Here is a 288,358-nt window from a genome sequence, read left to right as displayed (position 1 = left end):
GGGGCCCACTGGAGCCTCAATGTGGTTCATTCTGCCACATGTTCATTTTAAGGCACATTAGAAACAAGCCACAAAAATATTACACATAACTTCTTATTTTTTCTGAAATAATTTTGTGGCTGGTTTCACTTTTTGTTATGTCACTAACTGCCTAAACATATGTCCAGGTTATATTTTAAAATGCAATTAACCAGTTAATTGTCAACAGTTTTAATGTCTACTAGAGGGCCATAGACAGACATGGCACTGAAAGTGTTTACTTATGACTAATACATTAGGGAGACTATTTAAAAACCTTGAGTACCAGGGTAGTGTTCCCCTAAAATAGCACCCATGGTTATCTGCCAGATTCAAAAATGAATCTGCATTATTTATTTCTACAGGGTTGGATCTAATGAAGCAACCTCACAGTGCTTTTCCTAAGTAGGTTTTATTGCATAGCAAGAACTCCATGTCCATAACTTACTATTCATGGAAGCTGCACAGAAAACAAAACTAAATCAAAAGCTTTTCTCTGAAACTGACCAAAATGAAACAGAAAAACAAAACTAAACAATAAAACCCTCAAAACCTGTTTTCCTCAAAAGCCGGTTATAATATACAGTTATATCCACTGAAAACATGGGTTTTTTTTTTTAATTTCTAACTAAACTTAGATGGGTAAAAATTTATGTTCCGTTTGATCTGAAAGACAGCCATTCAGCAATGTTTTATTGAATTTAATTCATAAATGAAAGAAACAGTACTCAGGTACTGTTAGTCTGAGGAACAGAATTGTTTAACAGGATAATAATACAAAGACATTCAATTCTAGGTCACTAGTCTCCATCTGTCCCACTTCAGTAATGACCAAAAGGTTGTTACCATTTGAACAGCTGTTTGTTGGCCTTGATGAACTAACCATAAGATATTCGTCAGCTGGGAACTGCACCGAATGTTCAGGACTGAAGCTACATCGTAAAAACCATTATCATGCTTATTAACCTTGTTGGCAAAAACCTGATGGCAGAGAAACTGCATGGATACCTTCTTACTCTCCGTTTAAGTTAGGGGTCACTGCAGGGCACAGCGGAGAAGCCTGCACTGCTGTCACCAATGCTTTGTGGATTAATTGTTTTCAGTACTATCGACCTGGAGTGTTTCTGACCACTAGAGACAAGACTAGTGGAGACTGAGTTTTCAATCTATGTGTATCATACCCTTTTCTTTGGCAAGCTTACTTGGGAAATATCACCAAATTTCTTACATGGGTTCTAGAAAGTACATTATAAAATCCCCCTACAAATTAGCCTAATATGTTCCACAGAAGAAAGCAGAACTGTAATTTCTCACCCATTAAAGTAGCAATTACCTAGGAGACAACTAGATACAGATGGTTATAGGCTAGGATTGATGAAACAATGTTCCAAGTCAAAGCTTGAAAAATCCACTTGTTTATTACTAGCAGGGGAAGATTTTCTCAGCAATTATTTTTAATTTTTAGCAAACTGAAACTTTAATGGAAACTTTATCTAATTTTTATGATTGCAAAGTGAAACGAGTATAAACAATGCCTTGTTGGTCTTTAAGGTCTGCTGCTCTGGCATGCTTGCTTTGATGCCTTAGGGCGCCTTTAGACGACCATGGTCGTGCAGTAAATGTTTGCAGCACCACAAACTGCCCTGTCCGGTGTTTGTGCTGCAAGGGTGTGCTGCCCAATCATGCGCTGATGGGCTTTTTTTCCGTGGCTTTTTTTGATCCCTGGATATCCAGGGGTCACAAAAAACATGGGGAAAAAACCACAACAGTGCAATGCATGCTCAGCCAGCACAAGCTGCTGAAAAGCAGAGCTGGGCCACGCTGTGGCTGCCGGCTAGGTTCCGTGTGGCAGAATCACCATGGCTGCAGCCCCATGGGGCCCTCCACCCAGGGCACCCTGCTGCATGCCAAAGCACATGTGGCACAGGTGCTCCCTGGGGACAAGTAGCAGCAGCACAAGGTGCGCTGCTGCTACTTGTCCCCAAGGAAACAAACATCCTTCCACATCTAGACATGCCCTTAAGAGTCCAAATGTGGTGGTCCTGTCAGTTTTTATCACAGAGTCACCAACCCAAACAGGCAGCAGGTAATCCCACAAGAGTCAAGTTAATTGCATTCTCTTGGTGAAGAAAGCTAAGAGCAGCACTAGAAACAGGCACCAAAATGATTCAGATACTGAGAGCATGAAAGGTTTAAAATATTAGGAGATGCTGCTTTTGCAGCAACCAGAAAAGGTGCAGTAGGTTATAATATTCTACATTCCCTCCAAGCTGCTCAAAAGGCATCAAGAGTTCATTCTTCTCACCCCGTCTAGCTGTTGGGGAGGGAAGCTGGGAAGATAATGTCTTCTTATTTACCAGGCAGCTAGCAGTCAGAAAGTGTAACTAACCAAGCTGTTTCTGTCCTAGGCGTTATAATACAGGAAAGCAACTCTCCACCCTCATATGAGTCTACAATATTAATCTTTAACTAATATGTGCAGTCCTCCCTAACTACTAAATACTTAGCTAAAATGTCTAATACATACACTAATGGGATCCAACCTTTTTAAGTAGAAGATCACTTTTTGAATTAAAAACAACCCAAGATCTACCATATGCCAGCCCCACAGGTCAGTCTGTGGGGGGTAATGTGGGGGCAGATCAAGGTGGGGGGAGAAAAAAATATTTTGGGGTGCCCCCCCTCCCACAAGCAGGAAAGTCTGTGAGGAAGGGGCAGGTGGAGGGGAAAGGGCTGTGGAGGCGGGGCAGGGCAGATCAAGGCCCCAGCGTTGAGGAAGGGAATGGGGCACAGGCAGGGGTAGGAGAGTGGGCCCCAGCCAGGCCAGTAGTGGGACAAGGGAAGCCCAGGAGACCCATGCCCCTGGGCCTCCATTTGTCCCCCTTCCCCCCCAGCCCCTGCTCCTGGCTCTGCCCTGCTCCCTCCCTCACTGCTGGGGCCTCAATCTGCCCCACCCCCCATGGTGCTCAGGGAGGGAGTGGGGCTGGGGCAGGCCCCGCACAGCCAGGGTGAGGTGCAGGACGGACCCATGACTGACTTGTCCGGGGGAAACAGGGAGCAGGCAGCCCAGGAGGACATGGGGAAGGGGTGCCCCTGGATCTCCAGGTGGGGTGAGCCAGGGCCAGGGCCAGGATCTTCCTGATGGGGTGCCAGGGCGGGGAGCAGCAGCACTGGGAGCAAGGCTATGGCCACCCAAAAATTCACTGTAGCCCCCCTCAACCCCACCTCCCAGTGCCGCCGCTGCTCCTGCCCCCCTTGCCAGGACATGGGGGCTGTGTACCCGGGATACGTGTGCAGGGGAAGGCGGACTGCTGCTGCGGGCTGGGAGGCTGCACCGGGCTCTTCCTGGCAGGGGCTATTTTGTGCTGTGCTCGGGGTGGGCGGTGGCAGCACTGGGAACGCAGCCTGGCCCAACACCCTCGCTAGGAAGAGCCCAACACTGCCTCAGCCCCTGCCTGCCCTGCGTGCAGATCCGGGGGCACATGCTCCCCATACCCGCCTGGGTTGCATGGCTCTCCCTCCCCGAGACAGTCACAGCTCAGACCTGCGTCCTACCCCGGCTTTGCAGGGCCTGCTCCTGCCCCAGCCCCCCTCCCCCCCTCCCTCAGCAATGCTGCAGCCACCTGCGTTATCCTGTTTGGGGAGGGAGAAGCATGTGCCCCCCCAGTATGTGCACAGGGTGGAGGCGGCTGCCATTGCAGGCTGGGTTTTGCACCCCAAGCCCTGCTGCAGCTGGCCCAGGAGAGGCTTGACACCACATGCATCCCACCACTGGGCTGAGCCTCATCTCCCGCCCACCCGCTGCAGGATGCACGTGGTGTTGGGCCATTCCCGGACCAGCTGCAGCAGGGCTTGGGGGCACAAAGCCCACTGTGCCCAGCTGCCTCTGCCATGCAAAGATGTGGGGGGCAAGTGCCTCCCCAGGGCCTCTGCCAGGGTGCTCTCAGCAGTAAGAGCCCTCCCCAGCACTTCTGGATGAGCAGTCCGGGCTTGATCCTCCCACCACCTGCCAAGTGGGGCCCCACTCAACTTACCCCTGCTCCTCCTGCACTTTGTCCTGCACCACAGGGGCCTCAATCTGGTCCCCACCACCTCCCTCCCCCGCTGACTGACCTGCTGGGCTGGGGGAGCGCGCGCTCAGCCCTCCTAGCCTCAGATCAATTGTAAGAGGCTCTGTGATCGACCAGTTGACTGTGATCAACCAGTTGGTGGACACTGGGATAGGATAAGAAAACATATTCTTATGAGGAACTGATGTGTGTGGAGAATAGGGAAGGGGAGCAAACTGAAGACATCATAGAAAGAGATATAAAGTTTCAAAAGTAGAGTTCAGCGTGATAAAACCAGGAAAAAAATATCGGAAGAGTAATGTGCAAGCATTAAACAGACAATATGCAAAATGCAGTTTTGTGACTTTAAATTGCAAACATGTGATCAAGAGCTGGCAGTACAAATAGATTTTTATGCTCTTAGCCACTTAGTTTGTCTCAAAGCTTAGCTCAATCTATTCCAGTGATTCTCAACTAAGGTATCATGGCAACCTTGGATGATGCTGCTGCTTCTTCCTGTTGAGAGTGTTGCAGCACCAGGCTCCTGTACAAGGAAATGAGTGTTCTCCTCCCCATCTGGCATAGCATGCCTACCCCAGCATCCCACAGACAAGTGGCACCTGTGACTGCTCTTCTGGAGACTCTCACTGATGCCCTTCCCTTATGCTCCAGCAGCCCCTGTGCAGGCTGCCCCTACATGGAGAAGCAGCTTCTCCTTCAGGCAGACATGGGATCATGAGACAACGTTTCATCCCTCCCATCCTTCCTTGCTCCTAGGAGAGGCCATGGAGGAAGGTGGCTCAGGTTGCTGTACTTGCCCATTCAGGCGTATTCTGAGAATAGGGAGAGGGGTGAGAGAAAGAGTGGGGCACAGAGGGGTAAGTCCTGCCCCTGCCATCCAATCTTGGCAACAGCTAGATTCTAGCTCAGGGATTCTTAGCTAGGGTGCTGAAAAATTCACAAAAGTTATGAAGGAGGCTGTGAGGCTAAAAAACCCCATTAAGAATCCCTGTTCTATTCAATACAGCTATTGCTGCATATCAAGTAGCCCATCTACCTTTTTGGCACCATCAAACACCAATTCAGTCTAGTTACAAATAAAGAATAAGGACACTAAGGGATAAAAAAAGAAATCCCAGGATGTCTACTTTATGCACCTAAGTGTAATCATATAAGTAGTATCAGGGAGTGGGTCCTATATTCTGGCTCATTTAAATAGCCTTTCACCTTGCATGGATAAACAGCAGTGGGATAGCTTCAGCCCCATTGGGAGCAGGGGCCAAAAATTAAGGCCCCTTCTCTTCCAGGACAACGTCCATCTCATTGATCCAACCTCTAGATTGCTCTTTTTCTGGTTGGTCAGGAGACCAACTTCAGTGACAGGATTAGAAGATGATCTGGGCATCATGAGGAGTAGCAGTTATGGTATTTTGCTGGCAAGAGGGAAAACATATTCTCCGGTCAAAAAGCCCCTTGATCATGAGGGCTCCCACTACATGGTAAGTATCTGAACTAGTGGTCTATTGGGCTCAAAAACGTTATGTGCACCTTCTTCCAGTTTTAAACAGTTGATAGTCATGTTTTTCCTCCTACTACACTTGTGGGGGTCTTACACTGTTACTTGTCTAACTGGATGATCCTTGTCCAACCAGTGAGCACATACTGCCAAATGGTATTCATGTTGCTACATTTAGACACTTTGCTGCAAGTGATGTGCGTAAAAGGTGATATAGGATTCATTTCTAATGATTACAGCAGGGTTACACAGCTCAAATACTAATCAGCACCACTTACATGTTCAAATGGAGAGCCACAAAAATCACTGCATGGTCTCGACTCACAAAGTCACCATACAGTCTTGACTGCTCACTGGATTACAGTATAAGGTTATTTTATTTAGGCAAAAGTTTAAAGACTATATAAAGAGACTGTACATGAGAAACCCATATAGGGAAAAAAAAAAGTGGAAGAAAATAGGTCTCTTAGCTGTGTCCTAGGCACAGGGGCTCAGTGAACAGATGCACAGCTCAACTGCTAAATGATATAAGAAGCCACATTTATGCCTATGAGGGGAACCCCACCATGGGGGTAAATTGGGTGCAGTTAGTCTCCTTCCCCTACAATCAAAGAACCCAGACAGAGTACCGACTTTTGCCTCTCTGCTTCTATTTCACCACCAAGCATTTTATAATCAGGCCCCTATTACAGGAGCAAGTGTAATGATGCAATCAAAACTACAGAAGATTCAACCACACAAGAGAAGAAGAGAAAAATGGAAGTCTGGTAACAGTATCAGGTTAACCCTGCTCCATCTAGAAAGACAGAGATGCAGAAACCAGTCAGCATTAGTCAGAACAGCAACATACAAGATGAAATATTTCCTAAATCAGTCAGCCAAATTTAACCATTCACATTCTTAACCTGCATGCAGGACCTAATGGAGGTATACTGTCCCACTAGGAAAAATGCCTTACTGGACTTGGTGTTGGCTATGGGGGATGACCTGGTAGGGGTGCTGCAGATTCATGGTCACCTTGGGGACAGTGACCATCAATCAATCAAATTCACCATATGACGTAGAGTAGGCAAGATAACTAGTAGGGTGGAAGTGCTTGACTTTAGCAAGGCTAACTTCAGTGTGCTTAGGAGTCTGCTCAATGCTGCACTGCAGGGTAAGATTATTGGTGAGATGGGAGTCCAGGAAAACTGGTCATTCCTAAAGGAAGAAATGCTTTGGGTGCAGAGGGAGATTATCCCAGTATGAGGGAAATGGGGGAAAAGGAGCCAAAAAACTTCCTTGGCTAAATAAGGGAAATCCAGGGGAGCCCAAGGGCAAAAAAGAAGGCATGTAGGTAGTAGAAGCAGGGGGAAGCTACCAAGGAGGAGCATACCTACTTGGCCTGCACTTGCAGGGAGGCAGTTAGAAAAGCCAAAGCAACTACAGAGCTGAGGCTGGCAACACAAATTAAAGACAACAAAAAGTCTTTTTTTAGGTATGTAGGGAGTAAAAGGAAGACGCAGGGCAGCACAGGACCCCTACTGAACAAGAAGGAGCTATTAGTGACAGAGAGGGGGGACAAGGCTGAGCTGTTCAGTGAGCTTTTTGCCTCAGTGTTCCTGGACAAGGCTCAAAATAAATCTCCTAATGGGTTGTTAGATGGGCATCAGAGGGACATCAGCCTACCAACTGTCGATACTGACTTAGTGCAGAGCCACTTGGATGGACTGAATGTGTTTCAAGTCAAGAGGAATGCACAAGCTGCATCCGAGAGTCCTGAAGGAATTGGCTGGTGTCATAGCAGAACCACTGGCAGGGCTCTTTGAGTGCTCGTGGCACTCGGGTCAGGTTCTGGAGGACTGGAAAAGGGCCAATGTGGTCCCAGTTTTCAAGAAGGGGAGGAAGGAGGATCTGAGTAATTATAGGCCAGTGAGTCTCACCTCCATCCTTGGAAAGGTCTTTGAAAAGATTATGAAGGATCATATTTGTGGGAGTCCAGTGGGAAAAATAATGCAGCAAAGAAACCAGCAAGGATTTGTAGCAGGTAGATCATGCCTGACCAATCTGGTTTCGTTTTATGACAGGGTCACAAAACGTAGATGCAGGAGTGGAGGTGGATGTCATTTTCTTGGATTTTAGCAAGGCCTTTGATACAGTATCTAATCTCATTCTCATAAATAAATAAATGAAAAGGCTGTGACACAGATGTTTACACGATCTGGTGGGTGGCAAATAAGCTTAGTAGTCGCACCCTAAAAGTGGTAGTAGACAGGTCGGTATCAGCCTGGAAGGATGCGTGTAGTGGGGCCCTGCAGCGTTTGGTTCTTGGACCTGTACTCTTCAATATCTTCATCAGTGACTTGGATGCGTGTGTGAAGTGTACTCTGTTCAAGTTTGCAGATGATACTAAATCGTGGGGTGAAGTGCACACTCTGGAGGGCAGGGAACAATTGCAGGCAGACCTGAACAGGTTAGAAGAGTGGGCAGTACTCAATAGGATGTTGTACAACAAGGACAAGTGCAGAGTGCTGCACCTAGGGTGCAAAAATATCCAGCACACCTACTGGCTGGGAAGTGACCCTCTCAGCAGCACAAAAGCAGAAAGAGATCTCGAAGTCATAGCGGACTCCAAGATGAACATGAGTCGTCAGTGTGATGAAATCATCAGCAAAGCTAACCGCATGCATCAGCCAATCCATGACAAATAGATCCAAGGAGGCAATACTTCCCCTCTATGCAGCATTTGTCAGACCACCGTGGGAGTACTGCATCCAGTTTTGGGTGCCGTACTTCAAGAAGGACGCTGATAGACTCAAGAGGATCCAGAGGAGGGTCACTTGTACGGTTAGGGTTTACAGGACAAACCTTATGAGGAGAGACTGAGGGACCTGGACCTCTTCAACCTCCACAAGAGAAGGCTGAGAGGTGACCTTGTGGTTGCCTACAAATTCATTAGAGAGAGTCAGCAAGGGTTCGGAGATGCTCTGTTCACCATGGTGCCTCTTGGGGTAACAAGGAACAATGATTACAAACTATCAGAGAGCAGATTTAGGCTAGACATCAGGAAAAACTTCTTCATGGTAAGGGTGGCCAAAATTTGGAATGGGCTTCCAAAGGAGGTGGTGCTCTCCCCTACCCTGGGGGTCTCTAAGAGAAGGCTGGATAGACATCTGGCTGGGGTCATCTGTCCCTAGCACTCTTTCCTGCACAGGCAGGGGTTCAGACTCAATGATCTGTTGAGTTCCCTTCCGACCCTAGCATCTATGAATCTCTGAATATAAAAGCAAACCCATGAGCCTATTGTTTCTGGCCATACTCTTCCCACAATGCTAAATCCTCTCTGCATCATCCTTTCCTGATCTTACATTTCAATGTAGATTATGAGCTCTCTGGGGTAAGGGCCCCTTTGTTATCTGTTCAATTAAATCCCTCTAAAACATAAGAATGAGAAGCAGGTTAAAGACTGAGAAAATAAAGGAAGAAAAGTTAAACCATAATTCCAGAGATACACACAATACAAGATATTGTCTTTTCCTGCAGACTATACATGAAGGTGGTTGGTTTCAAGTGCTGCCTGACCAGCTGCTTTCTTATATATACCAAGATAAAAGATCTGTTTCTATGAAGAGATATTTATCTCTAAACTAGCAATGCAAATCCCCTGAAGTTACTGGAAACCAGGCATTTACTTTACCAGAAGTTGGATCAGGTCCTCTGAAACTACTCAGATCTGATGAATGGTAAGAATTCAACCACAAAAAAGCAAAACAACATTCTACAGCAACAACGCAGAGTGATACTGCACTGTTTGATGAAAAGTTCTCTGGAACAACACTGCCTCTCCATTTTAACTTAATACCGGACCTACTGTAGAGAGACCCTGATCTTGACTACTGGTTTCTGGGCAAGGCCACAATACAAATTAGAAGCTGTAACTTTGGGGCCATTAATTCATTTTTTAATGGTAGCTGACTACCATGAAGATATTTTTGTAGCAGCATGGCATTTTAGGGTTCCAGCCACAAACCCCTAACAAACTCCAAGGCATGTGTGCAAAAGCTAATATGCACACTGTGCATAGTGAGGTCAGGAAGCATTACTGTTCTCATGTTTCCTCCAATAAATCCTCTACAGATATTTTAAGTCATTCTGGTATCATTTTATGCCATTAGCTCGTACATGAAGCTGCTTGTATTTTTGTTTCTTTGCCAGTCTCATCATTCTGACCCCCTCCCCCATCCTTTCTGCTTATACCACTGATGAGTGAATGGTCCACTGGGTCTAAAGTCACTTAGATCACAAAACTTTCTCCTCTGTGCCAGCAACAGTTTAAGATAGGGATCTAAAGGCCCTCCAGTGGGACACCAAAGAACTATTTTCTTGGGTACCTGTATGGCCCCTTCTACCACAGTAGCTTAGCATCCCACATTTTAATGTACGTCTCTTCACATCAATCATGAAGAAGTGAAGTATTATTAGCCTTATTTTACAGGTAGGTAAAAGGGAGAGGCTAAAAGGTATGGTAACATAGAACAGAAGAACAGGGAATTTAACTCACTTTTTTTTGTCCCAGGGTAGCATCCTAACTACTGCACCAAAGGGGTTCCAGCGTTACAAAAGCACCAAGAAACTAGAACATACAAAACACCTGCTTTTGTTCAAAGCTCCACTAAACTCCTGCAACAGGCTGCAAAGCAGAAAAAAGGAAGAATCTTTAATGGCACAAGGGCAGCTAGGAATGCCTTGGCATTAAATATTTTTATATTAAAAGGATTTTTTTAAGGAAAGGCACCTATTTTTATATCTGAGTTTAAATGATGGGATACTGAAACCAGGCCTATCCCAACCATGCCGTTGGTTCAGCGTTAAGATACAGTAAAAGATATCACCCACCACAACAAACCTTGCCTCTGATATCCAGCAATACATTTGGTGAAGAGACACTGCATGCCCAACATGCCACAAAACAGACTGCAAGCCTGGATCAGACCACAGTCACAGTTTAGGCCTAATGTATACCAAGGCAGATAGTTGACTCAGAAATATACAGCATCTGTATATTCTGTTTAGGTTCAGAGAATCAAACCACTGTCAAACCCAAGAGACCTGAAAAGCATGACTTATGAACAGGAAAAGGTAAAAGAACTAGGGTTATTTAGTCTGGAGAAGAGAAGATAACAGTCTTCTAATACTTGAAGGGCAATTACAGAGTGGATGGAGATGGGCTTTTTTCTGTGGCCATAGCAGACAGGACTAGGAACAATGGATTCAAGCTGCAACAGAGGAAATTTAGGTTGGAAATTAGGAGATTTCTGACCATGAGGGTAGTCAAGCATTGGAACAGGTTGCCTAGAGTTGAAAATTTCCAGAAATGGAGATTCTACAAGAACAGGTTGGACAAATAGAGGTAGAACAATTTAGTCAAAGAAGATCCTGCCCTTGAGCAAGGGGTTGAATTAAGTACTTTATGATGTGCCTTCCAGCCATATTTTCTTATGATTCGAATACCCTAGGTGTATTGTACAGATTCTTATATATAAACTTAAGAATTTTTAGAAATATTTTATTTGGCTGAAGTGAAAGGCTTCATAAACTGAGAATGGCTGTTACTATTATATTTCTCTTTCTAGAATGACGTAATCACTTTAAAAACTATACATTTAACATTTTAATTATGTCATTTGATGTTAAGCATAACAGTTTTGAGTTTGAACTCATTGTCCTGACTCTTATTCTTAACCCTTAGTCCTCCAAATGCTTCCACATCCAAGCATTGAAGTCAATGTGCATGAAAGTTAGGACTGTCTTTAATTTTCATATGGTCAGAATAGGGAGAGGAAAAACAAACAAAAGCTCTAAACACACCTGCACAATTTTCATAAACTGAATCAAACAGGAGTATCTGGCAAAGCCATGAGTGAGTTTAAGTATGAGTTTAAATAAATGGTTCTGTAGTTACCAGTAGGTACTATTCCAAGCTAAAAAGGAATCGCTGAAATTTTCAGGGGAAATGGGATCATCTTGGCCAGCCAAAAAAAACATACATAATAATTGTAATAAAATAGCATTATAAATGCCAGGAAAAATAGTTTTGGAATCTTTCATTCTGCTCATATTTCTCCGACTACAAACAGTACTTTCAGTATTTGATTCTAGAAACGTCAGCTTTCAAGTATGTGGGCCATAAAAAATATGGTTGTCTTAGAATTATACAGATGCTAATAAAATAGATAAAAGGTTGCAGTGACTTCATCTTATTGAAGAAAAGCAAGATGGAAACATACAAAAATTTTTGGTGCCTGCACCCTCAGAATCCTGACTTTGGCACCTCAGCTCCACATACAATGCCTGGATAGCATGGCGCACCTCGGAATAGGCTTTGTAATAGCCAGCATGCTGCAGAGGCAGCAAACTCAGTAAGCCTAGACCTAACCAGTAGGAAATTATGATGACTAAGGTGCATCTTAAATCCTGCCCCCCAACTCCTAGCACCGCATTCAAAGCTGGAAGGGGTTGCCTCCATCCGCATGGGTTCAACAATAAGTGACATCGCCTGATATTTGGAAGTTAAGACACCAAATAACTGAGCAAGGCTCACTATTTTGTTTTAAGATACAAGTTGGGGAAAATAGAAGTGATGCCCATCTCCCCCTTTACGTACCCATTTTAGATCTCTGGGTGAAACAGAGAAACATTTCTGGAGCAGGAATTGAAACTTAGAATCATGCCCTCCTAAGGGAGTGCCCTAACCATTAAGGTAAGAGTCACGCACCCTTTGGTGGTCTTTTTCAGGGTCAGCAAATCTTGAATTCTTTTCTGGTGTACAGGAAAGTATGGAGTACCCACATCCAGAGCACAATCTGGGCCGGAAGAGGATGGTAGAAGATACGTGTTTGAATCCTATCAGGCTGCAAAGAGCCTAGAACCTGGGTGTGCCACTTCCTGAGTAGCTGCTGTAACTACTAGGGTATATAACAAAAAAGGAGCCAAATCCTATTACTTTATGCACAACCAAATAAAGTGCTTCTCAAGACTTTGATAAAGGAACACCTTATTGAGCTTAGATACAAGCTAGACACTGAGCTGCTCAGTCCTATCAAGACTGGGGCAGATCTGGGCACTAAGAGAGGTGTCCAACCAAATCCAGGAATAGATATTATACTTGTACTATTATAAGTGATTGTACACCAGTCTATAACTCTAACATAACAGAAGTTGAACACACACACACACTGGTTTTAAAAAGGCAGAACCTGGTCTAAGATTTGCCCCCTCCACCAAAGGGCAAATGTGTGTTCTCTTTGCTACTGATCCAAACTACACTGCTTATAGAAAACCACACACTTAGATTGGTTCTGCCTCGGGCTTTTTGAATATCTGTACCTGCCCATAATGAGAGGAGCATTTTAAAACCAAATGTAAAGCACATATAAGTTAAATCCAAGATCATATACCAGCTGACTGGGGCTTTCAGGATCATAATTTTGTACTTAGGCACTTAAGTTTCACTTTAGGAGTGTGGCACAAATGCCAATTTATATATCAAGTCTGTGGCACAGTCAGGATTTGAGTTTCAGTAGGTCAGTGCTTTATAGACTTGAGACACTCCTGGATAGACTCTAGGCATCCTTTGGAAAATGCCAGGTCCAAGTTTTTACTCTTATAGAGCAGTTTTTGTCTGTTGCAAAAAACTCAGAAAGAGCACAACTATGAATTTATATTTGAAATCTCTGGGTTTATCTTGTGAATCATGTTTGTAAACGTAACATTGTATGACATCCACTGGCACTCTTGAAAGGATCTCAAGGCACCCCTGGGCTGCTGCATCACGCTGGTTGAGAATCATTATAGTAGATAGTTACTACAGGAGGCTGATGAGAAGGTCAAAGCCAGAGTGTCATTTAAGCAGGTTTTAATATAAATTGCTAAAACACTGAAAAATGCAGATGTTTTAAACAGATAGCTAATGTGAAAATGAGAGGAAATCTATTTACAAGCTGAGAATTCAGTTGAACCAGCTGAAGTGTTTGCCTGGAGAATGAGCATCTCCATGGTGTACAAAACTTGAAATCACTCCCCACATATAACTGTTCCAGCTAACTTCAGAGCAAAAAAAAAATCTCCTACAACCTTGTAGCATTTATGACTGATCATTCAAGACCACAGAACAATCTAAATTTCCTCACAAAATGAAATTTCCTCCCCAAAGTCAAAGCAAAAACTATTGTTTTTCCAAGAAAACATCTTTCTTCATCCTTTATTTAAATTATTCAATTTTTCAAAAATAACTTACAAGCATATCAGTCATTTAAGCACTTTTCGAAAGTACTACCTTCAGTGTCTTACCTATAGCAACAAGCAGGGAGCCTCTGGCATATACTCTCTATGAAGTATCCCTTTATGTTGTACAGGACCTTACTTTTCGCAAAATATAAGGAACTTGAAAGAAGCACTGTTTAAATATGATTTGCAAAACACAACTACAAACATTTGTACCAAAGTTCAGAATGAACTTATGCATATTTATCAGTCATCAGATATGGGAAGAAAAGAGAACGAGTGCTGCATTTGCCACCAGAATTGGAAGAAAGGTGAAGTTGGGGTATTTATAAGTTTATAAGCCACTCTGAACGTTTTTGGGAAGGCCAGCATATAAACCCAATCCATATATTAATTTGTGATTAAGGTAAAGATTCTATCTCATTTTAAGTCATGTTTGAAAATGGAAAATTTCAGAAGCATCTCAGTTCCCCAAGTCGTCTAATCTAACACGACTGTGTACGTGACATACCAAGAAAATTCAAGTTTTAGTATAATGTAGCTGTGTACCCTATTCAGGTGCATGCCCTCAGGACTGAAGAAAGCTAGGCACTTACCCAAATTTTATGTAAATAATGTTGGCTACATATAGGAATAATCTATGCTAATTCCCCCCCTCATTAAGTCTCCTTAGCATTTTCCAAAATTCCTTAGCCCTCTAAAACAGCTCTGAAGTTGCCAGGACTTTATCAGTCCAAGGCTACTTTAAGATAAGGCTCCTACTCGGTTTCACCAAGTATGCAGTAAAACAGAGCACAATTAGAAATTAGACATTGGGGCCAAAGATTTCCTATGCGTAGATATATAGATAACATGCTTGTTATAATCTAAGCAGTAGGCAAAAATTGTAACTGGTGTCTTATGCAGTTAAGTGAATTACATGTGTATCTGATATGTATGCATGCATGCATGCAAGTGGAATATGCTGCACATGTTCAAATAAACTGATTCCAGGCAAGCACAAATAGCTGGTTTTAAACTGAAATCAAAACAGCATGAAACAAGCAGTCTCTCCCTTTGTAGCATCTGATGAAGTAGGATGTCTCCTATGAAAGCTTAGGCCTCCCTGAACAGGTTAGTCTCTAAGATGCCACCCTGCCCTATCTTTTGCTGGACTTCAGACTAACACGGATAACTATCCAACTGAATTCCTGATTATAGGTGGGGCAAGGAAGGGGAGGAAGGCTGCAACCACATACTGTGCAACACACAGAGGCAGAGAAGAAACAGAATAATCTCCCTTGTTTTCTAATGCTCTTTAGAACACGATGCAAAATTGACATATTAGAAATCAAAGGTGAATCAAAGCTTTTCCAAAAAGCATATTTCTTTATAACTGCGGAAAGAACACCTTCCACTTAAACCTACTTTAAAATCTAATACTACTAAGGATCAATAATAAACTTTGCCCTGTCATATCAACATAATTCTACAGTAATTCATCTGAAATCACTGGAATGCCAATGATGTTTAACTGAGAACAGAATAAGCACCCTAACTACAGCAGAGCTTGTGGGCCATTGTACTAAATGAAATGACGAGTGTTTTTACTTGTTCTATTAAAAATCAGATAAAAAACCCTATGTGGTTGAATTATGTAGCAAAAGAAAAAGTGACTCTCCATCATGTTACGATGCATTTCTGTGATGCAGCATATGCCATTTAATATCTATGATGCTGAAAAGGTCAGACTATTTTTAAAAAATAGATTTTTTTCCCTTTAAAATTTAATACATTTTAATGAAAAATAAATTTGAAAACAAAACTACCTATGTTACCTAAATGTACATTTACTATAATTTCTAAAATAATTTAAATTAAACAACAATACAATATTTAAAAATATACTGGCTCTCAAAATTGAAAGGAAGTCCAGTCATAACTGGTAAAAGTCACTGGCTAAGCACCTGAAACTGGAGGGTTTTTGAAGTACTAAACTAAATTTTGGCAGCAGTAGTCCTTCCTAAATGTGCAGGCAAACTATTTTCTTCATTTCACCTTATTAAACTAGTTCACTTCAAGAGGAGACTGGACAGTCACCTTGCTGGAATCACCTGACCCCAGTTGTCTTTCCTGCCTAGTGCAGATGGGCTGGACCCAATGATCTTGTGAAGTCCCTTCTAGCCCCTTACAACCTATGAATCTATCTGCCAGCACCGAGAGGAGAGTGGGGAACCCACTTGCAGACATGCCTGCAGGGGACTTCACCACTCCCCGACACAGGGGCACAACAATTGAGGACGTGTATAGATATCCCTGGGGTAAGATCAGCTGTGCTGTGACCTGTCACTGTATAGTTGATTGCTCTCTACCAAAGACATCTGTTTCCAGCTTCACATTCCTTTCTAAACTTGGGTAAACTATCAACAGAAGGAGCAGAGTGCATCTGCCCAAAATAAACTACAGCAAAAACACTTGGTCTTGACTGGCTCTGAAGACTCAGTGATAACCAAAGAACCAAAACAAAACCTTCAGCCCAGGCTGAATTGTGCAAACATGCTCAGGTTCAAAAGAAAAACCTCCTACAGTTGATGGAGAAAGTGCATGCAGCACATGCACTCATGACTACAGGAAGACATAACTAAGGCATGCAGAGAAAAAACATCTTACAAATTTCTGTGAAGTGGCAGATAAGCTGAAAAGTCACAAGCCTGTAGTCATATGATTAGAGTACACTCCTAGGAGCTAGGACTGATAGGTTTGAACCCTCAGGCTGAGGATGGCCTAGAACTTGTGTCTCACATCTTGGGTGGCTACTCTAAGATTATATATATGTGAGCATGTCCTCTTCTGGAAATGTTTTAAAAGAAAAGAATCAGTTCTGCTCTGTTCTTAAAAAAAAAAAAAAAGCCTGTAGATGTTTACTCTCAAGAAAGGATCCCCAGGAGATCCTGCAAACCTGAGACAGGCACCAAACCTCCTATAAACAGTCGGATTTCAAACATACCCCAAAGTTGAGCATCCCTTAATTAGCCACCTGTAAGCAGTTTCCTGCTGAGTGTGCTGGATGGTTTGAAGGTAAGTGTAAGTGTTTTACCAATGAGTGACATCTGATTCCTAAAGCACTTTTCTTAAAATGGACACTAAAAAATTTCCTAAGAAAGTAGCATTTCTAACACATCCTACTCCAGAGGACTAGGGGACAAGAGAGGGAGAGAGAAAGGCATGAGTGCTGACAGAAACAAGCACACTAAAATAGATGTGAATTTTATATAGCTGAAGCATGAAAGTGATCCCTAAGGATCACTGCCAGAGAAGGGAAATACCAAAAGCAACCAGAAATTATTACAGGCAAAATATTTAGGTTTCATCTGCTCTGAAACGTGCACAAACATGGTAACCATTAGTTTCATAGCCCTGTTGTAAGTTGGGATAGTGGTCTAAATGGTCACAAATAAGTGAGGGATATGACAAAGCTCTATTACCAGTCCTTTCAGCCATTTAAGTATCATAAATCACAGCATATTTTTACATCACTTTTGTTTCCATAATCTCATCCTGACGACATGATGATAGAAAAAGATGCTGACCTCCCTAGAAGATGGGTGTTATAGATTACCTTTATGAAGACTGCATTCTGGACTGCACTCATAAAGATGAATTCAGTGTGACACGCAAAACTGCCTAAGAACTGACACACTAAGTCAATGCTTTCAAAGAGCTCACAGTTATTTTCAAGATTTAAAAAAGTACGTCCAAATCCACAACTGGCACAAGCTAATTCCTCCAAGTCACCAGAGTTGCACCCGTTTGTGTCAGTGTCAGTTTTAGCTCCTCAAGTTGTAACATACCCCTTGTTGTCAAAAGCCATTCATTTTAAACCAAGCTTAAAAAGGGTTTCAGCATCTTGTATTTTTCATAACCTAGAAAGCACAAGCTCAGGTGCGATTTGGTGGCAGCCTGTAAGTACATAAGGGGTGTGTATCAGGATCTGGGGGAACGCCTGTTCACCAGAGCACCCCAAGGAATAACAAGGTCCAACGGTCATAAACTCCTGCAAGACTGTTTTAGGCTGGACATAAGGAAAAACTTCTTTACTGTCAGAGCCCCTAAGGCCTGGAATAGACTCCCCCCATAGGTGGTGCAAGCATCTACTCTGAACACTTTTAAGAAACAGCTGGATGCTTATCTTGCTGGGATCCTTTGACCCTAGCTGACTTCCTGCCCCTTGAGCAGGGGGCTGGACCTGATGATCTTAACAAGGTCCCTTCCAGCCCTAATGTCTATTAAATTATGAAACCTATAAAGGAGAATCAACAGCCAAATCAAGGAAAAAAGAAACATCTCTCAACACAATGCATCTTGCAGGAAGAACAAAACCTCCAAAGGAAAAAAGTGTAATGATTATTCATGTTCCACTCTCAGTAACTGCATTCACACATTTTTCAGTGCTGTGAGTTTCTAATCCAGAATGCTACTCTGGGACAAGACCAGAATGCAACATGTGAATTTAATATACTTGTAGCATGCAATTTACATTAAAATATGTAGATATACACTAAATGCAAATATGGCTCTTTAAGTTCCATTAGGATTCTATGCTTACATTTACAATGCTGCTGTCAAACATACTTCATTTATAAGTTAGCAAGTTTATTTTCCTAAATGCCAGTTCCTTAAACTCATGCTATAATATGAAAGGAAAGAAACATTAAAATTACCACCAGTATTAAGACTACATTTGAAAGTGGACATACGTGTAAGTTTTGTATTAAAGTGGGAGGAGGGTAGTAGGGAGAAGGCTTATGTTTGTTGGTGGGTGCCTTAGCTATTCCAGAGCAATGATTTTGCTTGTCCACTCTTAACCTGCACTAATCAAAGCTAAGTCAGTTTTGCCCATTAATGAAACAGGCAGTACATACTTAGGATTTAGCTTCACTTTCTATGGGTTAGAAACAATCAGACAAAGCAGTTATGCTGGATTCAGTCACACTTTAGTAACTCTCTGTCCCCCTTCTAATGCAGCACGAAAGGTTTCACCATCCACATCACTGGAAATTCATTAACAGTTCTCATTATGAGCCAGAACTCCGGTCTCTCTTCCACAGCTACATGGATTCTGCAAAGCTAACAGGGACAGAATCTTATTTTTGGTAGTAAGCAGATACAAAACCAAAAACACCGAGAGGATGCTATGAGATTCACTCTAATGAGTGCTGCAGTGATCATGGGGTGATGATGTTGGCCCTCATATTTATAGACAGGATATGTCCTTGCAGGAAGAATGAAATAGATGACCTAAATCATGATTTGTGGTCTTGTTCATTCTTTGACATAAGAGGGAAATGGATCTCTCCATTAGTGAAAAATTTCAAGCACTAGGCCAATGAAGAAAAAACAATCTGCCTCCTCTCTAGCAACTTACAACCTGTCCTATATTCTGTAGGTATAGCTGCACTACTTACAAAAATAATAAGGGCCAAAATCAAATAGAATTCCCCCTTTTTTTATTCTACTAGTTTATATTGCTTTATTTTATTTAGTTTTTATGTATTATTACATTATGTTTGATATTACTTTTGTTGAAATTAATGGAATGTCTAATTTTAGCATATTATTTTACTAGCAACTAAAAATCACATAAAATGATATGTAATAATAGATGTATTGTTAATTCTACTGTACCATTTTAATGAAAGCTGGAAATGAACTACTACCACTATGGATGTCACTTGAAATATGTAAAGGGAGAGGACCTGTACAGCAAGAAAGTGATCAGATCCCAAGTACTGCAGTAGTAAAGCCTACTCTGTTACAATACAGATGTATGGTACAACTCTCAACCCAACCCTTCTGTTTTTAAGGATTCACATGAGTTACATCACACAGCTCAGGGTGCAGCCAGTTTGAGGTTATAACCTGTTAAGATAAAACTCACACAGAGCATGAAGTAGACTTTCATTTCAATAAATTTGACTAGAAACACTCAAGTCAACAGAATTAAAAGATCTCTGTGTGTACATGTGTTTGAGAGAGAGACTTTGTGGACTAACAGTTGTTGCCACATAGAACCCTCCTCTCCTCTCTTCTCCACTCCTGCAAAACTAAGATATGCTCTTATCTAGTTAAAACAAAACAAAACAAAAAATATCCAAACTTGTAGGGCCTAAATCCAGGCTTTAACCCAGTAAAATGCTCATCACATGAATGAGAAATTCAACAGGTTTATGGTTTTAAGAGCAGAGGCCATAAATGTTTATGAAAGCCTAGGTGTGTATTGCTTGAGACATACAAGGACACAACAACTGTAAGGGACTGTGAGAGTCCTGAGGGCACAGCCTCAGGTTGCAGGTCTAGCACTGACAATGTCTTGCTACATGACCTTGAGCAAGTCACTCACATGCCTGATCCAGAAAAGCACTTAAGCATCATATATATATAATCCTACTGACTTCAATAAGATTGTGCAGCCTGCTTGAGTATTTTGCTTGAGCAGGTTTCCAACCTGTTTATCTAGCTGTAAAAGCAATGAACAATTAAAAGTTAAATTTGTTTCATAACTAGTCAATTTATTCATCACACCTCCCTCCCTCTGCAAGTTATAATGTTTTAGTGGCCATGAAGCAGTTTAGATACCCAGTGATGAACGTTCCGTAAGTATAATGTTATCATTTCTAGATCACATTTTGTGATTTGATTTCAGGTAAGTGACATTTATTATATACATCAGGGATTAAAATTATAGGAAAGGATTTGCCTATTCTGTTAACCCAATTAGGTGCCCCAAAGTAACAGGTTTTACTCCAGTTTCAAGACAATAAAACTGATCCCATACACACTTAAGCAAATGGGACTTCTCACAGTCATAGAGCCATGAATGTGTTCAAGTGTGATTTGATCACAGATCCCACAGTAAAAATGCCTGATCCAAATTGCTAATTCTTTTACTGTTTATGTAATGGGGTATAGTCTTGATTTGATTTCTAGGTTTATATATTAAACCACAGGTCTGTCACATGTGACAACTCAGTTCTAATTAGTAGCAGTGCACAGTGTTTTCTGGATGGGGAGCCTATATAAACACAAGGCTGTGAATAAAAAAAAAAAAATATCAATGACCCACCAATGGGGAATTAAAGCATTGTTTGTTTTTTTTTCCATTTTACAGAGGAAACCAAGACAGTAAAATTTGTTAACTTGGCCACGGTCAAGGTTGACTCTGGCCTGTGGCATAGCTGGGAGTAACACCCAGATCTCCCAGCTCCTGCTCCCAGGCCTTAAACACAACACTATTATTCCTCTATGTTTCATGTCATATCACAAATCAAACGAACACAATGTTCTGCAGGTTTCTGTCCTTGGTGCAGAAGTAGTCTGTATCCGGGAATAAGACATTTCATTTACATACTCCTAAAGTCTCTAAGAAAGTCAATGTTAAAATAGATGCTATTGTTACTACAGGAGTCAAAGGGAATTGGGTTCTATTTTTATAACAAGTTTCCTTTATAAATTTGGCCAAACATCTTAGCTCTAGATTTGCTGGAGACATATCTAGATTAGGAGATTAGGCCCAGATCCTGTTCCACCTCTTAAATGTCTAAGGGGACTTTGGCATGTGCCTATGATGCTTTTCCACCCTGCGCAAGCCCGTGAAAACAAACAGAATCACCCCATTAACTTTTGTAATACATCCTCATGTCAGCCTTAAGAATAAGTTACAAAAACCAGAGAGAAGGACAATTTTGGCACTAACTCTTCTCTAGGGACAAGAACAGGGTAGAATGGGATCACACCTGGGTACCAAGCAAATGGAAAGAATTAAGGTTTTACACTCTTATCACTCCTAGGAGCTGCCAAGCACCTGCAGCTCCAGCACCTGTAGCTAAATGAATAGGTGCTCATTACCTTAAAAAACTGGGCAGTAGCTTCTGCACAGTGGGCCTGCTACCTAATAAAACTGCCAAACATGCCCATGCCTTAAAAGTCTTGATGCTTCAGTTTTGCCATCTGCAAATGGAAACGCAACCTGTAGCAGGGGTTTGCCAATACCTGCAACGTATTTTGAAATTCTACAAAACAAACTCCTCTACAGCCTGGAAATCCTGTTACTTGCACAGAGCTGCTCTTTTGATAGCTGATAGATTTCTAGCCTGAGATCCTGGACCTTGGTTAGGGAGTTGCAGCGTGAGCCCAAGCTCCTACCAGCTTCCTTCGGGCTCCAAACTCGCCTCAGTGAATGGTCAACAAACAGGATAAATGGAGAAGTTATATTTCATGCTCTCCCCCCCCACACACACTGAGATGGCATGAAAAATATTGAATTCTTTACCTAGAAAGCCTAGCTGACCTGCCCTAACTAACACTCCTGCTTCCAGCAAGGGGACTTCAGAGTGAAACCTTGATAACTGCAAATACAACCCCGGTTGCTGTCCTGGCCTTCCACAGGGCATCCCCCACGTGCCAGAGGGTTGAGTGGGTCTTCCCCTGGGCTGGGAGCAGCCCTATTTCCCCAGCTTCCCTTGCTGGGGCGAGTGCGTTTTGTCCTGCACCACGCAGGCCCTGCTCCCTGGCCTCAGTTTTCCCAGCTGTGAAATGAGCGCCTCCCTTGGGCTGCACTACCCTTGTGGAGGGCAGGGGCTGTCTTGCCATGACAGGGGCAGCACATCTCCCGGGGGCCGGCGGTGGTTGGGAGGCTCCCGAGGAGGCCTGCACAGGCTGGTGGGGAGGGAGGTGGATGCAGGAGAGTCTCTGCCGCCCGCTCCCGGCCCCGGCCCCCCCGCGTGCCCCGGGGCCGGCCGGCCGGGCGGGTGACCTGCACGCCGCTGTAGTGCTCGAAGAAGAAGAGCACCATGCTCTGGTAGATGGTGTAGAAGCGGTCGTCCAGCTCGCGGTAGAGGCGCGCGGGCAGCAGGGCGGACAGCAGGCGCCAGGCGCCCCAGGCCAGCACGTAGGTGGGCGCCGCGCCCAGCATGACGGCGGCCGGCAGCGCGTAGCGCAGCGAGTAGGTGTGCAGCACCAGCGACAGCAGCATCCTTCCGCCGCCCCAGCCCGGCGCGGCCCGGCCCGGCTCGGCTCCGCACGTGGGCCGCCGTCAGGCCGGGCTCCGCATGGCCCCGCGCGGCGGGCGGGGGGGCGCGGCGCGGCGCGGGGCGGGGCACGTCTGCCGGGCGGGGCAGCGGCAGGAAGGCGGCAGCGCGGGGCTTCCGGGGCGGGCTGCAGCCCCTTCCCTTCCCTGCCCTGCCCTGCCCTGCCCTCGGGGCCTGTGCGCGTTGCCCCGCTGCCAAACGTGCGCACCTCATGTTGCACGGGGCTGGAGGCGGGGCCTGAGCCCCTGGTCTAGGCCTCAAGAGGGACAGGCAGGTTCCCCGTGGGCAGCGCCTTACCCAGACTCCTGGTGGCCCCGGTGAACTTTTAGTACATCGGGCCCCTTTGCGGCAGAGATGATGATGATGATAATAATAATCATTATTTTCATTTCTTTTTTATTATTATTATTATTACACATTTTTCCGTGTCCTGAGGCTGGGATCATCTGACCCCAGCGCTCTTTGCTGCTTAGGCAGGGGGTCAGACTTGGTGATCTGTTGAGGTCCCTTCTGACCCTGGCATCTAGGAAAAGCCTAAATCAAATTCCAAATCTGTGAGTTGGTCCAGAACTGCCTTACTACGGGCAAACATCCTCCACCCCCATCTGGGGCTTCAGGTGTTTCCAAATCTTTTGGCGGGCATCCTACGTGCGGGCCCAAGCCTGAAGGCTTGGGGTTCGGATGCCCCCAAGTTTTGCTTGCCCTCAGCTGTAAGGCTGCAGGAGCCAGCTAGGGAGGAGTCTCCCCGTTAGTGACACATAGGGGCTGCACACAGGTGCACGTGCACCTGCTGAGTGTGGTGCTGCACGCCCTGCGAGCAGGTGCTACCAATGCTCAGCGGCACCTTCAGGCGGTTGCTGCTCTCCTCTTGCTGCCAACATCATCGGTGGTGTCTGGGCAGTCCGCAATCGCTACTGATAACTGCTGATGCTACCAGCAGTGTCTGTGCATGGTTGCCAACCACTGGTTGGCACTCACCACTCCTGCCTGTCCCTTGCTGCCAGCAGCACTGGGGCAGCCTGCAGCAGCTCCCCAGTTGCCTCCGGCATGCTCGCTGTGCCCTCAGTCTCCAGGGGCACGCAGCGTTCATGAGTCTCCCACTTAGCTGCTGGGGTGGGAAGGTCCGGGCTTTATGCCCACTTTATGGAATAATTCTTTTCACCATTTTTGGGCCCCCTTTCTCTCCAGGCCCTGGGCAGCCGCCTGGTTCACCTATGCCAGTGTCTGGCCCTGCCCATCGTGTCCCCAAGCTGTGGCAATGCTCCCGGTTTCAGGGGAGGGGCTGGGATGCAGCCCCAGCACTAAGTCTGAGTAGAGTCCAGTCTCACAGACTGGCTCAGTCCTTTCCAGCTCCCAGTAGTAGCTACAGCGGCGGTGCCCACCCTCCAGCCCACAGAGCTGTGTCCCGGCTCTCCTGGGTTCCAGGTGCAGGGGGGCACTACCAGTCAGGAGGTCAGGCTGCATGCAAGAGAGGGCTGGAGGCACTGAAATGTATCTGAAATCCAAAACTCTTGGTTCAAAGACTATACCTTTTATTAGACCAACTAAGAAATCACAAAAAAATTACTTTTCTTCGCAATTTCTTAGTTGGTCTAATAAAAGGTATAATCTTGGAACCAAGAGTTTTACAGTTTTGCGTTTCTTTTTGTCTCAGACTAACACGGCTACTAAATACATCCCTGGAACATATTTAACACGCCAACCCCATGTGCTCATGGACCGGCCCTATGCCATTCATCTGGAGCACTGCTGGATTAGACTGCCCTATACGCCAGCATCAGAGTGACTGAACAGGTCCCAGTCCCTCAATTCTGAGCAGATTGCACACGTAACTCTTGGCTGTCTCCAACCCGGGGCTTTGTGAGTGCAGATGGAATTTTCCTTTGCTGGTTTCTCCTGGCCTGGCACCGGAATGAAGAGTGGAGAGACTTTCTCTTGTGTTTGCTGTGACCCCTAGCCATCTGTCTAATTTGACTGAAGACAAGGAGGAGAGAAAGGAGTAGTTTGGGGCAAGAAATCTGTTGAGACTGTAACTGAAGAAAAAAGAAATAAGGACAAATTGGAAGAAAACTCCATGATTGTATCTAGTTGTGCATCAAGACTGGTGGCTGTGATGAACACTTAAATACGATGAGGAGTTGAAGGGACCATGGGAAAAACAGAACTGTCTGGGCAAAGAAAATGGGAGATGGAGCCAGCAGCATAGACTGGGACTAGGAGTAGGAGAATGAGTTAGGGTGAGGATAAGTCAGAGGAAAGACACTTAGAATGGGAACCAGTGAGGAGGAGGATAGTGAGAGGGAAGAGAAGAGAAGAAATGGATTGAATGAGGAGTCACAAGTGGGGAGAACTGGCACTCGCTGAGCTAAGAGACAGGACAGGAAGAGCCTCAGCCTCTATAATATGGGAATGATACCACTTCTTCAGCTCAAAGGGTATTGTAAAGATAAATTCACTAATGTAGCTGAAGAATACTGTATGCATGGGTATCCCTGAGAAGCCCCTGAGGAAACTAAGAATTATGTCTACAGAGCAAGGTTTAATTAGTATGCAATAAATAGGACCTGGAGCTGCACATTGAACAATGAGGAGAACAATAAAATGTTATGTACATGCTCATTAAATGATCAGCGTTGATCCTGTGTGCCAAATGAAATAGGATCCTGTAGGGAAAAAAGTAATATCTGTTCATATAATTAAAAACTATCAGAAAGCAGACTTGGACAGTTCCTTAGGAGATGCGGCTTTCCTAACTTTTCAGTGCTTGATATTGAAAACTTAATAAGGTAAGCTTTACCTTTTTGTGTTCGGACTTGTTTTGAAACCTGTTTGGCCTTAGTCATAAATTGTATCAGTAAATTCCTTAGGGTAATTTGGCTACTGTATTAAAAATTATATCCTATCACTTTTACAGTTGCAACGGTAGGGTGGGTCTCCACATGCAGGGGCATGTGCTTGTAGAGCAGGTGTGAGCAACTATTTTGGGTGGAGGGCCGCTTACTGAGTTTTGGCAAGCATTTTAGGGACACATGACAGGCAGCCGCGGCAAATAAATACCAATTTTCTAAATTTTTTAGGGGCCCCATGGGCCAGATAGAACAGCCTGGTAGGCCACATCTGCATTTTGCCCAACCCTGTTGTAGAGGCACAAATAGCCTTATTTGTGCCTTATTGCATGCCCCTGCATGTGTGCTTTGGCATGCAGCAAATTGTCGTGGGTAGGGGTAGGGAAGGCTGGGGCCAGCACCTGTACTGGCCCCAGAAGTGTTACATGCTGTCCTAGTGTAGCAGGGGTGCAGATCTGGCATCACAGAGCCTGATCAGCAGCAGAACATTGTTCTGAATAGCCAATCCTCTGGTTGTTCCAGCACACACTACTGATGTGTGCTCTGTGCTGCTTTTTTCCTCCCTGAAGTTTTTTGGGTTTTGGGGTTTTTTTGCTACCGGGATTTCCTGGTAGCACATTTTGCCGCCATGCTGTAAATTTGCAGTATGGTGCATGTTTTCATGATCCCTGGATATGGTTGTGACACCACAAACTGTACACCCCTTTGTAGAGTGGGGACCTGCCCTGAGAGTTTATTTGAATTTTTGCCTGCACTTTGAAGAAGTAAATAGGAGTACCCAATTTACCTTCTCTATGTGATTTTTTTTGTATTTTGTAAATTTCTTCCATGCCCTGTCTTTTCTCATTTCTTCTTTAAACTAAGCAATTCTTCTCTAAACTAAGCAATGCTATATTCCCATGTTTGTTATATGTCTCTTGATCTCTTATTTGTGCCAATGCTTTTTGTAATTTGTGGCTCTTGTGAGACTTCATTAGTATAGTTTTCATACCATTAAGCCAAATGCAGATCTAATGTCACAAATCACATGGGTTCCCTGAGACTTTGAGCCCCATATAATTTTCGCAATCATGGGGAAGTATGAAGACTGCAACATGCTGGTTAGGGTTTGCCTAATTTACTGGCATAATTATACCAATATAATTATATTGCTGTATTTTTAATTGAAATAAGTGTTTGAGTTTGGTATATGAGATAATAATTTCTGGCAAATTTCCCCATGTAGACAGGATTTCAAAGGCTACAAACTGAAGCCAACTGTAGAACAACTGTAATTCTACCTTGTAAATTTGGAGGTATCAAAACTTGGCTTTGTTCCACATTTGAACAAGATTTGAGATGTTTCTGAAAAAAACAAAATTATTTTGTAATGTCTGAGGTTTTTGGACCAGCTGAAGAAAAGATATTTAAAAAGAAACAGGAAAGACTAACCATGTAGTTGAATCCTGTATGCAATAGATAAATTATTTGTTGTCCTGGATGACCTGCAGGAAACATCCTGTCAAAAACCTGATTCTATAACTGTGCATTAGTGGCTGGCATCATCAGTAACAATGGACAACTACCACAACTGAGCTTCATAATGCAGCCATGCGTGTTTCTTTCTATTTGTAAAGAAGTTTTGATCTCTTTCCAAGTTTAGTTCCATGTGGTCCCACAACCATGCATGCACAGAAGCCTTATCCTCTACAAAACAGTGTTGTGGCCAGCGTGGTTTTGACATAACACGGCTATAAATCCACAACACATCCACATCCCAGTGTGCTTGCACTGGCATATATGCCTGCACAATCACTGAGTTTGTGTGTCATTCTCGCTTAATGTAGATGGTCTAGGGAAGAAAAAAATATCTTTTTAAGACACAATACTAGGATTCAGGAATCTTACGTTCAATCCCAGGCTGTGCCAGGGACATCTTCTGTAGCTTTGTACAAATAATTTATCATCTCTGTGCTTCAGTTGTCTATCTGATGCTAACACTTCTTTACCTCACAAAGGTATTGTTAATCATCAGTTCATTAAACAAAGCAGGAGGCCTCTTGGCTAATCCAGAAGTTCAAGGTTCAGATTTCTTGCCTCTGCCACAGATTTTCTGTCACCTTGAATTAGTCATTTCACAACTCAGTTAGTGCCTCAGTTCTCCATTCTAATATAAAAGCTTTAGTCTGTCTATCTGAAAGAACCGAGCAGAGTGGCCCAAGAGCGTTCCAGACAGGCGGCGGCGGAGTGCTGCCGTGATGGCGGGGACAGGACAGGGCCAGACAGAGCTGGTCTCACCCTCCCCACCCCTGCTCCCTGGAGGTGGTGTGGCACCGTGGTGGGGGGCAAGGCCAGCGGCACTGAACCCCAAGTGGCAGGAGAGGAGGACAGAAAGGGGAGAAGAGGAGGGCGGGGGGACACAGACCCCCCATCATTACTGAAGAGCAGTTTGTTAGTATACAATATGAGGACAACTTTTTCTTTACCCTTCCTCTCTTTATAAGTAGCAATTGTTGAAAAAAAAATTGACACATTTTTGACAGGCTTTGCAGACCCGATGAATTGGATGCTTATCTTGCTGGGATCCTATGACCGCAGCTGACTTCCTGCCCTTTGGGCAGGGGGCTGGGCTCGCTGATCTTCTAAGGTCCCTTCCAGACCTAATGTCTATGAAGTCTATGTATTCAGAGTTTCATGAAGCTGGTCTGATTGACAAGTTCCAGCCTGTGGAACCATCTCTGGTTTTCTGCCAGTTTACCCATGTGACTCCTGGAGGGCAGTCTGCAGTGTACAGGCTGGTATGGAGCAGCAGTCCTGGGAGCCCCAGTCCTCAAGCTCCCTGGTGTCTCGGGCTTCCAGAATTTACAGGCTTATAGTCCTTTGGCAGCTCAGGCTTCCAGCGTGCGCGGCTCTGGAGCAAACTGCTCAGTTAACTACCTCCAGAATGTATGTATGTAAGGACTTCCAGGCTTTGTGGCTCAAGAGTGGGCTACCAGGTGAACTTCCCCTCAGTGACAACTCCATTACCTTTCATGGATGATTTGTGGGGTTCCATATTGAATCAAACCAAATTTCAAAACATCAAAACCCGCCACCTTTCTCTACCAAGTTCGGATTGTAAACTCTGCAAAGCAGGGGTGTCTTATAACAACTGTGTCTTGTATAGTATTGTGTATTATTTGGCGAGGCCCAGAACTCAGTAATTGGTTCCTGGCACTCTACTGGAAAATGAATACACAAGAGAGCTTATGAGCTGACATGCTGCTGCACTTACTCTCAGTTCCCTCTTACAGTGCTCCTGGCATTTGAATGGCTTCAAAGCTTGTTAAGCCACCACCTAACCTGATCTAGGTGCAAGAACAGAGAAGATAAGAGTAGGCTGATCATGGTTCTAGCTGCTTCCTTGTTCAGGGGTAGTCAACCAATATACTTGGCTAAGTACAGACTGTCAAAAAACCGGAGGCTGAATTGATTCGGTCTTTGCAGGTTAGTCTAAGATGCAGATATGAAACTGAGAAGCAAGTGAACGGACATCCACTTTTCATTCAGGAAATGCAGCCACATGCCTGCAGTGGCTCAGGTCAGAAGGTGGGCAAGGGGTGGGGGGGGCGTGCTACACCACACCTCCCAGCCTGCCAGCCACTGCCAAAGGGAAGAGTGGAGAGGATGTGGCCAGGCCCCAGTTTGGAGCTAGCATGCTGAGGCCAGGGGGAGGGGCACTTTAGCCCCCGCACTGTAGCCCACATGAAACCCCAGCCAGACTTTTGCCCCTTCCCTGCTCAAGGGGAACCAGAGGGGGGGGAGGGGAGGGGGCAGAAGCCCGGCAAGGGCTGCCACCACAGGCAGACCCAGGCTGGGGTCCCATGCAGGCCACAGAGGTGGATTAAACTACCCCTTCCTCCCAGCATGGGGGCCCTGGACCAGGACATGGCCATGCTGTCCCCTCCTGGGGTCAGGGGTGGGGGCAGGGAACACTTGAGGGGAGAGCAAGGGGGCAGAAGCCTGGCAGGGGCTGCCTCGCCACATACCTGGGGTCCTGTACAGGCCTGAGAAGGGGTTTAAACTCCCTTCCCCCACTCCCCCAGCATGGCAGCCTGAGCCTGGGATTTGGCCATGCCCTCTACCTCTCCACTCAAGCTGGGAAAGGGCAGAAGCCTGGCAGGAGCTGGCCCCTCTGCAGACCCAGCTAGGTTCCCTGGCTGTGTGTGGGCGGGGAAGGGGTTTAACACCCTCTCCCCCACCTTAGCCTGCCGGCCCCATGCGGGGCATGGCCTCGGATCTGAGGGAGAGGAGGCAAAAGCCTGGCAGGGCAAACTTGGGCTGGGGTCCCCTATGGGCATGGTAGGGAGTTTAAACCGCCACCCTCCCTGCCTCAGTGTGCGAACCTCAGGCTGGGGTGTGGCCGTGCCCCTCCACTCTGCTTGAGCTGTGATCCTGGGCTGGAGTCCTGTGCAGCTAGGGAAGGGATTTAAACCACCCTTCCCTTCCTCAGCCTGCTGGTCGTGGACTGCGGCATGCCCACACCCCACCCTCACACTCTTTGCTTGAGCAGGGGGCAAAAGCCTGGCAAGGATTGCCTCTCCCCAGGCAAACTGCAGCTGGAGTCTGGGGCCAGGGAGGGGGTTTAAATCCCTATCCACTGCCTCAGCCTTCCAGCCCCTGGCCCAAGCCTGGCTACATCCCCTGCTGTCTGCTCAAGTTGGGAGGGACTGCCCTCCCAGGCAAACCCCACATGGGGTCCAGGGCTAGGGAGGGGGAGTTTTGTAAGCCCCCTTCCCTGCCTTAGCCTGCCGGCACCAGGCCAGGGGGTGGGCACACCCCTTGCTCTCCGCTCAAGTGAGGAGTGGGGCAGGGGGTCAAACCCTCAGAGGGGGGCTCCCCAGGCAAGCCCCAGCTGAGGTCCAGGGCCAGAGAGGGGGTCTAAACCCCACTGTCCCACCTCAGCCTGCTGGTCCCTGGCCAGGGTCTGGCCATGCCCCCTGCTCTCCATTCGAACAGAGAGAAGGAGAAAACCCTGGCGAGGGCTGACCTCTCCCCCCACTCAAGCTGGGTGGTGGGGAGGCAGAAGCATGGCAGGCCCCCCATGCAGACCCCATGGGTCATGGAGGAAGTTCAAATCCCCATCTTTCTACTCCATCTGAGCCTGCGGGCCCTGGACCAGCACCTCACCATGCCCCCACCTCCTCTGCTCCAGCGGTGAGCAGGAAAAAGCCTGGCAGGGGCTGCTGTAGCCCTGCCAAGCAGACCCCGCTGGGGTTTTAACCCCACTCCCCCCCCACCCAGCGCCTGAGCCTGCCAGCCCATGCCCCCACCCCTTCCACTCCAGTGGGGAAAAGTCTGGCAGGGGCTGCTTTGGAAGACCTGGCTGCAGTCCCCAGCCAGGTTACCATCCTCACTCCCTTGTCAGTCAGCTCTCACTGCACCTGGGATGCAGGGGGTCTGTGATTCAACTTGAACCCGGAAGGGGTCTGGGACAGAAGTTCCATAAACTGGTTTGACGTAAATCAGTTAAGTCTGATACTGCATTCAGCCAGGTTTATCTTAAACCAATTTTGGCCATTTTGAAACTAGTTTATGTGCACTGAACTTCTGCTCTGTTATAGGTTGAAACTGGTTTCTGATCGCTTAAACCGGTTTATGTGTAACTTCTGTACCTAGCCCTCATCTCTGAGTACTAAGAAAGGGGACAAAACTAAAATGTCAGCACCCCTGTTTTCTCATCCTGCAGCTGTGAAATAAAACAAAGCACAGTGATTTGCTAGCAAACACATATATACTGACAGTTACACGCATGTCCCCATACTGGAGCTCGTGTCAGAAATAGCTGGATGGTGTGGAGCTGCATGGAGGAATCTGTGTCTTCAGCTTTGGATCACACTTTCCTCTAACTCCTCTTGGAAAACATAGAAGAGAAAGAAACCATGAGAAATAAAACTATAAGAAAAATGAACATATACATGAAAATAATTATATCAAGTGCCTTATAGCACTATTAATCAAAGGTAGTAATAACTAAGCCCTATCCCTTATAACAGTAGGGGCCAACCTTTTTGGCAGGCATGCCACAACTGCACCTTCCCTGAATGCTATTCCAATCCTTTTCCCCTATGCAATCTGTTGCTCTGCTTTTTGCTTCCTGCTCTGTGCTGTCTTCCTGATCTCCTACTCTGCTTGTTGCTGCCTGCCCTGTGCTCCCTACCAGACCTGCTACCGCATTGCGTGCCCCATCCCTGGTCTTCTGCATGCTACACAGAGGCTGCCCATGCCATTTGTGGCATGCATGCTACAGATTGGTCACCCCAGTCTTACAACAAATGGCCATGTCCTCATTCAAGGCTTCTTTTGAAACAAACAAAAAAATAAGAATGGATGCACATCAATATTGTACACCACATTTACTTCATCTCAACATCATGGTACCCTGAAGAAATTTGTGGGGCCAGAGTTGCAGTCCCCAGGGCCTGTGATATATTCACGGACTACCAGACATTGACAGAAGTGTTCAGTGCACATGAAAATGGACTATTAGAGTTGATTTTCTGCAACACTGATTTGCCTAGGTTCAGTTATGGAAGCCATATTTAAGAAAGGTGGAAAAGAAATCTGGGCAAATACAGGCCTATTAAATGGATCTCAATAGTACAGAAAGCTTTAGAACAGGGGTAAATGGAAATGTGGTGAAATGTAACATAGTTACAAAGGTGGTTTTTGCCAGACTAATTGGATATCTTTCTTTGATAAGATAAATTATTAATGTGGTAGCTCTGTCTGGACTTCTGTCAGGCATTTGATATAGGGGCTGAGCTTTATTAATATTTTCATTAATGAACTTGGCACAAAAAGAATGAGTGTGCCAACGACATTTTCCAGTGCTAAAAAATTGCAGGGCATTATCAATGAAGAGCTGGCTTGGATTATTTATCAGGAAGAACTGTATGACCTTGAGGACTAGAGTAATAGAAATGGGATGAAATCGAATAGTACAAGTGTAAGGTCATTTGTTTTTCCTAAAAGCGGGGAACATATCAGTTGGAAATCACAGTCTCCCAGTAGGTGCAGTGGAGGCAGAAAACTGAACTAATCTTAAGAAGGAAATCAGATGGCCTATGTTCTCTTTAAAACTACAGTGTGATTCTGTAGTGCTGACAGGCAAGAAGGTGCTGTTGCTGGGGATATAGACTGGAGTCATTGGAGGGGCTTACTGTAGCGAGCCACAGACTCTTAGAGAGGCAGGGCCTCTACCTTTTTCTTAATACCTCAGGAACTATTTAGGCCTCTATGGAAATAAGGTCTCTGATTTAGGCTTAAAATTAATAGGCATCAAGTATCAAAAGGGGCTAGAACATTAGTGCAATGGCCCTCTTGAATGAGGATGCAGGAGAATTTTGATGTGGGCTGCTGGGTAGAGAATAACCATGTGAAGGCATTCAACCATACTTGTACTGAAGCGTATCTGTGCTCCTTGCATAATAGATTTGTAGAAGCATGGCCTTATTGCTTAGCAAGTACATCGTAAAACAAAACAGACCAAACACTAAACCATACAAATACCCTTTTCAATTAACAGCAATGTACCCTTGGTCATTTGGCAAAATTCTGTCAAGTGGGTTTTGAGATATCCTAGTGAGAAATAAAGTTAATATTCACCTTTTCTAGTGAAGAAAAAATATGGTTTCTGTGCTTCCATAAGTCATAAATTGCAATTTAAGTCTTGACTCTGTGATCCTTCATCAGGTTCTGCGTAGGCAGATCCTTATCCCTGCTTGGAGCTATATTGAAGTCAGAGGGGCTCAGCATGGTTCTTACATGGAATTCCTTTCAGGATAGGTATAAAGGCAGAGATGCAATAGTAGTAGGCATCTGTCTGTCTCACGAGACAGTAGAATTATGCTGAGTGAAACCCCAGCAGTGAGGGAGGGAGTAGGGCAGAGGCAGGGGCAAGGGTGATATGAGTAGGGCCCCGGCTGGGCCAGGTGGTGGGACAATAAGAGCCCGGGCAGCTCATGCAGGGGTGCAGGGGGCTTCCACCACTGTGTGCACTCCAGCAGAACCCCGGGGGGCACGTACCCCCCCAGTCTGTATGTGGACTAGAGGTGGCTGCTGCTGTACACTGGGCTTTGTTCCCTGCTGCAGACTGCCCCACGAGCCATGTGACACCATGTGTGTTCTACTGTCAGGTAGGCAGGGGGCACAGCACAGCCCAGCAGCAGCAGGCATGTGGTGTCACATGCCCAGTGCAGAGCGGCAGCCCCTGCACACAGATCAGGGGGCACATGCCCCCCCCCGAGCCTCTGCCAGGGTGTGCACAGCGGCAGAAGCCCCCTAGGTTCCTGGATGGGCTTTAATTGTCCTACCACCCAGCCCAACCAGCTTCTGCCCCACTCCCTCCCTCACCGCTGGGCCCTTGATCTGTTCCCTTTCGCCAATGCCCTTCCCCTTCAAAGAATAGATGGATACTTGTCTGCTGTGCTGGGCAGCCAGTGATCCACATGCCTAGCTGCAATCCCACCCCACCCCACCCCTGCTGCAGCTGCTTGGAGCCTGTGGCTGGGCTGCCTTGTGGCCCTACCTGCCGCCCCGTGTTTGGTGGGGGAAGGAGTAGCATTAGCTCCGGCCTTCCACCACCTATGGCAGAAACACTAAGCTGCCCACACACCACTGTCCCCCTCTCAGCCTTGTTGATTGCTCCAAAGCAAAGGCATTTAGAACCAGCTTGGCTGCAGAAGCTGCAGATCATCTATACTGACTACATACAGAACTAATCAAATAATTTCTTTTGACTTTTTTGCCTTGTTTTTTTACAAAAATCTTTATAAATAATCTATCAAATGTGTACACATTCCTCAAATGAAATGGTTATTTCTAAAAAGGCACAATACTTGGAACACAGCTGGCCTATAACAGCAGGGTGGGCAAAAACTGGTTCCATTTTGTGAGCACTGATATGATAAAGTTGATATACATCAGCTGGAGTAGGACAAACTTCTCTGGTCCAACTGCTTTTGCAGATAAGAGTGATGAGCTGACTGCTCATTTTCTGAAAAGGATTTTAATAGGTTTTTCTGTTGGACTCGATGATCTCCCGAGGTCCCTTCCAGCCCTAATGTCTATGAAATCTATGAAATCTATGACTACATAAACACTTAGAACTTTCAGAATTTATTCTTCAAATTACTAACAAAAATAGAATAGAAACTCTAGAAAATCTTCAAATTTTGAAATTCCTTACTTGTAAATGATTTACCAAGGCTATATATAGGGACCAAGATTTGAGTTCTAAAGAATGTAATTAGATATATTATATATCACAACCAATCTACATTTATCCTGGGATACTTCTCTGTGGACCAGAGATACCAACTATTGCATCAAACAAAACTATACTGAGAGGAGTGCTATTTGTCTTTTTTTGAACAAAGTTTTTAAAAAATAGGATGATACTACATTAATAGATATTTGAATGTTAGTGTTAATATTTACATGTATTGCATTTATTTTCACATTCCTTATGTCAGTCAAACAGCTACTTAAACATGTTTATCTTTGCAGTGTAAGAATTAAAAAAAACTTTGATCAAATAAAGAATAGTGCTATAATCCTTATTGCTTTCCAGTTTGAAAAATAAATATTGTACATCACTTATACAGTCTTCTCCTTTAAGAAAATACAGGCAGACTATGTCTAACATTCACAAATGTATCCCATATACATTTTGAAGAAAATGAGTAGAATTCTTTCCACATAATAATGGCATCATAATTAAAGAGAGACAGATATTAATCATTTCCTCAAAGTCTAAAAAGGGAGCTTTGAAATCCCACAGGTCATTGAGTTGGCAGCTCTTTAAAACCAGGACATTTCCCATGCAGCGAGACAAGTGCAGTAGCTATGTTCACAGACCCAGCTCTTTCAGAACAATAAACCAAAACTTATAGCTATAACAGCCTTTAAGAAAAGTGTTAATGTTGAAAGTGGGCACGTCTACATGAGATGCGTTATTGTGCAGTTGCCTAATTTACTGTGCAGTAAGCATGTGTGTCTACACCTGTGTGTGCTTACTACACTGTGCTTAAATTTGCTACCTGCTTTTGCATGCTTATGCTTAAGCATGATTATTAATTGCACAGTAGCACATATGTAGTCTTCCTAGCCACTATGGGGCTGGACTGAGGCCAGCTCCAGGACTAGTGGCTGGGAGTTTCTCTTGCCGTAGGGCTGGGTTGCCTCACTAGCAGCCCCTGCCTGCAGGCTATAAAAAGCTTGCATCCATTTTATGCCCTGGGGCACACTGCACAAGCAGCCTGAGGGCACTGCAGGCCCTGGGTGTCCCCCTGGGCAGGCCACAGCTCTGCTGTGCCTGCCTCTTTGGAGCCTGTGCTCCTGCTTGGCCCTGCCTAACCTTGCACTTCCAGGGCACTGCTGTCAGGCAGGTGGGTGCACAACATTTGCTGCTGGCTGCTACAGCTCCTGGTCAGTCTGTAATCACCCATGGGCTGCCTGCAGACAGCTTCTGACAGCAGGGCCAGGGCCACCTGCCTGCTGCAAACCCCCAGCAATTTGCCCTGTGCCTGCAGCTGCTGTGGGGCCTAGGTTCAGGTGTGCAGCTTCTGGTCCTGTGCCATGCCCCTGTGCTGGGTGCTGCTGGTAGCTGCCCAGGGCCAGCAACAGTGGGACATAAGAGAACTGGCATGGAACCCCCAGGGTCCTCATCCTTGCTGTCCAGGGCCACCTCTGCCCGTGTGTGCATGCCCGTGCCATCCACCTGGGCCCCAACTGGAGCCAGGAGGAAGTTGGTGACCTTGTGGCACTCTAGAGTGATGCAAAGGTGCAGCACCAGCTTAAGTGGGGTGGGCGCTCAAATGCCAACATTTATGAGTCCCTGTCAGGCAGGATGTGGGAGCAAGGGCACTCTGGTCAGCGCTGCAGTGCTGCATAAAGGTCAAGACCTTGTAGGCACAGTGGGTTGCTGTGACCAACTACAATCATTGGTATAGCTGTTCCTGCAAGACCATGCTTTTTATGTGGCAGATTACCTGCATTTTGGCACCCCAGGACCCAGGCTGCAATCTGACTGTATATACCACCACAGGTGACCTGCCCAGGCCCCCTCTCCACTCTGACACCTCCAGTGACACATCAGCAGAGGAGAGGCCCTTGGGCATGGAGTATCCAGTCCCACCTAACTCCCTCAGTTGCACAGTCCACCAGCAGTTCGGGGAGCCATGGCTAGTTCCTGCCTCAGCATCTGTGCAGCCCCAGACCCTGCCACAAAGAATGGCCTGTCATGTCACTGCTGGCTGTCAGAAGCACTGGCTCCTCTCTAGAGGGGTGGGAGGGTTGGCCAGGTGCCTGCACACCATAAACCACAATCTCAAGACACCAGGCACAGCCAGATACTGTCGGCAACAGGGAGGACTGTGCCAAGCTGCCAGTCATGCCAGACCCAGACATGTAACCCTGCACTAGGAGGGAGGGTCCTTTCCACCCCTGCCTCTAACCCTGTCCCTGTTCCCTCTCCCTGACTAGCCTGCCTGCATTCCCCTAGTCCTGAGTTCCCCCCCACAGCACACAGAGAAGCGGGACACAGTTTAAAACTCTGTTGATCAGCCTATGCCCCCACAGCTGGATGGACACAGGCCTCTCACACGCTGAGGAAGGGATTGATGCTGGTGGTGATGTCCTCCTTGGCAGCAGGAGGCAGGAACATGTAGTGCTGCTGCAGGTAGCCCCCTAGGCAGAAGCAGGGGTTGTGGGTCAGCCTTGGCTTTCTCCCCATGCCGTTGTAGCTCACAGATCTGTAATAGGTGCGCACGTTCACCTGGGGCAACCTGAGGACCAGCAGCAACAGGGTGAAGTGGGTCAGGCACCCCTCAGCCTGCACAAAGAGCTCATCACACACCAGCCAGGGCACACATAGTGCACAGTGGTGGCATGGTGGGGGGCCAGCTCCAGGATGCCTCCTCAGAAAAGACTCCTGCAGGAAGGGTGGGGGTACAGCCAGCTCCATGTCCCAGTTGTCCAAGAGCCCTGTGCAACCGAAGCCTGGGTGCTGTGACCTGGGTGGCAGCGCAGCAGGGTGGGTGGCCTGCAGGGGGAGATGGTGGGAAGCAGGGTCTGGAGCCACAGCAGAAGTTGATTCCAGGAGCCTGGCCTGTTCCACCCTGAGGACAGGCCGGGGGAGGCAGGTTGCCTGTGGCCAGTACCCAATAGGTCACTGGCCTCAGGGGACTGCACAGGAATGGGGTGCTCGGGCCAGTGGTCACCTGGTTCTGGGTCTGCCTGGTGTGACTTAGCATGGTCCCTGGGCACCCGTGAACGGCTGACCACCAATCTGAAGCTGGGCTGCAGATAGCCCCTGGTGCCGAGCATCGTATCAATGAAATGCTGCAAATTCTCACCAGAGGGACTGCATCTGAATGCTGCGGAGAGGCCACAGGGCCCAGTAGGGATGCAACCTTAGGGGTACCACCACCCAGTGCTGGATCCCTCCAGATACACTGGCTGTGCCAGAGGCACATGCAGGACCAGACCCTCCTTCTCTAGCAGCTGGTGGCAGTGGTATCAGTGGTGAGGGTGGATCATGTCCAGGCCTGGTGGCAGGAGGATCTGGCCCACCAGGAGAGGTGGCACTAGGAAGACATAGCCCAGGAGGAGGTATGGGATTGGGCAGACCAATAGCACCGGGCTGAGCTCAAGGCCCTGGAATGGAAGTAGATCCAGGTCCTGCAGTACCAAAATAGGATCTTGTGCCAGGCCATGGAGGCCATGGATGATGACTGTCAGGTCCTGGATACCATCCTGGACCTGGCAATCTCATGTGTGCCTGCCACTGCCTGGCCCCCATCCCTAACCCTGCAGGCCCCCTCGATGCTGGCCACCACCCATTAGCCCCCTTCCTGAGCCTGTGACTCCTCACAGGTCCTCTGCCACCTTCTGCCTGCAGGATCCCCTGGCCAAGCCCCCACCCTGTGTCATAGTTTCATAGTTTCTAGGGTCGAAAGGGACCTGAATAGATCATCTAGTCCGACCCCCTGCTATGGCAGGAAAGAGTACTGGGGTCAAATGACCCCAGCAAGATGTACATTTAACACCTGCCTGGCCCCAGCTCCATTGCTTGCCCCCATTTCCATGTGGACATGAAATCAGAACTGCCTGGAGTGGCACCACAACTTGATGTAGGCCCTGTTGGGCTTGGACTGCCAGGTGGAGGGGGAGCCCTGAGGAGCACCAGGCATCATCACCCATAGGCAAGCCCTCCACCTGCACACAACGTGGTATGGGCATCAATGGGGTAACAGCCTGAGGCTGGAGTGCTGGCTGCCTGCCCCCAGGCTTTTCCCTCTAGGTGCCTCCACCCCATGGTCACTCACTCCAGGACACAAAAACGCAGAGTGGGCTGGGGTGGTGGTGGAGGGGCTGTGTTTTTTGGGGAGGAAGGGGATTCTGTTGGTTGAGGGGAGAGGGGGGTCTATGTGTTGGGGAGGTGCATGGGAAGGATGGGGGCTGTATACTGTGAGGGGAATAAAGATTTCTTGTTTGGATCCATGCCTGGCACAAGAGTAGTGTTGGGAGTGGGCAGGGATTAGGGGGTTTGTGGGCAGCAGGGCAGGTGGGCTAGAGTGGGGAGTGCTCCAGAAGATGCTCCATGAGAGCTTCCCATACCCAATACCCTAGCAACCTCTGGTGGGTGCACAACTCTTCTGGGACCTTGCCGAGGGAGAACCACTGCTGGCGCTGGCGCTGCAGCTGGTACGTCCACTGCCAGGCTGCCTCTGCCTACTGCACCTCTTCTGCCCAGTCCTTGCGGAACAACTCTCTCCAGGGCTCACTGATATTATGTAGCACACAGGTTGCAACGATGACATGGGGGAGGTTTTCCTCGGCCACTTCAAAGTGGGCAGTTTGAGAGTGCCACTGGCCTTTGTGGTGGCTGAAGGCACACTTGACCAGGGTCCTGGGGTCCAGGTGGCTGGTGTAGGGCCTCATCAGCCAGGGCAGGAGCAGGTACACACAGGGTCCCTGATGAGCAGGTGTGGGACCATGATGGCATCGAGCTGCAGGTCCACCACCACTGAAGCAAAGTGCCCACTCTCTGCCAGCACAACCAGGTCAGAATTTTGAAACACATAGGCATCATGTGCACTGTCTAACTAGCCACACTCACATGCATCAAAGTCCCCTGGTGGTCTACAATGGCCTGCAGGACCATGGAGTTGAACCCTGTGCGGCTATAATAGGAACAGTCTTTACGGGGCAGGCAGGTCACCAGTATGCAGGTCTTGTCCAGGGCCCTGATATACCGGGGGAACCCCAGTGCATGGAACCCTGCCACCACCACCTCAGGGTTATGGACATGGAGGATGGTGTCTGCTAGCACATCCTGGAAGGCACTGCACACTTCGAGAACAGCCTCCCCAGAGGTGGTCTTGCCCATGCTAAACAGGTAACTCACGTACCAGAGGCTGGCAGATGTAGCCAGCTTGGGCAATGCCAGGGCCAGGCAGGTGTCAGCAGGGAGGGCTGAATACATGCCAGTGTTCTGGCACTCTAGGTGGGGCCAGAGCTGGTGAAGCAGGTCTTCAAAGGTGGCCTGGGTGAGCTGGAAAATGCTCGCTGCCCCAGTTCTGCACACAAGGCAGTGCCACCAGTGCTGGGCTGGCATGGTGAGCTCAGAGGCAGTGGGGCTGGAAATCCAGGAAGGCGATGGTGGCCCTGGTGGTGGCCTCATGGAGCCCCTCCTCAGCACCCCTGGCAGCAGCAGGTGCATGGTGGCAGGAGCCCTGGGAGGGCGTGCTGCAGGCAGGCATGTGGTCGCTGCATGTGGGGGAGGTAGGCAGGGCAAGACAGCCATGGCTGAGGAATGGTTGGCACAGTAGGCCAGCAGGATCATGGGACCCTGTTCCTTGCTGACGAGGCTGGGCAGCCATAGCACAGGGAGGCACAGTAGGTAAGAACACAGCTGTTGCTCGCTGTCTCTGCGTGTGCCACGCTGCTCCTCTGAGCACAGGAACTGGCTGCCCAGAGTGTGGGGCTGCGTTTTAAAGATGGCTGCCAGACTGCTGGCAGCTGGAGCCAGAGCTTGGTGTTCCCTCTAGTGGCCACAGGGGCACACAGCAGGTCTGGAGGGACCTGACAGCAAATTTTCTGCTAGGTCCCTGCACATGTAGACACCTAGCCAAAATCATTTACTGTGCAGTAGATCAAATTTAGTAGTAAAGCTAGTAGTAAAGCTAGGCTCAAGTAAATGCACATGTAGATGTGCCCAGTTTTTCTGAGTCCAGCTACTGCCCTTCAAAACAATATTAATTAGATATCTATTTAAAAATCTCAAATGCTGTTAAGGAAATGGAGAATTAATGGGGTCTAAGGAATGCCATAGTGCCACATAATCCTTCATCATACAGTGTCACCCCACCTGGTATACACTGCTCTCTTTATTTTTTAGAAATGCTTACATTTCTCTCTTTATTTTTTAATAAAGAAAAGTTCAAAATAGTATTTAGCAACTAGATTTGATAACCCACTTTCTATTCAAGAGATTTATTTACAAAAACATCCTATATTATTTTCACCTTTGCTCTGACAGAAAAGCATCTCTGCCTTGGGTTGTGTGATTTACTGGAGTTCTGAAAATTTAGCTCCAACTCCTGTTCCCACAGAAAATAGCTAAGAGGATCTCTAAACTAGCAACTATTTCAAATAAGAAATAGCCTCTGCAGTTACACTACCTAGGATACAATTAAAGGAGCTATTAACAGAGCATAAAGCAAATATCAGCTTTATTCAGGACAAAGTTTCCACTTGATAACTGTATAGCACATTTTTATAGAGTATGAAGATTTTATTATTTTTTCCTGAAGCATTTGGCACTAGCTAGTGTTCAAGCAATGCATTGAATTAGATGGCTACTTAGTTGTTCTGGAGCTTATCCTTTAGCTAGTTCTAAAGAGAATGTGTTTCTTACTTTAAATAGGGTTTTTTGAAAACAACTTATCAGGTTTTCAGTAATTCAGGAATTATCTTATCTTTCCTTTTGTCCTGCTCAGTGTGAGGTTCTCAGTTCTCTGCTCCAAGGGTGGAAACAGACATCACCTGACATCTCATTTGTGCTACCATAAAATTTTTATGGTGGCATAAATGCTGAGCAAGGAGATATTGATACTCTTTGTTGCTCCATGTGAAAGTACAATCAGCGGCACAACAAAAGGTGGTAATAGAGGCTGCTGCCTTATTGCAGTGGACATCTCTTACTTCTGTGGCGCTTTCCCTGCTCAGCCAGCCAGTCTGATTGAGCAGGTATAAGTGCTTCCCTGTCCAGCCAGACCCATTTTTCCTCACACTTTTCTCTACTCAGCCAGACCCAGGGAAAGCAGGAAGATCTCATCTCCCCTTATCCCACACCATCAGGGGAAGGACAAGAGGTAATCTGTGTTTTGCTGTGTGAAGTGGATCAGCTGTGCTGCAATGTGCGTGGCACAGCTGATCCACCTCATTTGGTGGCATATTTTTTAAAGAGGGATAGAGAAGCAGGGGGTAGAGAACTGATTATGTAAAGGCCTAACAACAACATAGCCTCCGAATGAGTAAAACATTTGAGGTGAGCAGATCTCAGTGGAAAAAACCTAATGAAACAATATTTTGTCAGGTTTTGGCGACTTGGTGAAATTGGAACATTTTTCAGGATGGTTCCATTTTAATGAAGTTCAGATGAAACCCAAGCTTGGTTTCCTGTCAGCTTACCAACCCAGCCTGGTTGGCTTCTGGAGTCTGGGTTTCCCACATCTGCAGCTCCAGACCAGCTGCCAGATGGATCCATTCCCTTCATTTCCATCCATGCAGAATTTCTAAGAGGGGGAGGAAGGGCCTCAATGAGTGAATAGTGGAATGAAACAGTATTGAAATAATGGAACATCTACATTGTTTGTGGAACAGAATGATCTCTCTCCACCCAACAGTCAGGGGTATGCAGATGACAGGAACACAGAAGGAAGATAAGCACTGGATATGCCAGTTTGATGATATGAAAATACTCTTCCTAGAAACACGCACAGTTCACCCTTCTAGACTAACAATGAGGTTGTTGAAAGTGCTTCTTCCTGAAAGGCTATTTTCTATGAAGTAGTTGTGCCTTTATGCTAGCTGCAAATTTTTTCAGATGGTTCTTGTCTACAGGTCTAATCCTGCTCCTACTGAAGTTCGCAGAAATAGAACTAAGGGCTTCAACAGCAGTAGGGTGAGCTTTTAATGAAGAATTTTCTATGACATAAAGAAAGGGGAGGTGTGAGCAATGACTGAATATTTTTCTACTAGCATAAAGGAAACAGAGACACAGGCATACCATTGTAGGTTAAAAGCAGAAGTCTAAAAAAACCCCATGTTTGGCTCATACCTCTCTTTAACTGTCACTGTTTTATGAAGGGAGAGCCATGCCTTAATGTGCATTAAGATTCAATTTGTACTTTGGGAAATTCTTTTTCTAGCTATGCTTCTATTTCTAACCAAATGTATGGTTTAAAACCTTAGTTTCCTATTTGTACTTCTGTCTTTCTAAAAGTTGCATTTCCCATTTTAGAAACACTACCAAATTATGCCCTCTTTTTTTCTAAAGCCAAAATTGGCCTTTTAATTTATAGTTTGTAATAACATTTTAGTTGGATTATTGTAACTCTTTATTTGCTGGGATTCCTGCTAAATTCAACTGCACACTGTACTTTATAAAAAATATTGCATCAAGACATTTCCCTGAGCTATGCCATCTTATCATATTACTTGTTTCTGAAGTCATCATTTTGGTCTCAGGGTTTCACATATCTTTGTTCCATGCCCTACTGCTTCATTGTTGTGAAGAGAAGTACATGTAAAATTATTAGGTACTCAGATACAATGATGATAGGTGCCTGGGGGGGGCGAGATGCCCCCATAGGCTCCCAAAGAGGAGGGGGAAGTCCCTGCAGGTCCCAAGCCACACAAGCGGCACCCCCCACCAGGGAAACTCACCTCCAAGGGCACAATTGGAGCCAGAACAGGAACTGCGGCCGTGGCTGCAGGCATGCGAGTTGGCGTTACGCTGGCTGTTTAATCAGCTGTTCCCCAGGCGGGGACAAGCCAGGCCAATCACGGCGGTCAGAACAACCACCGTGGGAAGCTTTAAAAGCCCCTCCGGGACCTGGGTGGATGATCTGCTCAGGTCCGTTCTGACCGTAGAAACTATGAAACTATGAAAAGTGAGGGAGCATGCTGGCATGGAGCACACCAGGCGTGCTGAGGCTCTTGTAGGGAGCAGGAGCAGTGCAGCTGGCTCGGTGCCGGCATCCAGAGCAGGGGAAGATGAGCCCCTGTAGTAGGCTGAGAGGGAGGAGGCAGTCCCACTCCACTCCCCTCTCCAGTGGTCTATTTTTTGGTAAAGAGCAAAGTAGAGGCATCTCATCCAGAGGGGGCAAGGAGTACATCAGCCTGCGGAAGCCCAGTTCGTCAGCATCCAAGACAGAGATGCTAGCCATCCGGACAGCCAGGCTAGCCCGCCAGGACCCACGCCGACACTGGTCCCCCTGGCAAAAGGGGTCGACCAAGCACGGTCAAACCAGGCAGGTGGCACCCATCTGGTTGGCAAGTGGACGGGGTGTAGGGGAGGTGGAGCCCCGCAGAACATCACATCCAGACAGTGAGTACTGCTGTCACCGGGATCCCCCAGAAAGAGGATCTCCACTGAACCCCTTTCATTCAATAACACCAAATTGTGGCAGGTGATTTGAGGGGAGGGGCCCCGTGCCAGACGGAAAGTACATCACCCAACGTAAACCCCACCTAAGACACTTTCTATCACAGTGCCAAAAGTAACTGTGACTCAGGAGAAAGACAAGAATGAGACTGCTAGTTCATTGAAAAGGGAAAGCCATGGATTAATACTATGGGCATGTAGAAGGACAGTAAGGTGCCTGCTATTCTCAGAGCAGAGGCACAGGTGCGGGTTGCTAGGGGAGTCAGCAGGGCCTGGCACATATAAACCCCAGGGCTGAGGCCAGGAGGGCAGCTCTCCGCTAGCAGCCAAGGGAGAAGAAGCTCTGCCGGAGCAAGCAGAGTGGAGAAGCCTGATGACATGAGCATATCCTGTTTGCTGTTATAGGGGTGGAGAATTCCCTGGTAGGGATTGAATGATGTTTAGCCAGACAGCTTAGATTTTATGTTATAGCTCAAGGGCTTGAGTTTTCTGTTTGTAGTTTTATACGACCAGTGGTCTGGGTGAGGCATTAGGGGTTGGAGGAGGCCTCATAGGGGATCCCCGGTGGTGTGGGGACCCTGGTGCCAAAGAGGGCGCAGCATTTTGGGGTGCACTGACCCCAGCCCAAAAGCGAGGGGGCAGCAAGAAGCCCCAGAGTGAGGGGGCAGTGAGAAGCCCCAGAGTGAGGGGGCCAGTAAGAAGCCCCAGAGTGAGGGGGCCAGTAAGAAGCCCCAGAGTGAGGGGGCCAGTAAGAAGCCCCAGAGAGAGGGAGTGGCAAGAAGCCTCACAGAGAGGGGGCATTCTGGGACAGAGTGAGACAGGGCTGTGGAAAGCTCAGGGAAGACAAGGGGAGGGCCAAATTACAACAAGGTCCAGATCAAACCACATCAGTATCATCTGCAAGGCTTGGGCTGCAGTGTAGGGGAGGAAAAAAAGGAGCCGCAGATAGCAGCCCCTGGCACCAGGACAAATAAATGGGCAGCCTTCCTCTAATTAACATCCATTAATTAATCAAGATCAAGGCATGGCAGGAGAGAAGGCAGGCAGTTGGCCCATCACAGGATGGCGGAGTCACTGATAGATAGATTCCAGTAGAGGTACTTCTGTCAAAGGGCATTAAAAATTAATGTTTTCAGAGAATTAAAAATAATTAGCATGAGATGATAAAAATGAAACCCATGGCACAGATTTTGCTCGACTCTTTTATCTCTGCAACAACCATAAAACTATCCCTGGTCATTTTGGGTGGTACTCATCACTTGGTACCTTCTGGCTTACACAGAATTACAGTTATTTTCCTCATATGTTTGGAAATTAGAGGGAATGATGTTTACAAGATTTTTTTTTTACATCAACAACTCTTTGTGGCTGCTGTCATAAAGGAAAACTTGTTCTTTAACCTGCCAATACAGACTACAAGGTGCAATGATGTCAAAGAACGCTCCAAGTGAGAATTCCATTCAGCAAGCTGTTCTCCCTGTAGGTAGACAGAAAGATATCATGACTTTTTTTGAAGTGTTGGGGTGATGGTGTAGCCCTCATGATCCAAGAAAAAATTCAAGAGACAAGGATTTTTGTGGGTGATATCTTCTATTGGACCAACTGTATGGTTGGTAGAGATACAGACAAGCTTTGGGGCACGTACTCTTCCTTAGGTCTCATCTGAGATGTAACTAGACCTAAGAAAAGGTACATGGTGCCCAAAAGCTTGTTTATATCCATGCCAAGTATACAAATTGAGTCTGAAAGCTTGTCTATATCCTTACAAAGTTGATCTGTTAAAAGATACCACCTGCAAAAACCCTTGCCTCTCTCACAACTGTCATTTGTTATTGACCATCAAAATAGTGGGACTTATCTATCCCTTCGTACTACCCTCACAATAGCCTTAATATACAGACAACCTGTGAAGGACCAAGTATTTTGGAAGGGGACTAGAGTGTACTTAGTGGTCATCTCACCCTAAGGCTGACCAACTGTGACAGAGAGAGAGTTTCTATATCTCCACACAGAGGCTGAATTTAAGCTAAGAAAAATTTCCTTTCAGTTTTGGCAAAGTCTAGAGCAATGGTTTGAAAGGAGGCCAAACTGGCCTCCCTCTGTCCACATACAAAGCCAAACCTTCTGAGCTTTTAAGAATTTGCCATCTTCCTCACAGTTCTAGCTGACCACATCACTGATCACAAATCTAGGCACATATGAACAGAGGCAGTGAAAATGAGCCAATGTGGAATAGGTAGGGTCTTTGCCCTTCACTGTGTAAATGGTTGTTTCCAACCTGTGGCTGAAGTCATCAACTCTGGATTTTATGACTAATCTGCTGGTATGGGACTTCCTGTCTTGCAAGGGGATAGATTGGATGACCTCTTGACTTTCCTTCCATTACTGTTATTTATGACTCTGTGATAGTTCACACACCATGCTATGAATTAATGGAGAGGCTGTGGTTATATATATATGTCCACACTCTAGCTGAATTTGAGCTAAGAAAATATATATAGATATACAGATATGAAAATATACCAAAAGAAACCCCAGGTTTTTCCTTAGAAATGGATGTAATTTTTAATTCTGTCCCTTCTTTGTGGCATGCATAACTATATATAATGTGTCTGTGATTTAGTAATATACCAGTAATGTTTATCAAACTTACAGAGACTAAATCAAAGCAAACCTGGATTCATGGTACATCCCTTGTTGATTTTGATCACAACTTACAATCCATTCTGCCTGGTGAGTTGGGAGGGGGTCCAAGTATGCAGTAGATGAGTTTATCTCAGTCATCACAGTTTTTTACACCTCGCAGAGCAGAGGTTGTCTTCAGTTGCTGGAGTCCTGTGGGGCTAGGGTTTTCTCTTCTCATGCTCCTTGTTTACAGAAGTCATTGCCATCTAATATTAGGAACTCTACATCACTGCCAGTTCTTTGGACCAATTTTAAAATGTTTATTTTGAATCTGGTCTTTCATTACTGTTCTTTGCATACATGTAAGCCATGCATGAAACTCTCAGAGAACCGCTCTGTATTTTGTAATGATATAAAGGCATCTGGGAGTTTGTTTTCACATGAATACTTTCTTTTTGAGCCATTCCGAATAAATTTTCTGACACTCAGAAACAGACTGTATGTTCAAAATGTTTCAGCTGGAAGCTGTGCTGGGGAAATAGAATGCTGCAAAAGCCCATCTATCAGAAGGTGTCTGATCAGCTTTCTTTGAAAAACAAAATTTCTTATCATCCTTTGTAACAATCTTTTCTGGTTACCAATTTCCAATTGCTCTACATTCAGACTAGAACAAATATTTAAGCCTTTGCAGTTTATTATCTTAAAAGGACTGAAGGAGTGGAAAGCAAGATAAGAAAGCAATATAACAACGTGAAGGGCAAAATAGTAGGGAACCATATTCATCACATTTACCTTGCAACAATTAGATGGTTTTTCTTTACAAATAGTTCCTCCTGGGCTTCAGATTTACAAGCTTTCATGTTTCCATATCTTTTTACAATTGACTTAATTTGCACAAAAATGAATGCATATTTTTCTTCGTTGTTTCTTTCTGTGACACGGGTATTATATCAGGAGGCAGCCTTGGCTTTCATTGTTATATATAGTCACAGAACTTTTTTTTTTTTTTTTTTTTATAACTTTGTGTCCTGGTGCTGCCATGTCACACTTCAGAAGGCAACTAAGAATACTTTCCTTTTCAGTCAAACCCTTTTTCCTGATTGGCTTAGCCGGCAGGGGGAGCAACAGCTCAGGTAGTGGGCACCTCCTCTGGAGACTGAACAAGGCAATCTCAGAAAGCACTTAGCCTGCAGCTGAGGATCCTGCTATCATGGGAAAACCTTAAACCCCTGCTTTAAATGTTATAGTCAGACAGATCTCTCTAGAAGGCTGTTGTATTTATACTTTAAAAGAATGTGAAGCGATGTGTTTTCCTTTAGTGCTAGAGCTATTGAACGCTAAATCCCATGAATACTTTCACAATCACTTGTGCAGCTGTAAAAAAATAATTTCTTAAAAATATTGTTGTGGCCGATGTGAAAACACAGACAACAAAAGGGTGGCTCAGATATATTGTTGTGAATAAGAAAATAAACTTGTTACCAAATGCATTTGGACTCTTTTCTTGTACAAAAATCAAGCTGAGAGCTGCTGTTACCAAATTTGCTAACTATGCTTTGTTAAGTTCTGCTAATATACATATTTTCTGAGTTGTGATCTAGTGTTGTTCCCAGGGGTTCTCCAAGAAAGGAAATGGAGAATGTTCTTTTCAAAAGCATGAAGTGGGAAAATGTTTAGAACTATTTATAGCAGCACTAGGACTGTGGACATTATCATCTATTTATAGTTATTCTTTGGGTTGAAAGGGTGAAGTCAGAAATCTTATTGAAAGAGCTCCTTATGCTTTGATCCATCCGCTAAATGATTAAGGGTATCTGGGGGTGCCAGGGGTCAGATAGCCATTTGCAAACATTTCTGAAAACTGAAAAAGAGAAAACAGGAAACTTGATAAATACAACTAGATAAATACAACCATGCAGTGTCAGCAATGCAAATAAACACGTTACATTCGGAAAGCAGTAACATTAACTTTTTATTTCCTTTTACTAAGTGGCCTATTCCTGGAAGAGACCAGTCACCATTGTTGTAAGACTGGGGTGACCAATCTGTAGCATGCATGCCACAAATGGCATGGGCAGCCTCTGTGTGTGGCATGCAGAAGACCAGGGATGGGACACGCAATGCGGTAGCAGGTCTGGCAGGGAGCACAGGGCAGGCAGCAACAAGCAGAGTAGATCAGGAAGGCAGCACAGAGCAGGAAGCAAAAAGCAGAGCAACAGATTGCATAGGGGAAAAGGATTGGAATAGCATTCAGGGAAGGTGCAGTTGTGGCATGCCTGCCAAAAAGGTTGGCCCCTACTGTTATAAGGGATAGGGCTTGGTTATTACTACCTTTGATTAATAGTGCTATAAGGCACTTGATATAATTATTTTCATGTATATGTTCATTTTTCTTATAGTTTTATTTTTCATGGTTTCTTTCTCGTCTATGTTTTCCAAGAGGAGCTAGAGGAAAGTGTGATCCAAAGCTGAAGACACAGCCAGGAGAACCTAGGGGTTTCATTTGGAGTTGGTTGGCTTCTTGAAAGATCAGGGCTGAAGTACTTAAACTTCTTGTTTCTTCACCTCTTTTCAACTGCAACCTGGCAGTCTCTGACTGAGAGAGGATTTTTGCTTTAAGGTTTTTGATATTGTTACAGAAAATCCACACCAGTATGAAATGCCAACACTGTTGAGTTACCTTAAGCTTTGTCATTCCAGCTGGAATTACTTAAACATCTATGTCTGAAGAACCAGTTATTAACCTGCAGAAATGTATTTAAACCCCAGAATATTAAAAACAAATTACTATATCTACCTGGTTTCCCATATCAGACCCTTCTTTTGTTTAAATCTTTCTTGAGAACTTTCCCTCTGACGCCTTTTGATAATGATCTTGCATAGACATCATTACTCATTTTTGCATGCCACATCAGGTGTATTATATATTATTTTCTTTGTTTAAATCAGTGTATAATCCTATAAATCCTGGTGTGTGTGTTCCACAAATAAAGATACTGCTGGATTTGGTCTCTAGACTGAAGGAAGGAGTGAATTAGTCTTATTTTTTTTTGCACAACAGAAAGTACATTTTTTAAAAAATGTCATTTTTCCTTAAAAGTTTTGGACAATTTAGTTTAGTAATTGGCATCTTTTAAATGATGGCCTGAAATATTTGGAGCAAAGTACAGAGTAATGACAGATCTTTTTTACAGCACTGTTATCAATTGTATACTAATCAGAGAAAAATATCTAAATATTATTGTTACCTCTGATTTCAAATGTGCTTAACACAGAAAACAAGTTAAAATACATTTTTATTCATAGGATAATATGATAGAGTGCTATAGTTATGCTATTTTGATCATTTGGATAGACATTTCTACTACAGTATAACATAAATACCTATTAGCATACAAATGTAAATTGTTACTCTCGTGCATTATTCTCATATTACAGTTTAAAATCTCTAAAAAAATACACTAAATTATACCGCATTGGTAGGATATAAAAAAATGACATCAAGGTTTTTCTTTTCTGCACCAAAACTTTTAACTACACAACTCTACAACATCCTTCTATTAGTACATACATACATATGTGTTACTACAAGCATTTACCTGAACCTACACATATGAGCTACACATTTCAGTCAGGTAGGCTCCTTAAAGAAGGTTCTTTTATTTTTGGGAGGAAGGTCTCAATTGTATTACATTTAAAATTTGAGATTTCATGGGTTGTGAAGTTTGGATATCAAACTTTGGAGATATGGACATCAAACTTTTCTCCCAGTTTGAGAATTGAATTGGTTCTGGGAGTTTCAGTTTGGCTCATTTTAGAGCTAGATATAAAAAAGCCTACGCATTGTCCGAAAGTTCAGGTGAAGCCCATTGAATTTGGGATCGCAGTTTGTACCTACCAACATTTTAAAAAATGTCCCATTTTATGTTTTGTGTCTGAATCCCATTTTCTGTTTCCAATACCATATTTTTTTGCCTACAACATGCTCCCAAGTAAATATACACCTTGCTTTTAGAAGGCAGAATGTAGAAGAAAAGATTTTTTTCCAGTCATAGACAACTGTGTGATATACAATAAGTCCTGGAGACAGTGTGTCCAGGAGGGGTGGCATCCCAAGAGCCAGTCTGGGTATGGCAGCAGGCAGCATGCATTTCTTGCAACACCAGAAAGTGCTTGCTTCCTCATTCAGGTTGCCTCCTGGGATGCCACCCTTTCTAGACTCTCTGGTTGCTTGCAGACATTAAAATTAATCAACCAAACAAAAAACCCCACACTTTACTGGAAGAAGCATTGGGTTACTTCAACCCAGCTCTGCAGCATCTGTATAGATTGGGCACTTCAGTGGGGCTTTTTGGTTCTTTTAGCTAATAGCCGATTCAATCAGCTATTAAATAAAAGCACCAAAAAAGCCCCACTTAAGCACCAGATCTATAAAGATGTTGGGTCAGCCCAATCTAACTGTGGTGCTGCCTCTTTTGGGCCTGTGCTGGGCTGGGTGTGGGAATGCACCAAGTTTAAATTAAAGCACTGCTTTTTTTTTTTTTTTTTTTAATATCTGCAAGCAGCCTCTATGTTCCCAAGAAGACTTACTGTGTGTCACACAAAGTTGGGCCCCAGAGCATTACAAGGGGTGCAGCAAGACTGTTAGTTCTCTACTCTAAATAGTTTTTAATATAAGTTCCTGTAAATAAAGTATTGTTTCCGCATCACTAGCCTTGTCAAGGTACTACCAGCAGCCCACTTGTTGCTTCAGGCACAACCTACAGATCTTGGCCACTAGCTGTGGCTGTTAGAGGGTTAATATCTACCCTACCTTATGAGATAGTTAACACAGGACTCTGCCCCTTCAGCTTATGAAGCCAGACAAACAGCAGGCATCTTGGCAAGCTGCATGAGATACACAGTGTTTCCAGGCTTGCTTCTTTTCCAGCAAAGAAAACAACATTCCCACTTAATGCATGTACCCCACTGAGGGTGGGGGGAAGTATGTATTATATGTGAGAAAATATAGTAGTTCTTTCGGCTTGTGTGAAGCACTTAAACAGGTTTGAATGAAAAAGTGTGCTATTGACTTTATACTTGTTCGAAGATATTCCTGTTGCTATTTGCTCCTGCAGTGAACTCATAACACTGACATTTTTGCTATCGTATTTATGCCTGTAGCCCCAGAATACTGCTTGCCTGGTTGTCCTGATTGCAGCATCCGTAATTGATAAGGAGGAAACAGACCCCTGAGTTCTGAAATCAACAGACAAGTGAAACTGGAACAAATTATTTTGTATATCTTCTCTTTAAAAATCAGATAGTAAAACAAAACACCTTGCATAGCATCACGGTCAGCTAAGCCTCAAACTATCTCTGACTCCAGCTATGGCTCTGTGGCAGGTCAGTAGAGGGTGCTCCTGCGTTGAGCCACCCACCTCACTGCACCACTTTCTAGGCTCTGAGTGCTTCCCTGGGTGCACCTCAAGTCTGGCCAACCCCCTTCCTGGAGCACACCCACAAGCCTGGGGGTTCCACTCTCACCACCCAGGGCTGGGCTTGATTCTGGCTCTGTGCCCCCTGGGAAACACAGGCCTAGTAGCCCTCGAGGGTACTTGATTTACTTCAAGAACTTGAGGTGCTTCCCTCAGTCAGAAGCACAACTAGTGGTCTCCCTTAGTCAGCTGAACCAAGGGGACCCCAAAGCATAATCTAGATCCACTACCAACAAGTCTCCCAGATTAGGTACAAAGGAGAACTTTATTGGTTACAAGGGGTAGGGTTGGAATAGGGTACAGGGTAGAGCAATATCAGAGAAATCCCATGGAGCAAACTCCCATGGCTGGGTAGCCTTTAATTACACATCTTAGTTACTACAAGCTATATATCTAGTTAGATCTCAGGTAGCTTACTCACAAGTATCATCCAGAGGCAGGTGGAGATTCCCTCTGGAGGCAGGCAGTTCCTTGATCATGAGTTTTGAGAGAGAGCAAGTTTCAGATGGTCCAGCTCTTCTCTCTCTGAGTCTTTCTCATGGCTGCTGCCCCCTTCTTCCTGGGCAGTCCTTAATTTATATAGCCCTTGTGACCACATTTGCCTGGTCCAATGGAGGCCAGCACCTGTTGGCTGTCAGCCAACCAATTTGAAATGCATCACTAGGTGTTGGGCAGGCTGGCAGTTCCTAGCTCCCCAGGGAGCCCAAGCCCCTCACCCAGGTATGTGATGCCAGTCAGGTAGGCAGAGGGAGCAGGTTTCCCCCCTCCCTCAGGAATGTATCCAGCTCAGGTAACCTAAAGAGATAGGGTAAGGGGTGTATCCTCTGCTGGGCCCATCCTAACCAAATTGTCACAGAGCAGAGTTTATAGGGAGAAACAGAGGTGGCCTTCTGCCACAGGCTCTGTATGGAGTCACAATACTTCTTAAAATTAATTACGTCTCTCTATAGTTTTAAACTCAAGGCAGCTTCAAAATGGAGAGTTACCCTATTTAATTACTTCCTTTGGCAATTTGCAGCTATTGAATGATTATCAGGGTTCCTGATTTTCTCTGATAAAAAAAAATCCCCAATTTTTGGTTAAAAAAAGTAATCCAAAATCCACATTTTTCCGTGATTAAAATGAAACCCCATTATGGAGTTTCATTTTTAAACTGAAAATTGGGGATTTTTTTTTTTGTCAAGGAAAACCAGGATCCCTGATGATGATGTTTACAATGAGGGTAGCTTGTAAACATATTTTTGTATTCTTTTACTTAATATGGACCAGTTTGGTAATGTTCTGCAATTCAGCCTTAAAGCCTTAATGACAAGTATGTTTGTCCCAAGGGTGCTAAACTTGTTTCTGCTCTACCTACACTTAGTGAGGAACAAGTAAGTGTGCTGGGACTTAAGCAAAATCATGGAACAAGGAAGAGTTTCTATGAAAAATGAGAAAGGTTGGTGATGTGGTGGACAGTAAAATGTATCATCTCCTTTTCCTCACTATTATTTTCCCTTTCAAGTATAGCAGAATGGGGATTTTACATACTTACAGTTAAATTCAGTTCAGTCACATGGAAGTACACCCAGAATGATTTCACTAAGTCACAGCATAAATTTGGTTCTTGTTCTCAAAAGGGCCTGGCCCTCAGAGCTATATTTAAAATATTTACACTATTACCATTTATGTCCAGGTGAGTAAAAGTGGGGTAAGATGGTTTTTTGCATAATCAAAGCCCAAACCTGGAGTTGCTTGGGATCTGGTTCCACTTGATCTAATTTCACTACACATGGGAAGGCTGCATCTATTGTGCATTTATACCTGTGTTCTGGGAGCCGGTGGCACCTTACTTAGAGCAGCCTTGGTGCTCGTGTACAGGCCTCCTGAGATCCGCTCTAATTAAAGTACCCAGAGCGTCCTGTGTATCGGCATCCCCCCACTTCAAAATGGTGGCAGGGATGTTTTAAAGCTCATTGAACAAGCCTTAGTTAGAGCATCCCTGCCACCATTTTGAAGCGTGGGGATGCCGATACACGAGATGCTGGAGGCTGCTGGAGCGTGCTTGCTCCAATAGATTTGACTAGTTGAATAATTATAGCACATAGGAGCAGCCTTGCTGCTCATGTATAGGTGCCCCATGATTCTGGTTTGGCTAGCCTCTATTTCTGAATTAACTGGATATTACTAGGTGCACATTTTAGGGCTGCCTAGAAAATAAGAATTCCATTTCACATAAATGTGAAAATTTGCTAGAGTTTGGTACTGGAATGAAAAGAAGAATTTCAGTAAGTCTTTGTGGAAAACCACTCACCTAGGAATGGCCCATACACTAGTGGTTAGGGGACTTTCTGGGATGTCAGAGATGGTGTTCAAGCCCATGCTCCGCTGGTCTGTCTGCACTCCCTACATCCTGTGCCTTCCTCCCATTCCCTTCTAGACCAAGAAACTCAGAGGATCAAAAATGTAGGTTTCAGTGAATCAACGCTTTCCGTAACTGATTGTGGAATATCTAAACATTCTCAACCACCTCTAGCAAGTTTGGCATTGCAAAATCTCATTGCTCATGGTTTTGTGTTATCAAGTCCATGTCCCATTTCAACAAGGGCCTAGTTCTTCATCTTCTCTTCCCACCACTAGGCATAAATAAATTATTTTCATTCCAGCCTCCTTTGTTTTTGAAAGAGCAAGAATTAAGAGTTCAGCCACATAATTTTTTTATACAAATGTGTTTTCAATAAAAATAAGCTATTTTCTTTATCAAGATATTTCAGTGTATGGAAACAATATGACTAACTTCATAAATCATTTTATTAACATTTCTATATTTCTCCCAACTACTCAGCAGCATTCTAAGGGAAATAAAAAGAGTCTTAAAGGGAACTAAGCAGTTCTGTGCTCTAATAAACAGACTTACCATATGGCTTCCCTATTGGCATTAGTGCAGTCATTTACAGCTTCATTGCTGATAATGATATATATTGCTCCAAACATAACATGAGACAGCACTGGGCTTTTTTCCCCCCAAAGAGGCGTTCTCCTTCTGCAATGGTACAGGCAAGTATATCTCACACTTTCCCATCATATGTTCATGAGAATCAGCTCTACTTCTTAAAGATCTTAAAGTTCAACTTTAGTCTCAATTACTGAAAATACAGGGTGGAAAATAAGGGGGATCATCTTCCAAAGTCTCTGTAAGATGATCTATAGATCATACTTAGCAAGACAGGTAACTGATTCCAGAGTTTGCATTCACCATTTTGCAACCTAAGACTTTTCCTCATCTATGATATGAACTCCACAAAGTAGATGACACTAGCTTAGGTTGCCATCACCACATGCTATCTCTGGTGGGAGTGAATTCATCCTGTAAAGGAGAAGATGTAAGATAGAAAATAAAATGAGTAAAGGGAATTTCTATGTAGTTCCAATACCTGTTTTGGGTGCCAAATTTAGCTGTACCACCTGATATCACTAAAAGAACAAAGTGTTAAGTCACATGTACAAATAAGTGGATATTAATCTTTTTTATATGATCACATAAAAATACTGAAATAGGAAAATGTACTTGCAGAGCTCATTATATTTGGTTTCTTATAGTTCATCCAGAGATTATGTAAAAACTTCATCAGTGTGTATTCAGCAATCTTTTTCTCAGAATCACAGCAGAGCATTTTCTTCTTCCCAGACCTGCAGAGGCTGGGTAAGAACCTGAAGCTCCAGACGTTCTCCCCCATCCCACTGCTACCACTCCAGTTTTTTCAGAGTTCTGTATTTGCTATCCTTGTGTGGGCTACCACGAGCTGAAAACAAAGTTTTACATAAGGAAAGTGGCTTGGGGATATTGATATTTCATAACTATGGAAACCGATTGTCTCAAGGTACTGTTCAGTTATTCACAGAGCCTAGGAGAAGGGCTCTTATATTATGCAATATTATTTGTGTATGTGAAGGAGGTTGGGGAAAACATTTTTTTTTCTATCATTTGCAACAAATAGAGTTTTTCTTACCATTCCAGTCAAATACAAGAAAATTGTTAAAGCACAAAGAATTTAATATAAATGGTAGCTTTACTTGTTCCCCTATAAGAACGTATCCTTTTACTTCCTTTAAAGAAGTAACAAAGCACGTTTTCTTGATCAATTTGAAAAGATCTCTCGTTTTCTTTTAGGTGAAAGGAGTATCATGAACCAATAGGCCTATTAGGTTACATAGTTAATGACTTGCAGAAATAAAAAACCCCCACAGTACTAACTAGTTTAATCAACAATCCCTCCCTAATAAATCCAAGCCAGTGCATACGGGATGGTTTACTTGTGCAGAGATATCAAAGAAATATTTTAGATGGAATTATACTCCAGAGGCTCTTAAACTGATCAGCTGCAAGTTGATTTATCACATAGTGCTGGCTCTTCTTCACTTTCAGTTATTAAATTGCAGAAGCTAAAATTACATTAAATATTTTCCTAATGCTACTTTTTCCATATAGGCAGCTGCTGTAGTTAATACAGAGATGTTATGTGATTGTATATGGAAAAAGATATGTTATTTCTGGGAGGAGAGCTGGCCTACATACTTGCAAATGGGTGGGGATGGTTCATAAGCCAACCCCCTAATGAGTCTGAGAGCCCTACCTAATACTTCTCTAGATACTTTATTTAAAACCCTTTACATGTAATTTGAGTTGCACGCCTGATCCTTGTAGCTATAGACATCTAATAATCATCTATAGCCATCTTTATTAACTTAGTTTAATTTAAACTTTGTCACTCCAGATCCCTTTATAATTGTTTGGAAGATAAATGTGTCCTTTTCTCAAGTATGTGTCTAATACCGCTTTTTACTTCTGAACTCTTATCTCTGTGTGTTTCCAAATGAGAAACTATTACCTGCAGCAGAAATTTTTCAAAAAAGCCTAAAGATTAGATCCAATAAAGGACTTGGGCACCTAAAGCAGGATTGAGACTTTAGGTCAGAGCTGGTTTAGGGAAATTTGTGCCCTGGGTGAACTCATCTTTTTGCACCCCTCCTGCCCCCCACCTAGTCAGCAGTGCTGCTGCAGGCAGAGGCAGGTGGGCAGGGGCACAGAGAGTAATCTGGTGGGGAGTTGGAGCCACCCACACTGTCTGGCCCAGCTCTTCCTGAGCAACGGCTAGGGAATGGGAGGTCGGGTGCGGGAGAGCACTGCTATGTGTGTGTGCATGCATGTGTGCGTACATGTGTGCGTATTTGTGGTAACCTCCCAACCATGACACGCTGGGCAATTGCCCGTGTCACCCATCCCTAAGGCTGCATCTGCCTGAGATGACCAAATCCAAAGCTGCAACCCATGGGACTCCACTCAGCTAATACCTATCTACCAAGTGCTCTTGGTGCCTACAATTCTGGTCCTAGGTATGTACACTTTCCCTCCTCCTAAGCCCAGCTTCATGGAACTAAGAGTTCTTTCACCACAGAGCTGGAGGGGCCCAATCTAGTAGGCCTACGCACAATATACCTAAAACAGGGGTTTTCAACCTTTTTAACGGAACATACCACTTCTGGATACACTTCTGGTGGAGGGTGGCCGGATGCAGAGCTGGGGGGTGGCGCTTGCACTTGGCAGTGGCATGGGGTGGTGGATGGCATTGGCTGTGTGCAAGCTCCCACGCCTCCCCTGTGTCCAGCCAGCAGGGCAGCACCTGTGTGGCCCACAAACTGGAGCTGCTGTCCTCATCTCCCCCCCAGCCCTGCTTCTGGGAGGCAGTGTAAGGTCATGGGTGGTGGTGCTCCATCCCCGCCTGCCTGCATGCACCACCTAGTCCCTTTCCGAAACAACCCCTGATCTAAGACATAGTGAAATACAGTTGTAGCCACTTCCTTTTAAAACGTGACTGACTGCTGGCCACTTTTTACATCTCATGGTTAGTGCAGTGGTTACAGGGCCCATCTAGGAAGCAAGAAACTGGGTTCAATTTACTCCTCAGATGGAGGGGTTTAAACAAGGAGAGTGTTCAGAATATAAAAAGGCAGACAAAGCATTTTTACAGTGCATTGCATGTCCTAGTTGGCATATAAAAGAAATTAAAATTACATCTCAAGAATTCAAACCCCGAAGTGAACTAATATTTAAACCAAAGGAGTCTCAAAAATAGCAAAAAAATGCAGAGGAGAAAGCTGGATTAAATTAGAGATGGGTGAATCCCAAATTATGTTTTTTTAAAAGTGCACGCTCCCTTATATACATCCTCCCACCCTTAATATCTTCTATATGGGCATCAAAATATGTTCTGCATCAGTAGACTCATAAGAGTAATTCCTCTGTTCATTTAGCAAGATATGGAATTTATCTGGGAATAAAACAACAGCAATGATTCCCAGACTAGAAAACACTGCTTTTAGGGACAATTTTTAATTCAAGCCTGCGTTGTCTGGGTAATGTCAGGGAAAATATAAATTCTCCTCTGTAAAGAGGAAGTGCTCTGACTTCAGAGTTCTGCAATGATCGTTTTTGTGTATAACTAAATATAAACGTAGAAAGTGCCCCAAAACCTGGATTTCTAAGCTAGGAGAATTTTAAGTGGCTGTCTACTGCTTAACTATTTAGAACTTATTCAGGAAGATTCAATGATCAAAGAAATCTGGTACATCCTTAGTTTGTGTCCCTCTGCCTTTTTTAATTAGACATTTGAGGCAAACCCTTTATCTCCTTCACAGAGGTCAGGTCCACATGAGTTATTTTATCATAATGTTTTCAATAATTTTGGTTTTCTTATGCAGTGACACATTACATTAAATTCAGAGCAGATCCAATTTTAGCCGTCTTTGACAAAATCTCTACCTAGTTTTAAGAATTGATACCCCAGAATTTTCCTAACTGAAACTTTAAGAGGCAGATTTCCAGGATTTGATTCAGTTATGCAAGTGTAAAGACAGCAAGATATAAGTTACATTTAGTGCTAAAGGCATGGCACATTGGATTCCCTCAGGCACATCATTCCTCTTAGCTCTGTGTTTATTGTTGTACCCCAGTAATCACAACGTGTAATTCCATACTTCTTCAGGTTGAACTTCCTGTGCTTATGACTGAATGAGTAACCTGCAAGATTTTCTACAATCTTATTCTGAACCATCAAAATATGACTTCTCTTTTTTCCCTGAAAAGGTCTTTACTTACTCTGCAGAACTAAAGAGCCATACACCAATAGACAATCACGTCTTCCTTCTCTTCTTCCTCCTCTTCTGTTTCCTCTTCAATACTTATAATACAGAAGGCTACACAATGTTGCATCACAATGTGAAATATAATGCTTCATGGCATATAATCTTTAAAACAAGGCTTGGCAGGTAAAAGAGCCAGACAACCCAGAGTAGTGGAATGAGGTAACATGCTTCTAAATATAATTTAATGTTTCCAATTTTCAGTCTGTTAGTGGCACTGATGGCAGATCTTTACCGGCCTAGCCATCATCAAACCCTAGTTTACTATATGTGGTAAGGAATAAGAGACTTTTGAGGAAACTTAAAAGAGGACAAAGTGTGACTTTATGGATTTTACAGTAAGCTGTTTCCATGCTTAATAGTTGGCACAGGAGAAGATATCAAAGAGCTTGTCAGAGACAGAGCATTCAGGGAAGAGGTCTTTTGGCAAAGGTTGGAGTCAGGATTATGGCCACAACTGACAAAGCCTCCTGGAATTTTGATATCGAAGAAATGTGGTAGGTTATTGTATCTTTCATGAATTGGAACAAGAATTATTAGACTTATGCAAACAAGATTGTGTTTGTGCGTGCATGGACCTGGCCTTTTGCAGTCAGTTCTTTATTCTGTAGTAACAAGGTCTGTGTGACATCCTTATGTGAAGGAAATTCTCCCACCTTATTTACACTTTGTTTCTGTCCATGTTCTTTTGATATTTAGGTGTAAACATCCTGCATTATAATGTAGACATGATGTCATCTTTCAAATCAATAGGAAAATCCTCAATGTGCAGTATTACTGAGTGTTTATTACTGATTCATTTTCTACATGATCTGATGTTGCAGATAATATTATTAAATGTTGCAATGTTATGAAAATTCACCATTTTGGATCAAAAACTTATTTCCTTTCAAATGTATCTATAAAATGGGATTTAATCTCCTCTACTCACAATTTTATCATAACTATATTGGGTTGATATCAGGTGACTGAATTTTGAGAATAAATACTTGAAAGGTAGTGTCTAAAAAGTCTCACTTGCCCCAAAAGGTGTCCCAGAAAACTTTGAAGTGCTAAGAAATGTGATTGCTACAGTGGGGTATGTCACAATGGGATATCAGGCTCACGTGGGTCATATTCCCTTTACAATCCATTTTCTGTGTGTCTTTACACCTTAACATAAGGTAGTTGCATAAAAATGCCAGGAGGACAAAAAAGGGAAAAAAACCCAAACCCCAAATACCTTTTCAGCTGGCAACACTGACTGAATCCACAGTGTATACAACAATGGTATTATTTTTTAATCAAGGACAAAAGAAAAAGACAACAAACCTTTTGTCTTTACATTGTCCATTTTGGATAAGGGCACATCTTTATCAAATAGAACTCTCCAAAGGCACCCTATGATAGTTTAAGTGTTATCAAAGCAGTAGAAGGGGTGTTGGTTATAGCCATGTCGGTCTAAGGACACAGGCAGATGAGGTTCTTTGGGTAAATTTGATCTCTTTTATTAGACCAACTAAATAGTTAGAAAAATTGTTCTTTGCAAGCTTTTGGGCACAAAAACCAGACATGAAAGCAGAACACATTCTCAGGCAAGTACTCATGTTCTGCCATGTATTAAGCATACAATGACTCAATTGCTATAAACCCCCAGATTCTGAAAAACTGTAAACATAAAATATCAGGTCATGCTTGGGGATGGGGTGGGGAGGGGCATTATAGCATGTCAGACATTGCTGTGTAGTTTCAAAGGAACATTCTATCCAAGCTCGTTCACGATGTCTTCTGTTCCAGCTCAGCCCTGATCAAGTGGCTGCTTGTTAGTGGTCAGGGGGTTGTTTCACATGCAGATCAACAATAGAACAGCTTTGTAAAAGCTCCATGCAAACAGGAAAGCTGATGACCTTGAAATGCCACCTGTTACTTGCTACCTGGTGTTTTAAATGTTTATTGTTGAGCCTCTGCACTATGTTGCAACAAAGATGATACTCCCTGGGTGTGTTTACACATGCGCTTTATTGCACATTAGACTAATCTAATGTACAGTAAAGCATCACCATCTACATGTGCACAGCAATTACTGTAAAGTACATTAACTTAAAGTGCCGTTTGCTAGTATCAACAGATATAGGTACTAGAAAACAGAACTTTAAACTAATGCACCAAAGCACACATGTAGATACTGACTAGGAGCAAACAGCAAGAGTGTGAAGTGAGCCCTTGTTGGCAGAGTCTGGGAGCCCTTGGAGATACGCCCACCCTGTGATGCATCAAGCCAGGAAGATTTTTGGATGAGTGGTGCCAACAAGGGTTCACTTCACACTCACTCTCTCACATGGGCAGGAAAGGGAGTGCTTGATGTCAGGTGGAGCTTTCAGCCAAGATCTGGTGAGCTCCTCAGCTCAAGTCGCTCCTCTACCCACCCACAAGGCAAACTTCCTTTTATGGCAGCAGTTGCCAGGTAGAAGGAAGATCTCAGGGTTCTCTAGTAGCAGAAGTAGTACAAGACCACACATGGGGAGATCAGATAGAGGTGTGTGAATCTAGTTCCTCACAGCTGGGAGCCCATGCCTGACCCCCCTGTGTCCCCTGCCAGCCCAGGGCTGCTCCTAGTGTCCCCTGCCAGCCTTGAGCTGGCACCCAGAGAAGCCTGGAGCTCCCCCTGGCTGCTGAAGGGGGGAAGAGCAAGGCAGGAGTAGTCCTGGACTACACTGCTCCTGTCTAGCTCAATTTATTCCTGACCCAGGTGCACGTGTCAACATGAGCCCAGGAGCAGTTTAATGTGACTGAATTTACTACACAGTAAGTTCAGGCACATTAATTGCACGTGTAGACATGCCATCTGAGATTCAACCAGTCACACTATGGAAAAAGCTACAGAGGTCAGTACTGGGAGAGAGAAGAATTTCACTGTTGAACTCAGGGGGTAACACAACAATTTGTTACTTCATTATTAGTTCTTTAATAAGCCAGACTCCAGTTACTTCAGTTTCTGACATTTCCCTTTTCTCCAGGTCTAAGACATTTTTTCAGAAACTGGTTCACAGTGCGGGAGCAAAATGTTCTTGACAAAAGGTGTATAGCTTATTCACCTACTTAGTCCCTATCTGGAAGTACAAGCTTTGGAAATAAGAAAACTACAGTGATAACCACACTTCTTGCTCAGAAATATTAATTAAGAAAACAACCTTGCCCTCTTGTCAATCCCACTTCTTCAAAAATCTTTAATTCTTTATGCTGCCATGGAGGGAAAAACCTAGCATCTACCTGGTTTAAATTCTGTTGGTATTACCGTATCATACACCAAAGTCATCCCACATGCAGATTCATTAAGACAGCAGTTTTCAATCTTTCTTGTACCAGGACCCATTTGTAAACATCAATGGCCAGTCCTGACCCAGTGCCCCTTGCTTCCAATTTGCTGTCCCTTACCCCTAGCCCCCAGTGTGGGGCATGGGGGGCCCCCACGCAGTCTCTTGCAGGCTGGAACTCTGCCAGTTTGCAAGGGAAAAACCACGGTCTCCCACATTTTTCTTCTTTAAAGGAGAATCCATGTTTTAAGTTTGTTGATCCATTTTTTAAGTTTGACCATGACCCTTTCATATATTCTTGCAAACCGCTTTTGGGTCATGACCCATAGGTTGAGAAATGCTGCATTAAGACACAAGAGTTTCCTTTAATGGAACCATAAATAGAGATTCAGGCTCAGCAATGTCTTTAACTAGTATCTCTTTATTTAAAAAATAACCTCCAAAATGTTGCCTATAGATGAGTCAGGAAAATAAAAATATAAAAGTAGCTAAACAAATCAGTGCTTTAATAAATCAACAACAGATGGCCCTTATATTAGCACCAGTGTGGCCATTTAGAACCTTGTTATCCACTATATATACAGCCCACAGGCATTTCTAATCTAAAACTGCTTACAAAGAAAGAGATGCCTTAGTCCACCCACCTACCATTAGTTTCCATAAGTCTTGCCATCAAATGCCTCTCAGTCAATCCCGTATTATTAGCCACTTTAGCTATAAAAGGGATAGTTGAGGCCCTATTTTATTCTGAAAAGAACCGTTTTTGAACAATGTAAGCCACCATTCACTATTTTGGTTCTACTTAATCAGTTTGGGCCCAATTTGGGAAGATACATAAGAGTATGCTTATGATCCGCTGACCTCAGCTTCTGTGAACAAGCATAGAGAGCAGTTACTGAAATCACAGGAGTCAAATTTAAATTAAAACTTCCTTGACTTGCTGGGGTGGAGTGGCAAATGCTCTTTACTCTTCTCTCTTTGGGTTTGAAGTGAGTCCTAATATGCAATTTGCTACAGAAAACAAGTCTACCCTATATCCCCTGTAGTAATGGAAACTTTCAGGGCTTCTGTAGATATAAAACAAATCTGATTTGTAAGGAGTTCTTATTAAAGTGTTGCTTGCACTTTCTGGAGATCTAAATCTCTTCTTCCAGTGCAGCCTTATATCTGCTTTATTCACTGCTCAGTGTAAGAAGTCTACGAAGTTATGTTTCTCAGTGTTATTCCACCATAAAAGATGTGTACTTAAACATTATCATAGAATCATAGAAGTAGGGTCGGAAGGGATCTTGTAGATCTTCAAGTCCGACCCCCCGCCTGGGCGGGAGAAAAACTGGACTCAGATGAGTCCAGCCAGGTAGGCATCAAGCCTCTTCTTAAAGAGCCCCAGGGTAGGAGCCAGCACCACTTCCCTAGGAACTTGGTTCCAGCTTCTAGACACCCTAACTGTGAAGTAGTTCTTCCGGATGTCTAATCTAAACCTACTCTCCAATAATTTGTGTCCATTATTCCTTGTTATGCCAGGGGGACTAGGGGAAACAGTGTCTCCCCCAAACCCTTTTGGTCCCCCCTAGTGAGTTTATAGACAGTCACCAGGTCCCCTGATTAAAGGAGACTGTTTCAGCTGATTTTCTCTCATCCAATATCCATGTTGTCAAGTAGTTAAGTAACATATTCATAGAGCTGAGGACATTCCAGCTGACACCACTAACACCTTTCCAACACAGCAGTGAGGGAGGCAAACCGTGTCAGTCTGTGCTCCCTTAGAGACATAGAATGTAGAATAAAATGAGGCGCTTAATACGTACAACAGGAGTCTTCCATTTTATTGTGGAATAGACCACATCTTAGACTGTTTCAAGGGCCATCTCTCTAACTCTGACAATGATAGCAGCTGCTTATCTAGATAAGTAATATTAAGAATAGCAGGTAAAATATATTAGACACTTTAATGGGATCTAGCAGCAGTAGTGTAACTAAGGGAGGGTGACCTGGGTAACAGCCCCAGTCACTGCTTTTGTTGGGGTGCGAAAGGAGGGGGAGCAAAAATACTTGCTGCTATAGCTGGTGGCTGGCTGTACTGCTGTTGCCACCAGCCCTACAGCTGATGCTGGCCCATGTGCTGTCACTGCTCAGAGGTGAAGAGCTGCCTCTGTCTTGTTGCTTTAGTAAAGGGAGGGAAGCTGCTGCCATGAGAATTGCCAGCTCTTTTCAGGCCCTCAGTAAATACGCCACAAATACCAGTTCAAGAACCTTTGGTCCACTGGATACCTCAGTGACTGAAAATAGGGAGAAATCTTAGGTTGAGACCTTTTGCAACTTTAGTTTACACTTAATTTTTCTGTATTTCCACGTGCATTCTGCATTACTGAGTTCCTGAATTAAATGATGATGTAGGATGACATATTCAAACTTGTCCAAGCCATAGAGAAGCCCAAGCGATATTTTCATACATCAGTAGCTTATGTTCAGGTGAGTTTCATCAGACTTTGATTTCTGTGCCACTTTTGAAAATTGTACTTAGGCTCCAAAATTCTGTAGGGCAAGACTCAGATCAGTAAAGCAGGTACCTAAATGGGACTTGCAGAGTTAAGGCACCTTGGATTCAAAAAGTGATTCAGAATACATTGATCCAGAGATGCAGCACTCCTTTCCATTGGGTGCCTAAATTTTAGATTATAAAGTTCCTGAGGGGCCTAAACTTAGGTTTCTACACATGCATGCAAGTGCCCTATTTAAAAATTTAAGGCGTTTTTCTCCTATTTATGCTCCACTGCAGTACAGAATTGAGGTGGATAGTGCATAAACTCTGCCTGATTTTTCCAGAGGTGCCTGAGCACACCTAACACACATTGACAGTATTGTGGTCAGCACAGCATAAAATGTTAAATGAGGTTAATTTAAACTGGATTTTAAACTGATGTAGTTAAACTAGTACAAAATACTATATCGGGGTGTCCAACCTTTTTGAATGTGGGGCCGGATCACAAACTTTTTATCACCCAGTTGGCCAGTGAGACATATTCAAAGACCTCACGGGAAGTGGTATCACATTAGGAAGTGATGTCACGTGACCTTTGACACCAATGAAGCTGCAGGAAGTGACAATGAAATGGGTCTGGAAATGTGGTCTAAAATCCAAAATAAAAACAATATAAAAGCAAGAATGAAACAATACCAAACACTTGACTAAAATAAACACTTCGCTTCTACTCACTTCTCAATGAAAGAAAGAAGCATAATGCAAGTCGACAGATCAAACGTGGGAAAGATATTAGCCGGAGTGGAAACTAATCAAAGCAACAAAATACGGGCATTTTTTAGAATAATATTCAAGAAGATTTACTTTTATTGAATTAATAACTTGATAGTAACACATCTTTAACAAGTAGTAACAAGTTGAACCCCCAATCCTGCACAAAGAGAAACAGAAGCAAACACAATCCAAACACTGGACAGTATTTTTACAAAGATTTTTACCTGCTTCAAATTTACGTTTGGGACGTGCTGGGAAGCATGGTACTTTTGTCACTGGAGCAAGGGCTGTGGGCTGGGGTGGGGACTGGAGTGCTGGCCAGGCTGGGCATGCTGTATGTGCTGTCTGCCCTGCTCTGACTCATGGCTCTGGCCCCATTCTAGCACCTACTGCTGCATCCTGGCTGTGTGCTGCTGGGCTAAGTCAAAGTCAGCCACATTGTAGCCCCATATGGAGAGCCCAGCCTGGCTGGCCACATCCTGCCCTAAGTGGAGAGGGGAATGTGAGGCTGGGGCTGGCTGCCCCAGCCCAGCCAGGGACTTATGGCCAGGATGCAGCTGCAGGTGTCAGGATGGGGACAGGGACAGGGCCAGAGGTATGAGTCAGACAGAACCCATGCAGAGCACCCAGTCTCCAGCGCCCCAGTCTGCAGCCCTGGCTGTGGTGAGAAAGGCACTGTGCTCCTGACAGCTGTTCTGGCCCTGCTCACTGCTACGCACTTCAGCATGCATGCGTGTGTGTATGCAGCCTCTGGGCCAGGCTTCCCGCCCAGCCCGGCTCCAGCAACCATGTGCCCTGCAGCCCCAGCCTGGCCCCAAGGTGCCCCCAGGTCCACGTGGGAACTTACCCTGTGCCTCCATCCACCACGCATACAGGCAGGGCCCGGGCCATGCTGCAGCTCCCCCGGCCGTGTGCTGGGGGCAAGGGGCAGAGCCAGAGAAGAAGTTGCATGTGCTGTCCCCAGCTCATCCAATCAGGTGCAGCTGGGGCAGCCCCGCGCCACGCAGCCCTTGGGGCAGCGGCAGCGGGACCCGGCTCACTGATGAGCCCAGCCCCGCAGGGGTATGCAGCTCCCCTCCCTTCGCTGCTGGCTGCGGCCCGCGGGCAGGCCCTGCCTCGCCACTGATGCAGAGTGAGGGACCTGGGGCCAAAGAAAATAGCTTGGTGGGTCGCATGGTGGCCTGTGGGCCATATGTTGGACAGGCCTGCACTATATAGATATGCATTTTGGTTTGTGAATACCTTGTTTTGGTTTAATGTAAACAAATTCCCAGTGGAATTAAACTGAATTAACTCTAATTTACATCAAAGTACATATTGAGAGATCTACAGACTCAGCTATATGAATTTAAAATAACACTTTCACTTAAAGTACAACTTCTTATGTACAAGTCCTGGGCCTAGTTAGTAAGAATGCAGAAACTTGCTAAAGATCAGATGCAATAGCTAAGTTGAGCCATTCTTAGTATATGAATTGCTTTAAAAAAAAAGAAAAAAAGAAAAGTTGGAAAGCACTACTAAAAACAAACCAAACAATACAGTATTTTGATGCAACAGATGTACTATATTACATCAGAATGTGAAGTGTCATTTGCAGATTTGAAAGATATGACTTACCAATGCATGGGTGATTTTTTTATTCACCACTAGCCTCATGACTCCTGTAAGAACAAGTGTTTGCCCTTGCTTCTTCAGTAACAGTTTGGAAACAGTCTAGTAATAAGTGAAATATAACAGGACATGCACTATTTCTTGTCTTGAATGTGTGTCCTGAAGGTAGGATTTTCTGAGTTAAGCTTCTACTGACTTCCTTGGAAGCAGAGCTGAGCCAATGCTGAGCCCTTCTGACAATGCCACTCTGCATATTAAGATTAAAAGATATTTGTGGCAGGAACCTAAACTGAACAGTTGAAATGCTCTCCCTTTTTTATTTACTTATATAACAGAAATCTTTAGGCTTCTGATTACAAGTGAATCAGTTTCATAACAACATGAATTCATTGGGAGGGACCTACTTAATTCACAATTTCATGAAAACTGTGAAATATGGGGTTGTCTGCAAAATTAACAACAACAAAAAAATAATAAAAATAAAATGCTGGCTCCCTACTGGCCGTCCCGTGGCCTTTCCACCAATCAGCACTGAAGGGCAGGGTGTCATGAAAAGGGCCAGCAATCAAGATGGTATCTTCCCACTTGTACCTCCTCCCTCCTGGGCCTCTCTCCCTATCAGTGCTGCGGGGCAAGGCTGCTGCGAAATGCCCATGAAATAGGGCCTGTGTGTCGCAAGAGGACTACAAAAAATGCTTTGTGTGGTAGGTCCCTATCTATTGGTAACACAGTTATAGCACTCTTTAACATTATCAATGTGAGATCAGAATCAGGCTCTTTTACTTCTTATCAACCACATATATATTTGTGCATTATAAACTCTTCCAGGCTTGCAATACTTTATTGAATAAGGCCCTCTCTACACATTACATGTATTATGCAATTAACTGGTTAACTGTGCACTTAATTTAGACCAACTACATGGGCAAAGTAATTATCATACCATGAAAAGATCCAACCAGCTATAAAGTTAGGGCTAAAAAAATAGGTAATAAATGGTTGCTATGTAGCTTTAATTTGCATGTGTAAGGCTCCCTTTATATGTGAAGCTAAAGGCACGATGGGATCATTCCTGGAGCTGGAGGATCACCGTGATCTTCTGGCCCTGGGGGTTTCCTGCACCCCAGAGACCTAGCTTGGCAGCTAAGAGTTTCTGCCCCCTGAGCCCTAGGGATTGTGGGAGCTGCAATCCCCAGAGTCTGGGGGTTTTGGTTGACGGGGCTTCCAGCCACAAGGGAGACCCTGCTACAAGTACAAATTAAAGCTTGATAGCAACCAGCTATAAAGTTAGTACATTCTGGAGGTCTAATTTTATTGATAATTGGAGCTTTTTTTATTGTGTGATAGTTTTTCACAGGTTGCTGGACTCTAAATAACTGCACAATTAACCAGTTAATTACACAATATCTGTAACATGCAGCAAGGCCCTAAAAGTAACTAGAAAGAGCTAGGGATTTGTACCCAACCACTGAAAATAAGGCAAACATTCTCTAACTTAATAGGCTATTTTATCTGAATGATTTCAATGAAAAAAATCTTATCAGTCTTTCACCATAACATTTTTACATATGCAACTAATAAAGACAAACAAGTTAGCCCAAGAGATTGAATTTTAAATAGCTGAAATTAATCTTAAGGAGGTTTCTGAGAATCCTGATGTGGAATTCTACATTACATAAATTAGTCATGACAGATTTGTGTGTAGTACACTGAAATAACTAAAAAAACCCCCTAGAAGGTCATTATATTCAAAGCTAAACAATGTAATTCAAACACAATTATTCTATTATATACTGGGAACATATGGTCAAATGTTGCAACTTATGTATTAAAGTGTTTGTTTCCTTCCATAATGCTTATCACAGTTTCTTTTTAAAATAAACGGATATGTATAGCCAGCTGTGAAGAGAAACACCATCTTGTATTCTGTTTAGCATTGTTGTAGCTGGTAAATAGTGAAGATAATGATTAGATAGTTTCAGTGTATAAAAGTTAAATATGTGGGCAAACCTGATTACCAAACACAGGACTTTTGTACAGGTTAAATACTACTAAGCACTTCACAGTTTTAAAAAGTCAAGGAACAGTCATTACAGATAGATGTTGGGCCTAATACTCAAGAGGTGTTGGCACCTTTGAAGCAGGGCTTTACAAAGCTTCAGTCCCCGATTCAGTTTGGCAGAGATTCGGCCCTATTTGGTGGACGAATTTCTGAACCTGAATCGATTTGCAAAGATTAGGCGATTTGGATATAGACACAGCTTTAAATGGTTTTTCTACATACCTCTAGGTAGCAGGCAGCTTCTGAACCCTGTGATGCTAGGGCACAAGGAGTGTCCCACAGAAGCACGGGGGGCTCTCCAGTGTGCTCGGCCAAGACCTGGAAGTATTTCTGGTCCCCTTTCAGGTCTGCTGGGGAGCACGCTGTGGGGCCCCTCCTGGCTCAGCGACTGGTGCATTACAGATTTGTGTAAATTATGAATTGTATAATTTAAGATTGTGTGGTATGCTGTGCAGAACTAATTTAATAACAAAGTTCTTGCCTCAGAGGATTTACACAGTCTAATAAAGCCACGTAGAGCATATGACTAACGATCAATCTTTGGGTATATTTCTAGATCTTGGTACTGGGGACCAATGGAGAGCTAGAGCAATGAGCAGAAAGGTGATTTGGTACCTCCATGATTTTTCCTTGGAATATTATTTTTTATCTGTAGTACAAGTTTTCCATGGCCTTATTTTAACAGGTCTCTGGGGAGACAACAGGGCTTGAAAGGCATGAACAGCACACTGAAATGAAATTACATGATTATCTATTACTTGTACTGGTACTGATGTCATCCTCAAGATATGTTGTATCTAATTAAATGAGGCTGTATACTTATATCTAAATATATACTAGATAATCTGCTTAAAAATTAGATCTAACACTGTGACTTAAAAAGCAGTTGGAAGACAATTTTTATGTTTAGAGTAATTAAATGACTTAGTCTTAGGTTCAATTTTCAACTGATTAATGCTTTTAAGAACTAAGTCTGAACAGTGCCTATAAACCAGAGCCAGAGGCAGAATTATGCTGGAATTTAGGTACTTGCCTGCTCAGTGCTTACGTAATCTGGATGCCCCACTCCCCATTGACTGTCTGGGAATCTTAAGTGTCTTCCCTTTTTTATGTGTGTTACTCTTCTGGGACCAGTGAAGATACTGGAGCATGGGCTTTGGTTCAAATGAGTGTCCAGGGTCTTGGACAACCTGGTTAAGCCTATGCCACTGCATATTTGTTACTATGGTTGGTCAGGAATAGCTAAATTAGGGCTGGCTCTGCTATGCTCTGCAATCAGACTTCCTGATGATACTGTAGACATGTCTTCAGTCATATAGGTGATTTGAAACAGTTACGCTCAGTGTATAATGAGGTCAGAAATAAAAAACAAAAGGATATTTATTAGGCAAATACTTTATTATAAAAGGCCATTACAAAAAACCCATCAGATTCATACTTACATGAGACTGACAAAACTTTAGAAAACAATTGGCTGCATTCACAAATCCATTACTTGCTCTTTGATAAATCTTTCATTCACTGTTCAGAATCTTATTAAATCTAAATCCAAATGGTTAATTTCCTGAAAACCATATGGGAGCTCTTGAGTTAGCTCATTACTGAAATATGTAGTTTTCCAAAGGACATATCTTATGTTGAGTGACTGAATCTAAAAGAAATATAAAGGAAACAAATTATTTGGGATCAATACATAAAAATGGCTTCTTATAGACCCAAAGATATAAAAAACCCAAATATGTATTTTTATAATATATGTATTATTAATTAAACAACTCAGCACACAGAATTTTTGGTATTAACAGATTTGGAGAGCTAAGTTGATGCAAGAAACAAGCAATGGTAGAATGGTATCAATTATATTATTAACATATTACATATAATCTGATATTATTGTCTATTTGGCTGTGGAGTAACTTGTTCAAGGTCAGCAGGCATGAATCAGGCAGAAATGCAATTGACAATGGGTGTGGAGAGTAGAGTGTCCAGAGTCAAAAAAAGTGACTGTAGTAACTACGACCATCACTACAACAGCATTATAGAAGACAAATCCCCAAATCCAAGCTGATTAATACAGGAACCTGCTACATGTACAAATGCATGTACAAATGCTGTACAAATGCTGTGTTGATAGATTGTTAGGGGCTGGAAGGGACCTTGCAGATTATCTGGTCCAGTTTCCCCGCTCTAGGCAGGAAGACAAGTAGGGTCAAGTGACCCCAGTGAGGTGACTGTTCAGTCTCCTCTTGAAAACCTCCAGAGTAGGTGACTGTACTACCTCTAGAGGGAGTTTATTCCACAGTCTGGACACCCTGACTGTGAAGGAGTTTTTCCTGATATTAAGCCTGAAGCAGCCTTCCAGGAGTTTGTATCCATTGGTCCTGGTCTTCCCCTGGGGTGCCCTAGTGAACAGTTGTTCACCGAGCGCCTGATGTACTTTTCTGATATAGCCGTAAACTGCTATGAAGTCTCTTCTCAACCTTCTCTTTTTTCAGCTTAAAGAGGCCCAGGTCCCTCAGCCTTTCCTTGTATGGCTTGCCTTGCAAGTCCCTGATCATACGGGTGGCTTTTTTCTGGACCCTCTCAAGTTTTTCCATGTCCTTATTGAAGTGCGGTGCCCAGAACTGGATGCAGTACTCCAACTGCGGTCTCACCAAGGCTGAGTACAGTGGGAGTATCACTTCCTTAGTTTTATATGAGATGCATTGGCTGATGCATGCCAGTGTGTTGTTTGCCCTGTTGACCACTGCCTCACACTGACAGCTCATAGTCACATGATGGTCAATCATTACCCCAGGTCCCTTTTGATGGTGGTGCAAGTCAAGCTGTCACCACCCAGCCTGTATGTATGTTGAGGGTTGCTTGCCCTCAGATGGAGCACCTTACACTTGGAAGTGTTAAACTTCATCTGGTTCCAGTCTGCCCAACTGTTGAGCCTGTCCAGGTCCACCTGTGTCTGCAACCTATCTTCTGATGTGACCACACTGCCCCATAACTTGGTGTTGTCTGCAAACTTGGCCAGCAAGCTTTTCATTCCTCCATCCAAATCATCAATAAAGATGTTGAAAAGCACTGGTCCAAGCATGGACCCCTGAGGGACACCACTGGCCACTTCACACCTGGACAACACAGATCCATTCATGAGAACTCTCTGGGTCCTACCCTGTAGCTGGTCTCTTGCCCCCTGAACCGTTGAGCAGCTGAGCCCACAATCTTCCAGTTTTCCCAGAAGGATTTTATGGGATACTAGATCAAAAACCTTTTGGAAGTCTAGGTATATAATGTTGGGACCATTTGTATATAACTAGGGACCAGTTGTCTCTCAGGTAGGGGGGGTGCCCAGGGCTCCCTTGGGGAGATTAAGGTGTTTTTTCACTAAAGCAAGAAGCATGGGGAACAAGCAGGAGGAGCTTGCTCTCCTGCTTGCAAGTAGTAAAATCAACCCAGTTGGCCTAGTGGAGACATGGTGGGATGAAACATTTGACTGGGTATTAGACATAGAGGGTTATAGGTTGTTTAGAAGAGACAGGAAGGGGAAAAAAGATGGGGGGTAGCGCTCTATGTTAGAGAACAGTATACCAGTTCTACCTTCCAAATGGGACCAGAGGAAGGCTTAACTGAGACCCTGTGGGTCAAACTTCAAGGAGGGCAGGGGGAGAGGGATCTGGTGGTAGGGGTTTACTACAGGCCACCACATCAGGAGGAAGAGCTGGATCGGAATTTTCCAGGCAGCTTGGGGAGGCTGTGTGTGCAAAGGATGTTGTGGTCATGGGTGATATGAATTACCCTGACATCAACTGGGGGGAGCAGTCAGCCAGGTCTAGCCATTCACGAAGGTTCCTGATATGCATACAGGACCTACACCTCATGCAGGAGGTACTCGTCCCCACTAGGGAAAACGCCATACTGGATCTGGTGTTAGCCTCTGGGGATGACCTGGTGGGGGATGTGCTAGTACAAGGGAGGCTAGGGGACAGTGATCATGAAATGATCCAGTTTGCTATTCAGAGAAAGGTGGGGAGGGTAACTAGCACAGTGCAAATGTTTGACTTTAGAAAAGCCAATTTCGATGTGCTCAGGGCAGTAGTCAGGGAGGCACTTGGAGCCCAGGGGGTAGCTAGTATGGGGGTCCAGGAAAGGTGGTCCTTCCTCAAGGAGGCTATCCTTGGGGTGCAGCAGGATGCAATTCCACTGCGCAGGAAGGTGGGAAAAGGGTCCAAGAAACCTTCATGGCTGAGCACAGATATCCATGCTGGCCTGAGGGTAAAGAAAAAAGCATACTGGCAGTGGAAGCAGAGGGCAGGGACAAAGGAGGAGTACACCTCCCTGACCCAACCTTGTAGGGATTTGGTAAGGGAGGCTAAAGCAGCACTGGAGCTTAGATTAGCTTCTGGGATTAAGGATAACAAAAAGTCCTTCTTCAAGTATATAGGTAGCAAGAAGAAGTCTTGGACCCCTATAGGGCAGGGCAGGGCAGGGCAGGGCAGGGCAGGGCAGGGCAGGGCAGGGCAGGGCAGTTGGTGACGGACGCGTGACTCTTTAACAAGTTCTTTGCCTCCGTGTTCCTGTCTGCTGACAATGGGGTGCTCACGGGTGATAGCATAGAGAGGCCTGGGAAGGATGCGAGTCTCCCAACTGTTAGTTCAGGCCTAGTTAAGGATTACCTGGAGGGTTTAGATGTATCCAAGTCGGCGGGCCCGCATGACCTTCATCCGCGGGTGCTGAGGGAATTGGCTGATGTCATTGTGGAGCCATTGGCACGGCTGTTTGAGGACTCCTGGTGCTCAGGCCAAGTCCCTAAGGACTGGAAAAGGGCCAATGTGGTCCCTATTTTCAAGAAGGGGAGGAAGGAAGAGCCTGGCAACTACAGTGATGTTGAGGGGTAACCAACATGGGTTCGTGCCAGGCTGATCCTGCTTGACTAACCTGGTCTCTTTCTATGACCAGGTAACAAAGAGCTTACATGTGAAGGAGGAAGTTGATGTCGTCTTCTTGGACTTCCAGAAGGCCTTTGACACAGTGTCCCACCCAATTCTGGTGGGCAAGCTGAGGGACTGCGGCACTGACGAATGCACAGTCACATGGGTGGCAAACTGGCTCCAGGGGCACATCCACAGGGTGGTGGTGGACGGGTCGATGTTGACCTGGGAGGGTGTGGGCAGCGGAGTCCCCCAGGGCTTGGTCCTTGGGCCGGTGCTGTTCAACATCTTCATTAGCGACCTGGACGAGGGGGTGGAGAGCACCCTGTTCAAGTTCACTGATGACACCAAGCTGTGGGGTAAAGTGACTACATTGGCAGGCAGAGACTGCATCCAAGCAGACCTAGATAGGTTAGAGAAATGGGCGGATCTGAACAGGATGTGGTTCAACAAGAACAAGTACAGAGTGCTGCACCTGTGGAAAGGGAACCAGCATTATGGTTATAGGTTAGGGGCTGACCCTCTCAGCAGCACAGAGGCAAAGAGGGATCTTGGAGTCAGGACTGACTCCAGAATGAATATGAGTTGCCAATGCGATGAAGCAATAGGCAGAGCCAAACGTACCCTGTCATGCATTAACAGGGGCATCACTAACAGGTCCAGAGAGGTCTTGCTCCCCCTCTGTGCAGCACTGGTCAGGCCACAGTTGGAGTACTGTCCAGTTCTGGGTGCCGCCCTTCAAGAGGGACGTGGAGAACCTGGAGAGGGTCCAGAGGAGGGCCACTCGTATGGTTGCGGGCCTCCATGGCCAGCCCTATGAGAAGAGGCTGAGGGACCTGAATCTCTTCAGTCTCCGCAAGAGGGGACTGAGGGGGGAATCTTGTGGCTGCCTACAACCTTATCAGGGGCCAGCAGCAGGGACTTGGGGAAAGTCTGTTCACCAGGGTGCCCCTTGGAGTCACCAGAAACAATGGCCACAAGCTGAGGGAGGATAGGTTAAGGTTAGATATTAGGAAGAACTACTTCACGGTAAGGGTGGCCAGAGCCTGGAATAGGCTTCCCAGAGAGGTGGTGCTCTCACTTTCCCTGGAAATCTTCAAGAGAAGACTGGATAGGCACCTGGCTGGGGTCTTATGACCCCTCCCACCTCCTGTGCTCATTCCTGCCCATGGCAGGGGGTCGGACTAGATGATATGTCTAGGTCCCTTCCGACTCATTGATTCTATGATTCTAATGTCTACCATGTCTCCCGTGTCCAGGTGGCAATGGATCTGGTCGTAGAAGGAGATGAGATTGTCAGACAAGACCTGCCCACAGCAAAGAGATGCTGTACAGTGTACTGGAATATATCAATTTTGATCAATCATAGATACAAAATGAGGTATGCAGGTTGTAGCCATACTGGTCTACAGGTTAAAGGAATCAGAACTTATGGCAGAGGTAATAGCTTTTATTAGACTAACTAGATATTTGCAAAAAAACATACAAACAAAAAGTATTTGCAAGCTTTTGAGCGGGTGCATACACCCTTCTTCAGGCATAGGAGAATGCAAAGATTGTAAAATACTTCTACGTGGAAATGAAAATTCATATTTCACAGAAGAGCTGAAGGTGTTGTAAGATCTCCTGGTTGGAATAGTACATTTTGTGCAAATTAGGCTTAGATAAAAGTTGGAACAGTCTTTGAAGGGTGTGTGCACTTGAAAGCTTGCAAAGAAATACATTTTTTTGCAAATATTTAGTTGGTCTAATAAAAGATATAACCTCTGCCACAAGTTCTGATTCAGATATGAAATGACACATTTGTAGAGAAGGGCTCAAGCTGTAGAAATACAGAACCGTACCCTTCCTTTAAAGCTGTCTCCCCAACTGTGAGAGCTGTGCTGACTTGCCAGGCCCCTTGCTGGACATGTTGTGCAAACTCTTGAGGCTCCGTGCCACCCCCCCCCCCCCAAGGTGTAGGGGCGGAAAAAGAAGTTGGAGGAGGAAGGGGGAGTCTGGAGAACCCAACAGCAGCAGCAAGGGTGATGGGTGGGAACCCACAGGATGCATCATGATTGCATGTGGTCTGCAAGACTGCATGTTTGACAGCTGGGCTCTAAAGCATTTTGTGGGTGCAGCGCCTCCCATGCTACAAATAGATGTGCTTGATTGCTGATTTCGCAGGCACTGATACATTAATAGTAGAGTACCTCTCCTGCCTAATGATGATGTTCTAAAGCTGAGGACTCAGCTTCCCAACCTATCATGGTCCCAGTCTAGTTGGGTACCTAATAGCTCAGTACTTATGAATGTTTTGACCTTAATACCTGTTCTGGTAGTCAGGTGCAGGAAATCTCACCTCCAGACTCCATTCATATATTTTAAGGATCTTTATCCAGTGCTAATAGTTCTTCTAAAATGATTTAGACAGTGAAACAAACCCCCCAAACAACAAAAAAGCCAGACATTTAAAACAGGTCAGCATAAAATTAGAAGGAAATTATTATGAAGTTACAACAATTTGGCCAGACCATTCTAGAGCTATTCCATTACTTCCCATTAGAATGTAGCACACTTATACTCTCTAATACTCAAAAAAGCACTGCAGAAAAAGAAGATCCCAGGAGTGGGAGAAAAAATGAACAGAGAAAAAAGCAACATTAACGTTATGTAATTAAAGGAAGGGGTAGGTATTGAACTATGTACAATTTCAAATGGAATGGAGTGTTAATCCAAATTATTTCTGTCCAACTGTGAGCTATTTTTGCAGTACTAACATGTCTGATGTTTGGTTTAATTTACCATATCACATTTTCAACCTTGCACTCTGACCCTGTTTCTGGTTCTCGGGAGTCCTTACATACCACAATATGCTTTCTTATCTAATCCTCTCTTTTTTTGGCACATGAGTTCTTTAATTCTGCTATGAAACTGGTGAATAGTAGATCATACCTTTCACTTTGCAGGACAATTTATAATGTTTCTAAATAGAAACTCATTTCTGTTCCTACTCTATGATTCTATCTTTTCTTTTCTGAAGTATCAAATACACTTATGTTTAGACAAGTGTTTTTTCCCCTTCAGTAACCGTTTTTGAACCTTCAGATGTTCTCAGTCATGCTTCATGATAAAAACAGACTGATTTTATTAACACCTAATTAGGACTTCCTTTTTCTGTCTTCAATAATTTAGCTCTATGTACCACACCATTGTACCCAAGTAATTATCTGCTCAAGAGCCAGAGTGTGAAGCTGATTTATTGGCAAGATAACTATTTCAGAGTACCAATATCTTATTTTCTTGGGCTTCATTATGTAAAAACATCCTTCTTAGAAGAAGACTTGTATCTTACCTAAAGATAGACACACTCAACCTGCAGTTCTGAACCCCAAGTTGATCACCATAACTTTTATATGGGAAGGGGGAGTTGTACATCTACACCCAGTTTCTGGCAAAAAGCTCATATTTACAATTAATTCCTATGGTGTCTATTAAGGAAACAAGCACATGAACAAAAAGCCCTACCCTGCATCCCAGAACCATTAAATCCTAGGAACTTAGCACCCAGGGATTTTAGAAAGAAAACCTTCTGCCACAATATCAGTGGTTACACTAATAACCTTCAGGTATGTACATACTATATATGGTTTATGTTAGTATCTCTGAGTTACGATGAGCTATGACTCAATTTTCATCAGCTGAGAATCTTGTTCTTTTTAATAATCATGCAAAAGATGTATTTATGTTTCGCCTGGGGACATTGTCCTTGGATATTTTTCCATACCTTAGTTTAGCTGAATATCAATGACAAATGAAACAATGCATAGTAAAGGTACATGGTACAATATGAAGTGCTTTGCATGGCATGGTGCTTGGTCAAATTCACAATGATGAGTCCTAATATCAATGCAGCCCCACTTTTACAAGAAAGTCTCTACAGCTTGGAAATAGGTTTTCCTAAAAATGTGGCGGAGCTGTGCCATTCTCCTCTTTCCATAAACTCTGGTGACCTTCTGACTGCCTGTATTTAGTGTTTGAATGCACATTTCATAATATTTTATTTGGGTTAAAATAACATAACTTACCTAATATCCATTTTTCTGATAAATATTTTATTTCAGGTTGCTGCTTTCCCAAATATTCTCCTATGCAGATTTTTGCCTGACGCAGGGTTTTACAAACTTTTCCTCCACATAATCGTACAAGTTCACTTAACTTGTCACAGGGCGGTTGACTGGTAAGAGATATAAACATTACAGGCTGATTTTTAAAAAGATCCTGCTGGTATTTTTCTGTTGATAGGTGGCGTTGAAGTCTGCAGATCTGTTTGGAAAGAAATAAGGAAATTACTAATGAATATGTATTACTTCTGTTTATAACTGGTAAGTAAAATTAGGCTTTGCCTTCAGAAAAAGAATTACTGTATATTAATGCAAATTTTATATAGAGTTGAAAAAATTGATTGACAGCAAAACTATATCTAGATTTGTCTTTTGCTAAAATGCTAAAACAATTCTTTTTAATAATGTCTTCCCATTAGTATTCATACCAAAGTACCTCAGAACACTTTAGACTAGTGCCACTAAACCTTTTGATGCAGTGGGCCAGACAAAAGGCATGGGGACCAGTCTGTGGGCTATACTAGACCCTGTGTGCCAGGATTGGGCTTTGGGGCCCCATGCTGCTGCCACCCGGTCCTGTGTGCAGGCGTTGGGCTCTGGGGGCCCTGTGCTGCCTCTGCCCTGTCTTACATGCTGGGATCAGGCTCCAGGGGGCCCTTCCCACACCCACATCTTGGGATTAAGTCCTGTGCCACCCTGCATGCCCAACCTAACACACAGGACCACAGCCTACGGGACTCCCCAGGGGTGAGATCACACAAGAGGTGAGTTCTGGTCTGGAAGCCAGGGACTGAACAATCATGCTTTAGACAAGTATAGCCTGTGGCCACAAAGACAAACATATTATGATGATAAAGGCTGAACAGACTTTCCAGGTACTTTTTTACAGTGCTCACCCAATATGCTTACAAATATATAAAGACAGAAGGTAGTTGAAACAGAAGCTCCATTTGGTTCTCCATTCTCCCCTGAATTCTCTCTCTTCTTGCAGTGGAGGTAGAAGGATTTATCTTTCTGTCACATATTTATGCTATTTTTTTACAAAAAGTTGATGTTAATTAAAGTGGCTTTATGATTCTCTTTGGAAACTGAGCATGGTGGATATGTTTAGGTCTTGTAGCTAGTAGTTCCAATAATGTGGTCAAGATGCTGAAAAGCTCCATCTTATAGAATCATAGAAAATTAGGGTTATAAGGGGCCTCAGGAGGTCCTCTAGTTCAATCCCCTGGTCAAAGCAGGACCATCTCCAACTAGATTATCCCAGCCAAAGCTTTGTGCAGCTGAGCCTTAAAAACCTCCAAGGTTGGAGCTTCCACCACGTCTCTGGGTAACCTGTTTCAGTGTTTTAATACCCTCCTAGAAAGAAAATTCTTCCTAATATTTACCTAAACTTGCCTTGCAGCAACTTGAGATGGTTGCTCTTTGTTCCATCATCTGCCACAACTGAGAACAGTCTAGTTCCATCCTCTTTCAAACTCCCCTTCAGGTTTCATAGTTTCTAGGGTCGGAAGGGACCTAAGTAGATATCTAGTCCGACCCCCTGCCATGGCAGGAAAGAGTACTGGGGTCAAACAAGCCCAGGTAGGTGTTCATCTAGCCTCCTCTTAAAGACCCCCAGGGTAGGAGCCAGCACCACTTCTCTTGGAAGTTGGTTCCAGATCCTAGCCGCCCTGACCGTGAAGTAGCGCCTCCTGATATCCAGCCTAAATATACCCTCTGCCAGCTTGTGACCGTTATTCCTGGTCACTCCTGGCAGTGCTCAGGGGAACAGAGACTTCCCCAGTGCCTGCTGGTCCCCCCGACTAGTTTGTAACAGGCCACTAGATCCCCCCTCAGCCTTCTCTTCTGGAGGCTGAACAGGTTCAGGTCCCGTAGCCTCTCCTTGTAGGGCCTGCCCTGCTGCCCCCTGATCATGCGAGTGGCCCTCCTCTGGACCCTCTCCATGTTGTCTACATCCCTCTTGAAGTGCGGCGCCCAGAACTGGACGCAGTACTCCAACTGCAGCTCGAGATGTATCTGAGGATGCATGACAAGGTACGGTTGGCCTTCCTGACTGCATCCCCACACTGCCAGCCCATGTTCATCTTGGAGTCAATGATGACTCCAAGATCCTTTTCTGCCTCTGTACTGACAAGGATGGAGTTCCCCAACCTGTAGGTATGGTGCTGGTTCTTCCTCCCCAGGTGCATCACTTTGCACTTGTCTGTGTTGAATCCCATCCTATTCTCATCCGCCCACCCTTGTAACCTGTCTATTCCTCCCTTCTAGCGTGCCCACATCCCCCCACATCTTAGTGTCATCAGCAAATTTGAACAGGGTGCTTTTTACCCCCTCGTCCAAGTCACTGATGAAGATGTTGAACAGTGCGGGCCTGAGGACCAAGCCCTGCGGAACCCCATTGCCCACATCCCTCCAGGTTGAAAATGACCCATCTACCACCACTCTCTGGGTGCAGCCCTCCAGCCAGTTGGCAACCCAATTAACTGTGTGGGTGTCGACACCACAGTCCCCCAGTTTCTTAATGAGAATGGGGTGAGAGACAGTGTCAAAGGCCTTCCGAAAGTCCAGGATGACTATGTCCACTGCTACCCCTGCATCTAATGATTTGGTGATCTGATCATAGAAGGCCACCAGGTTGGTCTGACGGGACCTGCCACTGATGAACCCGTGTTGGTTGCCCCTAAGCATGAAATCCCCTTCTGGCCCCTCGTGTGTGCCAGAATAATTTTCTCAAACACCTTGCCTAGGATCAAGATAAGACTAACTGGCCTATAGTTTCCCGGGTCCTCCTTCTTCCCCTTTTTGAAGATGGGAACCACGTTGGCCCTCTTCCAGTCCTCTGGTACCACACCAGAGCACCACGAGTGCTGATGAAGCCGTGCCAGGGGTCCTGCAATGACCTCAGTCAATTCCTTTAGTACTCCAGGGTGGAGATCGTCTGGACCGGCTGACTTGAATACGTCCAGTTCCTCCAGAAGCTCCCTAACTAGTTCCTCACTAACCCTTGGCCTAGGTGTGCCTCCCCTGGGGTCTGAGGGGGGCAGCCTGCTATTAAATCCCCTCTTGGCCTTCTCTTCTCCAAACTAAATAAGCTCAGTTCCTCAATCTGTCCTCAAAAATCATGTGCCCCAGCCCCTAAACCATTTTGTTGCCCTCTCTGGACTCTCCAATTTGTCCATATACTTTTTGTAGTGAGGGGCCCAAAACTGGACACATTTTTCTGCAGAGCTGCTGCCCAGTCAGTCAACCCCCAGCCTGCACTGGTGCATGGGATTGTTCAGTCCTAAGTGCAGGACTTTGCACTTGTCCTTGTCGAACCTCATGAGATTCCTTTTGGCCTAATCCTCCAATTTGTTTAGGTCACTCTGAATCCTAGCCTTACCCTCCAGCATATCTACTACTTCCCCCAGCTTGGTGTCATCTGAAAACTTGATGAGGGTGCACTCTGTGTCATCTTCCAGGTCATTGATGAAGACATTGAACAAAAACAACCCCAGGACTGACCCCTGGGGCACTCCACTTAATACCACCTGCCAACTAGACATTGAGCCATTGATTATTACCCTCCGAGCCCAATGCTCCAGCCACTTTTCTATCCATCTTACTGTCCATTCATCCAGCCTATATTTCCTTAGCTTGCCTGGGAGAATGTTGCGGGAGACTGTATCAAAAGCCTTCTTATCTCTGTGGTTATATGTGGATATATATATCACTGTTCAAACAGAGACCATAAAATCTATATCTTAAATATAGTAGCCATCTTTTGAGCTAGCCCAGGTCCACTGAAGACTTTGACTGTTTAGACAACGATATTCTAAACTCAAACCTATATCTGACTTTGTGCCAGCTGTAGAAGACACTAAGGCTAGAAACAGATGTCTCCAAATGAAGCAGATCAGCTGTGCGAGCCCCAATTGATTCACTTATCTGGGCTAAGCATGTGTCACTTGTCCCACCCATTGATTTTCTAGGACAATGGGAGACATGTTGCCTGCTTCCAGAGATGCATCTTTGGCAATCTCTGGGGTTTCTAGAGATTGCCATAGGCATGCCACTGCATGTAGTGAGCCCCGACTTCTCTGCTTCCAGAGATATGCCCCAGAGATCCCAGGACTGCATCTCTGGAGACAGGGAGAGCTAGGAGACTCCACTGCAATCCCAGGGGATTTCCCAGGGCACACAGGACCAGCCCCTCAAGCTCCAGAAATGCCTGTCACAGCCCACCAGACCTGCCTATGCTCTTCTGCCATAAGGCAAATAGATGTCCATTGCAATTAAGTGGCACATTTTATTTCTACCTTTTGTCATAGCCACATTGTGATGCCACAAAAGCAATAGACATCTATTTACTGTTACTCTGTCACCACAAGATTTTTATAGTGGCACAAAGGCAACATCTATTTCCATCCTTAGGTAAGCCTGTAAAAGTGGATTTTGTATATGTTGGATATTTAACACTGTTGTAGCCACATACTTGTTAAATATCTTAAATCCTTGAAATTAGTGGCAAACCACCAATTTACTTCTACTGTAGAATGAACAGACATAAAATAGCTTACACCAGCTAACTTCTGGTTAAAGATTAAAGAAATGGTATATGTAATGGAATATACTATACTTATTACATGTTAAATATAAGTCCTTATAAATACCGTGCAGTCCTTAACACAGTTAGGGTTCATTGAACTTAAAATTAAACAAATTTGTTTGATGTACATAAAGCAACTCTGGCAATTCTCTCTTCTCATAGTCCTAGTGTACACTAGAAAGGGCAGATCAAGCACTGGAATGAAAAGCCATTTCTTTCATTTCCAATATAAACAAAAGTGTAGAACTATTTTGGTCAGGGTACTTGTGACATACTAAAGTTTTTGGTAAGGGATAAACATTTCCTTTAAACTAGCCAGAGCTGAAATAATCAAATCCTTGTAACAGAAGGATAAGGCTTTTCAAAAATCAATTTATTGCAACATGAAATGATACGAGTCCTAAAACAATGATTCAAAATGATGTCAATAGTAATGGCTGCTGCATGTTGCAGCAGGTCAAGCCTTTTAAGTGCCTGTGGTTTCATTCCAGTACAGCAATATAAAACAATTTCATTCTGATGTCCTAAATTAGCTGTGGTGATCTGTCAATTTTTTTATGCCAGGATTTGGCAAAAAGGAAAAAGGCAGCATCATTTTATTTATTCGTTTTTTGAAAAGCTGCTATTCAGGTTTCCATTACCAGTACTTATTCCAGGAGCATCCTAAATTTGATAAGTGAGATGGCAAATATCCTTGATGACTTGTTCACTAAAATACCGCCTTCTGGCATTTTAGAGCTTTATGAGTAAGTACAGCCTGAGGTGGAATTGATTCAATCTTCGTAGGTTTTTATATGCTGTGTAGATTGGACCAATAATGAACTGAACTGATATTCAGTGTTTTAGTGGCCAAAACAGGCAGAAGACTGCACTACAGGGCAGGACCTTGGGGGGCGCTCACATATGCCTCCTGTCATGCCAGACACTGCTGAAGGGTGCCAAACCCAGCCAACTGGTAGCCTAAACTTGATTGACTGCTGGACACGTCCCCACCCCCTGCTGTCAGCCATAGGGATGGGGAGAGTTATCAGGACATCTTAACTCAGCCCTGCCCTCTCACTAGTTACCCGCCTCTATGACAGACAGAGGAGGGGCAAGGGAGAAAAAAGTATCCCCAGCCTGCCACTGGCCCCTGAGCAGGGGTGCATGGCATGGGGGGGAGGAGGGAAACCCCCACAGAGGAGCTTTTCCCCCACCCACAGCCCAGCGAGTCAGCTGGGAAAGCCCCAGTCCTGCCCCCTTGCCAGCCCTTCTGAGAGGTGTGGGGCTGGGGAAATGCACAACGTGGCCCAACACCTTTCCCCTGCCGTGCAGAGCCCCTGGGGGTGCTTGTAGTGGCTGGGAATGTGTGTTCCCCCCACCTCTCAAAGAGACAGGTGGCTGGTGAAGGGGTGGGACTGAGCTGATCCCGGCCCAGGTCACCAGGCTGCAGGGGATGAAAAGCTCCCATTTTGGGAGCTTTGCCTCCACCTGTGCTGTGCAGACCAAGGCTAAGGGGTGTGGGGGTCTATTCCCTTGTTTCCCATCCTGCCAGGCTGAGAGGTGCAGGCAGGAATCAGGCTAGGGAGCAGAGGCTTTAATGCCTCTGCTTTGTGACAGCTGGGGACACAGCTAGCCCCGCTCCACTGGAGCAGACAGCACAGCCTAGGGGATGCAAAGAATCCCGGGATGCTGGAGGACTGTGAGGTAACTTGGGTTGGGAGGGGATCTGGAACAGAAGTTCCATAAATCACTTAAGTTTAACACTACATCCATCCAGGTTTATCTTAAACTCAGTTTATTCATCTTGAAACTGGTTTATGCTGAACTTCTGTTCTGTTACAGGTTTGAACTGGTTTCTGATAATTTAAACTGGTTTGTATGTAACTTCTGTCCCTAGCCTATATGGCTAAGTACAGACAGTCAGAATGCCTGAGGCTAAAGCAATTCAGTCTTCACACGTTAAGCACTGTCTCCTCTAAGTTTAACTATGTGTCTAATAAAAACATAAACCACATTAATATAATGTCATATTCTGCCTAATTAAAATGAAAAAAGCAAGAAATAGAAAACACAAGGTTCTTTTAACAATGATAACTCAGATTTGCCAAACTTTGCAATATCTTCTGTGCCCATTCTTTTGTTGGAACTCAGTAAGATGGCATTGAAATGACGAGTAAGTGCTCTGGTAACAGTGAGAAGACAGGAAAGCAAAAATTTAAGTTGAAATGCTGTTGATGATAGCAGCTGGGACTGGGAAACTGGAAGTCATTGTTAATGCTTAGAATTTTCACACCAAAGCTGAATATGAAACCAAAATCACTGAGGAAGGTGAAGTGGTGAAGTTTGGGGTGTCTGTAGTCTGTTTAGCCTTTAATAGAATAGGGGATGGGGGAATCACAGTCCTAGAAATTTCTGGTCTCTCTCCATTGACTCAGTGTGACTTCAGGCACTTAAGATCTTGGTGCAACAGTGTGTTTACTTACTGTAAGAACACTACTCATCCATGTTACAAGCATGTCTATAATGAAATTTCACAACCTCAGATAAAGGTGCAACTAAAAGAGAAAACTAACGCAACACCTGAGAACACTGCTAGTGCTAGATGAACAAAAGTAAAATTTTAAGCTTATATACAGATAGGGTTCAGCCAGTAACTGTGCCATATCCCTCTGTACTACCCTTCAAATAAGTCAATCCCATTCTGGTTATACCACCTTTGACTGGAGCATACAGCTCTTTGTGCTCATGAAGATCTTGGCTGCTCTGCTGAGATTACAATTAGGTGATTCTCCCTGTGCTTTAGCTTACACGGAAAGCAGAAGCTGACATAGTTAAGCAAGGCAAAAGGAATGAAATCTAGTCCAAGAAATGTGCTGTAACTGTTTATTGTTCTGAGAGTTTATAGTGTTCAGGAAAGATATGGTGCCTAATCCTGCTTTACTGAAGTCAAAGAGAGCTTTCCTATTGACCTCCTTGAGCAAGATCAAGTGGGCATCCATGGATGTACAAATAAACAGCATGATTCTGGTATTCATGGGATTGCAGCCACTGGTTTTCAAGAACACCCATTTATTTAAAAATATGTATTCACCAAGCAACTAGACAAATGCTTCCTGGAGTGGTTAAGAAGGGCAATAAATTTAAAAATACAATAAATAAATAAATAAGCTCTTATAAAGGAAAACAAACAACCCAGAAACAGCCTCAGGACAAACATCGACCTATCTTTGGTGGCTCCTTTGTCAGACTGACTAACTTCCAGAGATGCCTATTTAAATGGATAAACTACATTTGAAAAGAGAAAAAATAATCAGCCAGAAATGTTAATCTAATGTTAGTTTATCTAAAATTAAACATCACATTTGATTCTAAGAGGCCTTTTGGCTAAACTTGCCATGCTGCTTTTGTTAGCCTGGAGCTCTAGGGTTTCCAAGATGAAACTGATTAGGGTTGACAAGATTTGTTTATGTTAAAAATCCAACAGGACATGGGTTTCTTAGATGCAGAATGTACAGTTAAAATTGATTGCCATCCTGCTGTTTCACACATTTTAGGGACATGATTTAAAAGTGCCTATTGTACTCCTACTTGTTCAAACATTTTTCCTGAAAACATTTATTTTCCGAGTTAATTATGAAAAGCTACTTTATGTGTACAGCAGACCTTACTGCTGGACATATACTTGCGTTAAGTTAATGTGAAAATCAGCAATTGCACCAGGGTGGATAAAAATCAGTAATTTTTTTAAATTAAAAAAGGATTTTTAAAATTTATGTAATATTTTAATTTAATTGCATTTTCTTATTTTTTTGTTAAGATGTCTTTAAAAAATAAACCAATATAAAGATAGTTTTAATTTAAGATATATTAAAGATCAAAGATATCATCATGGACTAGGGATTATAACTTCTAACTGTATACTATTTGAGACAATCTATTCATGTAACCTTTTTAGAAAAGTCTTACAAAGAGGTCACAATAGGCCATGGACTATATTAGGAGCCCAATATTATGGAATTCCCACAGGCTACTCTATAGATTAGTAAAGATTAAAGAAAAACACTCTACCCAATGGGACTCAGTGCTCAGTCTAGAAGATCCCATTAAGCATCTCTGTGATGCTTAGTTTCATTTCTCAAACTGTGGATTTGTGTATCCAGAGAGAACATCCTTGTTAACAGCAGTATATGGAGATGAGAGATAACAGATCTGATTACTTACTCATCTGCCCTACTGTCTCTCTGAAAGTTTGTGTACACAGAGTCAAGCCCTTACCACTCTCTAAAAGTGCAAAGTTTGAAGAAGTGAAATGAACAGAGGATTGTTGGGGGTGGAGCAGATCTGGGCAAGGAGGAGCAGTCTAGAGATAAATGCAAGGAGGGAGGGGTAGTAGAAACAAAAGAAACATTTTGGGCAGAAGTCTTGAGGGGTAAGTTTCTGAGTACAGCCTCTCCATTGATTTGAGATCTAGTGAGGGAATGGTATAGTACAAGGGAAAACCTATCATAGCAGCAGGCTTGCCAGGCTGTAAAAGACAGAAGAAATAAAAAATGAGAAGAAATTTAGAGGCGAAAAAAGTCCCAAGCTAATAACATATGGCTGCAGTGCTCATTTCATGTCCTCCTAATACAGCATGGCAAAAATATCCCCCAAATATCTATGATTAATCTAGTGAATTGGAAATACATCTATCTCTGAGTTGTGTATAATATTTATTAAGGTTACATCAAACAAGAAGAATGCACTTTTTCCAGAAAACAATGATTAAATCTAGGTGTCCTGACCAGTGATTTAATTGTGATTTAAACCATGATTTAAATTAATTTGATTTAAATCAAACCCATCCTGAATTGCGCTGATGTACTGTTAAATCTGCACAGCTAATCATATGTCAGGTAACATAGATGAAGAGCGTTCAACATCACTGCTAAGTTGAGTTGCTTTGTGCAACTCGTGCTTTGGTATTCGTGTTTCTTTGTTAATCACAGTTTATGGTATTAATTTATATATTTACTAAAAAAATAGGAATACAAAATAGAATAAGTATAGACCAAAATAAGGTTCCTTTTTGGACACGAAATTTACTTTTCCTGCCTTATTTAACTGTAGCCTGCTAGCCAGACTCTGTGCTTGTATCATATGTGTGATTGAGAGGGAGAAAAGGGTCTTTACACTTCTTATTCAGAAGGTAGAGATAATGGGAAACCTTTTGTTAGGGGAACACAATGACTTTTCAAGGCTAAAGTTGCTTTCATGCCTACCTACCTGCAAGGCAATGGAATTGGTAAGTCACTGTGCATATGCTGCTCCCTGAAAAGGAGATGATTGCCCACAATTTCAACTAGATCACAATCTAGCTGTTAAAACTGAATTGACCAGTTGCCATTGCAACAACAAAGAGTTTATAACCCTCTAGGAGTACTGCTAATTTTTTGCACTTTGAGAGATTTTGCCCAACAGTTTAAAATAAATACATTCATCATGAGCCAAGGCCGAGCATGGGAAAATTTCAGGCCCCAAAAGTAAGCTCAGAATTTACACAAACTGTATGCATGAGAACTGGCTAGTTGTATTACAAAGTGTCACAGTGAGAATATACTCAGCACAATCAGTACCTGCTATGGTATCAAACACTGATACAGATTCTTTATACTAACTTTATTCCTATTGGGAGGATCTGAGAAGAAAGTGTGACTAGCTGTAGTCACTGTTCAAGATGTAGGTATTAACTTAGTAAGTTCTTTTATCAGCGAGATGAACCGACAGAGGGGCCTTCCTTGCAATGTTTAGTGTATTAATTAATATATTAATAATTTAGTACTTTTAACTAAGGATTTAAGATGATTGTTACATACAAAGAAAAAAGAAGTTACTGAGCGTCTACAATCTGGTAATACAGCCTTTCTTCATTACAATAATAAAATGCACCATTTTTCTGCTTTTAATGTCTCATCGACATTTTTAACTTTTCAGATTGATTGTTAACTTATTAAAAATAGCAGAACTAATATATGCAACACATTTTTTTTTAAAATACAGTGCGCAAATACAATAGCAGGATTTTTTAATTTATCCATTACATTTTTAATTCTTCCTCCTGAAGAAACAGATATTGTGCCTGGCACTTTTAGCAAGTGGATAAAAACACGTCTCTGACTAACAAGCAATACCTTGATGGGACTCAGAAAAATTATTTAGGTCCACATAGATGCATCTATTTATAGTGTCAGAGCCCAAGGCATAACCGGGCATCCTGATTTTCTCTGTTTAAAAATCATAAATTCTCTGATTAAAAAAAAAAAAATCACGATTTCTCAGTTTAAAACCCCCCCCAAATCCACATATTTTCCACACTTAAATTCAAACAGCGCTATATACAGTAAAAGCTGCACTATCCGTCATCTTACAAGCTGGCATGATCTACTAACTGGCATGCCAGCTTGTAAGATAAAGTGAAACTGGAAGTGCCCACTGTGGCACTTTCAGTTTCTCTGAGCCCCTACGGCTGGGGGCAAAGCAGCCTGTGCTGCTGAGTCCCCGCGGCCTGGGGGCATAACAGGCTGCATGTGGCTGTGCAGGGCCCGTCTCCTGGTCCCGCAGAGCCCATGGGACAGGCGGTGATGTAGCAGGAGGGATGGCGATGCCACAGGAGGGGCAGAGGGACGCCCCAGACAAGGTGGGAGAAGCGGTAGCCAGGGCTGCTCAATTAACCGGCATATTTTGTTATCCAGCATTTCCCATTCTTGGGGGATGACAGATAACAGAGCCTTTACCGTGTGTGTGTGTGTACATACATACATACATATATATATATATATTTACTATTTTCAAACAATTTGCAAGCCTATAAGTGCCTCAATCATTATTCTAATATTATAAAAGTCTAAGTCTGTCTGTCTGTCTGTAATGCTTTATTTGTTCTCTGATTGGCTGACAGGAGCTGGCAGTGGTGGAGCTGGCAGTGGTGGGGACACAGGGGACGAACAGGGGGGCAAGGCCAGCAGCGCTAGCCACTGGAGCTGGCCTCGTCCCCTCCTTACTTCTTGCAGGTGATGGTGGGGGCAGCACATAGGGGGAGTGGGGTCCAGATGCCGTGGTGAGGCGTGAGGCCACTGGCTCACCCCTTCCCCCATTCTGTCATCACTGCTTGCAGGACCACGGCGGTGGTGGTGGGGGGAGATGTGGACCTGGCGTCTGTTGAGGGGAATAGCAGGTGTGCTATGGTGGTGGCATTGGGGGAGGGGAGGAGTGGGCTCAGGCCCAATGTGGGGGGTAGGATGACCAAGCCTGAGCCGGGGGAGAAGCCGGCTCACTGTGGCAGTGGGGGGAGACGCGGCAGTGGCTGGGGGAGGGGAGGAGTGAACCCCTTCCCCCCCTCAGGCCCGGGCCCACACCCCCCCCGTCCCAGGTTGACCTGGGCCCGCTGCTTCCCCTGCTGTGGCAAGCTATCTTCTCTCCCTCAGGCTCAGGCCTTCTTCGCATCAGGCCTGGGCCCACTCCTCCCCTCCCCCTGCCCGAACCCCAAGCAGGAGGAGGTAAAGGGGGAGTGGGTCCAGATGGGGTGGGGCACACTTCCTCCCTGTCATTCCTGACGGGCAATTGGCTAGTAATAGAATAAAGTCTAAAAACCTTTAAATGTTGTCATTTGATTTTGGCGTTTTTACAATGGGAAATCAGAGTTCACACTTCCTTCTTTGTCCACCAGGACACAGGTCCAACTGTGGCTGTCCCCCCCGCTTCCCCCTACCATGTGGCCTGTGCTCCCTCCCCCCTGTCCAAAGTGTGGCCTGTGCCCCTCCCCCCCACAGACTTACCTGGAGGGAGCTCTTTACCACTGCTTGGCTGCTGCATGCATGTGCATGCACACATACATGTGGCATCTCCTGTTTGATCGCTCCCTGCAGCCCCTTGCAGGCTGGAATGGTACCATTCTGCAAGGGGAAACCCACTGTTTCCAATGTTCTTCTCCTTTAAAAGACAAAATCTGCATTTTTCTCAGTTAAAGGAGAAAATCCATGTTTTTCCACAGCAAACAGAAAACCTGGATCCCTGGTTATAATAACAGCAACAGGAAACAACTTAGCAGAGGGAGGAGATAAGAGAAAGGTTTCTGAGACAAGTCAGAGTATTGATAGTAATTATCTCACTTTCAGAGGTTTAAATATTGACTCCAGTGGAATTCATTCTGATTTATACCAATGTCACACTATAAGGTGGTTTCTATATTAAGTGTTCTGTCTTCTGTTTTTATCTGTAAGGTACAAGAAAAGGAAAAGATAGCTCAGGAGTGGAAGGCTATACACCTAGAACATACTGTTTATTTGGATGCTGCTGAAAGTTAGCTGAAATACCAAGTTTTTATAGGTGTTTTTAGTCTAAAGGTAAGATGACACTGTCCAAATGATCAGAGTATAATTAAAAATGAATTTGGTTTAGAATATAAATTTAAGTTACAGAAGAGGTTTAGAAAGGAATGATTCATTTTATAGTTATAAATCAATCTTTTTGCTCCAGTGAATTAGGGGTACAGCCTCCCAGTATTGTACTCTGGAGTGGCTACTCAGATTCATGTGGTGGAATCCCCTGCAGGGACCAAACCAGGAAAGCCAAGGCTGCAACTGAACTCCAACTAGCTTCAGGCATCAAGGACAACAAAAAGTCCTTTTTCAGATACATGGGGAGCCGGAGGAAAAGCAAGGGCAATGTTGGACCCCTGCTAAACCAGATGGGGCAACTGATAACTGATGCCCAGGAAAAAGCCAACCTATTAAATAGGTACTTTGCGTCAGTCTTTCATCAGTCACACAGGATGCCCATGCCTGCTATGGGACAGGGAAATCTGGGTGAGGGGAATCCCCTACCCTCCATCAATGCTGACCTCGTGAAGGAACACCTTGAGAAGCTGGATACCTTCAAGTCAGCTGGCCCTGACAATCTGCACCCCAGAGTACTCAAGGAGCTGGTGAGCGTCAGAGCCCAGCCCCTGGCACGGATCTTTGAAAACTCCTGGCGCTCCGGTGTAGTGCCCGAAGACTGGAAGAAGGCCAATGTGGTGCCGATCTTCAAGAAAGGGAGGAGAGTGGATCCGGCTAACTACAGGCCCATTAGCCTGATTTCTATCCTGGGGAAGATCTTAGAAAAGTTTATTAAGGAGGCCATCCTTGATGGACTGGCCCAGGCTAACATTCTAAGGGACAGCCAGCACGGGTTTGTTGCGGGTAGGTCTTGTTTGACCAATCTCATTTCCTTCTATGACCATTTGTCCTATTATCTGGACAAGGGAGAAGAGATTGATGTCATATATCTTGACTTCAAAAAAGCTTTTGATCTGGTATCCCATGATCACCTCTTGGCCAAACTGCCCAGTTGCGGCCTTGGCTCCACCACGATCCGCTGGCTGGGAAATTGGCTCCGTGGTCGGACCCAGAGGGTTGTGATTGATGGCAGTCACTCATCATGGTGCCCTGTGACCAGTGGGGTCCCTCAAGGCTCTGTCCTGGGACCCATACTGTTCAACATCTTCATTAACGATGTGGACATTGGAGTTAGGAGTGGACTGTCCAGGTTCGCTGATGACACCAAACTTTGGGGCAAAGCATCCACGCCAGAAGATAGGCGGGTGATCCAGGCTGACCTGGACAAGCTCAGCAAATGGGTAGACGAGAACCTCATGGTGTTTAACACTGAAAAATGCAAGGTTCTCCACCTTGGGAGGAAAAACCTGCAGCACCCTTATAGGCTCGGCAGTGCTACGTTGGTTAGCACTACAGAAGAAAAAGACTTGGGGGTCATCATTGACCACAAGATGAACATGAGCCTGCAATGTGATGCTGCGGCTAGTAAAGCGACCAAAATGCTGGCGTGCATCCATAGATGCTTCTCGAGCAGATCCCCTTGTACTCGGCCTTGGTGAGGCCGCAGCTGGAGTACTGTGTCCAGTTTTGGGCTCCACAATTCAAAAAGGATGTGGGGAAGCTTGAGAGAGTCCAGAGGAGAGCCACGCGCATGATCAGAGGTCAGGAAAACAGATCTTATGATGACAGGCTGAGAGCCATGGGAATCTTTAGCCTGGAAAAGCGCAGGCTCAGGGGTGATCTGACGGCCACCTATAAGTTTATCGGGGTGACCACCAGGATCTGGGGGAATGTCTGTTCACCAGAGCACCCCAAGGGATGACGAGGTCGAATGGTCACAAACTCCTGCAAGACCGTTTCAGGCTGGACATAAGGAAGAATTTCTTTACTGTCCGAGCCCCCAAGGTCTGGAACAGTCTGCCAGCGGAGGTGGTTCAAGCACCTACATTGAACACCTTCAAGAGTAAATTGGATGCTTATCTTGCTGGGATCCTATGACCCCAGCTGACTTCCTGCCCTTTGGGCAGGGGGCTGGACTCGATGATCTCCCGAGGTCCCTTCCAGCCCTAATGTCTATGAAATCTATGAAACATAAGAAGAAATGTTGACCTGTTTTTAGAGGTACTTAGGAAATTATTCATCATTGAAACTACTGTCAAGAGCAGTTTTTATTTACAAAATGGCATACTAGAAGCAATTTCCAGCCTGAAATATGGTTGTAAAAATATTATTCTTCAAGTAGAAGGAGAGTATTGCCCTAAATCACTATGTATAAAAGAAATGTTACATTTAGGCTAAAGATAGTCCATTTATCAAGCTTCAACAGTATGATATCAAATAAAATCTACTGTTTATATAAACTTTACAGCTACCTGAGAGGTAGACATATTTTGCTTTCAAAATGTACTTTTGAATTTGTATTTTACTACCATACATGCATATTTCAGCTCTGATAGGCTAGTGTTAGAAAGGTTCAAAATCCAGTAACATACTTGCAGAACTTATAAAGTGTTAACCATACTGGTTACTATGCTTGAAAAATGGCAAAAATAAACATTTATTGAATCTAAGCATCCTGAACATAACATTTCAGGCAAAAGGCTGCACATTCTCACATAGGTTATATATGAAGACCAAGTATAGAAGTCCTGTTATTTACTTCTTCCAGAACAGGATTTGCTCATTAAGCACTGAAGGATTGATTCCTCACTTTTATTCTATTTTTATGCTGGTCCTACGACTGAAATTAATGGAATTACTTCAGTGGAAAATTGGTGCAACAGAGTGAGAAATCAGACTGCATACTTTATTAAGCTGTATTTTTGACAAAACACAGACTCATAAACAGTAAGTGTGTTTAATACAGCTGGTTAGCACTTCTGATGGAATCTTTAAAGGTCTGAGTCAATAATTTTAATAGGATTTCATTGTAGATAATAGAGCTCAGTCTAAGTTAATAATATTTGTATTTGCTGACACTGTAATTCTGTATAAAAACCAAGGGAAAACATAAAAAACCAAGGGAAAACATAACCCCAAGTTATTTCATTTTTAGGAAACAGCACACCTGCATAGCCATACATTTTCAGACAGTGCATCACTTGGTAAAAATCTGAAAGCAAAACACATATGTGGAGCCCCATGTATATTTGGATCTGGTACAGAAGTTTGACATACCACGCTAACCTAAACTGATTAAGTCTAATATTATATCCATCCAGGTCTATCTTAAACCAGGTTCTGCCATTTTTAAATTGGTCTGTGTGCTGAACTTCTGTTCTGTTGCAGGTTTAGACTGGTTTTTGATCACGTATACTGGTTTATGTATAACGTAACCTAGCCTTGAAGTTCAAGGGAGCAGGCAAAGCACACAAAGAAGTGAAGTATCAGCCTGCTTCTGATAAAGAATGGCTTCATGCAGTGAAGAGTACTGAAAAGTACAGTTTTCCTACTGTGAGGAATTTGCAGAATCTGCAAGATCCTACAGGGATCAAGGATATTCACATTACAGTTCATTGTCTCCCGTAGGTTTAAAGAGAGAGGTTCTAGTTTTTTCTCTCCAAGGTGTCAATATTTAAACAGGATGAAAAAATGATAGAATCAAATAGTGACATTGCTCACGTGGCATCAATACAGAGTGAAAACTTTTTATTCTGAATTCTAGTGCTGAGCATGTTGGTTTGATGCTATTTCCACTACCTTTGAGCAGTGTAACATTTTCAGCCTTATGAAACCTAATAGTATGTGAAAGTAATAGCATTGCACTACTAAGCAGGAGAATTTTAACACTTGGTGCTCCATAATGTAACATATGCTTCAGAGTAGTATATGCTTTGATTTTGCCATCTGATTTACTGAGCAGTAGCCCTTTACCTGTAAAGGCTCTCACTGAATGCAGTACCCAGAGTGAGCGCAGTTAGCAGTCACAGCAGTACTGGATCGTGTCCTCTATCTCAGTGGTGATCCACCTACAGCCTGAGGGCCAAATGACTGGATCTGGCCTGTGGCATCAGTAGCAAGCAATTTGGCCTCGTACCTCCCTTTCTCTGCCCTATACCATGCCACTTATACTCTCACATCCCTTCCTCTCCCCTCCCCTCCCCTCCAGAAGACACTGCTTATTTTCTCTCTCTCTTTTTCTCTCCTCCCTTCCCCTATGGTGTGGCCATGTGTACTAGAGGTAAACTCTCTTCTTTTCTCCCTCCCATCCTCTCTGCCTTCCCTCTCATCCCTCTGACACTGGCAGACACCTCTTCCTGTCCTACTGAAGAGGAGCAGGACCATGTGGTGCAGTCAGGTTACAAACACCTGGCCTCCTACACTAAAAGGTTACGCTCCACTGATCTATCTTAATAGCTACAAAGCTCACCCTTTTCTGAGCAGCAAGGACTTTTCATATTGGTGCAGATACTCTTTAGTCTGTCATGGTCATGCATGTTCAATTCTGCCTATCATGTTCCTGCAAAGTATTAAAAATATTGTATCTACATTCCAGGATATTAACTAGAATGCTACTTTTCTGTAGGTTACAGATACAATCCAGTTGCAAATGGGCTTCCATTTTGCCAGTCCCAGAAGCATAACCATTCAAATAGATAACATATTAGCATGCTTTCAGCATGCCTGGTGCAGCCAATTCAATGTCCCAATGTGCATGCATAAGAAGACACTGCACATGTGTGAATCCAACATGCGTGCGCATCACAGCTGGAAGTGGTGAGTGTCTGGCTGCTTGTATGAACATTTGGGCCAGTTTCTCCTGTTGAAAACATCAAGAGAAACATCAAAGGCAGCTAGTACATGGCCAAGTCTAGATTACCTGGACGGTCCTTCAATACATTGTCCCCTTTTCTCCTCAATAGTTTTTCAAGCAAGTGAAAATAAGGGTGAGGAGGAAAGAAAACTAGAATGCAGAAAGTTTTTACTAATATTGTTTCTTTCCACTATGTGTTGGCAGACAAGCCTGCTTCTCTCAAATCCCACAGACTGATAAGAAAAGCTAATTTCACCAATGTATTCTCTGAAAGATAGAGTCCCATTGGGAATACTATATGAAAACATTTGGCAAATAAATCTACTGTTTGGCAGACGTTCAAAATTATACTTGAAGAAGCTTGGATCACGTCTCCCTGCACAACAATATTTTTGCAGGAAAAAGCAAAAATTTTACTTATTTTTAGCTTAATTCATTTTCCCCAAAAAAACTAGAACTATTTTTAAATACCATGTAACAGAAGCATATGGCAACCATACATTAAAAAAAAGGTTTAAACAACACTTTTTTTCTGTACTAAGGATAAGAGCATCAGTATGACACCAATTGTAAGGTTTTTATTTAAAGTATATACACATACAGTATATAAACATACACTACAAGTTAAAGTCACATTCGTCATAATACCTTTTGATTTGCTCAAAACTACTACCCAAATTTGCTTTCTAATTTTTATTTCTCTACTAGCCAATTGTCCGTCAAAAATGATGTGGGGGGGAGAGTGGGCAGGGACAGAGCCTGCCCCCCACATCTGGGCCCACTCCCCCTTCCCTCCTGCTGCTTGAGGTTTGGGCCCACTCCCTGCTGCAGCAGCAGGGTGAAGGGAGGAGCAGGCCTGGGCCTGATGCAGGGGAGGACTGGGCCCAAGGGTGGGGAGAAGCCAGGCCGCTATGGTGGGAGGGCAAGGGGGAGCAGTGGGCCCAGGCTGACCCAGCAGTGGTGGGGGGATGGGAGGAGCAGGCTTGGGGCCAAAGTGGGAGAGTGGGGGTGGGGGAGGAATGAGCCTGGGCCCAACAGGGGGAGGAGGCTTGCTCCTCCCTTCCCCCTACAGCTGACATGTTGGGTTAGGCCAGCCTGGGCTTGCTGTCCCCTCCCCTCCTGCTGCGGGCCACCTTTTCTCGCACTCATTCCCCACCCATGTTGGGCCCGGGTCCATTCCTCCTCTGGCCCAACCGTCACTGCCAACACCACAGTGTGCCTGCTCCTCCCCCACACTGCGTTGGGCCTGCTTGGAGACGGGAGGAGTGGATTTGGGGCTGAAGCAGGCTCGGGGGACTGGGCACAGGCCCAAGGGGAGGGGGAGGCGGCCTGCTCCTTCCCTCTCCCAGCTACTGCCGTAGTTGTGTCAGGGCCAGCACCCCCCTACCATGGCGGGCCAGCTGTTCCTGCCCCCCGCTGTGGTGGGCCAGCTTTTTCCCCACTCAGGCCCACTCCCCCCCACTGCGTTGTGGGGGGGGGAAGTGGGCCTAGACACATTACCTGCAGGGCAGGGTAAGGCCAGCCCTACTGGCCTTGCCCCCCCTTCAATCTGCGCTGTTGCTGCTGCTGCTGCCTCCTGGGAGCAGGACTCCATCCCCTGTGTCCCCACCATCATGGCAGTGGGCTGCCTTCTGTTAGAACGCTTCTTCGTGCTCTGATTGGCTGTTTGTCAGCCAATCAGAGCATGAATAAACCATTATGGACAGACAGACAGGCTTTTATAATATTAGAATATTTTCTCATTTGGTTTCAGCATCAAAGCATTATTTCATAAAATTAAAAGAAAATTGCTTTCACTATCCACAAATTACTTGAACAGAGGATGTATACGTATCAGAAAAAGATTAACTCAATGAATTTGCAAACTAAGGCCTTGATCTTGCAAATAGTAATTTACTTGTTTAACTCTAGGCATGTGACTGGTACTACTAACCTCACTGGGACTATTCCCATGTACGTTAAGGTCAGAGTTCCTTTTCTAGCTTGGTAGTGTAGGCTACTGGGGTTGAGATAAAAGTTTTTGTAGCCAACAGCAAGGAAATGGTGAGTAGGCATCACACCTGCCTGACTTTGCCTTCCCAGCCCAAAGGACCAGGTACCCATTTATAGCTGGATAGACCAGGAGTAGCATTTGGTGGGGATCCAGAACAAGGCTCAACTCACTTCTGGTTTTGTAGCAAGATGCTTGACCACTCTTCAGCTACACTTCAGTAGTGTAAAGCTTGGAATCAGAGCCTTCAAAATGCAAACATAATTCAACTAATATGGTTTTTGTCACAATTCTAACCTACCCACAAGAAAAAAGGAAAAGACAGACAAACAGCTTTATGTGAGACTATCCTGACATAACTGCATCCATGGTAAACCAGATAAAACAAAACAAATCACACTGAGAGAGGTCTTGCCACACACGCTACCATAATTCAAAAACTAATGAGATTTTCTCCAGACCTGAATTGCATTTACTTTCAACAGGACTGCAGATCAAGCTACTTAAATATTTCAAAGTTTCTGCTTCCCCAGAAGTGATTGAGAGTAAGATTCAATGAGCAGTTCCCCCTCCCTTCTACCAAAGTTTTCAAGGGTACCTTTCCTTCTGCTCATATCCTGACCAAAACTAGAACATGGCTGTAAGTAACAGGGGAGGGGAACGGGAAGTTGAGGGCGGAGGAAACATCAGATTTCCAGACCAAACAACACCCGCAACTACAGCCCAGCCTAGACCAACGAGTGAAACAAATAAACAGGTAAGCGACAGGGGCCAGGGCAACACTGGGACTAGGGGGTCAGTACACACATCCACAGGAGGCCTCAAATGCCTCTACACAAATGCTCATAGTATGGGAAACAAGCAGGAGGAACTCACCCTCCTGCTAGCTGACACCAGCCCGGACATAGTGGGGATCACTGAAACGTGGTGGGACTCAACGGATGACTGGGTGGTAAATGTCGAGGGCTATAGGCTGTACAGGAGGGACAGGATAGAAAGGAGAGGTGGGGGCATGGCACTCTATATCAAGGAGGAATACACATTAGCAAGGAGTCAGAGGAAGGGCACTCTGAGGTGCTTTGGGTTAAAGTACAAGGCAGTTGAGGGGAAAGAGACTTAACGGTGGGAGTCTACTACAGACCTCCCAACCAAGGGGAAGAGCTTGACCAGGAATTCTTAGGTCAGCTCACTGAGGGAGTGAAGTCTAAGGATGTGGTAGTCATGGGGGACCTGAACTTCCCGGACATCTGCTGGGAAAGAGCAGTCAGCCAGGTCTGACCACTCACATAGATTCTTAGACAGAGTGCAGGACCTCCATCTAACCCAGGAGGTGCACACCCCCACCAGGGGAGACGCCTTGTTGGACCTAATGCTGGCCACGGGTGATGACCTGGTGAGGGGCCTGCGGGTGCTTGACCACCTGGGTGACAGTGATCATCGCCTGCTGGAATTCACCATCCAGTGCAAGGTGGCAAAGTCCTGCAATAAGGCAGCAGCCCTAGATTTCAGGAAGGCAAACTTCAATGAGCTAAGGAGAATAGTTGGGGAAGCGCTGAGGTCCTAGAGGGGAGGGGAGCCAGGTGTCCAAGGAGAGTGGTCGCTTCTTAAGGAGACGATCCTTCAAGCCCAAAGGCAGGTACTCCCAACGAGGATCAAAGGGAGCAGGAGGGCACACAAGCCTCCATGGCTCACCAAGAGCATCCGGGAATGTCTCCTTGCAAAAAGGGTAGCGTACACCCAATGGAAAGAAGGGGACATCACCAGGGACAACTATACTGCAGTCGCTCGGGGATGTAGGGGGGCAGTCAGGAAGGCCAAGGCAGAGATGGAATTAGGGATAGCTTCCCAGATTAAGGACAATAAGAAGTCCTTCTTTAAATACATAGGGGGTAAAAAGAAGGTTCCGGGTAATGTGGGGTCCCTGCAGGACACGTTGGGAAATTTGGTTGTCACACCAGATGACAAAGCTAACATGTTTAACAATTTCTTTGCCTCCATCTTCCTAAGTAGAGACCAGAACCTCCCTGCTGGGACCCCCTCGGGCCCCAGGGCAGGCACACCTGGGCCAAGGATTAGTGAGGAACTAGTTAGGGAGCTTCTGGAGGGACTGGATGTATTCAAGTCAGCCGGTCCGGACGATCTCCACCCTAGAGTTCTAAAGGAATTGGCTGAGGTCATTGCAGGACCCCTGGCACGGCTTTATGAGCACTCGTGGTGCTCTGGTGAGGTGCCAGAGGACTGGAAGAGGGCCAATGTAGGTTTCCACCTTCAAAAAGGGGAAGAAGGAGGACCCGGGAAATTATAGGCCAGTTAGTCTTACCTCAATCCTAGGCAAGATGTTTGAGAAAATTATTCTGGCACACATCCACAAGGGGCCAGCTGCGGACTGCATGCTTAGGGGCAATCAACACGGGTTCATCAGTGGCAGGTTCTGTCAGGCCAACCTGGTGGCCTTTTACGATCAGATCACCAAATCGTTAGATGCAGGGGTAGCAGTGGACATAGTCTTCGTAGACTTCTGGAAGGCTTTTGACACTGTCTCTCACCCCGTTCTCATCAAGAAAATGGGGGACTGAAGTATCGATACCCACACAGTCTAATGGGTCGCCAACTGGCTGGAGGGCCGCACCCAGAGGGTGGTAGTGGATGGGTCCTTCTCAACCTGGAAGGACGTGGGCAGTGGGGTTCCGCAGGGCTTGGTCCTCGGGCCCGCACTGTTCAACATCTTCATCAGTGACTTGGACGAGGGGGTAAAAAGCACCCTGTTCAAATTTGCTGATGACACTAAGATGTGGGGGGATGTGGGCATGCTAGAAGGAAGAAACAGATTACAATCAGACCTAAACAGGTTACAAGGGTGGGTGGATGAGAATAGGATGGGATTCAACACAGACAAGTGCAAAGTGATGCACCTCGGGAGGAACAACCGGCCCCATACTTACAGGTTGGGGAACTCCCCTCTTGTCAGCACAGAGGCAGAAAAGGATCTTGGAGTCATCATTGACTCCAAGATGAACATGGACCGGCAGTGTGGGAAGCCAGTCAGGAAGGCCAACCGTACCTTGTCATGCATCCACAGATACATCTCGAGCAATTGCAAGGAGGTGATCCTCCCCCTCTATGTGGCACTGGTCAAGCCGCAGTTGGAGTACTGCGTCCAGTTCTGGGTGCCGCACTTCAAGGGGGATGTGGACAACATGGTGAGGGTCCAGAGGAGGGCCCCTCGCATGATCGGGGGCAGCAGGGCAGGCACTATGAAAGGCCATGGGACCTGAACCTGTTCAGCCTCCAGAAGAGAAGGCTGAGGGGGGATCTAGTGGCCTGTTACAAACTAGTCAGGGGGGACCAGCAGGCACTGGGGAAGTCTCTGTTCCCCCGAGCACTGCCAGGAGTGACCAGGAATAATGGTCACAAGCTGGCAGAGGGTATATTTAGGCTGGATATCAGGAGGCGCTACTTCACGGTCAGGGTGGCTAGGATCTGGAATCAACTTCCAAGAGAAGTGGTGCAGGCTCCTACCCTGGGCGGTTTTAAGAGGAGGCTAGATGAGCACCTTGCTGGGGTCATTTGACCCCAGTACTCTTTCCTGCCATGGCAGGGGGTCAGACTAGATGATCTACTCAGGTCCCTTCCGACCCTAGAAACTATGAAACATGGCAGATGTGAGAGAACGCAGAGGGAGATGAAGTCACAGCAGGTTAGGATGAAGGTATGGAATGTATTGAATTTGGATTCTTAACTGATAAATCAACCTGAAATAATCTATATACAGAGGTGGTTCCAGGATTTCCCAAAAGGGGGTGCAGAAGCAGCAACCCCCACTGCAAGGGTGGCTGCACCCCCTTGCTCCCAGCCTCCTCTGCCCCACCAGTGTGGGCAAACCACATTGTGGGAACATCTGGGGAATTTTTAAAGTGTTAAAGCAGGTAAAATACCCTTTCCCTTCTTCTTGCTCACAGGTGGCCCCCTGTCCCCCTCTTTCCTTTCTCCCACCCACTCCCCTGTGCGCCCCTGTTGCATTCCCATGTTTGGGAGATGGGGAGTTCTAGAGCCAGCTAGGCTCAGCTGGAGAGAGAACAGTGGCAAAAGGATGGCTTGAGAGTTTCCTCCATCCTGTCCAGTCACATTGTGGGGAAGGGGAGTCCCCGTCTATCCCCGGTACCATTGTCCCCATCCCCAGCTGAGCTGAGGTCCTGGGCAACAGGCAGGAATGGCTTTGGTTCTTCTCCACCCACTCAACAGTGGGGAAAGGCAAGTGGAGGAGGGACAAAGATAGGGGCAGAAGCAGGGAAGGGTTATTTCTTTGAGCAGAAAGGGTAGGGGAGTGAGACCCCGGAGACTCCCAGGGGGCAGTCCAATCAAAAAGTGTGGGGGGCAGCTTTCCATCCAGAACTCACTTTCTGGATGCAACTCTACCTATATATGTAGTTAACGTTTGTGCCCTAACCTCATTATTCTCACAGTCTGTCCTCTGTATTACAATAATAGGGGTTGTTCGTGTTTTTGGATATCTTCCCCCTCCTCCACATTACCATTTCCCATTTTTCGCATACAGCATTTCACCTAACCACATCCTCTCAACTCACACCACTTGACACACACTGAGTAGTTCTACTGATTTCTAGTAGTTCTGATTTCAAGAGGGCAGCTTGAGTAAAGTACTACTGAACATATCTGGCAAAAAGGAAGCTATCACAGATGAAAACATAAAAAGTGAGTGCTACAAGAGGTATTGATTCAAAGGAAAATGCTAGGAAACATGATGCACATACTGGCATTTAAGGCACATGGCATCTAAACCCCTCATTACCTTGGTTCTTTAAAAGCAGCTTTTAAACAGAGGTGCTGTACTGGCTAATGAAATGGTGTAACTGAAGTAAAAGGACCTTATATTCTACATGGCTAAATGTTACATATAAATCAAGATACTAACTAAGGAAGCAATGGTTGCAGAAAAGAATTATATTAATAATTAGGGTAGAGTTTTAATTATCCTAGATTTTTCATTTCAGTTGTTGTTTTGGGACGACGCATGACATTTTTAATGACACAGAATATTTTGCAGCAGACTCCAAGAATGACATTTGCTTTTGGGTCTGGGAGGCAGGGGGAAATGCTTCTACTGGCCTTTCAGAGTAAATGATAAATCCAGTGCTGTCAACAGATTTGCTATACCTGGCAAAGCAAAGATGAATAATACTTTGATAAAGAAAAAGGTTTCTAATTCCAGTAATAACAAGATCAGTGGGCTTGTTGAAAGGAAAAGCCAGGCAAATGTGAAGGGTTACGCAGATGTTCCCAGAAGACACTCTCCCCAAATAATTGTATTAGTCCATCATAAAAGTATTATTATATTTAAAAGAGTAATTCCTAGTTTGATCATCACAAAAGTATGCATAAGCTAGTCCTTCTGTTCTATAGAAAACAAGCTCTAATTATTTAAGCCAAAGCAGAATATACATTCTTCCTTCCACCTTTAATTTCAACTGAATGCCATTAAGACGCCCAACAGTAACTCAATGTGTTCCAAACTTGAATATTTTTAAGTATCATTTGAGTTTTAAAGGCTACATTAAGTGATGGGAACATAGTCGTCTTGGGAATCTACAAATAACTTTAAAAAAAACCCCTCATAAATCTGGCTTTCATACTTTGGTTTTCAACAGCTTCATGAAATATGTCAAAGCTTGTACACAGCTTGTTCTTTTTTCTTCAAATTTCTTCAGATTGACTCTTCTCTTTTTTTTGTTGATACGCTTCACTGAGACAAACAGAAAGGGCATGGCTTTTCTTTAAAAATATAGGCACCAGCAAATTACGTTAGGATAATCTAGCCTGGTTCTTTTCTGTTACATTAATGGAGATTATGATGTACCCATTTAAATAGATCAGTGTAAAAGATTTCACCATTACCAATATATGTCTTTATTAAGATTGGAAAAAACACTTCCATTAAGGACCTGGCATGTTATTAATGAAACAACTCTAATTGGAACCAATACCTACCATCTGCAACACAAGGATCAGAGTTCCCATTATATTTGAACTGAAAATCACTGCCATCACCAGTTTCACTTGCCCCAAAATTAATGCACTCAGTGGCTGACAAAGGACACATAGGGCACATCTACATGTGCCTTTTTAAGGCACATTAGTCATTTTAAATGTGCATTAAGGGTGCGAGTTTACATGTGTGCACCCTTAATGTGCCTTAAAAATGGCAATTTTAGGCTATCTGTGCCTAAATTTGATACCTGCAAAAACATGTAAGGTGTAAATAGCTAAAGCGCCTTAACGCATGTGTAGACGAGCTAAGGTGCATTAATGCTGTGCATGTCAACTGACTTGGGACTAGTCCCAAGTTGGTTCACCCACTGCATTAATGTGGTTTAGTGTGCGCGCTTGTAAATGTGCACCTAGATCACCTTAATGCACATTAGGCAAATGTGCATTAAGTTAAGGTGTGTGTAAAAACACATGTAGATGTGCCCACAGTCATCAAAGTAAAAATAGATGGTTTTAAAGACATTTAAAGGCAAAAGGCATTTAAAGACACTCTAAAGACAAATAGTAAAAAATGGTTTTAAAGACTTTTTTGTTAATGTCTAACATCGCCTAAAAACACATTAAAAAGACTTTAAAGCCATCCCTAAATTAACATTGCATAATTGTTTAAGTATACTAGTTAACATCACTGTACTGGGTCTAGTTGCTGAAGACTGTATCCTAATTGCAAAAATTTAACACATAGGAGATGTAGGACATTTATTTACCACCTCAGAGATCCTGATTATTATTTTATTTTTGGTCGAAAATTGTCATGATTAATACTTCATGGCATCAAGGTTTACTTGTGGGTTTATGCCATCCCTCCTGCTGGGTCCACTTTAAATTATTGCTACTACTTAAGGGAGAGAAATCCCATAAGACATGTGAGAAGCAAGAGCAAGAGGTGCTTAAAGTCATTTAGCCCTGTGCTTAAGTTAGCAGCAGACTGATGTGTCAAGCACATGCTGGGCAGAGTAAAATATTGTTCTTTGAAAGAAAATATTTAATGACATGCTTTTTACTGGACACATTTTTAAATGTCAACCATATCAAGAAAGATGCCCTGTGACAGCTCTTCCTCAACAAGCATTTAAAAAGGAGCATCCACTGAAACCTTTTTTACATGAAGACTATCCATGTACTACTATTGCAAGAGCACAGGATTACTACTATTGTAAGAGCATAATTGTTCACAGTCTAATATATCAAAAGTAAATGGAATATTACGGAAGAAATCATTTTGGGGCATTTTATAAGGGTATTTCATAAAGTAATGCCCATTATGAAAACAGAAAAAACTGATTCTAAGGCTGCAAAGGGAAGAAAGGTCTGGTACTTGAAAATACATTTCATTCATTTTTTGAACTGAAGGGATTTCAAGTTGATGCTTTAGAGCAGAGGGTGCAACAAATTAGATCCACAACCTCCTCTCCTCCCCCACCCCATCCTGCAAGTACCATTCCATCATTTTCCCCCTGACTGATCTGCTGCTCTACTTTCTGTTCCCCACCCTATCTGCCACTGTACTGCCTGTCCCCTCCCTGATTGGGACTTGTGTCACACACCAAGGTTGCCCATGACACTGGTGGCACTCATGCCACAGGTTGGCCACCTTGCTTATAGAACCCTGAAGCAAAGCTGGAGAATTGTGCTCTTCTCACTACTTTAGATGTTTGTAATCTCATCAGATACTGACAGGATAAAAAGAAATCAAAATCCTGTCCTGGGAGGTATTGTGAATACAAGAAAAAAATGCAGTTTATGCATGATATACTGCAAAAAAGAAAAAGAAATCTTGCAACTGATCTGGGAGTTTATATGCATGTTGGGTATTTATAAAGGAGTATTTTCATTCACATTTGAAAACAACAGCAGCACAGTATTTTCCAGTACTTCCAATAATATATTTTTCCTTCTTAATAAGATTTTCCACAATTTTTTGAAAGGAAACATAAGGAATCTCATGATGTCCGTGTTCCCGTGTTCACAGAATCTGCAGGTTAAATGAAACAGTGGCTTATAGAATGGATATTTCTGAACCCTGAATAAATTAAACAAACCCTCAATAATGCAAAAATAAACCTTAAAAAATGTAGAAAGGTGGACCAAGGTTTTTTCTTCTTAAGGATTATGCTGAACTATGAGATAAGGAGTACTTAATTTAACTAGAACAGAACTAAACTTAAGCACTCGAGTGGGAGCTAAAGTATTTTCAAGCCTAAAAGTGGAGATTAAAGACTGCCAAGGTACCTAGCAAACACTGTATATAAATAATGAGCAGGTGGGTATCCAGTTCAGGAGATGAGTAATAAAGGTGGCAATAAATTTATATTACAGAAATGGAATAAGTCTTACACAAAACCTATCAGAATTATTTTCTGGCCAGTGGGCTGGCTCACGGAGGAAAAAATGTTCAATATTACATAAATCAATTTCTTAAGAATAATAGAAACATTGGGTTGAAAAGGACCTGAAGGGGATTCTAGCCTAGCTCTTGACAATGATACAGGATTGCTTGTTCTAAACCAGATATATGCCTATCAACCTTCTCTTGAAAACCTCCAGTGAAGGAGATTCCACAAATTCCCCAAGCAGATTGTTCCATCGTCCTACTTTTCTTAGAGCTAGGAAGGTGGTCGTGAAATTTGATCTAAATCTGCTTTGCTGCCGTTTAAGCCCATTGCCTCTTGTCCAGCTCTCTGTGGCAAGACAGAACAATTTCTCTCCCCCCCACCCCTTTATGGCAGCCTTTCAAATATTTGAAAACTGCTATCATGTCCTCCTCTATTTTGCCAGACTAAACATACCTCATTCTTTCAACTTTTCCTTATGCAACTTATTTTCAGCCCTGTTAGCACTTTGTTGCTTGCCTCTCGTGTTCCTCTGTATAAGGTGCCCAAAACTGAACAAAGTATGCCACGTGAGAATCAACCAACACCAATCAGTACTGTAATTAAGTACAGTGATACATCAGCATCAGGCACCAACTTAGGAAGCACACTAGAATGGCTCCCCACCCCCACAGAGAATGTGCCCCAGCAGCAAAAGTAGCCCTATGGACTTGCTCTGACAGCAGCAGCCAGGTGGGGATGGAAACCAAAAACTGTGCTGTTGTTGTAAGAGCAACAGCTGGAACAGGCAGACTACAGTGCAGCAACAGCTGCTGCTGGGGACTGTTTTGGAATCCTTGGTAAGACTCCTGAATGCATCCCCCTCAGACCACCCACCCCTTTGGTGCTTAGCAGCACCCACCATCCCCACTCTCGCATCAGGTTTGCCCAGGGTACAACAAGTACAGTACCAGCACACCCCCCTCATGATGCTTCTATAAGCATTACCCAAAACTGCACTTACTTTCCTTGCGACAGTATCCTCGCTGGCTTATATTGAATTTGTGATTGAACGTAATCCTCAGCTCCTTCTCAGCAGCACTACTGCTTAGCCAGTTATATATGCTTTCTCTCCTCTGTATGCAGCCCATGGCATTGTCTCTTCTGAATTTCATTTTGTTTTATTATAGCCCAGTTCTCTAATTTATCAAAGCATCTTAGCTTTTTAATCCTATCCTCCAAAGTGCTTGCAGCCTCTCTGTTTTGGGTCCTCTGCATGCTCTTCATTTCTGCATCCAGGTCATTAGTAGAATGTGAAACAGCACTGGACCTAGAAAAACCTGTGGGTAAGCACTGGACTCATGAGGCCCCGCTTGAAATCTCCTACTATTGACATTAATCCATTCATAGTTTTATTTTGCTTGCAGTTATCCAACAAATTATGTATTCACCTATTTCAATCTGGTTTTGTATAAATAGAGGACAGAGGACAACCGGACTGTCCTCCACAATGGCCACCCTATTGAGAGGGGACATGATAAATGGTGCAGAGAAGGTAAACAGAGATTTATAATTCACTCTCTAGGGGACATAAACTAGGGGACACAAACTAGGGGACATAAAATAGAATTATTAGATAGGTTTAAAATTAGCAATTAAAATTAAGAAAAGGAACGTCTTTTTCATACAGTGAGGGCTGGTAGCATAACCCAGTTCAGAAGGAGACTGGAGAAAGTCTTGGAGGAAAGGTCCATCAGGGAGTACTGAACAAGGTAAATAGGGACGCAGCCTCTGCATCAGAACATCTACACCTCTGAATGCTGGAAGCTGCAATTTCAGGAGACCATGGAATGGAAAATTCTGGGCATACCTTAATCACCTCTCCCTCAACAACCATTTCTGTTACTGTGCGAGGCAGGTTGTACTTGTTGTGCAGAGGGCAGTGGGCCTAAGCAGGGTACTGGGCTTCATGGACCTCTGGTCTGACTCAGTAATGGGCATTTATGTTCTTAATGTTGGTTCCTATCAGATTCATGATGGCTGCTGTTGTTCATCCCTCTTGGCCTCCAGGTATTTAAAAACTGACTGCTTTATAATTGCTCTAGTAACGCTCCAGGTATGGAAATCTGGTGTGACCAGTTCATAAGTCCCACCCCCATTTTTCAGCTAGTTCCTTCAGCAGCCTGGCATGACTTCTGTCAAGCAGTGCTGACTAAATTTCATTCAGATTAATAAAATATTTTCTGATGACAATATGTATTTCCCCTCATTCTCTGCAGCTTGTTGCTCTTCTGCAGTTTCATTTGGTTTGTGAAGACTGAAATGAAGCAGCCACTGAGGCTGCAAGCAAGGGTGCAGGCTCCCCTGAAGCATCAATCACTGTAACTGCAGCCCCTGCTGTAAACTACAGGACACATTTCTGCCTGTATGTCTCTCTCAATTTTCAGTCACCTAAAAAGATTCCTTATACAGCCACATCAATCTCTTACAGTTTTTAAAAAAATCTTTCCTGTGTTGTAATCACTCTCCAGTAACATGCCCTTTAAGAACAGATAACATGCCCTTTAAGAACAGACTGTCCTCATGGATTCTTTCCTTTTAATTTTTTTTTTTTTTTACTTGTCTATGCATGGCAGCCCAACTACTAGTTCTGGATTGTAATATGTCTTCTTGAGGTCCAAGGTTCTCGTTTTGCATAAATCTACCATTATTACAAGGCAGGCAAGATTCTTTGGTAGATGTGCTATCTTTTAGTAAACCAACTGGAAAAAAGTTCTCTGCAAGCTCTCGGGCATAAATAGTGACACCCTTTGTCAGGTCATTATTACTAGGTCATACATTTTAGATATTCTTGTTACCTAGCTGAAGATATTTCCTGTAAAGACTCCATGTATTTATTTAAAATCTAGGGCTCCCTTTTTTGTTCTTCTCATTAAAAATCAGTGGGAATTTGGTAGGCATGATAGGAATGCAGGTTAACACTGAACAAAATGTATACTAGAATAGTGATTCACTTACCTGGAAAGAGAGTCAGAACTATTAGTGTGCAGTCTAAGCCTGAAACTATTTTGAGATGATGGCAAGTCTTGTTTATATAGGAAGATGACATCATAAAAAGACAGCTCAGAGGACCTGCACTCAAATATCTGGGCTGCTTATCAGACTGAAAAGAGAAACTGCATTTTGTAAATAGATACATAGATAAAAACTTGATAGACAGATAAATAATTGAAGGATTTCCTCTGCTTATACTTGCTTATGTGTCATCTTGTATTTGTTTGAGGTCACCTTCCCTTTAAAATACAGATTGACATGAAAAACAGTAAGCTGTAGAAGTTCTTCTGAAAATGCCAATGATTACTATAATCACTGTTTTAGTAGCCTTTTGGTCACTGCTATGCACTGTTCAGTCTCCAGTTTGCCTTTGTGGATTGAGTATGAAGCTGCTACAAGGGCAAAGGAAAGGGGAGATCATCACTGTATCATTCTGCAGATACTCCTGGGACTAAGCAAAGAAACACTACTGATGGCAGGATGTTCAATAAAGTCTTTATTACTCAAGGCAGGCAAGCGCAGAACAGAGCTTGAAGAGAAGAGAAGAAGCTTCTAAGTTTGCCATGGAGGATGCACAAAAAGTTCCCGAGAGCCTTTTAAAAAATTTACAGTTCTATGAATTGAACAAAAATACACAGCATCTCTGTACTCATCACTGCTGAAGGCCTGTTGTTAAATAAACAATTCACAACTAAATAAATAATCCCCAAATTAAACTCAAGTGGCTACTTTATCAATTTATTACTAGATAGCAGCTGAAACTTATGCCAGCTAGTTATATAAATTATGACCAGCTGCCTATTTGAGTTCAGGTAAGGGGGTGAATAAAGGCAGAATATTTTTAACATTTCTGCATTAACATTGTTTGAAAAAATTGCATGCTGCAACAGATTTTTATATCCATCAGAAGTTGATTATGTTCATTAACACGGCATTAGAGCCAACATGAAATATATGCATGCATATGTATATCAGGATGACATAGACTGACACCTGTTTTGTTGCATTATTTAATCAATATTGCTAGCAACATGGAGTTTGCTAATCTAAAACTGAATTTGTATGTAATTTCCTTCCCCTTTTTAACTGAAGATTAAAAGCAAATCAAGGGGAAACCTACTATGAGACTACTTCCAACAACAGATGACTCAACTAGCACCTGAGAATTTGTTGTACTTGTGTGTTCTAAGGTTCTGAACTTCCTGTTTCAATAAAATACCAAACAAGTTGTGTTTCCTTTACAAATAAGCTATTACATCAAGCCCGGTTCCTATAATTTCAGTTTTTGTCTGCAATCCAACATTTTCTTTGGCAAATGTAGAAACATTCTAATTAAAGAGCAGAGAAAAACAAGCATCATTCATCACAGTAAGAGCAAATGCTCAGTAGAACATCTTTATTAGTTAATTTCTTTCATTCAGTTTAATTGTGTTAAAGCATGATTTGATTCAACCTAAGTTTCTCTATGATGAAATACAGGTTATAGCTTTCAGTGGGATACTCGTAGTAAGAACAAAATTAAAACTGATTTCTCATTGTTTTCAGTAAAATCAAAATAGGAAACAAAACAGCTGTGTGACATGAATTAACAGGTATTTCTAGGGTAATGGGACTGTATTAAAAAATAGCAGATTATTCTGTACAGTAAATCTTGTCTATTATCACACCCAATTAAACCATTTATTACAAGTCTTTTTGAAAATAATTCCCTTCCAGTTGGAAGTGATCCCTTGTTTGTCTCCACATGTTCTATCTTGTTGATCAAAGTAATAAGGATCTTTTTAATGTTCTTATGCTTCTGTTCATAATGATGTGGTAAAGAACAAGACATGGTTTCTGCATTATTTTTGTTCCTTAATTTTATTGGTATTAGTTATGACAAGCAAAGGACTACATTATTTGTCTGAACAATGTCTTTGTGCTCATTCCCAGAATCAATACCCCACAGGGGGGTGATAAACATTTTCTCAGCTAGCATGTTTAGAAGAAACCCAAAAACATAAAGCTGAGAAAAAGGAGTGCAAGCACACTTAACTTGGTATCTACCCAATTGGCTGGAAAGATGTTCACTATCCCATGCTGTTCTTTATCAGGTTAAAAAAACTCAGGTAACAAATTAGAACATAAACCAAAAATAATCATCAGAGGCATGCTATTTGTGTAAATTCTACTGTGTTAAACTGTTTGTCTGCAAAAGATGGAACACCGCTTCTACTTTGCTGACTCTTTCAAGACAATTTGTCAGTCAAGAGTTGTTAGAATCACTAACTGCTTTGTTTGAATTTTTTTCAATTCCCTAGGCACAGATATTAGGTACTGTATGTCTGCCATAACCTGGGATAAAGATCTCTATCATTATTGACTGGTGAAAGGTAACAGACAATATTGAGCATGTTTGAGCAGAAGTAGTCAACACCGCCTTTCCTGGAGAGAGAGTGTACAAGGCACCCTGAAGCATGTGACAGTCTGGTGAGTCCTTGAGAATCTTGGACTTAACATAAACGATTTCACCAACTGTCGCAAGGCACTCAGGTGCCCTGCGCCTGAGAGCAGAAACAGCTCGGGAGAGACCCCTAGCAGTGAGGAGGGGGAAGCCCAGCTGCTAGTTATCAGGACAGCCAGAGTCACAGGTGCTGGTTGCTAGGACAACTGCTGGGGAGTCAGCTGACAGGAGAGGCAGGGCCTGATACATATAAAACCCAGGAGTGAGGGCAGCAGGGCAGTCCCCCACTGGCAGCCAAGGGAGGAGGAGCTTGGCCAGTGCAGACAGAGGGGAGAAACCTGACTGCACGAGCAGCCCCTGATTGCTGCTATGGGTTGGAGTATTCCCCTGGTAGGGACTGAATGGGGTTTTGGCCAGACGGTTTAGGTTTTTGTGTTATAGCCCAGGGCTTTGTGTTTTCGTGTTCGCTGTTTACAACTGGAGGACCGGGTGAGGCTATTAGGGGTTGGAGGAGGATTCATATCCGGTAGCGTGGGGACCCTGGCACCAGAGAGGCCGTGGCATTTTGGGGTGCACTGACCCCAGCCCCAGAAAGAGGCCCCAGAGCGGGGGGGGGACAGCGAGAGGTCCCAGAGTGGGGGGGGACAGTGAGAGGCCCCAAGAGAGGGGATGGCAAGAAGCCTCACAGAGAGGGGGCAGTAGAGCACCAGGAAGGCAAGGAACGAGCTAGGGCAGTGGAAAGCCCAAGGGGGAGACGAGGGAAAGGCCAAATCACAACAAGGCCCCAGACCAAACCATGTCAGTGTCATCTGCGAGGCTTGGGCTGCAGTATAAGGGAGGAAAAGGAGCCACAGATAGCGCCCCCTGGCACCGGGGTGAATAACATGGGCATCCTCCCACTAATTACATCAATTCATTAATCAATTAAGATCAAGGCATGGCAGGTGAGTAAGCAGGCGGTTGGCCATAACAGGAAGGCAGAGTCACCAATAGAGAGGCTCCAATAGAAATACTCCTGTCACACCAACTTTTGCCCAGTCTCTGTTAAAAAGGTGATGATAAACTGAGCTAAGCATCTTGACCCAAATAACGGCACCGTCAGTAGCATAGAAATCTCCTCCTCCAAGCTATGGCACTGATTTAAGCTGATCAAACCAGAACCATCTCTGGATTACTAGCACCACTTGTGTGTTTTCAGAGATTTTCTATCAATATGCTAACTTCCCCAGGATAATCTGCATAAAAAAAAAATCCAACAGCATCCTGGCACAAGGAAGTTTTGCTGCAGACACTTAAAACAACATCACATTTACTGTTTGCCAATCATGGGCTAATTAATGATGAAAACTCAGGAGAAGAGAATGGCAAACAAAACAAACAAAAACTGAGTTATTTTCATTTTTTCTCATGGTTATCTAGAACTCAACTTTAAAAGCCAAGTAGATTCCAAACACAATTCTGCTTTTCTCTGACCAAACAGCACTTTACTGTATACTGTCACCCTTGGAAAAAAATATCTAGATTATTAGCCACTCCCAACAAATAGAAGCTTTAATTGTACCTATGTGTCTGAGTGTAATTGTATTCTACACTTGATTCTATGCTTGATTCCCAAAAACCTGGTTACAGTTAAAAGGTAGGTTAGTTCTCCTCATCACCACTTTTCATGATTCAGTCTTAATGAAAAGATACAGGCATGTTACAAAATAAATGCCTTAATGGTTTTCCATGGACTCAAATAGGGTAGAAAAGGATTGTCATACCCTCCCTTTTCAGTTTCAGTGACTCAATAAATGGCAATATAACATGAAAAGAGTGTTAGTCTTTCTGACTGGAAGGTGCCATGGTGTTAGAAAAAGATGTTTGCCTTCACTAAATTGCAAGCTGTTTGGGTCAGAGATTCTTTTGTTCTGTGTTTTATAGTATGCAACACAATAAGATTTTAGTCCTTGGCACTAGAATAATATAAACAACAAACAACACCAAGAAGTGCATACAATGACAAGCAAAATGGGACCCTATCTTTGACTGTGGCTCCTGGGTTTCCGATATGCAAATTAAATAATAATATTGTTTTGAAAATTATTAATTTGGATTGTCTGCTTAACAGTTCTGATAAATAACTTCACTACAGAGAACATAAATCATTGTAACAAATGGCATGACAACTGAACATGTTCTTGTCTTTGGAAAAGCCTTCAACAGAATTTCATTATCACATCATAAATCACAATGAGTTAAGAACAAGAATAGAAACTATCACTATGACTGTATGCATGTATACATACATATACACACATACACAATAAATCAAATACAATGCAAAACAAATCAATTCACTCTGCAGTTCTGTTTTGCCACTATCTTATGGAAACATTTTACAACAAAAGAGGACGTATATTCAAGTGACTGGAATAGGGTCTGGGTCTCAGGAATTAAAGAAAATGCTTTTCTTAGAGCAAGTTTTGCATTAAAGTGCTTATATTTTAATTTTAAACAAACAAATCAGCAAACAATAACAACAACAAAAACAGGTCCTGATCATATGCCAGGATGCAGTAACATGGATACCTGCAGAGCTCCCCTAGTTTCAGTGAAACATGCCCTAGGCACAGGTATCCAAGCAAATGGACCCCAAACTGGACTCTAAATTATTCTAAATCTATATTGGTAGAGCAGAATTGGGGCAGAACAGTCATAGGCTCGAGGCAGCCCAAAAGGAGGAGCTATACTGTTCTGTTAGTGAGTACCCTGAAGTGAACTCTTGCACAGGTGTTATTGAGAACAGCATTTTGACAAAAAAACTTTGTTTGTTGTAAAAATATAAAGCCAGATACTGCATTGGGTACCCCCATATGGATGTGTGCAGCCTACATTGCACGGACTGGCAAGAATGTAGCTAAAGATAAGAACTGCCATACTGCGCAGACCAATGGTCCATCTAGCCCACTATCCTTTGTCTGACAGTGACAGGAGCAGATGGTTTAGAGCAGGGGTGGGAAAAATGGTGGATCTGGCCTGGGGGCAGCAGATCATGGCTCTCCTCCAGCTCAGGCCTGCGCTGTCACTGGAGTCTGCTACACGCCTGACCCATCCTGCAGGCCAGATTTGTCCGCCCCTGCCTCAGAGGGAAAGCATATGAACAGGATATTATGTTGAGTAATCTATCTCCTATGACACCCTCCATAGAATTATCTAAGGCTGGAATGTAGCTATATGATTTTATTAAAAAAATAATGAATTAAAGGAATGGGGGAATCATATAAAGGTGCGTTTTAATTAAAAGTATTAGGATTCACTTTTTCTGGAACCATTACGTTTCAGTGTTATAAGTGAAATAGATTTATAACTAATTTTATAGCCTGGATATAGTGTACTACATTTATGATAAACAAAAGCCAACAAGGACTTCTCAACAGCTGTCTTCACTAAAACTGTGGAACTAGGATTTTTCCCTTTTGAGATTTAAGATAGCTAAAAATAGTCCCCCACAAAGCTCCATCAGATTGTAGCTTCTCCAGCTGTTCCATCTAAAGCTACTGTTAAATGTATGTAACCGAGCATGTTAAAGGAACTTTGAAGTCTGCCTTTGACATGTGATAATGATAAGGCCACATATTCCACACATTTTTTCTCTTCATAACAAAGTTGCTTGATAAAACCAACTTTACTGCTGTAGGTAAAGTGTTCCTGCTGCATTTCTGTAACTCATGCAGAACATACATTTTTTGAGCAGCTAATATTTTAATGAAGAGAGATAAATGTTGCATACAAGCCAAATTTACTATTATACAATAAAATCTACATAAACAATGTCCTTCTACAATAACAAATGAAGGGATCAAGTGAGACAAAGTAGGATTTCTGTGGTTTTAGCTGTACAGCCCCTCTGGGGCTCCAGTGGTTTAACTGCCACAAAGTCAGTCATATGCAGGAGCCAAGAGGTTTTCCATGATACATTGCTTTCATGAAAAACTTAGCTTTCTGCAAATATCCTCAGGCATGTACATCCATTACATTTAGATCGACCTAACCCAGATTAGGTCAGTCTAAATGCCCATCTCTGCAGAGGGTTTCAGAAGGGTTAAATCAGACATAGAAATGGTATGATCTAAGTTAGTTCACCTGAGCAGCTGCACTAAGAGTGAGACTGGATTCAAGTTAAGCTAGTCTAGGAAAAGGTTAATGTGATCTACTGAATACCTGCACACATTCACAGCACAGCACAGCTGGGAAAGCCCAGCTGCTCTCCACAACCCTGGAATAATTCAACTCTCCGAACCCTAAATGGGCTATTTTTAGCGCATCCCTTCCTGCACAGACCCCTAAGATCTCCTCCCCACACAGATTCACCTGTCCTTCTCTCCACCCTGAGTTACTTACTCTAGTTTCCTTATACGGCTCCCACAAGTGGTGATACATGCCCTTGACGCTCCAGGGAGCAGCAGCTCCTGCACATGTCTGTTCCCAGTCTAAGGGTAGGCAGCTTAAAGTAAGCTACCTACACCTAAATCAGGCACAACATATTTCATAGATTTCATAGACATTAGGGCTGGAAGGGACCTCGGGAGATCATCGAGTCCAGCCCCCTGCCCAAAGGGCAGGAAGTCAGCTGGAGTCATAGGATCCCAGCAAGATAAGCATCCAATTTACTCTTGAAGGTGTTCAATGTAGGTGTTTGAACCACCTCCGCTGGCAGACTGTTCCAGACCTTGGGGGCTCGGACAGTAAAGAAATTCTTCCTTATGTCCAGCCTGAAACGGTCTTGCAGGAGTTTGTGACCATTCGACCTCGTCATCCCTTGGGGCGCTCTGGTGAACAAACGTTCCCCCAGATCCTGGTGGTCACCCTTGATAAACTTATAGGTGGCCGTCAGATCACCCCTGAGCCTGCGCTTTTCCAGGCTAAAGAGTCCCATGGCTCTCAGCCTGTCATTGTAAGATCTGTTTTCCTGACCTCTGATCATGCGCGTGGCTCTCCTCTGGACTCTCTCAAGCTTCTCCACATCCTTTTTGAATTGTGGAGCCCAATACTGGACGCAGTGCTCCAGCTGCGGCCTCACCAAGGCCGAGTACAAGGGGAGAATGACGTCCCGGGATTTGCTCGAGAAGCATCTATGGATGCACGCCAGCATTTTGGTCGCTTTACTAGCCCCAGCATCGCATTGCAGGCTTATGTTCATCTTGTGGTCAATGATGACCCCCAAGTCTCTTTCTTCTGTAGTGCTAACCAACGTAGCACTGCCGAGCCTATAAGGGTGCTGCAGGTTTTTCCTCCCAAGGTGGAGAACCTTACATTTATCGGTGTTCATACCACTTGTGAGCGAGATAGAACAAAGTTTCATTCCTTACTGCCACCCATACCTGGGGACAACTTCCACTGATACAATTACATAGCATGCTTTGAGAGAAAACAGCCCTTGCACTATAAAGACTACAACAGTACTTATGAGTAACTCGATATACAGTTTTTGCTATTAATTAGCTGTGAAGAGAAGGTCTACTTCTTATGCCTATATAGTACTAACTGGCTCATGATGGCCACTCAGGTTGCTTTTAGCCGTGGAAAAAAGAAAACGGTGCTTTATTTTCAGCTAAGGACTTGGTGTGAGCTCCCACACTAAGTGCAGCACATTCCCAGAAGAGGCATACCATTAGCTGGATATAGCTTGCCCAACATCTGTATAGCTTGGACACTCCCCTGGGGAGTGACTGAATCAGCTTTAGATAAATGTGCCAGCAACCCATGCTGAAGTGGCCTATCTATATAGATGCTGCCTATAGTTGGGTCCAACTAATATGCTGCCTCTTTCGGTAAAGTGTGTTTTTTCCCCTCCGCGTCTATCAGTAGCCTCAGGTCATCCCTCCAGTTTAAGAACTAGTGGAGGGCTTAAACCTGAGGTTTCCCGTCTGTCCTTCTAACAGACACTACACAAAGGCAATATAAGTTTCTATTAAAAACACAGAATAGCTATAACAAACAAATTCTCAACAGTTTTTACCAGCTGAAAGGTTTCTGTAAAGCTACAAGGTACTTAGAATTGTTACTGGGAGTTATCACAGGTACTGTGTGAGCAGGTAGCATGGGACCACAATCAGCTAGCAAAGCAAAGCACCAGAGCTAGTTTCAAACAGGAGGGAAAGTGAAATAGTACAGCAGAACCAGAACAATGGCAAAAGCACAAGGCACAATTTCTCTTAGCCTCTTCATGAGAGAGGAAAAAAGAACCTATGTCTGTACATTTTTATGTAATCTCAATGGTCTCAAACCCAAAATAATATAGTGGAATTATAAAGTTGCAGGTCAGACAATAAATACAAGTGCAAAATGCGTTATCACTATAAAGGGCCAAATTCGTAAAATACCTGTGACTGACAAAATAATATAAAACCTGACATTTTTTCTCGCAAGAAAAACTGGCAGCAATAATATTGGGTCCTGTAACTTGCAAATTTAAAGTAACACCAATAACTTTGGATTACTCCGGATTTCTAGCGGTATAACTGACAGCAAGATTTGTACCTCTGATTCTGACTCTTAGCAAGCTCTTTCTGTGTGATCATCATGAAGTACTGTCAGATAACATTAAGTTAAGTTTAGTATGCATCAGCTCTAGTGATCCTTTCATCTAAGACCATTTATTGCTAAGCAAACTGGTAAGAAAAAAATCAACTTTGGAAAGAGAAATTTAGTAATTATTCACAAGAAAATATTGGGGTAGTGCTGAAAATGCTGACATGAGCCAGTTTGTGCCTTTACAAAAAGGTTCAGGTCCTTTATTGGCTCCTTTCTCTTCCACATTAGCTTAATTCAAAGTCACTTACAGGGAACACACAAATTGGTGGTATCTGTTAATGTTTCAGATGGGGAGAAAGAGCCATTTCATGTAAATAGTGCTAGAAACAGCTAGAAACAGCCAAATAAATGAAAGGTACTTTTCTCCCTCTCTCCCCAGAGCATATTCCAAGAGAACTAGATTGATGGGAACTTTTCTACTCTTCAACAATCCCACATCCACCTATTGAGACCTATCAACCATCCACATCAAACACTTACAGGCTTTTTTCTCCCAGACCATATTCCTTACAGAAAAGAAGATGGAGGGAGTTCTCATCTCGTAGACACATTCCTAACAAAATACGAAAGCTGCACCTCCAGAAATGTAGTATATTACTAAGGTAGGGAAAACCTTGTATTGAATTTTATGAGAGAAAGAAAAGACCACAGTATGATGACATGAGCCCATTAGGGAAACAGCAGAGAATAGCAGAAGCTTAATAAATGCATGTACAGCAAACAATATTAATTATACAAAATATAGAAAATATAATGAAAACCTTGAACATTCATTACTGAAAAATACTTCCTTTAACAAGCTGAAATAGAGTTCTCTATAGCAACTAGTAGTGGTAGATCCTGTATGTTCTTTTTCCTCTCATACACACAAATGCAGTACATCAGAGACAGAAACTACACAGGAACTTGGGCAGCCTGACCAAAGCAGCTTTCTGAGCAGTAACACAAAGCATACATACAGTTTGACAGGTTTCAGGGATTATTATTTGTCTGGTTGTTTTATTGCCTGGATAAACTACATTCATCTTAAGCAGATTTAAAAGCATCTGTATGGTAAAAATGTCCCTTCAACTCAAGGTATCTTTGCAAATATTTAAAGGATACACGCCATAAAAACTATGTCTCTTCCTTCATCAACCCTGAGCCAACATTCCTGGCATGGAAGCAGGATGTAGTGTTTTTATTGGCTTCAAGTTCTCACATCTTAATGGGTAATAAAGGATAAAGTTAATACCAGTTTCAACCATTTGTCTTTATTTAAAAAAAATAGTAGTAATTAGCATTCACATTCCTCACTGTGGCTACTTGAATGATTATTTTTTGTTCCTGTGGCAATGAAATGAATGAATGTAAGGAATATTCCATGTGTCATCAACATAAGACAGAGCAAAGCAAAAGCATAATAAATCTGGAAAGGCAAAATGTGCCTTGTAGGATTTTGAGACAATTATCAGTCAGCCCATGCCTTTTGTTCCAATATAAAAAATAAAATACACTTTGCCTTTGCCACCTAGGCATTGTACTTAATGATAGCAGTGACTTTTCTGGATTTCTACTGCACGTACAAATATGAGCTGAAAAGCTCAGAAACAGCTGCGTTCACATTGGGTCATATGCCATGACATTTCTTGCTGTGGCAACTATAGTAAATTTCAGCTATCCTGTGGTGTTCACCCAAACTATTCCATAAAACAGGAAACCAATAGGACAGTTGCAGTATATGTAACTCTGGGATCACATTGCACCCCTGCTAGCAAGACACTAGATCTATCTGATGATTTTGATGGTACCAACCTTCATATCACACAAACACTTGGATGCAGCTTTTATTGAAAGGCACTTGTTTCTCATCAACAACAGTAAATACATTAGCACTAATAGTAAATACATTAGTAAATACATTGGGGAAGAAGAAGTATGATTGTGGGGGGACAATGATATGCCCCCTTGTTCCCCCAGCCCTGACAGTGCCCCTCATTCCTGACCCATAGCCCCTTTACCACCCCCCAGCCCTGCTGGCTGGTGCTCATCCCGACCTATGGCTCCTTGTTCCCCCCCAGTGCCCCTCACTCCCGACCTGCAGCCTCCTGGCTCCCCAGCCCTGCCTCTCACTTCTAACCCACAGCCCCACAGTATCTCTCACTTCTAACCCACAGCCCCTTCCTCACCCCTCAATCCTGCTGGTGCACCTCACTCCATACCCACTTCCCTCTGGTGACCTTCACTCCTAACTCACAGCCCCCTGCCCCCCCAGCCCTGCCAGTGCCCTGTACTTCTGACTCGCAAGCCTCCTACTTCCTGCCAGCCCTGCTGGTGCCCCTCACTCCCGACCTGCAGCCCCCTGCCTCCCAATGCTGCTAGTGCTCTGCACTTCTGACCCACAGACCCTGCCTCCCCAGCCCAAGCAGCTTGCTTGCGCATGCACACACATGCACACACACACAGCAGGTACCAGGACCTGAGCGGAGAGCATGTGATCTCCCAACAGCTTCCCCACTGCCCCTAGACCCGAGCAAAAGCAGAGGCAAAGCAAAAACTCAGACATTTGCTTGCATTTTAAGAAGCCTGCTCAGACGGAGCACAAGGGGCCAAAAAAGAGGACATGTCCAGGAAAACCTGGGCGTATGGTAACCCTACCTAGGAAAAATAGTTTGAAAAAGGCAAGATGTATACTTAATATCTAAAGAAAACAAATATCTCTTCTGAAAAATGTTTTGGCCAATATGTTCAAGAATTAAATTTTATGAAAACACTACCCACTACAATAAGTACACAGAAGACTTGGGCTATATCTGAAATTGAATTTAAAGCTGACTAACAACTGCTTTAGCCTGGGTTTTAAGCATAATAGAGAATATTCTAGAGTTTATGTTCATGACATTAGGAAGTTACACTTGCTTATTTTAGTTCTCTTAATCTCAAAGATCCACAATGCAACAGGAAATTTATGGTGCTGAATGCTTCTGCTTGTAATGTGATCAGTGTAGACATCAAAGGTGGGTGATAATTTACCAGGTGGTTTGCAACAGAGCCACAGAAATTTATTAGATTTTTATAGGGGTGCTCCGATAAAGATTTTTTGGGCTGATACTGAAGGCTGATTATTAACAAGCCATATTGCCTGCTACTGATCTGATTGCTAATATGCAGCCCTGCAGCTTGGAGAACAGCCGCTGGCTGGTAAGCCTGTTGAGGGGAAGGGGTTGAGGGAGGAGATTGAGGCTCCTGCAGTGAGGGAGGGAGTGGGGCTGAGGCAAGAGCAGGCGCTGCCCAGCCAAGGTGGGGTGCAGGACAGAGCTGTGGGCGGCTTGTTTTGGGGGTGGGTAGCTCCCGCTGCTATGTGCACCCCTGGGAGAGGCATGGGGGGGCATGTGCCCCCTGGATCTGTGAGCAGAAAAAGGGTGGGCTGCTGCTCCAGACTGGGAATGGGGGTGACACTGGGTTCTTCCTAGCGGGAGGGGGGAGGGGGCTAGGCCAGGGCTGTGTTCTGGGTGGCGACGCTGAGGGGAGCTAAGGGGGAGATACGGTGAATTCTTTGGTGGCTGTAGCCCACCTCATAGCCCCCCTCCAGCGCTGCTGCTGCCTGCCCCAAGTGCAGCCCTGACCTAGTTTCCTCTCCTCCCTCCCCCCCAATGAGAAGAGCCTGGTGCTGCCCCTGGCCACAGCCTGCAGCAGCAGCCAGCCCTCAGCCCATGCACATACCCAGAAGGTATGTGCCCCGCCACGCCTCCCCTATGGGTGCACGTAGTGGCAGGAGCTGCCCCCACTTGCAGCTCTGTCCTGTGCCCTGTCCTGCCTAAGCAGCACCTGCCCCAGCCCCACTCCCTCCATCACCATGAGAGCCTTGATCTGCCCTCCCTCCACCATACCCCTTGCCTCCAACAGATTTACCAGCTAGATGCTGCTCTCCAAGCTGCTGGACTGGCCTCATATATGCTGTAGCTTCATGCATGCGCGCGGCATTTATCAGTCACATTACTGGCCACTGATACAAATTTTCCTTTTGTCAGTGCCGATACAATATGGACCGATGCATCAGTGCACCTCTAGATTTTACATCAGCTAATCTAAAATTCTAACAAAAGGGTCACTTTGCCTATTGGGTTTATGGCAGGGTGGATTAAAAATCAACAATTAAAAAAAACAGATTTTTTATTTAAATCATATTTTTTTATTTAATTGTATTTTTTGATGTTTTTTGCTAAGATGTTTACTTTGAAAAAATAAAATGATATAAAGATAGTTTCAATTTAAGATATGTTAAAGCTCAAAGATAACATCATGGAATAAGGATTATGACATCTAATTATACATTATTTGAGACAATATATTCATGTAACCTTTTTAAAAGTTTTATACGTAGCTCACAACAGGCCATGAACTATATTACAGGCCCAATCTTATGGGGTTCCCAGGGACTCCTCCATAGATTAGTAAAAATTAAAGAAAACCACTCTATCCAATGGGACTCAGTGCTCAGTCCAGATGATTCTATTAAGCATCTCTGTGATGCTTAGTTTCATTTCTCAAACTGTGGGTTTGTGTCTCCAGAGATCATAGGCAGGCAAGGTTCTTTGGGTAGATGTAATAGCTTTTATTAGACCAACTAAATATTTGGAAAAATTGTTCTTTGTAGACTTTCAGGCACAAATGCATAGGGAGAGTTTGTTGTTTCCAGAGATAACATCCTTGTTACATCTAACATCCAACAGCCCTATTGTCTTCCTGCAAGTTTTTGTACACAAAATTCATCCCTTTTCTCTAAAAGTGTAAAGTTTCAAGAAGTTAAATGAATAAAGGATATCAAACAACAGGAATGAACTTTTTGTAGAAAAAAAATGATTAAATTGAAGCTTCCTGACCGGTGATTTAAATTGTGATTTAAATCATGATTTAAATTCATTTGATTTAAATCAAATCCACCCTGGTATATGGAGGGAGCTACACTCGGTAGTGCTAACCACATACATTAAAAAGTTATGATTCAGCCCCCACTAATCACTGGTGAGATGTTACAGTGATTTCTGGGTTCTGTTTATTTGTATTGGAAACTCTCAGAGTCTCATTTTCATGCTTTAATTGCAACTAAGATGACGATAGACTTTTAAAAGTGAAAGCTGAGATTCTCGTTTAATCTCCTGAGTCCAAAATCTGAGATAAAAAAATATATCATCATAAGAGTTGGTAACACTGGTATATGTCACGTGATTGTAAGGCTTTGTCTTTTTGCTGTAAAAGAACAATAATTTTGTTACAGTTGTAGGTAACATTTTTCATAGTAATCTTCATTGAAGGGACCTCAGGAGATCATCTAGTCCAACCCCCTGCTCAAAGCAGGACCATCTCCAACTATCTCATCCCAGGTAAGGCTTTGTCTGCCTGGGTCTTAAAAACCTCTGAAGATGGAGATTCCACAACTACTCATGGTAACCTGTTCCAGTGCTTTACTATCCACCTAGTGAGAAAGTTGTTCCTAATGTCTAACCTAAATTTCCCCTGCTGCTAATTGAGAGTATAGCTACTTGTTCTGTCATCACCCACTACTGACAACAGTCTAGTTCAGGGGTAGATAAAATATGGCCCGTGGTGCTCTGCATGCCCTGCCCGGGGTGGCCCATGCCACACATGCACTCATACCCACGGGCCCCAGCCAATGCACACAGCTTCCTGCTGGGGCTTCTTCCAGTGTGGCTGCAGCTACCCAACTGCTGCTTGGCTCCCTCTGCCTCCACTGCCTCCTCCTCCTGGTCCTGCTGCACCACTCCAGGTGGAAGGAGTGGGAAGCCGTAGCCAGGCAGCTCCTGCCATAGTGCATCGGGCTCCAGCTCTGGCTCCAACTCCCAGCTGTCTTTCACCCATTCCATCCGCCCTTTACATCTGGGCAGGAACTGCCTGGCTGAAACTTTCCCTCCACCCAGAGCAGCGCAGCAGGGGCAGGAGAAGGAGGAGCCACTGGAGGTGGGGGGAGCCAAACAGTACCTGGGTGGCTTTAGCTGTACTGGGAGCAGCTGGGAGTGGGAACCTTTGTACATTGGCCAGAGATGGGCTCAGGGCCAGGGGGCAGTGCTGGCTATACCGGGTAAGAGCGGGTGGGGCTTACCCCTATGTGGAGTGATGTGGGGGCAGATGTGGACCACACCTGCACCATACTGCCCAGGAGAGCTGTGTTGCACACACCCCCTGCCCTTTCTCTTTCTCTTACCCCTGGCAGGCTCCTGGGACTTAGCTCCCAGGCAGTTCTCCCCTCCCCCCGACACACACACACATGCTTCCCCACACACACAATATATAAGAATAAGACTTTAGTTTGAGCTATTATGCAATCGCCTTTGAATATGTTACTCAAAAAACAATTCAGGACAAAAAAAAATTTTTTTTCAAATAAAATATGTTATAGTAGATGTTTGATTTTTAGTATGATTTGTTTTTTATCTATAATTTGCTAAATTGACATCTTCTAAAAGATTGTGTGTGTATGACCCTTGATAGCTCATCAAAACTCATTAAGTACACTCTTGGTATAGCTCCATCTTCTTTGTAACAACTATTCAGGTAGTTGAAAGCTGCTGTTAAATTCCCCCTCAGTGCTCTCTTCTCCAGACTAAATAAGCCCAGTTCCCTCAGTCTATTTTCATAAGTTATGTTCCCCTGGCATAACAATTTTCACAGCCCACTGCTGGACTCTCTCCAATTTGTCCACCTCTAGTGACACTTTTAGAAGTTCCTAAGCCTCTATAGATTCCAATGGAAATCTGATATCTAAGCAGTATTGGCACCTCTGGAGAACCCAATTGCTGCCCAAATACCTTTGAAAAATTGGTACTTTTTGCTTTTGAAAATGGGAATAAAGCACTTCCAAATTTTACCTATCATTAATTTACTAGTAAACCTAAGTGTACTAGGTATGCATGCATATATTTTTATATATGGACTCCTACGAAAGTAGAATCATGAAACAAATACTAGAGAACTGCCATTTGTATTTTCTTGTCTTCTACCTTTCATTGAATAACTACATAAATCCTCTCTCATCCTCTTTCTTATCAAGTCTCCCTCCATCATCCATTTCCCTTTATTTTCATCTCGCTCCTCTCTTCTCAGTTCCCCTTTGCTTAATTTTCCTCTAGTTTGGTATTCAGCCCCTGCTTTCCCCCTCCTTCAACCTGAATGAACCAAGCACTCTGTTACTTTCCAGAAATGGGCAGTTTATGCTGGTGAGTACAAACTGAAACTGATATGGCATTTTTTCTCCGCTTTTTGTGACAGTCTTGCAAAATCATCTGGAACAGAGCCATCAAACTTTGTCTGCGGTCTGGGCCACATTTGAATGAATGGCAAGCAGGAAAGCTAGTGTTGTAGTCTTTAATAACATAGTTTTCAGAGCAGCTTGTTATTTTTTAATTTAATTCTAGTTTTTTAAATTAGTCTAGTGCATATCTGGCAATGTTTTAGATGTTTACCTTTTTTCTTTTATATATATATATATATATATGTATATCTATGTGTGTGTGTGTGTGTGTGCGCGCGTGCGCACGCGCATCTTATACAGATTGCTAACAATATACAGGATGCTGAGCTGTTGTTAAGCGGCTTAGGGAGGACATATGGAAATTACTGTAATGAAGAATAATAATGCATGTATTAATAAACTATCTTTTTTGAGACTCTTACCGTGGCCATTACTGTATATCTCAAAAAACAGCTTCAACTATTACAAGAAAAACCCTCTAATACAAAGCTCCAATGCTATGTACCATTATATGTATTCTATCTATATTTTAAGTAATAGTTTCATGATGAGCATAAAAGTTAGAACTATTTTTGTTCAGCATTTTGATGTCCTGGCATCAAACCAACAGCTTGCTACAACATAAACCAGGCCAAAATTTTCCCCAGTTTTTGAGGTGGAATGACTAATGAAACACATAAGATATAAGACTTCGGCTTTGTGAGAAATACATGCTTTCAAATAGTGAACTTAAATACTCTGTCACTCTATGACTGACTTAAATATAGAGGGCAGTCTGGGTGACAGTGACCATGAAACTATCATATTCACTAGCCATCACAAGGCAGGCAAATCAGGTAGCAGCGTAGAAGTTTTGGACTTCAAAATGCAAATTCAACAAGCTTGGGTCTCTAGTAGGGAAAGTGCTGTGGGACCAGAGACTGAAGGTGAGAGGTGTACATGAAGAGTGGTCGTTCCTTAAGGACACAATCCTTGAAGCACAAAGCCCATTCCCATGTGGAGAAAAGGCAGCAAAGGGGTGGGAAACTCTTTTGGTTAAACAGGGAAATCACAGTCCGCTTAAGAAAGAAAAAAGAGACTTATAAACAGTGGGAGTTCAGGGCAGGCCCCAAGGGCTACACAACTATACAACAATGGCTCACACTTGCAGGGAACAGATTAGAAAGGCTAAAGCAGTGATTGAACTTAAATTAACAATGGGAATCAAGGACAACAAGAAATCCTTCTTTACATATGTAGGGAACAAGAGAAAAACAAATGATAGTGTGGGGCCATTGCTCAGCAACTCAGGACAGCTGGTTACCAGCACTCAGGAGAAAACTGAACTCCTGAATGACTACTTTGCCTTGCTATTTCACTGGGCCAAGGGGAAAATCATGCCAGGTAGGGTGCAGAATGAGCAGGGTAGGAATGACTGCCTTCCTACTACTGCTGTAAAACTGGTGTGTGATCTATGAAAAAAATTAGACATGAAAGTCAGCAGGACTGGATGAACTTCAAACAACCCTCTACACACCTATAGGCCTGGCAGTGCCAAGCTGACCAGAACCATGAATGAAAGGGACCTGGGGGGTAATAATAGGCCACAGTATGAATATGACCTGGCAATACGATGCTTTAGCCAGCAGGGCAAAAAATACTCTGGCGTGCATCAATTGATGAATATTCAGCGACACCAAGGAAGTGATTCTTCTGCTTTACTCAGAATTGGTGAGGCTGCAGCTGGAGTACTGTGTCAAATTCTGGGCACTGCACTTCAACAGAGATGTGGAAAAGCTTGAGAAAGTCCAGAGAAGAGCCACTCATATGATCAGAGCATATGACAAGCCATACGAGGAAAGGCTGAGGGACTTGGACCTCTTCAGCCTAAAAAAGAGAAGGTTGATAGGGGACTTGGTAGGAGCTTATCACTATATTAGAGGAGTACATCAAGGTCTCAGTGAACAGCTGTTCACCAGAGCACTCTTGGGGAAAACCAGGAGTAGGGGCCACAAATTCTTGGAAGATCATTTCAGAATCAACATTATGAAAAACTTCTTCACAGTCAGGGTGTCCAGACTATGGAATAAGCTCCCTGGAAATCTTCAAGAGGAGACTGGACGGTCACCTTGCTGGGATCACTTCACCCCAGTTTGTCTTTCCTGCCTGGTGCAGGGGGCTGGACCCCATGACCTTCCGAGGTCCCTTCCAGCCCCTTACAATCTATGAATCTAGTTGAAAATAAACAAATAGTAGAAATTAAGCGCGTATAAAAGAAAGTTCCCTGTTTATTTTTTTTAAAGCGTCATTGTGAGGGTTTTTATGTTCATGTTGCTTATTGTTGGGTACATGCTCTACATCAATTAATAATGTTGACACACCTAAATAATAATATTTTTATATTTTAAGACAAAAAAGCAACTGAAGAGTTGATGTATTAATTTTACCCTACTGTCCAAGATAACGTGATATTATAGTTTTTAGAATATTGCTGAACATATAATGCCTATAACATTTCCCAATCATTCCATTATTAGAATGAAATTCAGTGTTGATAGTGTTTAATGTTCTAAGAGTAACGAAACAGCACTTTGAAGATCCCATGGAGAGGAAGATATTTCACAGCTATGGGAGGCTATTACACATGGGAAGCTACTTCAGTGTAACCTACCTTGTTTCTAGGAAATATTTCTTGATACCTGGTATGAAATGAAGAAGATTAAAATTTAGGTCATGATTCCTAACTATTCCCTTTGTTCAACTCTAGAATGCATGTCTATGCCTCTAATGGCAGGTCTATGTCACTTCTGCAATACTCTTGAGAGTGCCACCAAGAAGCATGCCTCATTACCCACTTGCTTCTCTTCCACATATCCCAAACCTGAAAATGAGTGAAGCTACAGTGAGGGTGTCCTACCATTACTCTCACACAGGCTGGAGAAAGATCTCAAGACTGTTGGTGGAAAATGCCCTCAGGGAAGCCTCACACTACATTTTCAGGTAGTGGTGCCGAAAAGAAAGGGAGCAGGTAGATGCAGCATGTGTCTTGATGCCAATTTCAAGAAGTGTAATGGAATAGTGGAGATGTGTGCTAGGAGGTACAACTGGAAGGAAGTTGAGTAGCTAAGAAGGCTTCAAGTCTGGGCACTGAAAAGGTCCCAACATAACTTAGGCAGCCCTGGAGCCTATTTAAATGACTGCGCCCTCCCCAGGCAGCCCGGTAAATTGCATCACTTCTACAACTTCATCATCATTACTTGATGTAGCCTCAATCTTGCCTGTCCTGCCTTGCACTGAATACTGCTGGCTTACAGTGGGGGTCCTTGGTTGGTCTTCTCGGCTTGGGACATAAGTTACACATAAACTGGCTTAAGTGATAAGAAACTGGTTTAAACCTGTAACAGAACAGAAGTTCAGTGCACATAAACCGCTTTCAAAATGACCAAAACTGGTTTAAGATAAACCTGGTTGGATTCAGTATCAGGTTTAACTCATTTAGGTAAAACAGGTTTATGGAACTTCCATCCCAGATCCCTTCCTGGTTCAAGTTAACTCACAGTCCCCCAACATCCCAGGATGCTTGCAGCCCTAGGCTATGCTGCCTGCTTCAGTGGAGCAGGGACTGCCTTGCCACTCTGCTCCTTAGCCTGCTTCCTGCCTGTGTCCATCAGCCCATAGGAACAGGAGGCAGGGGAACAGACCCCCAGCCCACCCTACCCAGGGGAGTTTTTCCCCCACCCCAGCCCAGGGTCCCCCAGCCCAAGGCAGTCCCAGGGAGCTGAGGAGAACTCTTCCTCTCCCAAATGCTCAGCCTCTGCAAGTCTCAACCAGCTTCAGGCAGTGGAGGGAAATTCTCCTGCTTCTCCACAGCCAATTTTGCCTTAGCTGCTGTGAGTGTTCATTCAGCAGCCAGCAGCAATCTGTGCTCACCCGCAGACATTGCCGATGGTGTCGGTAGTGGGGCGTGGTGAGTGGCAACTGCCTGCAGGCACCACCTGCAGTGTCAGCGGTGCTTCTCTCAGAGGGTTCACTGCCAATCTCAGGGGGTCCATGTGCACCCCCTACGTGTCACCAATGCCCTGGGCTATCCCTGAGACTTGGAGCACCTAGGCAAGGGGTTGCGGGGGGGGGAAAGAATTCCCCTCAGCTCCCTGGGCCTGCCTCAGGCTGGAGGATCCTGGGTTGGGGTGGGGGCTCCTCGGTGCCCCCATACTGGGCTGCATGGGCAGGCACCCCATCTAGAGGACTGCTTCTTCCTCCCTCCTGAGGCAGCTGATGAAGCAATCAGTAGCTGGGAAGAGCAGGGGGTAGGGGGGAATTCCCCTCAGCTTCCCAGGGTTGCCTGGGCTGGGGAACCCAGACTGTGGGAAACTTCCTGAGGGGGAGGCTCCCCCAAGGCCAGAACCTGGACAGGGGTCTCCTTAACCCCTGCGGGGGGACAGCAGGGACTTGGGGACACTTGGCTGTGCTGGCAGGCTACACGCTGGGAGATGTGCTACAGCATCCCCTGCCTACTGGCCTGCCTTTCCCAACTGAGAACTGAATGTCAGTTCAGTTGATTACCAGTTCAACCTATGCAGCTTAGAGGAAGCTGCCTAGATTGAACTGATTCAGCCTCAGGCTTTTTGACTGTCTGTATTTAGCCCTCTAGTGAAGGGCCAAATACCACCTGGAGTCTCATAAGCCTGCTGATACACCACTGTCTACAGCCAACAGCACACAAAGCAGTGAGGTGACCATGTCACTTTGATTACCTCCAAACGCAGAACCTGGCCAGGTTAAAGGGGAGCAGCTCCTGATAGAAATGCAGAGCAAGGCTCAAACACCTGCCTTGAGATCTACAGTGATACACTTTGATCCACTTAACCACGCTCCATGTATAGAACAACCATATTATTTTCTCAGTGATCCAAACCTGAATTTATCACTTTGTGCACTCAAAAATCCATTTTCCTGTGTAGACTGAATACCATAACAGACTCACCCCACCATCTTCTAGGGTAAAAAATGGTAGTGTGTCAAACAGTCTAATGAAAACAATGAAGGCAACCAAAATTACATTGAAGGTAAATCTATTTTTTAAGCATTTTGGCTCATCTAAGACCTAATGGACAAAGTACTAGCATTTTTCTAAAGCTTTCAGGTTTTTTGAGGTGGACAAGTTTCTCAGAAGGCTGCTTCAGAAGACTTTCCTACATGCTGTTTCATTTTCTCAAGGATTTAAGATTAAAATGAGTAACTTTTCAATTTTATCACATGATCTTTGTATAAAAAAATAAGATATTTAATTAGGGGATTTGGAAAGAACGGCATAAATTCATACACTAGTATCAGATGATCATCAAATTGGAATTAGTTCTACAATTACTGAAGTTAAGGAACAGTGCCAGTCATTAGCCCTTAAAGTCTGATTAATCTAGTGACTAATGATAATGTATTACTTAATTTTAAAGGTGAATCCTTGGAGAGTAACTTTAAAGAGGAATTTAAGTGTTCCCTGATTACATGATTTAACTCAGGGAACTGACTCCAAATCATGTGAGAATATATAATTACAAGAGTTTTCATAATCAAGTTCCGATTGATTGGAAGTTAAGATAGATTCAGTTGATATCATTTCTCTTTCCTATATTAGTATGAATTTAACTTTGGCTGGGAAAAGGCTGGGTGTAGGTCCATCTCCTGGTACGAAGGGTACCAAAAGTGATCCTCTTGTTTCCATTTCACAAAGGCTGTTAAGATACAAGTGTTTTAAAGTCTTAGATATTATTTTTGTCTAATATAGCTATGCTGGCCCACTTCTCCCATGCTACTTTAAAAAAAAGGATGCCTTACTGAAATAGTTATTACTTCATTTTGTGATTAACTATTTCTTGGATTTCTCCCATCCAGCCAGCATCATTACTGACTAGACGTGAGGCTGTTCAGATTTGAGATCTGAATGGATTTCAGAACAAAGCGAATCTAGCTGTCATGGGAATATAAACTGCAGATTAACTGTGCTAAAAAGTATTTTTTTTAATTGAATTAAATGCACTCTATTTTATCATTGCCAAGCACCTTCTTCTATTACAGGTCCAGAGAATGCTAATAGTGACATCTGTTTGCCCCGAGAAGCACACATCAAAAGATTCCTGAGGTACACATTGTCTCTCCACTCTATCCTTTTCAGTTACTCCCACCATTTTATTTATTTCAGTCCTTAACACAGTGGGAGAATGTTTACAGAAGGGCTTAAAACAAATAGTAAAAGAAATCATGTTTCTCTCTAACTTGTTAGTATTATAATTTAATTCCTAACATGCCTTAAGAGTAATCGTTAGTTGCTGATATACACAGGGCATTATGCAAAATTTCAGGTACTATTTTAACTTGAGTCACCTGACTATGCTTGTTCATTCAGAGAAGACAAAGAATCATTTTTCTTGAAGACAAGATTAGTTTACTGTGGCTCTAGTTGCTGTAAATATATTTAAATACACCTTCACAACTGTGAATACATGTAACCATCTCTCTACAAATATTCCAGCTGCACTCTCCAAAGAAAGGTTAACACATGTGCTGTACTTTTTTCTTGAGGGAAACAGATGTCAGGAACTAGGTACCTTACTGTTGCCATAAATGACTTCTCTGTCTGAAACTTTTGTTTATTCCTCTTACACAATTTCTCGCTTCCTTGCCATTCTCTCTTTGACATCAGTTTTTCTTTGAGTTCTGAATCTTAAGTTGAAATAATATGTTCTTGGTAAGTACAGCATGTTGCCATTAATAATAAAGTATGCCATTACTAGAAGAGAGAATCTTCCGCTACCATACAAATAGTTGCTTAGCAGAGAAGAAGCTAAATTAGAAGGGATTTGGAACACTGGATTACTGTCAAGTGCTTACAACATTTTAACAATACAAGCAAATGCTTACGACATTTTAAAAATACATTGCTTTGAACAATTTACAAAATGTACATTTTGTTTTATATTTGCATAACAATTTTCCTATTTTCAGATAGCTACTGGACTGCTTCCTAATCTTTTTTTTTAAAAATCATAACAAAAGTCAAAATCTCACAGGAAGTTTTCAGTTTAAACCTAACAAGATATAGAATAATGGCATGAAATTTCTATCAGAAACGATTCAGTTTTCAGCTAGAGCACATAAACATGGTGTAAGTGAATACAGAAAAGGAACATTCATTTCTATAGTTTTTCAAAAGAACCCAATTTATGATTATAAATTTCCAAGGACTAGTCAATAATATTATTTTTTTAAGCAAAACATTTAAAGGATGTTATTAGAACAACTTTTATCCATTAGAAGTCTGATACCAAGGCCCCTGGCATACAATCAATTAAGGCTGCCATGGGATTTGATTCCTGACCACAAAACCATGCCCTTTCTACTTACCGCTGGAAGGGGAGCCTGGGATTATGAGGCATAGAGAAATAAGCAGAGAAGGACAATTATATTAAATTTTCAAAGTAGCTGAAAGCCAAATGCCTGCAGGTCTGGCCCTGGGAATGACAATCAGCTGATTGTTGGCTTGGATCCAGAGATTACACTGGGGTGTCAAACTGACCCTGGTGCAGTCTCTGGGCTGAAGCTGCCGTACATTCAATTTAAGGCACCATAAAAATGTTCTATGTTTTTGTCATTATATAGGATGTGTCTACACATGCAATTAGTCATGATTAAATTTACTGAGCATTAGCTTAATGTACAGTAATTGATTTTTGGCAGGTGTCTACATGTGCAGGAAACTAGCACTAAAGTTAATGCCATATCCCCCTGTGGCCACCCGACACAGCTCCAGCCGCCGGACCCAGCTGCGAGCACTTGGCAGCCACCTTTAAAACAGAGCCCTGCTCTGTGCAGTCTGGGCATAAACTTCCTATGTTGAAAGAAGCAGCGTGGCACGGGCCCAGGCAGCATGTGATGCTCTGCTCCTGCCCCAGCTTAACTTCTCAGCCATGGCTGCCCCAGCCTCTGGCCCTGGCACCCAGGAACAGGGTCTCCTGATCCTCCTGGCTGCCTTGGCCATCCTGTTGGTCCATGTCATCATTCCACCCCTTCTCATTGGGAACCTAGCCTAGCCACTACTCACATGGCTCATGAGACCCTACAGTGGGCACCTGGACCCCCACCAGGCCCATTTTAATCAATGCCCTGGGCACCTCTAAGGCCATTGGTGGTCCCTCATGGCCCGCCTTGAGGTGGCTAAAAACAACTTCCCCATGGTCATTGTTGCAGTGTGTCTGCTACACAATGTTTGCAAGGCCCGGAGAGATGTGTTCAGGGAGCCCTGGGCAGACAAGGCACATCGGGAGGAAGTGGCCTGCACGACCTGCAGCGGTAGTGCCAGAGGAGGGTCCCCTCTAGCAAGGCTCCAGGTGAGCTGCGCACCTGCCAGCTGCAGCCAGGGCACTGGGTGCAGGATGCCGTGGTGGACCACCTCCTCCAGCATTCCCCACTCTTGCCCACCTTCCCCGCCGCCCACTCACCCCTTACCACCTGCTCACCCCCAGAACCACTCTCAGAACACACATATGGTTGAAAGAAAAGGCCTTATTCCCCTCACAATACCCACCCCTCCCTTCCCCTTCCCCCCTCAACACAGAACCCCTTGTCCTTTCCCTCTCCAATAAACAGAGCCCCTCCTTCACCCTCCCCATCCTCCAACAATAAAAAAATATGCTTCCCAAATGCAAACTATATACAAGAGTCTCAGTCCTTTACTGACTTACAGTGGGGGGCTGTGGGCTGGAGGAGCCTAAAGGGCAGAGCCCGGGGGGCAAGCAACCAGCACCCCAGCTTTGGGCCATCCCCCTGTGGGTATGGGGGCTGTGGTAACTGCAGCAGGCTTGTCCCCAGGCAATGGCAGCTGGTGCTGCTCTGGGGTGGGCGGCTCCTCTTCTGGCTGCCCAAGGGCAGCACCAGTGTCCCCTTGTGGTGCTGCATCTAGCATCTCTGGGTCCTTGGGTGCATGGGTGTGGGTCAAGTGGCAGAGCTGGGCCCTGGAGGGTGGCAGGGGATCCTGGGCAGGGGCCAGCTGCTGGAAGGCCTGTAGGGCTGGGAACGGGGGTGGGAACGGGGGACATGGATGCAACCGCTAGGCCCAGGACAGTGTCCAGGACCCAATGCTCAGTGTCCACTGCCCTGCACTTAATGGCAATCTGCTCATGCAGAAGCTGCCGGAGCTCCTACTTCAGAGTCAGAAACTCAGGCCAAATGCCTTTGCCTAGGTAACGTCCTCCATCCACACCTCCTGCCCTCGGCCAGTTCCACCAACCAGTGGAGCAGGCAGGTCTGATTGTGTGCCCATTGCTGGCATAGCCAGTGCATGTGGTGGGTTCCAGCACTGGGTGGAGGTAACCTAGAGCCCAAATCCTTGCTGGGGCCGGTGGGCTCTTCCCTACATCCACATGTTGGTCTTGCAGAGCCAAGAAACAGAAGCCTTTTGTGAGAGTTTCCAATACAATACAGTCGCAATTTACACGTATTTAACTTACGAGAATTGGGCTTTACACGCTCGGCTGCTGGGGCTGGCCGCTGGGTGCCGGCTGGGAAACAGCGCGTAGTGCAGCGCCGTGTGGTATTGCCTGCATGTGCCTGCATATGCCGGCATGGCTGCGGGGGGGTTAGGGGACTGACGCTCAGCTGGCCGCCTTGTCTGAGCCCAGCTGCGGCGGTGGCTGCTTGGCACCGAGCCCGGCAATTTCAGCTATACGTGATTTCAACTATGCATGCTGACCTGGGAATGTAACCCCTGTGTAAGCTATGATTATACTGTATTTCAAAAGATAAGATGCTCTGTACCAGGGTCCATGTGCTGCCCAGCCTCATGGTTGGACATGCATGGGTTCCCAAGAACCATGCTAAGTCAGGCCAGGCAGACCCAGGCCCAAGCTGAAGCCCCCATCCCTGCACGCTCCCCTGGGGCCAGTGGGCTGCTGGGTGCTAGCTGAAGGCCTGCTTCCCCTGTCCCGTCCCCAGGGTGGGACAGGCTAGACTCCTGGTAGCACCTGCTGCCATGCCTCTAGGCTCTGCTGCCCTCCCTCTCCTCCTGTAGGCCAAGCGCTCTGCTGCTCTGTTGCCCAGCTTATTGCACCTGGGCTCGGGATGCATGGGGTACCTAGACAACTGGGGCTCAGGGCTGGCTGTACACCCCCACCTCCCTGCTGGGGGCCACTCCATGGAGGTGTCCCAGGGTTCCACACCCCAAGCTGTGCCCCTGCTTTGTGTGCCCTTGGAATTGCTGTTAAATGCATGATTATCTGTAGGAGTCCTACACTGCATTTTGCCAGAATAAGATACATACAGAACATAGCAATCTTTATTGTCAAAGGTATTCAGCTATCCATATCAGATCCAAATAAGGGGACTCTTTTCAGATATCTAACCCAAAGAATGTGTGTTTTGTGAGCATCTCAATTTTCTATTGACATACTATTTTAAAAATTGGGTAGTGGGAGCAGAAAAGTAGACGCTCCAATGCACATAAAGGTTTCCCTTGCTTTATGCTGTGGATGTGTTCCTGGCAAATGGCACATAACTTAAATTTGCATAAAAGGAACTCAGTTTATAATGTAACAAATAGGGATACATTCCAAGACCTTGACTGTACTGACCCTCAGACCCATTTCTATTACTTTTACAAGACAATTTTGGTACTCACCAGCAGCAGACGGTAAACACAAGCACAGGGTACTGTCATAATGGGGATGGCAATTACAGAAACATGCTGCAGACAACTAGCGAGGTGCACAGATCCACACAGGAGACTATATTTTGGTGCACGTCACTCCTACCACACCAATCGCATAGAGCGGCCATTGTGTAAGAGCAAATTTGCACATACAGATCCCAGATAAAGCAAGGAAAACCCGTATATGCATTTTATTATTATTGCCTAACCTAACAAGTTCAATTAGAATAACATAAATATGTGTTTTAAGAAGGTATTAACACTTTTTAGATAAAAAAAAAAAAAGAAGAAGGGGCAGTTTTCTAGTCAATGTACTCAAACTGAAGGCAAGAAGAAATTAAGAAAAGGAAAAAGTGGGAGTAAATTTTAACAGAATGGTCAAAATTACTTATTACGTACTGGTAATAAGGTTAAGTCACACTTAAGTATACCGACTAGTTAGTAGCTAATAAGCTTCCAGTAGTTGTCATAATTGGGACATAAGAGGGACTCTAAACACCAAACAGTCATAGCAGATGTTTAAATAAATTCATAAAGGGTGTGAACAAGTGTTCATCACACCCAGTGTACATGTAGGCGGCTTACACTAAGATGGCCTACGAGGGGGTTTGGTATGTGGCAGGTCCATGGTGGGGAGAGAAGTGGAGGGGGTTGCTCAGTCAGGGAGTATATTGGGGAGCTAAAAATAGCCTAGTCAGGTTTAGGGGAAGGCAGGGGGTGAGGAATAGCACAGTCCCAGGACTGGGGTGAGCAGCTGGGCTTTTCCAACTCTGGGGTTGTGCTGTGAACATGTGCAGGAGTTGTGAAGATCTGGTTAACCCTTTCTTGGATCAGGTTAATGGAATCTCGATCTAAGTTAGTGCACATACTTGGGTGCACCATTTTGGGGGTGATTTAAGCCCACTGCACACCTGTACAATTGAGCTTTTAGATCAACCTAACCCTGATTAGGTCCATCTAAATGTAACGCCTGTACATACTCAAAGGGAGCAGCATGGATAAAGCCAAAAAAACCAAACCTTTCTGAGAAGCTACCAATGGGCAAATAAAGCTCACATCACTGGAGGAACAGAAGGAGTGAGCTGGGAGGAAAAGGATACTAAAATAAGGCACAGAGAAATAAGCAGAGGAGGGCAGTTATGAAAGTTTTGAAAGTAGTTTAACATTTACTGTTAGGACAAGAAACTTGGACTTGAACTGATGGAGGCAGAGGTTGCTTGAAGCTGACAATCAGCTTTGTAAGCAACCAGGCTGATCTAAGCTGCTGCGTTTTGCATAGCACTAGGGGGGGCTGAAATGATGTGGTTATAGTGCTGAAAGAAGTCAGTGATAACAGTCTGCATCAGGGTGTTAAGAATAGGATACAAAGGACATAACAGAAGTTAAAGAGAAGAAAGATAAAGTAACAGGATTTGGACAGAGAGAGGAAGAAGTCAGAAATAAACCCCAGGATACAACTGGAAGTGAACTGGACGGTGTCAACTATGGTAGAGAACAGAGGACTGGGAAACGGTTTAGAAAGAAAAATACATAGGTCAGTTTGGCCGTAGTAAGTTTAAACTTATGGTGACACATCCAGACAGGCAGGCTGAAATAGAGGCTGGATATTCAAACAAATAGATTTGTCATCTCACAAGAAAGAGTTGATGCCATAAATGTGGAACAAAAGATCATGCCTTCCTGTAAAAGGAAAACTAACAAAAAAGATGCTAAAGAGATAAAAAAAAAGATGAGAGAACCAGGCGCAGATGCATTCTGGAAGTTGAGGGTAAGTAAGATGTCAAAAATAAGTCATGCAGGGCATAGGTAGGGCATCCAAAATGTTGATCAGACAACACTTAGTTTTTTACCCATAACCCTTAAAAAGAGGTTACTAGTAAGGTGGGTAAGAGGAGGTACAAGGGAATAAAAAGAAGACAAAATAAAGGGGATGTAGGAAAGGCAAGGGATGTAAATAGTACATTAATAAGCTTAAAAATAAAAGAAAATGAAGGCAGGTACAGGTCAAAGGACCTCTTCTTTGAGGTGGAGCCTATCTGTACATAGAGAAGAAATAACCATACAGTAAGAAGTCAAGTTGTTGTGGAAAATTAGATGTATAAAAAGAATACAGTGAGACAAAAAGATTAAGAAATAGAAAGATAAGAAATATCAATATTATGTACAAAAATGAAAACAGAGAGGACAAAGAAAGGAGATCATTCAGATCTGTAATAAAAATCAGTTAAGGTCTTGCACAGATAAAAAGGAGAAGGTAAAAAGTAAATCAATTCCAGTAACTGAGAACATGCAAGTCAGGGAGATGAGGCCAGAAGAAAAAGATTTCTTATTTCTAATTGATCGTTTCTACTAATTAAATCCCTAGGGTTAGGGATTGGAACAACATACATTTCTAAATTACTTCCCACAGTGAGGATATTTAAAGGAAGTATTTTTTGTCACAAAAAGGCACATAAAAAGGCAGCTTGCAACACACCTATTTTAAGAATGTCATTAGTTTACATAATGAGTTTAATACAATTCATAATAACTGATGTAGATATAGATCTTACATGGAGAAAGTCAGATACTAAAGTGATGGGCATGGCAATAAACTAGATAAATGGATACAAAGTTATTACACAGAAAAGATGGGAAAGCTGGCTTTGCTTCAGTTACAGGTCACGAGGGAAATATATTAATCCATTTCAGCTCATTATAAAAAAAGCATTCCTTACTCTTGCAGGCAGAAATGAGACCACAGAGTAGATGGCATGTTTTTTAGCGTACTGTTTTTCAGTCCATTAGATTTAAAAACGCTGGTCATTTTTCTTACTCCTGAAATTTTATAAATCTTGTCCTTGTTGGCATTTTGTTCCTGAGAATCATTCCAAAAGAAAATATTTTGGAGTCAGCACATGGAATTATTATCAACTAGCAATTTAAAAGGACCCAGGAATCCAAAGGTGAGGTCTTAATAAAAGAGTGACAAAATGTCTGGCATTTAGACATCAGTTATATGTAGAAGGGTTTATGGTTTAAAAGCTTATTACAGGATTTTAGATATTTTACTCTCATCTAACACTTGATCTTGAAGTTTAGTGTTCTTATATAACAGCAATTTTTAAAAAGTGTTAAAAACAGTATCATAAAGAAGCCTCGTTCTTACTTTGCTTCATATTTGGTTTCACTGCAAAACCCTAAAAAACCCTTTAAAATGAGAATCAGCCTATCTAGAAAACAAGCAGCTCATATAAATATGTGAAAAAAATCTGCAGACTTAAGACAATCAACATTTTCTAACATTACTTTACAAACTTTTACTCTTGCTTTAGTATCAAAGATTTCACAGAAATGCCTCTGTATTTGCCTGTCAAACAGAAGCTGTGCAGCTGTAAGTAAAATGATAACTGGAAAGATAGGGTGAGTGGTATCCAGGCATCTCTCTCTTAAAGCAACTTATTCATATATGGCATGAAATAAAAACAGGTTTGGTTAAGTAAGGGAAATTACTCTCTCTCAGGAAAGGAAATTGCCTGAAGCACATCTGGCAAAAAGCTTTAAAAGCTTAGTTTTGACAAAATATACATTTCAATGCTTTTGTAAGGTGATTTTCATAGAATGAATGCCTTTTTCTTTTTTTAAAGGAAAGATTTAATTTGTACTTTAAGTATACTGGGCTAGTATTTGCTATTTTATGTCAAACTCTATATATGTAACAAAAAAGCAATCAGGAAATCACAGACTAAACTTCACTATTGCAGTCTGGGGAATATACTGCACCATATACTTAAATAGATTCCTTCATCTACAAAGCACCTAAGAAGACCAAAAATGAAAAATACAAACAAAAGTATCCAAAGGAAACTATAACTGATCTGAAACATTTTTACTGAAATTTGTACTGGTCTGTACAAAGCCCCATGCCAAGTCATTCAATTTTTTCCTATTTTTAACATGTCTGACAATCTAACAAAGAGATGCTCCCTTGCACTGTTGACAAGAGGTCAATGTCATTCAGTAGTTATGGAGTAAGTCCTGCCCTCCAAAAAGGATGCCAGACTTATCTAACGCCTCAGAGGTTCAGTAAGAAGGCAGTACTCCAACCTCCTTTGAGCTTTTGAGGACAAAAATGTATTTAAACTTTCATTACTTTTCACACTAGCTTTCTAAATTCAGATTCTTCCCGCTTTCATCCTCTTTGAACTCTGGCTCCTATGGTTCCCCTGGGGCACAGCAGACCACTTCCTCCTCTACAGCTGGGAAAGCTAGTCCCAAAGGGATGACAAGAGCAAAAAGTATAAACAACATACAAAAAGATGCGCCAAATGCAGCACCAACTTCCAAAATAGGGTTAAAGGGATGTTGTAATTATTTTGCTGGCAAGAAGAATGTTTTTTGAATATTTTATTTTGGCTTTGTATGTGGGGGGAAAGATCCCTACAATGGAACAGAGATTATGTCTGCCTGATCCAGATGGTGATATAGCAAAGGCCTTGCTGGTTTGGCTGAAAGGGACATTTGAGTCATTACTACTGCAAGTAGCACAGATGAAAAAAGCCATCCTTCTTTGAGTGGGACCACTGGAGTGTTTCTCCAAAGAGAACGTTATGCCCTACAGTGTATGCAGCAACAGATTTCAGAAGGGGCCACTATTTCCAACAGATACCAGCCAGCACTCCTGGGCAAGATCTCTGCATACTATCACCTCTCCTGAAGCTTCTGCATCCACTATAGCAACTGGACACATGTTAATGCTATACTGAATAGAAATGCTATCCTGGTTGATCTTTGCAGTACTCAAGACAACCAGATTTCTCTCCTGGTAGAGGATCAAGATGTACCAAGTATTATTAAATCCAGTCTTGCTCCTGGTCCTACCCTCTGAAGGACTCTCAAGGTCACACATCTGCAGTTCCTGATGAAAAAGAATCAGGTTCAACCCTTAAAAGACATGGCTCCAGCCCCTCTCTTCTCTGCAAAAAACCAGTAAAATTGAAATGCAAAGATGATGTCAGGGATGAAGTCGGCATTGGCACATAACAATGTAACTAATCTTAGCGCTAACAGGTGACAAGGGTTTTGTTTGGCAAAATCTTAAAAATACTCTCAGGAAAGTGTAAATCTTTGCCCATCGTGTCTGACAGCTTCTCAGGGCCCCTCTCTTGAGATAATGGCTCTCACAATAAACAGCTCCCCCAATTACACTAAAAGCCCTTAAGAGGTCACACTTTTCACTTACATCTTTCATTTCAATGCCTAACTAAAGAGAGAAAATAATTTGCATAAAAAAATCTAAGAAAGGAAGATGATAATCTTTCCTCTTTATTCTTGCTAAATACATTTCTTGTGTCAGAGCAAAATCAGAAGAACTTAATGAAAATGTTTTCTTCCCCAGTATTTTCAAACTAAGATCCTACCTTGTTTTGGATATACTGCTAGAGAAAATGAAAAAGGCGGAGCCAGGCTATGAAAGTGTAGGTACTTCCTTTAAAGATGAAAGATGAAATATTTATTCAGATTATTTCATCTTCAATCCAAACAATTTATGAAGAGTGGAAATGTCCTAATATATCTAAATTTGTCTAGTTAGAAACCTAGGATATGTATAAAACCTAAAACACTAAATCTGATCATACAGACTCACTGAAGGGTACCACAATAAACTTTTCTCTAGAAAAGGAGACTGTGTATAGATAGAAGGAAATGTCCTTTCAAAGGAACCAACAGATTAAAAAGTAGAAGCCAAACTTCAGAAAAATTTAGGGGTTTTTCAAAAAAGCCTCAGGGTATCTCTTATATTTACTTAATTTGTTAGGGCAAAAGCAAGCTGGACAGATAAAAAGCAGACTCTCCCTATGCCTGAAGAAGGGTGTTTGTGCCCGAAAGCTTGCAAAGAACAATTTCTCCAAGTATTCAGTTGGTCTAATAAAAAAGATCACATTTACCCAAAGAATGTTGTCTGCCTATGGACAGATAAAATATGCATTTTCTCTCTCTGCCAAAAAAAAATGTACCAGTACTAGAATGATTTTACAAAAAATATCCTTGACCATGTCCTTAGTTTTAGATATTTCTATATCCTCTTATTCAAAAATGATCAATGGTAGATGAACCCTCCCCAGAAATAAATGAGATATATTTGGTTTGCATGCCTTGGAACCGATAGAAGTCAAGCATATTTTGTCTCTATCAGAGTTTCTAGATTAAAGCTCTGGAGACTCTTATCTAAAAGGAAATCCTAAAAATATGGAGTGCACTAAAAAATTCTGACCACTTAGAGGGGTTTTAAACCTTGTAGGGGTTTTAATTCCTCTCATTTATTTTGACAGCCTCGTTATACAGTAAGTATATGTAGAAAGTAGTACAAAATCGCTTAGAAAAAAATTGCCTAGGGAAGTCCATAGGGCATATACATTGAAGTGTTGCTATGGATAAGAGAGAGATTTTGGTTTCCAGTTCATGTTAATGTAGCACCTTTATAACAGAGATATTTTCTTAAATTTAAGTATAATATACATTTCTTTAAATAGGGAAGTCCAGTCCTCATGTCCAGATCCAGGGAAGCACTGGGCAATTTTGCCTCACAAATCACTTTCCCAGCATGATGGTTTCCAGAAAACATTTTCTACAATTGAGAGCTCATTTTTTCCAAGATTTCAGTGAAATCAAACTCTTTCCCAGGCTCTTTTAGCTGGTTAGCGATCTCATGGTTTTGGAGGAAAACTGATCACTGCATTGTACAGGAGGCTCCCTCTCCTTTCTGTGTGCTGCATTGTACAATTACGATACTTGCTTTGGGAGCTTTTAACCCTATTTTTGACAGGTATATGTCAAATATTGTACCTGGGCAAAATATTGGTTTAATATGATTGTATAATAAAGAAAATCCAATGCTCCCATGCTACATACTGGGAATTCTTCTTGCCACTGAAAAGTTATTCCTCCTTTTTCAGCCTGCCTGACTTCTGATTTTATTTAAAAAATTTAAAAAATGATTAACTATTTATATAAAGGCCTAATGTTTAGCATTGCCATTCATTTATTAGAAAGTTTATTGAAATCAAAGCACATTCAATTCCAGGGTACAGTGGGGCATATAAGAGCATAGCATGTTGAATGGCGCATTCAGCACTTAAAAAGAGGCATTATTTCTTTCTGAAACAGCAAGCTGAAACCTGCCTCTGTCTGATTAGAAAAGCACTTTCCTCTTTATTTATACGAAGTATTAAACATAAACCAAGCTGTGCTGATCTGAGAGCTATTTCAAAAGAATTTTTCTTCAAGAGGAACAAACAAAGGAACTTTCGTAACTGTTTTTTTAAAAATCACCTCTACAAATAATTTACAAGCTCACTCTGGAAACATAGTTGGAGGCTATCGGAACTGATTTCTCTGTCTAGGAAATTCTTAATTAGAGCTGTGCTTAAGAAATTCACAGGGGTCCTCCAATTGATCAATTTTTTCCAGAGGTTTTATGTAGCAGACTATACAGTATACAGCAGAATGTTCTGACTTTCCTGCTGCTTTGCAAATGACACCCCCCACAGGAAGATAACGGATAAGCCAGGAGGGAGGAGCAGTCAAGCTACACATGTCTGGGTACTCTTATCAACTTATCATAAAAGGAAAGGAAAGTGATTGATTCAGATACTGTAAAAAAGGCTAAAAGACAAGCAGAAGAAAAACTAAAGCTTGTTTTTGAAACTAACACATCTAGCAGTTGAGACGGAACTGCTTTGCCTGCTCGTATCTGACAGATTAGGGAACGACTGGAGAGAAGACAGCACTTTTCAAGTTTGCAACTAGGATACCGAAAACTCAGCCCTTTTTCAGACTCCTTTGCACATGACAGCACAGCACTGAATTTCAGGGCGGGTTAACTGTATAACCTGAGCTCTTGTTAAACATATTAAAGTATTTTAGATATACTGGGTTACCATATAGGAATTAAAATGCGGCTGGTTGTTTACTGTATTTTGAGCTGCAATCTTTTCTTAGCTTCAGGGTATACTTCCTTTCGTAAAAGCACAGAGACTCTAGGCAAAAAGCAGTATCAGGTTCAGCATGGGTCATGCAGTTATACCTTTCTTTTGCCTGAGATGGACAACTGCCGCTCACCTTCTAGCTCCTATGTGTCGAATGCAGTACAGAGGGATGCGCCACTAGACTATGATGACTCAGTACAAAGACTGCAACTACTTGAAAACATCATGGAAAACAACACTCAGTGGCTAATGAAGGTAGGACTATATAATTCCTATTTTTAAGATATTATATAAGTGTATATTATATGTATATCTTTATATACTTGTACTGCCTCTTCTTTTTCTGCTCTAGTAGTTTGTAAATTCACAAAAATGACACCAAGTAATGCATGGTGTAGAGAAAATTTCTGAATGAAGCTGTTCAGCCAAAAGTTAACTTTAAAATCAGGCAGAAATGTTACTTTAGTAAAAGAAATATAGTTACATTGTTCTGAAAAAAAAAACCCCTACATGTATGCTGCTCAGCTTGTTTCAACAACTCCGTTTTAATTAAAATAATTATTAGCACACACACACACACACACAGAGGCTTTCTGGCATATTTGACAACTCATAAGCAAAAACACTATCAGAAACAGGAAAAACTTGATCAGCTACTTATTTACAAACAACTGACAGCAGCTAGCTTATCTCTATTTAAAAACTGTATAAAGTTAGCTTACTTGGGCACATGTTGTGCAAACACTGAACAGAGATTTACATGTGAACCATGATTAGGAAGAATTTTGTGAAACAGTATTTTCAGGATCCGACTTGTGAAATTAACTTAGTGAAATGACAGAATTTCAAGAATCTCTACTAACGGAAGTTGTTTGCATCCTTTAACATTTCCACTCAAGTACAGTTAACAAAGGGCTGTTTGGGGGGTGGTAGTGGGGGAGGGAACGGGAAACTTTTTGTTGCAGCTACCACAAGGCATCTTTCTTCCCTGGCAATAGCTTCAATGCAATCTCTGAGCTAAAACAGCATAGATATATCCTAAAAATGGCAACACTGATACATTTCCACATGAGGGGTGGGAAAACAATTTAATACGACACTAATAAAATACTTATTTTTCTATACAAATGAGTTACCTTTTTACAGAAATACTAATATGAATAGAAGGAAGCATAACTTAATTGCACAGTCTAGCTCAAATCCAACATCTTACACACAATCATGCTTATGTTCTTAGGAACAAGTACTCTGATGATTGAACTCAGCAACTGACATAATAATCATAATGTAATGATGCAGGTAGTATTCCTTGTGCTGCAATGACACTATAAAAATCGTTCTGAATTCTAAAGGAAGGTAACTCAACTTTTTAAACATAAGTTGCTTTCTTTATTCTTATATTTAAAAGTCATAATGAATCATCAGTGTGAAATAACATTCCTTCATTCAGATTCACTTTATCTGAGTATATACTGTGTGACAGTATACAGTCTGAGTATACGACCTCTGTATCTAGGTGTACACACACACATTTGTGTATATACACACAGTTCTGTAAAATCAGCTAGTGTATTTGCATGTGTAAAATATAACAACCACATTCCTGGGCACACGAAAATGTATAATTACATATTTGAAAGGTAGCCTTAGAACTTAATCCCTAAATTTGCACTTTAGTGCTTCAATGCACTACCCTAGCCATATTTAGGTGCTAAATAATGAGTCTTCTTTTAGGATGCTTATTTGTAGGCACCTGAATTTTCAAATTTGGCTTGAATATTTTTGGCTTGAAAGTTCAACCCCTCTTTTGTTTTAGTTTTATATGTATGAAGAAAAACATTTTTTCTGCAAGCATATTTACATCCCTAGCTATTATCTAAGCAATGCTTACCATTGGAACATTAAGATCAACACTAACAATGTGCAAAGCAAGATGATATATATGCAAAAAAAAAAAAAAAAGCCCAATCAACACAGCTGGTAAGCCATTTCCTAAAATAAACAGCAAATGTACAAAGAATTCTGTGCTAAATGCCAGTTACTATTCTGTGTTTGCTTACTTAGGTGACACTAGGTAAACCAAAACCTGTAAGCAAATTCCACCATCCTTAGTCAAGCTGTCAGTCACTAAGAGCAGGATAAGCAAATTAACACATTCATCAAGAATTCAAAAGACAGATTTTTCTTATGAGACAAATATGATGTATTTATTGCTGTCAGTTGTGCAAATATTTCCACAGCAGTAAACGTTTGTTTTAGAGCCTGCTTCTTTCTACATTTACCAGTGAATCATCAGGTAAAATGACTGTTTACCTTTTCATTGCTTTAACACCTGTTCTTTATCCTATCGACTATGTCTACAAAGAACACCTTAGAAAGTCAGCTTATGCTGAGATTTACTTTGCTAGTGACAACTGATCTGCTAACAAAAAGCAAACAGTAATCCTGAAAATTGTTACCAAGCTTAACGCTTGTTTTTTTCCTTCATTTTATCACTCACAATACAAATTTTCACATTCAGAGTTCAATAAAGATATATATTATAGGGTGTAAGATCAGCCCAAGTTAGACAAGATAAAGCTTGATTGCTCAACTAGTTAGAACTAACATTGAACATTTAAACGTACCTTCATTTAAAAAACGTGACATTTGTTTTCAGAAAACTTATTTCTTTAGGAAATCCCAGCAAACAGGTAGCACCTGTCTGTTCTGAAGCAAGGGTAACAAGATCTAAAATAATTTCAAAAGTTTTTAATGTAAATTAATGTCATGAGTTCCAAGTGTACTGCACGTCCCAAAACATTTCACATTTCTCCCCTTTAATCCAGCAACCAAAGGAAATGTGTTTCTGAATGAACACTGGGATGTATGGATAGAAAAGCCTGGGAAAGGTACACTGTCTCTAGTTAATAGATACAAACACAATGGTAAGAAAATTAGTTAATAGGGTCAGATTCTCTTCTGATCTGTACTTGGTCCGTAGTTGCCACAAATTAATATGCTGCCTGTTACTTCCATGGCACAACCTCTTTGCTTACAACTGTACTGTCAATTCATGGTACTATTATAAACAGAGATCTTTAAAGTGCCCATTTAAAGTGATCATTTAACAAGGAAATTGTGAACAAGAATTTAGATGCCATACCAGATTAAATCACTCTTCCACCTACTCCAGTGAAGAGAAAATAAATGATGCTACAGTGAAGGCAAAACAAGTCAAGAAACACCTAAATTAAATGGTGTAGCACTGTATTTAAAGGTAATTTCCCTTTTTTCCACCCCAGAGACCAGTTTACATACTGTAAAATTGGATTTATTTACCTTAATTTTATGAAAGGGAGAAAGAAAAAAAACCCTGTAGGCATTTAGACTTTAAACTAATTAAGGGCAGAGGAAGACAGAAAGGAAACAGCTGAGAAACCCTGCAAAAGTTGCCTGCAAGCTAGTACTACTTTGGATTTTGTTAAGGAAAATGAATTTGCAAATGTTGTTACACAACCCCCATATTCTTAAAGTTAATGAATACATGAAGTTTTGTTTAAGTTAATGGTAGGTATGTTTCTTTGAATCATGGGAGTTTCTTATATATCAGGTTGAGAAAAGACACTAAAATACTTGTATATTTTCTTTAAATCATGACTTTGTACCTTGCTACCATAACACAGGAGATTCTTCCATCCAGAGGGATCTATAAGAAATGTACTGTGTCTTCCTAGCCTATGCTATTAGAAGCGGTTTGTGACAATATGTTATTTAACTGTAGCACATCACAGGTAGATAATTTATTTTGTATAGTTTGTCTCCTGAACAAAATGGAATCCTAGGAAGCAGGCTGACCTGGAGAGTTCAGTTCAAGATCAAAAGAAGAACTAAGTTCAGCCAATACTGAACCTAAGGTGGGTAATTATTGGGTGCTGCTGTACTAGAAGAAGTGCAGCCCTTTGTGGCAATATTAAACAATGGTTCCTTGTCTTCTCTGTAAGTAAAATCCCTCTGTGTAATTCCTAATTACCTCAATTAGCCAATGTTTCTTCTCTGAGCAAAACAAGTTATTGGGTTTTGGCTATATAAGAATGAGTACATAACACTTGCATATTTTCCTATACCATTTCTGTAATACTAGCATCTATGATATTATGAAATAGTTTACACTACCTTGAATATTAACAGGAATGTCTTCAATATTTCCAAGTCTAACCAACCTTTGTGTAATACATAGGGACAAATATAGTTGACTGTTTGGTATTTTGCAGTATCCAAGTGATGATGCTGACTCTTGAATCTAAGAAGCACATTCTTTGCTTAAGTAATGCATCTGTTTTCACTTATATATTAAAAGTTCTCATTCCATATATCAGTTACATATTCATAAAACAAAAGAGTACTGGCAGGACACAAAAAGAAAATACCTTTTATATTTTGAGACAACAGTGGATGTTAAACTATAAATTTTCCAAGCAATATAAAATTAACTAACTATGTAATTTATTAATATAAGTCAGGTAGATGCATCTCAGTGAAATGCTTTGAAACTGTATTCCCCTACATGCTCAGAGACCATATTGTAAAGGCTGATACCATTACCAATCATCCTACAACTGCAAACTTCTTGTTTTCAAGATGAAACAAATATTTAACTGTATAACATAATGAACTCAGCCACATCAGGAGCAGACTTTTTCTTGTGCCAATTTATAAGAAAAAAATGATCTTGAGAATTTACTATCTGTGAAGTGTAAAAGGCAACATCTGTAGTGGCCCATGCTTTACATAACTGCCTCAAGCATTCAAAACAGACTTTTCCTTGCCTACTCAAACTGTGTCTTGATTTATATATATGGCTGGTCAAAGCAAACATGGGAAGCCATTTCCTATTTGTGACTGACATTTTCACCTTTAAACTGTCTTGCTTTCTTTAGGTGTGCATCTAACAGGTGACTGAAAATGACTGGTGGACAATTTCCAAGATTAATGTCTCATTAAAATAAATTCCTGCTTATGTACCCACTTCATACACTTCCACCATAAACTTCTCCTTGAGCCAAATAGCATAACTTTCATAAACAGCTTTAATCTTTATTTTCTGAAGAGGTGCAGTTACTTTCAAAACTGTGTCCTTCCTGGACATTACCTTGCCACGTATGCTGCTCTGACGTGTATTTTATTATTATGCAGGGTGAAGTGAAGTTGTCCCCAGCTAACAAGCAATGAGGAAATAAGTTGAATGCAAGAACCTTCAAGTGTTGCTTGCAGTCAGAGAAAATTAAAAAAACACAAGGCTGACAGGGAAAGCAGAACATAATGTCACCCCAGAATGTTATTTGATCAATACTGCTGCCCCTGGATTGGAGAGTGTGGGGGACAATTGCATTAGCATTTCCTTGTACGTTATCAAGAACGATAATCAGTATTATTTGTGTGATTACTATTCTCTGTCAACTTCCACCTCAACTACAGACACATGCTTTGTGTCATAAAGCAGAAAAGAGGGAACATTCATAACTCCAGAATTTAAAGATTAATAATTTCAATGGCTGTACATATTCATATATGGTATTAATATATTATTTGGTATTATGGTATTTGGGGTTTTTAAAAGTTCACTGCATTTTTCCTTATTTGATTCATAACCACTTCATACAGTAAATCAAGACTGCTCAGCGCAGAGAGCAGAATACATGCATATGCATGACAAGTTTTAGCATACTTTATATACAAGAACCTCGTGCTTTCTGGGGTTTATATAGCTTTAGCTGAAAGCCAGCATGGGATGTGAATGAAATGATTCTTTCTGCATCATCACAGTGTCAGTACTCAAGTTGCCGAAGAAAACATGTGATATGCCATTAGAAAACTGGATGAACAGAGGCTACTAACAAACGATTTGGAAGACAGTCTCAGACTATGGATTAGTTGCTTAAAGGTCTGCAACAGAAGGGAAAACCTTAACCTCTATGAATGGAGTGATTAGACATACCACAGTGCACTATCAATTGTTTCAAACAACCTGAATCAGCACCCCTTCAAGTCTATGTTGACTGGAAGAAAACATGCAGGGGGAAAGGAATTTGAATTTGAGGTGCAAATTCATCAGCACTGCTGATGAAATTACTGTAGTTAGCATTGCTATTTAAACTTTTTATAGCAGGCAACTTCAGCAGTATAATTCCTAAACCATAAGGTTGAGTGAGTGGCCAAAGTAGTCAAAGGAGGGACTCAGTTACAAACAGGAAATTAACCTGACATGTAGATACACTGAGCTTTTTGCAGTCATTCAGATTTGCCCGGTTCAAGAATTAGGTTGAAATCCCAGCCCCCTTATGGACAGTAATTAGTTACACTTCAGACAAAGAAAGCTTCTCAGTCTCAAGAGCATCATCCATCTAACTTGTAAAAAACTATGGATGGTCAGGGTGCACATGCTGTCTGGGAAAGCTGCAGATTTTAGGTTGCAATGGGCGGATACGTGGAGACAGAGAATAGAGTGTTATCAGATGCCTGTTAGACCTGGCAATGCAAATGCACTGGTAAAATCCAGTAATTCTGGCAATCTAATAACAGATATACAATTGATTAGTAAATTGCTTTTCAGTGCTTGGAGAGTACTGAACTGTATAATAGGGTTCAGAGACACAAACTCAAGAGAGATTCCTTTATGTATTGTTACTTTAAATTCCCAAACTCTCAAAACAACAAAAAGCTAAAAAATAGAAAACTACAAAAAACAACAATAAAAGCAATGCCAGAGAAAGTCATAGAATCACAAAATCATAGAAGTAGGGTTGGAAGGGACCTTGTAGATCTTTAAGCCCAACCCCCGCCTGGGTGGGAGAAAAAGACTGGACTCAAATGAGTCCAGCCAGGTAGTCATCAACCCTCTTCTTAAAGATCCCCAGGGTAGGAGCCAGCACCACTTCCTTAGGAAGTTGGTTCCAGCTCCTGGCTGCCCTAACTGTGAAGTAGTTCTTGCAGATGTCTGATCTAAATCTGCTCTCTTATAACTTGTGTCCATTGTTCCTTGTCATGCCAGGGGGCGCTAGGGGAAACAGTGTCTCCCCTAAACCCTTCTGGTCGCCCCTAGTGAGTTTATAGACGGTCACCAGGTCCCCCCTCAGCCTTCTCTTGTGAAGGCTGAACAGATTTAGGTCCCGCAGTCTTTCAATGTAGGGTCTGCCCTGTAGTCCCCGAATCATGCGTGCGGCCCTCCCCTGGACCCTTTCAATGTTGTCCACATCCCTCCTGAAATGGGGTGCACAGAACTGGACACAGTACTCCAGCTGTGGCCTGACCAGCGTCGCATAGAGGGGGAGGATCACCTCCCTGGCTCTACTTGAGATGCCCCTGAGGATGCATGACAACGTGCGGTTAGCCCTGCCAACCGAGACCTCGCATTGTCAGCCCATGTTCATCTTGGAGTCAATAATGACTCCAAGGTCCCTTTCTGCCTCTGTGCTCTCAAGAAGGGAGTTTCCCATTCTATAAGTGTGCTACTGATTTCTACTGCCTAAGTGCAGCACCCTGCACTTGCCAGTATTGAAACGCATCTTGTTTATGTCAGCCCACTCCTGTAACCTATCCAGGTCTTGTTGCAGTCTTTCCCTCCCTACTAGCGTGCTCACCTCACCCCAAATTTTGGTATCGTCAGCGAATTTAAACAGGTTGCATTTCACCCCGTCATCCAAATCGCTGATGAAGATGTTGAACAGCGCAGGCCCCAGGACCGAGCCCTGAGGGACTCCACTGCTCACTTCCCCCCAGGTCGAATATGACCCGTCCACCACCACCCTCTGAATACAACCCTTCAGCCAATCTACAATCCATCTGACTGTGGGAAATGTTTCCAAGCAGGTAGCCAGAGGATTTTATTTTTAAACACTGCAAGTGATCTATCAGTATGGTAATTATGCAGAGTAAAATGGCTTAACCTAGTTGGGCTACCATCTCCTACAAATACTGTTTGACAATTAAAAAAATAACTGATCAGCAGCAAACCTGGGTTTCCCTGATAAAAAAAAAATTGCAAATTTTCTGATAAAAACCACAAAATCCATGATTAAAATAAAAGGCCGCTATACATATAGGCATCTACACAATGTTTTATTGATATATTTGCAATTTTTAAACAATGTAGAAGCTTACCAGTGCCTCAATCACTACAGTAAATAAATTCTAAATAATCCAACATCAGATACCAAAATTTATAGGCATCATGGGAAATCAAAGCTATCCCTGTCCCTTTAGCTCACTAGAATGCAGGTCCAGGCCTCCCATTCCCAAGCCACAGGCCCCCTGGGCCTACCAGTACCCCTAACTCCCATCCATAGCCCTCGAGGCCCTGCTGGTGCCCCCCACCCCCACCCCCAGCCCTCAGCTGCCAGGGCTACAGGGTCAGGGCTGGAACAGAGCTTGTGGGGGAAGGATACAGGCTGTCTGCAATAGGCTCAAGCAGAGGAGGCCAGCTCCCTGCCACTGCGTGCACTCCCAGGGGGAACGGCGAGGCACATACCCCCCAGAGCTGTGTGCAGGGCAGGCTGCCTGCTGCAGGCTAGGGCTCCCTGACCTGCTACCCTCCTTGGAGCCTCTGCAGCTCAGTGGGTGGGACCTGGCATAGCAGGGCACAGCGCGGCCCTTCTCTTCAGTGCTGGATTATGACATGCTGAGGCCCTAAACTATGTTCATCTTAAGAGGCCCCATATGATAAAAATAATCCAATGTATGTATATTTTTGCCATATTATAATGAAAATGTCCATATTTAGAGTCATTTTCTCATATGTCCTTTATCTACCAACTGATTATTATAAAACTTGATATTGAGTCAATTTTTTCCCCTTATTTAGAGGCCCCTCATGTTGTGAGGCCCTAAGCTGTATCTTAAGTAGCTTAAGCCTAAATCTGGCACTGCTTCTTCTTGCCACGGCAACCTCCATGCTGCCCTGGTGACATGCCCCCTATGCACCCAGCAACAGTGGGGAGTGGTGTGGAATTGTGCCCCTTGCTGCTCTGGGGCAGGCAGGTGAGGTGGCATGTCACCAGGGTGGCACAGGGCCCACAGTGGCAAGGATATTCCCCACCCAGCCCTGCTCTGCCCTGCCATGCCAGGTCCGCCTGCTGGGCTGCGGAGAACCTGGGGGTTCACAGCTCACAGCAGACAGCCTGCTCCTGGCTCACCTAGAGTGCATGCAGGTGTGGGGAGCCGACCCTATGCCCCCCACACGAGTCACCCATGGCCCCGTCCCACTCCCTGCTGGGACCCTATGGCCAAGGATTGTGGCCCTAGGCCCCAAGCCCCATACACTGCCAGGCTGGGCAGCAGCCCTATCCCCAGCCCCAGCCCCAGCCCCAGCCCCAGCCCTGCCCAACTCCCTTCTTCCCTCCCTATGGGGGCCTCAATCCTTGCACACCCTTCCCAGCCAGACCTACTTGCATGAGCTGTTCTCCAGGCTGCCTGGCAGCCATGTGTAAGTACATGCACATGATGCCCCCTGACGTCTTCCCACTCCCAGCCCCTTGCAGGCTGGAGTTCCACTCCCAGAGAGAGCTGTTTGCAAAAGAACAAAATCTGTGTTTCTCTGTTAAAATGAAAAATCCATGTTTTTCCTGTAAAAGCAAAAACCCTCTTTTTTTTCCCATTTTCCCATGGGAAATGGAAAACCCAGATTCCTGCTGAACAGCTTTTAACAGAAATACTTAACTGTCAGAGCATATCTCCACAGTGCAGGAAAAAAGAATCATGTTTCCTCTTTAAGATTGGATGGCATGTTGTATATGGTACATTTCAAGTGCCAAATAAAGATGTAGACAATGGATCCAATTCAAAATCCATTTAGAAGTTTGTCCGAGCAGAGAATAGGTTACAGGCTATCTAATATTGAATGGACTTTTTCTCCCTAATCTTGAAAATGTCTCAAGTATGTTCTACACTAGTTTGAGAGGTCTGAAGCTACAGGACCTGTGCCTTCATATTGTTTCAAAATTTTATTAACCTTACCTCAAATACTTCCAGACTATAGGGGTCATAAAGAAGATGCATCCTCAGCCCTCCTTACCCCAGCAGACAAGTATGTCCATCCTGCAGTCCCAGCATGCCTGTGAAGGAATTCTATCAAACATGCATCATATACCCACTCTCACTTGAAAGGAACTAGCGCTGAAATGTGGCAGTGAAGCCAGTCTGACAATATCTTACTGAACAACAAAGGTTATCTTAAAAAAGAATCATAGAAAAGTAGGGCTGCATGGGACCTCAGGAGATGATCTAGTCCAGCCCCTTCTCAAAGCAGGAATATCCCTTTTCAAACCATCCCATGCAAGTGTTAGTCTAACTTCCTAAAACTATACCAATAAAATGAATCTTCCATGATGACCTAGGTAATTAAATGAGCCCAAAGTCAGTGTTTTGAAGTTTTTTTTAATGTAGTAAAGCAGGATGATTTAACTTTGTTCATTTTCAACTTCCTGAAACCAAATTAGGGGAAGCAAATATTTTTAGTATAGGGAAAAAAGTACTAATACCAAAAAAGCCCCATAGACATGAATACCTATTGATTTATAAATTCTCTTTCATTTTTTGAGAGATGTTTCAATTAGTTGGAAAAGGAAAAATTGTTTCCATATACATATGTAATTTAATGGATGAAAATATAATGCAACCCAGTTCACTGGAAAGCTATGACCTCACAACTAATTTCTAGAGTTTGAATTTATAGTTAAAAATAAAATAAAATAAAATAAAATAAGGTGTACCTATAAAATTTAGCAGGAATCAAAAGCCTGAGAATTTACTGAACCACTGTACTCAGGTTAAAGAACAGGCAAATGAATTCCCTGTAGACTTTTTTAAAATGTTACCTGCAGCATTTTTTAAAATCTACAGCATTTTGTTCAGTAAATGACAGTTTTTTCCACTTCATTCTAGTCTGCAAATGCAAAGCATCTTCTTAATGGGCTAATCTGTCAAACAGCCTCTTTTTCATTTAACTACTATAAAGTTTGGCACAACTGGCAGTGTCTGTTCTTGAAGAAGTCAGAACTAGAATGACAAGAATGTTGCAGGTCAAGACTGAGATACATTGGCATAGCTTTACAGAAAGTTTTTATGAAGTTTTCCTATTATCAGTAAGTAACCTGTACAATCAGTCTCTAGATTTCATATGCAAGAAAACTCACTCCTTCATACGCAGTTTTGCAGGGTTAATGAAACCATTCCCCTCCTTGCTTCAGCCTGATCCATTTAGAAATGTAAGATAATTAAAATCTTAAAATGTTTCCACAGGCAGAATATCTCAACCTCTTTGCTACACTAACATTAACCTCCCCTTTCTTGACACAATTTGAACAACTCATTAAAATAAGCAAAGATTTTAGCTGAATAGCCTAAGACACTATATCCAGACATAAGATTTTTATAGCCTCAAGAAAGAGATGTCTGAGTTCAATGGAGCTAAGGTCTTTTGCCTGAGGGCTGAATTTGTATCCTTGTATCTGTCCTTGCATTTTTATTCCTGTCATCCACCTCCACCCCTTTATGCCACCTTCCTTCTGTTATGTACCAGTCTTCATCCTGTTACCTGCACTTACCTATAATCAGATATAAATAAATACTTCTAAAATAAGTAAAATTACATCACTATGACAGAAGACATTAAAGAACAGGCATCTTGCAAAATTATCTAATACATTTTAAATGAAACATTATAAAGGATAAAACTTAAAGTTAATACTGAGATGTTAAAAAGACAGACGATCTTCAACAAAATAAACAATTTCACTTCATGTGAAAGCACCTTCTATTGCACATTCAAGGATTCTATTTACAAGACACAACAAAAACTATTATAAAAATCCACTGCTTTTCAAAAGGACAAAGCTTAATGTTGCACTAGCAAGTAAACTAACGATGAGCAATGTAAGTGTTAGTATCAGAACGTCTTTATTTGTCACTAGATTAACAATTTTTAGAGTTCCAAGCAAGAAAATACATCAAAGAACCTGTATTGTTTTACTATGAATAATACTTGGGAAATTGGTGAGTGACATTTTTGATATCTTTAGAAGGCCTATCTAATGGCATATAGCAGTTGTGTGCCCCCCCAATTTGTGGCTTCTCTGGAAAACTTCTGCCAACACTGCTTTCTCTTTCTCTGTAGTATTTGTAGAACCATCCTCCTTCTCAAATGCCCAATTCCTTTCCACACAAATGAATATAACATTTCCTCTTTCCCCTCACAAGAAACTTCCCACCAATCTCATAATCCATTCTTATCCTCCTCAAGTAAATTAAAAAAAAATCCTCAATCACTTTAAAATCAGTTCACAGGCCTTCTCCTTAAATGTAGTGCCCCTGCAGGTTCCTGGTATCCTTGTTCACCTCTGACTCCATGACATCTATTTCTTTAGTACTGTTCTCTGATCTATTGGGCCCCTCCCACCCCTCCCCACCCTCTGAGTCTTACAGGGTCTTCTGCAGCCCAGCCCGATCACCTCCTTCTCCACTTTCAGGCTAAGCTCTTTTTGTCTTTATCCTTGTTCCTTAAAATCTCTTACCTTCCTGTTCATCCTCTTATTCCCTTTTTCCTTTCCAGGATAGCTTACCTTCAATGCTAATGGCTTGGGCTGAATGTACTCTTCAAGCAACAAGTTTTTTGGCGATTTGTCTCCCAGTTGAGGAAAGTCTCTTGCCATAGAACTTGGAGGAGTTTCCCTTGAGGGTGATGGGCTTTATCAATTACTCCCTCAGATGTTAAAAGCACCTCTCACAGGCAGATCAAGACAGCTCCTTCTCCTGGCAGTTTCTCCAAACAAATCTTCAATCAAGCTTGTGCTGTGAGCTTCCTTTTCTCTTCTGCTACTGACCACATTTTCCTTTGCTTTAAAAGGGTTAAATGCAAAACTGGGGAGTCTTCACTCGCTGAAATTTGCCAGATATAATTTTTGCTTCAAAGGAATTGCAGGATGCCTATATATGAGGACTTTTATTTCCCAAATACTTGTATTTATTAATTACTTGGTGACCTGGGTATCCTTCATCTATGGAATTCTTTGAAGCTCTATCTTTCAAACCTCTTAGCTGTACTATTGTGAGAAAAAGAGTTTGAAGAAATAAAAATACCACTTGGCAAAAATACATTAAGTTGCAAAATATTCAGTTTGTGTACTTTGTGAAGGGCTTGTCTTCTGAGGTCCTTCTTGTTAAATATTTTTGGAAGGCCTACCTCATAATGCAATCTGGTCCACTTCATGGTCAAATGTTTTTTCTCCACAAGTATTTTAGCAGCTTCAGGGATGTCATTTTTGACAAGTCCCATTAAACAATATCCAAAGAGGTTGTTAACTCCATTACCACCAAGGAAAAAAATCTTTATTTGGTTTAACACAAGGCTCTCAAGGCCCCCTGTAGAGCACCAATGAAGGAAAGAAACTAGAAATTTTTTTTACAGAACTGAAGAAAAATGTCTGCAATCAATAACTCAAACTTCTTTTTTAGATACTTGATGGGAACATTGCAGCGTGTTCTTAGCAATGAATCTGAAGTCATGAAAAATGAGCATTAGCAAGTGACAACATATGCAATGTTTCAAAACCTTAAACATTAAAAACTGGCTTCTTTTCAACTTAAAAATAAGTGGCTGATGCTCATACAGGAGATTCTTCACAAAGACTATTTCTTTTATGGAATTTCATAAATTAAATTTATTTAGAGGAAGCGTTCCAAAACTGCAGAAATATTCCAAATGTTTCAGTGCTTCAATTTAGGGATCCGATGAGCGGGTGAGAGAATACTGAAAGATGCTGTGAGATCTCAGCTTTGATATTAGAGAAATGCAATTTTATATCTGAAAAGGGAGCCTAATTATGGTCTACAGTTTTCTAAGCAGCTTGATTCTTGAATTCTATTTTTCATAGAGTCATAGAAACTTAGGGTTGGAAGGGACCTCAGGAGGTCATCTAGTCCAACCTCCTGCTCAAACCAGGATCACCCCAACTATTTAATCCCAGCCAAGGCTTTGTCTATCCATGTTTTAAAATGAGAAGAGATTCCACCTCTTTCTGTAGGCTGTTCCACTGTTTTACTACCCTCCTAGTGAGAAGGTTTTTCCTAATATCTACCCTAAATTTCCCTTGCTGCAAATTGAAACCATTACTCCTTGTTCTGTTATTTGCCACCACTAGGAATAGCTTAGCTCTATCCTCTTTCAGGTAGTTGAAGGCTGTTATTAAATTGTCTCTCAGTCTTCACTTCTACAGACTAAATGAGACCAGTTCCCTCACCTCTCCTCATAAGTCCTGTTCCCCAGCCTTCTGACCATTTTCATTGCTCTCTGCTGGACTCTCTCCAATCTGTCCACATTCTTTCTGCAGTGGGGGGTACCTGAAACTGGACACACTGTTTCAAATGTGGCCTCACCAATGCCAGGTACAGGGAAGAATCACTTACCTCGTTCTGCTGGCAATACTCCTGCTAATGCAGTCCAGTATGCTGTTAGCTTTCTTTGCAACAAAGGCATACTGTTGGCTCATACTCATCTTATTGTCCACTGTAATCCCGTGTCCTTTTCTGCAGAGCTGCTGCTTAGCTAGTTGGTCCTAAGTGCAGAACTTTTCATTTATTCATATTGAACTGCATAGAATTTATTTTGGTTCAATCCTCTAATTTGTCTAAGTCTTTTGGAATCCTAGCCCTACCCTCCAGCATATCTACTATCCACTCAGCTTGTTGTCATCTGCAAATTTGCTGAGGATGCACTCCATCCCATCTTCCAGATCACTGATGAAGATATTGAACAAAACTGACTCTAGGACAAACCCCTGGGGCACTCAGTGTGATGCCAGCTGCCAGCCAGACATTGAGCCATTGACTCTAAAACTAAATCTTGTCTAGTTTTATTCTATCCATGCAGTTGGTCCAATAAAAGATACCACCCCAAGAACTCTGTGCCTTTCAAAGGATTACTAGGGTAACACAGTATGTTCAGACTTCATTTTTCAGGCAGAAGCTCATCTTTATACCTGTCTAGAAAAGGTCTAGTCCACTGCCTTTCAATCCAAATCATAATACTATTGATAATACATAATTTTAGATTTCTCTTTCCCCAAAACACTGAAAATATAGTTGTCCCAATGAATTTTGGTATACCATAAATACGAAATAGAAATTTAAGTGCTGCTTGATAAAGTTTCTTATACATATCATGAATGTGGAATCCCAATTTCAAAGTGTTCTGGGCTTGCCCATTTACTATACTAACTGAAGACTTTTTACAGTTTTTCCAATGTGTGGCAGGGGAGCCACTGGCTCACTGTTTCCCTGCCTTCAGTGCTACTGAACTTCGGCAAAATGCCATTCATGACTCAGACTTATTTATTTATTTATTCTTTATTTTTAGACTAATGGGAACTTCACGAATCCCTTCCCTCATTTCTAAGAGCAATATTACTTAGCCTAGATCTTGAAAAACAGTGATTCAGAGTCTTAGATTACTACCTTAATGAATATACTTAACCCTTTCTCACCAGTTCAGGCGATTTTATATTTTTGATGACATTGGAATAAAATCCCACATCATGATTTCTTTGTCCACAGAGAAAGTGACTGAAACCATTAATGTTTTTCACCATGCATACACCTACCACAATGATTATTATGGTTTGGTTGTTATTGTAACCACAATTAAAGAAATCTAAGAGTCCAATTTACAAATAATTTCATTATTAATTTAGTCTAATACACACAGGACTGGTGGCAGATATGCATCTCTTTATGAAAAAAATAAAAACATTTTTCAGAGTATCTGCCCCCTGCATGCAAGTTTACAGACTGCAAGTTTTGGAATACTGGTTACTCAGTTCTTCAATTTGGCATATTGTTAGTTATGAACTAACTTTATATACTTACTATACACACTTATGCTCTTAGCAATTTTTGCAGTTACCTCAAAATAAGCAGTAGAAAATATTCACATAATGCTGCAAAAGTTAATATTGAGAACTTCTTTGTAAACCATTGTGCTTTCAGATGAGCTATACACTTCTTAAGCTAATCTTTTTTATATTTGTGCAAAAATGTCTGCATAGTTATGTATCTAGTTTCAGGTTAGATTAATGAAAAAAATAATTTAGATTTATTTCCATAAAAGAGAACATCAGGCCTCTTACGAGGGATTTTTTGGGATAAATTGTCAGTAAATGCGACATTTATGGAATAGAAACAAATAGCTAACAGTAGAAATGATGTAACAAGACAGAAAAAGTTGGTGAGTTTTGAGTCAGTGCAACAAGTGGAATTCATTGGAAAAAAAATCTCCTGCATAAAATCTGTATAAATGTCCTTATTTACTCCTCTAAATGTTATCACAACCCTTTACTATTGTATGACACAATTTTATTTGGAACATTTTCCCATAAATCCCAGTTCATTTCCAGCTAGTATTCATTTCTGATGTCACTTTCAAGTTCTTGTTTGTTGACCAAAAAGAGAGAGAGAGAAAGAGAGAGATGCTTAGTTGGAAGTATCGACCAGCACAGACACAACGGGCCATGTTTCTCAAGCATTCCCACATGCATTCCGAAGAGGATATTTTTTCCCTTGAGAAACAATGGAAGTCAATGGGGACTTCCTGCCTTCTACAGGAAGGGGTACAAACCAATTAAGTAGATCCTGCTTCAGCTCCAGATCATTTAGGGTGCAGACAGAAGTGCAACTCTCTCTAACTCAGAATGATTTTTGCAAAGTGTTCCGAGTTACAACATTTCCCCAGACCAAACAGAAGTTCACTGCTGGTTCCAGAGGAGAGGGGAAATATAGCCATGGGTTGGGAGCCTGCAGCTAGGTTCCCATAGCAACGGCCAGGGCTCTATACCAGTGCTTGCTGTTTTCAGAATTGGAGGGGGAAAGGGCAGTGGAGGGAGCTCATTCTTGATGCTTTCCAGTTGGTGCTGAATGGTGGAGTGGGTGAATTGGAGCCCCCCCTCATCTTGGTAGGCTCCAATACACCCACCCAACCCACGGGGGCAGGGTGGTCCCTGAAAACCCCCCAGACTGAATTCCCTCCATTCCCTTTCCCCCTCCCATTCTGAAAACAGCTCCACAGAAGTTACAAAAGATGCTACATTTTTAAACTCTTTATCTGAGACCTCATGCAATGAGGGATTTGATTTTCACCCAACTGACCATTTTTGAAGCTGTCTGCAGCTGTGCACTTGTGTTTGGTCAAAACTATAAACTGCTTCCTGGGACTAGATTGGGCAAAAATTGTCACTTTGGTCTGCACTTATACTTCCCGTATAGTGTATTTTTTCCTTAAGTTGCAAGATAATACATTTCTACTTTTAGCTTTCAGTTAAGTAAAAAAAATATATTCAGGTAACAAAAACTCATGTTGAGTAGTTTAATTAAGAATTTTTATGTGAAAGGAACATAAAGCAAGAGAAAAAATAGCTACATTCATATCACATTAAACTTGTCTTCTTAAATCCATCAGGATAACTATACTATGGAGGTATCTGTGCTCATTTTCAAGTTATGTTTTCATTTTAGAAAATACCCAGCACTGACAAATCATGAAAATATGAAGAGATAAAGAAAAGTAGATTACTTGCAAAATGCAAGTTTTGATATAGCATCTAACTTTTATATTGCAAAAAGTTAGAGTGATGCATTCACACAAATGAGAACACAGTTACACAGGATGTCATCTACTGTCAATGAAGTAGAGCAAAACAGTTTTATCTTTATCAGAATTTTTAGTATAAATTTACTTATAAAAATAAAATTAAGTGTTTTATTTAGTTTTAATTGAAACCAGAGGCTTTTAAAACATGCAGAATTTGGATGATTTTCCACTGTCATACCTGCATGTTTAAGGGTATACTTCAAAAGCCCGGTTTTAGGCCCTAGGACAGATTCCACTCCAAGGAACTCAATCATCCAGAAAACTGAATGGGGCCATATACCTTAAACACACTGGTACTTGAACAGGCAGTTGAGTCCCAGAGAACAATTGGAAGAGAGCCTCCATTATACTTGTGTAATGTACGACTGATTCATCTAAAGAGTATGAGGTTGCTTTTTGACTTTCCCTGGTTTTGTTTGACAACTGAAGCTGGATAGGACTGTACTTCTGTAGCTATACTATGGTCTTAATCATTTCCTTTCTCTTTTTTCCTTTTGATTTCTGCTGTTTTCCTGAATTTTGGCTGAGTATCCAATTCCCCAGTTAGCAAAATCATCAGGTAAGACATAAGTGCACAAGATGGATGGTAGGACCAATTTTACCACTTTGGCCCAAAGTGCACAAGGCCCATTATATAAGGGAAGCAAGAACATTAGGTCAAAACTTTTTGACATCTGCATACACTTTAATCTAATAATCTTTTTATTTCTAAATAGCAGTATAATGGATTAGTAAATGTTGTGCTTTCTGTTGCTAGGAACTTGACCTATATCAACTCTATAATTTTTGAATTTCAAAACAAAAATTTAGAGAACTAGAAACCACTTTAGACAATACAGATACAGAGAAAATTTCACGGCCATTCCTTTTAACCATTTGTTCTGAGACTCTCCTAACTACAAAATATAAAATGTATTTCAAATTAAATTCCGTATTCCTCCAAATTAGCTTACACTTTTTTTTGTAAATTCATTACTGCATATAATCAAGATCTGGAGACATCTGCAGCTATTATATCTGGAGGTGAGGATTGAAAGAAATTCTGAAAAACATCAAAGATAAAAAGGGACCATGAATTATGTGATGTTTTCTTGCACAATCTCTTACTATACATTGAGTCTTGCCTGTTATATGATGGCAAAAGCAAAGTATTTGTAATAGGAAGGTTCCATTCCCCTCTCAAATTCTTTAGTTTCTTCTGCTGAAAATATGAAATTTTGTTGTCCCCTACTTTTATTTTAGCTACATTGTGCAAAATCACAAAAAAGAATATGGAAGACAGGATCTTTAAATAAATGATAGGACAACAATCATTTGACATTTCAGGTTCTTAACCACCAGAAAGTATTGACTTTCTATGGGAACATGTCTTCTCCCATAACTACCTCAGAAAGAAACACAGAATGCTACGTAAGCCTTACACTTGAAAATGTTGCTGGTACAATAGTCTGTTGTAGGATTATGCCTTTTAAATGGCATTTCTGTAACAAGCAACAGCTTAATATACACTGCTAAAAAGTGTACTTTGATAATATAACCTATTTTATCAATATCAGCTCTACCAGCAAAAACTGGTGTCTATAGTAGGTGATTTTGTTAGTATAGTGATACCAGGTCACCTGTTCCAGTACAAATAGTGTAGTCTATTCTGTCAGATGTATCACTTTGTTGGCAGGAACCTATTTCTAACTTCCTTAGAAACTGCATGCTACCTTCAAAAATGTATTTCCTCAATCCACCCTCCAGCTGATCCCTAAGTCATAGGACTGGACTCCTTGAGAATATATACCCATTACATTTAGTTTAACTCAACCAGGGTTAGGTTGATCTAAATGTTCAATTGTGCAGGTATCCAGAGAGGTTAAATTGGTAAAAAAAAAAACTGGCATAATGATTGAAGTTAGTTCACCTGAGTAGGTGCACTAATCTAGACTGAGATTGGGGCAACCCAATATAGGAAAGGGTTAACTCCATCTCAGGAACACCTGCATGCATCTGCAGTCCAGCCCCAAGGCTGTGCTAATGCTGTCCTTCCTTTCCCTGACTTAAGGGGACATAGCTAGTTTAAAAATAAATGTTAAAACAAGATGCTGTTACCCATGTTACAAGTAACAACTCAGATTTATGAAAGCAAGGCACTTAATTTCTATTTCCTTATTTGTGTGATTTAGATGCTTTCAGTTTAGTTTTTCTTTTATGGTTAGCAGTAGCAACTCATTGTCCAAGTGTACATGCATTTGATCTTTAACAGCCTGGCATATTTTGCTCTCTATTAGCACCTCTTGGACATTCAGATCAAGATGAAAACAGCACAAGAGGACACAGAAAGTAAAATTTTACAACCCAACCGGTGCTCAGAAAAAGTAGAGTTCCTAGTTTGATATATATCTTAGCCACTTTAGTGGTGGTATTTTTACATGTCCAGGAGACTGCTACACAATTCATGACTGATCAATCCAAATCCTTCCACTTACCCAGTTTTGATAGGAAGATACAATGGGAAATTAGAAAAAAGAAATCATTAGCAAAATATGACTCAATTCTCTGAGTCAACACTTTTTCTGTCACCACCCCCCCTTAAAGCAAGGTGTCCTGTGGGAACGAATAATAGCATTGACAAAAGGCTTGAGCTCCCTCCTGCCTGGCCCCGTTCTCATTGTAGTCTGTGTTCTACTGTGTTCTTCACAAGGACTAGGCATTGCTCATGAACCAACACCAAAACATGCTATGAGTTCAGAAACAGTTTTCATCTCTTTGCAAACAGGACAGGCTGTTTCAGGATTTGCCATACTGATAACCCCTGTAACAAACTATAACAATCATCTGATTCCTTCTTTCCTCCATATCAGAAACCATCTCAGCATGAGAATGGACTTCCTTGTAAGAGTATATTTTGGTGGGAAAGTTGTGTAAGAGCTTGTGGAGTCTTATGCCACAGGTTTTATCCTGGGTTTATATACTGTGATCCTGAAGTCAGCTATTTCAGTCTAGTAAATAAAATCCAGATTAGGGCTGCAGGGGGAAATGTATTTCTTGATAGATTTGGGTGATTTCAATGATTTCACTGGCAGTCCCACCAGCCCACACAATTCGTAGTTTCATAGTTTCTAGGGTCGGAAGGGACCTGAGTAGGTCATCTAGTCTGACCCCCTGCCATGGCAGGAAAGAGTACTGGGGTCAAACGACCCCAGCAAGGTGTTCATCTAACCTCCTCTTAAACCCCCCCAGGGTAGGAGCCTGCACCACTTCTCTTGGAAGTTGGTTCCCCTCATGGGAAAGGGTTGTTAGAGACGTATGGTTTGTGGCACTTCTCTCCCATTGCCAGAGGATAGATGTGCCTGTTGACAGGATGAGGATGAGCTTAGATTGATTTAAAGTGACTGTAGGGTCAAAACTATAAATCATTAGTCTGTTGGCAAAAATGCTCTGTATGATGAGAAGAAGTTAAATAATACATATCAGAAAGGTTTTAATTTAAAGAAGAATTGGCAAATGAACTCTCTTGTACATTACAAGAGACCCTCTTGTAGGATGCTCCTAACAATAGTTAGTTAAAAGTCAAATAAAACATACTATCAATGTTTTTCTTTCACTTGCCAATCTCAAGCTGGCTTTTTACAAAAAACTTGGCTACAACTGGGAAGTTTTGGCATGTGTTCCAATATGATTGATCTAGCCTGATTCTTTTGGCAAGAGAAGCTAAATATTTCTGTCAAATTTTATAATTTAATATGATTTGAAGTAACAAGGGATGACAGCCCGTATTTGACATCTAAATAAAGTGCATTATATGTGCCTCTAAAAATCTGTCATCATGGACATAATAGAAGTCCTAATTATGATTTTTAAAGTATTTTTGAATTCTTACAGACAGTTTTGGGTCTAACCCCGTTTTATAGGGCTTATTTTTTCTTGCGAATTCACGTACATAGGAATAATAAATGGACAGGTTATCCCGGGCCATGGACTTCAGTGCCTTCATTTACAGGCCCTCATTGACTGAAGAAATCTCCCAAATTGTCACTTCAAACCCTAATCCATAACTACAAGGAACAGCATCCAAAACACTGAGAACTCTGTATGACATGCCACAGATAAAACTGAGTTGATGTATTTATAGAGGGCAGTAGAAGGTGTATGTACAATAGAGACAGAGAGAAAAGATTTCAATTAGCAATAATTGTGCCTCAGACTGACCTTACTGACTACCATACTGCCACTGCGCAAAGCTACTAATACTATCTCTAATACTGCAAAGCATTGGTAGGATCTCATTTAGAAAATTGCATGCTGTTCTTGTCACCTGTATTAACAAATAATGAACTTAAACTGGAAAGAGTTGAAAGAAGGGTCATTAATATGCTTAAGAAAATGGAGACCTTTTCTTAGGAAAGAAGGATAAGGAATTTGGCTTTTTTGTTTAGCAAAACTGAGACTGTGACCAGGTACAGACATCACTCTTTTACCAGTGTAAGTGATTGGAAACCAATCTATACCTGTAACAAAACAGAAGTTCAGCACACAGACTGGTTTAAAAATGGCAGAATCTGGTCAAAGGTTTGTCTTCTCCACCGAAGGGTGAGTGTGTGTTCTGTTCACTACTGATCTAAAATACACCACTTACAGAAATCCACGTAACTTAGATAGAGCCCACCTTAGGCTTTCTGAATGTCTCTACCTAGCTTGAGAGCATGTGGTCTATCTTTATAAGTATAATCATGAGGTGAATATTAGAGATGGAGAAGAGATTTTTAGGATGAAATACAAAACCAGCTCAAGATCATGCTGTTACAAACTGCATAGATACATTCAGAATAGAGAGGTGGTTAGCTATGGTAGTCTGAAGCCAGGTAGAAGGCAGGGCACTTTAACACAGCTTTGTCCTAGGTTAAAGTTGGAGTGGGTTTGCTATACTTGGATTTTTCTCAGCTTGTTCACACACAACAATTCAAAAGCAACAGCTGCTGATGTTTTGAAAGGTCTCTATATATATGTGTAACCACAGAGACTAAGTGGTGCAATGAGGCATTTCATAGGCAACAACTGACTTCATTGAACATTAGCCTGCAAATTGGAAATTGTAAGATGATTTCTGTCAGAATAGTAAAGTTTTGGAATGGTCTTCCAAGAAAAGCAGTGGGGAAAAGTACCTGAATCTCTTAGTTTAGGGACAGAAATTGTACAGAAACCTATGTAAGTGATCAAAAACTGTTTAATTCTTTAACAGAACAGAAGTTCAGTGCGCACAGACCCTATGGCCAAACCTGGTTTAAGATAAACCTGGATGGATGTGGCGATGTGGCATCAGACTTAAGTTACAACTGCCTACTGAACTTCTGTCCTAGATCCCCACCCAGGTCAAGTCCCTCTCAACTCCCCCATATCCCAGGATGGTTTTCACCACCGTGCCACCTCCCTCAACAGGTGATCTGCTGGAACATGGCTCACATTCCACTGCTCCAGACCAGCACCTCACTGGCCCCACCTCTGGGCTGTCACAGAGCTGAGACACCAAAACCTCTGCTTCTGCTCCCCAGTTTGTGTCCTGCCTGCACCTGTTAGCTCTATAGGGCATTGAGGGGGAGGTGGGAGAACAGAATTCCCCAACCCTGGCCAATGAGGCCTAGTCTGTCCTGCCATGGGGAGCTGAGGGGAACCCTCACAACACCCTCCTCTCCTACTCCACTGCTACTATGGATGGGGGGGAACATTCCTCTGGATCAGATGCCTGCCTACGCAGCAAGGCATGGGGGCACTGGGGAAGCCCTGTGCCTCAGGGGACTTGCCCCAGGCCAACTGGGGGCTGCCCTGCCCTAGGAAAGCCCCATACTGGGGAATGCCCCCCTCCTACTTCCCCTCCCCCACCCCCTGTGCCGCTGCTGGGGCAGGTGGCAGGGCAGAAGCATTCTTCCGGGCTAGGTGCCTACCCGCACAGCTGGGCATGAGTGTATGGGTGGACTCCTGTCCCTTTGGGGGCTTCCCATGGTCTAGCCTGGGGTCCCCCAGCCAGGGGCTGCTCTGTCCCAGGAGAAACCCTGTGCCATGGGGAAGCCCCCCTTGCCTACATAGGGGGGAGGGGGCAGCTCAGCTCAGCTACTGCCTTAGGAGGGAGGGGAGGGGGATTCTCTAATGCCGATTCCACATCCATGTGGCCAGGGATGGAGAGACATAGGATTTCCCAGCCCGGGGCTTCCCTGCCTCAAAGGGAATCCCCCTCTATCCCCTTCTCCCTTCCCTGTGTCTGGCACCTGTGGCAGCAAAAAAGCCAAGCTGCAAGCCATGATGCTCCACAAGTCAAGGCAGCCCCAGGCTGAGGGACTCTAGGCTGGGCCAGAGGAAATTCTCTGTAATGCTCCCCATGTCCCCATTCCTAGCTGTGTGGATGCGGGATCAGCTTGGGGGAATTCCCTCCTCCTCTTTTCTGTGGCAGTGACTGAGATGAGCAGCCATAGTTGTACAAGGGAGAGGGGATGTGGGGCTCCCTGTGGCAGGGTAGCCCTGGGCTGGAGGAAACCTCCTGAGGTATGAGCCTCCCCACCCCATGGGCAGGGGCCTGAGTTGGGGGATGGCGGCTCCTTCCCTCCCTCCCTGGAGAGGATCAGTAAAGGATTGGAGGCATGTGCTGGGCAGTCAATCATTGCAGAGCCCAGACTGCTTGGCTAGTCTGGGCTCTGCAATGGCTGGCATACAGGCTGCTCAAATGCTATCTGCCTTCTGACCTGGGCCAGTGCAGGCCTCCACCTGCCTTTCTCAGGTAAAATTTAAACATGAGTTCAGTTCATTATTGGTTCAAGCTATGCAGCTTAGAGAAACCTGGAAAGATTGGATCAATTTTGCTTCAGCCTTTTTGACAGTCTGTACTTAGCCCCAAAGACTGAACTGGATGAGTTTATGGAAGAGACTATATGATAGGGCTCACCAGTTAAAGTCTGTCATGTAGCTTTGTATGAATCCAGTAAAGCAGTGGCACTCAATCTATAGCCCATATGCTGGATCCAGCCTGCAGCAGGGGCAGGGGGTACAGCAGCAAGCAGCTTGTTCTAGCATATCCCCTTCCTCACCATGCGCTGTGCCACTGACCACCTACACTGCCTAGAGGTAAACTCTCTTTCTCCTCTCCCTCTGACACTGGCAGCCCCTCTCTCCCCCACTGGAGGGGAGTGGTGGCCCATGGTATGGCTAGGTCACATGCATGCAGCTTGCCTTTCTAGAAAGTTGAGTTCCACTGCAGTAAAGCAAAGTAGCCACAAACTCAGCTTAACCAGCCAGCATGCTCTGGCAGCTTCATGTTGCTCCAGAGTACAATAAAGCAGCCAGAGTACATCAGTAAATCTGGCTGTAAATGTTATAAAACAGTTTGTGTGTTGATACTTTATATCTTCAAATCATTAGATATATCATGTGATGACATGCTCAGAATTTCTTGCTGAATACTGTAAATTAAAAAAGGCCAAAAAGATAGCTGTAAAGTATGTAAAAAATGGAGTTGAGAGAACATCTCAGGAATTTAAGGTAATACAAAGAGGGATACTGATTATATGCAAAGTTAAGCATTATACAGTCAGAATTCCAGATTCTTACACTTCAGAGAAATGAAAGCATGTTAAGATATGAAAATGTGCACATTGGTCATGCAAACAAATACATCTGTACTACTGACCAGGGACATCAAAGTGCCTTAAATTGTAAACACTGAGTTAGCATAGTTTCACAACAGGATTAAGTTACACTTGTTGGGGTGCATTTACGTATCTTAACTGTTTTGCATGTCAAGTCTAGTTCTTGCTTATTTCACTATGCTTATAAACTTTGGTTTGGGGGATAGCGACAATGGCTAAAAAAATTTAAAGTGTTTACGTACTTTAGTAGGTGCTCTGGAGTGTTGTGGTCATGATAGTTCAGGAAGAGGTAAGGAGTTTTTGTGATATCTTTAATTAGAGCAACTGTATAGTTGGGAGAGCTGCTGAATAAGCTTCTGGGCATTAAGTCCCTTCCTCAGGCTCCAATAAAAGATACCACAAAAAAACCTTGCTTTTGTGTAATTTATGAAACTTAGTTCTAATTTTCAGGAGTGATTTATGGCTCATCCTCATGGCTGGTAGATTGGCATTGAGGCTCAAACACTGAAACACTGGTGTTTAATATCCATTCCACAATTATTTTAATTACTTGTTTGGCCCTTAATTGCTTGAAAGGTATTTTTTGTATTGATACAGGGAGCAAAAAGGTTCTAATTTACCTGTTCTTTACCTTCTATTGACTTTTACAGAATTGCTCTTTTTCTTTGTTTCCTAAGATCATCACAATCTTTTCTACCTCTCTTTATACAAAAAAAAATACGTCTCTGAGCTTTCTAATAGTTTGTCTATGAACTTTCTGTATTTCTGCAATGTCCTTTTTGAATTGAGGAGGCCTGTACTACACACACCATTGATCTATACAGAATCATTGTAAAAGGCTATGCAATATGCATTACCTCCTTCTTAATGTATTCTCAGTATCTTGTTTTTCTTTTCTTTTCTTTACGGAGGCAGAAAGGGATCTTGGAGTCATTACTGACTCCAAGATGAACACGGGCCGACAATGCGAGGTCACGGTTGGCAGGGCTAACCACACCTTGTCATGCATCCACAGGGGCATCTCAAGTAGAGCCAGGGAGGTGATTCTCCCCCTCTGTGCGATGCTGGTCAGGCCACAGCTGGAGTACTGTGTCCAGTTCTGTGCACCCCATTTCAGGAGGGATGTGGACAACATTGAAAGGGTCCAGGGGAGGGCCGCACGCATGATTCGGGGACTACAGGGCAGACCCTACATTGAAAGACTGCGGGACCTAAACCTGTTCAGCCTTCACAAGAGAAGGCTGAGGGGGGACCTGGTGACTGTCTATAAACTCACTGGGGGGACCAGAAGGGTTTAGGGGAGACATTGTTTCCCCTAGTGCCCCCTGGCATAACAAGGAACAATGGACACAAGTTATTAGAGAGTAGATTTAGATTAGACATCCGGAAGAACTACTTCACAGTTAGAGCAGCTAAGAGCTGGAACCAACTTCCTAAGGAAGTGGTGCTGGCTCCTACCCTGGGGATCTTTAAGAAGAGGCTTGATGACTACCTGGCTGGACTCATTTGAGTCCAGTCTTTTCTCCCGCCCAGGCAGGGGTTGGGCTTGAAGATCTACAAGGTCCCTTCCGAACCTACTTCTATGATTCTGTGATTCTTTTCAAACACAGATGCATACTGAGCAGAGGTCTTTGCTTTAGGTCTATAAGGCCCAGGTCCTACATCCAGATTGATATTTATTTAAAATCCAACAAGTGGTTCACGCACAAAAATTATGTCTACATTTTTGTTTTTAAATAACGTTAATTGTGCTAGTCTCCAGTCCTCTAGAGCAGTGGCTATTTTTAATGAGACTTTGCTAGTTTTGTTAGCACTGCATCTACTTCAAATTCGACAGCTCTTAGAACACTTAGATGCTCAGGTGCTGACTTACTGCTTTTTAAAACTGTAACATGCAGCAGGTACAGGGTCTGAGGATAAAAGCCTATATTGAAACCATTAGATCAGGGTGTCAGACTCACCCCTGCCTTGCCCTAACCTGTGGGCCAGATCTAGACCATAATGCTCCTTGCAGGCCAGATCTAGACTGTGGGGCTCCTTGTGGGAAGAATCCAGACTGCAGGGCTTCTCACAATCCTTCTCAAAGGTCAAATCTGGGCAAACAGTGGCAGAGGACATGGAGGTTAATACAGCTGTTGCTCACCCCCTCCTACCCAATGGAGTAACCAACATACCTGTTACTCCATGTCCCAGACTTAGGTGGCAAACCTGCCCTTGCTTGTCTCAGACTGTAATTCCTCGCCCCACTATAACCTGTGAGCCAGATGACACAGGTCCATGGACAGGATCCAGCCTGTTTGATACCCCTGCATTAGATCATACCAGTGCTGGGCTGAAGTCTCTGCTTCAGTGCATTGTAGTGCATCAAGCTACAAGAAAATGCTGGAATCTAGTAATAAAAAAGCTATGTTGCAATTTTGACCACTCTGGTGAAAAACTGTTGGTTTGAGCCAAATGATTAAAAAAACATTTCTGGAGTTTATTTAAAAATGTGTTTGTATATGTACAATGTTCTTAATCCAGACTATCATTTCATTTGTCACTCTTTGAAAGCAATTTCTTTGTGAGGCACGAAAGAAAAATGGGTTACTCACCGGGGTGGTATTTAGGGTGAAAATATCTGTGTCAATAGAAATGGTAATGTGTTAGTTTTGCCAATGAGAAGACAGATCTCTGTTGCTGAATAGTGTAACAGTGAATTAAACCATAAAACTTTTTTCTTGTTTCCCTGAAGCTGAGCAGCTTTTAGATAGTTAAAACAATTAATTTAAGTGAGGTACAAATATTTCATTTTAGATAACTTTTCATATCAAAGACGCATCAACCTGTTCCCTCATTTCCTGTCTTGCAGTTATGGTTTGCTGGCTTTGCATTTTAAGTAGCTTAATTCCAATTATTTTGTCAGTACTTAGTAATTGTTATCCATTATCCTGTTTGTAAATATGCATCAAGTTATAGCATGTTTCTTCTGAATCCTAGATGGTTCCAAAGCTATTGTAACAAGAAGTCTTACCTTGGAAAAGCTCCCAAATGTAGTATCTGCAAGGTATCTACTCGTATTACTGTTCTATGACAGAGGCCAGGTTGGATTCTCGCTCTGGGAAAGCAGCATTAGACTAATTTATTCTGCAGCCCTCCTTGTGTTAGAGATTTACTGTTCACTAGGTACAGGATCAATAAGATCAATTTCACAAAAGGCAAAAAAATTACCTAAAGGTAACTAGAGTTTTCTGAATGTACTGCTTTTACAGATCCAGGCCTCATCCCTGCTCTAGCCACATATATTTCCAGTCTCTCTGTTTCAGACTAAAGAGGGTACTTCTCCTTAGAAAGGCCAGCGCAGATTGGGAGATCTGTTGTTTTTAACAATTTTAGGTTAGGAAACTCTGACGTAGACCTAATCACAAAAGGTTTACTTGGTTTACTATTCAATGCTGGTTTTTGCTGATATAGTTTATTCTGGTTTCTCAGGTTAGGGGCGGACATTAAACATAAACCAGTTTAAGTGATCAGAAACTTGTTTAAACCTGTAACAGAACAGATGTTCAGTGCAATTAAACCAGTTCAAAAATGGCTGAAACCGGTTTGAGATAAACCTGGTTGAATGTAGTATCAGACTTAACTGATTTGGCTCAAACCAGTTTATGCAATGTCCGTCCCAGACATCAGAGAAATGTTATACGAACAAGTGCCCTTTGCTGTTGATGTAACTAACATGTTAGGACTTCTGCTAGAGAATAATGTCTGCGGCATAAAAATACATCAAATCAATCACCCAACCAGCATGACTATCCCATAACATTTTTTATCAGTAGGTCTGGCATTCATTATGTTATTCTCAAAGACAATCTGTGAAAACAATATATTTGATCAGAGGAGGTTTTGTTAAGCCACCCAGCTCTCTCCTGTATTTTTTTTCTGCAAGAGGGAATGTTTGTTTAAGCTCTCAGAACAAATACTGATACTTAGTAAGGTGCTGCACAGACAGCAACATTTGTGCCAAAAGTCCAGAAAGAAAAACCTATCATCCAACCACATATTAGATCACAACAAACAGGAGTAATGCAGAAAAGAAGAAAAGATTTTTTTTTTAAATTACAAAGTATTGGAAAAAAATGCGACCTTTCTGCAAACAGATTTTTTTAAAATTCATTCTTCCTCAATGCCCTACACTGTATGGGTTCCTGAAATTTTGGAAAGCAGTTTGGATATGCTGACTTCTATTTGTTCCTGTCATAATTTTCAAAAAGAGTCCAATAGTTCTCAGTTCTTAACAAAGACGTTTTAAAATTATTTTATCCCTTTACACTTTACATTCCTCAAAATTTGAAAAAAACAATATATTCTATAGTTGGTATAGCACATTAGAAATCTATAGCTTTGCAAAGACTCCATTTAGCCTTGCAGCTATAAGATTCCAAGGGTTTTAAATAAGCTATGCAGCCTCCAGAATGGAATTTTTAAATGTCTGTTGGATTCCAAAGGAAACTCATTAATTCTTTTGATTCGAAAATATAGTTTTAATTTTAAACTCAGGTCTATAAAATTACAAAGGAAAACAAAGAAGCAGACAAAAATGTATAACAACTAATATTTCATATTCCTTTAATTTGGATTCCTCTTTTTTTAAAAAAAAAAAAGGTCAGATTTTTCATTCTTAAAGGTCAAATTAAAGGCAGATGGTTTGAACCTTCAGGGTGATATATTTTATTTTGCAAATTCTAACTCAATAATAATAGATACAATAAACTACTTTTAGATTCTGAATATAATTTGATTAAATCCCAGTTTTTAAAAAACTTTCAACACTAGACAAATTAAGGCACACTGAAAAATAAGTTTGTTTCACTCAGCATATACACTTTATATGACTATTTCAGTAAATAAGACTCCAATTTAGTAAGATGCTTGAGCAGCTGCCCAACTTTAAATGTATTAATAATTTTTTTGACATCAGTAAAACTATCCAAGAGCTGAAAGCGAGCCCTAACATACCAAAAGAAATGTGCATATATTTTTGTTTTGGGTGGAAGGCTTAGTCTACAGATTTACTCCTATAAAGAAGCAAATATATCGAAAAACTCAAAATTTTAAAATACTTGCAGAAAATTGCTCATGAACAAGCTATAGTCCATGAGTTATTTGCATAAATTAGTCAGAGAATTACTGAATAAATTTAGGGAAAAATCAAATTGATTTCAGGCAATTCAGCAACATGAAGGGTTTCAATCTAAGTGAACCTTTCCTCACCTCTGGTCAGTTCCTTGAAAACATCTGCATGCTCTGTTTGTTACAGAAACTAATAAATGCCTTTAAAATCTATTTGGTCACGAGAGTAATTTCAGAATTAAAGGTTTTTCAACTGCTTTTACACTTCTACAAATGAGGTGTTTAGAGTCAGGAAAATGGTTTGCCTTGCTGTTACAGCTCTTTGGTTACTATATACATCATAACAAGCTTCTTGGAATTCTAATTGTGTGAGTAAAAGAAAGCTGCTGAAAATATTTCTGAAGTCCTGATACAGGAAGGTGACTAAACTCTTAGGCCTTTGTCTTAAGGGAAAAAAAATCTCATCACTGCTACTGTTTGCACAGCTCCTCTGGTGGTAACAATGGTGGGAGTGCTAGCATAGACTAGGTTCTAAAGAATTGCCAGTGTTTCTTATAAGCCTGTCCAGAACAGGGGTTACAACGGTTACCCACAAGTTCCTTGCCTTTGTTTGTGCTCCCACTGGTGGAGCTGACCTGGTGTTAACAATGTTGGGAAATTCTTCAAAAAAAAAAAAAAAAAGAATATCATAGCCAAGGCCTGAGAGCAGATTTATCTAGCAAGCTTGCCAGCATGTTGATTGTACTCTTAAACCCCCCCCACACTTTTAAGGAATGCAACTATCTTCTCTCTTTCCTTCCCCACGTAGCTTGAGAATTACATCCAAGACAATATGAAGAAAGAAATAGTAGAGATCCAGCAAAACGCAGTGCAGAACCAGACTGCAGTAATGATTGAAATAGGCACAAACCTATTAAACCAAACAGCTGAACAGACTCGCAAATTAACAGATGTTGAAGCACAAGTAAGTAATGAATTTATTAAAATTGCATCTGAGCCCCAAAGAGATGCCATGACACGTAACACAGTGAAGCACAGTTTTACAATTCCATAAAGCAGCAATGAGATTATAATTTAAGGGTTACAAGACAAGCAGGTTAATTCACAGCTGTATCATAGCCTAAGAGGATATTAATATTTGCTGATATAGAACCTCATGCCAAGACCACAAAAAAAAAATCAATAAAAAAAAAGATTCCCATTGACTTCAATGGGAACTGCAGCAGGTTCTTGAAGAACGTTGTTTTAGCAAGGAACTTTCAAATGTCAGTCATATTTTTCTTAAGTAAATAACTCACTTAAAATATCAATATATGCCCAAGCCTTAACTAAGTAAGAGAGTGATATCTAAAATGGGATTTCATGGCCTCTTTCTATCCTGACTCTGCTCTAAGTGGTTGGCCTATGAGTGCTAATAGTCATCACCAGTTAGGGTCTTGCATACATGGAAAAAATAAAATCTAAACAAAACAAAACAAAACAGCACTTTACTTTCAGCTCGGTGTGCCACTGCAACAAATGCAGTGCATGTCCAGAAGAGAAATCACATCAGTTTACGCGACTTGCCTAGCATCTGTATAGCTCAGGCGCTTTGACGGGGCTTTTTGGTGCTTTTATCTAATTTAATCTAATTGATTGAATCAGGTACTAGACAAAAGCACCAAAAAGCCCTGCTGAAGCACCTGAGCTATACAGGCGCTGGGGAGACAGGTCAAACTGACCTGATTCCTCTTCTGGTAAAGCGCTGCTTCCCTCCCCCCTCATCTCTCAGCACCCTTAGGCTAGGGGCAGAAATTACACATAAGCCAATATAAATGACTGAAGACCTGCAACACAACAGAAGCTCAGTACATGTAAACTGCTTTCAAAATGGCCAAAAGTGACTTAAGATAAACCTGGAGAGATGTAACATCAGACTTAGCTGATTTATGTTAAATCAGTTTATTGAATTTCTGTCCCAGATCACCTCCAGATTCAAATTAACTCACATTTCCTCAGCATCCCAGGAATGTTTTTAACCTCTCCCACAAACCTCTGCACTCCCCCCTTACAGGGTGGGCAACGTAGCTTTGATCTAAGCTGTCTGCTCCAGCAGAGCAGGGAGGCATGCTCTAGCACCCCCTGGCATCTTGCCTGGGCCACTGCAGGCATGTGGCTGCATTTCTGGTATCAAAAGTGAATGTCTTCACCTGCTTATTGGTTATTGGTTCAAACTTTGCAGCTTAGACTAACCTGAAAGATTGAATTGATTGAGCTTTGGGCTTTCTGACTGTCTGTACCTATCCTTAGCGTTTTCTTGAAAGCTCATTCTCTTCCTACAGATGCTGCAGTGGGATAATTGTAGTCATTTCCATGTTAAGGCACTACTGTAATGAGTATATCATTATGATTTCATGGAGGGATAAATCAAAAGGAGATGAAATGAGTGGGAGAAAGGCTGAGGAATTATGAAGCTACTGGAAAAGTAAATTGCAACATTTTTTCAAGTTGACTTCAATGTGAAAGTTCCACTTCAATTGTGGTTCCTTAAAGGAAATTAAAAGTTCCCATACTATGACACGAAAAACTTTCCAGAATTCCAGCATTGGTTAGAAGCCTCAAAATCAAATGACTAGTTTGTAGCTAAACAAGTTAATTATCCAAAACAAAAGATAAAGCTTGACACTTCATTCCCTTTATACATATTGTGACACAAGTTATTAAAAAATGAATTTAAAAAAAGCAGATCCTTTATAATTGTTTTAACTGAAAAGCATTTAAATGTCTGCTTGGCAGGCAGCTTTATCAGTGGCTGATTTTTTTTAATGCCTCAGCAAACAAAAAAGTGTTGATATATCCTACTCTTCAAGTTAATGATAAGTCTAATTGAAGGAAAATGTGTATTCTGTAGATTTCTCTTATCCTGGTGAGAAGATTCTCAAACAGATACTAAAATAATATATCCCATTTGATGTTTTATGTGTTCAAAATATTGTATAAATATTAACTAAAATCTTTACTACACAACTTGTTACATAAGTCATTCTGCATCTATAGAATGTACGTGGTTGACACTGGGTGTTTCTACACATGCACTTTACTGCACTACTGACAAATTAGCTCCACAGTAAAAAGTGTCACCATCTACACATGCACCCATATTAGGGTGCAGTAAATTAATTAACTCCATCGTAGGATAGTACCAATAGGACAAGTACTACCCTACAGCGGACTTATTAAGTGCACCAAAACACACACGTAGATGGTGATCGTGGCTGGCTGGGGTACAAAGGTGTATAGTGCAGGGGCTACCTGCTGGCTAGCCCTGCACTGTGGCACCCTTGTGCGCTAGCCATCCCTGACACCACCACTCAGAGTCTGGGGTGACTCCCCCAGGCCACCTGCCAGCCCGGGGCTACTCTGCCCCAACTCAACGTGAAGAACTGGCAGGCACATGTGCACACACTGCACTCTGGAGAAATAAACACAAACATCTTGAATCTACCTTTACAGTTTTACCATTAAAAAACACCATTTTTTTTGAAGAGGCTCAGTGGGCTTTTATGGGGGAGGTGGGGTTTGATAAGCTAAAAGAGAAATATATTTATTCTTTCAAAGCAAAGTCTTCCTGGACTTTACCTGTAGTTTTTGTTTAGGAAGAATATTATTACCGGAACCTTCTTTTGCTCCCTGAAGTTACTGGTGACTAGGTTAAGGGCTTAATGAACAACATAAGGAAATTAACCAAACAATTGCTGTCTCAAGGACACTTAACTTTGGCAATAATTTTCAATTACACCTCAGTGTGAAATCATGTCCTGAATGACTGTTTAACACAAAGGATGTGACTAATCAATTCTTCCTGTCTACTAAAGCCAAATTCTGATGAATTAAAAAAGCTGTTTTGACACAATGAAAAAATATTTTCTAGAGAACATGCATCAAAATGTAATGCAAAGTCATCTCCCACTTCAAATGATATCATTGTTTCTGCATTAACTGATGGAATTTTGGAGTAAAAAGGGGATTTGTGTAAATTATTTCCTTCTCAGAACTTAAACTGTCAAGTGAGTATAGCAAAAAATGTGTTTGGTAAACACTTCATCTAATTCAAACATTAAAAAATATATTTCCTAAGTTCACTGGCACCACTGCACTCAAAGAGAAAAATCAATGATTTCACTGGGGCTGTGATTTCACCTGGTTATACTGATATATGTAACATTTATTTCAGTACCAGAATAATAAAAATGTTGCATATGAAATTATTTTTTAATGAACTAATACCATAATTTCTGATACTGATGTTGTTATCTAATAAACATAAAGGGAAAAAATATGTGACAACAGCTTAAAGACAAAGTAATTTTGAACGTTATTCACAAATGTGGTGTACCATTAAAACACTGCCCAAGATGACTTGAAATATAGATCACAGTATTATAGGTTTATTTGTTCATTACACAAATATAATTCTGAGCACTTTTTACAATGATACTATATGCATTCATGCCCAAATTGGTACTGTGTGCATGCATGTTTGTGCATACTTATTTTTTTCAAATATTTTATTTTCTATATGTGATAACCACTGAGTTTAAAAAGTACAGTTAGATTAGACTTCACCATTTTCAGAGATGCCTATATGTTTGTTGTTGTTTTTTTAAACGTAGGTGTTAAACCAGACAACAAGACTTGAACTTCAGCTTCTGGAACATTCTCTCTCAACAAACAAGTTAGAAAGGCAGATTTCAGATCAGACCAATGAGATAACCAAATTGCAAGAAAAAAACAGGTAATATTGCTGTACCTATCCAAAGATTTCTCTGCTAAATTGTCTTTTTTTAAACAGTTTTAGGCATTTGCTTGTGGGAAAACAATTGTTTCAACCAATTTGAGAAATCCTTACTTAATGAAGAAATAAGCTACACTCCTGTATTTTATAAACATAAAAAGCTAGAATGACAATATAGCTGAGAAAAACAAACAAAAATAAAATTGGAACCATATGTAATGTCTAAAACAATGGTTCCCAGACTTTATGACCAATGGAACACTGTCAAGCTTTACATTTCTTGCAGATTTCCATTGACCTGTGATCATACTTATCATAGCATTTAGAAACCAATGATTTAAAATATAAAAATAACAATACTTGGCAGGATCAGGTAAAATAAATTAGCTGTAGCCAACTATTGGCCTTGCCCAATACAATTAACTCTCCTCATCCCCCTCTCCCTAAAACTGCAAAACATTGTCAAAAGGAAAAAAAAGTGAAGACCTGCAATGTAGAAGTAGAAATTCTGTTATGCCCTAATGACAGATTTAGTAAATCTGATTATATTATGAATGATGGGTTTAATTCATGAATTGCTGTTCTTCAGAATGTAAATGTATTGTGTAAATACAATTCCTCACTTTGCTTTACTTCCATATGTAAGAGTATTAGAATTAGCCAAAAATTTAATGAAATCTTAATTTTGGGCAATGGATTGGTTTCAATGGGGGCTTTCTGCTCTGTATACTACCCAAACATTTTTAAATAGGAAATTATTAGTTTTCCCCTGTGATCAATAAAGGAAATACCATCTGTTTTCATGAAATCATAAATGCGCCAAAGTTCAGAGGTCTGTTTTAGGATGAAGATAAAAGCATTACTGGGACTAAAATAAAAGTATTATCACACAGAGCCAATGTCCCCCCCATTTCCCTCTGCTCCATCTCCCTGAATGTTATCTGGAAAAAAACCCCTCAAAATGAGGTCACTAATGTATGTAATGTCATTGTTTTTCAAGCAAAATGTTGCATTTAAGGGGAAACAGGACAGCTACCATTTCACGGTAGTTCTCTTTGTGAATACACATGATCAATTTTTTTTCTTGATCGTTACATTAGTTATTGACACATAGTAGCATGCAGTTTAAAAACAGGCTGGAACACTTGTTTGGATAAAGAGGACACAACTTTATTCAATATAACTTAGCAAGATACGAGGGCAACTGTTGTTAGCCTGCAGCCCCTGTCATTCAGATGGATCCTATGCCCCAAGTGGCCAGTCATCTCTGAACTAATGACAAGGCTATGGCATAAAAGCTTGACTGCCTGCCTTACTGTATGAGGCTTACAGCCAAGTATAACATCGACACTTAAAAAGACCAGACAGGTGAACCACATGTTGGTGTAAACTGTCTTAGGCAGTTCCATGTGATACTGTCACATGAAGGTGGATGTTGGGAGCACACTATAGTAAAAGCTGCCTTAACTGGCACCTTACAAGCCAGCGTGCTCTATTAACTGGCACGCAGGCTTATAAAATAAAAGCGAAACCAGAAGTGCCCACCGTGGCACTTCTGGTTTTGCCGAGCCCCCACAACCTGGGGCAAAGCAGCCTGTGCTGCTGAGCCCCCATGGCCTGGGGCATAGCAGGCTGAGCGGGGCCTTCCTCCCTGTCCCGCGGGGCCTGCGGGAGGGTTGGCAATGCGGCAGGTGGGTGGCAATGCCCCGGACATGGCAGGAGAAGTGGCGGCCCGAACAAGCAAAGATGCCTGTTCGGGCCACCCAATTAACTGGCAAATTTTGTTATCTGGCACCCCTCATTCCCCATGGGTGCCAGATAACAAAGCTTTTGCTGCACTTTTCTTGTCGTCTTAAGGGAATTTTTTTTTCAAAAACCATGCTATTTAACAACCCATATTGAATCGTCAAAAATAACTTGGCACTTAGGAGTCCAAGCCGAACTCATTTTCAATGAGATGTAGGCTCTTTTCCAACAACTGTTTCACATAATATGCAGAAAATGACCTTGAAGCAGAGACTCTTCCTCTGTGACTGCCCTATTTGTGAACGTAATAAGTTTTGTTCCTTCTTGCTCTCCCCAAAACAGCCAATAACTTGGTGAGTAAGGAACTCACCAGGGAGATGCTAGATTGAATCCTATTACAGGAGGGGGCTGAACCTGGGTTTCACATATTCTGTGCAAGTGCTCTAACCACTTGCTTCCTCAACTTCCATTTATGGCCACTTTTTAAAAGAAAGTGGAGGTCCTAGAACATTTTTCATGGACTCTGATCTGGTAATGCCTACTGAATTGACATTTTCAGGGGAGACTGGTAGAGAAACACCTAGGTTTTGAAAACTGATTATACTTTTCAGGCTGGTACTGATCTACTCAGCCTTGTCAAGACTACTAATGAGCACCTGCAGAAACAGAACTTTCAAATAAAATCCTCATGTGCACTGAAGTTTAGGCATCTTTAAGGCTAGGCAGCAGTACGGCTGCATGAAATTTAGGCTGCTGTTTCATTTTGGAGGTGTTTCAGGCCATTTTGGAACCCGAAACACTGAATCCAAATTGATATCGAAGCCTCCAAAACAGCTCCAAAATGAATCAGAAGGCTCTGAAAGATTTTGGAAATGTTCCATAGATTTTCAGTTTCGGAGTCGGTCTTGCAGGGAAACAAAAACTAAGAAAAAGGAGAGGAAAGAGCATGAAAAGACTGCTCTGATATTGGCATGTAGCTCCTGGTTCGATTCCCCAGCTCTCTGATTGCTTCCTCCAGGTCTCTGATCATTTCCCCAGCTCTTCCTAGGCGGTGTGGCCGCCCGATCCGAGTACATGGTTTCAGCAGACTGCTGCTGTACCCTGTGGCCAGTGGCAGCCACTTTGTGCAGCCCACATTGAGCACTGGGAAGACTGTGGTGCTGCCACTGGCCCCAGCCTGCAGCGAAGGCCTGCTAAAACCCAGCGCACAGATCCAGGGATCCGCGCCCCCAAAGAAGAGCTGAGGGAATGATCAGAAAGCTGGGGAATTCAGCTCGGGAATTGAACAGAGAGCTGGGGAATCGAGTCAGGAGCTAGAGGAATCCCACTTTGATTCCCCAGCTCCCTGATCACTACCCCCAGCTCTTCCCAGACAGTGCAGACCCCCAGATGATGTGGGATGATGGCAAGCTGCAATGGGCTATTTCCCCAGGTGGCGGTGGCAATGTGCTATTTCCCCAGTTAGCAGCAGCAGCCTGCACAGAACTGGGGGCCATGTCCCCCGGGAAGAGCTGGAGGAATGATCGGAGCTGGGGAATTGAACCAGGAGCTCTGGCTGACAGGTGAATGTGCCCCAGCTCCGGGACAGTGTGCGGTGCCCCGTTCAGCTGCGCTGTACCCATGCGATGGTACAGCTGCCTTGTGGGTGCCAGGAGGGGAGAGGAATTGCCGCTGCCCCGTGCTGAGTGAGGGAGCTCTACCACAAGCTCTCAGAGCACCTAGTCACCGCTGCCAGAGCTGTTGCGTGCGTGGCTTTCTTTTTTTTAAAAGCTCCACACTCACCGGCTGCGGAGCATGCAGATGACAGCATGCTGCTGCTGCCAGCTGGGGCCAACGCCAGCACCCAAGTCTCCCTGGTGCAGCCTGTGCCGAGCACCAGGAAGAACCTAGTGATGGCACTGACCCCAGCTGGCAGTGGCAGCCTGCTATCATCCTGCACGCAGATCCAGTGGTCTGCACCCCTTGGGAGGGCTGCAGAGCTATTTCAGATTACGCCTGGAGGTGCAGCTTCCGGATATGCATGCAGGGTGTCAGTATGCTGCTGCTGCCCGCAAGTGATACTAGTTTTGCTCTAAACAGTTTGAGGTGCAATTTCACAAAAAACCCTGCACCTCTGTCCTTGAAACTTGGTGGGGTTTGTGCCCTAAGAAGGGGCTACCATCCTTGCAATTTTCATCCAAATCAGGCAAGAAATTACAAAGTTATAGGCATTTCAGTGATTCCCCATTATAGCCTATGGCCAAAACAGCATCAAAACTCTGAAACGGATTTTGCCAAATTGAAACGGGACAGTAATCCGAAACACTGATACAAATCACTATCCCTCAGAAATGCCAAATCCAAAATCGAAACAAAACATTGTCATTTTGCATAACACTAGGCAGCAGGCAAACAGTGATATTCCAGATCTATCCACTGGATGTTGGAATAAAGGACTATCTACTATCTAACCTATCCCAATGAAAATGTGTTTCTTTGTAACTAAAATACAAAATTATCTTAGGCTCACTATTGCTACTTTATTGTGTAATAGGATAGCTTTTTGATGATCAGATCATGCAAATAGCTCATTCTATCACATCTAGTCCATCAGACTGATCTTAGTCATGTCCCAAGTTCCCACAATTTCAATTTTCTAAGAGCTAGGAGTAAAGACACCCATTATTCTTCCTGTATCCACACCTACTTGATATGCAGCAAAGGTAGCATATTTTTATTTAACCAGTTTAAATCCCCACATTGTTAAAAGAATCATCCTGAAGGGGCATTATGAGGTAGAACAAATTATTCCCAACATGAATAAAGCATAAGTGTCAAACCTCAGGGTTCTATTTTACTTGTAATAGTAAATAATTTACAGAGAAATCTAAAAGTAGCAATAACAGAGAGTTTTCTCCTACATCAAAGACATTTTTTTTTCAGTCAGAACCATATGAGTATAGCACTTTTAATTTTTAAAGAACATTAACTCAAAAAAATTTAGGGAGATGTTTTGACATTTGTATCTGTTGCCTTGCTATATTTGTGTGTATTCCCTGAAGGTTGTATCTACCATCTTACTACAAACAAACATCTTTACCCAATGGAAGCAAAATAAATACTGAATTTTAAAAGGTCACTATATTTTTCTACTACAGATACCAGACCAGAGACCACAATATCTTTACTAAAACATGGAAGAATTCAGCTAAATACTAGAAGTGTTACTTCTTTTCTAACAGAAAAAGATCCAACATTGCTCATCCTTTAAAAACATTTAATACATAGCTATATATATTAATGTTCAACATACACTGAATTAAGTGCAACTCACAGCATTCTACATACCACGTGTATAACTTCTCTGCAAGTTATCTTCAGAAGAAATCAAAATAAAACTCTTTTTATAAAGATGGAAAAAACTTTTGCAACAGGCTCAATACTCTTTTTTGTCAGCTATAAACATAGAAAAACTTTGTTGAGACCCTAACTATATTATTTTTATTAGTCTTCTAGAAAAAAAAGTTCTTGAGATGGAAGACAAGCACACACTTCAGCTACAGTCAATAAAAGAAGAAAAAAATCAACTTCAAGCATTGGTATCAAGACAAAATTCTATAATAGAGGAACTAGAAAAGCAGTTAGTCACAGCCACAGTAAACAATTCAGTTCTGCAAAAACAGCAACATGATCTGATGGAGACTGTTCACAACTTGCTTACCATGATATCTACACCAAACTGTAAGTAAAGCACAAATATGGGTAGTCTGTATACCATTAGATGCTGGTCTGTCAAGTAGTCACTTTCCTGCTTCAGCACCTCAAAACCACACTTTATTAAATGAAGAGTTTAATTGTTCAATTCACTATATGATTTAAGATTTATCCTGAAGAGATAATTCCATTATCCAATGAAAAAATAATCTATACATCTGTTTTCAACAATACCTGGTTTATCTTCCATTATTTATATTGCTTAGCTATGCCAGCCCAGTTCTCTTAATCCGAAAAACTACAGGGCTGTTAAATTTTGAGCATCTCATGTGGCACTCAGACATCTTACAGCACTATAACACATCCTTACAGTCAAACAGACTCATTAGACATCAAGATGAACTGCACAGCAAGGTTTGTTGTTCCTCTTTGGCTAGGGACACACATTCAAAAAGCCTGAGCCTGAATTGATTCAATCTCTGCAAGTTAGTCGAACCTGGCTAGGCTAAACCAGTTTGTAACAGTAAAGACATCCCCTTTGGACTGAAGAAATGCAGGCATACGTCTGCAGTGGCTCAGGCTAGAAGCTGGGGGGAGGGTACTAGAGCAGTCCTTCCTTCCCTTCCACGGTGCTATGGGGGTGGGTGGTAGAAAGGGAGGTCATGGCCAGGCCCCAGCAGGATGCTCTGATTAGGGACGGGACAACCCTCCTCCCCACAACTGTTGATAACAGAGAATTGAGTTACACAGCAGGGAGTTACACCAGGAATTGTTAGCATTTATCACCCCGTCAGCAAAACAACAGCCTCTTTCATTAGCTCAAGCTTTTCTTAAACAACTTTTTCCAAGGAAGAAATGGAGGGACATTACCAGCTGGTCTGCTGATTAGCTCCAAAGAGCCCTACGCTCACACTGTCCTGTCTGCCTTTGTCTTGTCTTCCACCGCACAGACCGTAGCCAGCATGTGTTATGTTAGCTAATGCTGAGAGGTGTCTGTGTAAGGCAGAGGGGAGTAGGATATCCCTGCTTGAGCAGGGAGTGGTGAGGGGGGCGGGGAGCGGGAGACAGCCAGGCAGACCTTGCTGTATCTGCAGTCTCTGCCAAAGCTGCAACCAGGGAGCAGAGGGGAGGGGTCAGCACTCCTGGGCTAGAGCAGAGAGCAGAGCCCTGCCAAGAGCTGCAAAGTAGCTGGGATGCTGGAGGACTCTGATTTAACTCAACTCAGGAAGGGGTCTGGGACAGATATTGCATAAACCGGTTTGACCCAAATCAGTTAAGTCTGATATTACATTCAAACTGGTTTATGTGCACTGAACATCTGTTCTTTTACAGGTTTAAACCAGTTTCTGATCACGTAAATGGGTTTTATGTGTAATATCTGTCCCTAGCCCACTTAGTTATTAAGGCTAGGGACAGAAGTTACACATGAACTGGTTTAAGTGATCAGAAATTGGTTTAAACCTGTAACAGAACATAAATTCAGTACACATAAACCAGTTTCAAAATGGCTGAAACTGGTTTAAGATAGACCTGGTTGAATGTAGTATCAGACTTAACTGACTTAGGTCAAATCGGTTTATGAAACTTCTGTCCCAGACCTCTCCCTGGTTCAAGTTAAATCAGAGTCTCTCAGCATCCCAGCATGCTCTGCACCCCTGGGCTGGGCTGTGCTGTAAACTCCAGAAAGCAGGGCTGGCCCCGGTGCTCTGCTCCCAAGCTGGAGCAGTGAGGGCTGGCTCACTTCCCCCCCGCAACACAGGCAAAACCTGGCTGAGGTTTAGGGCCAACGAGGGGGTTAAACTCCCCTTCCCCCACGTACAGAGCTGCCCTACCCTGCTGACTTACTTATTGCTGGCTGCAACTGGGGACTACAAATCCCAGAGTACCTGATAAGCAACCCTGCAGAGCCCTGCTGCTGTGTCTGTGGAATTCAAATCCCAGATACCTCAGGGACAGCAAGAAGAAGAAATGAACTCACAGCTAATGCTGGCTACATGCCAGAAAGCCATGCTCTAGAGCCCCCCAGCTTCTAGCTTGAGCCACTGCAGGCATGTGGCTGCATTTTTGTGAATCAAAAGTGAATGTTTGTTCATTTGCTTATTGGTTCAATCTTTGCATCTTAGACTAACCTGCAAAGACTGAATCAATTCAGCCTCAAGCTTTTTGACAGTCTGTACTTAGTGAGGATCTACTTGGCAGGCTGCCTCTGTCTCCTATCATTGCTCCTCACCTTCGATGAAGTAGGGAAGCAACAGAGATAGAGAGGGAGCAGTACTGACCCAAACCTCCCTCACCAAGATCACAGCATGCAACTTGGGACTACAGACCCAAGATTCAACAGACTACAAATAGCACCCATGCAAGTACACAGCTTTTGTACATTATACACACACAGTACAATGCTACAACTCAGCGCCTCCTACTTAACTTCCAGACACCTCAAATGTCAAGTATTTCAGCATCTCAGATGCTCCTAACAGCCTTTAGTACCCCTTCACCTACCTCAACCAAGCTAACAAGTTTGGGGCAGATTTATGTTCTAGCCACTGCCATTAACTAAGAAGGATGCATTGGTCATAACCTGAAATTTATGACTACTTGTGTGTTATTTCCAAATATAGCAAAGTAGCTAATTTAATCATTTTCATATCTTGTCACATATGGAGCTGCAACAAAGTGGTCAGCTATGGATCTAAGCATGAAACCCACGAGACTATAGAAACCTTGTCCATTAGGTTCACAGGGATCAAAACCACTATGGAAACTTGCTGAAAAGTTTTTTGTATAATTGAAAGATAGGAACAGATGACTTCAGTATTCATAACTCATATACACATCCATACACATAAGAATAAAATATGCTTACAATTTTTTCATTTTACCATTTTTTTTTAGTTGCTGCCTGGAGAAGAGCACTCAGTTTATTAACGATAATTTTACATTTAAAAAACAAAAACCCCTCAATCAATAAGAACATATTTATACTGCCCCACTATTTTCTACTTTTCATTTAGTGTGGATAATGAAACTATTCTGATGTAGTTAATTGTTGATTTCACTTCACAATTCTTAAGCACTGAGCACAATACTACTAAGTGTGATTGCAAATACAAGGGATTTATTTTTAAAATCACAAAAAAAAGCTTTTCAAAGCCTTCAAGATGCATGATTTTGTAATTCTTTAAAAAGCCAATTGCAACTTCGTGTTTTGATCTCAACATAGGATACTACCTCCTTAAATATCATTCTTAAAGTAGTACACATTCCTGCTGATGTTATCTGTTATGTTAGTGCACAAATAAGTAAACAAGTCAATGTTGGCTACCACACTATTAAATCAAGAATGGAAAAAATAATGAATGTTTGCCAAAAAGACAAAATTAGCAGGGAAAGCATCTAACACAGTTTACAAACAATAGGGTGTGGAAAAGTCATTAAAACATTGAATGTGTTATTTTTATATTAGAAGCAAACTATGTAAACAGGTACATTGTTAATAAACAAAGTGAAAAGCCTATAATATTGATCAAGTATTACATGTATACATTTCTAGAGCACCTACCAGTGTAATGTTTGGTTATATTTCTCTGTCTGCATCAAAATAGCCAGCATTTACTCCACTACCTCCACACTGAACCTACCTATAAAGGGTCACATACAGATAACCAGCCACCTGGCTAAGTGCTGGAAACTCTAAAAACCTGAAGTTAATAAAATTCTGAGCAAAAAAGGACAAGTTTTATATTATTCCTTAATAGGCTTATATTTAGAAGTATTCTTTACATGAATGAATTCCAGAAAGTAAGGATTCCTTACTGAGAATCCCCCTCAATTGCAGTAAGCATCAGCTCTGTACACAGAGATGAAATGTTCTTGCTCAGTGCCAAGACCACTAACCATAGTAGGGCACAGCCCCCGGTATACCCTTTGCATTACAGTAGATGATTTTTGACAAATATGCAGAGAAGTATGAATAGACCCAATCCTGTGTAGAAGGAATGTAGTCTCTTCACTGAGGGGCATTATGCTTTGAATTCCACTTAATCAAAAGAAAATATATTTTATGGTATATCTACCTTATCCAAAGTTAACCTATTCTTAAACTGAAATAAGTTAATACAGTAATGATAAACACACATCTAGCTGAAAGGCATCTCCATGTTATCATCATGAATAATGCAAAAACAATGTAAATACAGGAGTATAGATATCTTTGTGGATGTTAATTTCATGTAGGTCCAGTGAGGACTATGGGGAATTCAAACTGCTTAACTGAGGGAAGAATTATATTCAATTGTTTTTTTTAAGTATACAAATATATTAAAAGGAAATGATACCTACCAAGCAGACAAGGTTCTTTGCATGAATCTGATATATTTTATTAGACCAACTTAAATAGTTGGAAAACAATTATTAAGCAAGCTTTTGGGTTCAAAAACCCTTTGTCAGGCTAAGGAAGTTTCAGCAGTTGGTGTGTGCTCTTCCTGAATGGAATGAAAAGTAAAGGAGCCAGAGGCTGGTCTGGTATGCATGCAAGACAGGTAATCAGTGAAAACGTAGACTGAAGAGTCAAAGGGTGAGAGACAGGTGGGGCCGGGAGGGAGTGGAGGGGGGAGAGAGAGGAGCGGGATGAATAATGGAGAGGTACCTGGGGAGTTGGAGTCAGATGTCAGGCAGGCTATAATGTGTCATAAATCCAATGTCTATATTTAGTCCATGATTTTTAGTATCCAGGAGGTTGATGAAGTGGAGTTCATAGGTTCGTCTCTGGGAAGTGTTTTGTAAGTTTCCTTTGAGGATCAGGACTGAGAGATTGGAGAGAGAGTGGTTATCTTGTGATTGATGGCAGTCACTCATCATGGTGCCCTGTGACCAGTGGGGTCCCTCAAGGCTCTGTCCTGGGACCCATCCTGTTCAACATCTTCATTAACCATGTGGACACTGGAGTCAGGAATGGACTGTCCAAGTTCGCGGATGACACCAAACTTTGGGGCAAAGCATCCACACCAGAAGATAGGCGGGTGATCCAGGCTGACCTGGACAAGCTCAGCAAATGGGCAGACGAGAACCTCATGGTGTTTAACACTGATAAATGCAAGGTTCTGCACCTTGAGAGGAAAAACCTGCAGCACATACCCAGCTTATAGGCTCGGCAGTGCTACATTGGTTAGCACTACAGAAGAAAGAGACTTGGGGGTCATCATTGACCACAAGATGAACATGAGCCTCCAATGCGATGCTGCGGCTAGTAAAGTGACCAAAATGCTGGTGTGCATCCATAGATGCTTCTCGAGCAGATCCCGGGACGTCATTCTCCCCTTGTACTCGGCCTTGGTGAGGCTACAGCTGGAATACTGCATCCAGTTTTGGGCTCTACAATTCAAAAAGGATGTGGAGAAGCTTGAGAGAGTCCAGAGGAGAGCCACGTGCATGATCAGAGGTCAGGAAAACAGATCTTACGATGACAGGCTGAGAGCCATGGGACTCTTTAGCCTGGAAAAGCGTAGGCTCAGGGGTGATCTGATGGCCACCTATAAGTTTATCAGGGATGACCACCAGGATCTGGGGGAACGTCTGTTCACCAGAGCGCCCCAAGGGATGACGAGGTCGAATGGTCACAAACTCCTGCAAGACCGTTTCAGGCTGGACATAAGGAAGAATTTCTTTACTGTCCGAGCCCCCAAGGTCTGGAACAGTCTGCCAGCGGAGGTGGTTCAAGCACCTACATTGAACACCTTCAAGAGTAAATTGGATGCTTATCTTGCTGGGATCCTATGACCCCAGCTGACTTCCTGCCCTTTGGGCAGGGGGCTGGACTCGATGAACTCCCGAGGTCCCTTCCAGCCCTAATGTCTATGAAAACTATGAAATCTTGAGAAACGTGCCCCCACAGGTAATTGGGTATTCCTGTCTTTGATAGATTTCCGGTGTGTGTTCATTCTGGTGTGCAGTTGTTGTTTGGTCACTCCTACATATTTTCCATCAGGGCATTTAGTGCATTGGAGGAGATGCATTACATTTCTGGAGGTGTAGCTGTAAGATCCAGCTGATGGCTCGATTGTGGGGTGTAGTAATTGTGGGGGTGGTGGAGATGTGTTGGCAGGTTTTGCATTTCTTGTCATGGCATGGTCTGGATCCTTTTGGTGTGTTCTGAGCAGAAGCAAACTTCCTCAAGTCCAGATCTGGATCTTACAGCTGCACCTCCAGAAATGTAATATATCTCATCCAATGCACTAAATGCCCTGATTTTCCCTTTGGATTTATGACACATAATCTGCCTGACATCTGACTCCCTAGGTATCTCTCCACTATTCATCCCCCTTCTCTCACTTCCCCCATCCCTCCCCCCCCGCCTGTCTCTCACTCATTTACTCCTCAATCTACATTTTCACCAACTACCTGTCTTGCATGCATACCAGACCAGCCTCTGGCTTCTTTACTTTTCATTCCATCCAGGAAGAGCACACACCAACTGCAAAAACTTCTTTAGCCTGACAAAGGGTTTTTGAACCCAAAAGCTTGCTTAATAATTGTTTTCCAACTATTTAAGTTGGTCTAATAAAAGATATCAGATTCACGCAAGGAACCTTATCTGCCTATATCTTTAGACCAACACAGCTACAACCTACAGCCCTGTACCTACCAAGCAGTTAATTTGTATTTGAATAATGTTCTTACATACTAAAAATTCATCACAAGAGTTTTTCATCACTAAGAGAATGAAAAGAACTTTCTCTTCAGGACTGAATAACTAAAACTTGTTATCTTACTACAATTAGTGATATAAAGATGTTATGCCTCTTAAATCAGCCTAGTTGTTCTACTGCAAGGAAACCTTAATCTGGACATTGTTTTTTAAAGAGCTCCGTAGTAATTTTTCAGCTATTTAACCTCATGTTTTCTAAGTCTCTCTTTCTTTGTTTAGTAGCCAAGAGCAGCTTTGTGGCAAAAGAAGAACAAATCAGTTTCAAAGACTGTGCTGAAGCATTCAAATCAGGACTTACAACAAGTGGAATCTACACCTTAACGGTTCCTAATACTTCAGAAGAGAAAAAGGTACTAAAATCTTCAAGACCTTCAAACTGCTACATAGTTGCAATGTAGAGTACAGCCTTGAGGAGATTATTTTTATCTAGCATGGCCCCCCCTCAGATGGCAGTGGGGTGCGCATAAGGCCTAGCCACTTTAGCAGTCTTTCTTCCTTGATGGCAGGGAGCTGTAGTCAGGCAGTAATTGCAGAAATGCAGCTGTCACTGTAGCTCACCAACAGAGGACTTGTCTACATGAAGCATGTACTGGTTTAAATAAAAGTACACCCATGGGTGGGCCTTTTGTGCTGTAAATATTTATGTAAAACCAGTTTCAAGGTCAATTTAAGTTAAAAATCAATGCAGTCTTGTGTAAGGAAAGCCTGAGGGTGGGACACTCAGCAGTTCTCAGGACAGATGGTAGGATTTGCAGCTAAGAAGAATGCTCCAAGAGGATTCACGGGAGCACACGTCAAGTCAAGGACATAGCTGGATGGTGAAGACACAGAAAAACAAAATCAAAACTTTACAAAGTGAAATCTGGGGTTCCTGAGAGAGGTGCCTCAGTTATTTAAAGAAATAATGTTACAAAGGGGTCAGGCAAATCAAGGACATAAAAGAATGCCAGAAAAATTAGGAAGGCAGAAAAAAACCCAGGTAGGCTCCTGGACTGAATTAAAAAAAAAGAAAAAGAAAAGAAAGTGAACATCTTCAGCTAAGTAAAATATATGCTTGTCTTTGCATTTCCAAGGGCAGTGGTGGGAGACTGTTGTACTGTAGGTTCATGCCCTTTTTTGGTAAGCAGTTAGACAATGGTAATTGGCTGTGTTATTTTGATTGCACTAATTACTTCAACACTCCTTCCAGTATCCTTCAAATTTCCCTTCAGCCTCTGTCTGGGACTTGGCAGCTTTACATATTTCATAGTTTCAGCTGATATCTATATACCAGTTTTAACCTGGTCTTGACAGAAAAATAACAGGGTCATTTGGTGGATGAGGTAAAAATCTGACAGCCTGTCATTGACAACACTAATAAGTTTAACACTTGATGCATGAGCACAATAATTTTCTAGGATTTAATCTTTCTGCTATACATTTACAAAGGTAGATAATATTTAATGACTCCCTATGGATTTATTATGTTGTATATGGAATATTCAGAAAATCTATCACAAGGTATACACACATTTGGACATACTCAGAGAGATAAATCTATGATATATTATTTGGTTAGGAAATATGAAACTTTATGCAAGTGACAAGCTAAAGAAATTATTTAAAAAATTTTTTTAGTTTAAGCTTAGAACAAGAATCTGTCCTTACCCACACACTACTCCCTCTAATGGTAGTGGAACAGAACTATAAACTATGGTCCAAAAAATTAGAACTATTCTGGATAAATGATGGTAGAAATTAGGTAACAATGAAAAGTACAATTTATTAATTTTTTTTGGAGGGGGGATACTTTGCCTTTGGATTAAATTCCATTGTTTTCAGTTTCTTACAATGAAAAATTAGGTTACATACTCAGTGAGAGGGGCTGTATTAAGCATTGTGTGAGTTAATGATTGCAAGTGAAACTTCCATTCACACCTTTAATCATGATAGAAGATAGAAGCAACTGTACATTTAAACAGTGGACTGCAGCAGTCACAACCACACATTACAGTAAGGCGGGGCAGGCAATTATTTTGGGCAGAGGGCCGCATACTGAGTTTCGGAAAGCCATCAAGGGCCACATGACAGGCAGCCCAGGGCAGATTAATATTAATTCTCTACATTTTTTAGGGGCCCCACAAACCGGATAGAAAGGCCTGACAGGCCACATCTGGCCTTCAGGCCGCGTTTTGCCCACCCCTGCAGTAAGGGCTACATTTTGAACGCTCTATAAATAGCTCTTGATTTTCCCTTTGTTATTTAGATTCTGACTCCATCTTCAAATGTAGTACCAGTAAATAGAAATGCTTAATCATGTTCTTTTGGGGAATAAAAAACAAGGCATGTTAATAGCTGACTGAAATGTTAATAATTAAAATGCAATACATTTAAAAGCAGCTGGTGCACTGTTTCAGGTCTGGCAGTATTACTGCCCCCATGCATCAGCCAAAAGCAGTCAAAATAGAACATCCCTGCAATAAAAACAAACCCACACATTTGTCAGAGTATAAAAAGCCACTGGAACATAAAATGCTTGCACTGCTCATTTTTAAATTTAGTTTTACAATAAGCATTGTAAAGCATAGCAAAGTTTAAGACACTTTGAACAGAAACACTTCATTTTGAGAATGGTAGTAATCAACTGGCCAAAAAAGGAAAATAAGTTCAATCTCTATTCTACAAACAGAACAAAAAGTCCATTTTTTGTAACTACAGCAAAACACAAATTTTTATTTATTATGAGATAAAATTAATGTTTACTCTTTCCCTATTCGATTTGATGCATATTTTGTATCAATAATGCATAAATACAGTACAGAAGTTGTTTGGGAAGTAGAGATTTGTAGATAAATATGTTATACCATTTTCTACTGTTTACAGTGTGTACTGACATTCAGACCAGTAAACAGAATGACTTTTTACTTGCCAGAGCACTGTGCTGCTGTTTGCATTTTCATCTTTTCCTCTTATAACACCTTCTGACCCCGCCCCCCCAAGAGGCTTATAAACAACTTCTGTGTAATTTGCATTACTGACCCTGCATTATCACTGTTTCTCATAATGTAGAACTGAGTAAGTGGTAAGCAACAAAGCTGAGTGGGAAGTGATTCTTCCATTCTATGAACAAAATCTCAGGATTTCAAAAAATGTCCTGTTTGAATCAGAGTGCAATTGAGACCATTCCTTTTTTAAAAAAAAACCCACACTCAGCATATCTAATAGCCCAGTGATTAGTTCATTCATTTCGGATATGGGATACCTGGGTCTAACTCACTAATCTGAATCAGGGAAAATAGCTGAACGTGCATCCCTATATTCCAGGTAACTGTCCTAACCACTAAGCTATTGGCTATGTGTGTGTGCTAAGCTCTCTATGAACAGAAATTTCATCCAGCACTTGAGAAACCTTCACAGCAAACTTTGTCCAAATGGATATAGTCCTGCAGGAGATTTCTTAATTACCCAAATTCGCATTCGTTAACAAAAACCTGTCTTTTTGTTGAGCTGGTAGAGAAGCTCTATGACGTTAAAAATAGAAAGAAAGAAAACCAACTTAATATGTTTGATTTGGTTTATCATACATTGTATGACCTACTCCTCAAATGTTAGGCTACTTCATCTCGCACTCATTGTTGGTTGCCTACACTAAGTATTCCAGTGGCCCTAAAAAACACGACAACAGCTTAATTATATTTCCCTCCAGTCTCATGCTATTTTGGGATTTGCATCCTTAGAATTAGTTTCATAGAAACTAGGGTTGGAAGGGACTTGAACAGATCATCAAGTCTGACCCCCTGCCCTGGGCAGGAACAAGTGCTGGGGTCATAACACCCCAGCCAGATACTTATCCAACCTCCTCTTGAAGACCCCTAAGGTAGGGGAGAGTACCACATTCCTTGGGAGCCCATTCCAAAGCCTGGCAGCCCTAACCATAAAGTAATGCCTCCTGATATCAAGCCTGAACCTATTCTCAATCAATTTGTGGCCATTATTCCTTGTAATCCCAGGTGGAGCTTGGGGGAACAGAGCCTCACCTATTTTACACTGGTTCCCCCTGGTGAGTTTATAGATGGCCACCATTCAAATTTATGCCTTCATGTTTTCATTCATGACCATGAGGACCCGAATTTATTTTAATGAAAGCTGAGATTCTCATCTAATCACAATACCTGAGGAACTGGAATGATAAAAATATATTTAAAAACATAGAATGAGATGCTCAAGCCATTTGTGAGATTTGGTAATGCTGGTACTTCAAAAGTCATGTAAATAACTTATGAAGGCTTTACCAAGCCCCTGACATTGTTTCCGATTGTTGCTAGCGTGATCAGCATCTCTCCTTTTCCTTACAGTAGACCTTAATTCAGAAACTGACATGCTGCATTAGTGCTTTATACACATGCAGGAACCACTTAACTGCCATTTAATTTAACATCTCATCATATTTTAGGTAGGCGAGGCATAGAATTTGGCTCTAATCTCATAACTTTCAATAAAAATAATGTTTTGAAACTACTTGGGCACAAATACAGCTTTACACAATGAACAGTCAATAGGACTACTGCAGTCTTAATCTTTGAGGCAGGGTCCTACTTTTCATTATGCTTGTGTGTATACTTTATTCATATGCACTGTTCTTCAACCAAAGCCTGTAAATCCTACCGTAATATTAATAAATAATTCACATTACACTCCAGCTGCTAGGTCTGAGCCATAAAAAACTTTGTTTTCAAAATCTGCTGAATATCCCACTCTGCCAGTTTTCTATAATATAAAAAACTAAAATGTTTATTCTGATGTCTAATCCTGATACATATTTTTTCTGTTTCCATTCCACACTATATTTGATTCTTCTGAATATAAGCTCCACTCTGTGTCCAAATTCTACAGGAGTTTTACCAAAGGAGTGAGTGCTAAAGAAAGCCCTAAAGAAATGCAGGTCACTTCTATTTTAAGGGGTTTTTTTTGGAAAGATTTGTTCTTATTACATAGTAAAACAATTCTATCACTTTTTCAGCTTTTACACTAATTACTAAATATACACATTTAAGACTTGTCTCCTCACAGAAAGATTTATATACAGTAAGTGTACTGTGCTTATTTTAAACAAAATAATTGTCCCTATATCTCCAAACTCTTATATCTCCATCTCTTTTCTTAAGTTTTTATGAATATGAAAAAACTCCACACACAACAATATCCACTCAAGTGATCCTTTTCTCTAGTTGCTAGAAGAAAATAAATTATTTTGCCTAATTTTAGTTTCCTTAATCTTTCCTTCTCTTCACTTTCTCTATATCGCCTTGCAATCTACTTTTGTTATTCAACTGACATGATTGATCTTCAAGAGAATACGTGCATATATATATTTGAAATAACTAGATTTGTACTAAAATACTACATTTAGCAGACAGACTCTGATTTGGATCAGTCAAAAGTCAACAACAAGAGCTGAAATTTTGCTCCTAAGGCACTGATCCTTAATTAAAGGGACTAAGCACAAACATAAAGTTAATTATGTGTATATTTTTAAGATGGGCATCTTTGGATGCCAGTCAGAGAATAAAAAAGCTGCACTGTACAATGCATGCTTGTCTGTGCAGTACATTCAGAACTTATGACCTTTAAAACCCCTCAAACCCAATTGATATAGAATCTGTTAAAGTGGAGAAAATGCACCCTCCCTTTCCTTAATATTTATACAATCATTACGGGTTAAAAAGCTATTCAAAAAATTATAAACTTTTGCCAGGACAACTTCCTGTGATCATTCCCAGTTGTATTTCAGTAGCCATGTGATTGTGCCAGGTGCTTTCCAAAGACATGTACAAAGTCAGTTTATAGCCTAAAGAATGTAGACTATAAACAGCATATTTTCTTACTAGTCGTATGTTAGGAAGATACTGGCAAGATCAGAGGGATACTTTATGTAAGATATCTATTGAACTAAAGTAAAAAATTATTATACAGGATAGCAGTAGAACTCTTCCATTTCTTGCAATTCCTTTGTCTTTCATCTGCACGAAATGGTAACACTTTTGCCTCAATTCTCATTCTACTTGCACTTGTCTCTGATTCAAATCCTTTCTGTCACCTTTCCCATTTAGTTTCCATTACATAAGCTCAAATAATTTTAACTTAATCAAATATGCTATACATACCCATCAGAATAAACCAACCATAAAACTCCTACACTTCATGTCAGCAGCTCTTAAAGCACCCCTTTGGAAGTCTGGCATAATAGACCAGTGTTACTCTAATGTCCTTTCTTACAGCTGTTATTTGTGGGCTCCAGAAAGTCACTCAGACTGGAATTGTCTTGCAGTTGGGTCATCTGTTTTAGTTCATAGGATTTTTCTTTTCCACAGCTTTTCTTGGCTTTGGAAGATCAAAGTGGCGGGTTTCAACCTCAGGGTATTATGGTTTGGTAGGACTGCGTAGAGTATGTACTTAGATTTTATTATTCCACTATATGGTAGCATAGAGAGTTTCATTATACAGTGATATGGCTTTGTGGAGGATAGATCATGCCTGACAAACCTGGTGTTCTTTTATGACCAGGTAACTAACCAGCTGAACAAGGGACATGAGGTAGACATCATTTACTTAGACTTCAGTAAGCCCTTTGATTCTGTCTCCCATGAAATTCTCTCAATTAAACTGGAGGGTACTGGCCTGGACCAGCCTATGGTGGGTGGATAATTGGCTTAGAGGCCGGTCCCAGAGAGCTATAATCAATGGGATGGCCTCATCCTGGAGGGCTGTCCCCAGTGGTGTCCCACAGGGATCAGTGTTTGGACCCATGCTTTTTAACATTTATTAATAAATGGAATGACGGGGTGGAATGCTCTTTGATTAAGTCTGTGGACAATACTAAGCTGTGGGGAAATGTGGGTACACCAGAGGATAGGGTAAGAATCCAGGACCCCCTTGACAAACTAGTTCTTTGGGCTGATTAGAATCATATGAGGTTCACCAGGGAAGAATGCCAAGTCTGTCATCTGGGTAGGAAGAACCTTCACCATAATGGGATCGGGGGGGGGGGGGGCGGGGGGTTGTCACAATCGACCAGAAGATGAATATGAGTCAACAGTGCAATGAAGTTGCCAGCAAGGCAAACAGAACTCTGGTGTGCATCAGCTGATATGCTGGTAACAGATCCAGGGAAGTGCTTCTCTTTCTCTACTCAGCATTGGTGAGGCCACAGCTAGAGTACTGTGCACAGTTTTGGGCACCACATTTTAAAAAGGATGCGAATAAGCTCAAGAGGGTGCAGAGAAGGGCCACCTGCATGAGCAGGGGCCTGGAGGATAGGCCCTATGAGGAGAGACTCCGGGAACTAGACTTGTTCAGTCTGAGTAAAAGGAGGCTGAGAGGTGACTTGATAGCTACCTACAAGTATGTCGGGGGGGAGCACCAAGATCTGGGGGAGCAACTCTTTAGGAAGGCACCCCTTTGGAGGATGAATGGGCACAAACTAATTGATGGAAGATTTAAGTTGGACATAAGGAAGAAATTCTTCTCCACAACAGTACCTAGAACCTGGAACACACTCCTGGCAGAGGTGGTGCAGTCGCCATCTTTGGAGGTGTTCAAAAGGAGGCTGGATAAGCACCTAATTGAGCTAGTTTGAGCTTATTAAGCTTCTGCCTATAGCAGGGGACTGGACTTGATGATCTTATAGGTCCCTTCCGGTCCACTGATTCTATGATTCTATGTACATGATGTGTATTCCCTGGTTTCTCAACAGAGTGCACAAATCTTTTGCCTTTCACTAAAGATTTATTTTCATTTTATGATTATGATTATGATTAACAGGCATACTGTGACATGGAAACCAGTGGAGGGGGGTGGACAATTATTCAGCGACGTGAGGATGGAAGTGTAGACTTTCACCGGACATGGAAAGAGTATAAGATGGTAAGCACACCACTCTTCTGAATTCTTATATTTAGGCCATGACTTGACTGTAAAATTTACCATGCCTGAAAGTGGCACCTTCAAGCATGCTGTGCTGTTCCTATACATCAGCTGCCTCAGGTGGACTAATTGGCACTGCTCAACGACCATGCCAATTTGCCTATAGCCAAGTTACTTTACCTTTTGGAAACATTGGGCTGCTATGGCTTCTGCTACTTCTAATTCAGGAGACAGGCTAATGGTGCTGCTGTTGGGCTCCATAATTTTGCAGCCTAGATACTGCCTTAGATTATTTTTTTCTTATGATCTCTATAGAGGCTTATGTCATAGAAAAGTATAAAGCAGTTACTTAAAAGGGCATAAATCAGCAGGTTTGAAAGTGGTATTTTAATTTTGAGATGAAAACTTCTGCTTTCATTTGGGAAATGCTAGAATAATGTAATATGTTTGCCTAAGTAGAGACTTGCAAGTATGATGTATTTTTAAAGACAAGCTTTGTTCCCCCACCCCTACCAGTCAACTATTTCATAATACATCTACATATTTAATTTTTAAGATTTTTATAGTTGATTCTACTGGCAGTTTTTGTCCAATCTAATAAATGTAATACCGATCCATTTTGTTTCAAGTTCCTAAAACTTTATTTGTTCAAATCCACTTTTTGAAAAACTAAAGACCTCTGATCTTCACATGCATAGTAAAGCTTTGGAGTTGACTGACTGAAAAACTTTCTTTTTAAAACCTGATGAACTGATGAATTCAAAGTCATGAAGGACAACAGATTAAAATTATTTAAATATACAACTTGGATTACAGGGATTTGGAGATCCTGCTGGAGAGTACTGGCTTGGAAATGAGTTTGTTTCTCAGCTGACTAATCAGAAACACTGTGTTCTTAAAATTCACCTGAAAGACTGGGAAGGAAATGAGGCATATTCATTATATGACCATTTTTATCTAGCAAGTGAAGAACAAAAGTACAGGTAAGCAAAACGGGAATTGAACTGAACAAACATCAGCTGATTATTAATTTCTATAAGTTGCTTAGCTTCACAGACTTAAAAAAAAATGATGCAGTAGTTGTTATGAGTGCATTTAAAATATATCATGTAGTGCTCAGGGATGTACTTGGGAGCCATGTTGGTCTGAGACAAAAAGAAATGCAAAATTGTAGAACTCTTGGTTAAGAGATCATGCCTTTTATTAGACCAACTAAGAAATTGCAAAAAAACAGTTTTCTTTGCAAGCTTTTGGACCCTTCTTCAGGCAAAGGTCAAATCCAAATATTCATGTAGTGCTGACATTCTAAATGGATTTTTTTGAATGAGAAAGAATGTGCATTTTACCAGTGAATGATGGTAAATAACACCTTCACTTCCTCCACTTTCCTTTATAGAAGACTCTGAGTGCAAAATGTGGCATACAGGTTGGGAACAGAAGAAACCCATGTATTGTGTGGATGTTTGGAGGTCTCTGAGGAATCCAGTGGGTAGTCTTAGGGGGGTGTATTCTACTGAAAGATAGAGGCAGGAAGATCATTAATTATACAAACTGTGACAAATGCAAATCCCGCACATACACATTCATGTTACAAACTTCAGGATGAAGAGCAGGGCTTGGTTCATTCTTCTATCTTTGATAATCTCCACAGTTCAAAGATGAGTTTCTCACGATGTGCCATGGAGCCTGGGTTTAATTTCTAGCATCACCATTCCTTTTGTTTTACTTATTTATTTTTTACTTAGCAATGCTCTGGTATATTCTGTTACATTTTTTCCCCTGTACTCAGAATTAGTCATAATTTAAAGAAGGAAAGTATTCAGGGACACCCTTAAATTCTGTTGTCACATTGAATTAAATGAAGCTACTAGACAATATATTTTTGGATGTGCTTGTTCACTGAAATAAGGTAAAGAAACTATCCTAGCCCTCCAATAACCACATGAAGTTAATATCATTCCACAAGCATTATATTTCCATTTTTGGCCAATTACATAAAAAACAAACAAAACGCATAAGGGGAAAAAAGGAAAGTTACTAGGCTCACAGCAGGAACTAGTTGATAGAAAACAGGCGACTGGGAAACTATGACTCCTTAAAGTAAGAAAAATTTGCTGGGGAGAACCAACAAGAGTGGTAATGCAAGAAGAAGCCTTTCCTTCCCAGGCCTGTAGTGGATGGTATCCTTACAATTGGCTTTAATGTTACAAATCTCAGAAGACAATCAAAGAGATACAAATCAGAATGGAAATTAAACTACCATCTTGTGCTAAATGATGGTAAAATAAGCACCCTAGTCAGAGAAGCATACAAAAATAAGGCTAGAAGAGACCTTGAAGTCATTGAGTCCAAAACCCTGACCAAGACAGGATCAACCTCATATAAACCATTCTAGACAAGTGTTTATCTAGCTTGCTTTTTAATTACTTCCAAAGATGGAGATTCCACAAGCTCTCTGAGTAGTCTGTTCAAATGCTTAACCACACTTACAGTGAAAATGACCTTCCTAACAAGAAACATTAAGCAAATATGTCAAAAGTCTGTCTTTCCCTCTCTCCAGCAACAAGTATACATCTGTAACACTACATCTCAGTATATGCATGTTCTGTACTTCCTTCAATTTGTGACACCCAATATAGAATATAGATAGAATACTTACTATGATAAGGAATTAAATGATTAATAAAATTAATGTTTAAAAATATTATCATTAGCCACCACTAAAATAAATGGGGCAGTTCATACTTCAGTGCTATTGTTTCAGGCTCTCTGAAATCTCAGACATGTCATTTAATTATTAGTTAGCTCAAAGACTTGATTTTAAATAAGATCTCAAAAACTGAGGAAAAACTGAGTGGTCGAAAAAGACTCTTTCACTCTGTCCAGCTTGGGAGCTGGAGTGAGCCAACACTTTGGAAAGTAATGCTTTAGGAGAATTATGTAAAAGAGTTACAAGCCGTTGGAATGAACAGTCTGAAAAAGCTTACAGCTCTGCTTTCCAATATCTGACTATCTTGTAGTTAAGGTCATTGACAATAGGGAAAGTAAATTTGACACCCTTTTTTAAGAACTAAATTCATATGTTACACACATTTCTAAATAAAACCCTTTATAAAATATAACTCACCAATAACCAACTTTCATCCAGGGAGATTAGAGTCCATTAAAAATATTTTAAGCTCTTAAATACTACATATTTTTCACGAAAGAAAATAAAAGTATAATAAGACTTTCCCTGTCAAGAGATTACTAAAGGTAAATGGAAAGAGATACTGTTACTTCACCTCAACTCTCATAAACAAAACAATCCAAAACTCTGAATATCTCTCCATCAAAAAATGTTAGAACTTAATGCGTTAGCAGTATAAGCAGTATACAGTTGTCTCAACTCCAAACCAAATATTTTTCCATCTGGAAACAGTTAGAATCTACAGCAGAGATTTTATTTTTTAAATTAAGGCATTCAAATACTTATAAAGGCAACCTTTGCAAAATGGGTCATTACCCATGTCCATTTATATTATTAAAAAATAATTACTGCAAAATAAGATGGTTGTCTGTAAAAGGATACTTCCTTTTGAAATGCTATCAAGTATTTGATGTGCCATAGAATACAGTGGTTCAAATTAGATACATAACACTCTGAAAGATGTATATTCTTAAAATTAAGTTTAAATATATCCAGCTATGTTCAAATATTCATGATATAAAATCATTTCCATTTGTATTAGCTGGCTTTTGAATGCTGCAAAGAAACAGTGTAAGTTATGCTAAGGGACAACATTTCAAATGGATTCCCCAGGACAAGAACATGATCAGAACCAAATCAGGTGGTGTCTTGTTTCCCAACTCAGAGATTTATAGGGGTGATTTTTAGCATGTAAAATTCTGTGGTTCTATTTCTTCTACTTTACAGTGGGGAGAATTATACTGATCTATCTGAAAAGGGAGCTTTAAGCTTAACACATTAACATCTGTTAGTGTTTTGAGATTTATGCACTTACAGATACCAGGTACAGGCATTCAGTTTCTCCTGGGAGAGTCAATACTTGCCCTGGAGAAAAATAAACTGAGAAGAACCAGAGTTAAATCACTCCCAGGAGAGATTCTTTTCAAAGAGAGAATTTCTGTACATATTTTCTTCTGAGAGAAGTCACAGCACAGCCCTACAGCATCCCAGGGTACTTTGCTCTTCCCTGCTTCCCCAAAGGGAATAGTTTCTTGCATGGTGGACTTTGCTGCTACAACTAAGCAGGAAACAGCACATGCCCCCCTTCAGAATCTCTATTTGTGCTGGAGGGAGATACAGGCAAGCTGGGTCAGCCACTCAGGGCTGTGCAGCATCAGAACAGCAAGCTCTCTGCTCCTCAGGGACTCAACATTGAAACGTCTGTTCAGATGTCTCCAGATAAGGTTCTCCATCAGGAAAGGAAACTAAAGAGAATTCTCCCAGATTATTTAAATTGTGTATACAGCCAGCATATCTGACTCGCTGTCATATATTTTTCTTTGTGGCATTCTAAAAGCTCTTAGTACAAAAAGAAACAATTTTATATCATGAATATTAAAACATATCTGGATTTTTTTTTAAACTTAACTTTAAAAATGTGCATCTTTCATATTGTTATATATAGATTTAAACCACTATATAATGCATCTTAAATTTAGTAGCCTGAAGTTAGCAAAAACAGATCATCTTGGAAGGCATCCTATTTTAACTTGAAGGACTCAAGAGACAGAGAACCTGTTACCTTCTTTAGTAGTTCAGTATGAAGGATTTTCTCTCTGTGGAGATACTTATCATCTATAAATTACCTCTCAACCATGTTTTTGCTGCCATTTATGACCTGAACTATGCCACTGGATACAAATCTCCAACCCTCTGGAGCAACTAAGTCTCCTGAACCTGGGGATCAGTGACAAAGTTAAGTGAAGTTCCAATATCCCCAACAGCAGTGGGGAGGGGAAAATTCTACGGAAACAGTAAGCACAGGCATGAAAGAGCAGCCTGGGGGCCTGAGGAGAAGGGTCCAGCAGAGGGGATTACACAGAAGAGTAATTTTGGGTTGGACGGGAGTTTCACAGGACAGATTCATGCTATTGGCTGTAGGTTACCAAGCTGTGGATTATACTACTTAAATTTCTCATTGTAAAATATTTTGTCCATCTACAGAGTATTTTTCATAAGTCTTTTCTGAAGCATCTCCAATTTTTCAGTACCCTTTTTTAATGCAGATTTCCAGTATTCTAGTATTGTCTAGTACTGGCCTCACCAAAGCTATGCAGAGGTAGAACACATCTTTTTATTCCTACTCACAACTTCCCCCTGTATCAATTGAAGGATTGTGTTAGCTGTCTTGCTACATCATCAAAACTAGGAACATATGCTGAGATGCTTGTCCTTTATGACCAGGGATCCTAGTTTTTCCTGATAAAAAAAAAAATAAATCACAAATTCTCTGCTAAAAACCCTAAAATCTGTGATTAAAATTAAAGGTCCTCCCCACAGCCCTCCCGGTGCCCCTCACTCCTAACCCACAGTCCCCAGAGCCTTGCAGGTGCCCCTTGCCTGCCACCCACAGCCCCTGCTCCCCCACCCCTGCTGGAGGGGGCCCCCAGCTACCAGGAATATGGACCAGGGTCTGCAGCCCCCTGCCCCCACTCCCCCCCACTGCACACTCGGGTGGGGTGGCTCCCCCCATCTGAATGCACTCCTGGAGGGCAGGGGGGACCCACGCCCCCCAGATCTGTACCAGGGCAGGTTCAGGCTGAGGCTGCTGCCCAGCTGGGTTGGGCTTGGGAGACAGGGCTGCAATGCATGGCTGCAGGGCCCCACCTGGGAACAGGATAGGACCTCAGGTGGCTTGTCTAGGGGAGGGAGAGGGGGAGGGAAGCCCCCCCTGCCCTGGTGATGCACCTCCAGCACTTCTGATGCTTTGGAGAGTGCAGCCCTGTGTGCAGGAGGCACATCGCCCCAGGGCAGCAGTGGGGTGAGAAGCAGCAAGGTTTTCTGTGTGGCTCCTTGGCAAGGAAAAGCAGGCCCCCTACTCGCCGGTATTCCCTACCACCCTGCTTCACCCCCGTGAGCCAGCGTGGCAGGGAGCTGAGGAGCCATGCAGAAAACCTCCTCACCACTGTTCACCCCCTCACTGCCCCAGCAACATGCTTCCTGTGTGCAGGGCCGCAGTGAGGGCAACAGTGTGGGCTGTACCCCTCAAAGCAGTGACGACTCACCCGGTCAGTGGGGGGCAGTTTGCACCAGTGAAGAATTCAGGCGCTTCCCCACTGTCCCCAGCTGCGCCAGGTTGCGCCTGCTGGTTCCAGAGGCCCCGGAGGAAGGCAGCAGGGTGGGACCTCGAGTCTGCTCCTGCCCTGGGGACAGATCTTGGGGTTGCGGGTCCCCCCTGCTCCCCGGAACGTGCATGGCAGCAGGGAACCAGCCCTCTCCCTCCCCTGGACAAGCCACCTGTGGCCCTGTCTGGCTCTCCACTAGGGCCCTGCAGCCACACATTGTGGCCCTAGGCTCCAGGCACAAGCCCCACCCAGCTGGGCATCAGCTCCAGCCCTGCCCAGCTCCTCCCTACAGGGGCTTCAATCCCCCTCTCTCCCCACTTACTTGCTGGAGTGGCTCTGCAGGCTGCCTGGGGTCCCATTTGTGTCTATGCATGTGGCACGCTATGTCTTTGCACCTTTCTGGAACTCTGCCAGCCTGCAGGGAGCTTATTGTAAAATGGCAAAATCCATGGGTTTTCTCAGTAAAATGAGAAATCTACATTTGCCTCTGGTAAAAGGCAGAATCTGTGGTTTACTCCATTCTTCCATGGGAAACATAAAACCTGGATCCCTGTTTATGACCATTAAATCCATTTCCAACTCATTGCTCTTCTGCATCCTGTAGGGATGGCCTGAATTTTTTTGTTTCCGGATGTATAACTAAATGCATTTATTTTGCCATTATTGATATTGTATAGTGGCAACATTTTATTGAAAATATCATCCAATATCAAATGCTTTATAAAAGTCTATTACATCTCGACCTAATCATCAAAACAATTCATGCCTGAACTAAAACATCACTTTTAGAAAAACATCCAGTCTTGATTTAAAAGTTGTTGGTGATAGAGCATCCATGTACCCTTTGTCAGTTGTACAAAAGGTTAATGGCCTTGCTGTTAAAAATGTGCACCTCGTTTCTAATCGCATGTATGTTGCTCTAAATTTCCATGACAACTGCTACTTTCTGATCATTTCTGAACCTCAGAGACATTTTTACAAGTTTAGCCAATTATAATACGTGTACTTACAATGTCACTTTCTATTACAAATTCTCAAATATTATTCAAGAAGAATTGCACTTTACAATCTCTGGAAGGAAAAATTTCAAAATCTTTAATATTCAGTTTTTTTTCAAGGCTAAATCTCACTGCACTTCATACAAATGGAAAAATCTATTCAGTCAAATTGATAATATATAATTTGAATTTATTTTTTTATCCTATGTCCCAAAGTGCTTCAGAAACTTTATAGGTAGAATGTAGAATCATAAATTGAGTATTCACTTGGGCACAAGAGAAGGGAACCAAATGACTTTGTAAACCAAGTAAAAGAGGCAACATTTTGGTTAGATGCCTGGGAAAACTTCTTCTTTTTAGAAACTTCAATGGAATCTTACAAATAAAATCTAGAAGTACACTATTTCAAAGTTATTCTTGTCTTAGTTCAATGGCTTCTTAATTCAGTCACTATACCAATTCTAGTCCCGTTTAAATGAGATCGCCAAACTGCATGAGAAATCAACTTTGCTGGATCAGTTTAAAATGAAGCTGAACTCTTTAATGCTGATGAGCATCTATTGTAAAAAACCCCCCTAAGACTACCTACTCATATCAAAAGAAATTCCAAAAAAAATACCAGTAGTTTCATAGTTTCTAGGGTCAGAAGGGACCTGAGTAGATCATCTAGTCCGACCCCCTGCCATGGCAGGAAAGAGTAGTGGGGTCAAACGACCCCAGCAAGGTGTACATCTAGCCTCCTCTTAAAGACCCCCAGGGTAGGAGCCAGCACCACTTCTCTTGGAAGTTGGTTCCAGATCCTAGCCGCTCTGACTGTGAAGTAGCACCTCCTGATATCTAGCCTAAATCTACCCTCTGCCAGCTTGTGACTGTTATTCCTGGTCACTCCTAGTAGTGCTCGGGGGAACAGGGACTTCCCCAGTGCCTGCTGGTCCCCTCTGACTAGTAGTCTTAATCTGCAATAATTTAGCAATATGTTTTGGAATCCTAGCATGTGAGAAGCACCATGTTTCTTTATGCTTTTATATAAGGAAACAGAGAAGTGGTTAAAAACATTACATTCTATTTAAACTTTTCTAGCACTTTTTAAATAATTTAAAAATAAACATTTAAAAGAAATATTCTGCAGTGTAGTAAAACTGACACCCATATAGTCAGAGACTTACAAGGCAAGCCATACGAGGAAAGGCTGAGGGACCTGGGACTCTTCAGCCTAAAAAGGAGAAGGTTGAGAGGGGACTTGGTAGCAAGCTTACCACTACATCAGGGGAATATACCAAGGGCTTCGTGAACAACTGTTCCCCAGGTCACCCTTGGGGAAAACCAGCAGTGATGGTCACAGACTCCTGGAAAACTGCTTCAGGCTCAACTCTAAGAATAACTTCTTCACAGTCAGGGTGTCCTGACTGTGCAATAAACTCCCTCCAGAAGTGATACAATCACCTACCCTGGAAATCTTCAAGAGGAGACTGGACGGTCACCTCGCTGGGGTCACCTGACCCCAGTTGTCCTTCCTGCCTAGTGCAGGGGGGCTGGACCTGATGATCTTGCAAGGTCCCTTCCAACCCCTTACAATCTATGAATCTATGAACCAGGAAAAAGCTCCTTGATTTAATAATACTCTATGCTAAGTAAAACATTGTATAAAATCAAAACATATTTGGAAAGAAGCTAAACATTCTTTACAAGGTTAATCCTATTCCTTAGGCAATGAGGGAAGCTCTGAGAATGGCAATACTACTAGACCAGTGTTTCTCAATCAGGGTGCCAGGGCTGCCAGATCTTTTGAAGAGATATGTGAAGAGAGATGTGAAGTGTTAGGAGATTAGCAGATAAACTAAGTAGATAAGCATAGGCTCTATGTCCCTGCTTGGAAGATTTGCCATCGCCACTGCCAGGCCCCTCTGCAAGGAGATATGCAGTTTAATCTATAAATTAGCTTTTGAAATTGGGTGCCATTTAATTCACAGAAGTTATAGGGAACTGCTTTAAGTCCAGTGAGGGGTGTTTGGAGGCCTAAAACCTTTAAGAACAACCCAAAAAGTTTGAGAACCACAGTACTAGAAATACACAATGCATATTTAGAAGAAAGACAGAGAGAATGAACAATATGATAACCATCCCATCTGACAAGCCAAACTTGTCATATGAAGAGCCACATCTTTCTCTAGTACTTAAATACGTAAATCTCTACCTTTGTAAGATTAAAACCTCAGATTTGAAAAGGAAGAGTCTCACTTGAAAACTGAGACACAAAAGATTGAGAAAATCTTATTACTAAAAATAAACTACCAACCTATCAGCCAGCACAGAAACAGAGCTGTAATCTTAGACTGCCACAGTGTGTTGATATGAGTGTAAGAAAAAGGAAGAAATCATATTTAACTGCACATCGCTACCATTATACTGGCACAGTGAACTTCAGATCCTGCAAATTACTATGGTAGTTTTTACACACAGCATGTTTTTCAAGAGTTATCAATATCTACCTGTTGTTAATCTCCTATAAACTGACATTGATTAAACAAATTTATAATAACAGAGCTTACCATTTCTCTCTCCAGTATTACTGACCATACCAACACTTCACACAAAGCTTACAACAGTACATTAGCCACCAGAGAACCTAGTGTTGTTGGAACAGGATATTTATTGCAAAATATTTCCTCATTACTGTGTACATCGACTACCGTTACCTTGCATCTAATATTTGTTTTTCCGTTCTGCACTTCTGTAGGATCCAACTTAAAGGGCTTACTGGGACAGCAGGCAAAATAAGCAGCATAAGCCAACCAGGAAATGATTTTAGCACAAAGGATGCAGACAATGATAAATGTATTTGCAAATGTTCACAAATGCTAACAGGAGGTAGGGATGATTTCTGTTTCTTGGTCTTCCTATTTTTATTGGCAATGAAACTATTCATGAGACAAATGGTTTTCATAGATTTCATAGACATTAGGGCTGGAAGGGACCTCGGGAGATCATCGAGTCCAGCCCCCTGCCCAAAGGGCAGGAAGTCAGCTGGGGTCATAGGATCCCAGCAAGATAAGCATCCAATTTACTCTTGAAGGTGTTCAATGTAGGTGCTTGAACCACCTCCGCTGGCAGACTGTTCCAGACCTTGGGGGCTCGGACAGTAAAGAAATTCTTCCTTACGTCCAGCCTGAAACGGTCTTGCAGGAGTTTGTGACCGTTCGACCTCGTCATCCCTTGGGGCGCTCTGGTGAACAGACGTTTCCCCAGATCCTGGTAGTCACCCCTGATAAACTTATAGGTGGCCATCAGATCACCCCTGAGCCTGCGCTTTTCCAGGCTAAAGAGTCCCATGGCTCTCAGCCTGTCATCGTAAGATCTGTTTTCCTGACCTCTGATCATGCGCGTGGCTCTCCTCTGGACTCTCTCAAGCTTCTCCACATCCTTTTTGAATTGTGAAGCCCAAAACTGGACGCAGTACTCCAGCTGCGGCCTCACCAAGGCCGAGTACAAGGGGAGAATGACGTCCCGGGATTTGCTCGAGAAGCATCTATGGATGCACGCCAGCATTTTGGTCGCTTTACTAGCCGCAGCATCGCATTGCAGGCTCATGTTCATCTTGTGGTCAATGATGACCCCAAGTCTCTTTCTTCTGTAGTGCTAACCAACATAGCACTGCCGAGCCTATAAGGGTGCTGCAGGTTTTTCCTCCCAAGGTGGAGAACCTTGCATTTATTGGTGTTAAACACCATGAGGTTCTCATCTGCCCATTTGCTGAGCTTGTCCAGGTCAGCCTGGATCACCCGCCTATCTTCTGGCGTGGATGCTTTGCCCCAAAGTTTGGTGTCATCGGCGAACTTGGACAGTCCACTCCTAACTCCAATGTCCACATCGTTAATGAAGATGTTGAACAGTATGGGTCCCAGGACAGAGCCTTGAGGGACCCCACTGGTCACAGGGCACCATGATGAGTGACTGCCATCAATCACAACCCTCTGGGTCCGACCACGAAGCCAATTTCCCAGCCAGCGGATCGTGGTGGAGCCAAGGCCACAACTGGGCAGTTTGGCCAAGAGGTGATCATGGGATACCAGATCAAAAGCTTTTTTGAAGTCAAGATATATGACATCAATCTCTTCTCCCTTGTCCAGGTGACAGGTCACCTGGTCATAGAAGGAAATGAAATTGGTCAAATAAGACCTACCTGCAACAAACCCATGCTGGCTGTCCCTTAGAATGTTAGCCTGGGCCAGTCCCTCAAGGATGGCCTCCTTAATAAACTTTTCTAAGATCTTCCCCAGGATAGAAGTCAGGCTAATGGGCCTGTAGTTAGCCGGATCCACTCTCCTCCCTTTCTTGAAGATCGGCACCACATTGGCCTTCTTCCAGCCTTCGGGCACTACACCAGAGTGCCAGGAGTTTTCAAAGATCCGTGCCAGGGGCTGGGCTATGAGGCTCACCAGCTCCTTGAGTACCCTGGTGTGCAGATTGTCAGGGCCAGCTGACTTGAAGGTATCCAGCTTCTCAAGGTGTTCCTTCACTAGGTCAGCATTGATGGAGGGTAGGGGATCCCCCTCACCCAGATTTCCCTGTCCCATAGCAGGCATGGGCATCCCGTGTGACTGATGAAAGACTGACGCAAAGTACCTATTTAATAGGTTGGCTTTTTCCTGGGCGTCAGTTGTCAGTTGCCTCATCTGGTTTAGCAGGGGTCCAACATTGCCCTTGCTTTTCCTCCGGCTCCCCACATAAGAATTTTGCCGGGGCTCCTGGAACTCTGCAGGTAATGGTGGTAATTCTGACTTATTAAATACCGAATAGTAAATCCAAAATTTACAGACTTAGATGCAAGTAGGCAGTTAATTTATATTGGATGCATTACGATTTCAGACTAGTCAGTTAAAGTAAATGTATAGTTAAAACTAAAGAAGTTAAAAATGAAAAGCTATTATTTCTCTCAAACAGTGTCACTACAAGGCCTCCTATTCTGAAACTGCTGGAGAGAAAAAATGAGAAGATAGTGCTTTCAAGGAACAGAAACATTCCCAAGAAATGCCTGAGAAACCTGACAGGAATTATATTTAAAATCAAAGAAATAATTTCTAATAAGCTTATTTAGATACTAGATGTTAGTAATGATGCTAGGGTTAGAAGTCATTATACTACCTATTGAAAAACAACATTATGTCATCATTGTCACACAAGGTTGAATGTATTCCCACATTTAGATAATTTGAAGTGACAGTATGTAATGGACAAGACACTGTAATTAGTATGTTGGTGAATACATTCTAAATCAATACACTTGGCATCACAAAACTGTAATGTATGTGGGCATTTTATATTGAAAGGTAATAATTTTAAAGCACACTGGTAACTCTCAGATCTGTGTTTTCTGCTCTTCCAGGCTGGTGGTTTGATGCATGTGGTCCTTCCAACCTGAATGGAATGTATTATCCATTGCGACAGAACACTAACAAATTCAATGGCATTAAGTGGTACTACTGGAAAGGGTCAGGCTACTCTCTCAAAGCCACAACTATGATGATCCGACCAGCAGATTTCTAAATGCTTTTGCATTCTAAATGAATTATGTATCATATAATCTTCAAAGACTTCATGTGCCAAACATTTAAACACACAGCTGCAACTTCTCAATTTTCCAGCCCAGAAAACATGCACTAATGTTCTGAAGGATCAATTTGATTCTGATTCTTGAATTGCAATAGCCATCATCAGCTAAAGCTTACATTACTGAACTAGACACAGCAAAGTCTAAAACATGAAGTAATCTGATATAATAATGATTTGGCAGAACAAATGATTTAAGAGGATGTCCAAGAAACTGTCAAACAACTTAAGGACTACATTTTGTTGATCATCTATGTTATGCCTATGTTAGTAAATAACTGGAACTGTGAAAAATATGTATAACTTAGTTTTAGAAATGTGCCTCATCACTGAACTTTAAACACAACACTGATATAAAACACTTCTAACTTGCAGTCTAGACCTATACCTATTTTTCTATACCATGTCATGTTTGTAGTTTATTGTACATAAAAGTATACTGTGCCCTGTAATTAGCTCATTGAAATAACATTCGTTTTTGTTTGTTTGTTTGTTTATAGTTTTCTGAGCAACATTTACACTTATTCAGGGATTTTCTTGTAGTCCATATCAATTTATTTAACAATCTTAGGAAAAATAGCTTTTCCATCTAAGTGCCTTGCATTTATTCTTGGAAATACTGTGTGAAATCAACCATTTTTTTCATTTTAATGATCAGATTTTGTACTTGTTATAGTTGTTATGATAAAGCTACAAAAATCCCTGTTAATTATAATATAGTAGCACGTGTTTCATTACATTCTGTATGAAGATTGCACTTTTCTTCCTAGTTAAATGTCAAATACCTGGCAAACAGGTATTTATAAGAATACTTATGAGACAACAGCATTAGGCTTCAGATAAGTACTGTTGTCCTATGTCTATTAGACAGCCGGTGCTGTAGTCAATTTAGATTTTTTATGAAAATAAGCTAGATTTAAAAACAAATGTACTCTTCATTGAAATACAGTTGTTTCTTTCTTAAGATAAAGTTTTACTGCACTTGAGAGGAAGGAGGAAGTTAAAAATGACCTCAGGCCAGACAGTCTTCTGTATGTGGCAGTGGTCGAGCCCTTAATGTATATAATTACATGAATAAATTACTTTACTGGGTGACTGACTATTTTTGTTGCATACATATGCTTAAATAGATACACTTATATATCAGAATAGAAATGTTGGAGTTCAGCTTCAGAAGGCCCTTTATTCTAAATCTTTTCCATGTTTTATAGAACTGCTTCCAAAAATTAACTTTTGGGTGGACATTTCTTATGCTTAGTCTCAGACCTAGTGTAATAATTTTCATTTTACTCTGCTGATCTTTAAATCCACGTATAAAATAAAATAAAGCATATTTCTAGTACAGAGAATCTTATCAGATGCTTTTTAGGCTCAGGTAACAAAACATGTTATATTATAATAATAGTGATTAGTCTTGAGAAAGGAGTTAAACACAACTACCAAATCATCCTGTTACAAATATAATCTGCTCCCAAAAAAAGTATTTCAGTCATACAAACACACAAGGACTGTAAAGACTGTTAACAAAAGGCAGAAATTCCTCTCAGCAAGCTTCAAGAAGGGTGGCCAACCTGCAGCACATGTGCCACAAGTGGCATGGGCAGCATCCGTGTGGCATGTAGCAGATGGGGAAGGGACAGGCAGTGCAGTAGCAGTTAGGACAGGAGACAAATAGCAGAGCAGCAGATAAGACAGGGGAAGAGGATTGGAGTAGCATTCGGAAAGGATACAGGGAAAATCTGTTGTACAGCTGCCAGAAAAGGCTGGCTTCCACTGCTTTACAAAACGCTATTTAAAACTACACCCATTACTAATAACTTGCCAAGTTATTACACAGAAGGTGATTTGAACAGAAAACGAGACCCCAACAGCTTTAAGTTAAAATCATGTTTTCGCTAGCTGCTCTCTTCAACAAATTTTGTAACAACCCACAGTTGGCAAAACAGGATCAACAACTATTATATGACAGAAAAGAACGTTAGTTATTTTTTGTATTGCTATAGTACAAAATCAAAGACCAGGACTCCCAATACATAAAACTATCCACCAACTACATAAAACTATCAGAATTAAAATGCAACCCAAATTTCTTCCTATCATCACAGAGTCCTTGTAAAATAACTACAGTATTTTCTGCATGCTTTGATAATATGCTGTATACAATCATATAAGTCCTTTCAATATTCCTAATCATTTTATGCAAATTTTAGAACATTCAAGATAGAGGTTTCAAATAACAACAAAAAAAGGAAAATTGTAATAACTAGGAATAAAATTCAATTTCTGAACTAAATTATCTCATTCCAGCATCTTAGAAACACTATAAGCAATACATAGAAATATATTTACACAGCTGCTACGTTGTCAAGACAAACTGTAAACTCTTTTCACAATAAAACTGACGTGATCAACAACCAACTTGATTCAATTCTGTTCATTACAAAGTCAAAAACAAATTAACTGAATAATAAATTTAAATGATCTGAAGCAAAGGTGCTGTTTAATACAGCTCATTCTACAGGTAAGAAAGCTTTTTTGTACAAATGACCAATTTATGACTTGGAAATGCACATTCAGTATGGAAAAATGCTCTGTAGTACTCCCTTTTTAGGTTTTTAAGCCCACAGTTACTTAATGCTTCTAAAGTAATTGAAAAAAAGAAACATTAATGTGAGAAGCATCTGGGATTGAAATGTTAAACTGTGGTTTGTAGCAGTTTGCCCATTTTAAGAAATTGCTCTCCAATTAATAAACACAGTGAGACACAAGACCATCTACTACCAGATTCACAGACATCTATAGTTAAAGGTGAGATCAATTAACTCAGAAATTACCAAGTATCTTCTTAAAATTTTTGTCATATGGTACCAGAAGCTAGATAGACACTTCAGAACAGATGACTATGCAAAAGAGAAATGAATACTTCACAAACACTTTGCTAAATTACTCTCTCTCCCAGATATCAACTTCCAAATCTATGAGCCAGTGTCTGGTATTATCACTCAATGTGCAGACTCCATCTGCCATGTCTGGGCATTTGTAAAGATTGAAATTTTCAGTTTAAGTACTGTACTGTTTGTTGGACACTGCATTCACACAGGGGGTTGCTGAAGATGTTCATCTTGTGAAGCATTGTTTTGAAATGTCCCTATCCAGATCTCCGTCTATTCAGCCTGGCCCATGCTTCTCTGTCAAGATTGTGCCCAGTGGAGCATAAATGCTGTAAGAATAGGTCTGACCTTTCCCAGTCATCAGCCCACTCCATTGCTGCCCATAGGTTTGGCTCAGCATCCCCGATCTCTTCTAGGAGCTTGTGGGTTTTACGCACAAATGGTTTACAGCTTTTAAGCCTCTGTCTGTTCAGGTCTTCAGTTAACAGTTGATGGAGCAGGCGATTTTAATCATCTCTTGCTTCTATTTCCAGTAATGATGTTAGGGTCTATCATCTCATATCACTTGGTCTAATGCCCTAGAGTACAGGGAATATATCTGTGTGTGTGTAATTTGTGCAGCCTGTTAGAAGTCTCAGCATACTGCTAAGTACACTGCTGAGCTTTTTAGTTTGACAACTTCCAGACCACAATATTCTGCTGAGGCCTATACCATTGCAAGCATGGTGGTTCTGAGTACTTTGAAGTTGGCACCCCATGTTGTGCTGGCAGGCATTTTAAGGCAGCTACCTGTACAGAGACCTTACTGCTGACTTTCTGAATGCGATGTGTATAGGTGAGGGAAAGATCTAACGTGACTTATAGGTGGGTTGGGATATGCTCATGGGGAAGGATGTGGTGGTCTACTCTGATATGCTCTTAGCTTGATGATTGTCCAGATGGAAGAGCGATGACATTGATGTATCGATGCTTATCTTTAAGCGCCACTTGTGGCGATAGTGATGAGTTTCATATCAGTACTCATATCTTTTCCAGTTCTGTTTTCCAATTATGATATACTAGCTACAGGATGAGCCAGAGTAATATCTCCTATCTAGGAGAGTAAAGTTTGACTGTTCTTCAACTTAATGTCAAAGGCTATACCTCACCCCAACAATCAGTGCTGGAACACATCACCAGGGAAATGAAACCACACACAGTCCTTCTACAAGAAACACAGAGAGCAGCTATTGAAGAGGAAGTTCTCAGGCTACAGCTTTGCAGATTCTATAGCCAGCAGAATCCATGGCTTTGCTGCATTTATCAGAAGCAACCTGTCATAGACTACCAAAGGACATAACACTTCCCAGAGTGCAACAAAATGCAGAGCTGTCCAGGTCAATAATGCAATCATCATCAAGATATACAAGCCACCCTCTGCCATATGGATTCCTCCATCTGAGCATATGCAAGATCAGTTTGATATTCTAACCAGTAAGCTGGCATGAAGCTCAGTCTGAATTAATTAAATGCTGTCATACTCAATGTTATGTTCAACCATTCTTTAAAATTCAAGGTCTACATGGATTACAAAGCTCAATAGAGAGGAAAATGCACTTTAGAAGAAATATAGATGTAGTAAAGCCTTATACTGTAAAATAAAACTCTTCAAAACTCTTCTCTCCCATCTATTTGTGAGGCTACCTTCCGCTCTGTCAATTAGTGGTACTGCTCCTTGTCAAGTACAAAGAGTGCCCAGGGATTCTTTAGATACCATAAACCTCTTAATGCCCCTCTGAGTAGCTGTTCTGCAAGGTAGCCCAGGCAACTTGGGGCAAGGAGCCAAGTGCAGCACGGCTTCTGGCCTTGCTATGACTGAGCAAGGGGGGATTATGCAGAATGGGAAATGAGTGTTAAAAAAAAAAAAAAAGGGGGGGGGGGTCTGATCTAGAACCGCCCATCATATTCCTACCACCATGGTAATATTCCAAGACCCAGGCACCAAAGCTGAAATATTTGTACTGTGTTCTTTGGGGGGTTTTTTGTGCTCTTGGAGAGCAGAAAGGGGTGACTAGATTTGAGGAAGTCTGTTGAAATCTACAGTTTCCTACATGCCACGTGCAACGGCCAGTACTAAAAACAGGCCATATGCATAAATAGCAGCTGATACTAAGCAATTTGATCCTGTAATATGTTTTATTGTAATTCAAGGTCATCAGGACATAGTTTATGGTTTGTGTAGAGCTTTTGAAACATCTTGCAGGCAGATACTGTATTTCCTAATGCAGGGGTGAACTGATGGCCACCTATAAGTTTATCAGGGGTGACTACCAGGATCTGGGGGAACGGTTGTTCACCAGAGCGCCCCAAGGGATGACGACGTTGAATGGTCATCAACTACTGCAAGACCGTTTCAGGCTTGACATAAGGAAGAATATCTTTACTGTCCGAGCGCCCAAGGTCTGGAATAGCCTGCCATCGGAAGTTGTTCAAGCACCTACATTGAACAACTTCAGGAGTAAATTGGATGCTTATCTTGCTGGGATCCTACGACCCCAGCTAACTTCCTGCCCTTCGGGCGGGGGGCTGGACTCGATGATCTTCCGAGGTCCCTTCCAGCCCTAATGTCTATGAAACCTATGAAACCTATGTTGTCAAATCACATCCCTGCCTATTTATGACCAGATGACCTTATATGTAGGTAACTTCAATTGTCAGTATCGAGATTGGGGATACTCCATTACTGGTGGCAACAGAGACAATCTTTGTCTCTGGACAAGTGTAAATGATACAAACCTCATATATGTCCTGAAGGAGCCATGTAACTTCCTCTCTGGACATCGGAACATTTAGATGAACCCAGACCTAGCCTGGTGGAAGGACGACTTGAATAAAATACCAATATGAAAAGTACTTGACAAGTTTACATCATCTCAGGGCAGATCCTCACTCATCAGCATTGACAGTATGATTTTTCAGCTCTCACCATCCGGATCATTCCCAAGATGTTTGGAAGGCAGATTGGCATAACAAGGGCTCCTGAATTACCGCTTAACTTTTAAATGAATATTTTGAAGAAAATGATACAACTGGAAACCCATGTCTGATATGCTTGTATTTGCTTCATTAGAAAAAATACCTTGTTCTCATTAAAGTGCTTATCTTTTAAGTCCAGTCAGAAGCAATATCACTATTCAATAAGCCACGGCTACCCAGCTTCATAAAGGCTGGGGTCCATGTGCTGCACAAGTTGTGGGCTGCATGACACCCAGGACCCCCACTGCATGCAGTTCCTCCACTGTGTGAGCAGAATGAGCTCCCCATCACTGCTGAGCAGTGTGAGCCTCCTCCTGGTGCCGATGTAGGCTGTAAGCTCACCAGGACTTCTGCCGTGCTGCACTGCCCCAGAGACCCCAGCCACAACTGCTGCAACAGCCAGAGCAACAAGGGCAGCAGCGGCCAGGTACGAGTCAGAGCTGCGCATTAACCAGGATGTGGCCCACAGGCCACCACTTGGACAACAGTGCATTAACTAATCAGTTTTCAGCAAACTAAGTTCACAAATATAAAGAGATTTTTAACTTACAGGAGCTGCAGGGAAATTGGCTGAAAGTTCATATGGTTCCTCTGAGATCCAACATCCAAATTCCAAAGACCACAGTACCTTAAAAAAAAGCAGTAAGTAAATTTTTACAATTTTATAGAATTTTTTAGAGACTGTGAACCATAGCCACTTTGAGTACCTAACTAAAACTAACAATAAAGTTAGTATAGCAGATGCCTCATTTCTTCTATGCCAACAATACGTTTTTCTAAAGGTTAAAAAACAAGTATAAAATTTGCTTATTTTCAGAAGTGAGATAAATATTGCTGTGCCCCAGTTATGGCACCAGACAAGTTAAGAAATGATTGCTATTATTTCATGAGAGAAACAACTTGATGGGTTACAAAGAATTCTAGGGAACAAGATATCAGGTTTGTATACTCCCATGCCTCTAGTAATTTTTTTAAGTTTGTGCTTTGATGTTATTGTATTTAATTTTTATTCTAATGGACTCTAAAGGCAACATTCTGTTTTTCCTGATATATAACCTAAGCTTGCAATGATCTCTGAGCTGATCTTGTACAGCGAGCTTTAAACTAGGATCATTGGGGGATGGGGATGCAGAGGTGCAGGAGGACACTTCAATGTCAAGCCAGGTGACGTGAGCAGGAACTCAGGTAAGTGACAAGGGCCCAGGCAAGCTTGGGAAAAAGAGGGCAGCATGGTCACCCACAGTTGGTCTCAACTGCCTCTACATAAGTGCTAGAAGTATGAGGGATAAGCAGGAGAAACTTGTCCTCCTGCCAGCTAGCAAAAACCGAGCCCTAGTTGGGCTTACAGAAACCTGATGGGATTCTACCCATGACTGGGCAATAGACAGAGGGCTATAGGTTGTATAGACGAGACAGAGTAGGGAAAAAAGTGGGGGGGTGTAGCGCTGTATGTTAAAGAGCAGTTCATGTCCTTGATGATCAGGATGAGTTCAGAAGAAGGGCAAACTGAGGTGCTTTAGCTTAGAACGCAAGGGGGTTGTAGGGAAAGGGACTTGGTAGTGGGCATCTACTACAGACCACCTCATCAGGGGGATGAGCTGGACCTAGAATTTTCAGGCCAGCTCACGGAGGCTGTAAGGACAAGGGGTGTGGTTGTCATGGGTAACCTAAACTACCCAGACATCTGCGGGGAGGATCAATCAGCCAGGTCCGAATGCTCATGTAGGTTTTTAGCCTGCATACAAGACCTCCACCTAACCTAGGAGGTACATAATCCCACCAGGGAAAAGCCTTGCTGGACTTCCTTCTTGCCACAGACAATGACCTGGTGAGGGATCCGCAGGTGCTTGACTCCCTAGGCGTTAGTGACCGTCGTCTGCTGGAATTTACTCAGGGCCATAAAAACAAGAATTAAGGCAAAAGTCCTTGATTTCAGGAGGGCCGACTTCAATGAGATAAGGAGATTAGTAAAAGAGACATTGAGGACTTGCAGCCTCAATGAGAAGGGAGTCCAGGGCGGGTGGTCATTCCTTAAGGAGACGATCCTCCGAGCTCAGAGGGAGTCAGTCCCAACACTAATCAAAGGGGGCAAGATTGCTAAAAAGCCCCCTTGGCTCAGTAAAGGCATCCTGGAGGGCCTGAGGGCAAAAAAGGTGGTGTACAATCACTGGAAGCAGGGGGAAATCACCAAGGAGGATTACACTTCTGTTGCTTGTGATTGTAGAGAGGTGGTTAGGAAGGCCAAGGCAGAGACAGAACTAGGGCTGACAACCAGAATTAGGGAAACCAAAAAGTCCTTTTTCAAATACATAGGGAGTAAGAAGAAGGCACCAGGTAATATGGGGCCCCTACAGGACAGGCTTAGCAATCTGGTGACTGCAGCAAAGGAAAACCGATCTCGTCAAGGAGTTCTTTACCTCCATATTTCTGAGCAGGGACAACTCCCCAACTAGGATTATGGACAGGCTCAGGGGACACAATGCCATCCCTAGGGTCAGAGATGATCTAGTTAGGGAACTTTTGGAGGGGTTGGACCAGTTTAAAACAAAAGATCTGGATGCTCTTCATCTGAGGGTACTAAGGGAATTGGTGGGGGTCATAGCAGGACTGTACGAGCGCTTACAGTATAAGCGATTACTCTACAGTTAGGGCTGCCAGGCTCTAATATAGGCTCCCAAGGGAGGTGGTGTTCTCCCCTACCTTGGGTGTCTTCAAAAGGAGGTTGGATACATATCTGGCTGGGGTTTTATGACCCCAGCACTCGTTCCTTCCCAAGGCAGGGGGTCAGACTTGATGATCTGTTCAGGGCCCTTCCAAACCTAGAAACTATGAGTTATCTGAGAAAGAGTAGGACCAATCCTATTACTGCCTCTGGCTGTGTGACTGCGCCCATTACAGAAGCAAGACTGCCTTCCAGAGCCATAATTTAAAATATTAATAAAATGGAGCAGTGAGGTTCAGGGGCTGCCTGTAAGCCAGAGGAGGCATGGTGCAGTGGTAGGGGTGGGGAGGAGGGCATCTGTGTGTTGTAGGCCAGGGATCCTATGGATCCCATGAGGCATTCAATCCCCAACTGCTGCTAAGCAATTTTGCCATACTACTGCACTCTTATGCTTCCAAGGTAACTGGCTGCATTGGTATTCAGCCAGAACTCCATTTCTCCCTTCCCCCAACTTCATAATCAGTGAATTCCCTTGCACAGCTTGTTCAAAAAACCCCATACCTTTTTAACAGCCTGCTATGTCCTCATTTCCTATTTGACTGCAGCCCTCATCATGACGCCCAGCACCTGGGATCCAAAGAATGTGGGTGTATGCATCCCAAATCAGTGAAGCAGACAGAGTTTTTTTAAGAACAGGCTACTGAACTTCGCTTAACTCACATTTAGTAGAGAAGGAAAAGCAGAAAATAAAAATACCCCCAGCTACAGGTCACCCATCCCATGTGGCCCCCAAAACATGGGTGCAAACACTATCCCCCCTACCCCCAACTCACTCACTGTAAGGCACTGGAGATGGGGTGAACAGAACTGCACACACAGCAGGCAAACTGTGGACACATTGCTAATACTGACAGTGAAGGTATGACAAGTATTATGGTTGTGGACAGGAAGAACACTGTCTTTTCTTGGAAAAATGGTGGCAATTAAGGCAGTGCTGTTGCCAATCATTTTGTACACCGGAACTGTGTTTCCATTGTCATGGTGGCAGTTAGCAAAAGCACAAAGGAAAATATGCATGTTCTTTTGGAAAGTGAAAAGAGAAAGGCTAGCCAGAACGGAACTGTATAAAGCAAGAGACACAAGGGCGGGTGTGGAAGATACCACCATTGATACAAAATGAATAAGTGCAGTTTGTAAAACAACAACAGAGGGGGAAGGGAAAGTAGCATGCTATAGCCAATTTTTGGCAGATACAATCTTGAGAATGTATAAGGAATGTATGGGGGCTCTTGGAAGCCACGGACTTGGCAACCTCCCATTCATTACATAAGAACAAAGTTTTAAAGGATATACAAAATACGATAGGAGGGGCTGGAGGTCCTGAGAGATCACAAGCGGCTGACAAAAATTGAGATGGTATAAACCAGTAGGGCATTGGTGGGTGATCTTAAAGAAGGATAAATGAAAAATGTGTGGAGGGAGGTGACTGATAAATGACAGAAAGGGGGAGCATGATGATCTACTATGGCTGATCGTGTGAAATATCTTGCTGGTAAGAGAGGTTGAAGAGGGAGCTTGAAGATAACAGCAAAGTGTCCATCCAAAGGAGAGGTGTGGAAATGATGAAATGGCAGGACATGCTTTTTGGGAGTGTACATATGCAAAGGCTGTGTGGAAAAGGGTACGTTATTTATTTATTTATTTTTTTGGAGTGTCACAAAACTAAGCCAGTTCCTAACACAAGAGATGCTATTGTATGGGTTCATACCAAAAGGGTCTGAGGAAACAATATTAAGGGCACAGTTAGCAAGTTTTAAAACCATCGTATGGAAAGTAAGAAACCTCTGGGCTTTTAAGGAGCTAACTTTCTCTAAAAGAGTGCCTGAAACTGGGGCTGCATGAACTAAAATATCAGGACAAGGAAGAAATCAGAGAAAAGAAGGTGGAGAAAAAGTGGAGGAAAGAGGAATGGACACACTGGTTTCACTGAACCAACAGACATGACTGATGGTCAAGATGGAAAGTTTCAGGTAGTAACTGAAACTCTCCACTGAATAGTTTTGGAGCTTTTTTTTGAGATAGAGAGATTAATTGATATTCCTGTGGTTCTGTACGAAGAAAGAGTTCTGTAAGGGTTTTTGTGGGAAGTTAATGTATGTTGTTTTTAAGGGTTAAATATATGTAGTTATGTTTTTGATATTTAGTTGTTTTGCAATATGAAGATAAAACAACGATGCTCAATATGTGAAGCTTTGTAAGTGTAGAGGGATGAGTGTTTTTAATAAAATTTGTAATAATAACAAAAAAAGGTTCCTATCAGCACGTTTGCCCAACTTGGACCATGTGTTTTATAATCATGCTCAGTGTTGGCCGCATTTAATCAACTTCATAATTAGTTTCCACTGCTCAACACATGCTGCTTTTGACAACAGTTTAACAATAATATTTAGTGAAATATCCTTGCATGCGATTATAAGACAAGGGATGTTTTTCCCCATACCAACTGGAAAGAAAACCTTGTCCTGTATTCAAGTAAATACAGTATATATAACAACTGAAGACAGCTGTAACATTACAAAATATAAAGTGTATATAAAGACTATAAAGAAAAATCTCTTTAAACATTAATCACATTTTCAAGTCTATTTGAGAAGTAACACCTCTCACAAGTATGACATCTCACCTAAGATTGTCTTTTGTCTACAATTACAGCAAAACCCTCCAGCCATTAATGATTTTATATTCCTATAGCTATATCTGAAATCTTCCAAGCCTAGTGAAAGAAAGCTTTAGCATATGATTTTGCTTTGGGATTTTTGTGTTACAGAAATTATCCCCAAAACAAAAATCATAACTTAAGCATCCATTAGTATACACATTTGCTTTGTTGCTGTCAAGTTCTATTATAACGTCATTAAGCAGTAATGCACAAAAGCCCAAGTGGCTAGGCTGATTAATGACATGTCTCATGTTCAGGCTGATTTATGAGGAAATAATGAGATCTTCCAACACACCTAAGAAGTGCTATAATGCAAAGTATGCAAACTTACTACAGCTGAATTTTGTAAACAAAGTAAATATTGCTCTGTGTGAAGTTAGTTTGTTTTAGTTCCTACTAGAAAAAGCATTCCTATTACAGGAAAAAAAGTACCCCAAAACATTGTTCCTACTGGCACTTTTACTGGTGATCAGTGACTGAACATTATAGTCTAGTTCAATGGTGCTCAACCTCTGGTCTATGGAGCCATGTTATTCAGCCCATGGGAATCCCTGTGGGTCTGGAAATTTGGCAGCAAGGTAACAGTGCCTGTATTAACTGCCATTCTCCTGCTGCCAAATTTGCAGACCTATGGGGAACCTCACGGGCCAGACGACATGGCCAGACATGCTAGATCACCAGTACATGGTGGGATGAGGCCAGTGTATAGGATCCAGCCCATGGACTGGCCCTGTGCCACTCATCCAGCCTGTAAGGCCGAAAGGTTGAGCACCGCTGGTTTAGATTTTATTTTTAGTCCCTGAAAACTGGCTGAAACCCTTTGTAGAACAATGTGGAAAAGTTATGTCTGCTAACACACATACTCTATTTTATCTACTATATACATAAAATCTGCATTAAAAGTGGTATTTAAATCGCAATGTGAAGTATTTTTAAAAAATATTTTATAGTTGTTTATGCAAACTTTTTGTTTTCCCCTTCTTATATGACCAGCCAGCATAGCAAAAAAAATCAGGGAATCCTGTAGGGAAAAAAAGAACATGTGACCATATAATTAAAAACTAAATCATGTAATTAAAAACTAGATCATAGATGGGTAGACAGCTACCCATCACATAGGTACAAGGGAGTAAAATTAAGATTTCCTGGGTAAGTTAAAAAAAAAATTAATTTCTGTGTTTGACTTCGCTGCCTAATTTTTAATGCTTTTTGTAAGTTGCCAGTTGTCAAAAGCTTGCAGCAAACAAGCTTCTCAAAAATGTCATGAGAATCTTCTAAAAGAAAAATCACCAGTAAAACAATTAAATCGTCTTATTTTACCTACCACAACAGAATGATCAATTCATTAATTTAAATTCCCAATTTGAAATATTTTGCCAGTTATTTTAAGATTATTTAAAGGAAAGCATATTATGGATTCACTGTATTAGCAATAATGGCAAAGACAGACTATGATTGAACTTCTCATGACAAATTTTTGGAACCATTCCTTGTAGTCATAGGAAACAAATGGACTTGCACACAAATGCACGTGGTTTCAGCTGCCTCCTTTCTGATAAGAGTTTGGAGTGATACATAATTTGGGCTAAAGGAAGGCAAAATGATGCCTATGACAAAATTAAAAGCAATACAAGAATATTCTTATCAGAATAGTAAGAACCTACTTAAGTCACGATTTCACGGATTTAGCAGAAGCTATGAAATCAGGCATTGTCTATGAAATAAAAAAACCCTCCAACTTAGTAAAAATAAAATGCTGGCTCCCCGGTGGTCCTTATGGGCGCTGCAGCCCAGCATTGCAGCCTGTCAGAGGTGAGAAGGGGAACTGCAGGCACAAAGGGGAGCAGCAAAGATAATAGCCACTCTTATCCCCACTTCCCTGGCTGCTGATTGACAGAGAGCTACCCACCACATGGCCCTGCCCCTTTCTGCCAATCAGTGGTAAGGGGCAGGTCTATATAATGGACGGCCCTCTTGGCCAATCAGCAGCGAGGAGCAGATCTGCATGAGGGATGGCCCACTTGGCCAATCAGCAGCAAGGGCAGGGCCATTGGGACCCCTCAGACAATCAACAGCAAGGGGCGGGCTTGCCATGAAAAGGCCATGAAATCAGCTTGACTTGGGTGATCCCTACAGATTTTAGAAGTCCCTTAACCAGACTTTTTAAATAAAAGATCTTGTAGTATTAGTAACAGTTAATACATTCATGTCTGTTAGAAACCATATGCTTATGGACCCATTTTACTGGAATCACCTTATGACCACCACTAGGAGCAGACATTTACAAATTCTACACACTCCAAAATAGTAAGCGAACAGTTCAGAGACAATTGTGGAGATTAAAATATTCACAAATAAAAGATTAAACATCGTGATTTAGAATAAGCTAAACCCTGAAGTTGTTCCCTAGATTCCATTCATGCAAATCATCTGCTAAGTTCAGTGAGAATCTTGCTCATACTTCAACACACTGAAAAAAAATTAGTGAAGACAAATTCAAGACTTGTTCCAATAATACTTAAAGGAACAAATTAATCCTTGGATCATTTCCATTCACTTCACTGGCATTATACCAGGGATAAAATTGGCTCAGTCTGTGAAAGCACTGAGTTTAATACAGTCCTGTGTGAATTATTCCTAAACAGGAGATACTTTGGCATTGTTCCTGGTCAGTACTGGTCTAGCAAAGAGCATGTATGAAGACTCTCTCCACAGGATAGTACATGAAAGAAAGAGATCACACACAATGCATAAAACAAGAAGTGCAAGTGACATTCAGTACTGAAACTGATACCTCACATATGCTGTCAAAATGAACCAAATTAAGAGATGAAGGAAAATATTTTCCCTTACATCTCCATTATAATAATCTCTATGGACCCTTAAAACAATTTTCATATAGACATACATAATTTTCATGTTGAATACCCATTGCCTATGAATACATAGTTGCCTTTTAGTAAATCATAAAGAAGTATTTTCAAAAAGTAAAGAGTCACATTTTTCAAATCTAACTTCATGTGCCTAAAGAAATGGTAAACTTGATTTCAGTGGATATTAGGTATGTATCTAGTGCGGTTTTCAGAGGAACCCACTTCTTTAGGTTCCTATATATCTTTGCAACCGGCTATATGATGTTGCTGACAAGTCAGGTATTATCTACAGTATTTTGGACTGAAAAAAGGAAATATAGCTAGTTGTGTCATTTTAGGTACAGCAATTACATTTTAAAGTAATACTAAAAGAAAACAAGAAAATAATAGGGAAATCACAGTAAAAGAAAACATGCTACACATCTTCACAGTTCAAGCTATGTAAATATTTGCATACAAGGCTAATGAAGCATGTTTTCAAACTTTGTTCTCACCCTGATTGTACCTTAGGCTACATATAAACTTAGAATTTCTCCTGAGAGAGTTGCTACTCTCCCAGGAGAAACCACATGTGTATAGACATTTATAATTTTTCTTTCAGCGCAAAAGTGGCCACACTTGGGAGCAACCTGAGATAACTGGAACTCAGAAGAATCTCTCTTGGGAGACCAAATGTCTGCACAGGTACTCAGTCTTAAACTTTTAAGCATATCTTTCTCTAAATGATAACTCAAGAATAAGTACTCCAATGGAGTGTTATAATAATCACTGTATTCAATGTTTGTAAAAATGCACAACTACATAGTTCAGAACATAAATTTTATATAGAATTACTGAAAAATATTTCTGGAAATATTCTGAATAGGAAAGATATGTTCTAACTAGAACCGAACAAATCTGATTTGTCCTAACCATTAACCTATCTAGAAATAATAGTTATCAAATTGTGCATTGTTAGACATCTCAGTGGTGGCTTTCATTTGTAAAAAAAACTTTTGAGACATGGTGCAGTGCAGAGATACCGGAGCTATCCTGGGCATTGAAAACAGTCTAGCCATGCTTGGCGTGCTGCACAGGCCACTCAGCACCTTGAAAGTTAGCTCAGGTATCTCTATGTTGTAGTGTGCACTGTTAATGCCTGAAACTTGACCTGCATAAAAGAAACATGATATACTTCGTTGTATAATTCAGATACATTGCTTACCCATTCATAACACACAATCCAACAGCCACGAGCAATTCCCAGCATTATATTCAATGTACGACGAGGACTTCCTGCAACTACATGACTAGTTGTTTCACAAACATCATTTGAAAATGAAAAGCCTCCTAATTTATTCACCACCTGAATTACAGTATTCTGTTTCCTGCCAAAAGAAAAAAAAAGAAATCAGCATTACTCAACATGAACATTTTTATTATACAAACAGTAGCACGTGCAAAAGATATGCATACTTTTGAACTCTGCCCTCTACTGACTAGCTGTTTGTTCTAAACCTCTTCTTCATCTTCCCTCACAGTCTTTACCTTGGCTTCATGCTCACCAGACTCCTCTTGCCTTTTTGTCTCCTACCTTCTTCCTATTTCCTTTCACTTTTGTTTCCTTTCCTTATGTCTCCTAATAATTTAGGCAGTAGATAGGGTAGATTGGCACCTTATAGCCCCAAAGCCCCGTTCAACTGCCTTCAACATTCACAAAACTGACAACTAGCAATCTTGTGAAGAAGGATAAAAGACCTATGGTATTCTACTGGAGATCAAATCATTTAGAAAAAAATACTGAGTGGAGCCACATCCTGCATAATGTTGCTCCTCCAAGACAAAGCAGACGGAGCCCATTACTCAATTAGCACAAGCACACTCTGGATATCTCCTGAAGCCCTGGGGCACTTTCATTCCAGCCATTTTTTTTTCTCTGCAGAAAGTAACTTTAAAAAAGTTCTCAAAATAAGTTAGCTAAAACAAACAGAACACAGAACAACTTTAACAAAACCAAAAAGCAATCTCCACAGCCAAAGCAGCAGCTTTTTTTTAAAACTGAGATTTAAAGGAACTACAGAACAAAGAAAATAAACAGCTTAACAAACTGACTTGCCACTGAAATCAAAAGGTGATGTAAGTGAAGAAACACTTTTGAAAAGAAAAATCAGGACACTTAGGAACCTAACTTTATACACTCATTTGTGTGAATCCTGGCCTTAGTCATTTGTCATGAGATTTAACTGGAAAATCTTCAGCCTCCTTTTAACTATAAAAAGGGATTTCAGCTTGACAGAGCACATTAACAAAAGTCATGGTAACTTTACAATCCATAGAGGATGCTGACCCTGCTGAACTACAAGCTCAGGGGATGTGTATTTCACACTATGCCTAGAATTAGTCTTGGCTCTTTTTGATAAACCCACAAGATTCTTAAGGAGAGGAAAAGTTCTACAATATGAAAAACTGAAATAGCTCTTAGATTGTTTATAGTGTTTCATAGATCACAGAATCTGACTAGCTTATATCTCAATATACTGCAAAACTGAGGATACTGATTTGCATTTCAGTGAAACACTGGTGTAGACCAATAGGTGAGGATATGCTCTTTATGACCAAAAATGATGCCATGACACCACCAACTTCACCACTTTATATAGTTAAATTCTAGTGACTTTTTTGGTCTTTGTATCCTGTTTGTACTAAAAAACAGGTTGTTGACAGTTGGCTTTCTATTTTGAATTGTTTCTTTTTTGCTCTCCTAGGACTCCCCTCCCCCCCATAGACTGGTGGGCACAACCTTATCAGCATCATAACTGCAGAAAGACTAAAGCACAGGTCTTAACAGAGTTCTGAAGAACAAAGTTGGTTATCACAAAATATTTTTATAGTAAGTATGTGCAATAATGCTTAGGGTAAGGCAGATTTTACATCAGGAATGTATGGAAACAATACGGATACATCTGTACTTGCTTGCATGGGTAGGACATCCTTATGATTGGGTCTGGAGATATGGATTCTCTTCCAACTTTGCCAAGACTTTTTCTGTGTCCTTTTGACTGAAAGCTTGCCTGAAACTCACTGTTCTCATCTATAACATGCTGATCATATTTACATGCCTTATAATGATGTATTACTGAGTGATTTATGAATTGTACTGAGGTTCATGGATGAACAGTGCCATCAGTGTCACGTTTTATTACACAGGAACAAGATAAAAATGAAAATGTACTTTATTTCCATTTTCTTGACATATTAACTTAGGCTTATGGGAAAAATATTGACAGAAACATGTACAAATCTTTTAAAGATAGCCAGTACTTGAGTGCCATTTTAGTACTCATCTTCATGTAACTATCATGATTTGATTAATGTTTTCAAACCTGAAACATATTTGTGGGTGGCACCAATAACTGGAGTTATTGAAAAAGATTGAAAAAAAGAGTAACCAACCATAATATAAAATCTGGAATTGTGTTTTTGTTGGATGTTATTTTGTAAGAGTTTAAAGAGAAAGATAAGAGCATGCCAGAAAAATATTAATTCTTCCACAAGTATGCAGGGGGAGCTGCTTTTAATGTTTTGTAACCGAGTGTCTAAAAAGCCTAAAACTGATATTTCCTTAAAAGCTATTTATGTCAAAGAAAACATCCAATCCAATGTTTCAGTTCATGATGACATTCTTTACAAAAGCAATTCAAATTTATGTGGAAAAAAGGCTCTTTCAGGCTAAAATTCCACCCATTTGCTGTATAAATTCACTCAGAAAAATGCTCAGCTCTTTTTATCTTAGTATTATTACCCTAAAGTCGATTTACAGATCTTGTAAGTATATACAGTTTAACATGAGAATGAAAATTTTCAAATATGAACTATAAATATATTAAATACTGTGCAGTTTGTCCAAGAAAAGACTATTCATATTGAAGTTCAAATTGTATACTGAACAGAAAGTCAGCAAAGTATTTAACACTTACTCAGAAGACATGCTGGTCATGACTAGTGTTCTTGTTGGCTAGAAATTTAGAAAAGGAAGAACAAGAAAACAAAGTAAATATATGGAAGATTTTCCCAGAGCAACTAAATTATAATAAGTACCACTGAGTCATAATAAAGATGCAAGTATTCAAAGACAAGAACTCGGACTAGATTACAGGTGACTTGTTTCCAAGGCCAAACATATTAATAGTGCCCAATGGCACTAAGAAAGGCAATACCAATTTACAGCTTCTACCATTTCTTTTATATGCTAGCATATTCCAGCACTTAAAAAAATGCACCAATGGTCTTATGTAAGGGTATGTCTATACTGCTTCTGCTTATGTAAAATTACATCTTACCTACTGCGCACAGGTTTTGAGAACAAAACCTAAAAGCGTGGCCCACTGACCTGTTTCTGCTCCACCACACTTTTTAGACCTAGAAATGAGGCTAAAAGCACCACCTTTGGCATGCTCCAGAAAATACCAATGAAACACTATATTACTGTTTACATAAGTACTCAAACACACAAACATACTAAAAGTATATGGAAAAACTGAAAGAAGGATTTTTTTGGTTTTTTTTAAGATAAATTATAGGTTGCTTAAAACAATTATGTGCTACAAAAAATTGCAGAAAACTACAGCTCCACAAATAAAAAAATAAAAATCAGGCTCTTCTACCCTTTTCCCATACCTTGCCTATGTCAAACAAAGTTCCCCAATTCTTTCCCACCACTGTCAGTAATTTCCTCCGAGTTCCAGAAAGTCTGAAATACTGTAAATCAGTTTAAGGCTGGTTGTAAAGACCAACACATTAGAAACTCACTCTGCATCTTAGTAATGAATCATAGAATTAAAAAAAAGACCTATTTTATCAGTGATCACTCATGCCCCACCACTACAATATTATTATTCATTGAAAAGGGAAGAAGGAGAACAAGGAGGATCCAGGCAGTTACAGACCAGTCAGTCTATCCTTGATGCCTAGAAAAATCATGGAGCAGGTTATCAAGGAAACAAAACAGGCTGATTTGCAACAGTTAACACTGATTCATCAAGAGCAAGTCATGCCTGACCAACCCGATTTCCTTGTATGACAAGGCTGTCTGTTGGTGGGGTGGAGAGCAATGGATATGATATACCTTGAATTAAATAAGGCATTTGGCTTGGTCTCTGATGACATTATCATTAGTGGATTAAAGAATACGGTCTAGATGACAGTACTGTATCTGTAATGCAGATACAAAACTGGTTGGATCATCACACTCTATGAGTAGTTACCAATGGCTTGATGTTGTAGATGGTAGATGGCACTGAGTGGGGCTCCTCAAGGTTCTGTCTTGGGTCTGGTATTAGTTAATATCTTCATTAATGATTTGAAGGATAGGATTGAGCAAATTTGTATATGACACCAAGCATGGTAAAGTTGCAGAACTTGTAAACCAAAGAACTGGTCCAAAATTAATCATATGAAACTCAATAAGCACCAGGGAAAAGTCCTGCATGTGGGCTGGAACAAATCAAATGTACAAATACAGACGGGATAGGCTGCAGTACTGGTTAGGCTGTAGAACCTGGGAATAACAGACAATCATAAGCTGAATATGAGTAACTGAATATGAACCATGTGCTCTTGTTGCAAATAAATAAATAAAGCATACTAGGCCGCATTAGTAGAAGCACCCGTTGCAATTCAAGGGAAGTGACTCTTCTGTTCATTTGGCACTGGTGAAACCTCACCTGGTATACTGTGTCCAGTTTAGGAAACTGCACTTCAAGAAAGATGTGAACAAGTTGGAAAGAATCCAACAGACAGCAACAAATCTGATTAAGAGTTTTGAGACACATGAAATACAAGGAAAAACTGAAAGAACTGAGATCATTCAGTTTGGAAAAGGAATGACTGAGGTGGGATTTGACAACAGCCTTAACAGGTAGTTATAACTATACCATACTACTACTATAGAGATAAACTTCTCTGTGGCTGCAGTACAATGTTCTTAAACTGCAGCAAAGGAAATTTAGGGTGGATATTTAGAACTTTCTCATTATGACAGTGGCTAAGCATTGGAAGAGGCTACTCAGAGAGGTTATAGAAGATCTGTCTTTGGAAGAATTTAAAAGAAGGTCAGATGAATCATTGTTTGAGGTGGTCTAGTCTGGGATAATCTTGCTTTAAGCATGGGGGCTGAACTAGATGACCCCCTGAGGTCTCTTCCAGCCCAAATAGTCTATGATTCTATGTCTATTCAACAACTCAAGTCTAGTCTAGCAATTAGGAATTCTAGGTAATCTTGGTTTATTCCATGAGTGGGAATCTATTTTTGCTGCGAGTAAGTGAAATACAATTTAATATAATTAAGATTATAATCAGAAGGCATTAGAGCCTTTGTGACTAAGCACAGTACCGGAAACAGAATTGATCCAATCTACACAGGTTTCTCTAAACTGTGTAGATTAAACTGCTAACAAACAGAATTCTCATTCACTCTTTTGTTGGCCAAGGCAGGCAGATGTCTGCACTGATCAAGGCCTGAAGGCAGGGGCTTTTCCACCAGGCTGCCCAGCTCTGTCAGACAGCAAATGCCCCAACCCCACCCCCTCGCCAGTCCCCTGCCTCTCAGCCATGAGTGGCTCCCTACAACTGCTGTGCATGCCCTGGCTGAGGGGAAGGTAATGGGGGGGGTCTGTTCCCCAGCCCACCCCCAGAAGCTGAGAGTTGGGGGACTGGCGAGGTCGTGGGGCTGAGTTGTTCACTGCCTGGCAGAGCTGGACTATGCAAGGAGGAAGCCCCTACCTTGGGGGCTTCCCCCTTCCCCACTGTGTGGACCCTGGCTGGTGGGGGTATTACTCCTCAGCTCCATATTCTTGGGGAACTCCGACACAGGACGCAGCCTGTCTGATTCACAAAGATTTCTCACCCCTCCCCTCCTCTACCTGAACAAGAACTTATTACGAAAGACAATGAAGGTGCAGTGGGAGACGCACCTAAAGCCCTTCAGGTATGAAACAACTGCCCTAGGTCTCGTTTGCATGCACGATGGAACCAGATGACAATTCATTTACATGGAAGATGGAGAACAGAATGCCCGAAGCAAAGACCGCAGTGAATTCTGGGATCAGCAAAGCAGGGGAGCACTGCATGATGGGGAATCTGTGCTCCAAATGCTAATCAACCCACATTTACACATACCCAGCTCAGCATTTATCAGACCAATTCTAATTTGGATTTACAAAGGACTTTCCCGCCCCCTCCCCACCCCTCCCACACACATCCCTCTAAGCAGAGGTAAAAGTTTAATAGGCATCTTGGGCTGTACATTCCCTGGTCCCACTACAGGACTCCTACTTAAACTTTATTGACTAAAACTTGGTTGCCGGGTTAGGGAATGCTGAGGCAAAGAGATTGAGTCAGAGGGGGTATGGGCAACATTTGAGCAATGGTTAAGTGTTCATCACAGCATCCAGCCCGTTGGAGCCCTGACCACAAGTGTTGTCATACTTTTCCCGGGATGACTGGTGGAAGTCCTCCCCACAAAAGTTATGAGAAGTCATGCTAAGCTGAGGCTTGTTCACAACAGGTAAAAATCCAAAACCCTGATGCTGCAAGTTCTCTATTGTTTCTGAAGAAACAATGAGGTTTCCCATCCAGTATATATGTTATCCATAGGAATTTCAAGCTGGCTCCTAAGTGTCTGGTTACTCCTTAAAAACTTATGTTTTTCCTGGTTGTTAATCAGTTTCTTGAGATGTTCCAAACCAGATAACCCCTTATCAATAGAAAAGCTGGAAAAAACAGATAGTGTCCCTTCAAGGATTGTGACAAGAACTTTACCTGTCAGCATTGGAACCCAAGTGCCTTGGATTGGTGAGATCCCAGCTCTTCCTCTCTTTTCTTTTTTTCTCTCTCTAGGCATAGATTTCTGAACCTGAATTGTATTAGTTAAGCTTGAGCTAAGTTGCCCCAAATACTTAGCGAAACCAGGGCAGTATTGTAATTGTTTGTTTTCCTTTGTATGTCTATCACTACTAGTACCATTATATATTTCATATACTTAGCAATAAATAACTTTTATAGTCAAACTGATAGTAACTGGGTATATTTTTCCTTCTCTACTTCTTCCCCACTTGCTCTGCAGCAACGCTTCTTTTACCTAAGGTAAAGATCCCTGTGAAGCCCAAAAATACTGTGGGGTCTGCTCATCAAGAGACTAAAGTGTGGCAGGGTACTGTGTGTGCCTGCCACTTTAAGGCCCTGGAGCTGGCAGCCTCCAGGTGCCTAATGAGGGCAGTCATTTTAGGTCCAGGGCTGCCTATATAAACAAGGCAGTTTGGCTACTGGAGGTCAGGCAACAACACTGCCTGGCCTGAGGGCTCTTGAGTTTCATTTGGAGGTAAGAGAGGAGCTGTAGGGGATGGTAGGAGGTTCCTGGTCCTGGGTACAACTGGAAACTGCACCCTGCCAGGAGTGGGTGGCCTGGTGGGGCTCCCAGTGGTGTGGGAGCCCCCAGGAAATGCCAGGCCAATGATCACCATGGTGAAAGGCGGGTTGGGGCACCTAAACCCTAGCCCTCACCTTCGGGTGGGTTGTGCACACCGGAGGTAGTTGTGGGGGTGCAAGCCCCAAGGAGGAGAGTTGGAGGCCAGGTGTGGCCAAGGCTGCCTGAGCCCTGCAGGGGGTTTGAGACCCCAAGGAGAGGTTGGGCCAGGCACAGCTATGGCCACCTGAGCCCACCTGTAGAGGGAAGCCCTGAAACCCTGAGTAAAGGGGGCGTTACAAGCAGTGGGAAGCCCCAGTGTGAGGGGGGGGCAGCGTGTGTAGCCCTGTGAAGGGGGAGGGGGCTCAACCAGAGAGAGAGAGCTGAGTCCTCACCCCCGTAAATCCTCCTTTGCAGGGAGGCAGAGTGTGGATCAAATATAACACTGGTAGTAGCACCATGACCTGCTGCCCAGGGGGAAGTGAGAGTCCCCTGTGAGAGTCTGAGGTACCAGTCATGGTGTGAAGTAACCCCAGCTCCCCACGTCTGTGGAGGAGGACCCAGAGAGGGGGACCTCGGGATAAGAGTATGGGTCAAAGCCCATAGCTTCCTCTGACTGGCCCAGGCAGGGGCCAGGACCAGGAGGGTCAGAAGGGCAAGAAGGCCCACCAAGAGGGATGCCCAAGAGCCAGGGGCCCCGACTGGTCTGGAGGTGGGCCAGGGCTAGTGTGAGCTGAAGGTCCCAGTGAGGGGACCACACCCAAAGGGAAACCAGTGGAAAGGAGATATATGGCCCGGTATGATGGTGGCAGAGTCTGCCTGAAGGGAGGAACCCAGGTGGGGGTCCTACAGCAGGATTCTGGGGCCCATCGTGGGGGACTGGCTTGTATGAGAACATCATGATGTCATCTGCGAGGCTTGGGCTGCAGTGTATGGGAGGAATGGAGTCGCAAATAGCGCCCCCTGGCATTAGGGCAGGAAATGGGCAGCCTCCCACTTGATTTCATCTATCAATTAATTAAGATCAAGGCGTGGCAGCTGAGAAAGCATGCCAACAAGAAGAGGTGGGCGGGCCACATGGAGATTGGCCCCAGTAGGCCTCCTGTTACATAAAGATTGGGACATGCTGAGTTTGAAACACATAGGGGGATCAGCTTGAACAGGCTGATTGACCCAGTTTGGCTCAGACATGCCCTAATGAACTGAATGCTGGCCCATGAGGGTGTCAGCTGGACACCCAGCCAGGTTCAGAAGTATTCTGTTTACTTGTGTGCTTGTGTCTGACTGCAGTTTGTTGCTCTGATTAACTGATTCTTGGCATAAGAAGGTATCAGCTTGTCCATGCTGATCAACCCGGCTGGGTGAGGCGTGTCAAGTTAATCTGCGTTTGTGTGTGTATGACTGATTTAGTGACTGGAAAAACCCAGCCCCACTGAAACTGAGTCCTGCAAGATAGCTCCACTGGGGGTGAGGGCTTGCAGAAGGGAGATATGCACCTCTGTATAGAAACACAAGCAGCGCGCTGACAGAATTACAAAGACCCTAGAAACGTATCCCCAAAGTGATGGCCAAATCTGATAACAGGGGCCAGGGGACCATTTCTCCTCCCCCCCCCCCCCCCCCGCACTCACCCTCTCTGTATCCTCTGGCTGGGCTGGGGAACAGAGACTTTGCTGTCTCAGCTCTGTGACAGCCTGGAGGGCAGGGCCACACAGCTCAGCTGGAACAGAGGCAAGACCACCCTGTTGGGGCGGGAGGAATTAGTGGGGAGTCGCAATGCATCCTGTGATGTTGGGGGACTGCAGCCTAACGTGTTGGGAAGGGATCTGGAACAGATGTTAGATTACTGGTCTAATCTAAAATGATTCAGGCTGATCCACAATGGGAGAGAGGGAAAGGGGGAGGACAGGAGAGGGGGAGAAAGAGGTGGTGCATGATGAGTTTAAAGTAAAGTACTGTTTTGGGTTGGGTTTTTTTTTTTTTTTTTTTTTTTTTTTTTTTTTTTTTTTTTTTTTACATCTGTAAGCAACCTTCGAGGCTTAAGGTCTACAAGAGCAGTTTAATGTACAGTAGCCTATTTTACTGTGCATTAAAGTGTCACATCAAAAACCATGCTAATACATTAATGTGTTGTAAAAATAGGCTACTGAGCATTAAGTCTCACTAAAAAAGCATGTGCCTCCACTGCTGTACATTAGGGCAGCCTAATGCTCATTTATTTAGTACCCCCCATTAGAGGTACTAAATTCAATGTGCAGGAGCAAAAACTCATTGACAAACATGTAGACCTTGGACTTGTAGACCTTAAGGTATACACCTTAAGCCTGTGGGGCTTTAGGTATATGCACCCTAAACACCAAACTATTTTCTCTCCCTCTTAAGAATTATTCCATCTTTAACCAAAAGTAAACATTTATGCAAGTCAAAGATCATTAGTGAAGCAGACAACATTTTGTTTTATTACTTCAGTAAGAACAGAGGGTGCTTTAAGATGGTTACCCAGCAGAAATTGAGCCAAATTATGCTTCTTAATTTTCAGTTCTACATTTTTCAAGTTAACTGCTTTTGCTCCCTTTTAACCCCCCTTTTATACAATTTATTTTCATCTACACTACTTTTGTCTGTTTTATTTTACATTTTGGTTTTATTACAAAACATTTTTTGAGTTAACAGTTTCTTTTTAACTAGCAAAAAAGCATCTGGGGAGCATCATGATGAGTTTCTAATGCACATTTATGCCAGGATTATTGCTACTAAAAACACTGGAAAAGGTGGCATTTTATTCACCATTAATATCTGATTCCTAAAGAGCTGCATATTTGTACTTTTAAACAAAAGATTATTCTTTTGAATTATATTTTAAATGTGGACTGCATACCACATTATATTAGGCCCTTTAAGCATTTTCTTTTATACACAGTTGCATTAAGTATTTCATTGTAGAGTCTGCCAACAGCTATATTTTTTCCAAATCACATGAAATATAAAACATGTATTTCAATGCTTTAAAGGAAACAGCATTTCTAAACCTTGCCAAAACGTAAAACAATGTGATACTTCCTGTATGTGAACTGACCTACACCACAAAAGAGACACTCTCAAAATATGTTCACTTATTGCTAAGTTTGAGCAGGTGTTCCTTGAAGAAGGTTTAAAACTATCACAGTACTTTCTAAGAATCCTGATTTTTGTTTCTAACAGGACATCACACCATCTGGTAAAAAAACTAAGAAGTAAATGTTCAATTTGTTTTGTAGGCTAACTCTCAAGAATAAATACAACCACAATAAAAAGTTATTTGGTAACAATAATATTTTAAATTTATCACTAGCTAAGTTCTGGCCGTAAGGCCTAAGGAAGTTAGATCTCGTTTTGTTGTCAGGCCAAGTGGAATTTGTCCAAGAAACACAGGCTGTCAAACAATTTATACCATCTTTTGGTATGCAATACTTTTGTCCAAATACTTCCCTACTAGCTCTAATGCATGACCTACTAGAGTGGAGTTATTTTAGGGATAGAAACAGAGTACCTCAGGTGGTCCTCATATACCAAGCCAAATAACAGAACTGAACCTTCTATATTTTGCATTCATAAAGGATGACCATAAATACTGTATCTGATTTAGTTAGGGAATCATGCCAGTGACAGTATGAAACCAGGAAGCTATTTTGCATTCACAAAGTCCAGTTAAGAATAAACACAGAAAGCAAGAACAACATTCTTTCTGTTTTGTACTCCCTGTCCTATTCGGCTTTAGATGATACATTTCCCTTGCAGACTTCTTCCAATTCCTCAACACTCCCCCCCGCCCCCAAAACAAAACAAAACAAAACAAAAACCCAAATCAGTACTTGCTTTCAGGTTTTCACTGCAGTGTTTTAGGCCTACAGTTATGGGGGCATAAGACAGAACTAGAAGCATAAAACTGAAACAGTCAGGAATCAGTCAGTTCCAATCTATGACATGCTCAGCCTCTCAAACTTCAATGATCCAAGCCCTCAGCAACGAACTTAATTTCATTATATTAACTTATCCAGCTGGCATGAAACTAACTTCGGCACCTGCTACACATTACATACATTCCACAGTTAACTGGTTAATTATGTGATAAATTTATACCAGCCACACATGCAAAGTAAGATCAGCCACATATGTAAAGTAGTTATCACACAAAAATGACTATCCAGCTATAAAAAGAGCCAGCCAGTTATAAAGTTAGCGCTTGAAAATATGTAACCCCATAGCTGGCTTCTGTGCAGCTTTAATCTGAACGTGTAGTAGGCCCTTACATTCCTACGCACACCAAATGCACGAACAACTGTCTCTCATAGTTGGCAATGTCTCTTTTTTAAATTAGTTTCAGTGGGACATACAAAAATATTAAAAATATTTGTACATTATCTACTCCAGCTGACCTCCCTCCATCTACTGGTTGAAATAATTATCCAACTTGCCAACTTATACTTCTCTTCCACAAACTGAATCTTAGCTCTAGCTGCAAAATATATGCACTGTAATCCAATTGAACCTTGTGGGAAAAGATGGGCAAAGTAAGTTCCCAGCAAAACAGGAGACAAAAATAAATATTTGCTGTTTGAATGAAGTAAAAGGTCAAATCTCACGGCAAAACCACCAAATTCCACAGAACCTTGGAAAAATTAGATATTGTGGTAACAAACAGCAGTCCTCAGGACCTCCTGTAACTTAGATGATGGATGCTTAATAATAATTATTTCAACTTATTTTCAAACCCTGGTGAACTTCCCTAAGATGTTTTACACACAGTTTTCCATATTCTTTTTACAATCACAAAGACTAAAAACAATACTTCTAAATGAAAACAGTTCTGGCCCACAATCACCATGAGTGAATTCTACACCAAAATTTGCAGCTTTAGAATATATGTTTGTCAGACAATGATCAACAGCACAGACGACACTGAATTACTCATTCACAAAGAGTAAAAGCGGGTCAAAGTAGTGAAACACCCCTTATTCCTATTTTAAAAAGTTACGCAGACAAGTACATCACAACAGCAGAAAGACTGCATGGCAGGAGTAGTAAGAGTTCAAGACTTTCATATCAGACAGGAGTCTCCAAAGGTAAAACAATTTTCCCAACAATCAGATAGGTTGAGTGAGATGGGGCAAACAGCTTTAGATTTTTAAGACACTAATATGAAAAGTGAAGCTTCCAGAAGAACCTGCTGTCAACACTAATGTGAATCCCCAAATCTTTCCCACCTTTCAAGCAGGTAGGACTGTGGATTAACTTATCAGTGGGAGTTAGACAGCAGAAAACAACATTCCCCACACTTAACTTTGAGTAGAGAATATCATTACTTGATCATTATGCATTCAATAATCATAATAATTAGAGAGGAAAATTTAGCAGGAGAAGAAGGAAAACAACATCAGAAAACAGCTTGGAAGGCAAAAATGTGTGGAAAGAGAGAAGAGAAGATGACAGTTCGATAAAAACACATGCATGCAAACACTGGTAAAAACAATAAACAAGATGGGTATTATAGGAAAGAAATGGGAGACGAGTAAATCAGAAAGAGAAAGAACAAAAGAATAAACAAAAGAAAGAACGAACTAATGTACCCGTTCGATACAGCAGAATGGGTGAAATTTAAAAACTATACCAAATCTAATGATCAGGGATCATTTGGTTTTCCCTACCAAAAATATTCCCAATTTTGGGGTTAAAAAAAGTAACCCAAAATCCACATTTTTCCTCGATTAAAATGATATACGTAGCAGCATCAGGACCCACCTAAAGGAATAGGAAGGGGTGCCCTGCAGAGTGCAAAGAGACAGAGTTTGTCTCAGTAAGGCCACCGTATGACCCAAGGAAGAGTGAAGCTATTTTGGAGGTGGCCCTCTTGGAAGTGGGAGTGGTGATGTAACCCCAACAGGATTTGAATGAGAGATGTTAGCAAAACCACAGGAAGAGCCCTGGCCTGGGATTGGCTGAGAGGCTTGGCTAAAAGAGGGGAGCAGTTTTCCCAGGAAGGAGAACAAAGGAGAGAGAGGGGGTGAGAGACAGGCTGGAGACCAGGGAAAGGATCTCCCCATGGCTGCCCCTCCAAGAGCCCCTGGCAGAGCCCTGCAGAAGCAGCAGGGAGAGGCTGAGGGTGCTGCAGTATGTCCATTCTCCCTCCCTTCCCCTTGGAGCCCTGCCCGGGGAGGACAAGAGAGGAGCTGCCTGCAAGGAGCCTCTGAGTCTGGGAAGACCCTCCCGCAAGACCCTGTGTGGCTGGGTGAGCACAGCAGGGGAAGCAGATGCAGGGCTAGAGGGAGACTGCTTGAGACTGCCCTGGTTTTTCCCCTGTGAGTGAGAGAGCACCAGGGAGGGGCAGGCGAAGGTGCTGGAGGGAGCCCTGGGCTAGAGGGGCAGGGACTGTTCCAGCCACCAGAAGCCCAGGGGCAGGCAGGGCCCTGGGAAGGGCTGCATTTACCAGGGGCTTGTGAGGATGTGCTGGGCAAGGGAAAACTGTTACAACCTGCAGCCCACACACTGCTCCCTGTTGAGCCAGGGAAGGAGTTTGGGCAGGAATCAGCTCTCTTGTAGGGACTGCAGGGGAGGAGCCACGCCTGTTGCACTGAGACCGCTTGGAGCTTGCCTGAGGGATGTCATCGCCAGGACTGCCCACAAATCCTGTGCAGGGGAACAGATGCAGTCCTGCTCCCTGAGACACCCCACCAGGGGCAGTGCACACAGGGTCCTCAGTACTCAGTGTACAAGTTATAGATGTGTAAATAAATTCTTGATGATTTATTAGTTGGAGTATCAATGTACTTATTTATTGGTTCCTTATTTATTGTGGGTATTTGTATACCTTCCCCTAGTGTAATGTGTATCCAAGAAGCATTAACCCTTAAGCCACCATCACCAGGTCATGTGGTGTAACATTTGTTCTGTTGCATTGGTTATAGGTTACCCTGTAAATAATTAAATACTGTACATAGTTTTATAACGCAAGGGGAGGTTCTTGCTCGGGGACCCTGCAGCAGCTACCCTGGGAACTGGGCAAAGCTATTGGGTACCCGCAGGATCCCACTATTCAGGTGAAGGCATGGGTAGTGTCGCACCCAGGGCTACACACACACACGCACACTAGTGACATTTCATTTGAATCTCAGAAAAATGTGGAATTTGGGTAACTTTTGGGGATTTTTTTTTAAATCAGAAAACCAGGATCCCTGCAATGACTGCTCCTGTCTCTAAATAATATGGAAGAAGGCTCTGCATGCTTAAATCTGTTTCTTAATTGCAATATAAAGCAATATAAACAAAAGCATTATGTTCAAAGCTAAGTGGGAGCTATTTAATGTTCCTATAGCAATACTTTAAAAATAAATACCATACGGCTGTTAGAAATATTATTAAAAATGCATTATCAATAGCTGTTAGCTCCCATCAATAGTGTTGTCCTCTGAATAAGCACGGCTGCCAGCCCTCCTTGTCTCCTTAATGAGAGAGGGAAGGGGGGGTTGGAAATTGAAGAAAAAACTACCAAAGGGCTCTTTGTACTAAGGTATCACTCTCTCTTTGTTTTGCAAATTTACTATCTCTTTGTTACAGTAAAGCTTATACTCCTTAGCGTTCTCATGCAGATAGGAGTAAATTGCCATCTTAGCCTTGAAGTTAAACCCTTCATAACCTCGAGTGCTTTCTGGGCAAGCGCAATAACCTAATACATATTAAGCCTATCCGCCCCGCATACTTAAGTAGTTAATTATAATACACATGGGATGCATGATCTGACGTATTCACATGCATGTTTGTATGAACCGGAAATGAGTTGTAAAAGTTCCTGCTTCTGTACACGTGCCAGAAGAGAGGGGATAAAAGCCTGCTAATGATTGTGCCCGGGGGCAGAGGGTTTTGATCTTTTGTCTTCTCCCTCTGACCCTATTTGCAAATATATACCTTTTGTCTCACCAACAATGTGTGCCTAAGGATTATTATTCAATGAGCCTCCAAAGAAACGAACCATGATTTTTACATCACGGCCAGAGCTGAAATACTGAAACCCCTTCCCTTTTTTCAACTGTTTAAATGTGTGAAGCTATACTCTCATGTACCTCCACAACAGAACCTGCTGCTCTGGTTTGTTAATTAACTTGATGGTTTGCTGTTAAGTCAATATAACAAGAATCCTACAGCAGTGCTTTGCTTAAAAGTGTATATACATACAGTATGAAAGCTAGCATAAACCAGGAATAAAGAATCATTTAAAAAGTTACAACTTCTGCTTTAAAAGTCAGTTTCTCTGTTGGATTTGGAACCCTGCTTAATATTAATACATCTCTCCCGCCTACATTGACTTCCAACTTTGTTTTACAAATAAAATGCTTCGGTTTATACTCAAACAAAACTTCAATCAATTGATTTCAAAGCTCATAAATCTGCAATACAGCAACTTTTAAGTTCTGTAAAAAGAGAAGTATATAACTCTGTATGTGTGAGTAAAACAGCATAAGTAAAAAAAACCAAACAAACCTCTTAATAGATTATTATATATTATGTGCATTACCACAGTACCCAAGAGACTTAGTTGTAGAGCAGCAGCTGTGCCTCCCTCAAACCTCCCAGCAAGCTGGCACCCAGTGTAGTGTAAGAATGGTCATGATGGTATATTGCTGGCACTGTCCTTGCTACTGTACTGAGGACCACCAATTCCTTTCAATATATTATGTCCTCACAAAGTGTTAATTTAAATGAGTGCAAAAAATGCTCATTAAGTCACTCAGAATTCTGTTAATGCAAAAAGTATGTCAACTGATAATTAAATAAGGCTTAGGAAGTCTTTTGTTCAGGTTGATTTACAGCAAGTTTCATTTAGAATGCAATTACAAAAACTAGAGGATTTCCGGGCTACAGAGTCATGCCAGATATCACCTAGTTTACATAGGATGTGCATTTTCCAAAAGTTCAGTATCCGAAATGGGAGGAACTAACCAGCAGCCGTTTTTCCTTCTGGTGGTTTCCAAAGCCAAAAGGAGAAATTGCATTTTTTGCATTGACTCACTGCCAAACCATTTGCAGCCCCTGGCATACACTCCTGGGTTTTCTAGCATATTTTCATTATAACATCAAACTTAATGTAATAATAAGGTACTGAATAAATCGAAACAAAATGCCCATTTCTTTTTTTACCCACAACACTTGTATTTTACTGCTAATTTCTATACTGTCCTTCCATTAACTTCACTAAGGATTTTACTCTGAATTAAAGGTAGTAGGAACTCCAGTGATTCCCAACCAGGGAGACATTTAAAGGTGGTGCACAAAATTATCACTGTTAAGCATGCAAATAAGGTTTAAAAGATAAACCCAGAGATTTTAAATAGTAATCTGCAGGAATAAAAATATTTCTGTCCTGTTGTGGTCTTTCTGAATTCTTTGCAACAGTAGAATTGCTCAATTTTTTTCACCATAATCATAAAACAAGTGAAAGCTACGAGCTGGCTTTTTCTGAAGGGTGCCTTGAGTCCAATAAAAGATAACTCAAGTGTAACAAGGTTTAGACCCACTGCTTTAGACTATAAAGTATGAGAAATTTGCTCCTTCCACTGAATGGCAAGGTGGCTCTGGGCAGGGTGCTAAAAAATGACAATAGTTAGGGTACAGAGTAGAATACAGAGGTGAAAAAAATTATACCTTGAAATTCTGTAGGAAGTGGCATGCTGGGAGAGCACAATATGCTTCTTGTATCCAAAATTTAATAAGAAACATGAGTCTTAATCATGAGGCTTCACAATTCAACTACATCACTGCAATGCAGCAGTGTATTGGAGAATCAAAGGCTGCTATTTCTAACTGGTGTCCCAAAGGCACCATGCAGCTCCCAAGGGGTTAACCTGAAGTCCCCCCTCCCCCCCAACTCCTGGCCTTGCCACTGCTCCTCCAATCTCTCTCCTGCTGCTTCTACTGGGGTCTCTGATCTACCTCTCTCTCCTCCAGCTTTTGATTCCTGCTCCTGCCCATAGAGGTGTATGGTTTGGAACAGCATTGCCAATGGGGCCAAGGGAGTCCATGGCTAGGAAGACTCAGGGACCCCATGCAGAATGGGGGCACTGGCAGTGCCTGCTGTGCAGTATGGAGGGGATGCCCATATGGTGCAGTGTGGCATGGCACTTACTGTTGAGAAGCCTGCAGTGCCCAGCCACTCAGACATTATACTGAATTCACATTATTTAAGGCTGTATTTAATTCAAATTTATAAATGAAGGACTGTTCTTAGATTTCGACACTGTTCCTGAATGAAGGCAATACTCCACACGTTGAAATCTTAAAAAAATTATCAGAGTTACATTTTGGTTATAACAACAGAATAAGCAGTATCTTGCCCATAGAAATAATTTCTCTCTTTTTAATTCAACATCTCATTCAACTGATGATGTGTAACTGAAACACCCAAAAGACTTGAGTTCTCTGCTCTCTGAATGAGTGTGAACCCACCTCCCCCCATCTGCTGCCTTTAAACTTTACTTTTAAAAAAGTTATTCTTCAATTCAGTAATTAGTTTCCCTCACACAGATTCCTGCAACAATAGATACATCACATCCACTTGATACAGGAAATTCACATTCCCAACTTTACCCCTTTCCTCAACACCCAATAACAATATATTTCAAGTGTCATCCATGCTCTTCTCTCCACATGTGACCCTAAGCACTTTTTTCCTTAAACCACTATGCTGCTCTGAAACTTCTTTATGTTTTCCTAATAAGAATTGTAAAAAATGTTGATGTTTCCCATCCCTTTCTTGTTTTTTTAAAATAAAATTATTTCTAATTTTAAGTTAGCCTCTAGTACCAAAAATGATTTGTTTCTGACTATAATTATTAAACTTCTGAACTTTTTAAGTGGAGGACAAAACCTGAATGTATCCGACTAGACTATATTTATCATGGTAAAAGCTTTTTATATCCAAGTCAGACTACAATGACATTTCAAATATGGGCAACCTGTACCTTCTTTGCCTTTCTGGCCAAACACCTTATCTTTTTTATAAAGGCAGAAATTTCACAAAAGACTAAAAGCTTTTGCTGCAAACAATTTTCCCCAAACAGTAATATACTCTAATAACAGAATCCAGAGCAGCCTACTTCATAACCAGTTTCTCCACAGTATAAGCTTAGACTTTTGTTATAAAATCCCTTTCCTTTAAAAAAAACAAAAACAAAAAAACCTCATAAGTGCAACATTAAAAACTGTACCTTCACTCAAATCCAAGAGCTACAAGCATGCATGCCAATATGAAGCTGTTGAAAAACAAACCTTAAGAAATTTCAACTAAGTGCATTCTGTCTGCTCTATCTGAGAAGATATGGTTTTCATTATCCCTCACCACACTTAATTCTTTTCTCACATTAGCTTCTAAAGTAGCTCATTCTACTAATCAAAATAATTGTTTTAGTATAAGAAATACCTTAATCAAATTCCTATTGATACAATAGCCAAGTCTTAAAGAGACACTTCTTTGAAAAAGGTTGTGTGTAGAGGGGGGAGTGAGAGGGGCAATGGTTTTGCTGTTTTTAATAAGTCCAGAATTGAGGAAACTCTACATAATGCAGTCTGCCTTCATCTTGACCCTGACTTAGGTGTAAAATGTAAGCAAATAACAGAAGAACCCATGATTAACTTTACCTTTTCCAGGAAAATGGGGTATAATACCTGTTTGATCAAAAAACCCTCAAGCAATCTGAATGAGTCAGAATAAAATAAATCTCTTCAGTGAAAAGCATGGAAGAAAAGTATTTTCTCTAGCCAGGCAGCCAGACAAATCTGATAAGATTTAAAGCCGGAGGGGGGAGGATTGCAGGTTTTTTGCTACTTAGGTAACTCAAAAGATGTCTCTGCTATGATAGGAAGCAGTGACTGCCACACAGTCATATATCCCTAATATAAAATGATAACCCTTCAACATGGCTACCATGAACAGGTTTGAATTCTTTAATATTTTAAATAATTCAGATTTTTAAATGACCTTTCCTAGGCAGAGTGACAAAGAGCCATATAATTTTTCCTCATATAACAAGGAGAAAATGTACTGCAACGCTCAAATAATTTATTTTGTCCTGGCTCTCTCCTTCCACAAACCTCAAAGATTCAGGAAAATCACTTGCTCACATTCATGGGCATTAATCCACACTCTTTGTCTCTTACAGCACAGCCTGTCTGAGAACATAACTCTTTGTTTTGCACAGAATCAAAGTTGATTCCTTAAACAGGAACATAAAAAAGCTCTTTAATACACCCCTCCACAAAAGTTTTTACACTCTCCGTACCTTTACCCGCCTAAAATAAACCTCATACCACTTGCCTAGAACAAAATCATTAAACTTCCGGATACTATTAAAGTTAGGGGTGGTTGTAACCTCTTCTATTTTTTCCTTTTTTTGAACTTGGGAGCAGCTTGCAGCTCTTGCAACCCAATAAATATGACTTGGACAGAATTATGAATATAAATTCCGCTTTTAATTCAATTCCTGTTAGTGATAGAGATAAATGAAGGATACATGAATATGAATGATTTGTAATCCAGATACAAAAATACTGTAGTAAGACCCCTCTAGATTTTAATTCTTGTTTAAGACCAGCAAAAAAAAGCCAAACATCAGTAACAAATACAAGTTGTATGAGGAGTCTGAAGCTTGTGAAGAAGTGAGAGATAACACTATGACATCATTATATTTAAATATACAATTCTTGGTCTGTTTTAGAATAGAGAGAAGAATATAATCAAACAACTGTAACACTTAACTGTCATTTATATTACTGTAAGTTGTATGTCAAGTCCTTTATTTTTTCCTATTTTAATGTCTTTTACACTACTTATATTTTAAATCCTAAATGGTTATTGATATGCTGTCACCTGAAGACAGTTATCTTCAAAGTTTAACTAAAGGAAAAGCTACTGCAACAGCCTTCTTTCCTGAGAATGTAATACTCCTACGGCCAGTGAAAATATTTCTTATCAGCCTTTATTCTGAATTAAGTTTCAGGGAAAGCTCACTATAATTTAACAGTGCTTCCCATACTGTTTTTTACAAGCTAAAGTCATGGATTTAACAGACTGCATTTCTAAAAGGATTTCTATAACTAGAGCAGTAGGATCCACATATAATTAAAATACTAAACAACCATGAGAGAGGAGGAAGCCTCGGACTACTAAACCAAGCGTCGCCCACAAGAACAGCCCAGCCTAGACCGACAAATACCCAGGTAAGCAACATGGGCCTGGGTAGTACTGAGATTAGGGGGGCAGTGCATGCATCTTCAGGAGGCCTCAAATGCCTCTACACTAATGCTTGTAGTATGGGGAACAAGCAGGAGGAACTCACCCTCCTGCTAGCTAACACCAACCCAGACATAGTGGGGCTCACCAAAACGTGATGGGACCCAACACACAACTAGAAGGTGAATATCAAGGGCTATAGGCTATACAGGAGGGATAGGACGGGGAGGAGAGGTGGGGGTGTGGTGCTCTACATCAAGGAGAAATACACATCCTCAATGAGTGGCACTGGGTCATAAGAGACGCACACTGAAGTGCTCTGGGTTAGAATACAAGGAAGTCAAGGGGAAGGGGACTTAACAGTGGGGGTCTACTACAGACCATGCAACCAAGGGGAAGAGCTAGACCAGGAATTCTTAAGTCAGCTCACAGAGGTAGTTAGGTCAAAGAACAAGGTCATCATGGGTGACCTGAACTTTCCAGATATCTGCTGGGAAGAGCAGTCTGACTGCTCAAGTAGGTAGCCAAGATATAGGACCTCCATCTAACCCAGGAGGTGCACAGCCCCACCAGGGGAGACGCCTTGTTGGATCTGGTCCTGGTCACGGGCAACAACCTGGTGAGGGGTCTGTGGGTGCTCGACCACCTGGGTGATAGTGATCATTGCCTGCTGGAATTCACCATCCAACGCAAGGTGGCAAAGGCCTGCAGCAAGGCAGCAGCCCTGGACTTCAAGACAGCAGATTTCAATGAGGTAAGGAGAACAGCCGGGGAGGCACTGAGGTCCCTGAGGGAAGAGGAGTCGGGTGTCCAGGAACAGTGGTCGTTCCTTAAAGAGACGATGCTCGAAGCCCAAAGGGAGGTAATCCCAACACGGATCAAAGGAAGCAAGAGGGCGCAAAAGCCCCCATGGCTCACCAAAAGCATAGGGGAACATCTAGCTAAAAAGGAGGCGTATACCCAATGGAAGGGAGGGGCCATCACCAGGGAGGACTATAACTCAGTTGCTCAGGGCTGTAGGGGGGTGGTCAGGAAGGCTAAGGCAGAGATGGAACTGGGACTAGCTACCCAGATCAAGGACAACAAGAAGTCCTTTTTTAAATACATAGGGGGTAAAATGAAGGTACCAGGTAATGTGAGGCCTCCACAGGACATGCTAAAAAATCTGGTCATCGCACCAGACAGCAAAGCTAACCTATTTAATAATTTCTTTGCCTCCATTTTTCTGAGCAGGGACCAGAGCACGCCCCCACCAGGACCCTCATAGGTTCCAGCGGAGGCGCACCCAGGCCTACTGTCAGTGAGGACCTATTCAGGAAACTTCTGGAGGGACTGGATGTATTTAAATCAGCTGGTCTTGACAATCTCCACCCCAGAGTGCTGAGGGAATTAACAGAGGTCATAGCGGGACCCCTGGCACAGCTTTACAAGCACTCATGGTGCTCTAGCGTGGTGCCAGAGGACTGGAAGAGTGCCAATGTGGTTTTGATCTTCAAAAAAGGAGGAAGGATCCAGGAAACCATAGGCCAGTCAGTCTTACCTTGGTCCTGGGTAAGCTTTTTGAGAGAGTTATCCTGGCGCATGTCTGCAAGGGACCAGCAGGAGAGATTATGCTTAGGGGCAACCAACACGGGTTCATTAGAGGCAGGTCCTGTCAGACCAACCTGGTTGCCTTCTATGACCAGGTCACCAAATCCTTAGATGCAGGGGTAGCAGTGGACATAGTCTTTCTGGACTTTCAGAAGGCCTTTGACACCGTCTCTCACCCCAGTCTCATTAAGAAACTGGAGGACTGTGGTGTCGACACCTACACAGTCAAATGGGTCGCCAACTGGTTGGAGGGCCACACCCAAAGATCAGTGGTGGATAGGTCATTTTTGACCTGGAGGGATGTGGGCAGTGGGGTTCTGCAGGGCTCGGTCCTCGGGCCTGCATGTTCAACATCTTCATCAGTAACTTGGACAAGGGGGTAGAAAGCCCCCTGTTCAAATTTGCTGATGACACTAAGATGTGGGGGGATGTGGGCACATTAGAAGGAACGAATAGGCTACAATTGGACCTAGACAGGTTATAGGGGTGGGCGGACAAAAATAGGTTAGGATTCACAGATGCATCTCAAGCAGGTCCAACGAGGTCATCCTCCTCTATGCAACACTGGTCAGACCACAGTTGGAGTACTGTGTCCAGTTCTGGGTGCTGCACTTCAGGAGGGATATGGACAACATGGAGAGCATCCAGGGGAGGGCCACCCGCATGATCAGGATCAGGGCAGGCCCTATGAGGGGAGGTTAAGGGACCTGAACCTGTTCAGCCTCCACAAGAGAAGGCTGAGGGGGGATCTAGTGGCCGTTTACAAACTGATAAGGGGGACCAGCATGCATTGGAGGAGTCCCTGTTCCCCCCAAGCACTACCAGAAGTGACCAGAAATAATGGTCACAAGCTGGCAGAGGGTAGATTTAGGCTAGGTATCAGAAGGCGCTACTTCACGGTCAGGGCAGCTAGGATCTAGAACCAACTTCCAAGAGAAGTGGTGCTGGCTCCTACCCTGGGGGTCTTTAAAAGGAGGTTAGATGAACACCTTGCTGGGGTCATCTGACCCCAGTACTCATTCCTGCCATGGCAGGGGATTGGACTTGATGATCTGCTCAGGTTCCTTCCGACCCTACCAACTGTGAAACTTTTTCACTTTAATTAATGTAATTTAGAAGAATAATTAAGCAACTCACGTCACTTCAGTACGTAAATTTAGATTGCGGGAAGGCATAATGTATTAAAATGGCACACACAAAAAAAATTCATAGTTTTATAGTTGTTAGGGGCTGGACCTTTCATACATCAACCTTAATGAAAGGAAATTTAGGTTAAAAATAAGTTAAGAAGCAAAAGAGTAAACACTATATTTAATGTTTAAAAGAGTAAAAATTATATTTAATGTAAATATTTTATTTAATCTGAAAAATCAAATCTATTTTATTTTATTGCTGTTGTTCTCCCCTGCGCTCTCCCCAGCACACTTCTTGCAATCCTTTTCTTACACTGAACAATGAACACAATATTTAAAAAAATATTTGTGTCCTGATTTACGTGCGGTTGCATAGAGATTCTTGCATACTAGCTCAAAATAAAGGTGTACTCTTTTATATCATGTAGGGCATGGGTGGGGTGCATGTATGTGGGAGGTATTTGTAGGGGCAGTGTGGGGTTTGTGAAGGGCTCTGTGGATGTGGATTGTAGGTGAGTGTGCCTCTCCAACCCCCCCAGCGCAAAGCATTTGCCTCCAGTGACAGCAGCAGGTGGTAGGCCCTAAGGGTGCTCCTAGCCCATGGCACGCAGAGCTCACCAGTGGCGTACAACTCCTGCTGAATTCCAGGAGCTGCACATGATGGCACAGAGCCAGCCTGGCCTGGTCTGCTAGCACATGCCTTAAAACCAGACCAGGCTGGCTCCATGCCAGCACGTGGTGCTCCTGGCACTACAGGCAGGAGCCATTTGCCATCTGCCTGGATGCCTCCATGTGGGGCTTCCAGCACTCCAGCAGGGAGCCACACTGGGAGGCACAGAGCCCACCCAACCCAATGGCACGTGGACAAGGAGCTGTGGCAAGTCGCACAACATTGGGACAGGCAGGCTCCATGTCTCCATGGGCAGCTCCCCACTAGAGTGCTGGAAGCCCCACGTGGAGGTACAGAGCCGGCCCAGCTTAGCCCTATGGCGCACAGCTCCCGCCTGCAGTGCCAGGAGACCCATGTACTGGCACAGAGATGGGCCATGGCAGGTGGGCTCTGTGCCACCACATGCAGCTCCCAGAATTCAGCTGGAGCTATGCGCTGCTGGGGGTTGTGCCTGTAACAGGCCAGGAGAGCCCCAAGGGCCTCTGCGGGCAGGGGGGGGTCCACACTTACCCACAAACCCCCACCTTACCTCTCCCTCCTGCAGGCAGGAGTTCCCAGCACCACTCACCTGCTGTCCAGTCGCACACCATCGCACTCGGTGTCCCCATACGGGGTTCCGAGATGGAGTGCAGGGAGGTCCATGGAGGTGGAATTGCAGAGCCCATCTGATCAGTGCATGACCTCTGAAAGCCTGACCCCCATCAGCTTTCAGAGGGGCAGCCGCAATCCAGTAATACTTGTTTTTCTGGAGGAGCCCCATGGGCCATATAGAATGGCCTGGTGTGCCGGATCCAGCCTGCAGGCCATGTTTTACTGCTTCTCCCGCCCTCCCCCACTTTAATTTGTTTTTAAAAACCTCAAGGAAGTAGAAGCATAGAAAATTATGGAAGGAAGGAACTTCAGGAGGTCTAATCCATACTCAGGGCAGGATCATCCTATCCTTGTCTAACCATTGCAGACAAGTGTTTTTCTAACCTGCTCTTTAATATTTCCAAGGATGGAGATTCCACCATCTCTCTAGGTAATGCTCCATTGTATCCAACCTAAATTTCCCTTGCTACAATTTAAAATTATTACTCCTTGCCCTGACCCCTGTAGCCACAGAGAAGAGTCTTATTATCATTCTCCATATAACTACCCTTTAAGTATTTAAAGACAACAATTAAATAGTCCTTCATTCTTCTCTTCCAAAGAACAAATGAATCTGGAGCAACAAATCTGATAGAGTATATAAACAGCATTATTTTTAGGTTCAATGTCCTGATTCCTAAGAAGTGCAAAAGAGTATTGCACTTTTGCCAGACTTCAGTGACAAGAAATTAAATGATTCAGTCAGGACAAGAAACCTTCTGAGGCATCAACAAGAGGTTGCAGCAAGTTTGTTATAGTTGCCTTCTGTTAGAAAAAGAATGCAGTGAACAGCTAAGAAAAGAATCAAATAGTATAAACAAAGACAGGAAGTAAAGTCATAATTTTATCCCAGAACAGATTACCAGTTTATCTAGTCCAGTATCCTGCCTCCACGAGAAGCATATAATTTGGAAGTTATCTAATAATTACAACTTCTTAATATTTTAGCAAAGAAGAAAAATAGCTCTTTTGATCAGCTGTTTTGTCCAAAATTCTTCAGATAGCTTCACAGCAGAACAACGATCCAAGATTTTTAACCACTTTAGCTGACTGAGTCTCCCTCTATGTTATAGGGATCATGTATATACTAAACTTGGAACCAGCTACATATGCAAAGTAAAAAAGCTCCAATCAGCTATAAAGTTAAACCTTGAAAATATGTATTAATTTTATAGCTGGCTTCTATTGAGTTTTAATTAGCATGTGTAGCAGGGCTCTCTCCTGCAACTAGGAGTCCTGTCAGCTGAGGAGGCTCCCAGCCACAGGGATGTAACATGACTAGCCAGGGCTGGGAGTCCCAGAACAAAGGTGACTCTCAGCCCAAGCAGCTGCAGACTCTGGGTCCTGGCAACACAGGGACTCAGAATCCAAAAGTTGCAGACACTGGGTGCTGGGACCAGGTGGGTCTTGGCAGCTGGGGGGGCGCAGATGCCCTGGAGATCTGTGAAACTCCCAGGGCTGCAGGGTTGTGGCTGCCATACTTCATGCACCCCTGAAACTGGGGAATCATGACGTCCAAGATCCCACAGCTGCTGAGGCTGGATAGTTACAATCCTGCAGGGTTTCATAGAAACATAGAAAATTTGGGTTGCAAGGGATGTTAGGAGGTTATCTAGTCCAACCCCCTGCTCAAAGCAGGACCATCTTCAATTATATCATCCAGTCCAAGTCTTTGTCTATCCTGTTCTTAAAAACCTCCAAGGATGGAGATTACACCACATCTCTGGGTAACCTGTCCAGCACTTTACTACCCTCCTAGTGAGATAGTATTTCCTAATATCTAACATAAACTTCCCTTCCTGCAACTTGAGACCATTGCTCCTTGTTTTGTCATTTGCCACCACAGAACAGTTTAGCTCCATCCTCTCTGAAGTCACTAAAGAGGTAGTTGAATACTGCTATTAAATCCTCACTCAGACTAAATGGGTGTCTTTAAACATACTCTGGAGCAGGGAGGGGGCTGTTAATTAAAGCGGCTCCTCAGAAGCTACTACTACTTCTTTCATATGATGTTTTAGGATTACAACATTGATAGATTAATATCCAAATTTGATAACCATTCGAATGCTTCAGGGGTAGCTCCATGGACTGATTTAATGATGATTAAATGATGCAACTGGGCAACCATTCACAATGTGTTGCACCATCTGAAAAATCACACCACAATCACAACCCGCAATAAAGAGCTAATTAAAGAACCTGCAGCATCTTGTGTATTCAGTGTCCCATGCTTCAAAATGGTGGTGCAGGCTCATTTGGTGAGCTTTAGTTAAAGCACCATTAAAGCTTTAATTAAAGCACCCTGCCAACATTTTGAAGCACAGGGATGCTGAATACATGTGATGCCAAGGTCAGTTAGCATGCTTCAACAAACTTGATTAATCAAGTCTGCTCCAACAAGTTCTAATTAGAACATATTGGATCAGACATTGGGCACATGTATAGCCCAGTTCCTTCAGCCTCTCTTCATAAATCATATGACCCAGCCCCCTAACTGTTTTCATTGCTATCTGCTGGACTCTCTGAAATTTGTCTACACCCTTTCTACAGTGCGGGGCCCAAAACCGGACACAGTAATCCAGGTGTAACCTCATCAGTGTCAAACAGAGAAGAATCACTTCCCTCTATCTGCTGGCAATGCTCCTACTAATGCAGCCCAGGACGCCTTTTAGCATTCTTCACAACAAGGGCACACTGTTGGCTCACATTCAGCTTATTGTCCACTGTAACCCCAAGGTCTTTGTCTGCAGAACTCCTACTTAGACAGTCGGTTCCCAGACCATACATGGGATTGTTCTGTCCTAAGTATGTGACTTTGCACTTCTCCTTCATGAAGCCCTAAGGCTGGGAAATCGCAGCAGCTGTGATCCCCCAGGCCCAGGGTGGGGGGGGTGGCGCCACTCAACTGAAGGGGCTCTCAGTCACGGGAGCCTGTTTCTTGTCGGTACGAGAATGGGCTTCCCCTGCAACAATGGGCAACAAGGCATGATGGGATCTAACGTGCACTCTTACAATCATGCCTGCCATTCATGCATGGCATGCCAGGAGGCACGACTGTGTGGACCACACATTATATCTCATTGCATCTTTATCTGTACATGTAGAGGAGCCCTAATTTTTAGAATTCTCTCAACATTCTCTTCAATTTAATTTCACTTGCTCAAGAAATTTTAACTATTTACCTTAATTCCACCTTCCACCAATTTCCTATGTACATTTGCTTGTGTAATTTATTTTAATTTGATTTGCTGCTCCAAGGAATGAGGAATAAGAATTTTCTTTCCTTGGAACCTCAGATCAGCAGAGACTCCCTATGTCTGACAAAGGGTGACTACTCCCTAATGCTTGCTAAGAATTTTTTTCCAACTACTCAGTTGGTCTAATAAAAATTATCACATCTAACCAAAGAACCTTGCCTGCCTATGCCCTTACACCAACACGGCTACAACCAAAAACTCAGCTCGCAGTCAACATACACTAGAGCAGGGGTAAGCAACATTTCTTGGCCAGTGCTGAAAAAACCACAATGTCTACCTTGTAAGGTGCTGGAGTACCGGCACGCCACAAAAACAAAACTGGGGCGGAAGGGGTATATGGCAGGATGCACTGCATATTTAATACTATTAATAATCATTAAAGTTGTTTTCTATTTTTTTTTTTTTTTTTACAGTAAATAGAGAGCTGGTGTCAAGCAGGGAGTGGGGGCTGCCTCAGGGCTCCACTACTCGGGCCACAGCGGGGGGCCCAGCAGCACTGGAGGTGGGGCCCAGCTGGCCTGCGCAGCTCCGCGGGGATGGGGCACAGCCACTCTGCCCACAAAGGGACGCTGGCTGGCTGGGACAGGATGCCGGGCTCAGGGGGCTCCTGCTTGGTCTCTGTGTGTGCTGGGTATAATGGGAGTGGGAGCTGCACCCACAGGCTGTTCCCCAGGCTCTGGGAACAGCTGCTGCAGCTGGTGCTCAGGGCCGAGTCAGCCAGAAGCCTGCAGCACAGCAGCTCTGTACAGTGCCTGCCCCAGCCCTGACCCCTTGAGGGGAGCTGCGGGTGGGCAAGGCCGGGACCCGGGCAGGCTGAGGCAGCTGCGGTGGCTGTTCCCAGGCTCTATGGGGCTTCTGCAGACAGGTCCCTGCACCAGGGATGGCTCTGCCCTGCCTGCACTGTGCCCAACGTGCAGGGAGGCTGATCCCAGAGAGGGAAGACTCCCAAGCCCAGCGTCCTGCCCCAGACAGAGAGCATCCCCATGTGCGCAGGGTGGCTGCGACCCATCCCTAAGGAGCTGTGGGCTGGGTCAGGCCCCACCACAGGTGCCACGGGGCACCCCCACCTGCTTGCCCACCACACCTCAAGCCTGCAGAGCCCTGGGGCAGCCCCAACTTCCTGCCCAGCCACCAACTTCCTAAGGGCCCGACTGGGCTGGCTTGCCTGCGGCGTCTGCCCCCATGCCGCCCTGTCCCGACCACCTGGCCCCAGCACTCAGCACCTCAGTGCTGTTCTGGGTGCTGGGGCCAGGGCATCTGCCTACCTGGGCTGCTCCCTCCAGGGGCCAGACAGGCTGGAGGACACAACATGGGAGCACAGGGAGGGGGCAGTAGAGCACAAACAGCCTCCCTGCCTGCGTTTTTCTGGTTCCGCCTCAGTGCCTGCCGCAACGCTGGGACTTGTGGCTGCACAGAGGAGCCTGGAGCAGCAACTTTAAAAAAAATCAATTTCTTTGCATGCTTCCCAGCGTGCCAGGAAACATGGCTCCATATGCCACTAATGGCATGTGTGCCAGGGGTTGCCAACCCCTGTACTACAGTAAGGTTGCAGCTACATTAAAAGCACTTTTCTGAACTAGGAATCCTAGTAGCATGCTCCTAGAATGGATACAATTAATACAGTCTAAAATGCAGTGTTACTCATATATAGCTCCTGACAAAGTATGCTATTGCCTAGAAAAATTTGGGCCATTCAACCAATTAGTCTCTAAAGTAGCACCCCCACCTTGCCTTTTCCCTGACTTGAGAATAACTTGGCTAATAAATACTTCTCTCCTCATACATAGCTTATCTTAGCCTGCCACCTTCTTTATACCTCTCTAATCAATGTAGCTTTGCCAGGACATTTAAGATGCCATGGGCTTCCTATATTCAAGTGCTATTTCAGTCTAATAGTTATCCAGTATTTCACGAAAAAATAAAATTCACGTGGAAATCTTTATGATCATATAGCACTGCATGTGACCTGCATTTATTTCTAAAAGGTGCTGAAATTATGTATCAAATCAAAAAGTATTCTTGACATTTTGTCTAATAGACTGACCTTTTTGATTCTCCCAGTGTTCTTTAACTCCCCATTGTACTTATTCTGTCTTGCATTAAAAACTTCATGAGAGCCACATCTGGCATCACATACTGATATTTCATTTCCAACACCTAAAAAAAAAAAATCCAGTGGATTAGAAGTTTAGAGCATTGACAGGAAAAAGGTGTACACTTGTAAAAGGGAACTGTCACCAAAAATCTTGTAAGGCTTTAAACCCTTTTTTTCACCCAAATATTGTTACTGAGTATTAAAAGTTTTTAAAAATATAATCTGCAGGCTAATGTTTATATTATTGTTACATTTTAAACTATGACAATAGAATTACACTAGTGTCTCTAGTTTCATCTCTCGAGTTTCTAATGACTTCAAACATGGTAAAACAATCTATTCTATTCGATTTCCATGCAATGGCTTCACATAGAAGAAACTGAAAAAACAGAAGAAAAAACCCACATTTGTATTTAGAATACGATCCTAGAATGTACTTATTAATTCATTCCAAAGAGGCTACAAGTCTTGGGTTTGTTTTCAAATCAGACCTTTGAACATATCTGGCACTTTGGCTAAGAACTAACTGTATATATGCAGACAAAATAACCTTCTTTTCTAAAAATGGCCCCTCCAGAAGTGAGAAAATTGCTTGGCTGACTACCAGAAAGAAGTATACCAAAGTCATATTTGATATGTGAATTAATAATTCTCAATCTCTAATATCAGCAATAATACTTTGAAAATTATGGATTCATTTGAAAAATTAATTTTCTTAAATTAAAAGTATTTTTTTAATCTATTTTTAAAATAGATGCAATTACTGAAGATTTAATTAGGTCATTTTTCGCAAAATTAAGTTTAATTAAAGTCCACTTTGGGATACTCATTTCTTTTAAAATAAAGGAAAAAAAGAGTTTAGTGGTTATTGACCAAATGGCCTAAATTATCCTTACTAGAGTTTAGTGATTGGACTAAAATGTAATTTCTCCCAAATAAAGTTGTTTTAATTAGTGTTAAAAGGGCCAAGTACTGGTACCATATCTGTATTTATAAATGTAGCTGCATTTAATTTGATACGAATTTAAAAACAAAAGTTACTTTCTATTAAGTAAAATATTCCAAATTCTCCATCAACATTATTGTTACTTTATAACAAAAATGAGTTCTCTACCTCAGTCTTCAGAGTTCTCTACCCCAGTCCTTTTTCTTCTTTCTTTTTACAGGCACCTTTTTATAAATGTCAGTTGTAATTTTTGGGGTGTTATTTTTCATGTATAGAACCTAATTACATGAGGGACATCATAAATTTATTCCCTCTACCAGTGGGGGGCCAGTGGGAAGGCATCAGCAGGGGAGCAAGTACTTGGGAGGCAGTCAGCCAGGCCATTATCCTTGCTTACCCTGATGCTGATACCCTCCCCAGCACCTGCCCCCCTGCTGTCCAAGCCCTCTTCCATTTGCATTCCAGTCATCCTCCCCTCTACCCCCCTTATGCTAAGCAGTGGCTCTGGCTCCATCCCAGAGTACAGAGTACATGGTGACTCCAACCCCACCCTGGTGCTGGCCAGGCAGCAATGTAGGCAGCAGCTCCAGCTCCAGCCCCAGACAGGTAGCAGCAGCAGCTCCAACCCAGGCAGGCACTTGCTGCAGCTACAACTCCACCCCCGGTTAGGGCCAGAGCCACTGCCTACCAGAGGCGGTACTTGAGTTTAAGATAAAGCAATTCCCCCCCCAACCCCCCGCATCTTGAATGTGGAAAAAAAACCTCTCATCTTGGATTTAAGTAAGGTAATGTCTTTAGTGCCTGTTTATGAACCTGCCTGGTGCAAGTCCTTCTGCCACCGCTGCACCTTTTTTCTGTCCAGACAGGTTGGGCCTTGACCTTCTTTAGAGTTCTTGCCTAAATTAAAAATCTAGAGGCTGTGACCCCAACTTATGGACTCGTCAAGTTATTAACTTTGTTTTTCATTGCTATCACTTCCTATACTGTACAAGAAAGGGGGTGAAGGGAAAAAAGAACCCAGACCTGCCCTCTCTAGAGATCCTCTATGAAGCAACTAAGGATTGAACCTTATAATTTCTAGCAGGTTATCTTCAATATATATATCACTCACCTAACTATTTTTCCCCATCCTGTAACTCTCTGAAAGTAACCTGTAATCTTGCAATTTCCATCTTCTCTCCTTGCTGCATCAGGCTGCCTTTTATCAGCTGTTTCTAACAACATGCTCTTTAGTCACAAGCTGAGAAGTTTAGTTTTGACATTGATTTTAATATTACAGCCTTCCCCCTTCCATTTACCCTTTCTGGGTCCATATCCTACCACCATAACCTGCTCCAAGTGGTTAACTAACCTCACACTTAGAAAGATTTTCCTAAGATTAACATAGATTTCCCTTCCTGAAAATTAATTCAGTCCCTCCTTGCCCTATTCTCCATGAACAAAGAACAATTGAGCACCGTCTTCTTTCAAAACTTGATGTCTGAAAACTTAAAATTCCCTCATCTTCCTTTTCTAAACAAACACAGCTCTTTCAAGCTTTCCATGTAAGTTACAGCTTCTAATCTTAATCAGTCTTGATTTTCTTGCTTGTAATGATCAGTTTATTAGTATCTTTCTTAAAGTGGGGTGCCCCAAACTGGACACAACTGTGGCCACTACTGCCAAACAGAGTGGAATCATTAAGATGATCATATCTGACATATGACACTCCTGTTAATAAATCCCAGAATGATTCCTTTCTTGCAACATCACCACATTGTTGACTCATTCAATCTGTGGTTCATTCTAAATCCCATATCCCTTTCTGTAGAACTGCTGCCTGGCCAGTTAACTCTCCGTTTTGTATTTTTACTACAGTGAAGAAATAAAAATAAAATCATTTTGTACTTGTCTGTATTAAATTTAATTTTATTGATCTGAAAACATTTCCAAATATATCCAGTGCTGCTGGCTGTTTATTACCTTATTATCCCCTAGATGCTTTCAAACTCAAGGTTTAATGCATTTGATTCATTATATTTTGGGATACTGAAATTCAGTTCACTGGTCTGAAATTTTTCAAATCTACCCTTTCTCTCTGTTTAAAGATGGACATTGTGTTTGCTTTTCTTTAGTCACTGATACCTCTCCCCTCTTCTATGGATTTTTCAAAGATAATTGCTAATGCTTCAGAGATTGCTACAACTATTCCTTCACTTGTCTAGGATAAAATTTCATCAGGCCTTGCTAACATTTGAATATTTGCTCACTTTATTATACTGCCACTACAGAAGTCCATGACAACACTCTGATTAACTGCAGGAGGACCACATTTCATTTCCAGAGTTCTCAAATGGGAGTAAACTGGTCGATGGTCACAGATAAGAGATGGCAGCCTGTAAAGATTCTGACCTCCTAACGTTTCAGCCTTGTGACCATAACTGATCTTAGTTTACAACTGTTGCCAAGAGAACGCTGTGCTCCCACATTTATTATAAGCAGCTTAAAAAAAACATAATGGTCATTCAATCAAATCCCAGAGCCTAGAAATAAAACTAGTGAAGTCCACATTCATATTTCTGAACAGCTACAGAAGGATGTTAAATTTTTCTTAGAATCTATTAATGTTGCATTCCTTACTTACTATATCATTTATTTCTCTGGTTCTCCAGATGAAATGTAGAAATTAAGTAAAGTTGGACAAGGATTACAAGTCTAAAACAATGTAGTCAGGATGCAAACTTATTTCACTGCCAAAAATAGTTACAAGTAGATGGGAGGAACTTTGGAGCAATTCAACTTTTAATTAAGTTTGAATACCTAGGAAAAATATCAAGCTTTCCTCAGATCATAAGCTATTATTATTCACTAAAAATAGTATATATTGCTGCATGTTTATGTACTCTTCTAGTAAATTAATTCTCTTCCTAATTAATACAAGTCTAAACCTTGTCACTAAACAGTCACTTCATTTATTGATTAATGTAGCACTGCAAGATATGCAAACACCACTTCTTGTAGTTATCTGGAACATGTTTTTAAAACTTTCAACCAAAAGAATGAAGTATTTTTATCCTTCATTAGAAGGGTAACTCACACTCGAGTAAGAATAAAACTGAAGCCTTTATTTACAGTTCATCAATATTTAAACCACACTGATTTATTGTTATAATTTTCCATATTAACTATAAGAGAAGAGTTTAAACAAGACTTTAATTCTTCACAATACTTTACATTTAAACTAAACCGAACACACACTTCTGATGATCATCTCTTTCCTTTCAGGTGATTTCAACATGAGGTCCCCAACTGCATGTTTTACTTGCTCCTACAGGAAACTCAGAGCTCAACTTGGGATACATTTTTTGCATTTGTTCCCTTACTTCTGTATCTCCAGCCATACTGATGCAAACATTGGGGTTTGTCTGAGGGTTTCCTACTTTTTACACTTCATTTAGTTTTCCTGCTGTTTGATTAATAAGGTTCCCGCACCTCAAATAAGGATCTACACAAACATATTTCACTATATGCAGAAGTGTAATACATTTAAAATATGAGAACATTATTTATTACATATCCTTGAAGAACAGTACAGGGTTTATAGGTTGCCAACTATTACGGAAAAGAAGGCTCACATACTTGGACTGCATTTTTTGAGTAGAGTTTCCTTCTTATCGCCTGTTGACTTTTCCATACTTGCAGAGTCTGGGAAAATAAGTGGGTGTTCTTTTGGCTCCACTGTGCCCTTGTTTTCACTTTTTAAAGAAAGTGATACCATCATTGTAGTATTATCGTCCTGTAGAGTTGCTTCTGAAAGACAGGAATTTCTTGATTTCACAGCTCATTTTACAATGCAGTTGCACAGGAACTGCAGTGCATCATGATGCTATCTCTCTGAACTTCTCAATTCTATGCAGAAACTTACCAGAAGGATAAGGGGAACAATTCACATTAGTTCTGCAGTTTTTTTCACGAGTGTTCTGATGGAGTTGATTCAGTGAGCTAGAAACGAAGTCTTCTGCAGTCTCAGCATTTTTTCCATCTACCACACAATTTAAAGTTACACTTTTTGTACTTTCTAGAAGTTCAGATAGTTTGCAGTCACTCTTTAACAAAGTGCCATTTGTCTGAACAGTTTTTCTTTTCTTTTTGGAAAGACCACTACACTGTTCATTTGATTCTCTCCTTGAAGAGCCTGTTTTACATGTCACTTCAGGAGAACTTGATGATTTCTGTTGAACTCCAAGAAGAAAGTGGCTTTCTTGTATTTCACTTTTATTCAAGTCAGAAGACGAAAAAAAGTCTTCATATGAACCCTTCTCAGCATGTGAAATCTTGTTATGTGTGGTCATTGCTTCTAGAAATTCATTTTCAGACCCTGACTTACATAATACTGAGGTAGTCAGTTTTGTACTAGATCTATTTCTTTTTGATTTCCTCTTTGTTTTATGTCCAACAGCACAATCCCTTAGGTCAACAGGAACACTTACATCAACTGAACACATATTAAAATCTTTGCTGCTCACTAATAAATCCGAGTGACTGTCTTTCGTACCTGCAGCAGCCTCTAACTGAACTATTCTTTGTGAAGGAGCAGAATGACTCAAGTCTTTTTCTTGGAGAAATGAAATGTTGGTCGCAATTGATGGAGAAGTCAGATTATCACCATAATCCTGTTTCTTGTTAGGAGATGTTTCAGATTCTCCCTTTTCTGAAAGGTCACCCCCCAAGGAGTGTTGTAAGATCAGTTTTTTGTTTAACTGTTTTCTATTACACTGTTTTGGAGTTAAGTTCTCTTGATCATTGCTGCAGAAGGAAGAATCCTCCAATGCAGGTGTAGAAACATAAATATCACTTTGAGCTGCATTAATGCATTCCAGTGACTCTTTCTTCTGTCTCTTTAATTTACAATTTCCCCAAAGGTCATCAGAACTTGAGTTTAAAGAATCATTGATTCGCTCTTCTGTAAGACATTAAGAACAGCAGGATAAAAATTTTAACAAAGTGGGAACAGTACAGAGTTAAACTGGTAAAGCATGTGAGAAATTACTAAAAAACTGGATAAGGATTTAGTCACAACCAAATTTTCAAAATTATACAGTCAAATCTTTGGTAGTTTTCAAAGAATTTACAAACAAAAGTTTTAGAATAGTTATATTCAGTCTGCCCCCCAAAAGATATCTTCCTTGCCTTTTTATTTGTACTCCCTTTTACTGTCTTTTTACCAAATCTAAGAATTACTATTATGAAAACTACTTCAGTTTAGCAAGCACCTTAGAGAGGGAAACCAACATGCTCAGGACCTATTTTATGTTGGCCTAGCTAGTTCTAGCGATGGTGAAAATTAAAAAAAAAAAAAAGAATAATATTTTGTTATTGCAGGGCTAGCACCATTGTATCTTTTCTCTATTTATTTCTTAAACACAGATGTCTACTTTAATAATTATGTTCATAATGTCTGAGGGTGCATTTTGTATTATGGTAAATTTGTAAGCAACAGTCATTTAGTTGTATTGTAGAAGCTGCTTAACTAAAATATCAAAACTACTGATGAAAACTGTAATATTTTATTGTGAAAAATCAAATGAAATGTTTATTTGGAATACACTTTTAGATATGTATGGTATAACTGTTGTTCTGATGTTGAGATGGGTGAGATGAGGGCCTTCCGACACGCCCAGACACCTGAGGTGGCAACTGAAAGTCAAAAGCCATATTTAAACAGATATTTCAAACAAAAAGTCATACTAGACTTTACTTCACTTCCAAAACTAAAATTAATCAATGTTAAACCAGCACACTGAACATCTTCTTCAAATACAAAACAGAAACTATAATTTGTTGCCACTCTTTTTTCTGGACCTGGAGCTTCCTTCAGGAATCATTACAACACCAGAGTAACCAATGGCATACATATTAATCATGAGCAGGGATCATGATTCTCTTCGATAAAAAAAAAAAAAAAAAAATCCTGAATTTTCTAATTTAAAAAAAGTAACCCAAAACCCATATTTTTCCATGATTATAATGAAATGCAATTCATATGGGATTTTTCCTTTTTTTTTTAATCAGAGAAAACCAGGATCCCTGCTCATGAACAAAGAAAAGGTTCAGCGTAATGAAGAAAAAAATGCAGCTAACTGCTGAAACATTGATGCCTTTTTTTTATTATGTTGTAAGCAAATATCATTAGTACTTTAATTAAGAAATATTCAAAATGAGTTAAGAGTAGAATAAATGATAATATACATACTTAGCCTGGGAGTGGCTATTCTTAAAATGATAATCAATCCACTAAAATAATAGTTTATATTAAATAGAAACCACTGTCCTTCCCAAGCAGGGACTGTTATGTGCATACTGAAAGGAAAGTTATGGAAAGACGCAACATGAACCATGTATTCCCAGGGGTAGATCCACTTATCCTTTCTTACACTAATAGGAAATTTTGCTCCTTAATAATAGAATGCCTATGTATCAGTGAAAGATACAATATTTGCACATCTGAGGTAGTGTTCTGTTCCTGGCAGTAGGATAAGTATACTACTAAAATGCATTCCCCTTAAGACAATTCCTAGAGTTGTCAAGTTCCCATTTTTCTATCACAGTCAAGAGCCATTTTGCTCTTACATATAACATAGAAAGCATAAAGCCCTTAGTACTAGGGGTGTGCAAAACAGACTGTATTTGATTTGGATTCAATCAGCCGCAGATGGACCCCGGGTGCCCCCCCCCCCAAACCCAAGAGACACCAGTCGCCGAGCCAGTGATGCTTGGGGGGGGGGGGGGGCGCTTGCACACTCCCCAGCAGACCTGGAAGTGGACCAGAAGTGCTTCTGGTCCACTTCCAGGTCTGCTGCCAAGAGCGCTGGGGAGCCCTCTGTGCTCCTGTGGCACTCTGCATCTGCCCCAGCACCTCAGCATTCATAAGCCACCTGCTACTTGGAGGTATGTAGGAAAAAACAATTTAAAGCTGTGGCTATGTCCAAATCGCCAAATCTTTCCACATCTCACCAGCATCTCTCAGCATGGTTGGACCTCTGGGAGGGCTCCCAGGGCAGCTCAGTCTCACTCAGTGGGGTTCAGCCAAACCTCCTCCAAGAAGGGGAAGAGTACCATGCCTACGCCCCTTGCCCGGCAGGGGGGAGAGCCTCATCTCTCCAAGGGTTCCGATTAGATTCAGAGAGATTAAAGGGTCTCCTGATTTGATTTGGAGATTTGGTCCTATTTAGTACCACATGCCAGCAAAAGCAAGATGAATAGGCAGATAAGCACAGAAGCAATTAAGCTGTGCTGAAATCTCATCCAATGAGATTATAAAAAACAAGTGCTTGGCTTCTTAAACAACTAAGAACCCTGATAAAAGCACCACCATAGATTAACCTGAAACCGTAAAATATGAGCAAAGAAGGGTCAGAACTATGGTTGTTTCCATTTTTATTATTGCCCCGTATTGCTGCTTATTTTGGCTGCAAAATTTATCTTATCTTGTTTTCGATAAACCATCCCCCATATTCATTACCACATGTGCGGAACAGTTCTGTCTTTAATTCTCCTTTTGCTTCCCATATCACAGTGCATAAACTCTGTACATAACAGTTTCAGAACACTGCTGAAAGGAGGCAACTGACAGTATGTCAGGATACCAAGCCACTGGGAAAAAAGCAAGAAGTAGGCAGAGAGTTTACCTTAATTTGTTTCTCATGTTTTAACTTCATTGTTTCTTATATTTTACATTCTTTTCAGATTAAAGAAAAAGTAACTCCAATTGTTAAATGTTGTTTACTTTTACAAATTATAGTAAAATATAAAGGAGGTTTCATATCAACCCAGGGTGCATCTACACATTCAATCAGGGCAACGAATTAAACTACGGCACAGTTTGCACCAAAATTTATTTCTCCCAAGAGCAGCGTTTACACATGCACCTGGATCCACAGCATATTGAGCCATGGTGGAGCAGCCCTGGGCTCTGGGTGGCAGCAGCAGATGGTGGAGGGGCTGGGTGGGCCATGAGGGTGCTGCTACAGTGCGGGGCTAGGCAGCAGATAGTTCCCGCATTGTAGAACCCTCATGCCCCAGCCTGCCCTGGTCACTGTCTACACACATGTTGCAATGTAAATTACTCCGCCACATGATAATACTTATCCTGGACAGTACTATCCTACAGCAGGGTTAAATAACTCAGTATGCCCTAATTCCAGCACAAGTGTAGACAGTGATGCTTTACTTCAGACCTAAGTAGCAAACTCCACAGTAAAGAGCATGTGAAGAAACACCCGAGTACATCTAGATTCTGCTGTTGATTAGATTAAAAATATACATATTTAACAGAATTGAAATAAAGTTGCATTATTTACCTGGCAACAATGTATCTGTTGAACTGGTTAAACCCAGGAATGATCCATTTTCAGGCCGTTTTGAATTAAATGTAGACGTGGGAGTCATTTGTGAAGCTAAAATATAATGTATGAATAATCTGTTAATTAAAGCAAATCTTAAAACAAAGTATTTAATAGTGAAAAAATACTATTTTTTCCCAAATTGTTTATTTAGGAAAAAAATAACTTGTGTTGACTTATTAGAAACATACAGAAATATTCCTTCAGATCTCACTTCCACAACTGTAATTATAGTTAAAATCTCCATTACATACTCTGCAACACCTATCCTGATTTGGTTTACAGTTGAACTCTAAATATTTCTGAACTCAACAAGTTAAAGTGGATACTTTTCTAATCTAAAAAGTATTTTAATAAGAATGTGTCAAACTTTGATATTACATTTAACTATGCATCAATACCTTGCCATAGTCAGAAATTCTGTAATTAAAAATGAAGGTTCTATTGCAGGGTAAGTAATATGTACAACTTAAATACTTATTTTAAATGAGCTGTGATTCAAGAAATTAGATTTTACCTGTCTACCTCATTAGCTGTATCAATTTTATAGTTTTAAAATTTCCAGAGTGACTGCTGTCCCTCAATGGACAAAATCAAGCACAAAACTTATAAGCAAACAGATCTGTGATTTATCTGTAGTCAATACCACTTTTTGATACGCTGAATTTCCTTAAGTCAAGGTATCTGAAATGCTGAAGTCTGCCTACATTTCCTCAGGGTTTGGAGTCAGCCAGGCTGAGTTACTTAGGTACTTTACAAAAATCCCACCTTAATTACCTGAACATTGGCATTTGAAACTAAATCTTAGCCTCCAATTTTTGAAAGTTCTGACCTGGGTATATGAAAAGGGTTGACAACCTGGGGAAAATACTAAAAGTCTAAATGAATAACATTTTATCGTTAACAGTGAAGCAACTTTCATTTCAAATGAAGCGTTATTCTGCAGCCAACAAACAGGGTTAATGAAAATAAAATGTAACCCCAAGGCTGCAAACACTTGTGCATCTACTTAACTTTAAGAACTTGAACTGTCCAAAATTTCCTCAGAAGGTTATTTGTATAAATAAATGCAACTGCTGAAGTGTTCACAGGACTGGTACCTTAAATTTTATTTATTTTTATTATTATTATTATTATTTTTAACTTCAAATGACGATCTCTACTAGTAGTGACATTTGCATTTTAATTCCTTGTAAAATCATAAGTTTGTATGGTAAAATTTTACTATAAAATTTGCAATAGCATATGTTTTCAAATTTGTTTTATCCAAATGCAACCTGATTTAAACTTGGATTTTCTCTCTCTCAGGGGTGGAGGGCCAACACACAAATTATTTAATCAGTTATTTAAATGACTCAACCCTGTACTAGGCTATATAGGAGTAAATTAACAATATTACATTGCTTATATTTATGTGTACCTAATTCTTTTAATAGCATTTGACAGTTTATGAAAATCATAAAAGCCTCAAAAATGTATTCAATTTCTGAAAATTCCCCATTGAACTACTTTTTACTTGAACATAAGAGGGCCCTGAGGGTATTAAAAAAATAAAAAATAAAAATCAGTATTTAAAGTTTTTTCCCCTAACAAAACCACCAAAATCACTATGCAAAGTACTTTATATCTTTGTGTGTTTTTGGTGTGAAAATGTTAATGTCCCCCCCACAAAAACAGTTCAGACAGGATACCTGAAAAGGAAAATAATTCATAGACATCAGGGCTGGAAGGGACCTCGGGAGATCATCGAGCCCAGCCCCCTGCCCAAAGGGCAGGAAGTCAGCTGGGGTCATAGGATCCCAGCAAGATAAGCATCCAATTTACTCCTGAAGGTGTTCAATGTAGGTGCTTGAACCACCTCCGCTGGCAGACTGTTCCAGACCTTGGGGGGCTCGGACAGTAAAGAAATTCTTCCTTATGTCCAGCCTGAAATGGTCTTGCAGGAGTTTATGACTGTTCGACCTAGTCATCCCTTGGGGCGCTCTGGTGAACAAACGTTCCCCCAGATCCTGGTGGTCACTCCCTGATAAACTTATAGGTGGCCATCAGATCACCCCTGAGCCTGCGCTTTTCCAGGCTAAAGAGTCCCGTGGCTCTCAGCCTGTCATCGTAAGATCTGTTTTCCTGACTTCTGATCATGCACGTGGCTCTCCTCTGGACTCTCTCAAGCTTCTCCACATCCTTTTTGAATTGCGGAGCCCAAAACTGGATGCACTACTCCAGCTGCGGCCTCATCAAGGCCGTGTACAAGGGGAGAATGACGTCCCGGGATTTGCTCGAGAAGCACCTATGGATGCAAGCCAGCATTTTGGTCGCTTTACTAGCCGCAGCATCGCATTGCAGGCTCATGTTCATCTTGTGGTCAATGATGACCCCCAAGTCTCTTTCTTCTGTAGTGCTATCCAACGTAGCACTGCCAAGCCTATAAAGATGCTGCAGGTTTTTCCTCCCAAGGTGGAGAACCTTGCATTTTTCGGTGTTAAACACCATCAGGTTCTCATCTGCCCATTTGCTGAGCTTGTCCAGGTCAGCCTGGATCACCCGCCTATCTTCTGGCATGAATGCTTTGCCCCAAAGTTTGGTGTCATCGGTGAAGACTTCAAACTCACAAAATGGTTAATTAGCACAATTCCAATATACATATCAACTAAACTTTTGCAGTTTATTCTATCCAATCTCTGTTACACCATGACATATGTCAGAAAATACCTGACATAAGTATTGTATATGGAAACATTAGATTAACAACACTGGCGAGTTTTGGCAAGCTGTCAAGGGCCCCAAGGGTAGCCACGCCCCTTGACAGGTGCCCCACCACCTAGTTGCCATTTCAGGACCAGAAATCCCACCTCCTAATCCCTGACCTTTGCCACCAGAAGTCCCTCCCCTTGCCCCCAAGAAGTACTCCTTTCAGCAAGGTGGCTTGACATCTCCGAACTAGGAAAATAACAAATTATATTCTTCTAAACATCAGCTATCTACTACAACAACTATTAATTGGATTTCAAAAAATACTTCTGTCCTGATTTATATGCATTTGTATAGTGTATATAAAGGTGACTGCACAAGAACTTAAAATGAAGTCTTACTCTTGTATATTGTGGTGGGTAGGTGGGTATAGGCTTGTTGGGGAGCTGTGGGTATGTGGGATGCAAGTGTGTGGGGGGGGTTTGTCAGGGGGTGGATAGGTATGGGAATTATGGATGGGTGTATGTATGTAGCGTGGGGTAGCATGTGGGTGTATGTGTAGATATGTGGGGTGTGGATGGCTATGAGGTTTGTAGGGGAATGAGAGTGTGTGGGGGGAGGTTGTGGCATGTATGGAGGGGAGGGTTTGCCCACCACCCCCCTGCAGCAGGCAGAGCCCCTGCTAGCACTCCTCCAAGTCTGAGCGCCACACTCCAGCTGCTTCTGGCCCTGGGGCACTGGTGGGCCCTATGCTCCCGCTCGCTGCCACTTCCCCCTTCTGTCTGCCATGCTGCCCTTAGACTGTTGCTTCCCCATCTGCCCTCCTGCTTGCTACTTTGGTACCATGTTCCAGCTGCATGGCTACAACCACAGGACACAGCAGAAGCCAGCCGGCCCAACTCACACATGGAGCCAACTGAGAATTGCGAGGGCCAGACCAGCTCCTGCTGAGTCCTGCGGCCTGGCGCTCCAGCTGGGAACCACATGGTGTTGGAGCAGTATGTGGGGGGGGAGCAGAGAGGAAAAGCAGTGTTGGCAGGCAGGAAAGCAAGGAAGTGGTGGCAGCAGGCAGTGGGGGAGGGGCAGCAAGCGGACGCACGGACAGGAGTACAGGGTTGGCACCAGCACCGGCGGGGACCCAGAAGGGGGTGGCAGGAGTACAGGGCCCGGACCGGCAGAAGCTCTATGGAGCCAGGCTGGGATTGCGTCAGCAGGGAGAAGGGGAAGCCGGCCAGCCTGCTCTGGGCCCACACTGGTGCTGGCCTTGGTACACTGATACAGGCCCTGTGTGCCCATGCCTGCTCGCTGCCAATCCCCCACCATTTCCCCACTTCCCTGCCTGCTGCTGCTGCTCCTCTCAGCCCACCGCTCTGGCACCACATGGCTCCCAGCTGCAGTGCCAGGACCGCAGGAGCTGGCCCAGCCCTACCGTTTCCCCCGCTTATCCCTTATGTGAATTTCCCTCTAGTAGAGGGAAGCAGGAACAGACCCAGGGTCACAGGTCCAGCTGTGGGTGGAGCAGGGCCAGGCAGGCCTTGCTGCTGCAGCTGCTCAGTTCTGCTGCCAGCTCCCCCAGGTCCTACTGCCCCTGGTGCCTTGTCATCTTTGGCAGGCAGCCACAGGCAGATAAATATTAATTTTCTAAATTTTTTAGGGGCCCTGCCGGCTGGATAGAACGGCCTGGCAGGCTGAATCCAGCCTGCCCCTGTCATAAAAGAATTGTCCCTGCAAGCCTGGGAAGCAATCAAGAAAAATCATTCAACCACTCAACCTAGTGCCACTAACTCCAATTATTTTACCTACAACCCATCTCTGAAATACAATGCAGATATATAGACCATGGAAAGGGCGAAGTACAAAATGAAATGTGCAGCTAAAAAGGCCAGACTATATAAGAAAGGGTTTATTCTCTCAAGGGGAAGAGTGGGCAGTGGAAGGGGGATATACCTTAGTATTTGGAAGATCACCAGGCAAGAGAAAAGAATAGTAGTAGTACTCCGTACTCTCAAAAGGGGACAATACTTCTCAGGATTTTTGTCATTGCAAAGTTCTGTAACTAGTTAATAGTTCCCTAATAAATAATGCTTTCAATTTGAAACACTGACTAGCTTTATCCCAACCTTGCAGTTGTTTCAATAAAAGATATCACCCAAAAATATGCTTCTTATCTAATTCCTGGACCATCATGACTACATCACTGTAAATTACGAGAACATGCAAGATATCATGGTCCTTCAAAGTATGCAAAAGAAACTATCTTAATTCAACCAGAATGGTAGCCAATTCTGCTTTTTCACAAACTATACAAATTCAACTCCTTACCAGTAGGGGAAAGATTTTCCCTTTTGTCCTTCATGTCTTTTATTCTCCTTTCCATCGCATCGCATTGCTCCTTTAATTTACTAACAGGGCTGTACACTAGCGAGCCATCATCCTCAAATAATAAAACTGGTATATCTGTTTCTAAAAACGAAATTGCAATTTTCATGTTAAATTAAGTCTTTCATATGTGGAGAGAGTCCACATTTAAGTTACAGGAAGTTCACATTTCAAAGCGTATTTATCCAAATCAAAGATGCTTCCAAACTCAATGACCCCCCCCCCCAATAATTAGATTCTAAAGACACAAAATTTATAAATTTGTCATAATTTTCCATGTACAGAACCTAACTTTTAGAAGATCAATTTAAATTCACCCCCAACACCACTGCAAGGGGGCAGGTAGCAAGGGAATCAAGCAGCTTGCTCTTGCCGTTGCCTCCTATCCCCACTTCTGCCTCCCTCCTCCCCTCTACATGCCAGCATGTCCTGGTGCCTGCCCCCCACCACAGTGCCTTTATCCCTTGATGATCCCCACCCCACCAAATACCTGTATTCCCACCCCTCCTTTCTACAGCTGACTCTTTGGCTCTGGTGCTGCTCCAGCCCAGGGCGTGAAGCCTGTAGAGCCTGGCCATGCAGCCACTGTTGTGGCAGTAGACACTCCAGTCAGGGCACAAAATGGGAACAGGGCCTGGAGCTGCTCCTACCATTGCTGCGTAGTCAGGATGGGGCTGAAGTAACCATGTATCCTGTGCCTCAGGCTGGACTAGGGCCAAAGCCATGACAGAGGATAAGTGATGGTGGCCAGGGATTGGCAGACGATAAGTGATGTGGGGCGGGGAAGGCAGGCAGAGGGGACAGGTTACAGGGGTCAGGAGGCTCCTGCAGTTTCAACTCCAAGCCCAGGTCGCAGCTGCAGCAGCCGCCCGCCTCCTACTCCCTCCTCCCCCGACATGTACTCAAGTTCAAGACAAGAGGCTTCCCCCCTCCCACACAACAGTAAATGGGGGGGAAGCTTTCATCATGGATTTGACTAAATATGGTACTTAGAAGTTATTGTTCCCCAAAGATGTTTCTAACAATGCCATAAACTTAATTTTGAATTCCAAAAATACCTCCTCCTTCAAGATTTGCATGTCTCTAAGAAATTCCATAACACCCTTCATTGTTCATCAAGAAAAACTACTGTAATAGGTCTTAAAAATAATTTGTGTTTAAAATACTTAAAGAGTAAATTCTACCTTACAGAGTTCTTATACATTAAAAGACACTAAGTTTTTTTGGCATCCGTTTTGGTTGGGTTTGTTTTTTAATAACCTGGCATATACTTAACTCACCCAAAGCATTTTTTTGTATATCTAGTTCTTTCGCCATCTTATCTAATCTTCGTTGCAGTCTTCTATCATTTTCTGGTGTTTTTTCAATAAAATCTTTTGGTTGCATGCATTTATGCTATAAAATACATAAGGTTACATAAATACATACATTAACCACAGTATAAACCTTACTTCAATTAAAAAAGATATTTAACCTTTGTCTCCTAAGCTTATTTAGAGCTACAATTATTTTATACTGGATTTTGAAAGCTCCCGAGGACCCAGAGACAAGTTAATTATGTCATAAGTGGAACGTCTACCAGAGCCTATTTTTACACTGCAGAACAGTGTTGAGATATGCAACATTTAAAGAAACTAGCTTAGGTACAGAAATCAATTTACCTGTGGCACCACAGAATTCTGTATGGACTACTTTACCTTGCCAAAATGGGTAAACACATTACTTACTGTACTCTGCAGTGTAACATCCCATTTAGCACTCAGACAGACAAAGTTATTTTGGTAAATCTGCTATCTTTTATTAGACCAACTAAAATAGTTGGAAAAAATCTTTGCAAGCTTTCAGGTACAGACACCCTTCATCAGGCTGAGAAAGCACCTACTGTTGGTCTGCAGTCTTCCTGGATGGAATAGAAAAAGCACAGACCAACTGCAGATGCTTCCTCAGCCTGACAAAAGGTATTTGTACCCAAAAGCTTGCAAAGAATAATATTCCCACTTATTTCAGTTCGTCTAATAAAAGATATTGGATGTACCCAAAGAACCTTGCCTGCCTATGTCCTTAGGCCAACACGGCTACAACCTATACCCCTTTAGCACTCAGCAGTTTTGAAAATGTTACCCTCGCTCTATCTCCTCAAAGCCTCTGTGTTTTCAGGCATGCATTCTCCATTCACTTATACATTCTCTACTTTAAGACACCTCACTGACCCAGAAATACCAAGTCAAAGAGGTAAGCTTTGCAAGATGATTCAGAATTATAAGCTTCTTTTGTTGAAGAGCCCCCAAACTCCTTGGTGATGGGTGTCACAATATTCCTCCTCACAGATAAGCTGCCCCAAAACAGATTCAGTCCGAAAAACAAGGACTAGCTCAGAGAGGCCAAAGGCATCAGGTAATGTTTCAAGTGAGTTGAGATAAACAGGCCAGTGACCACACCAATGCCAAAAATACAACCCTAGATACAGACAATGGTGACATGTCATGACTCAAGAGATTTACTGACTCCTGTTAAATTGGCTAACAGATAGTTCTCTCAGAGGAATGGGCAGTAACACAGAAAAGTCTAAAATCTGAGAAGTATAAGACTCTGAGGCCCCTGGCAGACCTGCAAGTAAAGGCAAGATAGGATCACACTTCCTGCCATGATATGCAAGCCCACCCTGTGGTCTAAGCCCATGTTCAGTTAATGGCTTGATAGGAACCAGCCACGCATTTTTTTGTGTAATAAAACAAGAAACAAACCACAAAGTTATCACACCATTAACTGTATTAATATGTGGCTAGGTAACAGCTTAAGATGTGATCAACTGGGTAACAGTATCTGGAAGTCTGGCCAGTAATTTGCCTTTACTACAAGGATAGGTCCTGAGATACCTGATAATTCACAACCTTGTAGTGAGGATAACTGTAAATTCTCTACTGTATGTGGCTTCCATTGGTAATTTTACTTGATTGGTAACATCCCAATAAACCTGTGTATAGTTCAGAGGAATTGCTTTGGTTCGTCTTGTATTTCTCCAGGCAAAAATCAGCAAAAGGCTCCTAGAGTAATCCTAAGTGTAACACTAAAACAAATAAGGCTCGTGGTTCAGAGATGTATTTACTAACCTTAAATCAATTATAAATTATACACTCACTTTTTTAATATGTAGGGGTAATCCTGCACTGGCATACACTGCAGGAAATAAAGATTCATCAACCCGTATACCAGTTTCTCTGCATCTATAAAAAAATTCAGCAAGCAGTTAAACAAAACATTATATTACCTCAACTCCGCAAATGAAGCACTAACATTCCCCCACGAGAAAAGTTGTGAATATGTAAAATACATAACACGTCAAACCTCTTAAAGACAAGAAAAAGACCTAGAATAAAAAAAATGACTTAGAACTAATGGTTACAGCCTATAACATCAATAATTTGTAAATAAATATGGGAAGCCAGTCCTTAGAAATAAAATGGAAGTAGAAGGTTCAGAAAACTTGACTCCACAAGTCATTTCCTTTCTTCTTCTCCCCTCAGCTCCCTGAAATAAACAGTGTAAAAGTTTTCTGGCATGAGTCGTGTCCCTCAGTTATGGCCTTGCCCACGTCATCTCTCACCAACTAGCAAACCTAATCTGGCCCCTTACTGAGAGTGCTCTCTCAAACCAGAGTCCACAGAATGTTGTGGGCAGGCACTGAAAAAAGAAGGGCATCTTAGCTGCTAAGCAGATGGAGAAAAAGAGGTAACCTGGTATTTGCTTTTATCATTCTTCACTTAGGCTAGGGAAATTCTAGCACTAAGAATTTCCAGGAAACAAGTAAAACTAAATAAATTGGGGTTGGGATGTACAGATGTTCTAGCCTACTGGCTGAAGAGCTACGTACAACTCAAAGGTGAGCTCTTCAGCCAGGGAGTGCTGCGGGACTTGCCCTTGGGTCCCCCTGCCACTAGGGGAGGCTGATGATCGACAGGCAGTCCTCTCTCCTGGCACAGTCTGGATACTGTTCGGGCCCAGGAAGTAGGGTTCCAAAAGGGTTCCCTAACAGCTCAATCCCCGATTGTACACATAGCAGCCAGTGCTCTTCCTCCCTCTCAGCCCTTGGGAAGTAGGGAAGAGTACTGTGGGACAATGTGGTTCTTGGGACTTTGAGAAAATCATAAAGGCATTATAGGGGTTTCTGGGTGCTAGAAAACAGATCACTCTAAAGTTCCTTGTTCAGAGTTATCATTTTCTCATAGGCAGGCAAGGTTCTTTGAGCAGGTGTCATATCTTTTATAAAATATATAGATATATAAAAAATATCACATCTACTTGGAGAATCTTCCCTGCCCGTGTCCTTAGACCAGGGGCCGGCAATTATTTTGGGCGAAGGGCTGCTTACTGAGTTTTGGCAAACCATTGAGGGCCGCATGACAGGCAGCCCAGGGCAAATAAATATTAACTTTCTAAATTTTTTAGGGGCCCCATGGGATGGAAAAAATGGCTTGGCGGGCTGCATCCAGCCCCCAGGCGGCATTTTGCCCACCCCTGCCTTAGACCAACACAGCTACAACCAACAACCCAGCATCATTTTCTCATGGAAGAACTAGTTTTGTTCTGCAAAAAAAACAAAACACAAAAATCCTTTAGCTTCTGTATGCTGGCTTTTTGTGCTGGGAGAAAGACACTTTTCCTGGCACAAATGTAATGCCAGTCCACAGCCCCCTTCTCCTGCTTTCCTCTCTCTAGTGTCCATGGAGAAAATGGGCCGTGTCTGGGATTTACCCATGTAAATTTATATTGCCAGATCATTAGTTCAGCCCAGTTTAGCTATACTTCTCTTGATTTTCTCTACTGAATACTTATATGAGAACTCATAGGCTGAAAACTTTCTGGGCCCAAATTCCATCCGTGCCTACTTGTGAACGTTCTGAGTGAAACTGGGGGAATATTCTGGCTACTAATATAGGTCACACTAAAACACAATTTTAACTAGTTCTCACTAAAGTATCATTTAATCATTCCGCTATTTTTCAAACCATATAGAAATGATTATGGAAGCGTTGTGGAACATTAAGCAATATATTAGGAGTTCCTTAAAAATTCACTAAAAATGTGATTCTAGTGACATCTAGTGATCTTACATTTTTCAGTACGCAGATATAACTATAATATATCATTATTAGAAGCACCCCATTTCAGAGTACAATACTGGCAAATAAATTATTACACCACTATATAATTGGTTTTGTTCACAGGATGCAGTGTCAAGTAATAAGATGTTATAACATTAATCTTGACTTTACTGAAATTCTTCTTTGCAATGTTCTAATACAGAATGCTTTCAATAAAAGTTTAACTCAAGTAAAGTGCCAAATCCAAGGCCCTTACTGTCTGCATTTCCTGACTTTAAATTTGCATGGTGTTGAGTAGTTGACTTTGAATTTAAAACTATAATAAAGTTCTAATGATACTATCATTTGGGTTTTAGTGTCCACATTTTAAAGCTCGTAGAATAATGTGCATTGAGATACCTTTTAGTATTTAACATTGTTTGCATTTCCCAACATTTTAGGTTTATTATGAAGTCTTAATAAAACAGTAAATACTACTTTGTCAAATTTCATTCAAGTTTGTCCACTGCTATTAAATCAGGCATTGGAGTTAAGAGGGTATTAAAAGACTGTCTAAACAGAAATCAGTGCTCCTAAGCTGAATAGCATAGTACATCTAGCAGTACCATTCTATGCATTTTACTGGAACATTTAAAAACATAAAGGAACTGACATCTAGATTTTTAATAGTAAAAACAAGCAGGTGAAAGCCACACAGACACCACCACTAGTTTTTTCTATATTTAGCAAAGAAAGACGGTTTTCTCTCTACTTCCAAGCCATCTTTACTTTTTATCATTTCCTGACTTGGAAATGCTTAAACTTGCAATAGAATTGTTAGTTAAATGGAAACCTTGTGTTCTGGACAGATACAAATAAATAAATGATCCTTGACATAAAATACAGAGAATGCAGCAAATACTAGAGACAGAGAAAGTTAATTAAGGTAGCATTCACTCAAAACTTCACATTTTACCTAACTAATTGTTTATTTGGTTGCCGTCTCGTGTATCGCTGCTCAGTTATACAAATGGCAGCCATAGGTATAGATTTTGCCAAGGAGGAATCAGTTTTTGTTACAGAGGGCATGGATGACAACACAATCCATGTGATGGCTTAAGAATTTTTTTCAGCAAGAGTCTGAAGACAGCTGTTTGAAGTGGGTGTCATGGAACAGTGACAGAAGGAATACTGTTTGCCTGTGACAGTGATTGCATGTATATTGTTCACATAACCAAGGAAACCATTAAAAATCTTCATCCTGAGGGCTCCCTCATTTAACTCCAAGTGACTTTAACTGTTGGAATATGGATTCCAACAAATGACTGTACAAAATAAAAGCAAATGTTTTTACTATGCATCTGTGTAAGTGAACAATTGTTTATAGTTTCTGCACCAGCTAAATTTAAAAGATAAATGTTAAATTAGTCAAATTATGTTTTTCTTTTAGTATCCTAGAGCTCCTGTAACTCTCAGGAAGCACATACTTTTTAACGTGTGGACACACACAGCTGAACCATTCCAGAATGTCATTGATTGGAGACTGATCTAGCAACTTTAAAGAGTCAGAGGCGACCAGAGCCATAACACTCCTGGTAGAAAAGTCACCTTTTAAGCACTTAAGTGGTGTGGCTCTGAAAACAGGATGGGATTGAGTACCCAGCCCAACACGCCTCACAGTGGGCAATTGGTAAGGGTAGGGCAAATGCTTGTAACCACACTATGGGGATCCTAGTGGGTAGGTGACCTGTGAAAGGGGCTCTTTTTTACTTTTCTGCTTTCCCTCCTCTTCTAAACATGAGTTCATTAAAGGTCAGTAACCTGCACCTGAACGAGTTCTGCAGTGTGCCTACCTGACTTGAGGTCCCAAATAGGGGTAGGTGGAAGAGGAGTTCCTGGACTCACATTTCTGAGTTCCCAGAAACTAGGGGGACATGATGAGGGATTATGGTGGAGCAGGAAAGGCAGACAGCTGGTTCCTAGAAAGATTGCCTTTATTGATCAAGCAGCATAATGGAACTCGTTGACAAAAAGTGCCAATAAAAGGAAAAAGAATGGGGGTAGTACACTTCTGACCACATGCCTGAGCAGCCAGTTACAGCAGAGGAAAGGAGTAAGAAGCAATGCAGCATGAGATCCTATAGGGCCAAACAGACCAGTGTCACAGAATACTTGGTGTCCACAAGTAACATTGACCCAGGTAACATTGAATTGATTCAAAAGAGCACTTGATTTTCCAGATATATTTTTAATTGTTCCAGGAAGCTTTAAGCCTGTTTAACCGGCTTGTACATCTTTTTGCTTCAAATTTAAGCTATGTTTAAGCTTGTCTAAGTGTTATGTATGTCATACCCCAATATTATAGGTTTAGGGCTGAATTTGGTCCCTTCTGGAGAGTGTACTCTTTAAGACTAGACAAGATTTCAAACTTTCAAATTTTACTTGCACTTCAATACACTTAGCCACCTGCAGAACTTAATTATTTCATAGTCAGAGATTCACAATGGAATCACCCATCAATTTGATTAGCATCTGGGAAAAACAACCTGAAATACTAGAGACTTGAAGAAATAAAACTCTCAGATAAAATTTCCCTATTATTTTTCAAGTCTAGTTTTTAGAATGCAATTTCATTATTAGGTTAAGACCAACTGAAAGGCAAGAGGCAGTATAAATCTGACTGAATAGCTTTCCTATCAATACACAAGTTAGAAAGAGATGGTTCACTTATTTTAAGCAACAAATTACTTTTTGTCCAATACAATATTGGCTAATGCCTGCAAATCCACATCTACACTATCTTGAGGATGTATGGACCTTGAAGATATCCTAGGATGCTTTTCTGTGCTTTTATATTGTTTAAAAAACATAAAGTACCTTTTGACATTATGAGAGATTTTTATGACCCATCAGACATCCAAGTTATGCCATGGTTTCTCTTCTTTATCAGCATAATCTGGATAAAATGCAGGGAGAGTAAATGTTTTTGCTCGATCTGAGCCTTCAAGAGGCTGAGAAGGGATCAACAATCTCTTGGTATCTGGAATTTTATGTCCAAAGTTCATCTTAGCTCTCAATACAAATTTATGCTTGCAAAGAGGAATCTTCTGGTGCCACAGAAAGAACTCCTGATTTGCCCAAGGCTGACACAGCAGTGATAAAAACTATCACTTTATGCTACAAAATTAAAAAAAGATTTCTTGGATAGGTTCACATTCTGTTTTTATTAGTCTCTAAAACCAAACTTTAATCTCATGAAGTACTCACAGAGTGGTGTCTTGATCAAGGTAACTGACATTTATCTATAAACTATGAGATTGCAAGTTCCAAAAACCACAGCAGACTACTTTGTTTCCCACTGGGAAAGACTACAATTCTCAGAAACAAGTACTATATTTTCCTGTGAAAAACAGAAATTCTATTGATCACGAAGAACAGATGTTATCTTTTCTTAATGATCCATCTATTCAAATCACTTTGGGTAATAAGAAGCAAGAGGTAGAGGTTTGCAAAAATATAAGCAACACACATAGCCAAAACAATTTCAGGGGTGTACTTGGTAGCTGTGTTGGTCTGAAACAAAGACATACAAAACACTAGAACTCTTGGTTCCAATATAATACCTGTTATTAAGCCAATTGGAAAATGGCAAGAAAATTGTCCTTTTCTGCAATTTTTCAGATCAAAGTCCCTTTGTCAGGCTCTGGGAAAAGTGTAGATGGTACAAGATGATAAAAAGTCCCCATAGGTAGGAAATAAACTTCGTTTTTGCACAGTTTTCTTACCATTTTCCAGTCAGTCTAATAAAAGGTATCGTATTGGAACCAAGAGTTCTAGTTTTTTGTATAACAACAATTTCTTAATTTTTCAGATGGAAAAAAAATAAATCTTTGATTTGGTCTCCTTAAGGTAACCAGCATACCTTGAAATAGTAGCACAAGGATCAATAATAAAACAAACAGGAAATCCTGCTAAAGCACTTTTTGTGTAGTCTGTTGATGCTGATCACTGGCTCAATTTTTCATTGTCCCCATGCTTGTTGATGTACTTTAGACAATAACCCACTAAGGCTTGTATTCCAGATGGAAAAAAAATACAGTGTTTCTGAAGCCACTCTTGTTGCTGCATCTTGTACCTCACTGTTGAACAACTGAATCCTCTTTCAGCCCGGAGGACCAAACAGTTAAAGTCACTTGGAGTTAAATGAGGGAGCCCTCAGGATGAAGATTTTTAATGGCTCCCATGGTTATGTGAACAATATATATGCAATCACTGTCACAGGCAAACAGTATTCCTTCTGTCACTGTTCCATGACACCCACTTCAAACAGCTGCCTTCAGACTCTTGCTGAAAAAAATTCTTAAGCCATCACATGGATTGTGCTGTCATCCATGCCCTCTGTAACAAAAACTGATTCCTCCTTGGCAAAATCTATACCTATGGCTGCCATTTTTATAACTGAGCAGCAATACACAAGATGGCAGCCCAATCAACAATTAGCATTTTCCTGATGCTGACATAAACAAAAACGCATGCGAGATATTACACTACTAATTATATTTCCTGAATTATAAGTGCTGATATCCTAGTTTTTGACTAACCCTCATAATACCAAATGCAGCTTGTTCTCTCTAGAAAGTGACTATATGTATAAAGGTTACTTCAAGTAAACAACAGCTGATGTACTTTTCTTCATTTTCAGCATGATTCAGTCTTAACGCTGGTTCAGATTCCTTCTTTCCTTCTGAAACTAGTCATAATATGTAATATTGCTTACTTTTCTACCCACAGTATGGAAACCAGTTTTACTCCAGTCTGCTGTGCTTTTCTCCACGTAGCCAAATGTCCTTCTTTGAAGATTACATGAGTCACATGCTTGTTAAAAGTTTTTGAAACCTACAGAAATATACAAGTAGAAAGTTTTAGATATCTCCACCCACCTAATCTTAAAACCATCATTAAATTACACAAAACATTCCACTTTTACTGCACTAAACACCACGCCTCTAAAAAAACCCCCAAAGATCATAAGCAAATAATGGGCGAGAACAACAGAAGAGAGCAAAGAGAAGGTAAGAACGATTCTGAAAAAACATTTAATTCCGATAGTATGTCTGTCTACCTTTTCTGCTATATTTTTACTTCTGCATACTTCTCTCTTACACCTTACTACACTCCTCACACCAGCCAGAAGCAACATCCTACTAGTACCATCAGTGCACTACCATATTTGGTGAACACATTTGGGAGGCTTTTCTTGGTAGTCACTCCTAAGTTTTGGAATTCCCTCCTTCTCAAGGCCCACCAGAAATGCTTCAGAAAGCATTTCAGTAATGCCATAAGACCTTTCCATTTGGACAGGAATTTAACAAGCCAGGGTAGGTTGGGATATTGTTTAAAGCTGGTTTGTTTTATACTCCGTTTGCCTTTATGCTGTCTCTCTCTTATAGTAAGACAACCTGATTTTTTGGCAAGGACAGCATATAAGTTTAATAAAACAATCAATCAATCTTTGTATTAATATTCTGTGGGAGACAGCAACACAGAACAACAAAGAATGGCCATTAAACCTTGATGATCCTTTATTCAAATGGAAGTACCTTTGGTTAAGGAGTTAGTTTTATTGTGAAGTAGCTATCTGTCCAGCTGCAACAGTAACTAAGCAGCAGAATACCTGTTACTGAACTCTGATGGATGAGCCAAAATAATCTGACAAATGTGACTGAAAATGGAAAAAAAAAAAAAAAAAAAAAAAGAGAGGCTCTCTCAGTGGCCATGTTGGGGAAAGAACAGAAGGAAATTGGCTGTGGGGATGAGCTAACAAGCCATTAAAAGTAGTGAGTTGTAAGAATAAACTAAAGAAAAAAAACTGGAACTTGAGAGAAAAACGGTGAATGGTGGAAGTTGAAACTGAATTCTGATTGTAATTGGGACAGGTACTTTAAAAAGAAAAAAAGCTTTAGCAACTCTTTGGCACCACTAAATTCTAATTGTCAATGCTAGAAACTTACTAGGATTATGGACTCTTTTCCTGGGGTTTAAACTACCTGAGCCATCAAAAGAGTTAATATTGGAAAAGCTGAGGTGTCTACTATACAGTAAGTATTTTGATAGACATGAAATTGGAAGAAAATTTATTGGGAGGAATTAGAAGCAAGGATTTGTGGGTGATCTCTTTTATTGGACCAACTGTATCATCTGGGGTGGCGGGGTAGGAAGTGGGAAATACAGACAAGCTTGTGCGTACCAAAGTGGGAAATACAGACAAGCTTGTGCGTACCAAATACCTCAAGCCTCTGCCTCTGAGAAAAAGCCTCAAGCCTCTGAGAAAAAAACAGACACAGCTAGAGTTAAATAATGAACAGATAAAGATCTGTGCAAAACTCCATATGAAAACAGAGTATAAGTGACAGTCTCAGGTAACTAACAGACAAGAGAAATAGCATTTTTATTATTAAAATCAACCAAACCCACCCTGTAAAGAGGTCTTTCACTCCTATACACACTAAAATGAAAGCAAAAGTCAAGAGGAAAAAAAATAAATAAAATGGATGTTTTACAGAAAATACGTTGTTACAGAAAATACAGTATTGTTTTTGATATTCTAATTTCCTTCAATCTGAGTGAATGATAGCAAAAGTACCATTAGATGATGAAACAAAGACAAGTTTTAAAAAACTTGAAAACCATGCGTTTTACTACTTGGCTGTTATCCATTGTCAGAGAAGCCAGAAAAAGACAAGAAGATCTCAGTGAGATTATAGCCTGAAATGGCTATCTAAAATAGCGCCCATTTATTCAAGGAAATAGGATATCTACAAACAGATGCAACTGTTTTTATCACAGTCATATCTGTTTGAAACAAAAATCCATTTTATTATTCTTTAATTCAAGTTAATGGGTACCTAAATCTACAATGGTTCATTTTGTGGGGCACTATTTCTTCATGCACGTATTCCCCAAGTTGGGCTAACCACTGTAATATCTGTACTCCATCAACAGCTAATAATAAACTATGTTCATTTGGATCATTCATGTTTGTAGATGAACTGATATGCAATATGTTTTTATATTGATATAGCTTAGCAGCTTGGACCAACTGTGGGTTTGCATACAGTCAGCTCAGGTCAGTGTTCCTCATTAGACAAAGGTTAAGTCTATGTCAAGAAAAAGCCTCTATTAAGTTATTAATCAGACAGATAGGAAGAAACTCTATTCTGGGAATGTTTACATGGAATAGAATGTGCATCAAAAATGGCCTAGTGCACACTCAAGAGTACTGGTACACTTCATAGGCAGGTGCCAGATCTTAGAAAGCAATAGTCTACCAGAAAAAAAGCATGTTCCCCAGGAAGCAAAATGGGAAATGAGGGATGACGGTGATAATAAGAAGTGAATTTATTTAAGCCCTGGGTGGTGAGAAGAGGTGTAGTATTTACTAGGAGCCCAGAGGAGAAAGGGAATCCAGCCAAGGAGGCTAGACAATCACCCAAGAAGCTGGCAGGATTGCTTGCTGCTGGAATTACAGGGAACTTCAAAAATCTATTCCAGGGGAGAAATTAACAAACAGATATTTGTATCTCATTTTTGCATTTCTCTAAATCCAATTCATTTGCTTTTGCTTTTTGGCTTAAGTAATGAATCAGTTTGGTCTTTCTACCTTACAATTTATCTGGTTATGAATGATTTGAAGGCAGCTGGCACCAACAAGAATTCCATTCATACATGAACAGGAGACCGACCCATTTTCTTTTGTGAACCTGGGGAATCCTAAATTTCATGGGATTCTCTTCCACTAAGCTGTAAAGTCTGGTCAGGGTGCTGATCCAAGTGAAGCCCCAAGGATACTCAGCAGTACAGTGGGAAGGGGAGGCAGTAGCCCCAGAGCAATATCAAAAGAACTGTTAACTGATGGACCAAAAAGTATTTTTGAAAACTTGTAAAATTAATTTTCCTACTTGTTCTGTCATTTGCTGTCAAATCAGCCAAAAAGAGTCAGGAAGATGTCCTAGTAAAATTATAGCCAGGTATGTAAATTAGCACCCTCTTAGTCAAGCGACATATTCCCTATGTTCATGGAGAGTCATATCTGCTTGCGAATTGTGACTAAAAACCCCCAAAACAAAAAATCCCCCAAAATATAAAAAAATCAAACCCCAAATACACACACCTTTTTACTGTTTACTCATGTAAACCCAGCTGCGATATACACGTAGCAGAATCTAGCTCAATTCTCTGTCCTGGGTGCAATCATTTACTAAGTTAGAATGAGGTACAACTGTGCAAGTGAAAAAGTGTGGGGGTCCAGTACATCTGGGGGGAGGGGGCACCTCCCATTTTGGAAACAGGAAATAGAGGGATCTGATCTGGGGGGGAAGGGGGGCTCAGTACAACTGTACCCACACCCTTCCCCTCTCACAGGACCTGTGTGCATGCCTTCTTAAAAAGGCACTGAGGGCTAACACATGAACAAACACAACAAGGGTTTTAAGAATCTCTAACAGGGAAAGCTGTGGAAGAAGGAAAAAACCAAAACATCCAAAATACAAGTTTATTCCAGTTATGGTTTGAAACTTCATAGCTACTGGTTTTCGTGGAAGTCAAAATATATTTTATGCAGAAATCACTGGAGCGTGTACAAAGAATCCACAACATCATGTTACAAGGACCGCACTGCAAGTACATGGAAGAGATATGGGAAAAACCCTTTGTTTTTAAACCCAAAAGCTTGCTAAGAATTTTTTTTTTCCAACTATAAGTTGGTCTAATAAAAGATATCAGATTCACCCAAATAACCTGCCTATGCCCTTAGACCCACATGGCTACAACCTACTCCCCTAGAGGAGATGTGGGCAGAATTCAGGTCCTTGGTTTGAGGTGTGTATCAGTATAGCAATGACAAGGTAAGTGGAAAAATACAGGGTTTGTAGCAGGAGACTCAGATTTTCATTTCTCGGATCTATATATTTGTCTCAAGTCCGCTGCATGTGACCAGCACACCTGCTTCACACCCACACATCTTACTGCGCCTGGCACACCCACACTTTTTGGATGCCAACACGTGGACGGGTTTAATGCATTCCCCCCGTGACATTAACGCTCCCAACTCAGCATATAGCGCCAGCACCCAGCCCGCGAGTCTCCCCCGCAAACACAGTCCCGCTCGCAAGCAGGCGGCACTAGGACAACAAACAAGCAAGGCGGGCACCGGGCCGCTCTCGTTTCTTACTTGGGCTCCCATGTCTCGCAGCTGCTGCGCAAAGGTCTTAGAATAATTCTCCATCCTGTTGGCGGACCACACCTCCACGTAGGCGGAGACACCTGGGGGGGCGAAGAGGGGTCATGAACACGGTCCGTCACGTGTGACAGCAGGAAACGCGCGGGGGCCCTTGTCGAGCCCAAATCCTGCCTCCCTGGCGGCGGCGGCGGCGGCGGCGGCGGCGGCGGCGGGAGGCCCCGCTCTCCCCTTTCCCGCCCCGCTCCCCCACACGCGGCACCGCTACCTCGCAGCACAGACTCCATAGCTCCCGCGCGCCAACGTTCAAACCGCTTCCGAGCCAATCCGCTGCCGCGCCTGCGCGCCCCGGCCCGCCGCCCCAGCCAATCAGAAGCCAAGCTTGAGAGAGGCCCCACCCCCTCCTGTGCCGGGGGGGGAGGGGGGTGAACTTGGTGTCGCTCCAGGGGGTGGGGCCTTAGAGCTACAGGGGTCACGGCTGAGTGGGCCAGGCTTAAGGTAGGGTGACATCATGCCTGGGGAGCTAGGGGTTATGTGCGCCTGCGCGGGACCTTAGGGGAAGGGATTACTGTAGGGTGCTCAGAGTGTATCTAGCTGAGACCCCGCATCCCACTTCATACAGGGTGAGGGGGAGTACGTTACATTGCACCTCTTGCAAAGGAGATGGAGGAGTCACCCCTCAGTTTTCTGCTTGCCGTGCTTCTCCCGTAGAGAGTGCCAGCTGTGCATTGCTGGCTTCCCCGGCACCTCTGCAGCCTAAAAATCCATGTGATAGGTCTGAGGCAGCTTCTTTGGGTAGATATTAGATCTTGCATTAGACCAGGGGTAGGCAACGCTTTTTGGCCAGAATGCCAAAAAAATCAAAATATCTACCTTGGAAGGTGCCAGAGTGCCCACAGCAGCTGTTTGCAGCCTCCCCGCTCCCTGCTGGGAGCAGCCTGGGCTCCGTGGCTGGCAGCAGCTCCTTAGAGCCTGGGCTGGTGGTGGTATGCTGAGCAAAATGGCCTTGCGTGCCATGCTTGGCATATGTGCTGCATATGTGCCAGGGGTTGCTGACCCCTGCATTAGACCAACTAAGTAGTTGGAAAAATTGCTCCTTGCGAGCTTTGGGGCACAAACACCCTTCATCAGGCATAGGGAGAGCTGTCCTTTTCTTTTTCAAAACAGTAAAAAGTTCTTCTAGTCCACAAAATAATAACATCTAAACAGAAAAGGGCCCGTCAACCACACGTCTTGTGCTCTCGTTTAGTTTGCAAGATGTTCAAAGAATTTTGGAGTTGTTTTTAAAAGAAAGGTTTCTAGTGAGAGC

The 288,358-nt window shown here is 42.3% G+C and overlaps 3 protein-coding genes and 1 non-coding gene across 14 annotated transcripts in view; 1 reads left to right on the top strand and 3 right to left on the bottom strand.

Moving 5' to 3' along the window:
• AGPAT5 (1-acylglycerol-3-phosphate O-acyltransferase 5) overlaps positions 1-23,005 on the bottom strand; it is a 103,155-nt gene extending 80,150 nt beyond the window's left edge. The window contains exon 1 of the mRNA XM_090033507.1: positions 22,637-23,005. Coding sequence (XP_089889633.1) covers positions 22,637-22,855 — 219 coding nt within the window. The 5' untranslated portion in view covers positions 22,856-23,005. The remainder of the gene's footprint in view (positions 1-22,636) is intronic.
• A 22,702-nt stretch (positions 23,006-45,707) lies between these two features.
• MCPH1 (microcephalin 1) lies at positions 45,708-287,418 on the bottom strand. Of its 8 annotated transcripts, XR_016440311.1 has the most exons (16): positions 287,318-287,418; positions 287,044-287,135; positions 282,592-282,710; positions 275,873-275,957; positions 274,014-274,128; positions 272,677-272,817; positions 267,625-267,720; positions 263,190-264,227; positions 262,904-263,074; positions 258,289-258,401; positions 231,226-231,263; positions 228,474-228,636; positions 219,566-219,643; positions 78,943-79,180; positions 47,172-48,939; positions 45,708-45,930 (listed from the first exon to the last, which is right to left on the bottom strand). XR_016440311.1 is itself a non-coding variant. In XM_090033401.1 (15 exons), the coding sequence occupies exons 1-15, from the start codon at positions 287,334-287,336 to the stop codon at positions 48,875-48,877; spliced, it is 2,571 nt and encodes an 856-aa protein (XP_089889527.1). In that variant the 5' UTR covers positions 287,337-287,418; the 3' UTR covers positions 45,708-48,874. The 8 variants fall into 8 exon arrangements, 7 of the variants coding, with proteins under 7 accessions (XP_089889527.1, XP_089889537.1, XP_089889580.1 ...); XM_090033401.1 differs by having other exon boundaries at positions 45,708-48,939; XM_090033411.1 differs by having other exon boundaries at positions 45,708-48,939; positions 262,904-263,071.
• On the top strand, positions 144,398-214,201 carry ANGPT2 (angiopoietin 2). 4 transcript variants are annotated; one of them, XM_090033474.1, is made up of 9 exons: positions 144,400-145,245; positions 176,198-176,353; positions 180,042-180,163; positions 185,397-185,629; positions 192,531-192,658; positions 200,109-200,210; positions 201,027-201,193; positions 210,240-210,370; positions 212,886-214,201. In XM_090033474.1, exons 1-9 carry the CDS (start codon positions 144,958-144,960, stop codon positions 213,044-213,046), a joined length of 1,488 nt encoding a protein of 495 aa, XP_089889600.1. In that variant the 5' UTR covers positions 144,400-144,957; the 3' UTR covers positions 213,047-214,201. The 4 variants fall into 4 exon arrangements, with proteins under 4 accessions (XP_089889619.1, XP_089889600.1, XP_089889608.1 ...); XM_090033466.1 differs by having other exon boundaries at positions 144,404-145,245; positions 192,528-192,658; XM_090033493.1 differs by lacking the exon at positions 176,198-176,353 and having other exon boundaries at positions 144,398-145,245.
• On the bottom strand, positions 166,753-166,892 carry LOC149872744 (U4 spliceosomal RNA). Its single transcript, XR_016440083.1, has one exon. It is a non-coding gene; the product is annotated as a U4 spliceosomal RNA (small nuclear RNA).
• Positions 287,419-288,358: the final 940 nt, after the last annotated feature.

The sequence above is a fragment of the Crocodylus siamensis genome, chromosome 1, assembly GCF_052110815.1.
Source record: "Crocodylus siamensis isolate JL-2025a chromosome 1, ASM5211081v1, whole genome shotgun sequence".
NCBI lineage: Eukaryota > Metazoa > Chordata > Crocodylia > Crocodylidae > Crocodylus > Crocodylus siamensis.
The sequence above is the reverse complement of the archived record's forward strand: the minus strand, read 5'-3'. Positions and strand labels throughout refer to the sequence as shown.

What these genes read in the sequence shown, in the direction of transcription:
- ANGPT2 (XM_090033466.1), top strand. Translation starts at nt 144,958, where the DNA reads ATGCGGCTGGTTGTTTACTGTATTTTGAGCTGCAATCTTTTCTTAGCT. An exon ending in AGTGAAGAACAAAAGTACAG is followed by an intron (nt 201,194 to 210,239) that starts GTAAGCAAAACG and finishes GCACTTCTGTAG; the next exon opens with GATCCAACTTAAAGGGCTTA. An exon ending in TTCACAAATGCTAACAGGAG is followed by an intron (nt 210,371 to 212,885) that starts GTAGGGATGATT and finishes CTGCTCTTCCAG; the next exon opens with GCTGGTGGTTTGATGCATGT.
- MCPH1 (XM_090033401.1), bottom strand. An exon ending in TCCATACTGTGGGTAGAAAA is followed by an intron (nt 275,958 to 282,591) that starts GTAAGCAATATT and finishes ATTTTTTTATAG; the next exon opens with ATGCAGAGAAACTGGTATAC. An exon ending in TTGTTCCCCTTATCCTTCTG is followed by an intron (nt 263,075 to 263,189) that starts GTAAGTTTCTGC and finishes CCTGTCTTTCAG; the next exon opens with AAGCAACTCTACAGGACGAT.